Raw genomic sequence first — 266,128 nt, forward strand, 5'->3', positions numbered from 1 at the left:
ATCACAGAGGAGATGAGCCCCTGGGTGCCCCTGTGAGGGATTACCTAGATTCAAGTAACTGAAGAGTAGAGTCCCTGAATGGGGAGGGAGGGGGCAGTGCCACCTTTGAGTTGAGACAATAAAGGGTCGCAGACTAGTTGAGCACTGCTATGCCACTGCCCACTCCCTGAATATAAATGCGAACGAGACTTCAAACTGTCACCATGATATCCCTGCCCTGATTGACTCCGCCCTTCGACTGGGAGCAGAGCTAAACCCTTAACAGGCTTCTCCTGGGTATTTTATGGCAGCAACAAGAAAAGACAACTAACTTAGCATACAATGGGCTCTTGGGAACTATCCATGAAACCTGCGCTTGGTGGTAACAACCATTCCCACTCCGTTCCAATACAGCATTTGGTCCCTCACTGTAGACAGATGCTCATTTAATCCCTCAGCATTTACTGAGCCGCTCTGATGTGCTGGGCACCAGATTTCTGCCTGGAGACAATGTAGAGAAAATAGGCAAATCCCCAGACTTCCTAGGACTTACCTTCTAGGTTAGAGGAAGAAACAATAAAAACCAAAATAATCCTGATAATCACTGAGAAGGAGAATAGAGCGTGTGAGAATAGAGTCACACGGTGGTGACTGGGGAAGAGGCCTCCCTAGGTAAGGCAGTCAGAGGAGGCTATCAGAGGTGGTGCCTATAGTGGCTGAAGGCAGAGAGCCGGGGGAAAGAGTGTCCCAGGGCAAGCACTGAACCATGGCAGAGGCAGCAGCGAGCTCAGAGGGACAAAGACTTGTGTGGAGAGCTCCTGGGAGATGCAGAGAGGGATTGGAGAGGCAGGCTGTTTTATTAGGGTTTCTATTGCTGTGATAAATGCCATGACCAAAAGCAACTTGGGGAGGAAATCATTTCTTTCATCTTACAGTCCCTGGCCACACTCCATCACTGGCGGATGTCGGGGCTCAAGGCTGCAGCCAAGAGGCAGAAACTGATACAGAGGCCATGAAGGCATGGCTTTCTCCCCACGGCTCACTTAGTCAGCTTCATTACAACAGCCATGACCATCATCTCAGAAATAGCACTGCCCACATCAACCAAGAAAATGCACCACAGGCCAGTCTGGTGGGGGCATTTTCTCAATGGAAGGTTCCTCTCTCCAAATGACTCCAGCTTGTGTCAAGTTGACTTAAAATTACCCAGCATGTGTATCTTTGGTCCAAGAAGCAAAACTCAGAGTTGTACCCTCTTGAATGTTCTGATCACATGACCCTGTTTGGTACTCAGCTCTGAGGGAAAAGGGCAAAGACCAGCCCCAGAGTGATACTGTCTGAGTCTATCCCCAACCCTGGGCTTCTAGCAGTGGCTCTGTAGCAGCCCTTCCAAGTTCTCTAGGCTGCATCCTCATTGACTGAGCCAGAGAAACAACAGTGCCTGCCATCTAATGGGTGGAGGAGAGGTCTTCTTAATTAGCTTTGGGCTGTAAAAAGAACACAGTAAGGCTCAAACTGTCAACTATAGTCATTCTCTTCCATTTTTTTTTTTTCTTTATCACTTTAATACTTATTTATAGGCTTGGAGTACTATGGTATGTGCCTAGAGGTTAGAGGACAATTTTGGGGGGTCGTGACTTTCTCTTCACACCATGTGGGTCCTGTGGATCAAATTCAGGTAGTCAAGGCCTTTACCTGCTGAGCCATTGTTATGGTCCCTTCTTTGTCCCCTTAATTACAAGACACAGACAACCTACTCAAGTTATATCAGGAAGGGGAGGGTGAAGTCTCTTGGTGATTTCATGGCAGCATGGTGGGTACACACAGGTTGTTCTGATGCCACATGGCTTTGTTCTCAAATGCGCTGGCCTCGCCCTTAGCCGCCATTAGCTCCACCCACCACATCTCACCCCTCATGACTTCAGTCTCCAGGTGTCCAGTCTCACCGTTCCACCTCTGACCTTGTCAGTGTGGCCATTGGTCTTTTGCTCCTCCTGCTAACTTCCCAGCATTTTGTAACTTCTGCTTAAACTTCCTTTTTAAAAAGGCCGCCTATTGGCTTAAATCACAGTCAACCGTACTTCCCTTTGGGTCAGTGGCCATCTGCAGCTCAGTCCACTGGGGCAAGGAGATAAGGTTGATACCAAAAGTGTCCTGTAAAGTCACTGCGGCATGGCAGGCACAACAGGGGTGACTGACATTCCTTCTGTGATTCTGTAGCCTCTGCCCATACAGCAAGTGGGCACTCAGAGCAGGAAGAAATAATAATCAGCCTCCCAGTCCTTTGTCTTAGAGACAAGAAAACTGAGGCTAGCCTGGGAAAGAGATTTCCTCCAGTCAGTGGCCAGAGGGAACAGTGGAATTTCCACTCAAGTTTTTCCCTTGAAGCAGGTTTGATGCAGTCAGCCATTAGAAGCCTAGCAGTTTACTCTTCCTTTCTATTGGTGCACAGAGATGGAGCAGGTGACAGTGTCACCAGGGCCTGCGGCAGCAGCAGTTGGGTAGACTGTGTGCATTACAGATTGTCCTTTCCAAATTGCTGTGTGAGACACTGCCTCTTCTTTGCCACACATTCCTAACAAAGGTAGGCTCATTGGGCTGTGCCACTTGAAAGGTCATTCACCGGTGTCGATCAAGGCTGAGATCGACATTCAGGTCTGGGTAACCCCAGGGCCTTTGCATATATACTCTTGATGGAAGTTCACCAAACCTGCACGCACGGCCTGTAGGTGTGGGGGAGTGCTGAGGGCCAGGGGGCAAGGGTCAGGGTAGTCAGAACCCTTGGTTCTGCCTGTTCCAGTTAGATATGTTCTGGTCAACTTTTGTCAACATGAGAGTTATCTGGGAAGAGGGAAGTCAATTGAGGTGGCCTGTAGGCAACTCTGAGAGACAGTTTCTTGATTAATGACTGATGTAAGGGGGGCAACCCACTGTGGGAGGTGCCACCCCTGGCTAGGTGGTTGTGGGTTATGTAAGGAAAGTAATTGTGCTGGGACATTTCCTCCACCTGGACTTGAGACTTGGGTCTCAATCCTCTCCTGTCTTCAGCTTCCTATCTTATATACTCAATCTCCCACCTAATATAGACACATATACTCTGTGTAGGGCTAGAGTAAAAAAAATGAGAGGACAGAAAGTGTTCCTGTAGTAGTAAAGATCAATGTGGCACAAATGTAGAGAATGAGATTTATTCTCCATATCAGCATTTAATGAATTAACAAATGATGGATCTATTTCCCACAAGAAGCTGGGACAGACTTAAACTCCTTAAGTGGTTGTTGGAGTAATCAGGCCTCCCAACCATCGGGGACGTGGTGATCACAGAATCCTGGGAACTGGGTCCTGCAGCAAGCAGGGAAGCAGAAAACGACACCATGGAATCCTAGCTGAGAGTGCCAGTTTCCTGTTTGTAAAGTAGGGAAACAGAATCCACCTTTCTGGGTGCTTGTGTGGACACAGAGAGGGAAGGCAGGTGACACACTCTGCACATAGCACACACTTGGTGGGTGTCATCACTGGCAGGTGGGGAACTGTATTTGACTGAGCAGTGTATAATGCTGTTAGTGCACAGCAGTTAGCGACTGCTGTGTAGGTACCACCCTAGAATTGAGTGGGACTGAAAATCATCGTCAATTGTTATTACTCTTGGACTCCCAGGATACAGCAGCTCTCATAATTTCCTGTGGGAAGCTCTTCTTTAATGGTACAGTCTGGATATGGATGGTAGTAGCCTTGTGACTAGGGGGTGGTCTATTCCTGCTTAGAGTTGTCTAACCCCATCCTTGGGTTACTTTAAAAGTGGGCCTGTGGCTGGCTCTGTTCTAAGCATGGAAAATCAAGCCCAAGATGTTAGTTCTCCTGAGGGCTGAGGAGATGCAGGGAGCAGAAGCATTTAGCATCCTTGAGTAGCCATTATATGAGGCAGGTTGTGGTGTGTTATCTTGAGAGAAACAGGCCAAGACAATGCTTATCTCATCCCTGCCTCATCACAAACTTGGAGACAGCTCCAGTCTGGGATTTCAAATGTGGTGGCCAATACATTCTCTCTTGCTTAGGGCTACTTGGGTTGGAGAGTTTGTCATTTATAAAACAAAATTTTTTTCGAGACACTTTCTTTGTGTAGCCTGTCCTAGACTCGGTTTGTAGACTAGGCTGGCCTCAAACTCACAGTGATCCGCCTGCCTCTGCCTCCTGAGTGCTGGAATTAAAGGCGTGCACCACCACACCCGACTAAACCAAACTTTCTTAAACAGATTTTGACTATGAAGTAAACATATCAGCCATAGATGGTGTGTACTTGCCAGTAAAGCAGTCGGACAGCTAAAATTTGCCCTTTGCAAATTTGAGCCTAGGAGTTAGAGACACAGTGTTGGCTATTCATCTGACTCAAGCCACAGGGAAAACCTTCCCTGCCTGGCTCCCTTTGTAAGCTTTGATAACATTGTAGACTTTATAATCTTTGTAAACCCTCAAGGAAGGAAAGCAGCCAGGCTCCTCCCAAGACCTCTCTACCTGTCACAATAGCTTTTTCCAGCCTCTATACCTGTCACAAAGGTCATCTCCAATCCCTCAATAGGATCCCTCCCAGACTATGCAAATTTCAGGTGAAAAGTCTAAACAAAAAGCCAACAATCCTTGAGCAGGAAAACCTACCAATGCCAGGGCTCCCCTAAACTCAGGACTTGAAATTCCACCAATCCTCACTCTGGTAATATCCACCCTGGAACACCCCCTAAGAAATCGTATAAAAAGGCTGTATCCGCTCAGCAGCTACCCCGGGATTCATCCCTCCAATAAATATCTTTTATGAGAATTTGCTGCCTGGTATGACTCTCTCATCCAAAGAAACAATGAGAAGTAGAGCCAGGCTGAGGCTCCTGAGCTCCTCAGCTCAGCTAGGGATAACTTCCCCTGGGAGCTGCAACACCTCTGCTGAGGAGGCTTCCTCTCAGAGCTGTGTGGTTCCTGGGCTTCCAAGTCCCAGGACACCTTTCCATATGAGAAGGAGAGCCAATACACAGTTCTGTTAATTATTGAGTCGGAATTGATTGGAGTGATTGTTTTGTGCAATTAAGCTGTGAACAGCTTCAGAGTTGGAGGATAGAAACTGGGTCTCATCCATCTGTGTCCCCAACAGCTAATTTGGGGACATAAAAAGATACTCGTTGGATGAAAGGCTTCTAATTTGGGGCTCCTGGATGAGCACAGTTGCTATGACAAGTAAACAAATTGTGGAATGCATATTTAAAGTGTAGCCTTCTAGAAGGTTCCATAGCAGAAGAACTTGGCTTAGCAAGAAGCCACCACAAAGTGGTAGGATTTGGATGGATGTGGTAGTCACTGGGGTTGTGGAAAAGACCCTTTTGCACAGAGACTGTCACATGAGCATCCACCAGAGGGAGCTTCAGGCCCTGAAGTCTTCCTTGATTGTGGGAGTGTGTGTGTGTGGGGGGGGGGGGGGGGGGCTTGCTAGAAGACAATTTCTAGGTAAGGATACCTGACCCAGTCTTAGGGCCATGAATACACAGCATGAGACACATGAAAAGTGCATGGCTTGGTAAACAGATGCTTCAAATCCTCATCCCTGCACTACCATGCTTGGGTAAGCTACTTAGCCTCCAAAAGGTGCAGGATTGAGTCTAATAACAACTACCTCAATGGCTGTTTTAATAAGAAATTTCCTGAGGAAATGTAACCTAAGGCTTGGGACAGAAAGTACAGGTTAATGGTGCACACACACACACACACACACACACACACACCTATCTAAAAGGTACATTGTGTTTAGACAACAAATGCTAAAATTTTACATATGCCGTGATGCGAGACACTAGCGCCCTGTGGCTCTGGCAATTTGTCCTTGCTTTCTTAGGATACTTCTTGGAAGGTTGACCAGCTCCCGCTTCCTCCTGGTCCTAGTTCTCCATGCCCAACCCTATCTCCCTGGCCACGTTCTTGGGGCTCTATACTTGAAGCCATCAGTCGTTGCAATCTTGGCCGAGAGAGAGGAAGCACACAGGCAGAGTGGACTGAAGGGTAGGAACGCCACCCTGGGCCCTCTCTGCCTACAAGGTGTCAAGTTACCCTTGCAAACAACCACAGAATATGTTTGAGAAAAAGTTAAGCTGTTTTATTTCACAGGAATAGCTCCACATCAAACCAGCAGGCACCATCAGAATACGCAACAGAGGATCCAATCAGACACTCTATAGGACGGGCATTTGGTCATTAGGTAGAGAAACGATACCCAGAAGAGGGCAACAGTTAGCATCACATGGGGACAGGCAACCAGCAATTTCCTAGGGTGTTTTCGGTTTGTTTTTCCTGTCACAACTTGGGGGGAAGAAGAAAAAGCAAAGGAAAACAAAATAGACCAGCCACTCTGAAGCAATCAGAAGCAAACCTATGGCCAAACCATGTAAACAGTCACACTGCCTGGAATGAGGGCCTGGGCAGCAGAGCTGGCCTCGGCCCACTTCCGTCTAGGGAAGGAAAGTGCACTCCGGAAGTTCCACTTCAAGGAACAGCTTTGTGATTGGCCTGGGACAGTTCTCACAGAAAGGAGACGTCAGCAAAGAACAGCAAGAGCTGTTTGGCCAGTAGTCCCAAAGGATGGGACAATAGAATGCTGGCAGATCAACGTCAGAGAGGCTAAGAGGTCTCAGACTGACAGTGACAGTCCCTTCTGGCAGTTCCCTGGGCAGCTTTCGGAGTATGGGGAACTCCCCACTTCAAATTCAGCTCAGTGGAGAAGAGACCCCAGAGAATCAAGGAAGTGGACATGAACCGTCGGCATCAGCTCTGCACAACAGAAAATCGGCTAAGCCACGCCTCAGCTCACCCCTTCCTGCCTTTTCCTCCCTGTCACACCTTTCCCTCCCAGTCCAGCAGGACCCATCACCACAGCTAGAAGCAACACCACCCTGCACCCCTTTCTGGGTTTCTCAGGAGAATGAGGTGTTTTGTTCCAGTGTGGAACCAACCATCAGGAAGATGAGAAATTAGAAACAGAAAGGCTGAGAGGGAGGACCATGGTGTTAGTCCTTGGGGTTTTCCAGAACTTGGTCTGAATGTCTGTGTGCTGACCACTCGATACCCAAGTACCAGGTCACAAGACATCTTCTGCATCCATGCCTCCTGAAGACCAAAGGATCGCACCCATGCATCCATGCCTCCTGAAGATCAAAGGACCACACCCAACAAGGCACTCCAGGAGATGCCAACGAAGGGAGCCCTGTGTACAGGCTTCTTTCCCACCAGCTCCCCTTTGTGTACCACAAACCAGTTTAAAGTGTTTATAAGGCAGATCTCTGAACTGCTGGTTCCAGCCAGTAGCCAAGGGATGGCTCCATTTCCCTGTATCTCTTCCCGCTCAGATTTGATTTCTTCACTGGATGTAATCAACCTTCCCGTTTCTTAGGAATCCATTTCCCTCCTGACCCCTGGTTTAGTGACTTCAGAGAGAAGACTCCCTAGTCTTAACTCCCACACCCACAATTCCCTCCAGTTGTGTGCTCTGTCCGGGGTTCAAAAGGCGCTTCAAGGTGAAAAGTTAGCACTGAAAACAAAGAGAGGCGACAGTTGTTCACAGGATCCCACAGCTCAGAGCAGCTCGATGACGAGGAAAAGAGAAGGGAGGGCGGGGAGGGCGAGTGGGGTCGGAAGCTCAGCTTGTTCTCAAATTGATCGGAGAAAAGGTCTTTAGCGGCAGCTGGGCCACATGGTGCCCAGAAAACTAGACCAGGAATTAATTGTCTTTGGTCAGTTTTAATTAAATGAACATCTTGCTGGTTCATTCCTAAAACAGACTGAACACTGGTTATACACAAAAACAAAAGGCTTGACCTTGGGGTAAGTTGGAGGTTAAAAAAAAAATGCCCGTTATCAACTAACTGATCATTACACCTTTCAATAATGGTGATGAGCATCAGTAGACACCACTTCCCCTTGTACGCTTGGCTATATTGAGGACTACTAACTATGTTACTACACCCCCCACCCCAATCACTGTACAATTAGGTTTCTGGTATTTGTTTTTGTTTTTTGTTTTTTTTTTACATCGATCTATCTACTAGGTGCAAAGATTTGGTGAGTGGCATTGGCTATACTGTAATTGTAGCCTTCTTAAAAAAAATTACAGTTTCACATTTTAACAGTTACTTTCCAGCATTTAACAAATACAGCAATATATAGTGGACTAAAAACAGGCAGGAGTTGGAAGGGAGATGCTCACACTAGATAGACACGGATGGGACTGAACTGGGGCCTGGGGGCGGCTGAGACATGCAGGGGACCAGATGAAGGCGTGTTTTGAGGGTGGGGGTGGACAATGTTTTTCCATTTGTTCTGCATCAAAGCTCAGATTCGGGGTTGGAGGAGTTGGGGACTCGTCTGCCATCTGTGTGTGTGTGCTTCCCTAAATGTGAACTCATCAGTCACTTGCCAATGGGGGAAAAATAGATGCTTGAGAAAAACAGCTGAGATTCTGCTTTGGGGACATTTGGGAGAGGCAGTAAGAAAGATGAAATAAGTCAACCCAGAGACAAATCTGCACATCATAACCGGCATTAGGTGTGTCGGGTAATAGATTTGTAAACTCAATTTTGCTTTTATCTGGTATCCAGGCAGAGAATGCTGCACTTTTGCCTGGGAGGTAAGTGGACTTAAAAATCTGGGAATAATAGCCCTGGGATACAAAAGAGAAGTCTTATCTCCTGGATGCATAGCAGAGATAGAAGAAGTGAGGGCTTCCTGAGCCAGATGCAGCCCACTAGGGCAGCTGTCATATCTTGTGCAGGTCCTAGAGCACCCCCAGGCCTTACTCTCTTCAACTATAAAATGGAGATATCTTTATGTGCTTGGAGACAGAGGGCCCACCATAGCAGTTGAGAGAGAAAGAAGGCTTGGTGGCTCGGGAATCTCCCTGGTAGCCTCATTTTGTGCCCATTCTTAATTCCATAGTGCACTCACTGCTGATCCTACAGGCACGGCAGATGGGCACCCTCCCCAGACTCAAGTACCAGTGACTCACTAGGTCTTCCCCTGGGGAATGGGGCAAGTTACCTTTAAATGGAGGGTCCAGGAGTTGGTGGCAGCAAATCCAAAGGGAAGAAATGCCAAGAGTGGCAATTCAAATCATCTGTAGGTGACAAGAGTGCTGTACCCAAGGGTCACATAATTCCTATGGGGGCTGTGACTCAAGTTCTGGATTTGGGACTGGAAAACTTGGAGGCAGGCAGCGAACGTGCGCGCGTGTGTGTGTGTGTGTGTGTGTGAGAGAGAGAGAGAGAGAATGGGGGGGGGGGGAGATCCTTGGTTTGGCATGTACAGGGAGAATAGAAATGGTCCCATTAGGATTAGATTCACCTGTGGTGCATTATCCAAAAAAAATAATAATCTGGAAATAACTGGAAAATGGAGACAGCAAAAATGCAGATAAAATAGAATCAAACAAGAGCCATGCAGAAGGCTTTTGTGGTATTACAGAATCACATACCTTGTTTCTACCACCATGTTTTGTCTACATTAACTGCTTTAGATGGAATGGAAGAAGAGGAAGGGAAGGGAGGGTGGGGCACACTTCTGTTTTCATAAAATCTCAGCCTGTGGTGTTTCTCAGCACCGCAGCTCTCCTAGAGTGGAGGCCAGGGGCTGACTGAGCACTGGACTGTGGACTGATCTCAAACAGAAATGGGATTCACCTTCAGTGGATGAGTGAAATGCTCACTCAACGCCTCCTCGCCCATTTTGTTTTGAGTCTAGCATAGTATAATTAGTAGAATAAGGAAGAAGAAAAACATTAAATATTTTGAAGACGAGAGAAGTAAAACTTGTATAGTCACCACAGATTTATCCCTACAGCACTTCTAGGGTCTGAAATACTCCATACTGGTTGGGTTTTGTTTGGTTTTCATTGTTTTTTTCCCCCCAACCACAGGTAATGCTGTGATGGCGCACAGTATCTCACCATCTTGATTGTGTATACAAACTCGAGGGTCTTCACACCAACCTCTCCTGTGCCTTTCAGGGTACAGTTGACCTTTGGCCTCCGGGTGGCAGGGCAGGGTCTCTAGGGGTGGATGAGGGGTTTTCTATGAGGGTTCCCCACCTTTAGGAGCAGCCTGCTTGAGTGTATCGCCTGCCCCACCCTTCCTTGAGGGGCAGACTGTTCTGGAAGGCCACGACTTCTGAAGACAGCTGGAGACTGTTTCTGGTTTTGTGTCTCTGCAGGTTAGTGGTATATTGCTTCGTTCGCAGTTACTGTGGGGCCTCTAAGTTCTCCCAGAGAAGTCCCTGCATATCCCACCGAATAACAGTGGGAAATGTTTGGTGGCATGGGTCTGAGGTAAATCTAAGTTTCATAAAAAGAAAAAAAAAAGGAGCGTCTATATACAGTCAGCATGTATGTATGTCCAGCTCTCTAGTATATGTATATAGATGCATAAATATATATATACACACACACCTACAGACACATACGTACACATATGCGTATATATGCACGTATTTATATACACACACATATATACGTATGTAGAGAATATCAAGAGAATAGTTTTCCAGTGACAATATGAGAAGCTGGTAAGCATCTGCCTCAGCCTTAGGAAATATTGTCCTTGGGACTGATCTTGCTCCAGCATTCCTTGGCATGTCTTTTTGCCCACAAGAGGTCTGGTCTGTGGCATTCACATGGCTGAGTAGGAGCTGCAGCAAGCGCCTGGGCTTCTGCTCTCCGCCGGCACACACCCTCCTCCGAGGCTGACCTTCTAGGATCTGCCCTCCAAGGTCAGGAGATCCCTGGGAAGCAAATGGAAGCCACCGAGGCCACCTTAGGCCATGGTGTGCTGCAGAGGGCCACGGTGGTGTCACCGGTCCTGCAGGTCACATGGTGCCAGACTTGTCCGGCGAGCTGTTGGGGAACATCTTCTCGGTAGGTGTCACAGCTGGGCTGCCCACACCTGAGCTGCTGCTGCTGCTGGATCGATGCTGGACCACAGGCCTGACTGGCCGCATGGGGGGTGGACGCAGCTGGGCACCAGCCAGGCGAGCTGACAGGGCTGGCTTGAAGGTGGTCATCATCTCGGTGGATGAGCTGCTGCTGCGGCGCATGGCGGCGTCCGGGTCTCGGATGACAATGGTGTGCAGGGGGCTGGCGGGCTCTGAGCTGATGGGGCCTGGTGGATTCTTCAGGGGCTCCAGGGTGTCCAGCACCACATCTGGTGCCTGCTTGACCGTGTTCTGTCTCTCAAGTTCCCGCAACTCATGCAGAGCGGTGCTCATGGTCTTCTCGATGTCCTGGGGGAGAGAGAGAGCTCTGGTCAACACAGGGTCTTCAGGGATGCTAGCCAGTTCAAGACCTTCCAGAAGATGTTTTCTGAAAGCCCTATTGCCCAGAGGGAGATCAGACCCCAGGGGTGTCTTGTAACCAATTCAGGGAGGCAACATGAGGATTCCTTGTACCTGTCCTGCATAGGAAGTCACCGTAATAAAGGCAGATTGAGTTGTGGCAGGCAGACAGACATTCATTAAAAACTGACTCTGCCACTTCCTTGCTGTGGAACTGCATGTATCTCTCTGAGCCTGAGAATTCTCACTGGTAAATTGCAGACAACTATAATACCTACCACAGTGGGTTGACGAATGTCTAGAACAATCAGATCCTTGCAAAGAGAATGGCATGGCACCTGGCTGAGCACTTACTCAAAGCTTTTAATAATCTACTGATAAGGTAGGGACAGCTGCCATACTCAGTTTGCTCATAAAGAAATGGAAGCTTAGACTAGGCTAGTACCTTGCCCAGGGTCACAGAGCTAAATAACAAGACAATGCAAGTCAGAACACAGGCAGTTTGTTTCCAGAGTCTCTGCCCTAGCTATTGTTTTTATTTTTGTTGTTGTTGTTGTTGTTATTATGTTTTGCTTGTTTTGTTTTGTTTTCCTTAAAAGCCCTTTGTCTTAGGGTGGAGGGATAGGATTGCTTAGTGGCTAAGAGCACTGGTTGCTTTTCTAAAAAGCCCAGGTTCAATTCTCAGTATCCACACAGTGGCTTATAGCAGCCTGTACCTCCTGTCCCAGGGGTCTGTCACCTTCATCTGTCTCTGTGGGCACTGCACACACACATGCAGGCAAAACACCCACACATGAAATCAAATGAGAAAAATGAAAGTCGTTCATTTTAAGATATACAGATACTTAGATGTCACACTCTACCCTTCAGAATTGTATAGCCCTATGTCAGTTTTTAACATTAAAATAAATCCTTACCCATAGGGAAATTACCATCCACAGAACATACACCATGCATCCTAGAATGACAGGAAGACCACTTCTCTCTTATGATCTAAAAGGCTCATTTCTTGCTTAAAAAGTGGAAAAAATCATAAGTGGCACATAGTACATCATTGTATCTGCAGCCTCATCAGAAAGAGAATACCTCAGGTGACAGGAATGGCACATTAGGCTAGCCTGAGCTCCTTGTCTACCAATGCAGGGCAGGGCTAGGGCTGAAGGCAGCACCAGCCACTCTGAACTGCACTCCTTCCATCTGTTGAAAACCCACATTTGCTGTGAAGATGTGTTGGATGAGAGGATGGACATGAGGACGCTCTGCAAATTGCCAGACAGTGGTCATCCAACTCCTCAGAGCTCAAGAGGCCTTGTCTGCAGGGCTTTTAAGGGGTTGCCTCTACATCCAATGGATGTGACCTTGGCTGATCTGTCCCAGAACCCATGGAGGGCACAAGGAATCTGTCTTAAAACCCTCCACTCTCAGGTGCCGTGTGCAATCTGAGCAATGTTGGCTACTGAGAGATACTTGCTCTTAAGCAACCCGAGGCCAGCCCGGGAAGGGATGCACACCTCTGGGGAGAGCACTGGGGCTGGAGCCTGGAGATACTGCAGTGGTCTCTGTCCCCAGAGTTTTCATCCTCTCCTTCCTGGATCTGCAGGCAGCCTCCTTCCTGCCAGAGCCCACCCCGTCCCCAACCAGCCTCTTGCTCACCTCACTGTCCCAGTCTATCCTATTCTATCCTATTTGCTTTCTGTGTCTTGCTAACGACTAACACCAGCCTTTATGCTTCCCCATCATGCCTAACCCTTTGCACACTGTGCTGGCAGCTTTAAGAAGGGGTCTTCAGGGGATCCTTTATCCGAAGCTCAGTTGTGAGTAACTCTGCAGGAAGGGCTCTTTGCCCTGCTTCCTGTACACACACTGTGCAGGGTCACCCCAGCCTCCACCACTGTTCTGGGGTTTAGTCTCCTATTGCTGCCTCTGCCCCCTACCCAGAATCCCTTCCTTTCGCTCTAATCCAATCGAAGCTGAAAGGTAAAAATGTCAAGAACTAAAATGTTATTTTCTCATCCCCCCATCCCTGGTAGAGCATGAATGGGAAAGACAGAAAGCTCAGAGAAAGGGGGGCTGGGGGTTTAGGCTGCAGCCTTGCATTAGTCTGAGGGATGCGTAAGTCTGCCAGGTGAAGCTGCACAGAGGCACTGGGGACTGAGGGATGCAGTTGGGACCTACTCAGTTTTCACCTCCTCCCCATTTTGGATGACAGTATCGCCCATTTTTAAAACAGCCTCTTTACCTGGGCTCCAATTCTACACTGTTTAATTCTATAATGGAGACCAGAGAATCTAGGGTGAATCAACTTGCTGTTTTGGGGGTTCTCCACAGCACCTCCTCTTTGACTCCAACAAAGCCGGGGGCTCCTCAGAAACAAAGCTGAGCAAATGGGTGGCTGTCCAGTGTCTTCTTGACTGTTTTCAGTTTCCCATGAGCTCCGGTCTTGCTTCCATCGGTGAAAAGCACCATCCAGTCAGAGTGGGTGTGCACACTGACAACTTGCATAGTGTTGCTAAGTGTATTTCTTGGCCTAGGCTAATGCTCCTCAGATTAAAAACTAAAGAAATCTGGAGATGGGATACACTAGGTTCTTTCTAGAGATCCATAATGCACAACAAACCATTACAAAGCTCTAAAATGTCTTGTAAATACGCCTTTCTACTGGGCCAGAGGCCCACAGCATGAATGACGCTAACTGCAGAACACTCCTCTCACTCCACTGGCATCTCACAGTTGTCTGTGATGTGTTAGGCACAGTGCCCCTGACTGCATGTGACAGGCCCCGAGCCAGCTTTAGGAAGCCCCTGCCTGTTGTGATCGGCAGAATCTTAAAAAGATACTAGGTTCTAGGGTGATGGTTGAGGCTAAGAGATTAGCCTGCGAGGACAGAAGGCCAAGTTGGCTGTCTCTTCTGCTTGGCCCATGCCAAAGTACTGGCCCCAAGGACTCCGTGGAAGTAGGCATCAGTATATGAGGTAAATGCCATGTGTGGAGTTTTAGCTGGTGGTGCATTGCATCCAGACAGGGTGGTCTCTGAGGATCTTTCCTACACTCTTGTAGGGACATGCTCAGATGCTCACAAGTTCACCTCATCCCCTTCTGAATGGTATTCAAAGGCTATCAGCACCAGAGGCTCACTGCAGCCTAAAGGATCTACTAGTCCTTATTATCTCTTAAATGAGAGACAACATTGAGAGAGGTGTGTAATGGATCCTTGCCCAAAATTACAGCTAGAATAAAAAGGGAAACTTCTGGAAATATTATATTGTATATATATGAATGACATGGCCAGCGATGTGAACTGGTAAACGAAGCATGGTTATGTTCATCTGGCCAATACAGGGAAGACAAACATAAGACAAAAACAAACAAAATACCCTGGAAGTGCTAGAAAGTCTTCCATTCTGCTTCAGCTATTTAGTCCTGCCCACCTCTTGGGTCTCAGGTCATATCTTCCCAGGCAATTACTTCCAAACTGTAGACTCTCAAACTATGATATATTCTCCCCCTGCCTGCTTATTTAAGACACCTGGCTCAGCTGCCATTTTGGGTTGGCAGTTCTCCTCAACTATAAGGTCAAAGGGGCAGGGCCAAAGGACATCATGTCTCCACTGTACTTCACTGTGCATGGTGAATGTCACACAACAGATGTTCAATCAAGATCCATAAATAAGGGCCTGGAGAGATGGCTCAGAGATTAAGAGCACTGACTGCACTTCCAGGGTCCTGAGTTCAATTCCTGACAACCATATACTGTGGCTCACAACCACCTATAATGTGATCTGATGCCCTCTTCTGGCCTGCAGGTATACATGCAGGCAGGAGATTGTTTACATAATAATAAATAAATAAATCTAAAAAAAATTTTTTAATCCATAAATAAATGGAGTACTGAATGAAAGATGGATACATGCATGGGTGGATTCATGGACTCAATCATAGCATCCTGTGGAGAGGTCTGCCATTGCCTCAGCCCCATATTCCAGCGACCCTCTCTCCAGCCTGGACACTGGGGGGTGAGGGGGCGGTCTTCTAGTCTTACAGGAGCCCTATCTTGTGGCATGGGAAGGAAGCCAACTCACTGCCTTGTCTAGCTCAGTCTCAAGTCCCACCAAGGCCACTGTGGCTCCTCACTTAGCAGTTTGCACCCTCTGTCCCACTGGGTATCTCATTGGCCTAACTGTCCTCTGTGGGGCCCTTACTTCTGCCAGGGCCTCAGCCTCCAGGGACTTGTGGTCCCCTAGGCTGCTGTGTCGCGTGGAGCCGCAAGTCGACCTCATGGAGAGCCCTTCTGCCAGCGCCTTCTTGTCAGGGTAGTTGATGCTGCCAGCGCTCCCGAATGTAGCCATCCTCCTCTTCTCAGGGCTCTCAATCCGTCCCCGGCTGAGGGGTATTTTGTGGGGGCTGCTGGGGCAGGCAGCAGCTCGGGGTGGCGTGTCTATGCTGGGACCCAAGCCCCGGGGTGGGCTGTGTGTGTCGCCCCCGCTTCGGCGCCTGGGGATGGCCGCTCCGTCGGACCGTAGTCGCACTCTGCAAAGGAGCCAGGGGCGGGAAGCATGGGGCAGAAGTCAACCCTAGCCAGTCTCAGAATGTGCCAGCCAACCCCCATGCCGTAGCTAAACACTATTCTAGAGGCGCTAGCACAGTGAAGCCTCATTCAGCCAGACTGTACAATTTGGCAACGAAAGGGCCAGCTCAGACTATGACACCTCCCCTAAAGGAGAAAAGCAAACTGGCCCAGGGAGGAGCGCTGAGAGCTGGAGCCAGGCTGGCTGCAGGCAGCACTGCAGACCAAATTCTAAGTCAGGTTGGGGCAGGAAGATTTCAAACCGGAAATCCTGTGGCTAGCTGTGGTAAGACATAGTTTGAAGCCTTTCAGATTCTAGCTGGTTCGAAACACTGAGGCTTGACTGTACCAAAAGGCCACAGTAAGCACAGGAGGGAACCCCCGGGATTGAAACAGCTGTTCACTGCCACCACCCACCAACCCCCCAAGAGCAAAGCTGTCTATATGGTTTTCCCATGTCTTGGAAAACAAGTCACTGAAGAGAGAACACCCCACTGTAAAGTATGCCTTGTGTCTGTGGGTACCTTTTCCACCTCTGGGGCTCTACTGGCATAAAAGGTTATGAGCTGCTTAACAGGAAGCACAAGCCTTTGACCCATGTCTGCCACAAGCTTTCCTGTATTCTCCCAGATCCATTCTGGGAATCTGCTACATGGATGGACTATCCTGTTCCTGCCCCAATCTGAGTGGATTAAAGACTGCTGTGTTCTGTTGAGGTCACCCAAGATACAGAGGCCTTCGTGAGGGGGAGGGAAGGCTGGATGTGGGTGAGGGCAGGGAGGGACAGCTTACTAGGGACGGACCAAGTCCCGTGGGATTGGTGGCGATTTGCCCTCTGCCCCCAGCAAAGCTAAGCAAGCCTGTGGGTGCCCCATAGAACAAAAGCATAGGTGCTGGGGAGGAAGAGGCTTCAGGAAGGAAAAGGAAAAAAGATGAGAGGGAAGAGGGAGGAGAGGAGAGAGGCAGGAGATGACATGGCCCTCCTAGGAGCAGGGGACCATGTCACTCTTATCTATGGACCCCAGTCTTCGGCTTTCCCGTGGAGTGTATCATCTTGCAGTGTCCAAAGCTGAACTGAATAGACTTAGCTCTAAAAAGAGGCATCAGAACCTCAGTCTTGAGTATGCTCCTACTGTATGCTGCCACAGGTGTCTCAATCTCTCTGCAAAGACTGGGTTGGTCACATGACCCTGCCGCTATGGGGCAGGGCGGGGAGGAGACACACAGACTTGACATTCTAAGAGGGCAAGGGGTTAGGGGAGAAGCAGGGTGAGAGACTGTTAGCTCTTTCTCTTTTCCTGTTCCCAGAATGACTTGCACAGCTCCTTGTTGACAGAAGGGTCATGTGACACAGCCCAGCCTCTGTGAAGACACTGGCTTATCTGCTCCCACCAAACATGTGGGTGGAGTCGGGTATCAATTTCACTGGCACAGAGGGAGGTGTGAACTCTCTGTTTAAGTGGTGTGTTTCAGGGATGGGGGGGATGGGGGACGGTGGGAACTTTACATTTAAAGAATATTGTATAACAAATCATCTTCAGTAGAAAGCTGGAAGGAGATACGAGAGCTGGAGAGAGAAACAAAAGTACTCGCCAATTTTTCTCTCATGTCTCTCTCTCTCTCCAGGCTGGCCTATGATTATTATTTAAAATTAAAACCTCTATGATCTCAGCAGATGTCTTCCTCTTCCTTCTTGAACGCCCCCCCTCCCCCAAAGCTGGGGTGGGCTCACACCTGGAATTCTTGGATCCTTCTAGCCAGCCCACCCAGCCGTGCTCAGGGTTATGGCTTGTAGGATCAGGGCGCTGTAGCAGCCTCCTCCTTCCCTTCCTGCCCCCTCAGCTTCTCCCAAATTCAGACACAAACGAGCAAACAAATGGGGCACTAGTGAGGCAAAAATGAACCCACGTTTCCTACCGGCCCATCACCCCCCCAAAGCCGTAATCAGAGATGTGCTCTGTCGGGGACTGGAGGTCATTCTTGGAGGAGGCCTTGTCATCCAGCAGTGGTCCACTGCTAGCCTCACTGTCAGCCTTTTGGCTCAGGCTATCGGAGAAGGCATCATCCCTGGGGAGAAGAGAGACATGAATTGGAGGTGGTTCCCATGTCCTGAGGAAGGCCCAGGATGCCCAGAACTCCTCCAAAGCTGTCCCCACACCTCTGGCTACCTGAATCATCACCCCTTGTCACCACACATGCCCGCCACAATGCTCCCATAGTCAGGCTCGCCTGCAGATGGCACCTTTGTATTCCATCCCTATTTCACTGTTTCTTTCCTTTTTTTTTTTTTTTTTTTTTTTTTTTTTTTTTTTCCCTAGCTTGTTTTCTCTCCTAGATTCTCTCAATGATGGAGACAGGTTGGAGAAATGGGGGTTGGAGTCTGTAAGCTGGGCACAGGGTAGTCTCCTGGCACAGGGTACTGGGTGTTGAGTTTTACATGGCTCTATGCAAAGAGGTTCAGCACCAAGTAAGGGGGGAGAGCTACCTCAGTCCCTTACCTCCCCATCTGGGGTGCAGGATACTTGTGAGGTAGCCCATGCTTTTAGGGTACCCTGCCAGTTTCCTTCTATAACCTCCTCCTTCCAGTGACTTGTCCCTGCTGTTTGAGGTCTGTGGACCGTAGGGCTGACAGGTAGCCCTCTATCACAGCATTTCCTTTCTCATTCACTTAGCCTTGGCCTTGTTCAATGAGCTCAGAACTTTCCCTCTTACATCACAGCACAGGCTAAGATTTCCCTTTCCATGGAGGTCAGCTCCATAGCGTCTTCCAGGAAGGTTAGCTCTGCTGAGTTTATCCAAGCTGAAAGGGACTAAGAGCCCAGGAAGAACCTCACACAAAGTATGGACTTCCCGAACTTGCTGGCAATGGTGGATACTTGGGATGTGTGGCTTTTGAACTCCTTAAATCATCCAAATGACACCTGGTTAACAGAAAGCAAGGGCTTCTGTTTTTTTCTCCATCCCCTTGGAAAGTCACATCTGGAGTAGAAGACTGGGCCCTTAGGGGCCCTTAGGGGCCCTTAGGGGTGGTGAGCTGGCCACTGACTACAGGAAAATCTCAGGATAGTGGAGGGATATGAAAAGACTATGGGATGCTAGAGATTATGGATGTGACTCGTGAGTAGCATGCATACTTCCTCCATAGATTTCCACTTAAAGGAAGTTAGAAAAAATAAATAAGTATTCTCAGGGAACATCAAGCATATTGAACCTGGGAGAACAAAGTGCCAGTGTACAACCCAGTACTCCCCTTCTACTGCCCATTCCAGACATCACTAATCTATTACCTCCCTCTCCACAGAAGGCCCCAGTTCTCACTCACATGTCCTGTACAACTATGTACTGATGAGGGATGAGTCCATCCACACCATTGTGACGACCTTCCCACCAGTCTTCTGAGGCACGGTGGTACAGGAGTAGTGAGGCCCCTTTTTTGAAGGATAGTTCACGAGGGGACCGCCCCACGTAGTCAAACTTAGCGATGGCCTCGATCTGCTCCACTTCTGGAAGAAAATCGAGAGAAAGAGCATCTATGAGGACAAAGGGGTGGCCCATGACTCATACAGCCTTGGGCTTCAGTAAGGAAAGATGGGTAACAGGCTTGATGAACACATGTGGGCTGAGGCTTGCGACCCCAGGGCTCTAGGCTCAGACTCCTCCCCACTGTTTGACCTCAGGCAAGCCATGTGATTTCTCAGAATGTCCAGTGGGTACCAGGCTCAGAAGCATAGGCCTGGGATCTCAGCATTCTGGAACCCAGGGCAGGAAGAGCATGAGTTTGTGACCAGCCTGGGCTACATAGTGATAACCTATCTCATTAAACAAACAAACAAACAAACAAAAAATCTGAAATGTCCATAGGGAGCTGGTATGCCAGATCCTTGTTTTCCATTGTAGAATTACTGAAACCAGATTGGCCAGTGTGGCAATGCACACTTATAATCTAAGCACTTGAGAGGTGGAGGTAGGATAACAGGAATTTAAGGCTAGTCTGAGCTACACGCAACTCTATATCAAGAGTGTGTGTGTATGCATATGTGTGTGTGTGTGTGTGTATGTGTGTGTATGCATGCTACCCCACTTTCCCATGAGCCTGTTTTCCCCTTGTCCACTTGTACATGAGCGCCCCGTGCTGCCTAGAACACTAGATTTCCATCTCTGTCCATTCATGATACTTTCAGTGGCTCTTAAACTTCCAAAAGGTGAGTGAAAACAAGGACACAACAACATAATCAAACTTCATGGGTTCAGTCAAAGCTTAGGTGGAGACTCAAAGTTGCAATGTTTGTGCTTAAAAAACATCCTAAATCAATAACCTCAACCTTCACCTTACAAACAGAGAGAGTGTAAGGGATGGAGAGATGGCTCAGTAGTTAAGAGCAGGCTGCTCTTTCAGAGGACCTGGGTTTGATTCCCAGAACCTACAGGTCAGCTCCAGTTCCTGAGGATCTACTGTCCTCTTCTGGCCTCCACGGGCACTGTGTGCACACGGCACATAGGCATTCATGCAAGCAAAACATATTAAAAATAAACTTAGAATCTAAAAAACATTTTTAAGACATTAGAAATGCAAACTAAAGCTAAATCAAGAAAAAAGGGGAGTAATACAATAGAATTAAAGGAGACAGAAACTAGGAAAATAGACAAAGTTCAAGCTGCTTCTTTGAAAAAGATGAATGAAATTAACTAAACTTTGGCTAAATAAATAAAATTTTAAAAAACGTCACATTAATCAAACTTGTAAGATTAGGAACAAAAGGGTAGCATTAATGTTATTACTTTGGAGAAAAAAAGGTATCATAAAGAAATATTACCAACAATTATATCAACACATTAGAAAGTTGGGTAAAATGAACACATTTCTAAAAGATGCAGACTACTGAAACTGGCTTGGGAAATAGACCACCTGGCGCCAGTGAGCTGGCTCAGCAGGAAAGGGGGCTTGTCAGCAAGGCCAACAATGCGAGTTTGATCACTGGGTCTTATATGGTGGAAGGAGAGAACCAACTCTTGTGTGTTGTCCTCCAACCTTGGAAGTACCAGGCACGACACAGGCACCCCTCTCCCAATAAATGAATATACAAAACAAAAAAAACTGACCATCTGGGGCCAGTAAGATGGTGCATGGGTAAAACTACTTGCTGTATGGGTCTGATGACCTCAGTTCTCTCCTTACTAAGCCATGCAGAAAAAAAAAAAAAAAGAAAGAAAGAAGGAAAGAAGGAAAGAGAGAAAGAAAGCTGGGTACAGTGGTGCACATCTGTATCCCAGCACTCCTATGGTGAGGTGGGAGTGGTGCACATCTGTATCCCAGCACTCCTATGGTGAGGTGGGAGTGGACGGCAAGAGAATCACTCAGAAGCTCACAGGCCAGCTAGTAGGCCAATGGCAGAAACACGAGAAATCCTGTCTCAACAAGATGAAGGAGAAAGCCTGCCCACCATGCAAGTACATGTACATGCACACACATCGGTCATACACTTTATAAAGAGAAATACAAAACCCGAATGAGTCTCCAAGAGAATGAGGCAACCATCGAGGACTAACGAGAGGGGAATGCCCGGCCCCATACGGCTTTACTGCTGGATTCTACCAAACACTTAAACAATAGTTATTCACCGAGCCTTCCAAAAAAGCACAAGAGGGAGAAACACTTGGCAACACATTTCACGAGGCAAGGATTATCTAGAACAAAACCTGGATTATATGACCGGAAAACTGCAGACTCACAGCGCGTATGAATATGGATGAAATTTTTCCTCCACAAAATATTAGCAAACTGGATGCAGGGATGTGTAAAAGGAATTGTGCTCCACGTTTGAGAAGAATTTATCCCAAGAATGTAAAATTGGTTTAACATCTAGAAATTCAGCCATTGTGTTGCATCTTACCAGTAAGGTTAATTAAAAAAAAAAAAAAAAAAAAAAAAAAAAAGCCCAGATGATGTAATCAACTCAATGGATGGAGAAAAATGTTTGGAAAAACCTTAGCACCTTTTCCTAAAAAAACACCCCACACAGTAAGAACAGAAGGAGCTTCCTTGACTTAACAAATGACTCTGAAAACCTCACTGCTGGGCGGGAGAGATGGTTCAGCCATTAGCAGCACTTGCTGCACAGTCACAAGGCTAGGCTGGGCACCCAGGAGACAAGCCAAGCATCAGGCACACGCCCATGGCCTCAGCTCTGAGAAGGGTAGAGGCTGACTGGTTCCATGTGAGCCCAGTGATCATGGAAGGCACTCATGATCCCTCTTCTTGTCTTCATGTGCATCGGTACACATGAACACATATGCACGAAAATACACTCATACACAGATACTTATGAAAACAAAAAACAAAACCCCTGACAGCTAATATTCCATCTTGTGGTGAAATGTCAGCTGCCTTCTCTGTGTGGTGGTTTGAATAAGAATGGCAGGCTTGTGTGTTTGCATATTTGGTCCCCAGTTAGTGGAACTGTTTAGGAAGGACTAGTGTGGCCTTGTTAGGGAAGGTGTCACTGGGGTAGGCTTTGGACTCTAACCCTTTGACACTGTAAGCCCCAAATAAACTCTTTCTTCTAAGTGTTGTCTTGGTCGTGGTGTCTTATCATAGTAATTTAAAGTAACAAAGACATCTTGCATGAAAGAAGGCAAGACAAGGGTCTTCATGAATACAGCCAAAACTATGAACAACAAAATAAAAAAAAGAGGAATTGGACCTCATCAAAATTAAAACTTTTTGTGCTTCAAAAGACACCATTTGGAAAGCAAAAAGTAAGTCTCATAATGGAAGAAAACATTTGAAAATCATATTTGAGATAAGGAATTTGTATTTAGTATATGTAAAGAGCTGTTCCAACTCAATACTAGAAAGATGAATTTAAAATGGGCAATGGACCTAAAGGCAGAATATCTTCCTGCCATTTTTCTAGGAGATAAAAGACCTTAGTTGGCCCTCAGGTAGTGAGGGGCAGCTGTGCTGCTTGGAGAGCTGACTGGCTGTGCGGACTGGCCTTGTGGTTGGCTCAAGTGAGCATGAGGCCCTCATGAGGTTTTTTTTTTTACCCAGACTCTTCCCACTATGCCTTGTGGGTAAGGAGGCCACAACCCATTGTACTCAGACTGCTCATCTGTGTAGTCTGATTTCTATGGAACCAGCATGGCTCTCTGTTCCTCATCTGGCAGGAGGAGAGGAATCAGATAGATGGGTCCTTTCCTTTCTCTACACACAGGCACACACACACACACACACACACACACACACACACACACACACACACACATTCTCTCCACAGTCTTCACTGTTGAGGTAATTCTCAGGTGCACTGGCGATGTCCCTGCAACCTCACATTGTCATGCTGTTCGTAAGGCACTGCTTCCAATCTGTTGAGGTCTGCTGAGAGATCAGGAACTCCCTCAGGACCCACCTCATTCATCACCACATCCCAGGTCCCAGCAAAGGCCTGGTGCAGAGCAGATGCTTAGGCTGGGGCCAGGAACAGCAGAGAGAGAGCTTGCTTTCCTCTTAGACACTTGCCTCTTGAGGATTTGTTCCGACTCAAGCAGGACACACAGAGGATGACATGGGCTGGGAGTGCAGTATGTAGTAAATGCACAGCAGCCACCAGGATCTGCTGTACGTGGGCCTGTGCTGAGACTCAAGGCATGCATTAAGGCTTTCCTGGGTCCCTCTCCGGGCTGAAGGGCATCTGGGCTGCTTGGACAGCTGTGGGGATTGGCCTTGTGGCTGGTTCAAGTAAGTATGAAAGCCCCTATGAGGGTTTTGTTGTTGTTGTTGTTGTTGCTTGTTTGTTTGTTTAGGTTTTTGGCCTAGACTCACCTTCATCACTGGTGTGAGGCTCTGTACCGTTGTCATGGTCAACTTCATCAATGGTCCCTGGCTCACTGTGTGGGCTGTCACTGCAAACAAACACAGGGAGAGGACCTGTTGGATGCTTTCTTGAATACTCCCTTAATGACCCCCAGTTTGAGTATGTGTCCCACATGTCATCCCCAGTGTCGCTGTGTTTGGAGATATAACCTAAGCAGAGGCAATTAGGCCATGAGGGCTGTGTTATCAGAAACTGATTGATGTCAGTCATGGAGCGGGTTAGGTATCCTGAGACCTGATTTACTAAATGTTCTAGTCTGGACACTTTGGGCTATCTTGTTTGTTTTCACACTTTCTGTCCCTCTGCCTTCCACCATGGGATGGTGTAGCATGAAGGCCCTCACCATATGTGCTCTACTTCTTAGCTTTCAGAACCTTGAGCCACATAGATTTCAGTTTACTATAGATGACCCAGTCTCAAGTATTCTAGTACAGGAGCAGAAGTGAGTTGAAATCTTTATGTGTTCAGCGAGATCCAGATGGTAGTGGCAAGCTTCTGGAGGCCAGGGTCTTCCGTGTGTGTGTGTGTGTGTGTGTGTGTGTGTGTGTGTGTGTGTGTGAGAGAGAGAGAGAGAGAGAGAGAGAGAGAGAGAGAGAGAGAGAGAGAGAGAGAGAGAGAACCCATCAAGCTATTGACTGGGTTCTAATACACATTACTGTATTAAGTAGGAAGGACACAATGACAAATCAAGTGGACCAGGTCCCTGGCCTTATCGCTCACATTCTAGGGAAGGAAGTAATGAGGCCAGTGGACAAAACAGCTTCAAGATAAAATAATGATTTACAGTAAAGAAACAGGCTGAGATGAGAGCAGTGGAGGGAACCAACAGAGAGTGATTGGGATGGCTTTAGAGAAGGTGACATTTATGATGCCATTAAAAAGAATAGAGAGCTCTCAGCAGCTCTGCTGGCAGCATCTAGCGTGTACAAAGGCCCAGGTTTCATCTCCAGCACAATGTAAGCCTGGGCTGGTAGCACACGCCTGCCATTCCAGCTCTCAGTGGGCAAAGGCAGAAGGAGCAGAAGTTCAAATGAGCTTCTGCTATATAATGAGTTTGGGGCCAGGCTGGGCTACATGAGGCTCTGCTTTAAAAAGAACAAAAAGACATAGAGACTATATGGTGAAAAACTCCCCATCGCATCCAGGATTAGATCCAAATCAAGAACATGAGAACCAAGCTCCAGCTGAGCTGTGGAGCCTGGCCCCGCCCCGCCCTCCTGCCACATACCACGCCTCAGCAAACTGAGCCACTTGCATTCCACTGAGTGCTCCAGGCCTAGGACTTTCTTGGTGAAGTCTTCGGTGGGCTGGCCCCAGATTAAGGTGCTGGTTTGGGTCTTCTTTTTAACCTCCTTGGGAAGGCTTTCCTGATGGCCTGTGGTTGCCTCAGGGGCCCCTTCTAGAACAGTGTGTCTCTGGTCCTCCCACTGGAGCTAATCCTCCTCAGGCACCATCTCTGCCTGAGGGAGATGCACACCCCAGAGGATGCCGGGTGGAGGTTGGGTGAGGAGGCACGGATGAATGACTAGATCTCATCCACTGTACTGAGACCTTCAGCCTTGCCTCCCTTTTAGGTTTTGAAATGCCTTCAAAACTGCCAAATACTTACTAATCTTCCAGTCTCATGGGAAACAAAGAAAAGTGTAAAAGTGGTGACAGACATGTGTGATGTGTGTGTTTAGCTTCTCTCTGTGTAGAAATGGCGCTTTGTAGCTGCAAGCCACTCCTGTATTGTGTCAGGATAGAAAGCTGCAGATCCCACTGTGACCAGGCAGCCCTGTGGCCCTTCATGTCTATTTGGGGAGGAATATTCAACTTTGAAGCAGTTTCCTAAGTACATCTAGAGAATGGAGCAATCCAAGCATCCAGGAACACCCAAATTCCCACTGGACATGGTAGAGTTATTTTATGATCTCAGCATTTACTGTGAGGCAGGAGGATCACAAGTTCAAGACCAGCCTGGACTAAATAGTGAGACTCTCTTTCAAAAACCCAAGCTGAAATGCCTAAGTTCCCTGCAGGCACCTATTGCTGCGCCGACCTGGGCTGGGGACAACGTTACAGCAGGAACATTCAGCTGGTTTCAAGCAGTGTGCTTAATTTTCTCTTCTCTACATCCCCCCTCCCCCACTGGCTTTTCATTTTTAATTAAAAGTGTAAATGATGTAAAAAGCATAAAAATTATACACATTTGTGGGATATCATGTGATCATTTAATATATGCACACATTGTGTGATGTTTAAATCAAGGGCAAACATACCAATTTCCTTAAACATTTACCTTAAAAACATTCGCTTTATTTTAAAAATTATTTGTATGTGGAGGGTAGAGCAGATATGTGTATGAGTGAGGGTGCCTGTGGAGGGCAGGAGAAGGCATCAGATCAGCTGGAGTGGCAGGCAGCTGAGAGCTGGCAGCCTTGGGTGCTGGGAACTGAACTAGCATCCTCTGTAAGAGCAAGATGTACTCTTAACTGCTGGGCCACCATCCAGTGCCAACAATGATCTTGTTTGTTTTATTTGGGTGCTGAGGACCCAATTCAGGACCTCCCACGCAGAAAGTGTACACTCTACCACTGAGCTATACCCCAAGCTCTTCTATCTTTTCAATGTGAAGGCTTTTCTTCATACCAGTTTTCTGAGACATCTGGTCTATTGGCAGCATCTGCATAGTCATGCCTTACAGTTTAAACACACATCCATCTTCACCCTTTCCGGAGTAGCTTGGAGAAGGAAGCCAGGCCTGGCTCTGAAAAGGTTCTTAACTATTTCTCCCTATACCAGCTAAGAGGGCTACTAAACTGATGACTTGACCTAAGGTAGGACACACAAAGCTCTGGGAGAGAGAACCCTTGAATAGGAGGGTCAGTGGCTGGAGGCATCACTCTCAGCTTTTGAGGTTCATGTGGGGACACATGCTCCTCTGCTTCCTGAGATAGGAAGGTTACCTGACCAGCCACCACATTATACAATCCCCTTAGGCCCACATGGAACCCCGAAACAATGCCAGGGAACTTCCTATAGCCACATCTGGGAAAGCGAAGCTCCTTTTTCTGTTGGGGCTGCCCAGAGAGTAGGTGACAAAGCTGGAGTTGCTGTCTGCTTTCTGAAAGCCACTAAGGGAGAGGCTGTCTGAGAGAGAAGCCAGCACAGAAGTAAGCAAAGCCAAGAGGTGGAGGCTGCAGGGCTAGGTCCTGCTGGCAACCGCTGAGCCTCTGGATCCAGCCACACCTGAGGACAGCCCTAAACTGCAAATGCACAATTGTCTTAGCTATCTGGAGGTGTGTTTTTATTCTTTGTCACTTACACAATTGTGACTGATGCATCTGTCTCTCACGTGGGACTGCTGTGAAGCTTACATGGAAAACTACGTATGCTGCACAGCCTGAGTGTCATGAGAAAACTAGGAGCCTTCCGACTGTTCTTAACAGCAAGAGGGTGCTGCTAATGGTACTGTTAAGAGGAAGGGTGCCTTACCAGTACTCTTCCCCTCCAGCCATGCATTTTTCGTACACAGGTCCCTCTAGCTCCCGTGGGCTGGGGAAGATGGCTTCATGGTGGATGATGATGGTTTTGATGACTTCATTGACATGCGCCTGGCAGGATACAGGGTCCTGCCCATCGGGGATGTGCATGAGGGTGGGCCCGAAGCAGATGGCCAAGTTGTAGGGATCCATCATGTTCTCATCACTGTACTGGGAAAGGCTAGGAGAGAACAGGTACCCGCTGTTCACCCAAAAGGCAAATCCATCCCCATGGTTTCTTTCTTTTAAATGGGGAGGGTGGGAATGCTACTCAAATGCAGTAAGTTTTTATATTCTGATTTATAACAAGAGCATTAATAAGAGTCTTGGGATACCCCTCCTGGAGGAGGCCAGTCACAGAGGGCTCCCCAGGCTAGGTACTCACTGGTTGAGGAAAGCAAAGAGGTATCTCATGACCACGATGACCACGCGGGGCAGGGTGATGAGGATCTGCTGGATTGGGTGCACCCTGTCAGCTGGGTTCTCCAGTTCTGTAAGGCACAGGGGGGTTCAAGATGACGTCACCCTTAGAGAGCAAGGCACTAGATGTCCCCAGGCTCCACCTCCTCCATCAGCTCTAGGGACCTGTCAAGATGGCTCTACTCTCAGTTGGGAGTCATGTGAGAGCCTGGCCAGAGCCAATCAGAACAAGACAGGTTGAGGACTAGCCCCCTCAGCTGGTCTCGAGGACTTGTGGGGAATCCTATAGAGAGGTGCCTGGAACTTGGGTAGCAGAAAATCTGGAGCAGCTGGGGAGTGCCAGGAAAGAGGAACCTGCCTGAGAGTCAGAAGACTGACACAAACTCTGAGTAGACATTCGAAGTGGACATCCAAAACGGCTGCTATGAGAAAAAAGGGGAGACTCCTTTGTTATAATCAGGAGGTGACATACAAATACATAACAGTGGGGACATGCCCCAAGGCATGCTGAAGGCAGGGACAACATGAAATCCCATCTGATTTCCTCTACGCACTCATAGCTTTGGCATCATAAAATAGACACAGGAAGGCACTAGCACTTAATAATGAAAGTAAGCAGTTAGTTACAGCAGCACATAAAATAGAGGTCATTCAAAACTTAAGCAGGATTTCTAGGAGTTCCCATTCAAAATCCCCAGACTACAATCAACTGAAGGGAACTGCAACTCTGGAAATTAAAAGCACAGGAGAGAGGGTTATTGCCCAACAAATGCCACTAAATTACAGGTGGACTCTGTTTACAAAGCTTCCAAGGCTGGCCATGGCCCTTGTGTTTGGAAGAAGTTTCATGTGCGTAGGCTTCTCCGCTGTATAATCATAGCCCTGGACAGAACAGAGGTGACCCTCTCACCACGTGACCCTGCTCAGGCACAGTCATGACCTGTGCTGGGGTGGCCCTCTCTGTCTGTCCACTGTCCTGCACAGGACCTGGATTGTAGGGATCTGGTCTAACTGTACTAGCTAAGCCAACGACACGGAGCCCAGACAGGATGGATGGAGCCGTTGGGGCCCGAGATTTTGAGGCATGGTTTAGAGTTTGGCATAGATCTTAAAAGATGATCAGGAAGGAAACACAGAAGAAGCCATGGACAAAGGAAAAAACATGAAGACTTACGCATTCCTCTTTTACTGCCCTGCTCCGGCGGCACATCCTGACTACCAATATTTCCTCCATCGGTCAAGTGAAGTGCTCTCATGGCTAGCAGTGTAAAGATAATCTCCTAATCATTTCTCTTGCCTGCTGACTTGATTCCTAAACCTTCCATGGATGCCTACACCCAAGGTACAATGCTGTGGGGTCCTTCAAAGACATTCAGATCTACTTCCTTGCTACATTTGACTGCACCAACCTCTTGTACCACACTCTGTCTTGCTGATCCAAGTAGGCCATTGTCCCCAACCCTTCCAGGCTCCCCTGTGTCCACTCCTCTCAGAAGGCTTGCTCACGTCCCTCTCCGAGGTCTACCCTGTGACCCCAGGTTTCCCTTTGCTTCTCCTCTTACGTCCTGTTGTATCTAGGGAATGCAGCATGTCCATTAGCCCAGCGATGGAGCCAGGTCTTTAAGCTCTCTGACGACTATACTTTTTTCGTAGTGTCCCTCTCCAGTGCCTGGCAGGATGAAGAGCTGGCACTTCAACTTCTATAAAACCTACAGAGCAAAGGGCCATTCCACCTGGAAAATACTTACTAATAGTAGATATCAAATCTTGAAACCTTTCCTTAGGAAAGAGTGGGTTTTCCAGTCCTCGGAAATACAGTTTTAAAACACCAGCAACTGAATTGATATCTCGCTCATTTTGATCATCCACGAGGGGGTCTTCACCTGTGTGGAGGCAAGGTTTTAGGCTGGTGAGAAAAGAGAATACACACCTCTCCTGTACTGGAAGATATTCTCCATTTTCAGAGGGAAGAGAAGGTGACCTGGACAGGCTGGACAGGAGGAACAGAGGATGGGACAAGCCGGAGAACCTGTCACCCTCAGTCTCTGCGTGGTTTAAATTCCCTATTAGAAAATTCCCAGAAGCCAGGTGGTGGTGGCGCACACCTGTAATCCCAGCACTCAGGGAGGCTGAGGCAGCCAGATCTCTGTGGGTTAGAGGCCAGCCTGGTCTACAGAGGGAGTCCAGGACAGCCAAGGCTACATACAGAAAAACCTGGTCTCAGAAAACCAAAAAAGAGAAAGAGAAAAACAAACCCTCAGAAAAAGACTATGTATGCAATTATGAATGTCTACCAACCTTTACTTACTTCTCCCTTCAGTTTTCTCTTTATCATATACACCATGACTCAAAGATTTGAGAATATCTGACGTCATAACTCACTTCTCTTCAGAATCAGGACATTCTCAGCTAACAACGATAACTTCATCTAACCCAAGAAAGAGAGCGATCCTTGCAAAACTAACAGCACACATACACAGCGTACACTTAAACTCCGCTAACTGTCCTGCCATGTTTGCCATGGAATTTGTTTTCAAAGCAGAAGCACCAGTCTGTGTCCCCAGCATGCATTCGGTGGCTGGCAGTTGTTCCTCTCCGTTGTTTGTTTGAGACATGGTCTCCATGTATCCCTGGATGGCCCGGAACTCAGAACAATCCTACTTCTGCTTCCCAACACTGAGATGGCAGACACGTGCTGGTATGCCCGGCTCGATGGCTGCCTCTTGGGTTTTATAAGTGCAAAATAAACTCCAATGCTTTCTGAGTGCTAAGCTTATGTTTGCCCCTTCACTTTAGCAACAAATCCTGGCAACTTTTCCAAATGGTTTCCCGGAAGTTTTCCTCCATCTTTCTACTTGGTTGCAAAGAACCTTGCCACATAGGGAAGCCACACTTCACTCACTTGACCTCTCGCAGATCTACATCTAATTATTAATTACATTTTAAATTATACTTATTTAGTTAGTTATTTGTATGTATATGGCAAGGCACACATCTGGAAGTCGGAGGAAAACTTGCAGAAGTCAGTTCTCTCTACCTTGTGGATTCCGGGAATCAAACTCAGGTCATTAGGCTTAGAAATAAGTGTCTTTATCCACTGAGCATTTCATTAGTCCAGTATTTGACATCTCTCAGTCTTTGGCTGTAATAAACACTGCCACGGTGAACACCTTGCATGTGTGCATTAGTATTTGTGAAGACATGAAGGCAGGTCTCAGCTCAGTTCCTGCAAGTTGGCACACTGGGTCACCATGCAGGTGGTTTTTCACCTGCGGACAAAGCCCTCTCACTGGGGCCATGCCACTCTGTACTTCTGCCAGCAACATCCTCTCGAGAAAGCTGTTTTCTCCAGCTCTGCCTATGGCATGCTGCCAATCTTTTGAGATTTTTTTTTTTTTTTTTGGTCAGGTGGATGGGGAAATATGGCATTTCAGAGGAGTGGTTCTCTGCAGTTTAAGTGGGGAGTGCTAAGCTGGTCTTTTACTGGGAATTTTCCCAGGGGAGGTGAGCTTACTCTAACACCTTCCTGGAGGTGTTGCGGGAAGTTTGCACTAACAGCTAGAACATCTGTGTGTGTCTGCCAAGCAATGAACAGATCTGGGTACCCAGCCTGGATCCCTTCCCTCTGCCTCCAGAGGAAGAGGACGTGTGTTATTGCCAGTCTCTTCTAGTCCCAGTGTGTTTGAGTGCCAGAGGAAAGTACTCTCCAGTTCTGTACCAGGGCTTGCAGCTTCTGAGCATGAGCCAGAATGGTTCTCACCTGGCTTCCCAGCTGGGCAAGTGCCTAGCCTGAACAACTGTAAGTGGCAGCCCATGCACTGATGTCCCACGACCCCATTAAGAAGGTGAGAATGTTTCTCCCATAAGACTTCCTTGTGGGGGAAGGAAGAAATAGCACAGTTAAAAATAATTGCTTGGGCTAGAGAGATGGCTCAGAGGTTAAGGACACTGACTGCTCCTCCAGAGGTTCTGAGTTCAATTCCCAGCAACTACATGGTGGCTCACAACCATCTATAATATGATCTGATGCCCTCTTCTGGCCTGAAGGTGTAAATGCAGACAGAACACTGTATATATAATAATAAATACATTTTTTTTTTAATTGCCTAAGTTGGGCGTGGTGGTACACACCTTTAATCCCAGCAGAGGCAGGGGGATCACTGAGAGTTCAAGGCCAGCCTGCTCTACAAAGTGAGTCCAGAACAGTCAAGGCTACACAGAGAAACCGTGTCTTGGAAAAAAAAGTGTTTAACATGTTAACTTTCTACATACCCACATACATATGTGTGCATATATAGACATATATACGCATGCGTACACACACACACATATGTATATCATCATCATCATCATCACCACCATCAGTTCTTTTTTTTTTTTTTTTTTCCGAGACAGGGTTTCTCTGTGTAGCCTTGGCCATCCTGGACTCACTTTGTAGACCAGGCTGGCCTCGAACTCACAGCGATCTGCCTGCCTCTGCCTCCCGAGTGCTGGGATTAAAGGCGTGCGCCACCACGCCCGGCTTTTACCACTATCAGTTCTTGTCTGTCCCCCAGAGGGCGCTCCGTCCCTGAATGAAATGAGCACGGCCTTCCCTGTAATCAGTCCAGGCCTTCTGCAAGGCCAGCCTATGAGGGCTGAGGAAGGACAACTGAGCACTGACGATCATGTAGGTGATGGCTGTGTCTAGAAGGGGAATGAGAGCTAACTTTGCAGGTAAGCCTGATGGAAAGCTGCATCCCACTGAGTCCTGGAGGAGGACCGACCCACAGTGCAGTGCATCCTCCCAGGGAGTAAGGTTCCTGGGAGACCGAATATCATTTTGGAATGATGAGAGGAGAAGAACCAACTGAAAATATGGAAGAAGAATGTACATTTTTGTTTGTTTGTTTCTGTCTCTTTTTTCCTTTCTTTTTCTGTGAGATCTCCTGATGTAGGTCAGGAGATCCCCCTACATGGAGACCCAAGGCAAATGGTGTTGAAGGGAGTGAGGAATAAATAGATTGTGGCCTGTTGTGGCAGTGACATCAGGAGAGGTTGGGCAGTGAGGAGCAGCCCTGGCTTCCTGGCTCTTGCGCATGTTGTCTCCTTGGCTTGGGTGCCTTCCCTGCCCTTGGCCTCCCTTGACCCTACGCATCAAGCCTCAGCTCAGGCGCTTCCTCCCTGGAAGCCTTCCCTGGCCCTTCTCCTCCTTCCTTCATCCATGCAGGATAAGGGGTTCCCATAGTAACCAGTACTCACTCCATCCTGGCTCAGGCACACCATCTGCTTACCAATTTGGCCTTCCCAGTTGCAGGGACAGTTGTATTCAGCTTATATTTCCAGGCCATGGTCTGTGATCTCGTACAGTGGAAGGTTTGCGGCATGAATAATGATTGTCAATTGCTAAAAGCAGCAGCGTTGGTATTAAAACGCCCAACATCCTGGGATGCTCTCCAGAGCTGAAGCTGCCCTGCACCCTCGGAGGCCACTGGGCACCACAGCCAACCAGATTTGCTCTCAATACCCGATTCTACCCCAGATTCACCTAGGCTGCAGAAATGCTTCCTTCACCCTGAAGCTAGCATGCCCTATGGTAGAACTGAGGGAGTGGGAGGCAGAGGCTTCGCTCCTCCAAGGAAGATAAGAAATGTGGGAATTGGGTGAGTGGAAGTCTAGTAGGGGCTCGCTCAGAGCTCAGCCACTGGCATCAAACCAGGGAGGCTCGCGTTAAAAAACAAATAAGAAAATGACTTCTAGCCAGACCTGGTAGCTCATGCTTGGAATCCCAGTAACGGAGAAGTTGAAGCAGGAGGATTACGAACAGTTCAAGGCTATGCTGTGTGTTCCTAGCCAACTGAGCTACTGAGAAGGGAAAGGGAGTGAGGGGAGGCATTTCACTGCCCCCCTAGGATGGGATGTGCTGCTGGGACATGGTTCTGGGATCAGGGTCCTCAGACCTTAGCATCAGAACCACCCAGAGAAGAAAGCAGTCAGCCAGGCCGAGGAGGGATGTTCTACATGTCTTTCCAGTTTGCGAAACTGGAAGTAGCAATCGATTTGGGTCACCTGCTACCCAGCTCTTATTCCTGCCCCTGGACTGAGGGTGTGGCATGGTCAGCCCTGGGCTTGGCTCCAGAACCAGGGATCAGAATATCTGATTTTTTTTTTTTTTTTTTTTTTTTTTTTTTTTTTTTTTTTTTGGTATTCCTGGATTTCCAGTTCTATCATAGCAGTAGGCTCGGTAGGTACTGTGTAGGTAAAGGCAGACATTGGGAATTGAGCTTCTTATGGCACAGTGGGTCCTCCCTCTGCAGGGTCCCTCTTGTTCTCACAGAGATTCTGAGGCCAAGGGAGGCTGCACTCACTCAATCATGTATACCCTTCCTGTCCTCGCCACCTCCGCATTATATCCTTGATTGCTTAAAGTGGAAACTTGATGGGAGGGGGGACAGAAATATATGGTCGATTCCTCCCATTGTATAAGTTGCCAAAGCAGTGCATTGGAAAAGCAAGCAATTGGGCTATTCTAGAAGCCGCTCTTCATCTTCCAACTTCCCTAAGATGCAGTATCCTTTATCCATAGAAACTTGCCAACCTTCTTTCCAGGTTCTCCCTCCTCAACAGCTCTATACAGACCATTGAAGAGTAGCCAGGAAATAGCTGAAATTCAGGATGAGCATCCTTGTCCACAGTTGTCCTGGTTGGGTGTTTGTTTGTTTGTTTGTTTTTGTTTCTGTCAACTTAACAGCCTTTGTTTTTGTTTTTTGTCAACGTGACACAACTGGGCTATAAGAGGAGCCTCAGTTGAAAATGGCTTCATTAAAATAAAAAATAAAAAAAAAAATTAAAAAAAAAAAAAAAGAAAAAAGAAAATGGCTTCATAAGATTGGTCTTCATTAGAGATTTTCGGGGAGGGCCCCACCCATTGTGAGTGATGCCACCCACAGTAGGTGATGCTGTTGAGCAAGGCAGTGAGCAGCATTCCTCCACGGCCTCTGCTTCAGTGCCACCTCCAGGTTTCTATGTGAGTTCTCACCCTGACTTCTCCCAGGGGTGGAATGTGACCTGAGAGTTGTAAGCTGAGATAAACGCTTTCCTCGCCAAGTTGGTTTTGGTCATGATGTTTCTCACAGCAATGGGAACCCTAACTAGTACAGACTATAGAAACAACAGAGTGTGGGAGGCCTAGGGTGGTGGCTCATGCCTGAAACTCCAGTGGCAGGAGTTTCGGGGTTCAAACTCTGCCTTGGCTATGTAGTGAGTTAAAGGATAACCTGGGCTACATGAGTCTCTATCTCAAACAAGAAAAAGCAGGCTGGGGATGTGTCTGTTGATAGAGTGCATTTCATTCATAAGGATTTGCGTTGGATCCCCCAAATCTATCTGTGTAAAAATAAAAAGCGGTCAAAAAAGTACGAAATACAAAAAACAAAACCAAAATAAAGCTGGGCGGTGGTGCACGCCTTTAATCCCAGCACCTGGGAGGCAAAGACAGGCAGATCGCTGTGAGTTCGAGGCCAGCATGGTCTACAGAGTGAGTCTAGGACAGCCAAGGCTACACAGAGAGACTCTGTCTCAAAAAAAAAAAAACAAAAAACAAACAAACAACCCACAAAAAAAAAAAACCCAAACCAAACAACAACAACAACAACAAAAACCTAAAACAAAACAACAAGCTGGTCAGGCACAGTGGCATGCCCTTTAAATCCCAGTGCTGGGGAGGTGGAGTTAGTCAAGTCTCTGGGGCTTGCTGACCAGCCAGCCTAGCATGCTTGGTGAGCTTGGTGAGCCCTGACTCAAAAATCAAGGTAGGCAGCAACTATGACTTCAATCAAGCATGGGAGCTTTGCACATACACACACACACACTCACACACACACACACACCGTGCACACGCACACATGTGCATGTATATCTGTACCCATACAATTATGTAAACACACACATAATGTGTGCAAAGTCAGGCACATTATCTCACACCTGTAATCTCAGCAGTTGCAAAGCAGAGGCAGGAAGTTGACAAGAGTTTAAGGCTAGCCTAGACACTATCTCGCAATGCATAAATAAACCATAAAAATATTAAACACTAAAATGGATGGGGCCAGAAGCTTTGGGACTTCAGCATTTTTGTATCTTAGGAGTGAGAACAAGTGTCTATATAAAAATCCACCTGAGTTGCACACACACCCTGATGGTGATTTGACAAAATGCCATCTGTGCAGCTGTATCTTGGCTATGTCTGTCACATGAAGTCAAGTGTGGAACTTCTCACTTGTGTTTTATATCCACACTCAAATATTTGGGTTGGAAGTAGGATTAGGCAAAGGGTAAAGAGCTGCTCCGAGGAGAACTGGGAAAAAGATCTTGGGCTTTGCCAGTTTCTGTGGCTTAAACACTCCCAACATGGCTGATTTGCAGCTACCAGCAGGGTGCCGTGAAACGCAAAGTTAAGAAGACTGTGAGCACACAGCTCTTGAAAGCCATGGTGGACCCAGGGCCCCTGTGAACAACTGGCCCCGAGACCTGTGTTAACTCTGCTCTCTCCTGCTCATAAGCCTGAGATGCGCAGTCCATACCTCTTTCAAAGGAATTCTTGATGTCATTGACTTCAACCTGAGACCCTGGAACTCTGAAGATCCCCTGCTGCTGGAGGCCTGAAAGGGAAATGACAATACAAGCATCAGGCAATGTTAATAAGACCTTAACTTCATCCAGCTCCTGGACATCTTGGAGACTCTCCCATGCATATCCCTTTCTCCTTCCATCTTTTATAACAGTCATTCCTGGTGACAAGCTCCTAGCTGAGACCCCAAGCTGGCCTTGGCAATGAACTACAGCTGGCGCAAATACTCAGACACATGCAGAGCCGCGTGTCTGTGAACTCGCCCCTGGGTCTGAAGGAAAGTGCTAGCAACATTATCCCTTCCCTCCCACATGGGTAACTTCTTCTTCCCTTAAGAAAATCTAAACTTCAGAGTACATCCTGCCCTGGATTTGGGGAGTCAGGGAGTCATAGAATTGGAGGCATAGCTTGGTGGTAGAGTGCTTTGTCTTGTGGACACTAGGCCCTGGGTTAGGTCTCCAGCACCAAAAAGAAATTGATTAGTGGAGCAAGTTGCTCATACTACAATCCCGGCATTTGCAAGGCTGAAATTGACGTAGGGGATATCGCAGAGTTCAAGGGCTAAGAGTAAGATCCCTTTCCAAGGGGAAAAAAAAAAAAAAAAAAAAAGAAAGAGCCATACATTTTTTCCCCCTTTTTAAGTTTCTATGATGTGATAACAAAGTGGAGTCTCTGACACCTGGAAGCAATTATGACCTAATTGCAATCTATACAATTGCAGGAATCAGAGGGCCTGGCTTTCTCACCTGAAAATTATTGCAGGCCCTGGGCAACTTTCCCTGCCTCAGCTGTTTTAGATAAAACAATTCTCCAAGCTACAATTTATTGTTCAGCCTTAAAAGTTTAGTGTGGACATCCTACATGCTCAATTAATATGGTTCAACTTTTTGGTTTTTATTTTATTTATTTATTTATCTATCTATTTGTTTATTTATTTTCTACTTATTTCCCCCTTTCCCCTGAGGCTAGCCACTAGATAGTCAGCGGCTGATATCCTCGGTTGCTAGAAAATTTTCACATGTCATGCTCGCTGTTAAACAAAGTGTACACCTGGCCACTTCATTTGCGACACAATGTGACCAGGCTGATCTTGAACTTACTGTGTAGCCCAAGCCAGCCTGCAACTCTTGGTGATCCTTCTACCTCAGTCTCCCTAATGCTGGGATGGCAGGCATATACAACAACCATGAGTGTGGTCATTTCTAGCACCGCAGAGTCTTCTCCCACGCTTCTGGATCACTATCCTTAAGCCACCGCACTGGTCTGCCTTCCACCTGCCGTCCCCCATTCTCGCCACCAGCTGCACGGCTGCGTCACTCAGGCCTCTTCTCCCACTCCAGGCAAACAGCCTGCCTCCAGAAGTCACCATCTGCCCTCCCTTTAATTAGTCTCATGGCAGTGTCACCATGAGAAATTGTATTAGAGTCTACTAAATTCATGTGCTACTATATTCAGTGACTCCACTAACAAAAGCTTAAACATATTCAAGAGGAAGCCGCATCTGTATTAGATATGTATAAATTATTTTTTTAGTAGTCCTCAAACAATACAATAACTTACATATAGGATTTGGCGCTACCTGTCTCTAGGTGGCTTGATGTCTACGGGAACGGGTTGTGTGTTAAAAGCCAGAGCTTTAGAGTCTGGAGATCTGGGGGGTCTGCAGTGCCCCCGCATCTAATCTCTAGAGTGGCCAAAGGATGACTAGAGTTCTTTTTCTGCTGTTGATGTTCTTGTTCCTCTGAGAATGGAAAACCTGTGCTAACGTGATACTTGCCTCCATCACTCCCGCACTCCCCCACATCCCAAGGGGTTGGCAGATGAGACATCTGCCTTCTGGTAACACCATGGTTAACAAATTCCAGAGATCATTCCCTTGGTGGAGCTTACAGACTATCAACCTGATGGACTCTGAGTGAGGATGGAGTGGGAGTGGTCCTTGTGTCCACCCCACAAGACGCTCCCCAGCGACCTGAAGCCCAGGGCCCTCACACAAGCTTCCCTCCCTCCTTCCGGACACACACATGCAGACTCCAACGACAGCACTTGGAGTACCAGCCATTCCCTGGAGCATGTTCACTCCTCCAGGAGCAGAGCAGGGACAGGAAGTCTTCCCAGGTGACTTTTCTCCCAGAGCAGCCCAGCACCTGTTCCCTCAGTGAACTGAACACACTCAGCTGAGGCAGCGCTTACCATATAAATTGATGAACCGGATACAGCTCTCCACTACAAGTGGTATAGCTTGTCCTGAATCCTTAAGAAAGAACGAACGTGAGCTTTACCAGGCTTGGCACCCAAATGCAGGCAAAAGACATTGCAAACACGATGATCAAATCAAGCCCGATTAGTACCACGTGATTAGTAGGAAAACAAGCAAGGAACGGCTAACTCCAGTCTCCAGGAAGAGTTACCACACAGCCTTCGGTTAAGTGCGGAAGAAGGCATAGCTAGGATAAATACAAAGAAATGCTCTCTCTTCTTAAGCCAGCTGGCAAGGAACTGGGCTCGGCGTGACGGGCACACTAGGGGCAGGAGAGATAGGAGCCAGTGTGTGGAGTATCTGGAGTCTGACCTTGAAGGATGACCTGCCTCCTCCCAACTCTACTTTGCCCAACTCAGTTATCTTTTCCAAGGGCTTGAGGACCAAGAGGCAGGATCGATGCCTCTCCCTAGTACTGTGGTATCTCATGTCAGGACCGAGGACACGCTGTGAGTGAAGCAGGGCTGGCTCTTACAAGCCCTGTGGGCCTCTAAGAAGGGAAGGTGAATCGTATGACATCTCAATTTAAATATCCAGGTACATTATTTTGCTTAACAGTAAGCATGGTACATGGAGAAGTTCTAGAAGGTACCAGTATCAGCCATTGACTGTCTGGTGGCTAACCTCAATGAAAAAGGCTGAATTGGATGCAATTTAAATGGTTGTACCTAGGATGTGAAAGGAAATTCAATTACACCTTTTTAGATTGGTCTACAGTCCCTAGCAGTTGGTCAAGAGTCAATTTTCTTTCAGGGTTCTAAAACTGGGTGACCTCATTGTTGCCTCAAGTCACATGGTGAGCACCGTTAAAACAACAACAACAAAACCCTTTCTTTTCAAAGGGCTGTAATCAATCCCTAGCCTTTCTAGAAGGCTGGTAAGTTGGTGGGTTCTTGGCTCTGCCACACCCCCCACCTGCTGGTGCTGGGGAGGGTAGGAGATGGCCCATCCAGCAACAAGGAAAGTGGGCCCTGCATTGGCTCTACTAGTCGCATGGGGCTTGTGGGCCTGTCTAGTAAATACCTGGTTCCTGGTTCGAGCATTTCTTCTTCCTCTGATAACAAAAAAAGAAACAGGCAGCAAAGCAGGAGAGAAAGAAAAGATTATGCAGGAGTAAGATCAGTTAGAGTGTGCAGATCCTTCAGAGTCCGTGAATGCCAAAACGCAATGGCAGCCAGCAATGGGCCTGGGGCATTTGCCCAACAGCCTGCCCATGGGGAGAGCCCTCAGCCTTGGGGACACCTAGGACTTCTGGAGCAGTCCCCAGCCAGCCTTTCAATTGGCTGCCTAGCCTCTTTCCCAGATACCGGTGAGGGAAGGACCTCTTTCATTCCTTGTCAAGATGCAAGAAATGTGTGTCAACCTCATTCTCAGATCTACGTCTAGTCTCTCTTCAACACAAGGGGTTCACCAATGAGCAGGAGGTTAGCCCATCTGCCACAGAAGGGATCCTTCATGTCTCTCATAAGCTGGCTCCTAGAATTCATCTCTGGAAACCTCATTCTTGGTCAGATGGCCTATTTCACAAGACCTCCTTAGATGGGAAACTGCAGGGTGCACCAGGTTCCAGGCTCCAAATACACCCAATACCTTGGTAATCTTCTTTGGGTGGAAGTGTGCCTCTGCTCCCTGCTCCCCTTCCCAACCCCTTATTGTTGTCCTGGTACTGAGACACACCCCCACCCACACCCCCAGAACACAGAAGCTGGGAAGGGTGAACATACGGGAAAGAGTAAGTTGGAAAACATTTATGACCTTAAAGGTAGGTTGAAGCCTTTGTCCCCACTATAAGGGAGTCATGTGAGCACTGACTCAAGATCTAGGTGGCAGCTGAATCTCATCCAAGCTCAGTGAGAAGGCCAAGCTGCCTAAGGGACATGAGCCTTCCTGGGGCACCGTATGTCCAGTCCTGCTATCTCAATAATTGAATCTGAGTTACTCTGACATCAGCTAAGCCCATATGACTTCAAGAACTGAGAACCATCCCAAAGGGACTCGGGATGGTGTCCTAAAATTAATAATAGTCAGGCTTACGCAGTGCCAGGAGTGTTCTAGAAGCATACGTATATCTGCTCCATGCTCATGCTAAACTCACAGGGTTGGCGATTACTTTCATTTCATAGAAGCAAAATGGGGACTCACCACCAACCCCACAGGGAACCTTCTGGGCTTTACCATGAACTTATAATATCGATGGAGTCTCTTTACGTCTGAGAGGAGAAAAACACAAACTTTCTGGTTTTCTTTTTATAAGGGGTTGGCTCCAGAAGGGCTAAGTCCAACTCCAAAAATACTTCCTTATAATTAACTTGGAGCCATCTCATCATAATCGCAGCAACACAGTGGGATTATCTGACCAAAACTCTTTTCATAGGCCTGGATTTTCAAAGCTGAGGACACTTAGTTTGCTGTGTGTTCAGACACTATGAGAAATAAAGTTAAATTCCACTCTCGGCAGATGAAGGAGTGACTGCAGATGCTGCCTCTCTGGACTCTGTGATCCTTCAGAGTGACCCTGTGCCATATGCAACTTTGGTGAGTCTGCTCATAGTAGGTCCACAGCTGAAGTTGTTGCACTCCACTGATTGAAGGTGGCCTAAGAGCACAGGGAGTATAAAGACATGCTAGTGTATTCCTCAAATCACCTTCTCTTCCCCAGCCAAACGGCTCTTATTCTTCCAAGGATTCTGACATCCACTACAACAGATCTGGGTGGTCCCTCTTTGGAGATTTTTTTTTTTTATCAGAGCCAGTTGACCAGTGTCACCATACCACACTTCCTCTTGCCATTCCATACCTCTAGTGGTGTCACAAAGCTAATCGATACCTGGAGCTCTTGTGTGTGTTGTGGTGATGGTAGTGTGAGGGGATGCACTCATGTGGAGGCCAAAGGTCACCCTCACATGTCATTCCTCAAGTACCAGCCACCTTGATTTTGAGCTCTCCAATTAGGCTAGGCTGGCTGGCCAGGGAGCCACTAGCATCCACCTGATTCTCTAGTGCCAGGGTTCCAAGCGTGTGCCACCATTACCAATGTTTTAACATAGGTTACAGGAACTGAACTCATGTCTTCATGCTTGAGTGGCATGCCTTGTAATTGCTGCATCATCGCCTCAGCCCCATGGAGGCTTAGATTCTGGTGAGCCAGAGTATCCATTCTCACAGGAAGTTTGACACCACTGATAAAGGCTGTGCAACAGGCTCTAAAGAAGATTCACCAAAACTAGTAAAATGGCCCCACAAAGTAACCACCCGAAGGGGCACTGAACAAGCTCTAAAGTGCTGGCCAGGTGAACAGTCAAATTGCTTTATAGTCACACTAGGAAGAGACTCATTTCCACTGAGGATCAAATAGTAAGAGTCAATCTCTTCCATATATCCTAACAGATCTCCCATCTCCAAAGATCAGAGCAACTCAGGGGAGGAGACCCTACCTCAGCTCTCATTGCTTCTTTGCCTCCTTCATGGACTCCTTCCATCCTGCTCCTCTCTTTACTCCTCCCCGTCCTTCCAAGCCCCTGGCAAAGCTACCTGGCCCCAGCTCACAGCTTTTTTTGCTCTGAATTTGGATGGCATATTCCTGTGGCACTTGTCATGTGCCTCCCGAGCACTCTTGGCCTTGTGCTAGGCTCTGTGAAGTCAGAAAGTGACCAGCCAGCTCCTTCAAAGCTTGGAGAGTAGCTCAGCCAGGAGCAAGGGTGAGTGAGAAGGAAGTACAGGAGGAGTTGGAAGGGTAATGAACCAAAGAACTCTCTTGACATGGCCCCACCTAGCATGACCCACTGGGTGGCTCCCTGTGGGTCACACAGTTTCTGAGGGACTCTCATTTGGAGCATTCAGTCTCATGACACATCCTAAGGCATCGCCTGATGTCCTTGTCTGGGGGAAATCCCTCCTTTTCCCTTTCTCTAGCTTTTCTGTTCTGTTGTGTTCTGTTCTGAGAGCTGTCTATAGGCAGAGGTAGTTCATTGACCTAGGATGGTCCTGCCTACCTGACTCATCCCTGAGGCTGACATCTATGTGTCTGCAGCTCTTCTCTGTCCTCTAGGTCTGGGCTGCACCCTGCCAGTGGACAGAGGACAGAGGAGGAAGGACAGAGGACACAGGAGAGAAGACAGAGAACAGAGGTAGGAGGATAGAGGACAGAGGAGGGAGGAAGAAGGACAGAGAGTTGGTGCATGGGCCAGTCTCTAACTCCAAAATCAAAATCATTAGTGATGCCCATGAGACTCTACCCTACTCCTGACTGACACCAGTGCTCTTTTCTGCAGAAATTGTCTTTATTGACTGGTGGTGTTAGGCTTTCAAACAACTGGCTAAGACCTCCCCCTCCTCTTTCCTCAAGAACATGTCTCAACCCAAATACCATCTTTGCCTTGGGCCATTCGATCCTGGATGGCTTGCTCTTCTACCCGTTGATTAAAAAAAGAAAACAGGAAAAATAAACTCACTTCCCTGAAACACATTTGTAACTTATGCTCACTGTTAAGGGTTAACCTGGCATTTACAATTCTACTCCCGTCTTTCAAACCAACCACAAAGAAGCCAAATTAAGTGGAAGGAGCTTTGCTTATGAAAATTCTATGGCTTCCTGTGCTAACAAACTGCAGTTGCCTTGTATGGAAACCCCAGGGGCAATCTTTGTGCTGTTCTCATTTATTCCTTTTGCAGGAGGAGGGGATGACGCTGAGTAATGGTGCTTCCTCAACTGCCCTTCAGGTATTAGCACTGTGGCTCCTGAAGCAATGAGGCCAGGTGACTGGGGTTCCACTGTGCTGAGGTTCCACCTCTTTTGAGCTTGATCAGACCCACGTCCATACGGCTGCAATGAGTGTCCACTTAGGGGCCACTAGTCAGCAGTCCAGTGCTTTGATGACATGCCTCTCTGAAGCCAAGAACAGACTGCAGTGAGAAGCTAGCTCCCTGGGGCCTGGCTAAGGGGTTGACAGGGCTGTTAGCTGGAAGGACCAGGGGAAGAGAGGCTGCCATTACTTTGGACTCATTCGCGGACTCCACAGCTCCCCAGCAAGTACCTTAATGAACGCTTCCATACTGCCGTTAAAGAGTTTATGGCTATACACTGAAAGAGGCCTAGGTCTCCTCATTTTCTGTGGTTTAGGGGGAAGACAGGGGGGCCTAGGGGAAAATGGAACAAAAGAAATCAAGAAAGCAACCAACATAAACATACCACTGGGCAAGATGCTCTTCAAACCCACAACTGGAAGAGAACATAAAATGCAGAGGGGAGTCCCTGGCCCCCAACACACTGGTCCCCCATGTTCCATCTGAAGGCCTCTGGACATTTCAGATCTTAGTTTATCCACAATGCCAAGCAGGAGCGACTCTCACAAAACACAAATGCATTCTACAATAGGGAGGGCAGGTGTATCCAAGAAGCCCCTGCAATGCCAATCAGAGGCTGGCATCCTGCAGACCAGATGGAGGGGGATCAGGGGACAGCGGTGTCATCTGTAGCCCAAGAAAGCAAGAGACTTTCAAACGTAGTCAAGAGGGTTAATTTTCAAGGCCCAATTCCCAGTCTTCTGGGGGCACTATCTTTCCAACGCCTCTTGGCATTTCAAAGGCATATGACTCATCTTTATTTCATAGGTCTGAGAGCCAGACAGCAAGATGCCAGGAGGCAAGCTGCAGCTTCTTAACATCCGTAGGTGGCTTGGGATGTTACTATCCTGCTCATCGATCAAGTAAGTTTTGGATTGGAGCACTGTCAAATCCGTTATCACACTGAACCCAGTGCTTTCCTCATACATATGATTCTACTCTATATTACCTATGGCCCAGAGAGAAGAGAAAGTCAGACCCGCCACTGCCCACTTCCCCTCCAAGCCTAGTTTGTTTGTTTGTCTTTTAAATTTCAAGTCACAGGGATGATGCTGGGACATCTTGTCACTCCTAGCTGCAGACTTATCTGCCCCGGCAGTCCTTGCCAGAGGGGTCAGGTTGAAAGTGTCTTGCTTTGCTTTCAGATCTCCATTCCCTGTGTCCTGCTGTTACCCACAGGGAGGGGAAACCTTATACCACAGTCCACCAGGAACAATGAAATGGCCACAGACACCAGACCCGTGTCCATAATTGCTTGCCATGCATAGGCCTGGATTGGCTTATTTGCTCATTTCGCTACATAAACTGGCCTGACTCAATGCTGGGGCCTTCAAGGGAAACAGGTTTTAGAAACTTAAGAGAAAGCACCCTTACCAAACAAGGCAATTCATTTTCAAATGGTTTGGTCCAAACTTTGGAACGAGTGTATGCTCAGCCAGGCAGATAATGGTGATTGATTTCTGTGTATGGGCGAGAACCTTCTGTTTGTCTGTCTGTCTGCCTGCCTGTTTGTTTTTGAGACAGGGTCTCGTGTAGTCCAGAGTGGCCTCAAACTTGCTATGTAGCTGAGTATGATCTCATACTCTTAATCCTCCTGCCTCCATCCCCTCAGAGCTGGGATTACAGGCATGCATTTCTATGCTGGGTTCTATGTGGTGCTAGCCATTTAACTCAGGACCTCATGCATGCTAAGCAAGCATTCTAGCAGCTAAGGTATATCCCCACCCCACAGGCAAGAAACATACGGACTGTGGAACCAATCAAGATAAAAAAGACTTGCCCTGCCTCTCTCCCTTGGGCTTATTCTGTAGCAGTCCAGCCATGCAGGACACTCTAGCCAAGTTATCCTGGATGATTAAGTGCCGAGCAAAGGCTGCTAACTCCAGGACATGCATGGGCAAAGACACGGTTGAGTCCAAATAGCATGCCATCCACTCAGGGGGACCAAAAGACCAGCACAACAAAATTTCTGAAGAGAAACAACAGGCAAGCTTGTCTCCAGCCCATCTTGGGTCTATGTGAATTTGGTTAGCTAAGTCCAAGTCGTTTCCTTTTTAAAAAATATTGTATCTTTTTTTGAGGATGTGTGAAAGCAGGGAAGGGGAATCTCAAACAGTGGATCTGGCTTTTGAATTTTCAAATGTAAAAGCCAAAAAAAAAAAAAAAAAAAAAAAAAAAAAAAGTAAAAAATATACACAAAACCACAGGATCCGAATTTACGTATTAACAATAACGAGGGTAGCAATGTCACCATTGTTTTTTGTAGTATTTTGGGCTCTGGCATCATCTCTCTCACATTGTACAGTTAACTTCCTCACAAGCCTGGGAGGCAAAGGAGCCCATTAAGGAATCTGCCAGTCGCCACACAAATGGGAGCAATCACATTGAATTGAACGCAATTCTTCCAACCCGAGGCTCCAGCACAAGTATGAAGTTGAGAGAAGGATTTTGCCAACTGTCTGCCAAGCTCTCATGGCCAAGAGCAGGGATCTTGGCACAAGTACTGAAAATGCAGAATCAAAAACTCTAGGGCACCCAGGTGGAGGGGGTTCATAAAAGAACTAATAAGGGTTTCTGGGGTTTGTTTGTCTTTTAATTTTTTACAAAGTAGAATAAAAGATTATAAAAGTAGAGTATGTTCCCCCATATTTTTCTGCCAAATCCAGAGTATAAAGGAAAATGGAATCCTCCCCACCCTACCCCGCCCCCACCCCCTTAGGGTGCACTGGGCAGTGCCAGGAATCTCTGACGAGGAAACGTAGCTAGCCCAACTTTGAATGACATCAAATCTGTATCGACTTACTGGAATGCTGGGTGGGGCACAAAGTGGGGAGCAGGGGGACAGCTCAGCCAAGGAAAGTGGGGCAGCCTAAGCCTTCCATCTCTTCTGCTGCTCAGATGCAGAGCGGAAAAAGGAAAGAAAGAGAGAAGCAGGGAAAACAGGAACAAAGAAAGCCACAGAGCGGAGGGGAGGAAACCAGAGACCAATGTCCCCTTTCTGCCTTTCAGCTGGGATGAAAATTAGCATACAGTGGCAACAGAGGCGTGACCTCAGAATTAGTCTGTGACAAAAAGCAAGAGATTAAGAATTTCCCCCAAACAATCCAACAGATGTGGGTGTCAGTGTCCAAAATGGTGGCAGCACTGATGTTCAAAGGCAGATGGGCTCGTGGAAGCTGAGGTTGGACGGGTATTGAGCTGCACCTGGTTGGTCTTGACATAAACTATCTCCCCTCTAATAAGGACTAGAGCCTCTTGTCAACCTGCTTAAGGAGGCCTATCTCTCTTCAAGTCACAATGACTAAAAACTGGTGCTTGCATCTCACTTTGCCACTTTTAGTAACTCTTTAAACTACATTAGCACATCTGGCCAGCCTATGTGAGTTGCTGAACAGCTATGTGAATGGCAGGACGATGATGAATAGAGGCCATTCAAAAATCTGGCTCTCAAGTGTGAGGAAGGGGCCATCTAGACAAATGCACGAACAGCTTGGCTGAGGAAACCTGCTCTGACGACTGTCCCAGATGACTGACTGTGTGTGAGAATCTATAGTTGACACAGCCAAGGTGTGGAGACAGACCATTCAGGGCCTCTGAGACTCATTTTAAAATCACTTTCAGGTTGACAATGAGGTCCACAAGCTCAAAAATGAGCCAGAAAAATCACTGGCCAGGTCTCAAATTTAGGACAGGATGTCTAAGTGGGAGGTCTAGTAATCTGAACTTGAATTTCCCAGGTCCTAAGCCAAAGTGAGCATGGAAGACAGTATTTCAGAGGGGTTTATTTTTTTAATTTTATATATATATATATTTTTTAATTATTATTATTTTTTTAAGACAGAGTTCCTCTGTGTAGCCCTGACTATCCTGGAATTTACTCTGTAGAACAGGCTGGCCTCTAGCTCAGAGATCTGCCTGCCTCCGTATCCTGAGTGCTGGCATTAAAGACTTGTGCCTGGCTTATATTAAATTAAAAAAAAAAAAAAGCCTGTCTGTCTCCTGGGCTTTTCTGGGATTTGGGGGAGCCTGATACCTGGCCAAGGTATACACTATGGCTCCTTCCCCCTGGCCCCCTCGCTTTCTGCTGGAGCAATCTCCTGCCTGCATTTTACAGATCAGGAGGCATGGAGGCATTGCCCAATCCATCCCACTCTAGCATAAAACATGGTTTCTATCCTCTTAGGACTATAGTAACATTCTCTTCCCGGGGCAAGGGGAGGGGGATGGTTCTTCAAGAGTGGCCCGCACATCTGCTGCTCCAGATGTGGGAGGGTCCCTGCCTGTGAATCATCTCAATGTTTCCAAACTGCCTGGGCCTAGTTGAATAGCTGGATTCCTGGAAAGCCCTGGAGATGCAGGTCCAACACACTTAAAACCCACAGCTTCCCAAGCCTTTGCCACGCCCACTCACTTCCCCAGGGGCAGGGAAGAGTACAAGGGTCATCTTTGCTCTTGCCAAGTAGGACAGCTTTTCAGGATTCTAAGCCATTGGGAAGAGCTGGTTTGGAAGGAAAGAATGTCATTGGGTCACTGAACGAGAAGCTCCCAACTGCCACACATGATAGAGGGCAGACCTCTGGGCCACTGCTAGATTTGTGTTGAAAACTCAGACACCAGGGCAGTGCTGCTGGCTCAGGCATCTAAAGCCTATGAAAGGCTCAAAGCTGCTGAGTGAAAGTGTTCACTGGCTCTGGTGTGCTCAGGGAAAGCACAAAGGGAGATGCGGGAGGAGCTAGAAGGAAGCATGAGTTGCCTATGTTACTGGCCTCGCCAGTCTATCCATGTCCCCACTGAACTTGAAGCCAAAGTATGATGGACAGAGCAGGGGGTAGGGAGTAATTTGGGCACATGTCCATGTGTGTGCAGCATGCGCATGGCCATCTGTGCACGGTATTAGCCAACGCCAAAGCCTTAGCAACTGAGGACCCAGCTGAAACTATAGGGCAGTTTGGGCAGCGGCCACGTAACAGATACAAAAGAAGAAAACACCTGCCCTACAAACTGTGGCCTCTGCTAGCGCTTTTAGCCACCCTAGAATCACCTACCGTCCCACTGGACAGCCCCACTGCCGCACAGCCACTATGAAAACTCCCTCCCTGTGGCCATCCTGCAGGAGCGTGGCTTTGCCAGGCTAAAGCAAGGACAAGCAATGACACCACAGTAGCCACGGCACCCTCCCCCCATCACCCTAAGGCCCCCAAAGATGAACACTATCAAGTTTCCCTAGCTCCCAACAGGCTGTTTTTACCCTATACATCCACCCATCCACCCACAGCATCCTCGCAGACCTCAGGCAGCCAGTACAAGGACACACAAGATTCCCCCAGCTCTCACCTGGTCGTGCCGCACTCTGCTCTCTCTCCTGGAGAAAGAAAACAAAATTGCATGCTGATGTTTAAACGGCTTTGGTTGTTGTTTTAACCAGAGAACTTTCTTTCACTTAAAATGACAACAACATCAATATCAGAAAGACTCCGTGCCCATACCTGCCATTCTCTATGCCGGCCTCCTGCCCCAGACAACTGCTAATCTCTCTATCTCTGAAGGCTTGATAGGCGTTGCCTAGAAAGAGAACCACCCTCCATGTGGTTTCTCTCCTGCATCTGGCTTCTTTAGCTTACTGTAATTTGTCTGAGGTTCATCTATACACTATGGTTCCTTTATTCTTATGCTTAAATACTATTCCATTGTGTGGACAGAGCACAGTTTCCTTACACTTGTCAATAACTACCTGTAACAGTTTCCTCTGAGTGTGAAACATTCCAACCCTGAGGAAGGTAGACAACTCAAAATAGCTTCAGGAAGTCCCCGAAACTGAGCAGATTCACTAGGCCCCCTCCCTGCCGGAGTCAACGTAAAAGTTGACAGTCCCTTTTAGACTGGAAGCCAAGCTGCAAAGAAGACTTAATTGAGACCATACCAGCTGCCTAGAAGAACCAGAAACCAGCAGAGCTCCCTGGAAGAGGCTTAGAACAACCGAAGCACCCGGAAAGGACACTCGGACCTGTGGAGCTGCCTGCAGGCTGTGTAGTGTGCTCCAGGTTCCCAGCTTTGTGAGCTCTCACCAGAGCTGGGGTGGGCCTCGGGATGCAGCTGTCTGTGAGCCACTCCTGCTCATGTAAGTAACTCCTCACCTATATGCCTGTAAGTAACCCCAATAAAGCTCATTGGTTTGCCAAGCTGGACTTTGGTGGTATCTGTACTTTGGTTCCATTGCCTAATGAGTCTGAGGCTAACCTGGGCTACATAGGACACCCCCACATCATCAACAACAAAACAAGCAAAACAAACAAACAACAAAACAAAACAAGCCCTCATATAAACATTGAGTCCGATTCTGGTCTAGAGCCATATCGCCAAGGTGAAGACCGTGGCCACCATGGCTGCTGAAGACTTGAAACATAGATTGGCATGTAAGCATGTTCACTGAGACAAGCCGCGTGAACACCGGAATCTGAAGTGTTAGCTCCCAGGGAAGAGATGGTAACATTAGCTAGCTCAATGTTGAGATGTATATTGAGATGACAATATTTTTGATAATTGGGTTAAATAGGATAGAATTTTAAATCATCAAGCCCTGAATTCACCGTGCCTGTTCTGCTTTGATGTTCTGCCACTCACCTTCCAGAAACTGTGTCCTGCGGCACTGTTGGTCGCACTGATCTGAAGGAGCTCAGGTGTGGTGGGGGGAGTTTTATCCCCCTTGCAATATTAGGAAATGGGGGCCAGAGATCAGCATGGGGTATTTTGTTTTTCTCGCTCTCTATTTTCTATTTTGAGACAGATCTCTCACTGAACCCGGAGCTTGCTGCTTATTAGGCTGGTTCCTGAGTCCCCAGTATCTAATCTCCCAGGGCTTGGGCTCCAGATACATGCTGTCGCACCCAGCTTTTAAGTGAGTGCTGGGAATCTCCACTTAGGTCCTCATATTTTTGCAACAAGCCCCTTTACCAACTCAGCCACACCCACCTGTAATTCCAGCACCTGGAGAGGGAGCATGGGAGAATCACGAGGCCCAGGCTGCTCGCAGCTATACAGTGAGATCAAGGCCCACCTGAGCTACAGGAGACCCTGTTCTTCAACACCTCTCCAGGTGAAAAGGCTGCCAGTGAAGTTGCCGTCAAAGACAGTGCCCATGGCAAATGTATACAGAAAGGAAAGAAACAGAGGAACTCTAAAGAGACCTTGCCTGCTTCAAACGGAGGAAGCTCCTCTTTAGATCCTCCTTTTCAGCAGAGATGCAAAAGGACAGTGAGAGCCAGCCCTGCAAATGCCAGGGGCAAGACAAAGCCCAGCAAACAAATGCCAACATGGGGACCTAGCAGAAGAAATCAGTAACAGAAGCTTCATGGCCAGAGGCGGAAGGAGTCTAAGTGTACATAACAGTAGTTTGAACCTTGAAGAGCCTATGGATGCACAGTGTGCGGCTTGCATTCCATTCCATATGTGACACGGGGCTCTAGAAATCAAGAGGATGGTGTGACATATTCTGCCTAAAGCTTTTTTTTTTTTTTTTTTTTTTTTTTTTTTGCTGCTTAGTTGTGAATATACTGTAATGAAATAGGAACTCAACTTAAAAAGCAAGTACCCCAGCTAGAGACGGTGAGACCCAGGGCCAAGATGGCAGCGTTGAGATGGAGGGAAGTGGGCCATTGAAGTTAAGAAGGAAAGAGAGCTTTGAAGAGGCTTCCTCTGACTTTCAGCTGAAGCAGCCAGGTGGTGGATCACTTATGGAAGTGTTGAAGACTTAGACAGGAATAGTTTGAGGACATGCGAGGAGCACTTTTTGGGAACAAAGTATGAGACCCCTGGAGGGCAGCATTGGGTGACAGCTATTACCATAGCTGTTTTTATGCTGCCCTGGGAATCGAACCCAGAGCATTGTGCATGGTAGGCAAGCATTCTACCAACTAAGCTAAATCCCCAGCCCATAAAGTTTTTGTTTGTTTGTTTGTTTGTTTGTTTGTTTGTTTTAAAGAAAGGACCTGAGCATGTTTCCCCTATGGAAAGCAAAGCAGTGTGAGGCTAGCAAGAGAAAGAAAGGAAGAGGGGAAGATAGTAACCTAGGGCTGAGAATAGACTATGGAACAAACTGACATAGTCCTCAGTCCTTGGCCAAAGGCCTAGGAGGTGACAGGGTTTAACTGCAAGGGGTTGAGTTGAAGCCAAAGACCAAGCAGGGTGGGGGAGAAGGCAGGTAAAGCAGGCAAGCTAGTTCTGTTAAATTTGCTCCTGTGTCTGATGCATATTCTCATGAGCCTGCAGCTTGAGTTAAATTCTCATGCAGATGGAGACTTGTGGGAGCCCTGAGCATCCCCTGAAAAGGCTTCCTGAAGGCCTGGATGTTCTGGGTAGGATAGCCAGCTATGGTGCCAGCCATGAAGCATACCCTTTCCCTCAGGGCTGCAACCAGTTGCCAGGCTCAGTAGAGAGTGGTCAGTGAGACAATGTCTGCTCCTTCTCTGGGTTCTAAATGACCCATTCTTCTATGGGCTTGCTGTGGTCTAGTCACATCATTACACATTATTTCTCAAAAAAACCTCACTGTTTCCTCTGTCCTGACCCCTCTTGCCAGTCTTTTCACACAGTTGCCACTTTCTCAGGCTCAGGGTGGACCATAAATATGATGGAAAACTCAAAAGGTTAGAGTGAAGCTGAAAGTCCCTGTCTAGTGATGACATTGGCATCATAAGGTCATGATGGTGTAACAGGTTCTCACACTGGTGGGCATGCTGGTGTAAACACACCTGCTACACTGACCTTATAAAAATGGAGCACATAAAGCTATCGTTAGTATTGATAAGTGATTGTCTACTATTTATGCTACTTTAGAGAGCATTCTTTCTACTCCTAAAAACTCAAGTTTGGGTTGGGCACGGTGGTATATGCCTTTCATCCCCACACTCAGGATCTCTGTGAGTTTGAGGCCAGTCTGGTCTACAAAGTCTACAAGTCTAGTACAGCTATGCCTGTTACACAAAGAAACCCTGTCTTGAAAAACAAAACAAAATAAAGTTTGCTTGTAAGTGAAAGTGACCTGGAAGGGTTTGTGTTTTTCTAACTGCCAGGTTCCTTGAGTCACACTGTTAAAGGGGAAAAATGGACGCACATGATATGATAAAAAAACAAAACAAAACAAACAACAACCCAGCTTGAACCCTTCTGAATATTCCCTGAGGACCATATTTCTCATTTTTTTTTTTTTTAATGTTTTCACTTCATCCCTCTCAACATGAAATAGCTCTGGTGGCAGAGGAGGACCAGTGACAAGGAAAAAGCACACACTAAGACAGTGGTTTCTGAGTGAAGAGTCGAACTGCACAGTGGAGGTGAGGTGACTCCAGGATTAAATTTGAGAAGAACAGTACTGGTGTGGTGGCGCACACCATTAATGCCAGCACTAAGGAGGCAAAGGCGGGCAGATCTCTGTAAGTTCAAGGTCAGCCTGATCTCCACAGCAAGCTCCAGGCCAGCCAGAGCTTCATAGTGAGATCCTTTCTCAACAAAAACCAAAAACAAAAACAGAAATGTAGCAGAGTGGATTTGATAAGGCATTGAATTCTGTCTGCCCTGCTCAGCTCAAATGCTCCTGCCTGCTTCACTCAATGCACCAAGAACCCACAACATACTATCATTGGATCATAGGTCTACAAAATGTCTTTTTGTCTTTTTCAGTAATTCAGTGCTTTATTAACTTTAGTTTATAATAGTGTATTAGAGACAGATGTGGTGGCACAGGCTTGTAATCCAACACTGGGGAGGCAGAGGCAGGATTAAGAATTCAAGGATAGCCTTGAATTCGAGGTAACATAGCAAGTTTGAGGCCAGACTGGGCTACACAAGTTCCTATCGCAAAACAAAACAAAACAAAACAAAAACAATGTATTTATATTCACTAATTGTGACATACCATGTTAGTATGAGATATTAATTAAGGGGAATTAATGAGAACTCTTACTATTTTTTTCAAATTTATGTAATTAAAACCCATTCTAAATAAACCATCCATTTAAAAAAAAGAAAAACTTCCCTGGAACTGACCAGTCTTCCAAGATCTACCCCTATTGTCAAAGGAAGTGCACTGGATTTTCTGTCTGTGATTTGCTAGAAAACACACAGTAGGGCTTCTAGGTGGCTCTTAGCTATACCTCCATTTCTGAAACAGCATTTTCCTAGAGCTACTCTTCCCAACCATCTGAAAAAACTCAGAAAGGAGACTTCTGAGGTCACATATCAGAGTGAGGCCTGGTTGATAAAACCTGGAAGACCAAACGGACCAGGAGCCATGCCGGGAAACACTATGATCACATTAAGCGGGAAACACTATGATCACATTAAGGTCTCGCAGACAAGGGCACACTATTCAGTTAGGACTCAGAGGGGAGCAGGGAAGAGGAGCCCTTCTACCTCACAGACCAAGGATCCAACTAGAACTTTGGCTTTTTAAAAAGTGCTTTGGTCTCTAAACTTAGATAATCTAATTTCAAAACACTAGTAGTCACCAGGTCACACGGACCAGCCCTCTCAGCAGTGTCTAACACTGAGATGTCGGGATGGACAGAATTTATCAGATTAAGGCTAAGCTCACTGAAGTTAACTCCTCCATACCTCAATCCTAGCACTTTTCAGGCCTGATGTAGGAAGATTATAAAGTTAAAATCATGCTGTCTATCAAAGTCAGAACCTAGGAAAGCAAAGAGAAGGCAGGGTGTGGATAAGGGGGTGAAGAGTAAGGTGTGTGTGTGTGTGTGTGTGTGTGTGTGTGTGTGTGTGTGTGCGCGCGCGCGCGCGCGCGCGCGCGCGCGCGTGTGCATTGGGAGTCAAGTCAGTGAATGCCATGGGCAGAGAATGGAGTGACTGACTTTGTAAAGGGACATAAGGACATTCTTGAGGCTAATGGAAATACTTTATATCCCAAGGTGATGTTTCCACATGGAGATTTGAAGACATCAGGAATAAGCTTGAAGTTTTAAGTCAAGGTTTGCCCAGCCTGGCTGGAGCACACTAAGGAAGAGGAGAATGTGGCATGGGGTCAGGGAAACAGGCAGAGGGCCTTCTGTGCTTTTGGAATAGCTGAGGTAGCTTAAAACCTAATTTCCTGGTCTCTTAAGGACTAAACCCTACCATGTATATATTTTCTTCTCTGGGTCTAGAATCTTGGTGGGGCCCTCTGATAATTGCCCTGACATGTGCCAAGAAACACTGGTTCCTGTGTCCTTGGAGTCCCATCTCCTACTTATGGGGACCCATCCACCATTTGGCCTTGTCCTTTCTTGCAGCCACACAGGACTCACCTCAACCCCTGCACCAAGCTGGTTTTCCCAGCCTGCCTAGTGAAGGCACAAGGGTCCAGCATCAGGTCCATCCCTGGCCAGTGCTGGGTGCCTTCCCCTGAGGTGGCTCAGCAGTTCTGGCCATACAGCAGTCCCTCTTGGGTTCTTTACCATCCGACTCACCTTCACCCAGTGTCTGCTTGAGTAAGTCATGCTTGGCCTGCAGCTTGGTGATGAGGTTACTGCCGTTTACATATTCTTTAAATTTCTGTAAGACACAGGGGCATAAGAAAGTTAAGCCAAGCAACGACAGGGTCTCTGACTCTAAAACTTAACTCCCTGGTAGGGAAACCAAAGAGATAGCGGGCAGTGCATGGAGACGGGCAGGCCTTTGCACCTGCTTTGAGCATTTCCAAATGACTGTCAAATTCTTGGGGTGGGGGTGGGGGACAAGCCTTGTAGGTTAGGTTGGGCACACAAGAGGCAGGACACTATGGCAGCAGTGGAGGCTGCTTCTAGGGTGAGAATTGTGTGAAGCACGAGGTGAAAAGTCCCCTTTGGTCACCAAAGCTCCACTGTGCTTCCGGGACCAGAGCAATAAGGAAAAGTACCCTGCAAAGGCCCTGCAGCTGAGGCCAGGAGCCATCAGAGCAGAGGCAAATGAGGAAGGGCTGCGCAGGCCACCGAGAAACCGTCTGATGGGGGGTTTCTTCCATCCTCACTGCATCGGGGGACATGATTTTCTGGGTGGATAAGGAGGGGTATACAGAAAGTCCTTTGCCGCAAGTGCCACAGAAAGTCAAGAGTGGGGCCAGGATGAGTTCTGGCTACTTTCTAGGTCACTGTCTTTCCCAAATTTGGTGTGCTGTGGAACAGGGACAAGAGATGGAAAACAATCCAGAAGAGCAACACAGCTGATTTCACACACACACACACACACACACACACACACACACACACACACACAGACACACACACACACACACACACCTCTGATCTTGGAAGGCCAATGAAGGAAGAAAGCAGGATCAAACTTGTTCTAAGGAAGCAGAAGCCCAGAGTTGGGCTCCCTGCTGTGCAACCTGAGCAAAGCCTAACCTATTTCCAGTCCCCCATTAGTTCCCTGGAAAAGCTGAGAGTAAGTAGACTTAGGATGTCTCTCCAAACTTGGCAGAGGACCAGCAGCCTCATCACCAGTTGAGAAGACCTTCAACGTGCAAACGTCTTTTTTATGGTACCTCAAATCCAACCCTTCATTTCTCACAAAGGCCTTTAAGCTTCCAAATTTCAGAGCCCTGCTGAGGAGACTAGGAGATGAAGCAGATGAATTTTAACTGAGTGCCCTGGTCCTGGATAATTCACACCTTTGCTTCACTAGGTAAGTACTGACTTACAGGCTGGCCAAGCAGGCGGCTAACAATACCATCCTCTGATTTTATCACATGTCTAAGAATTCATAAAAACCAGAGGTGAGATGTGCACATAAAAGGTGGGTAGAACCAGCCAGGCATGGTGATACATGCCTGTAATGCCAGTCCTCAAGGAGGCAGAGGCAGGCAAATCTCTGTGAGTTCCAGGCCAGCCTGGTCTACAAAGTGAGCCCGGGACAGCCAAGGCTACACACATCTGCATACATGTATGCACACATGTAATCAATATGCACAAGCATATAAATATGCACACAAAAAAGAAAAAGAACATAACATCTTCTTTCCTTGGTCAAAGACACTAGATTTCTTTAGATACAAGCAGGCTCGGCCCTTCTGCAGCTGCTGCTACCCAGATTTTGTTCTACCGATGAAGAGACTTTCTAGCTATCCTCGTATGTACTCCCTGCTCCCCGGAGACAGTCACCTCTCTTAGGCCTCTAACAGGAGTGGTAGCTGCCAGGAGTCATGAAGACTAGCTTTGTTTTCTTGCTTGACAAGGTCAAAGAATACCAATGGAAGAAATGAGGTATGTGCCAGCTTCTGGATTGCAGCAGGATCTTGATTAAGGCTTACTGCAGTATAGAGTCGGATGCCGGAACTGGGTTAATCTGTGACAGATTCTATGAGCATCATCCAGTCGACATCAGCCTAGCTGCATGTCTCTAGTGAGTTGATTGTCAGCCTGGCATAGCCACTGTATTTTCTTTTTAGCACTCTTTAAGGTATTGGAGACCATACTCCCTGAACCAGATCATACAAGATCTGAAAAGAGCACAGGGGTCGAGCAGTTGGATGAGGCTGCTGACGGTTGGGACCTGTGACATGAGTCCATCAAGAGGATAGCTCATCGAAGACCTGCGTAAGCTGTTACCTACAGGAACCTGCACTGTCTGCAGCCAGGGAAAGACTGACAGGCAGCCTTGGCTTCGCTCTGGTCACCAAAGAAAACAGTATGGAGACCAATGGCTGGGAGTCCTGCAGTAGATTCCCTGAAGGTAATGAAGGAAAGCTCCATATCTAGTGCCAGCCCCACTCAAGCAGAAGGGCTACTCAGGTGAAAGAGAGCTCGTCACCCAGGGCATTTGAGCAGAGTTCCCATGAGCTTTTCACGGGGTGCACACCAGATGGAAGGTGAGTCCCTTACAGCGCCAGCCTCCATGTTCAATAAGCCCAACTTGAACTAAGGCCTCAATTCCCCTCCCCGCACCCTTCCTCCTGGCCTTTGGCCAAGCTGAAGGTCTGTAACCTGGGATTTTATAGGAGGGGCTAGCAACTCACGAAAAACGTGCTTACAATGCTGAGGTCCTGGGTTTCAAAGTCTAGTCACCAATTTAAAATGATAACACACACACAGAATTCTAGGCTGTCATCTGACTCCATCACTGCAGGCTGCTAACCCAGAGGTTCTCCACCTGTGGGTCGAGACCCCTTCAGGGGTCATATAATCAGATATCCTGTTTCTCAGATATTTACATTATGACTCATACCAGTAGCAACATTAGAGTTATAAAGTAGCAACAAAATAATTTTGTGGTTGGGGGTCACCACAGCATGAGAAACTGTATATTAAAGGGCTACAGCATTAGCAAGGTTGAGAACCACTGCTCTAACCCAACTGACTAAACCCTTCTCTTAGGTTCCTTCCGGAAGCATCAGGGATCAGCACTTAAGATGAGTGCTCATACCACCCACCGGTGAGTCACTCTCTGCACTTCAGAAATCAAGCCAGGCAACTTACTGTTAAAAAGCACATTAGATTTATGTCATATTATTTTGCTGGCTCTCTCCCATCCACTTAAGCTGCTTCCAAAGCCACAGGCAGAGCAGCAACAGGCAGTAGGCTCTGGGTCCCCGATGCTACTTACTGTAAAATAAAACATTTCTGTTTCTTGCTGGTTGGCTCTCCTCTTGGCTATGTTGATTTTGCTCATGTAGGTCTCAGAAGCGGCTGACTTTATGGACTCTGTAGATCGGCTGTGTTGGAAGGCATCCGAGACATCAAAGTCCTCTACGGTCAGCATGTCCTGTAAGGTCTGCATGGTGGCATCCAGGGTTTTCCTAACCTAGGGAAGGACAGTATAGCCACAAATCCCTCTTAGTCTCATAATGGCTCTGATGCCACCAAGTCCTTTGCTTTTTCACTTAGTGTCTCTAGAAGGTAAGGAGGACAAGATGGTGGCTCTTATTATACTGACATAGACAATGAGGTGAACTGGTATTGGTCCAAGACCAAATAGTTTGCAGGCTAAGACAACAGACTGTCTAATCTAAGGTCATTTATCGATTGCTTCTGTCTGAGGGACCTTGGGGATGCTTTGAGGATAGTGGTATCAGGTTTCTAAGCTTCTTTCTTAGTCTGGTTAGACAGCATAAAAGAGGCTCCTCCTGGGGGTAGGAAGGTGTCACTTGAGCACGGAAATCAACAGAAATTCTCTCATGTTGTCTCTCACTTAGAAAGGAAGGGGACATCTGATGGTGGGCAGTGATTGGCTGAGAGACAGAACCTTGAAGAAGTTAGTTCACTGCCACAGGATTTAGTTGGGACAACAGCTTCCATCCAGGCATCCAGTGAAATCACACACCACAGAGACTAAAAAGACAGGGCTTGAGGAACCCAGCCTTGCACAAGTCCTGGGACAAATGGGTCTCAGTAGCAGACTCTGTGTCTCAGAGGTAGGTCAGTCCAAAAGGGGCCACTGGCAAAACATGATTCCATTTATTGTAAGGTCATTGTCACTCATAGTTCCTGCCTCACAAATATGTTGGTCAGATATACTGGGCGAGAAGGCTGAAGATGATGCTCCAACGTTATAGAGTTTTGGGTGACTATTCAGGCAGCAAACTGTCTCTGTCATTTTTTTTTTTTTTTCATTTTGTAAGCTGCTAACCTGCACTTCCAATTTAGTCAGGTAATTAATTTTTATTCCTTCTCAAGTCTCTGATGGGGTTGAAGACCAGATAGTTTAGTTTTACAATTAAGCTTAGTTGTTTAGAGGTTAAGATGTTTTTAGGTCTAGATAGATGTTTTAAGTTGATAGATATTGATTTACATTCAGAATTTTAGACTCTCCAAAAAAGGAAAGATGTTTTCTTCAAGGCTGCCAAATATAAATAGCCAAAACACTATGAATGTAACATTAATATAATTCCTGATTGTTTCGTGGTTCTTCTTGCTGTATGTAGTTTATTGTATAATATAAATGTATATGAAAAAAATTTAAAGTAATAAAAAAGAATGGAAAAATAAGAGCAACACCAAGTTTAATAAGCATGCCACTCACAGTCTACTGTTCTTCTATATGCAATCACCCATCTGCCTTCATATTTTAATTTCTGATATTTTTTCATCAGAAAGAGGAAGTACTATGAGGCTGTGTTCCTTTGATTTATTATATATCTAGAATAATGTTTATTATAGTATGTATTATGTGAATAAACATCACATAAATAAATACTTGTTGAATGAATAAATGAGGGAGTAAGTCAAAATCACTTCTTTTTTCCAACACAGACTGAGGGAAGCTGATTCAAGGGTAAGTATATCCGAGGCCATCTGCAGTCTACAGAGAGGGCTGCATGCCTCGGGCCCCTCCCTGCGGCCCTGATTTCCATTTAAATTTCATTAATGGCATTATATGTGTGAACCATTTAAAATCCTTCGAGGGGAAAGAGAGAAGATAAGCAGAAAGGATAAAAAGCATCCGTCCTGCCTCCTGTCTCTTCTTGCCACCCTCCCTGGGCCTGCTTTCATTTGTGTCATCTCAGCTCTGTCCTATCTCTGCCCTCTGTAGGGCACAACTGTCCCTGCTGTCCAGGACAGCCTTCATGACATCTGAAGACACTGGCCATGCCTTATCACCTCCCACCGTTACTGTCGTTTGTGAGGGTAAGTCTGTCACACAGCCTTGGGTGGCACTGCACATATCCTGGGGTCCCTTTCTCCAGGACCCCTAGGGTTGGTTGACATCCATCCTCTGGGGGCTGAAAAGTTGGCTCAGTGGTTAAGAGTACTGTCTGCTCTTCCAAAGGTCCCAGGTTCAATTCCTAGCACCTACATGGCAGCTCACAACTGTCTGTAACTCCAAGATCTGACACCCTCACACCAATGCACATAAATTAAAATTAAATAAAAATATTAAAAAAAAAAAAAAAAAAGGACATCCATCCTCTGGGTGAGGTGTTTAGGTGTTAGTAGGACACTGCCTACCTGGCTTCAGTCCATGTCAGAACGGACCCACCCAGCATGATGCTGAGCCACTCAGCAATATGGGAGGAGCACTGGGCTGGTGAGATTCCTGAGGTTCAAAATCCACAATCCATTTAGGGTGGTCTGGGCTATCTGTTTCATTGTGTAGTTTTTGACTACTAACTCCGACTTCTGATTACAACAGCAGAAACTTATTGGCAGAGAATGAGGCAGGGAAGCACGAAGTCAATAGTAACCACCAATCATTCTACAGCCAAGATGGAGCCAACATTTCCCCAAACATTCTATGCCTGCAAGCCCGCAATCATCCTAAACATAGAGTTGCGCTTCCTCTTGTTTCCCTTTCACCTTGTAAGCATCCTTAAGGCCACTAAATGTTCTCAGTGCCAGTGGGTTGTGTGGGTGTATAGTCTCCCACTAATGAACCATCATTTCCTATACAGCCTAGGACATGAGACTCCCCAGCACAAGCCCCGGGGAACTAGACCCCGGCCAGCAGATGACTCACCTCTTCATTCTCAATCTTGAGAGTGGCCAGCCTGGACTGCAGCTGGTGGTACCGCATAAGCAGCTCTGTCTGGACGGGCTGCTGTGCACTGACCTGGCATACCTGCAGAAAGACACTTGGTCATTGTAGCTGCATGGAGCAAGGTGGGGGATATCATTAACATTCCATCTGGAGCCCAACACAGGTCCAGCAAGGCCAAGTGACCTGCACCGGGTCGCCATGTTGGACACAGCAAAGGAAGTACCAGATGGGAACTGGGTTCCTCTCACGCTAAGTCTACCTTCTTGCTGTCACCAGCGTGGCTTCCCAGGCACACTTTTCTACATTTGCACAGTAATTGTGGCCTTAAAGGGAGTGGCGAGTCAAACTAATTAATTGCAAGGCAGGAAGTTGTGGAAGGAAAGCAACTGCTTGAGCAGCTAGTAGCAGATACAAGGAACGGAAAGCAGTTGACAAGTGCTCCTGTCACCACAGGAATGCATATGCATCAGAGAGACAACTGTGACAATCACGCTGTTGGTCTTCTGTGTCCACAAGTTTCGTGTCCATAAATTCAGCCAACCAAGGAGAAAAAAAAAAAAAAAAAAAAACAAACCAACTCTGGACTGAACGTAGGCAGGCATTTTCTTCTTATCATCCCCCAAATAATACAATACATCAACCATGCAAACATTCACATAGTATTAGGCATGTTATAATGCAGAGTTTATTTCAAGTATGCAGGAGAATGTGCTCGGGTCTCTGTAAGGTATTCTTCTATAAGGTGAGTCAGTGCCCTTGGATTCAGACATCCCCGGTAGGTCCTGGAAGCAGTCACCCACAGAAACTAAGAGCAGCTGTGCTTTCCTTCCAGAATCTTCCCTTCCAAAGCTGCTACTACCTATGAGTTGGTTTCCTATCCTATCCAGGCCTTAACAAGGGTTGGGGCAGCACAAGTGTGGAAGAAAAGCGAGTTGTCCGGTGTGTCAAAGGCTCACAGCACTGGAGGGGGCATCAGATTAGGGCATCTGAGGTCCAAGGAGATAGGTAGTCTGGAACATCCTTGAGGTCTCCTAAACACAGGAGGGGCCTAAGGAAAGCCAAGGTCCTACAGTGCTGTATTGGGGGGACGTTAGCCAACAAGACAAAGAAGTCATCAAAAAAAGCTTATGAATTAAGAGCTGACCCTAGGCCTCTGCAGTAAAGAGAATATGTACTCCAGCGTTTTCCTCTTCCCACAATGCACTGGGAGCATCAGAGAGAACAGAAATAGTAGCTATGATGTTAACATGCCCTACTCCCATATTCGAGGTATGGGAAACTGATTCTTAAAGTCATGTAAAAATGGCATTTGGAGGTGGGGCTGCTGGAAAGTGACTTGAAGTAAATGAAGTAGTGAGAGTAAGGCCGCCAAGATGGTAGTAGTGGCTTTATTAGAAGTAAAAAACAGAGCCAGGCGTGGTGGCGCACGCCTGTAATCCTAGCACTTGGGAGGCAGAGGCAGGCATATTTCTGTGAGTTTGAGGACAGTTTGGTCTACAAAGCCAGTCTAGAACAGTAAGGCTACACAAAGAAACCCTGTCAAAGAAGAAGGCGAAGGAGAAGAAGAGGAAAACAGACAGACCTGAGCTACATGCTTGCTCTGCCTTGCCATGTGGTAGCCATGCCATGACACTCTGCAGCAGAAGAGTCCTCATGAGGTGCCAAGCAGATATAGGCACCATGCTTTTGGACTTCCTAGCTTTCCTGTCTGTGAGCTGAAGAAGCCTCTAGCTCAGTAAGTCAACCTTACTAATGCTGTGACTTTAGTACAGTTCCTTGTGTTGTGATGACCCTCAACCATAACTTTATTTTCGTTGCTACTTCAAAACTGTAATTTTGCTATTGTTAAGAATTATAATGTAGGAGGATCCAAGATGGCGGCGAGCAGTGTGGACCGCGTTTGGAGGCTCCAGTGAACAATTCAGGGAATTGCACAGATTTCTGAGCCAGGAACACCGAGGTCCGAACATCACGGCAGCAGGAGTGCTCCACGGTTCGGAGGGACCAGGGTGCGGAGGACCTGCGTGCCCCTGCACACGGGAGGAGCGTGGTTTTTCTCTGATCGGAGCGGCAGCGGTAGAGGCGGCAGCACCAGCGGCACCAGCAGCGGCGGCTGAGGTTTGCAGCTCATAGCCTTCCGGTGGAGGCGATTGGTGTGGTGGCTGGTGGGAATTGCTGCGGGAGAGGGGACTCGGGGCAGGATTTGGGTCGCGTGGAGCCTTTGGACCCAGATTGGACTCGGCGGACAGTTCGGCCCCAGAGTCCCGGGTATTGGCCCGGCCCAGCAAACAATTCTGCCTGAGGCACTAACTCAGCGTGGCCATAGCTCCCCTGCTGTGGCGCAGGCTTAGTTGAGCACGCTGCTCCACACTAGGCACTACCTCAGCTCAGCGGCAGCTCCCCTGCGGTGACACAGTCTGGGCGGAGCACTTGGTTTCACCACAGGCGCTAACTCAGAGCAGCCGCAGTTGTCCTGCTGTGGCGCAGGCTTGGTGACGTGCTCGGTTCCATCCTAGGCACCACCTCAGCTCAGCGGCAGCTCCCCTGCGGGGACACAGTCTGGGCGGAGCACTTGTCCCACCACTGGCGCTAACTCAGAGCAGCCGCAGTTCTCCTGCTGTGGTGCAGGCTTGGTGACGTGCTCGGTTCCATCCTAGGCACCACCTCAGCTCAGCGGCAGCTCCCCTGCGGGGACACAGTCCGGGCGGAGCACTTGTTCCACCACTGGCGCTGACTCAGAGCAGCCGCAGTTCTCCTGCTGTGGCGCAGGCTTGGTGACGTGCTCGGTTCCATCCTAGGCACCACCTCAGCTCAGCGGCAGCTCCCCTGCGGTGACACAGTCCGGGCGGAGCACTTGTTCCACCACTGGCGCTAACTCAGAGCAGCCGCAGTTCTCCTGCTGTGGCACAGGCTGGACAGAGCTCTCGGTTCCACCAGCTCTAAGACTCTGGTTGGACACAGTGTACAGTTTGAATCCAGAATTCCTGGCTGAGATTGGTGGTCAGTTCGGGCCCTGAGTCAATAACTGACCACAGCACGCACTTTGGGCCAAAAGGCCCTAGTGGAGCTTGGTGCGTAGTCCCAGCCCAAAAATTCTGGCTGGGCCCTGTGTGCATTTTGGGCCCAAAATCCCTAGCTGAGCTTGGCAGACGGTTCTGGCCCTGAGAATCTAGCTGAGTTCTGCCCGTGGTTCGGTCCCAGTGCTCCTGGCTGGACTTGGCAGGGAACTCAGAAGGCTGTGGATACCTTGGCCTGACCCAACGCTCATTCAGAGACCCAGAACAATTGCAGGATCCACAGCAGAGAGGGACTGAGGATCACTGGCTGTGAGAGACCAGAACAACAGGGCTAACCTCCTAACATCCACACCAGTGAAGCTTTGAGCTCGCAGCCTAGGGAAATCGTAAGAAAACAAGTGAATCTATCATCAGACACCCTCCATTCAACTCTGGAAGCTACCCAACAAAAACAAAGACGGCAAGATGTCTAAAGGACAACGAAAAAGCATACGCAAAAAAACCCAAAACAACATGGCGTCTCCAGTTTCCAGCTATCCCAAAGAAAACCACCCAGAGAACTCAAATACAACGGAAATACAAGAAAATGACCTCAAATCCTTAGTAATGAGGATGATAATGGAGGAAACAAATAAAATTCGTAATCAAATGCAGGAAGACGCAGACAAACAGGTGAGAGACATAAAAGAAGCACATAGAGTGGAACTGGAAAAATTGCAGGAAAATGCAAACAACCAGATGAAAGAAATAACTAAAACGGTTCAAGCTCTGAAGACCTATAAAGAGGCAATGGAAGAAACTCAGGAATATACAAAAAATCAGATGAAAGAAATCAAAAAATCAGTTCAAGATCTGAAAATGAAAATGGATTCAATGATAAACACACAGACAGAAGAAAAACGAGAACGTGAGACCTCAGAGAAGAAGGCGAGCAACACAGAGGTGAGCTTTTCTAACAGAATCCAAGAGATGGAAGAACGAATCTCAGGGCTAGAAGATACAATCACAGATATTGAATCAACCATTAAAGAAAATGCCAAATCTGGAAAACTCCTGACACAAAACATCCAAGAAATTAAGGACACCATGAAAAGAAGAAATTTGCGGATAATAGGCATTGAAGAAAGAGAAGACATCAGACTCCAGGGCCCAGAAACTATTCTCAACAAAATCATAGAAGAAAATTTCCCCAATCTAAAGAAAGAGATGCCTATAAACATACAAGAGGCCTACAGAACACCAAATAGAATTGACCAGAAAAGAAAAACTGCCCGCCACATAATAATCAAAACACAAAACTTGCAGAACAAAGAAAAAATATTAAAAGCTGCAAGGGAAAAGGGCCAAATAACATTTAATGGTAAACCTATCAGAATTACACCTGACTTCTCAGCAGAGACCATAAAAGCCAGAAGGTCCTGGACAGAGATCCTGCAAACCCTAAGAGAACACAGATGCCAGGCCAGACTACTTTACCCAGCAAAATTATCAATAACCATTGATGGAGAAAACAAAATATTCCATGACAAAAACAAATTCAAACAGTACCTATCCACAAACCCAGCTTTACAGAAGGTACTAGAAGGAAAACTCCATCCCAAAGGGTCAAGCTACAACCAAAACTACCCAGGAAATAGATAACTATCCCATGGCAAAAACACAACTACACAAACGCTCGACTGGAAACAACATCAAAATTAAGACTCTTAACAGTCACTGGTCATTAATATCTCTCAACATCAATGGCCTCAATTCTCCAATAAAAAGACACAGACTAACCGAATGGGTACATAAACAAGACCCAACATTCTTCTGCATCCAAGAAACACATCTCACCCATAATGAAAGGCATTACCTCAGGGTAAAAGGTTGGAAAAAAATATTCCAAGCAAATGGTCACAAGAAGCAAGCAGGTGTAGCCATTTTAGTATCGAACAAAATAGACTTTCAACCAAAATTAATCAAAAGGGATGAGGAAGGACACTTCATACTCATCAAAGGTAAAGTCAACCAAGATGACATCACAATTCTGAACATCTATGCTCCCAATACAAGGGCACCCACATATGTAAAAGATCTCCTAAAAAAGCTTAAACCACACATCGATCCCCACACAATAATAGTGGGAGACTTCAACACCCCACTCTCACTGAAGGATAAGTCATTGAAACAGAAACTAAGCCGAGAAATAACATCATTAACCAATGCCATGGGTCAAATGGATCTAACAGATATCTATAGAACCTTTCACCCAAACAAGAAAGAATACACCTTCTTCTCTGCACCCCATGGAACCTTCTCCAAAATTGATCACATCGTAGGTCACAAAGCAAGCCTCAACAGATACAAGAGGATTGAAATAATACCTTGTATCCTATCAGATCACCATGCTCTTAGGCTGCAATTCAACAACAACAGAAATAACAAAAAGCCTACACGTTTGTGGAAACTAAACAACTCTCTGCTAAATGACACCTGGGTCAGGGAAGAAATAAAGAAAGAAATCAAGGAGTTTCTGAAATTCAATGAAAATGAAGAAAACAACATACCCAAATTTGTGGGATACATTGAAAGCAGTGCTAAGAGGAAAATTCATAGCACTAAGTGCCTTTAAAAAGAAATTGGAAACATCGCACATAAGCATCTTAACAACACAACTGGAAGCCCTAGAAAAAAAAGAAGCAGAAGAAACACCCAAGAGGAGTAGACGCCTGGAAATTATCAAACTCAGGGCTGAAATTAACAAATTAGAAACTAAGAAAACAGTCCAAAGAATCAACAAAACCAAAAGCTGGTTCTTTGAGAAAATCAACAAGATAGACAGACCATTAGCCAAACTAACTAAAAGGCAGAGAGACAGTATTGAAATGAACAAAATCAGAAATGAAAAGGGAGACATAACAACAGACACTGAAGAAATTCAAAGAATCATAAGATCCTACTTTGAAGGCATATATGCCACAAAATTTGAAAATCTAAGGGAAATGGACGATTTTCTTGATCAAGTTCACTTGCCAAAGTTGAGTGAAGAACAGATAAACAAGTTAAATAGTCCCATTTCCCCTACAGAAATAGAAGCAATCATCGATGGTCTCCCAACCAAAAAAAGCCCAGGGCCAGATGGTTCAGTGCAGAATTCTACCAGACCTTTAAGGGCGAGCTAATACCGATACTCTTCAAGCTACTCCAAAAGATAGAAATGGATGGAAAGTTACCAAATTCATTCTATGAGGCCATAGTCTCATTGATACCTAAACCTCACAAAGACTCAACAAAGAAAGAGAATTTCAGACCAATTTCTCTTATGAACATAGATGCAAAAATACTAAATAAATACTTGCAAAACGAATACAGGAGCACATCAAAGATATCATTCATCATGACCAAGTAGGCTTCATTCCAGGCATGCAGGGATGGTTTAATATACGGAAATCCATCAATGTAATCCATCATATAAACAAACTGAAAATAAAAAACCACATGATATCTCCTTGGATGCAGAGAAAGCATTTGATAAAATTCAACACCCATTCATGTTTAAAGTTTTAGAGAGATCGGGGATACAAGGCACTTTCCTCAACATAATAAAGGCTATATACAGCAAGCCAATAGCCAAAATCAAAGTAAATGGTGAGATACTCAAGGAAATTCCTCTCAAATCGGGAACAAGGCAAGGCTGCCCACTCTCTCCATATCTCTTCAATATAGTACTCGAAGTTCTAGCCAGAGCAATAAGACAACAAAAGGAGATCAAGGGGATCCAAATGGGAAAGGAGGAAGTCAAATTATCCCTCTTTGCAGATGATATGATAGTGTACATAAGTGACCCTCAAAACTCCACCAGAGAACTCCTAAAGCTGATAAACACCTTCAGCAAATTGGCTGGATACAAAATTAACTCAAAAAAGTCTGTAGCCTTCCTATACACAAATGACAAGCTTGCAGAGGAAGAAATTAGGAAAACCACACCCTTCACATTAGCCACAAGCAATATAAAATATCTAGGAGTTACCCTAACTAAGCAAGTGAAGGACTTGTATGAAAAAAATTTCAAAACTCTGAAGAAAGAGATTGAAGATGACCTGAGAAGATGGCGTGATCTTCCTTGCTCATGGATCGGGAGAATTAACATAGTAAAAATGGCCATCCTACCAAAAGCAATCTACAGATTCAATGCAATCCCTATCAAAATAACTACACAATTTTTTAAAGACATTGAAAGTTCAATTCTGAACTTCATATGGAAAAACAAAAAACCCAGAATAGCTAAAACAATCTTGTACAATAAAAGATGCTCCGGAGGAATCTCCATACCTGATCTCAAACTGTACTATAAAGCAATAGTACTTAAAAACAGCATGGTCTGGCACAGCAACAGGCTGGTTGATCAAGTGGAATCGAATCGAAGACCCAGATATGAATCCACACACATATGGTCACTTGACTTTTGACAAAGAAGCCAAATCCATTCAATGGAAAAAAGGATAGCATCTTCAACAAATGGTGCTGGTCTAACTGGAGGTCTATGTGTAAAAAAATGAAACTGGACCCATATTTGTCACCTTGCACAAAACTCAAATCCAAGTGGATTAAAGACCTCAACATAAAACCAGAGACACTAACTCACTTAGAAGAACAAGTGGGAAAGAGCCTGGAACATATTGGCACAGGAGACACTTCCTGAACAGAACACCAACGGCCCAGGCCTTAATGTCAACCATTAATAAATGGGACCTCATGAGGCTGAGAAGCTTCTGTAAGGCAGGAGACACTGTCAAGAGAACAAAGCGACAGCCTACAGACTGGGAAAAAATCTTCACCAACCCTACATCTGACAAAGGTCTAATATCCAAAATATATAAAGAACTCAAGAAATTAAACACCACCAAACCGAATAACCCAATTGAGAAATGGGGCTTGGAACTAAACAGAGAATTCTCAACAGAGGAGTATCAAATGGCTGAGAAACACTTAAAGAAATGCTCAACCCTCCTTAGTCATCAGGAAATGCAAATCAAAACACTCTGAGATTCCATCTTACACCCATCAGAATGGCTAAGATCAAAAATTCAAGCGACACCACATGCTGGCGAGGAGGTGGGGAGAGAGGAACACTTCTTCATTGCTGGTGGGAATGCAAACTAGTACAGCCACTTTGGAAATCTATCTGGTGCTATCTCAGAAAAATGGAATAGGGCTTCCTCAAGACCCAGCTATTCCACTCCTTGGAATATACCCAGAAGATGCTCCAGCACACAACAAGAAAATTTGCTCAACCATGTTCATAGCAGCCTTATTCATAATAGCCAGAACATGGAAACAGCCTAAGTGTCCCTCAGTAGAAGAGTGGATAAAGAAACCGTGGTACATATACACTATGGAATACTACTCAGCTATTAAAAACAAGGAATTCCCGAAATTTGTGGATAAATGGATTGAGCTAGAAATGATCATAATGAGTGAGTTAACCCAGAAGCAGAAAGAATCAAATGGTATATACTCACTTATATCTGCATACTAGCCCAAGGGGCAATGTCCCACGAAAGCCTTCACTTACCAGGAAACTGGGACAGAGGGAAGGCATCCTATTGGGACTCTAAATGAGAGACGCATGGGAGAACAGCAAATAAAAGGATCCAGAGGGTCCTAGAAATCTACAAGTAGAACAATATGATAGGCAGATTGGGCCCAGGGGTCCCGCTCAAACTAAGGCACCAGCCAAGGACAATACAGGAGGTAAACTTTAAACCCCTTCCCAGATCTAGCCAATGGTCAGAATATTCTCCACAGTTGAGTGGAGAGTGTGATACGACTTTCTCACATACTCTGGTGCCTCACATTTGACCATGTCCCCTGGAGGGGGAGACCTGGTGGCACTCAGAGGAAGGACAGCAAGTAGCCAAGAAGAGACTTGATACCCTATGAGAATATATAGGGGGACGTAATCCCCCTCAGGAACAGTCATAGTGGAGGGGAATAATGGGAAAATGGGGGGGGGGGAGGAATGGGAGGATACAAGGGATGGGATAAACATTGAGATGTAACAAGAATAAATTAATAAAAAAAAAAATAAATTAAAAAAAAAAAAAAAAAGAATTATAATGTAATGTAAATATCTGATATGCAGGATCGTCTTAGGTGACCCCTGTGGAAGTGTTGTTCAACCCCCAAAGGGGTCGTGACCCACAGGTTGGGAAGTACTACTGAAGTCTTATTCAGGCTTAGGTACTTTCACAAGGTAAGGGAAACTGGACTAATACCACCAGCCCCAAGCAGGGTTCTGGTAGGAAGCCTACCTCATCTCCCATGTGGGGCTGGAACTCAAACTTGAGGGGAGGGCAGAAGACCTGGCTGCACATGTCCATGACCGTGTGCTTGTCACTCCGGGAGTCCAGGTTATCCACTGCATTCTCTATGACATCCAGGCCCTCATGGCGAGAGGTTTCCAGGTTATATTCTGCCGAGAGGTAGGTCCGGAAGGTGCGGGCCAGGCTGGCATGAAAGCCCAAGTCACAGCACTTGGGGAGAGGAGAGGTCAAAAGGGTATGGGTGAGAGCTGGGTGGTGGCCTGTGATAACCTTCTATCTCAGAGTTGTATCGAATCCCTCAGAGGGAGCTGAGAGATGAAATTTGGGTATTGACAGAATTTCTTTCATCTCCTCAGGCTCACCATAGTCTTTCATCTCCAACCTTTCTCTACACATGCTCTCTGCCTAGAACATTCTCCACTTGTCATTTATTTGATAGGCTGTTTCATTCTGGAAGTTCTCCTCCATACAGAGTTTTGGTCAGGCTCATGACCACTGCTAAGCCTTAAGTCCTAGTCCCCAGTATGTGCTCAATAAACATTTGGCAAGTGAACAGACAAAAGGGCTAAAAGCTAAAAGTTGAGACCTAGGAAAGAGAGAGGGGCTGGCTTTAGGCCACTGGAAGGCTGAGCAGACTGCCGCCTCCCCTGCCCCATGCCCTGGCTTCCAGAATAGGATACAGCATTAAAGAATCCAGCAACCAGTACTGAATGTCCCGAGCACCTACAGAAATGGATCCCCCATTTGCCATGGAAGGGAAGACAGAGAGGCGGGGAGCCCCAGCTCTAAGACACTGTCTCCCATCACTGCCACTCACAACGTCCTTCTTTAAGCCCTGTGCTCTCCAGGGAGCCCTATACAGCCAGCTCCCCACAGTCAGTGTCCACCAGAGCTCACTTCTGTCCATGGAAAGTGTGACCATGAATTAGCTCATACCCCCAGCTCCAAACACCTCCAGCCCTTCCTCTCTAGGAAGGCTACAAAAGCTTGGCCAGCCCACATGTTGGCTGAGGACCACAGCCAGCCCCTCCTCCCTACAGCTCATGACATGCACCAGCCTGAACTCTCTCTAGCTGGTGAGGTGTTGCAGCCTGTGTGTAGCCCTCACCCGGCCCCAGGATACCCAGGTTGCTCACATCGATGAGATCGGAGACATCGTGGATGTAGTATTTGCTGATAGCTGCGTTGGTGGCTGCCAGATTCAGCAGGTAGTCATTGCGGGCCTTCGTGCACTTGAGTTTGTTCTCAGAATACTTGGCCTGCCTCTGGAGGGAGAAGAGGTAGACATCAGAGCCCAGCCCACTAGGTGAGGATCTATGATCTCCATGGGAACCATCTGACAATGATTCCCACCTCCCAGCTATGGGATACTTCTGTGCCAAGGGAGTACCAACTGGGCCCTGAACTCAGCAATACACCACAAGGTCACACAGCAGCCTTTCAGTTGGTCTCTACCAGTGGACTGTAGATAAGACACACTACCCTCAGTACCCTCCATGGGTTTCCAGTGCTTTCAATGGCCCAAAGGTCATCCAAGACTTGGCTTCTGGCCACCACTCCAGGCTGCCATTCCGGCCCCATCTCTCTGTATGCTCCCCTACTCTCACCAAACTCTTGTCCATCCTCAAGCTACCGATGATGGCCTTGTCTGATTGCACCCCTCATGTCTCTACTCCTATCCCATGCTCTGCTCAGTGCTATCAGAAGCTCTTTAATTGTTCATCGTTGCTACCCCAACAAGAACTCCACAAAGTCATGTCCCGCCTTATTTGTGGGTCATGGATCAGTGGCACCCAAAACACACCAACTAAGGCAAATGCTGGGTCATTTTTAAGAAAAAGGAAAGGGAGAGAAGATAAAAGGGCAAAAGTCTAGGTCTGAATGCAAGGAGGAGTGTGGCAGAGCACCCAGAATTTTGGCAAAGCAGCTTTTATGCTGGGCCAGCCCAGAAGGGAGGAGCAAGAGTGGGGACAATGGACAACCGCTCCCGCCCCTTTCAGACTGATGAGTCTTGGTGCTGGATCTCTTTAAAGATGCTGTGCTTTCTTCCTTCAGCTAGTTGCTCTTTCCCATTGTGCGGGCCACATGAGATCTCACTTTGCAGTATTCCAGCCCACTGCCAACCTCTAATTCTCCTCAGGCATCTTCTCGCATTTGCTCCTCAGTCTCTTACTCTGGGCCCATTCAGCATACGTCTCCTGAAACTCACATCCTGTGCCAGCCGGGCACCCATCTGCAGAGAGTCGGGACACTCCTGATCCTATCCGGGGACCCATTATGACCTTGAGACTGTTTTCCTGGATTGACTTCATTTTATAATTGAAGAGGACAGTCATGGCATCTCAGCTGAACTCATCTATTTATAGGTGAGGAGATGAGAGCTGAAGAAGAAAAGCGGCTTGTCCAGGAGCCAAGTGGCTAATTAGCATATGGCTACATTAGGAATGGGCCTCTAGAATCCCAGCCAGTATCTTTCCACCCAGGCATTTTCTCTAGAGAGCCTTGCACCAATAAGCACCCACTTGTCATCCTCCTCTTCCTCTGACCTGGAATACTAACAGTCTACTTCCTGTGTCCATTGGTATGTCTATTTTGGACACTTTACATAAGTTAATTTGCACAGTGTGTGGCCTCTTGTGTCTGGCTTTTTTCACATAGCATAATGTCTTTGGGATTCGTCCGCCTTTTGGGGTGTATCAGGACTGAGTTACATTCATTGGTACCTGAACATTCAAGTTGTTTTCATCTTTTGGCTACTATGAACAGTACATTCACATACAAGATTTTATACAAACATGTTTTTGTGCCTCTGGGGCAGACACCTAGAAGAGGCACTACTGAGTCCCATGGCAGCCTGGTCTGAAGAGCAGCCAGATGGCTTTCCACAGGGACAGAACCACTCACATATACAACCTGCCCCTTACTGCGGCGCAAGATTTCCTTATTTCCATATCCTCATGCCTGCTTCTGCCTGCCAGCCTTTTTATCCTGGTCCTTCGAGTGGCTGTGAAGCACCATTGTGCTGTGGTTTTTCATTTGCATTTCCTCCATCCTTAATGACACTGAAAAGATTGCACTGCATTTATGGACCACCTAGAGAGGTTCTTAAGAACTGTCAATTCAGAGGCTAGAGAGATGGCTCAGAAGTTAAGAGCACTGGCTGTTCTTCTAGAGGACCCAGGCTTAATCCCAGCACCCACATGGTGGTTCACAACTATCTGTCACTCCAGTTCCAGGGGATATGAATCTTCTAGTCACTGAGGGCACTAGGTATATGAGTGGGACATTTATATACATGCTGACAAAACACCCATAGACATAAAAAAAAAAAAGAAATATTTATTCAAATTCCTGGCCCATTTTGGTATTAAGTCTTTGCCTAGATTTTGGGTTTTCTTCACTCTCAAAAATTATACCAGGACACAGGCACACGCATGCGCACACACACACACACACTTTTATATGTTTCCCAGTTTCCCGAGGTTCTGCTGAGCTTTGTTCCCACCCAGTCTATAATGTCTAGAGCTAAAGGATCTATAATCATAGAATTAGGCCCATAGAGGAGCAGATAAGCATCAGACGCAGTGGCGGGCAGATAGAAGAACTGTTTCCTGGTGGCGGGAAACAGATGGATATAGAGAGTTCAATAAGAAGAACAGAGCCTTTGAAGAAGAAAGGAAAGTTAGAAGTCACAGCTGAGTCCTGCCCTTCAAAACCCCCTGGCCGTAGCAGGCATCATTAACTGATTTCAGCACCTTTTCAGCTAAGCCTTGATAAAGCTTCAAACCCTCCACACAGCACTCTGGGCAGCCGCTATCAATTTATCAGAGCCACCATGAGCAATGAGACTTATTTATCAGATACAAAAACTGAAGCTTGGGCAGAGGTGTTAATGTAGCCTTTACAAGCCCAGCTCAGGGGCTAGGGAGAGGCCTCAGTGGGCAAAGTGGTTGCTGCGTATGCAGAAGGACTTGCTTGGAGCCCTAGCACCCATGTGAAAACTCAACTCAGGGCTGTGGGAGGAGTGGAGCTAGGAGACTTCCAGGGGCCTCGATGGCCAGCCAGTGTAGCCAGGGAACTACAGCTTCAGAGACAGACCCTGTCTCAAAGACTAAGTCATGGAGCAAGAAGAAGATACTTGATGTCCACCTCTGGCCTCTCTATAGCCACGCACAGGTAAGGAGCACACCTGCATAGAAATGTGCTTACACTTGCACACAACACATACAAGTAAGCCAACCAACCCCAGCCTGTGAATCTTGATCTCACTCTACCACACCTACAAAAAGGCCTTGTGGCACCCCGACACAGAGATTCTGGAGCTATGTCTCTGACATGGCCAGGGCAACTTCACAGCGGGGCTGTGGCAGCTTTGAATGTCATAGCCTGACCACCTAGAATTCCCTGGGAAGAGAGTCTCAATGAAGAACTGTCTGCATTGGGTTGGACTCTGGGCATGCCTGTAGGAGATTGTCTTGGTTGAGTAAAATGAGATGGGAAAACCCACCCTGAGTGTGGCTGGTGCCATTTCATCGGCTGGGTCCTGAACTTTGTGAATAAAGCTGGCTTAGCGTGAGCAATCAAGGGAGCGTGTGCTCACTTCTCTCTGGTCTTGACTGTGGATGTGCTATGACTTAGCCATTTTCAGTGCCCGCCACCTGGATGACCCTGTGGCCAAAGACTGCAAGGTAAGTTATTTCTCCCTTAAGTGGCTTTTTGTCAGACTGTTTTTTATCACAGCAGCACAAATGGAATCAGGGCAAAGCCCTTTACGCTTCATGAAAAGGGGAAGGCGAGTCAGTAGCCGAGAGCGTGGCTCTCCTCTTCGTGCCTTGGCCCATTTCTCCCTCTCACCTTCTCCTTCATCTTCTCAATCTTCTTCACGGAGCTGCGGCGCTGGGGCCTGTCCTCGTGCCGGAGCAGGTTCATGCTGAGGTCTCCGGACTTGTTGAACTGTTTCTCCTCCTGCTTCTCAGCCTCCTTCAGCTTGCTTTCTGCACTGATGCTCTCTGCGTGGTACATGTGGTAGGTTTTCATGACCTGGGGACATATGCGTACAAGAAACCAACAGCCTGTTATGGCTCAACATGGCACATCCCATGGTCCCTGGCCCCAACCCACGTTCCATATAATGGTTTTCCTTCCCGTCACCAATTCACCTTAATTTTTTTTTACTTTTGCACAGACTCCCTGAGGGCTGGAAATGAAGATGCTCCTCAGGTGTATTGGCTTTTTCATGAGTGATGTCATCATCACCCTCCTCTTTGTCATCATCATCACATTCCTGAGGCCCCACTAAGTGTCAAGCATGAGCTAGTAAATGGGAAACTAAGAAGAGTCACCACAGCCCATAGGTGACCTGGTAAGCGGGGCTCATGTTGGCTGCCCTCTCTAGTCCTGCTAGCTGTGGCCCTTCCTCCCCATCTCCACCCCCAAGTCAATGGAAGAGCCCTTAAAATGGGCCCTGCAAACAGCCCTGTTATATAACCTAATAGATACTCTGTGGTCCCTGGAATACACTCAGCCTTGGCTATACAAAGAATCCCAACAAAGCAAATTGTACTCTGCTACGCAGCTTCTATAACAAAACAGGATGTGATTATGACAGGGTGAATTCTGAGCCTGAACTTTCATCCTGAACCATTTCCAAACTTGCAAAGCGCCCCATAAATGAGACACACTCAGCACTTCCTCTTGATGGAGCCTCTTTTTTTTGGCCCACCCACATGGCTCACTTGCAGTTTCCTCCATTGCCCCAAGAGCCCACTTCTCCCTGGTCTCACCCACTCCAGTACAGTAAACAGCCCAGGAAGCATTGTTACTGGTGCGCTTGACATCTAGTGGCCGGAAGGCATGACTGCAGCCTTTCAAGAGAGCAAAGAGGACCTGTTGTTCCCAATGGTTCATATGCCATGGTTGATAGCAAGAGTGCGCAGTCAAGAGCTGCAAGTACCCACTGCAGTCTTCTTGGGGTTCCTATATTCCCCTGTGGTGCTCCGCCATCACTCTATCCTCAGAGACACTCATATCTGTGGCTTTGCTGTCACCTGACTGCTGCTGTTTGTGTCTAGGCACACACCCATCCTGGGTTCAGTGATGATTGCTACATTGACTTTACTACTTGAACTTTCCAGGTCCGCTTACCTCAATGCAACCAATCACCCACACTGGCTAGTTCATACAGGCGGGGAGGCATTTCTATGTGTGCCTAGATCAACAGTTCTCAACCTGTGGGTCTCAACCCCTTTGGGGTCGGACGACCCTTTCACACAGATCACATGTCAGCTTTCCTGCACATCAGATGATTACATTGTGGTTCATAACAATAGCAAAATTACAATTATGAAGTAACAACAAAAACAATGTCATGGTTGGGGGTCGCCAGAACATGTTTTAAAGGGTCGCAGCATTAGGGAGGTTGAGGACCACTGCACTAGGTCTTCTGCTCAAGCATCCACACATACATTTGTCTAACTGCGCCACGGCAGCATCCCAGCTGGGTGTTCCCACGTCCCATGTTTTCCTCTGCCTCAGTTTCTCTCCCCCCAAATCCCACCTTTACTTCATTTCCCCCCACTCTTCTTGAGCCACACAACGCTCCTCCTGTGTCCTACAAGCCAAACTTCCCAGGATCCTTGCAGGACTGTCCTAAAATCCCCTTGCATGAAGAATGGAGCCCCGAGAACTTGGGGCCCAGCTCCCTGTGATCCCATTGATTCCTGGTCCCGAAGATAATAACGAATTCAATTGTACAGGGTGACATGGCAGACAGCTGCCACCAAAGGCTGTACTTGGAGGCCTCTCTGAAATGAGTTTATTTCTACCAGAACCCTCAATTGTTGCCTTTATTTAATTACAGTTATCCTTTGGTATTCATGAACTGTTCTCAGAGAGCCCTATGGATTCCAAGATCTGCAAATGCTCGAGTCTCTTATATAAACAGTGCCATGACTGCACATAGCCTAAGCATGTCCTTCTGTATACTTTAAGTCATCTCTAGGTCATTTACAATATTTAATAGAATGTAAATGTTATATAAGTAGGCGCTATAGTATGCTGAAAATAATTATAAGGAGAAAGTCTGTTCATGCTAGTATAGACATTTTATTTTCTGAATATTTCTGCAGATGTAGCAGTGACAGATACCCAGAGCCAACTGGACCTGGAACACAGACTTCAGCAGGGAAGACTTTAGTTCAATAGCCTAAAAAAGTCTGCTTGATGTTGCCAGTTCAGGATGTGTTAAGTTGTATTTAATCTTACCTGGTACTTCAAAGCCTACAAACATCTCTCTCTCTCTCTCTCTCTCTCTCGTTTTTTTTTTTTTCAAGACAGGGTTTCTCTATGTAGACTTGGCTGTCCTAGACTCACTTTGTAGACCAGGCTAGCCTTGAAACCACAAAGATCCACCTGCCCCTGCTTCCCTGACTGCTGTGGCCACCGTGCCCAGCTTACAAACATCCTTTTATTATCTGCCTCTATAGAAGGAGTATTTCAAAGCATCCTTAGCACACTCTTGGAGGCAGTGTGATACCAATTAAAACAGCAATGGCAGCTAAGATTTACTGAGCACCTCCTACATGTTGAGACTTGATCTAAGCACTGCATATCCCACACTGTTTATTACACACACACACACACACACACACACACACATGCAAAACACACGAGAAAGACACTTTGACCCTATGATTTACAGGTGAGGACCTAAAAACACTTCAGTCAGCTTCCTTGGGTCAAAATGCTAGCACTGCTGGAGTCAAGGTTCAAGGCCAAGATGAGATGGCTGACTCGACTGTGGGAGTCTAATGGGCACAGGGTTGCAGCTCTCTCTTACTACACTGTTCTCTACCATGCACAGGGATGACAAGATCGTCAAGCTCAGAACTTGGATTCTCAACCATTGTGCTTACATCCTATGTATCTATGGAGAGGATATGTCTTCATGCCCTCCTGGTGATGTTCAGACAGGAGGAGATGCAGGTACCTTATAAACAGGAGGTGCAAAGTGACTGGCCATCAGCAGCTCTACACTAAGGTCAGGCATATGTGTGCTTGTGGTCCAGAGGCCTCCATCTCACTGATACCCAGCCTGGGGTTCTAAGGAACAACCTCAAAGGGACACATAGCTAGGACACTATCCTTGGACTCATGTCTTCTCAGAATGTAAGAGCCAAGAAGTCCTCTAGAAATCTTGATGTGTTTATTTCTTACTCAAAGAGACTGAGACAGGAGGCTGGATCTTTTGACCCCCACAGGCCTGGCCTTTTCTGGTAACCATGCTGCCTTTCGCCATATTCACATGCCTTTCACAGCTTTCCAAATGCCCGGATTCTGAAGGAGGAAAGTGGTGGAGATCCTTCAGACCCTCATTTAAATGTGAACAATAACAGAGAACTTAGAAGTCAACAGCATCCATAAGGAGACATGCTTTATAGGCCATCAAGAGGATCAGTTGCTAGGAAACATCTCAAAGATGCAGTCTAGTTGTGCTTTGATGCCCAGGTGGGGCCAACCCTAGGCACAGCGACCTCCACCTGCAGCATCTGAATGTGAGTGAACTCCTAGGCCAAGCAATTACAAAGATATCCAAGGAAGAAGGGAAGTTCCATAATTTGTTTGATCACCTACTGAAGTGACTTATGGTCTCTATAGAATTTTCTGTTTTCATTTGCTCATTTCATGTCTATAGTCTATCTTGTCCTGACTAAAATGCAAAACCCAAGGTAGGACCTTGCCTCTTTCCCTTTACTAGAATACAGACAAGACTGCCATCAGGTGTCACTATATATCTATATGCATGTATGAATGTGTAGATGGATAGATTAGATGAATATGGTTATTGAATGGGTAGGTGGAAAGGTAAACGGAGGAATGAGTGGGTGGGAGCTGGAAGAGAAAGGAATGAAGGAGAGAGGAAAGAAGGTAAAATGGGGAAATATAGTTAGTTCTGCTGCCTTGATCTAATGCTATTACTTGGACATAAGGACATTAGTCATTAAATACGTATGTACCTGGTACTACATTAGGTTATCTACCAAGAACTACTACAGACTATAAGACATATAGAGTCTAGCAGAATGTACACTGTGGTAGGGTTATGAACGATGATCCTAGTTTCCATCGCAGAGTGTAGTCAGAGCTGTGATGTGGGGTGTGTGGGTACTACAGGAAAGCTTCCTGGGAACTAATGTCTAAACCAACCCTTGAAGAAAGTTGCTGCTATGTGTATGAACGGGGTAGGAGGCATACATGGGGTTTTCTAGACAAAGAAGCATTAGCCCAGGAGAAGCAGCAGATGAACGGGGCTGAGGAATAGCTGATGCGTGGATAGAAAAAGATCATGTGTTTGGTCATCAGAGCCACTGCCTTATCCTTCCCCTATCACCCTGCTGTCCCCTCAGTGGACATCTGTTGTTTTTCTCTGCTTTGGATCATCTAGCCCCCTTCCAGGAATAGCTTCCTGACTTTATTTGAGGAAACCCCCCAAAATTCCCCTCCATTATTCTCAGTCCATGAGTTCATGGGAAAGTGACGTGACCTCCAATCCTGGCAGTGGCTGTGAAACCCAGGCCTGGCCAATTGGTAAACATCATTTCAATCTGGCCATAATGATGGGAGGCTGATGATCTAAGCCAGACAATTAGATGCTACCCTGGGGACTTTATTTGACATGCAGAGAAGAGAGGGGTCACTGTTGGTGCCAAGAGGAGGGTAGGAGGAGGTCAAAGGGAGGCACACTTGATAGGACAAGCTAACACAGAGGAAAACAAAACCAAAAGAAGCAGTTAGATGCCAGTTCCCAAATAAGAAAGGAAGGATAAATGGGTAGATAGAGAGATGGATGCACAGTGAATGAGTAGATTATGGATGGATGGATAAATTGATGGATAGGTGGATGGAAGGATGGATGGATGGATGGATGGATTGATGATGGATGGATTGATGGATGGACAGACAGACGTGTGGATGGATGGATGGAAGGATGGATGAAAGGGAGGGAGAAAATAAGGAAGGAGAAGAAGAAGGGAGCAAGGAAGGATCAAGTGAGTATATTGGAGGGGAAGGAAAGCGACACTTCACTGAGGTTAAATATTAATCAACAGCTTTGTGCCAGACGTCCTCAAAACATTATAGCATAGGTGGCAGAGAGGGCCTCCGCCTGCAAAGTACATTCTGCTTTGGTGAGATGGACCATGGAATGATAGGTAAGCCCCTGGGTCCCGATATGCCTGAGCCACCAACAGATTGTCATGTTGACATAACTGGTGCTGTGGTGTGGTGTGACTGGGTCCTCCAAAGCTCAGGATTCAAACATTGGCTCCCGGTGTAATCATGTTGAGAGCTGATTAATGCGGCTCTTGCCAGAGTAGGTTGGTTATTGCAAGTGTGAATTTGTTATGAAACAGGTTCACATTTCTCTTTCTATCTGTAGTGACTCTTTCTTGGCTTCCTGTTTTCTGCACAGCATGAGAGCTCTCACCAGGTACCAATGCCATGCTCAGAGACCTCCCAGATTGCAGGACCTCACGCCAAATGGCATCTATTTTTTAGTAGATCACCTAGTTTCAGACACTCAGCTATAGCACCACAAAACACTGAAACAGCCTGTCGGCACTGAATTCCTGTCCCTTGTCAATAAGTGAGTCCCCAAAGGCAGGTTTCCTCTCCTCCTAGGTCCCCAGCTACCCATATCAATCCTGATCCCAACTGACCAAGCGTAGGGCAGAATAACGCTGACTGGCAGAGCAGCGGGCTCCTCCCACTTGCCAGCAGCTGCCTCCCTGCTGTTTCTTGTTGCTGCCACCCCTCCCTCCCCCTCCTGCTCTGTCAAATGCCATCTCATCCCTGTCGACTCTCTGATGCTCAGAGATTTCATCAGGCCACCTCACTTCTCACATTCCCTCACACTGTGTCAGATCCCCACAGAAGAGTTCGCCTCAGTGTCTAGCCATATTTCATCATCCACACACAGATAAGCAGCAACGGGCACATCCGTGGCTTAACAAGCATTAGACAGGACAGAAGGAAGAGGTGAGAAGGACACACACACACACACACAGAGAGAGAGAGAGAGAGAGAGAGAGAGAGAGAGAGAGAGAGAGAGAGAGAGAGAGAGAGAGAGAGAGAGAGAGAGAGCTCACCTCAGATGAAAGTACACCCACACCCCAGCAAGCAGGAGGTGATGGCCTGACTAATCTACCTCATTCTGAGTCTAGCTAATTCACACATCACATGTTCCTTCATGGGCAGGGTGGCACGAAGGCAGAAATAAATAAAAACCCTCCAAACACCCAAACTCCAGTCTTCATTCCACTGAATGAGGCAACCAAGAACTCCAGGCTAGTTGACTGAGTATGTTCAGGGCTTCCGCACATGTGGTGGAGAAATTGTTCATTAAACACGACAATCCTCAGTGTCCCAAGTGTGCTATGAACTGCCTTCAATGCTCCCAGGACAGGTGCACATGGGAAAGCATATGTATCTTTAATGCTAGTCTCTGGCTGCAGCCACCCAACAACTGAGTGAGGCTGGGGTCCATGGCAGTTACAGAATGCCTCTTTTATACCAGGTTGAATTTTGTTGCTCACATGATCTCCTTCCAAAGCCTGCCTATGGAAGTCCAGTCGGCCCTCTGTACCTAGGTTTCCACTTCCTCATGATCAAAAATATTCAGAAACTGTTTATACCCCCTACTCAGCATGGACAGATGTTTTTCTTGTTGCTATCCCCTAAAAAAATAGAGCGCAACAACTGTTTGAATAGTGTATATGTTACACCGGGCATCATACGTAAATAAGCAAAGGATTTGAAGGTTACAGGAGGGAGCGTGTGGGGTCTATATAACTATTATGTTGTTTTATATAAGGAACTAAGTGTTCACAGACTTTGGCATATGTGGGGGATCCTGGAACCAACCCTTGCTCAGGGACAATTGTATTTGACATATATTTATATAACCAGTTAATATATGTCCTTAAGAAGTTCAGGGATGGGGACTGGAGAGATGGCTCAGTGGTAAAGAGCACTGTCTGTTCTTCCAGAGGTCATGAGTTCAATTCCCAGAAACCACATGGTGGCTTACAACCATCTATAATGTAATCTGATGTCCTCCTCTGCCTGCAGATGTACATGCAGGCAGAGCACTGTATACATAATAATAAATAAATAAATCTTTTTTTTTAAGTTCATGGATGGGTGCTTAAGCCTAGGGGCTGTGACACAGGCTCAGCGGCTCCCCAGCTGGGTGACCCCTCCACGCCTCAGATCTACTGTCCACCATTATATTGTAGTAATGATGCTTCCTCCTTCCAAAGATCATGGTGAGAACAAAAATGAATCAGTACTTCAGGCGCATTCAGACCAGCACCTTATGTAGGGGGAGAAAAAAACAACAACCCTGGGAAGGGGCAGCGTACAGGGACAGTGGCTCCCCTGCCCCCACGGGAACTGGGTGTGTGAGCATATCGGACATGTGCACTGTCTCGGAAAAAATAGCTCCAGAAGGAGACCCCACTAACAAGACGCTAGTAACCTAGCAACTGAGGTGGTGTGGAGGCAGGGGGAGAGCCAGGCAATGCAATGGGAGACTTCCTGCTATGCCTCTTTCTGTAGCAGTTTAATTACTGCTGGGTGTTTGTTTGTACGTTTGTTTATTTGTTTATGGAGAATCTATATTATCAATTTTAAAACTTTAAAAAAATGTAGCCTGGCCTTTTTTTTTTTTTTTTTTTTTACTTGTATGTGTAGTATGCGTGTATGTATATTTACATGTAGGAGCCTGAGATTGATATTAGCAATCATCCGCCATCACTACCCCACTTATTCAGTGAGGCAGGGACTCTTAATCAAACCCAGAGCTCTCGGATGGGGCTAGTCTTGCTAGCTAGCTGCTGATTCTGTTTCCACCTTCTGATGCTGGCATAAACAGGTGGGCCACCACATCACCCAGCATTTACATCACTCCGATCCTCAAGCTGGCACAGTAAACACTTAACCACTGAGCTCTCTCCTCCACCCCACCCCTACCCTCAAAAAAACCCCACTTCTTAAAAAGGGAATTTCTTCCATCAAAGGCTGCCATGTGTGTGACAGACAGCTGGCCTGGAGGAGGGGAGGGAAGGAGAAGGTGGTGGCACTTTCTCAGGCAGAACATTCTCAGGACTCAAGCTGGCCCGGTGGCTAGGGGGCTGGAGGAGAGAGCAAAGCTTCAGAGCCAAGTTGGGAAAACATGTGGCTTTATTCTTCAACAAGGACACACTAATGCTCACAGAAACCGGGATATCCTCTGTAGCCATTGAGCTCCTCATCCATCTCCAGATGAGGAGCTGGAAGTAACCATGTGTCCCAGAGAAGAGGAACAAGGGGCTCTCCTGGCAGGGCCTCTAAGGCCTGTGGTTTTTGCCTGCATGCTGGCTGCTTTTCCACTAATTAATTAGGACAAGGAGAATTTAAAGAAAAGGTGAAGGGGGCTGGCCTTGGACAATTTAAAGAAACGTATTAAATGAATTAGGGGGGCCAATGGCATGTAGAAACTATCAGAGTTGTATTTAAATATCATTCTGGAAGGTACAGAGTGCTCTCTGGCCAGCCGGCCTAGCCTCCTTGGTCAGCTCCAGGCTGGTGAAAGAGCTTGTATCAAAGAAAGTAGATGGTGCCCGAGGATTGACACCCAAGGCTGTTTTCTGACCTCTACATGTGTGCACACACATGTGCATGCACACAAACATCTACATCATGCAAACACACATACACACACACATATGTACAGAAGTAAAATAGATACACAGAGAGCCCTGCTAGAGCTGGGACTAGAACTCAAGTTCAGGCGCTCTGGATGTGGGGCCTTCTCTGTTACCCCATCCTTGAGTATGGCCCTCAGGAGGCAGGCATCCTTACACATATTTTCCTGGAGGGTCAAAGTGGCTTTCATCCCCCTGAGCTTGGCACACAACCAAATCAAGTCTGAATTTGTGCACGGTACAGCGTATTCACTACTCCGGTTGTAGTGTCTATCAGTCACTGGCTGCTTTTCGGAGTGGACACCTGAAGCCCTCTCCATTGTGCTGTCAGCAAAGAGACAGGGCTCCTCCTGCAGCCCGGGCTTGCCAGGCAGGCCAGCAGCCAGAGCACAGCTCCTGAGCACAGCGGAGAGCCTGGAGGACCTACCAGGGGACCAGTCACCAAAACAACAGTTCTAGCTCATGACCTAGAAATATAATGAAAACCTAAACATAATTCTAGCTGAAGTTTGTCATCTTGCTTTGGTTTTGTCTCTTTGGCAGGGACTGTACCACGGACCATTGCGTCTCTCTGGGTTCTTCTTTTCTTCCAGGTCAATATGTAATCAGAGACTATAGTGTGGGTGGCTGATGAGGGTTTGGAGAAGAGAGGGGGTTGATACACAGATGATAGAACTGATTGCCATCATCCTTGCCCTCATCAGGGCCCCTAAGCAGACCACTTCCTCCATATGACATCAAAAAGGAAAAGAATGGGGCTGACTGCATAGCTCCTTCTCTGCCTTGCTCATCCCTTAGTTACTATCCTGTGAGACTAGTGGTGGGGAACAAAGGGAGCAGAGAAGATGGATAACTGGGATGCTACATAGAAGCTGGGTAGCTGTGATGGACAGGCGGGGGTTGCCTAGGCAAGGCTTTAACACTATGACTGCAGGGAAAAGGGAGTTTATTTTTTTTAATCACATGACCCAGGGCAAAAAAGCGGTTACTAGTAGAAGTTTGTGTACTGGTGTCCACTCACTTCTTAATCATCCAGAAAACTGCCACCACATGACTGGCTGCAGCTGAAACCCAGCTCTAATTGCCAATCCACAGACTCACAAGCAAATAACATGGTGGATTTGAAGCCACTGAGTTTGAAGGCAATTTGTGAAGAAGCGGTTGAGCAAGCCCCAGGCTCAGCTTCGTGTTCTGTCTGCAGCTTGTCTATATGCTCAAGTCTCACATGCCTCGCAGGCAAAATCCATGGCCTTCCCTGCCTACACACCACTTACGCATTCCTTTGCTTCAACCAGTACCGTGGGGACTTCACGGATTGGGGAGATGCTGACAGAGACCAACACTAAAACCTTCCTAGTTCTCAATCAGCAAAGATTCTCTGGTGCCACAGTGGGAAGCCCTGAATTTGAGGATTAAACTGCATTTCTAACTAATTGTGGCCATCCCACAGTATCTATGGTGACGGCTTTAGGACACCCCCTCATAAACATATACAGATACCAAATTCCATGGATGTTCACGTTCCTAATATAAAATGGTGCAGTGATTATAAAGTACCTACATATCCCTATCTCTGTTTCATCAGGTTGAGAGTCCTCATAGCACCTAACACAATGTTATGCGATATGGCTATGAATTATACTATGTCATGGTGCTTAGGAAATAAGAACTCTGTGTATATTTAGAAATATACAATATTTTTTTAAAAAGAGGAGGGGGAAAGATGGAAAAGAGGAGGAAGTGGAGGAGGAGGAAGTGGAGGAGGAGGAGGTAGAAAGGACAGGAGGCAGGACTTCCAATCCCAGTGAGGGGATATCAGGTAAGGACCAGAGAAAGAGGAGAGGAAGAAGAGGAGGCGGTCATCATGAGGGAATTGCCATGAGGACAAAGATGGAGCAGAAACAGCCAAGGTGAGACTAAGATGATCATGTTGGTTGAACCTATATATGATAGTTAGCTTTTTGTCACAGAAGCAACAAATGCTTGAGAGAAATTAAATGAGGAAAGATTAATTTTGGTCCATGGTTTCAGAGATTAGAATCCGTGCTCACCTGATTCCCCTGCTGTGAGTTTCTGGTGAGGCAGAGCATCATGGGTCAAGCATGTAGGTCAAAGCAAAGTGGCTCACCTCATAGCAACCAGAAAGCAGAGAGACAGACAGGAAGGGGCTAGGGACAAGACATCTTTCAAGGACATGTCCTCATGACCTACTTCCTGCAATCAAGCCCCTCCTTCTCTACCTCCCCAATAATATCATTGAGTCAAGCTGCATCAGCGGGCCAAGCCTTTAGCATATGAGCCTTCAGGGGTATTTCAGACTCATGGATGCAGGACCTATGGATACAGAGAACCACAGTTAAAAATAATAGGGCATTTATTATTGGAATCTGAGACCCCCCCCCCTCTCCTTCTCATACACCAGAAGAAGAGAGAGCTGGGAAGCACTGGACCCTTCCTTTCTACAAGTTATCACCAGCAATTACCATGAGCATAGCATGACAACAAGAGACTTGTCATGGTGTCATGCCAGCCACCTACCTGGATGTCAGATGACAATAGTGTTTCTGTCCAGCTTCCCTAACCTGTGGGCAAAACTAGCAGCTATATACACAGAACCTGCTGGGATCAGCACACCAGTACCATGAAGGACACAGCGATGGCATTATCCTCCCAATCTTTGACACTACCCACTACTGTTCCGCCTATAAACCACAGGAAAATGGTCAGCCCAAGTCTCCACAGACAAAACTGAGAGGCAAAGTGATATTGTCAGTGCCACACACTCATTGAGTATCCAGTGCAGTGTTACTCACCAGCCAACACCTGACTCTCAAGAAGTCACACTGCAACAAGGGAACAGGCACAGACAATGAAGACATGAGGTTTTTATAAGGCTCCAGTAGGACTCAAAGCCCAGAGATAGCATCTTTCTGAAGGCATTATGGTTTGGCCTTGTTGGGAAAATGAGAATGACTCAGATGGACAGAAGATAAAAGCAGACAGGCCACAAGAGGCAAGGCAATTGCAGTGGTGAGGAAGTAGAGGAGATGTTTGTGGGGGCAAGTATAAACAGTTTCCTGCATTGGGGGATGGTCTTGTGTACTGTGTATTCAAATGCTGATTTCCAGACCCATGTCCAGATGTGGTTGCAGTCCAGACGTGGACATTGTCATTTCTATGAAGAGTCTCCTGTTTCGGTGTTGTGTAAAAATTGTTCTTCATCATCCCTGATCAGTTCATAAAGAAGCTGATCAGCCTATAGCTGGGTGAGAGAAGAGGAGGGGGGATGGGGAGGAGGAGGAAGAGGAGGAGGTAGAGAGAGGACAGGAGGTACGACTTCCAATCCCAGTGAGGGGATATCAGGTAAGGACCAGAGAAAGAGGAGAGGAAGAAGAGGAGGAGGTCGTCATGAGGGAATTGCCATGAGGACAAAGATGGAACAGAAACAGCCAAGGTGAGACTAAGATGGCAAATAACATGGGGCACATGGCTGGGACATAGCCAGGTTAGTACAGACAGGTTACAATAGATCAATATCTGCCCAGCTGTAGTGCTTTAAAGCTTATTAATAAATCTAATAGGTCTCTTTATTGTTATTTGGGAGCTAGAACTGGTATAGAAAACCCCACTATTTTATTTTACATTTCTGGTTAGTTTTTATTGTCAATTGAACATAACCTACAGTCGCCTGAGACTAGGGAACCTCAATTAAAAAACTGCCTTGGTCAGACTGTCCTGTCTGTGAGAGAATGTCTTGGTTGTTGACTGATGAAGGAGGGCCCAGCCCACTGTAGGCAGCACCATCCCTAGGCAGGTGGCCCTGGGATGTATAAGAAAGCAAGGTGAGTATGAGCAAGCTAACAATCTGGAGAACAAGGCAGTAAACAGTGGTTCGCTATGGTTTCCACTTCAAGCTCCTACCTTGAATTTCTGCCCTGACATCCCTCAATGATAGATTGTGACCTGCAAGTACAAGCCAAATAAAGCTTTTTCTCCCCAAGTTGCTTTTGGTTAGGTAGTTTTATCACAGCAACAGAAAGCAAATTAGGACAGCAGAAATGAGATGTCCAGCTGAATGGCGGTGGGAAGGTTAGAGGCCGAGGCAGGAACAGTGAGGTCCTATCCTGGAGCTGGGGTTCAAGACTGCTGGGGAGAAAGTGATCCATTCACAGAGGGACTCAGGAGCATGAAAAAGACCTAGCCCTGGTAATAATAACCTGTGTAGGGAAATCTCTACTCAACATGGACCCCACCACTGTGAATATAGACACCAGCCTATCTCACACCCATAGTGTGACATAATAATTATGTCATGATTAGTGACACACAGACTCTCTAGCACACTATGCGTGCTACCACACTAACCGTGTTTTACATATGTAACCCCACTCAGTGCAGCTGGCCTTCTACAGCTGTGACCTCCACATCCGTGGAGTCAACCAACTGCAGGTTGAAAATATTTGGGGAAGAGAGTTTTACCTATATGAAACATGAACAGACTTTCTTTTTCTCATCACTAACCAACACAGAGTAGCAATTGCCCGCATAGTGCTGATGCTGTAGTAAGCAATTTAGGGATGGTTTAAAGGACCTGGGAGGATGTGTGACATGACACCACTTTATGCAAGAGATCTGAGGATCTGCAGAGTCCCTGTATTTATGAGGCTGTGGGGAACCAATCCCTCCAGAGACTGTGGGAGGATTTCACTGTTCTTTCCAGTCGAAAATTAGATTTGACCCAGATTCTGACTTCACAGTGTCTGCCTTCTCTTCACCTCTTTTCTCTGTGGTATTAGGGTGAGCCTAGGGCCTTGAGCATGCTGTGTAGCGGCTCTACCACTGAGCTACACACCCAGGCCTATCTTTACTTGTATTATTATTATATTTTATATATTATGGGACATATATTACTATATATAATATAAATATAGTACAGGACAAGGTCTCACCAACTTGTCCTGGCTTTGCCCACACTCTGTAGCTTGGGCAGGCCTCAAACTTCTAATCCTCCTGCCTCAGCTTCCTAAGTAGATTGGATCACATGTTTGCCTCACTAAGTCTAGCTTTATTTTTATTTTTGAAGCAAAGTTGGAGCACATTAAGGAACCCTTTAGTGTAGACTTAAGCTCAGGTCCTACTCTAGTTTCATTGCTGTCTTTGTGGTCAAAGATCCTACAAAAAGCATCATGGGAGAAGAAGGGGTTTATTGGTCTTACACTTTCAGGTCACAGTCCATTACTGAGGGAAAGTCAAGACAGGCACGTGGTAAACAGCCACATTGCATCCACAGTCAGGAGCAAAGAAATGAATGCACCCATACTAACTGCTTGTTTGCACCTGTACTCACCTAGCTTTCTTTTCTTTTAGACAGTTTAGGCTCCATCCCATGAAACAGTATCACCCGCAATGCACTGAGTCTTCCTAAATCTAAGACAACCTACCCTGGATGTGTCCATAGGCCAACCTGATCTGTATAATTTCTCACTCTCTCCCCAGGTGACTTTCAGCTGTTTCAAGTCGACTGTTAAAACTATCCAATAGGATCTGGGCAGTGAAGGTGCACACCTTTAATCCTAGCACCTGGGAGGCAGAGGCAGGAGGATCCCTATGATTTCAAGTCCTACAGGTCTACAGAGTTCCAAGATAGCCAAGGATACACAAAGAAACCCTGTCTTGAAAACAAAACAAAACCCTAAAACTATCCAATATGGGCATGAAGGTGGGAGAGAGTGATGGAAGAGAAGGCAGTAAGTAGTAGGTGCCCTTGAGTGGGTGTGGTGTCTCAGGTGAAGCTCACCCAAAGTCTATGCTTCTGACCATCAGGCTACTCTCATCCCTCATCCCACTGGATTCTCTCCAGAAATTCTGTCTTGACTTGGCTTCACAGACCTGTACATTCTTTCACCAAGGCACTCTCCTTCTATTTTACATCAGTAAAAAAAAATGTCTTCTTCTAGGTCGCATAGCTGATGGTGTCTACACTGGACCTTCCCTGAGGACCCCACTGCTATCACCATGGGTATAAATATAGACAGACAGTAACAACAAAGAGGAAGGATTTCACACAGCCTACACTTATTTACATGTTAAATTAGGACTTTTATAAAGAACCTCTATGTACATCAAACATAACAGTTCTGCCCAGCACTTCACCTACTGAGTCTACCCTACACCAAGGCCATCTGTGGCTCTCTCCATATTCTTCATCAAGGAAGCCAGAGTCTGCTCTTGCCCTACATCCTAGTCAGTGTGTTCTCTATCCATCTCCTTCCTCAGTCCTAATGCCCATCTCAAGTGTGGTTAGGCCTTGGCTCCAAAGCAGGCAGCAAGGTCAGCTATGAGCTAACCTGGGATGTTCTCCAGTGGAAACAGTCAGGCACGCTCACCACTTCACTTCAAGTTTTTCTCAGAGCAGGGTTCCACTCTACAAAGACGAAAGGATCTAGGCAAGCCTGGTGCCTACCTAAGACCACAGTCACCATCACTGAGTGGCACTCTCCGTCTGGAGCCTCTAGCACCTGACACCCAAGTCCATATCCCTGTCCTCTGGAGACTTCACACCCATGTTCTTCCATCCTCCACTCCAGGACCTTTGTGCTCATAAGTAACACATCCCATATCTGGCAGATCAAGTTACACACTGTAACTTACAAGGCATGCCTAATGACCCGCCCCATACATAAGGAGTCAGGAGTTGGAGTCAGGAGTCATTACATACTTTCACGATGACCCACTGTCACACCAAATTCTGCACCGCCTCCCTCCGGCTGAAGACAAGAGCCCCGAACGAGTAGCAATGGTCCTGGGCAGAACTTACTGTGTAGAGCTCATTGGTCACCTTCAGTAGTTCCTCGTGCATCTGCAGACCAATCTCTTTGCTCTGGAATATTAAAGAACAAATGTTAGCACATGGAAATGGTCCAGTTGTCCCTTCAAACTCAAATTGCCCAAAAGTTACCCACATACCCTCAACCCCTTGGTTCTGAAGAATGGGATAACACCTTCCAGGGCTATCAAGAGGAAACTTTATAGTTACCTTGTAGACTTCTTATATCCCTCCTCCTCACTTCAATCTATCACCATGTCCTACCTGTAAACTGCCCAATCCTTTATACTTTGCGGCAGGAATTGGGGGTTCCCTCCCCATCACCCACCACCACTCTACCTACTTCCCAGGAGAACCATTTGTCTCTCCAGCTCAGTTCTTCCAGGGAACTTCATTCCCATCATAACTCTACATGGTGGATTATTCTTCTTGCCGAGCCAGTCCTGGCTGACTTAACTAGACAAAGAAGTGGGACTTGCATGATGTATGGAAGGTTTTAGTGCTTCTACCGAGTGTGAGCAAAACTCCACATAACCCCTGTTGGTATCAGCTGGCGTCTAGAGACAGAAACAGGATGCTGCCTTAGGAGGACAGAGTAAAAGCACCCTGGTTCCTTTCATGACTATCTGAGCACTGACTGATCCCAAAACTTGGAGCCAGCCTCTAGTCTCCATCTACTTCTGTGGCTTTATTGCTTAAGACATGTTACTCTGCATTCTCCTGTTACTTGTAGCCAGTCTCCTAATGCGCACAGCCTTATCATCCATCTATCACCAGCTCCTAGAATAAGTCATGCTCACTACAGGGGCTCTAAAGCTACCTCTTTTTGCCTAGGCTGGATCATATCATGGAGGCCGATGGGGCTCTGGCTTCATTCAGAGCAGAACTGGGAGCCACTGAAGGCTTTTGAGTGGGAGAATAGGCTGCTCAGGGACACGCCCCAGGACGAGGTACACGTACAGAGAGCATGATCTGATGGGGTGGGGCCAGAGGCATGTTCTTGTATTTCCACAAGAGAACTGTAAGACATCTTTTGGGACCTGCTGAGTCTCAACTCGTCAACTCCCAGGCACCTCCTCAAACAGTCACAGTGTCGATGTGCAGCCGGTAGCCTCCAAAGGATCTTTATTATTGTTATTTTTTTTATGGCTGGAGTTGGTTAGGGAATGAAAATATCCCCAATTACAGTTCCAAATACTACTGAGTAATGAACCCAAACCAAACATTCCACCAGGGACAGGAGGCCAAAACCAAGACAATTTTCAACAGGCCACCACACCCAGACCCTTGGGGACTCAGTGACAACATAGTGTCCCTCGCTGTCCACATTTTCCACATTATTTTCATGCCTGCAAAGGACATTCCTTTACACAGAAGGTTGGGTCAAAGAAGATTCAACCATCCCACAGTCTGGCCTTTCTGACAAACTGACAGTAAGCTGAGGCTAGCCAGTCACAAGGGCCAAGCACTGTAAAGCAGGTGTCCCCCACCTTTCTTTTTCCTCAACAGCTAACCCCAGTTAAACTTCCACAGGGACAACTAACTCTTTGTCTGGGGCACTATCCTATGGATGAATGGCAGGATGCTGGGCAGTCTATCTGCCTCTTCCTAGTAACAATCTCTACCTTTAGCCTGAAGTTATGACAGCCATAATCATTTCTAGACATTTCCAAATATCATGGAGTACAAAGAATATTCCTCAGCAAAAATGCTGCCTTAGGCAAGGCCTCCAAGCAGCAACCTCTCTGGCCTGCAGGAATATTTTGTTTGGCTGCTTAGTGATTCTAGATTTCCCCAGCATTTAATAATCAAGATATTTCCCTCATAAACCCCAACTTTCAGCTATGCCAGGATGCCTAGATGGTATAGTATTCCAAGCGCTGTGTCAACTATGGCAGTCTCGGGCTCTCCAGCTGGCCACAGGGCCCAGGGCCTCACTTCACCAGGCTGTGACCTTAGCCTGGACCACAGAGGTGTTTCAGTTTATGACTCAGAAACCAGGAGTCATCTCAGAGAGGAGTGGCCATCTACACCTGTGGGTGCTGATAAGGAGGACAACTGCTGGGTCAGGACATCTGGCATGTGACTGGACCTTTTGGCCAGCATTTACCCAACTCTCGGGTGCATCTACCTTGAAGTCCATGGGCTGCATGCCAACCAGGATAGCTATGTATCCAGCCCAGCATAAAACTGTAAACTTGTGCAAAACATCATGAGATTTCTTTTTGGATTTCCACCCCCGCTAACTCAACTGCATAGTTCTCAATCTTGAATTTTGTATACAACCACACTGTGTGGCAGTCCCAGAAGGTTGGAGACACCTGGTAGGACTATGGCTGCTGAAACCCAGTTTCACAGCTACACAGCACCATGCCACCAGGTGGATTCATGGCACTCTGAGCCGTGCTTGGACCTCTCATGTCTCCTCCAGTTCCCCCTTAGCTTTGGGTCCATTCACACATGCGAGGACTCTCTAGTCATAGAGACCAGCCTCTACCAAGCACTGCAGACAAAGCTGAGCAGCAAAGCCACGCTTTCAAGCAGTATTTGGCAACAGCATTCATGAAACAACATCCACCTGCTCAATACTGTTCAACGTCCCTTCCATGTAAAAACTCAAACCTTCAAGGTGACCACTCCTGTTTTTCTCTCTTGACACATGGAGAGAGCTAGAGCTTCAGAAGGGCTGAGCACCTTGTCCAAGATGGTACAACTAGAACATTTCAGAGCATGGCATCAGCTGTTGCTTGGTCTGGCTCACAAGGCCTGCTCTGTTGCTTCAGGCCTCGGTTGCAGCATGCAGACACATAGAGGAAAAACAGCCACTGCAAAGCTGCAATAGATGCAATACAGGCCACAGGCAGGTAGGGAGGCCAATCCCACAGGACATTGCTTATATCTCTGATGTACCTTCCCACCGTCTGACCAGCTATTGCCTCCCAGGCCATGTCCCCCGAGCCTGACACCCTGCTAGGGACATGTCAGCTTCGATGGTCATCACTTGCCTCTCCATTCCTCCTTCTAAGAGAACATGAGATATGGGTGGGACTGGTCTATACCTGGCTGACCGACCAGACATGGGCTGGCTGTGACAGGGTGACCTGGACATTTGTCTCAGAGATTAGATCACAGAAAGAATTGCCAGCCAGGCAGAGCCAAGAAGCGTTTTTCCTGGTGGCACTTCCTGTGAAATGCTGACTACAAAGACTTGCATAAAAGAAGAGTGCTATGAGTGCCCTGGGATACTCTATGGCTGCAATGTAGTTAGACAGGAGGCAGGGGCAGGCTCTACAGAGTGAGTTGTGGGACAGCCGAGGCTACACAGAGACCAGATTTTGGGGGCGGGAGAATTAAAAGGTGGCCATTTTCATCATTCTTTGTCAAAACAAGTAAGCATTAATTTACATCATCATTAGATAAAAATGACAAAGTTTCTCTTGTAATGACACAGTTCCATTGCCATGAGTATCATGTCATGTGTAACCTGACTTAGTTTTAATACAGGACTAATTATGCTTTTGAGGGGAACTCTTAAGACTTTATTGCAGAACTGAGGTGTAGCTCAGGTAGAGTGAGGACATAGAACACATAGGATCTGGGTTTGGAGTCTAGTACCACACCCAAAATGCCCCCCACCCCTAGTAACAACAAAAGGCCTGCCTTAACACAGACCCTAGGACTTCTGAGCTACATTTCAAAGGTTTTATCTTTAAGGTCCGTCCACATCCCATCAAGCTACCTCGAGGATGGGCCACTTCTAACAGTAATGCCATCCTCTGTGTCTCCTACCTTTGGAGTGTTCCTCTGCTCCCAAACTCAGGCTGAAACCTAACCCTCAAAGCCACGTGGAAATGATATGGAAGCAGTGGGGACTAGTTCAGGTTAGGAGGACTGGCCTCCTTAACAGGATTACTGGCTTTGTACAAGGAGAGAGATGCCAGGTAGCCCCACCTCCTCTGTCTCATGATGTCATCCTTGCACAACCTTGGGGTTGGTCCTCCAGCGATCCCACCAACCTTGGACTTCCAGCCCTCAGAACTGTGACCAGAGCAAAGTTTGATTCTTTATAGATCCCTTACTCCGTATCACTCAGTCACAGCAACACAAAACAAGGACAGTATCTAAAAACAGCACTGTCTAATTATGTTAAGGGAGGTCCCACCTAGGCCAAAAACACAGCTGTCACACGTTCTCTCTCTATGCAGAGCCTAGCTTCAAACCTTCGGCCTTGTCTTTAGCTACAGTAGTACCTGTGGAGCCAGGAAGCTAGAAACAGGCCACTGGGTGTGGGTGGATGCTTCACAGGAGAGGGAATGGTAAAACGCAAGGTAAATGAAAGTAAGAAGTAGGAACCCCAGAGGGCCAAGGCAAGGAAGGTCCAAGTGTGGAGGGGAATGGGGGAATGAGGTAATGAGGCATCAGCCGAGGCTTCACCAAAATGAAGGGTGCGTGAAAAAACTCTATGGAAAACAACAATCTTTTTTTTTTTTTTTTTAAAGATTTATTTATTATGTATACAGTGCTCTGCTTGCACATACACCTGCAGGCCAGAAGAGGGTATCAGATCACATTATAGGTGGTTGTGAGCCACCATGTGGTCACTGGGAATTGAACTCGGGACCTCCAGAAGAGCAGTCAGTTCTCGTAACCTCTGAGCCATCTCTCCAGCCCAAAAACAACAATCTTATAATGCAAGTAAAGATGTCAAATCGTGTAATAAGAGAACACAGGCATCATGAAAGGAGACAGGAGAAGCACCCTGAGGAAAAGATTTGGGTGGGAAAGGAAGGATTGAGGAGAAGAGAGCGTAGGAGATGGGTTAGCCAAAATTAAGGATACATGACTGCCCCCCCCCAGCCCTCTATTTGTTAAAGGTGTGGGTTAGTGCAGAGACTCGTAACTGGTATAAGTGTCAGTAACTCTGGGTGCTCACCTATGAACGAGTCATCTATGTCAACCTCCCGCCATCCAAGGCTCAGGAACTTCACAGAAAAAAGGGCAAAAAGAATGGGGAAGAAACCTGGGCCAGCCTTCTAGACATGACATGGTTTCCTTGGACATAACTCACAGAGGCTGCCGCCTGCAGAAGGCCATCACAAGACCAAGCCAGCCAGGATTCCAGCACAGACGAGGGAGGAGGCCCCGAGGACCCACCTTTACATAAGGAGTTGCTGAAGGGCTGAGAGCCACACTCATGTGGGGACATTGCCAGTGGTAGGTTGTCCACGCTCCACTGGATGGCCACACCCCTGCGTGTGTATGGGCGGTGCAGACTGGACTCAGCAGGTTATTAATAACAGCTTTTTGTTTTGTTCTCATTGTTTGTTTGTTTGCTTGCTTGTTTTCCAGACAGGGTTTCTCTGTGTAGCCTTGGCTGTCCTGGACTGACTTTGTAGACCAGGCCTTGAACTCACTCTGCCTCCTCAAGTGCTGGATTACAGGTATGTGTGCCACCACACCCAGCAACAGTGTATGTTTTAGAAGACGTGAAATTGGGAGGGATACGGGTGGCAGGGTAGGACGAGAAGCTGGAGGGCGATCATGTTGGATAGATGGACGCAATATGCAATATAAATGTGGAAAACTTCCAAAGAATAAAAATATTTTTTTTACAAAGTAAATAAAACTTACTACTGTCTTAAAATGTTGGGTTGGGAGCTGGGAAGATGCCTCCGAAGGTAAAGACACTTGCTACAAAACCTGACAACCAGGGTTGCCACCTGGAACCCACACGTGGGACAAGAGAATTAATTCCTGCTAGTTGTCCTCTGATCTCCACATGTGCTATCACACACACACACACACACACACCACGCACACACACGCACGCATGCACGTGCACGCACACACATAAACATACATCACGTGCACACACACCACCCCACGCCACACCAATCAATCAAACAATGTGAAAACTTCATAAATATTGATTTGCATAGCAAGGCTCCTCCCTTAATCTCTCCAAGGAGGCCATTTTAAATAGGTCTGGAGGACACTCTTGGTCAGGGGTAACCTGTATTGACTCTCAGTCATCTCTGGTGGGGCGGGGCTCTCCTCTGTCTCATCAGTCCCCTCTGCAGCTAGGCCTGGCTGGCTTCTCTCGCCTTTGCTCGAGTAGATGGTCGCATGCTGGGCCACAATCCAGGGCCATTCCAGAATCCTTCTAATTCTGGGGTTCCAAGTAAACAAAAGCAAACAGATACAATGAAACAACAGAACCTGAGCCTCCTTCATTCCCAAGGCCTGGCACATCCTGCTGTCCTCACGCTCTGGCTTCTTGCCCATCAAATCACAACCGTAAGACCCCTGGGTGCTCCATATTCAGATAGCTGTGCTTGTGAGCACTGGCCAGTGCTCAGAGCCATTGTGCTCTTTCTTATGTCCAGAGCAAAGGCTTAAAGATGTGTCCCAGAGAGTGGGGACCTAGCAGTTTGTACCCTGAAGACATTGGCTGCAACCAATAAACAGCCAGCTCCTCTTGGATGGGTTTTAAGTCACCCATAGCGAGGCTCTGTGTGTTGTTGCCTAGTCTCCTTCCCTCAGAACACCTTCCTCAACCTGGCTCCTGCCTTCCCTCCACCCTGACCTTACACAGTCTTCTACCCTCCATTAGTTTACTTTCCCCTGTTCTTGGCCACCCCATGGCTTCTTAGAACTAACGTGTCTCCTGCTGCTGCAGCTCCAAACAGAATCATTCCTCTTTAAGGGCAAACCTGGTCTCATAGCCATGTCCTCCTCCCCTTCCCTCCTTTCCCCTCCTCTCCTTGCCCCTCCTCTCTTTCCCCCTTTGCCCCCTCTTTCAACTCAGCAGAAGTTTTCAGTATCTCCTGGGGACATTTTGTCTCAGAAAGCCTCCTCTTCAGAGCAGTTAAATAACTGGCCTGAGGGCACTAAGGATTCCTCACAGCTGCACTTTGAATGTGCAAAGGTCCCACAGGCTCCTGTAGCTGCTGAGCTTGCTTCCCAGCTGGAGACATTGTTAGGGGAGGCTGTGAAATCCAAGAAGGTAGAACCTTGCTAGACCAAGTGGGTCTTAGGAGCGGGTCTGGAGGTATTATAAACTAGCCCTACTTCCTGTCCTCTCTCACTAACTAGCTGCCTTAGACTCCTGACACCATACCTTTCCCACCACGACACACTGCTTCATCTCAAAACTGTAAGCTAAAGTAAACCCCTCTCCTCTAAGTGGACTCTTGGTGGGTACTTGGTCACAGCAATGAGAAAGTCACTAACACAGCCATGAAAGCGTGACTGACATAGTCAGGATAGAAGTTTCTGCATCTCTAGTGCTGCTACTATTAGTAGTAATCACAGTGCCTGCTGTTGTCATCATTCATAACAGTGTTAATGCTGTTACTACAAATGGCACTGTCCTTGTAGATTGTGACAATGCTAGCTACTCCTTCTGGCCCACCTGGTGTAGGTTGAGCACAACACTACTGCTTTCACAGATGCCTGTGTGAACTTAGACCAGGAGTTTGGGGGAGGCACTGATTCGGACCCCACTGGAACTGGATGCAGATGCTCACTAAAAGGGCATCATTTGCCCGCTGTTGTTAGGATAAGTGTGCTGTTCTCTATCTTTCCATTCTAGAGCCTGGGTGAGGAAAAGCCTTTTTTTTTTTTTTCCCCTTTTCTGTTCTGTTGTTGTTGTTTTGAAAACATTTAAAAATAATCCTAGTACAAGGATGTCTAGAAAGCATATTGAGATTTACAAAGCTCTGCTTCGGATCTTTGTGCATATCAGATGGCATCTAGTCCTCTGTGCCATCTTATAGACTCAGTTGTCATTGGTGACTAAGACCTAACCCCTGGCTTCCCTGCAAGCAGAGATGGTGCAGAATTCTGGCCTGTATCTCTGTGGGTATAGAACTTACCAGAAGTAATCTTTCTTGGCTAGGTCCTGATGGTGGCTGATAATTTTTCGTTTTCTTTCTTTCTTTCTTTCTTTCTTTCTTTCTTTCTTTCTTTCTTTCTTTCTTTCTTTTTTTCCTGCTAGAATCTCTTACAGATGAGGGACTAACACTGAGAGTGGGAGAACCTCCTGTCCTGGGAGTATGCAAGACCAATTTCTTATAAAAAAAATTTTCAGCTCCTCAGTTCTGCATTTGGTATATTCTCCTTCTCAGTGCTAGTTTGAAGCCTATAGATGCCCTTAGGCTTATAGGTTCCATTCAAAACCCTGCCAATCATTTGTTACCACAGAGTCGCTGACCTAAGACATTGCTTTGTCTCCCTATCACTTAACCAAACGAACTTCTCTTTTTGCATCAGCAATTTCAAAAATGTCGTTACTCATGTTCACCCATTCACACACTTACCTCCACATCTACCTATTCACCTGCTCCCCATTCATCCACCCGCGCACCTATCCACCCCTCACTCACCCATCCACCCGCACACCTATCCACCCCTCACTCACCCATCCACCCGCGCACCTATCCACCCCTCACTCACCCATCCACCCGCGCACCTATCCACCGTGCACTCACCCATCTGCTCATTTATTCATCTATTCACCCAACTCCCATCTACTCACCTATCCTTCCTTTCCTTTGCATTTTTATACCATCTTCCCTAATCTAGGCCCTGAGGACATTCTCCCACTATTGTGCTTGTAAGAAAATGTGTGTAACAGTATGTAACTTCCCCCTTTGGTTCAGCATCAAATGCATGAGCAAAATTAATCACCCTTCAGCATGGCTCCGAGCACTTCACTAGAGAAATAGAGTCCTTAAATGAAGGAAGCTCAGTCAAGGACCTTCAGTGGGTCTCTGGTGTCCAGAAACCACAACACAGCCCTCTGCCTGGTGCTCAAGCGGCTTCCTGACCCAACCTGCCTTCACTGCTTTCCACTCTCACTGTAACGTCTCCAATATTTGAAACACGCAGAAAGCTGCTTAAGGTGAGTAATTATTAAGATTTGCATTTGTTTTCTTTGAAATGACTTTAGGAAGTGAAATGTTGCGGAGACAACTCAAGTGTTCTTGCGCTCTTCCTCCCCCCTCCCTCATTCCTCGGGACTGTTCTACGGCTCGCGTGTGTTCTCACAGGTCCACATATACCTGGACTTACTCAAGACCGGGGCCTAAAACACATGAACAATGGAACGTTTTCACCGGGGCTCTACATTTTACTAAAAACGCTCCTCTGTGTTTGAGGGAGACGGTTGAGACTGGCTCTTTCTAGCTCCTGCTGGCTTCAAAGTCGAAGGTCCCCCGTCCAACCCTCGCAGGTACTGGGATTATAGCGCTGTACTACAGTGCCAGAATAACATCATACATGGCCCTCTGTCCTCACTTAACACATATTTTCAAGTTTTATCCAAATTGATACTAACAGAAGTAGACCCTTGACCTTAATTATTTTATACCGACTTGGCATGTGACTGACACAGCTATGTAATTATCCATTCACTTAATGGGCATCAGGTCCCTTGGAGCTAGAGTTCCAGAGGGTTGTGAGCCACCGTCTGGGTGCTGAGAGCCAAACCCACGTGCTCTGCAAGAGCAGCCAGTGCTCTTAACCTCAGAGCCATCTCTCCAGCCCCCAGAACAGGTGCTTACCAAGGAACTATCTAGATCCGGGTGGGGTGAATGGTGAGCGTTGTCTATGGGGCATTGTCTTGATTTTTTGTTGCCCCAGCCCCCTGTGGGCAGCACATTCCCCAGGAAGGGCCTGAACTGCGTAAGATAAAGGAAGCTAGCCCAGGATAAGGAGGCTAACAACATGGATCCCCATCTTCTCTGTGTCTTGACTGTGATGTGGCTGTCAGGGTTCCTGCCTTGACTTCCCCGAAACTACAAACTGTAACCTACAACTGTGAGCCAAATATTAAACTGTAGAAGACATCTCCATAAGAAGTTGTGTGTGCACTGATGGCACAGAGCATCTTCAGGTTGTACTTAAAAGTGGAACTGCTTGGTTGCAGACACTGTACTTCTTCCTCCACTAACGACACTAGACAACTTACTTCCTATGACAGTCCCTGACACTCTACCTACTGGTTCAATCCACCCAGCACCAAGTTGTGTCTCAGCGCCCTCTGATTACCAGTAGGAGCACCCTTTTCTACAGTTTTAGTATTGCAGTTACATCTTCTGAGACCTGAGCAGTTGGATCTCTTATTCTGCTCTTATTGGGCTGTTGGCTCTTTTCTTGTGTATTTGTAAAAGCTGACTTTATTTTCTGGGCATTAAAATTTTATTAATTCTGTGAAGACTAAACATCTTCCCCTTGTTTCAAGTGTATTTTGTCTATCATTCCATTAATTATGTTTGTTGTAGTAGAGACAGTTTTTAAATTATATAATAAAAATATTAATATTTTTCTTTTGGAGAAAAAAAAATATATATTGTTGGAGAAATAGCCCAGCAGATAAGAGCACATACTACTTTTTCAGAGGACCCAAGTTTGGTTTCCAACACCCTCAGATCCAGGAGTCCTCTTTTGGACTCCACAGGCATTGGCACAAAATGCACATATGTCACAAATCTCTTTCTTTCTCTCTGTCTTACAGAAACACACACACACACACACACACACACACACACACACACACACCTAAATTTCTTTCTTTTAAATTATGGGTAATTTTAAAATGTTTTATTTATTTTATGCATATAAGTATTTTGTGTGTGTGTGTATATGTTTGTGTACCACATGCATACTGGATGCCCCCAGAGGTCTGTAGAGGGTGTTAGATCCCCTGAAACTGACATTAGGAATTATCACAGGCCACTGTGTGGGTGCTGGGAACTGAACTCACATCCTCTTTAAGAGTAGGAGGCGCTCTAACTGCTGAGCCATATCTCCAACCCAAACCACAATAAAGTTAAAATTTTTAACTAATAAAAAGCTATAAAAATATTTGAAACGGCCAGGCATGGTGGCTTATACTATTAATCTCAGCACTTGGGAGGCAGAGGCAAGCAGATTTCTGTGAGTTCAAGGCCAGCCCACTCTACAATTGCAAGCTCCAGGCCAACTAGAGATATATGATGAGATCCTGCCTCAAAAACAAAACAAAAATATTTGAAATTGGAGGAGAAAGCCCATAATTTTGAATAATTTATCAGAAATGAAGAAATTACAATGGGAACATATATATATATATATATATATCTGAATGGCAATGACAGCACCATACAGCAAAACTCCTAGGATGTGGCTAATTTGTGCACCAAGGGTGTTATTCTACAATCATGCTTCTTTCCTCACATATGCGTTTTAGTGACACTGCCTAACTGAATAGGGTTGGCAAACAGGACTGTTATTAATTTGTGTGTATTAATCTTATGAGCCACCGTGATGCAGGATGCAGGATTTGCTAGTGGTGCTGGTAAACCCTCTTCATCAGGCTGTGGGTGTCTTAAGTAGTCTCAATCCCCCCCCCATTTGGGGGGGTCTTAAATGGTAAGAAGTTAGAAGCATGCCTTTTAGAAGTCATGGGTACCTCTTCCCTCCACGTTGGACAGAGTAGAGGCCCTAGTCAAAGTAATAAGGCAAGAAAAAGAAATAAAAGGTTAAAAAAAGGAGACAAACCCACCATCTTTTAGAAGCAATTGGTGAGTGTCTTCCTAAGATTTGTTTTTTAACCTTTGCACCCTGAATAAAACCATCCTAGCATCCCATCTCCAATCTTCCCTCACTTCCTTCCTTCTCAAAGGCCTGCAAACAAGGTTATTAGTCACTAGCATGTATTGATTGCCTACTGTGTACTAAGTGGCCATCGCATATCATCTTCTAACCCTGGACCAGCCATAGAAAGAAGATGCCCATCAGCTCCGATTTGAAAACGACAAGACAGTAAAAGGGATCAAGATGTGCACTCATGGCTGAAAGTGGCAGAGACTTGGGTGCAGTCTCTAGGCTCAGCCACAGTGCTTCTCTCGTTCTCCCCAGAGCTCCATGTATCTGTTGAGGACACAGGCATGAAACACTCAAGCTCCCCTTCAGGACTGAGAACTTCTTCCTGGGAAATACTACCCATAAGACACCATGGCCGAAGGAGCGGCCTACCTAAAGATGCACCTGCCATACCCCCACCTCCGCAACCCCCATTGCACACATTTCTAGAGACAACCCACAGCAATGATTAAATCAGCATAAAAGTACTCTCGAGGCACACCTTGGGCAGCTCTGCAGGGCCATCTCAGCTTCTCTATGACTCCACTGCACACTTTGTCCCTTGATGCCTCCCCCTCCCCACCCCTTTTCTTCTGCAGGTGGGACTCCAAATCAGTCTACTCTGTACTCCCTCTGAGAGCCAGTTTCCTGAGGAAGCTAAGCTGGCATTGACTCTAACCACCTGGCCTCACTGCAGTACTGAATCCCCAACGTCACCCCTTCCTGAGCCTCCCTCTGAATGAATGTGGGTGGGGATGACCACCCCGCCCTCTGCATCCACACAAACCATTTCTTCATGCCCACTTCCATCTCTATACTACCCTGTGAGCTCCCCAAGGGAGGCCACGGTGTTTGGACATCTTCTGTGTCCTGTTCATCACCTGCCTCTACCACTGAGTCGGATGTATCTGGAGTAAAACGGAAGCCTCCACCTTCTTGAGTTGTCTTATCTATAACACGGGGGAGTGGGGGTTGAGGATGATAGCTTCCACTCAAACCCGAATTCAGTACACGCAGAATGCTTAGGGCCTTGCACAGAATAAGCGCTCACTAGTCCTTTCTTTGCTACAGTTGCTTATCTGCCATCATGCTTGCACTAGCATGTGTGTATTGACGGGGTGGGAAAGCCTGCTGAGGGCTGCTTCACGGGCTGTCTCCCTGGGAGACAGTGAAGGCAGGCTGAGGGCCCTCATCTCTTTGTTCTCCCCGCCCCAATGCAGACCTCACTGCTGGACCCTCCAGCATGCAAACCCTCACTTCACTCTCTCCTGCAAGAAAGAAAAATTGAAAAATAAACTTGGCTTTGAATCCAAGGCCGCGGCTGCTTTTGATCTCTGTTACAAAGCAAAGCAATTATTGGACACAAAAGCCCTGATTTATTTATGAAATGCCATGGACATCTTCGAGGCGGGGACGAGAAAACTCACTCAAGACTGAGCCCTTGTTGCCACACAGTGAATGGCTGCTTTCAAACACTGGCCCCCCAAATGCCCTCTGTCTCTTCTAAGAGTCTCTCCTCATTAGCGCTTTTTCCAGAATGCTGCAGCTTCCAACAATCAAATTCACATCACGGCCAGAGCAAGTAATTAAATTCCACAGGCATCGGAGTGCAGAATAATGGATGGCTATTGTTAAGGAAGCTGAAGAAAAACAGAATGAGGCTGCAAATGGGATGGGCTTCAATACCTAGTCTTGGAAACAGCCATGGGTAACGAGGGATGAGTGTGACACCCCGTGACCCTCCCAACTGGTGTACCACCTAGGGCTGGATTCAGAGTTGGGTCAAATACCTAGGTTTGGGCAAAACTATTGCCCTTAAAAGAAGGGTTCAGTTTCCTTATCTGCAAAACAAGGAGGCTACAGTCAGCTGAGGGCTGGTTAGGAATGCAGATCCTCAGGCCGCATGCTAGACCTGCTGAATCAGCAACTGTGACGGTGGAGGCCAGTATCTGCACCGAACACCTCCCCGGGGAACTCTAGCCCAGGCTAGACTATGGCACTCACTGGTAGGCGGGTTATGTTTAAGGGTGAGACCATAAACTCAAAAGTGGGAAATGCCAGGGAGATGAAATAAAGGAGTCAATTCAACTTACTGGACAACATTAGGGCAGTGGAAAGCACCATGTTGTTTAGTTTTGGTTTGGCATTTGTGAGTCAGGGTCTCAGGTAGCCCAGGCTTGTCTAAAACCACTATGTAGCTGAGGCTGGCCTTGAACTCCTGATTCCCCTGGCCCCATCTTCCAAGTGCTGGGATTATAAGCATGCACTACCACACCAAGAGTGAAATCTCCAAGTTTTGAAACATTTTATCTCAATGTAGTGGCTTCCAACCTATGGGTCAAGACCCCATGGGGGGGAAACATATTTACATTATGATTCACGACAGGAGCCAAATTACAGTTATGAAGTAGCAATAAGAATAATTTTATGGCTGAGGGGGATCATCACAACACAAGGAGCTGCATTAAAGCGTTGCAGAGTTAGGACGGTTGAGAACCGCTCTTAATGTAACAAGGAGCAAGCAGATTCCATCTAAGAGCTGTTTGTACCCTCAGTTCTGGCATGCCTCTGCTCTCTGTGGTGATCTATTCTGCCTTGCCCCAGAGCCCCCAACGCCCCTTCCCCACTTGACAGACCAATATTTACCCTTCAACCCAAACCTCAGCATCATCCTCACAGTTAACCCATTCTCGAATGTCAGCCCCACTTCCTGCATCCCAACAGAAAGGACTCAAACACAGAGCCAACACATTGTCACTAGACGGTGTGTAGGTTGCTTTTCTATTGCTATGATAAAGACCACACAACCAAACAACTTATAAAAGAGAGTGTTTGATTGGGCTCGGGGTTCCAGCGGGTTCGAGTCTGTGATGGTAGAGTGAAGGATGGTGGGATAAAGAGCCGAGAGCTCACTTCTTGAACCACACACCGGAGGCAGAGAGAAGGAGCCTTGTGAAACTCCGAAGCCTGGCCCCAGTCACATACTTCCTCCCTCTAGTAAGGCTACAATTCCTAATCCTTTCCAAACAGCTACCGAGTGGGAACCAATGCTTGAGACTCATGGGAGATATCTCCTTCAAGTCACCTCAGAAGGCAACAAAGAAGGCAAAGATGACATGAAGAAGTTACGACATGGGCCTTCCCAACAGAGGAGTCTATGCCTCTCAAGAAAGCTACCTTCTTGCTGCCTGAAAAAAATCACTCAAGTCATTTTGCCAGAACCTAGTAAGATGAAGTTTAAAAGGGACACACATGGTGAGGGAGGCACAGAATTCAGGCCAGATTTTAAAAGAATTGATGTTAAAAACATCTAGAGGTTTCTGAGACATGACCATTGAGTTGAAGTGTTGAGATAGCCCTCTCTGCTCCAAGCTGGTCAGGCCTTTCTCCTGATTGCTTCTCACCATGAACTACTACACGGCAGAGAAAACTCAGCAGGACCCACGGGGACCACTGGGACCCACGGTGAGAAGCTTCAGGGGAGAGCACAAACCAAACCATAGAGAATATTCGAGTGAACAGAAATGTTCATCTCTAGGCAGCAAAGACCCGGATGGATCATCTTGATTTCTGTCTCCAAGCAATGAACAGGTTTCTGCATTTACTGGGTATTTGTAGTCCTCAAGGGAGTGACCAGCGCAAAACTTGTAATATTTCATTTCTGCATTGAAGGGCTGGTTATTGATCACAGCTGTCCCCAGACAGAATGAGCAATGCTGAGAGGAAAGGCAAGGTGCATCCTTTGCTGAGGGACACCTGGTTAAGTATGATTTAAGAAAAGAAAAAAAAAAAAAGACTAGATACAGAGTGGCCATCTATTTTCTCTTTCTTCTCAAAAAGAGACCCCAACCCTCACCCTCACCCATCCTCAGCCCTGTGGATCAGCAAAGTCAAGCACCTCTTGCTCCAAAGGCTAGCATCTTCCTACACTTAGGTGAGATAGCTTCCTGACCACAGATACAGGGTAAAGGGTGATCACATGACTTGCTGGGCTTGGAAGATCTAATGCCAGATAAAGGGACTTAAAACAGGTAAGATGTAAGCCTGGGGCTGCTGGGAACCACCTGGTCAGGAGAGTGGGGCAAGCTAACTTTAAAAAGGTTCCTCATCAAACCTCTGAAAAACAGGAAGCAGACTATTTTCTGATAATAATCTTTGTGTCCCTAGAAGCCCCCCATGCCTGAAGCCAAGGTCATCTTGGAAAAGCTGAAAACTTTTTTTTCCCCTCCAAGCAGGTTGAACTGTATTTCTGTTGTCCACAGCCATGGGTCCTGATCATTTCAGTTGCCTCTAAGATCTTCAGTTCCATGTGGCTCTGCCTGAGACAGACCCCTCCCCTTAAAGCCTTTCCCTGGAAATGGGGGCTGAGGGCAGGGCTAATCACACACAGCTAGTCAAGAGTCAGTCTCTGTTTGACATCCCAAGCCCTGCTGTTATGGAACTGTGGGGGATGGGAGGTGTCACAGTCTGTACCTAAGTCAGGCCTAGCAACCTGCCCTTAATAAACCAATAACAAGAGCCAAATTACAAGTGGAAAGCAGAAAAAAGGAGATTCATTCAATGCTGGCCACCTTGAGAAGAGGAACAAAAAGATCCAGAAAAACCCTCAAGTCCATCTTCAGGGTCCTGTAGTGAGACAGAAGTTTGAATAGAGGGCCAAGGATACGCATATCTAAACTGTTCTAATACAAGTGTGGTCCCACCCACTCACCCACCTTTGTCTGGGATTCAGTCTCACTCTGAAAGGTGTTCTGACATGTTGTTAAAACTGTGTGATGAAATCTCTTTCAGGGAGACAAACACACATGCACAAACACAAATGTGAGCACATACACAAATGTACACACATACACTCACACATATCCACACACAAACAGGCACACACACATGCACACACACACAACCACACACACTCACACTCACTCACTAAGTTGGCCTGGTTACACTTGAGTTCACTCTGTGGCCTGAGCTGGCCTTGAACTTACGAGGAACTCGTGACAGCTCAGCCTCCAGAGCAGTTGGACGACAGATCTGTAGCACTAGGTGCTATGAGTTTCTGGAATTTGCAGTGCTGCCACTTCTCCTTAGAGCAGAGTCCGCATGGGCTAGGGAGCGGCACAGTTTGGTTAAGAGCACTTTCTGCCAGAGGACCCAGGTTCAGTTGCCAGCACCCACATGACAGCTCCACTTCCAGAGGACCTAATGTTCTCTTTTGCCCTTCACAGGCACTACATGCAAGTGGTTCAAACACACACATGCAGGCCAAACATTTATGCACATAAAATTAAAAAATAAAAATAAAAAATAACCAAATAAAAACAAAACAAACAAAAGGTCCAGACTTTCTGTGAAAGGAAGAACAAAGAATGAAGAAACAGTGAGAATCAAGTTGGACAGCACACTGATCTGGGAGAGGGTGGCAGGCAGGGCAACTATGTCAGGCCCACCGGAATGACCCCTGACCCCCTGTAGCTCTACTTCCAGAGCAAGATTGGGTGGGTGGTCAGGAAACAGCCACCTAGCACTAAGATCCCAGGTTGTCCACATGCTTTGTGCCGGGGCCACTAGCAAGCTTCCATTTCTTGGGTGGGTTCTGAGTGCCACACCTTGTGTTGTCACTTGACCTGCCTCTGTTTTTCCAAGGGGTCCCCAGTGTAGCCATTGTACCAGACCCATTTCCCAGATGAGAAAACTGAGGCTTAAAGAGACTGGCCAGGGTGGTCAGGGAGATAGTACAGAGACAAACTCTAAAAGCCCTGCCACACTGATGGCAAGGGGCTGGAGCCACTTTTGGGCTCTCCTTGAAGCTACCCCAGGCTTTCTTCCATCTATATAAAATGCGGTGTATCTCCTCACCATTTGTCCAGTACTTAGTCCAGAAGCGGCTGAGATCAGTGCAGCAGCTCTCGCTATATAAGGAGCACAGGGCCTAGCTCCTAGTTTTATATATAATGTGGGCAAAACAAAGGGACCTCGCTGGACTAAATCAGCCAGGCCCACTTGTGCCTGACACTCTCACAGCCCACAGGGACCAGGTCACTTCCTTTGTTCTACAGGACAGGCCTGGTAACAAGGCAGCCAGGAGCTCAGCTGTGGACATTTTTCATTATTTTCCACCCTGTTAACCTCCATCACAAGTCAGGCTGCTGTCAGACTAAATGAGAACTGCAAAGATTTATCTCACTTGTCCCAGGGCTCAGCTCAGGGAAAAAAAAAAAAAAAGAGCCTTCATTTCCTACAGGCCTTGGCGACCCTTTCTCTCGGAGTCATTCCCACCCAGGGAAAGGCAAGGACAGCAGCAACGGGTGGGGACCATACCGGGATTAGGACTCCAAACCAGCAGACAGCTAAAGCTTTTCAGCCGGCCTTTGTGAAGCACTGTGGGATTTTTTTTTTTTTTTTCTTCTTTTGGCACTGCATTTACCTTTCTAATTATGTTTGCTTATGCAAATATTAAACTCAGACCACATTTCATAAACACAGCATTAAGAGGAGACCAGAAACGTATTGAGTGGTGAGGAGGACATGGGCTGGAGACTACAGTTCCTCTGTAGATGTCATCCTCAAAACAGACGATTGAACAGAACGCCTTAGAGAGATGATTCTATTTCAGGTCAGCAGCTTGTCCCCTTCCTTGTGTGTCTAGCAATCCTGGGTCACTGGATCACTAAATTGGTACCTCAGAAGAAGAGCTGAGCTATGATTGCAGCTGTCCTAGGGTCACAGCCAGCTTTCACAGAGCAAGGCCAGGGTAGCCTATGCTCCAACTCCCCCCAGGGTGTTTCCAGCCCACTTCACAAATGAGGAAACTGAGGCACAGATGTAAGCCACAAGCCTGAAGGTACACAGGACACATGGGTTTTTAAAAAGATAGTACCAGGGTTATTTTCTTTCTAGAATGTTAAAAAGTCTAGTCTCCTCCTGAGCTTCTTCCCCTAGGAACAGCATGTCCGAGCTTCACACAGGCCCCAGAAGCTGCTGATTTCAGCCTCTCTCAACAGACAGAGGATACGGCTACATGACACACCCATTTTACAGAAAATTCCGTTCTCCACACATTTAGGCAGAGCCTCCTTTTTGCCAGACATTGTGTAAAAAGCCCTGACAAAGGCTTCAGAGGGACATAAAAGGTGATGACTCTCCTCACCCTTGGCTCCTGGAGATTTCCCCTGGTAAAAATCTTTCTTTTAGCAATGGGGTGTCCTGCCAAAGCCTTAAGAAAATAAATCAGCTTTTGAGCTTATGACTGTCATTGTGGAAACTGGTCCTAAGTAATAATGGATATGGAAAAGAGCTCACAGTGGGGCTTTTTTTTTCAGAGTAGAATAATGGCATTTACCAAAGTGCTCAACAGAGAGCGATCAAGTGCATAGGTCAAGGTAAGTCAATATAACAAAATACTATGCAGCCATTCAAAACAGAAGTAAATTTTCAATGAGGGAAATTTTTGACAGAGAACATTACATAAGTTTGGTAGGTGACATAAGTAGGCAGTAATATCAAATACATGGTATGATCATACACAAGGGGACATGTGTTTGCATTCTACAAAGTACATAAGTTATAAGCACTCACAGAAAATATGTTTGTATAGGTATACATAAAGAAATTCTTAAAGTTTCAAAGTGATTGACTGGTAAAAATTCTGTTGACTTACACAGACAGGTAAGGTGTGAAACTGCTGCTGATGGAACTAATAAACACCCAAGAATCTCCAGTGAAATGTTAAAAGTGACTACCAAGAATCTTCATTATAAATATCCTCGATGTCTTATCTGTTATACTTTGACTTAACACTTCTCAGACATTGCTTCAGCAGATAATTTTACAGAAATTTATACAACACAATTATTCCTTATCATATACCAAATTTTATAATTCAGAATGAAATAGATATTTTTGAATTTTGAAAAAAAATTCTGTTGACTTGAATTTTTGTGCCCATGTCCACTTCCATTTTTCCAGATTGCCTAGAATACATGTACACTACACACCTAGCCATTCCAAGGTTTTTACTCTTGTGGCCATAGGTGTGAAGGTGGCTAAGTATGCACAGTCTTTCAAAAGCAATTGCAGAGGTCAAAACTGAGCTGGGAGTGTACACTGTCTTCCTGGTCCCTTGTCCCCAAACTACATCTCACCATGACAGTAGACTATTGTCATAGCCAGTCTGGGAAAGTGACCTGGGTAGATAGGGCAGCTCACCTTTTTGAAGAGTCTGATGACATCCTCACTGATCTGGGAGAGGCGGACGATGACATTGTTCATGAAGATGTCATTGAGGGTGGCATGGTCTCGGCTCTCCCTCCGGGTCTGATGCAACACCAGATACCAACAGTTGACAGGAGAGAGGAGGCACTGATCCTTCCTGCGGGAACCAAGACAGCTCAGGTTGGCTTCACATCAGTTCACGCGGCCGTTCACTTCTGACCCTCACAGTCACCTTCAAAGTCAATCTTATTACACTTATGAGGATGACAGAAACCGGCCAGAGAACTAAGGTGACATTCCATGGTTACAGACTAGTGCTGGAGCTGGGCCTCGGGTCTCTGAGTCTATCTATGCCCTGGGCTGTGTATACTTCCCTTGGATGTGGCGCTTTCCACACACCCTTCTCTTTACTGAGAAGGATAGCGCCATAAATTTTCACAGTTTCTAGGTCTGCGCAGTGGAAAAAACAAAGATAGTTCCTCTCCCCTAGCCTGCCTCCACTAACCCTCAGAGTCCCCTGGGCTCTTGACACCTTTGTCCTTCCCTAGGGAGCTTGTGACCTCCTAGAAACCAGTGTGACACCAACAACCTGGTGAGCGTTGGCCTGAAGGGGTCAGGTTCTGTGTGTGGGAGGAGGAGCAAAGGAAGATACAGTTACCTACAGGACAAATGAGCCTTTGTCCTGCAGTGACTGATGGAGTCTCAGACTGACTCTAGCTGGGCATGATGCTGGAAACCTATCAGAAATGCATTCTCCAGCCTTGTAGAATCAGAAGCACAGGGGTTGGGCCTGGCAATCCTGGCTTTAAGAAGTTCCCCCTCCCCCAGGCACTGTAGTGTCACCTGGAGTCTGAGCATCTTTCACTGTGTATCACTGCTTCCCAAGCTAATGAAACAACAGGAAAACTCTCTTTTGTCTCTACTTTCCCAAAGATCCCTCTGTGGGGCTCAAGAGAAGGTGTATACACTCTTCTGTTAGAAAAAAAAGCAAATAAAATGCTAAACTCAAATGCAATCAATGACCCCATCTTGACACAAGGCATACTTGAGCTGGAGCTCTTGTTCTCCAAGCCTGAATCATGCTCTTACTGCGCTTTCTAGTGTGGAAAGATATATGGGACACGGCCTGCCCCTAGCCCCAGAGACCCCCAACCTTGCCTTGTTCCACCTCTGTCCTCAGGGAGTTGGTTAAGGAAGTGCCACTGTGGCCAATGATCCTGAGGAAGGTAACTGCTGAGTCCCACTGTGACTGCACCTTCCTCACCAGAGCCCAACAGAGCCCAACAGAGAATAGCCCTGTTGTATTCTGGGATGTTCCTCTCTCACCATCCCCCCTAGTTGCTGGAATTTGAGAAGGCAAGAAAAGAGGCTCTATTTAACGTCAAGGAATTTTTTTTCCATCACCAAATTGGCCGAAAATCTAGGCAGCAAAAACTTTGGAAGTAAATTGGAATAGAGGCTGTGGCGAGACCAGCAGCACTGGCTTCACTAGGGAACAATTGGAAATGCACATTGTCAAAATGGATACTCAACTGTCTAAGGAAATATAAAGAAGACACAACACTAAAGATTTGCCTTTTGCTGATACCCTGGAAAGATTTGGAGTGTTAAAATTCAGTCCCAGCTGGGATTCCTGTGCACTGATTTCATAGCAGGCCCTGGGTGGGCTGTGTTCACCCACAGGCAGCTATAGTGCAGATTCTGCCAGGGGACCCTTGTCAAGAAGCTGAGACTAAGTAAGTAAGTAAGTAAATAAATAAATAAATAAATAAATAAGGGAAGGAAATAGGAAGGAAGAATTGAAGAGGGAGGCTGTGTAGGTCAATAATGCAGATGCACCCTGAGCATCCACTCTGATGGAGTTGCAGGAGGCCCAGGCACGCTCCTCCTCCCTTCTGTTTTCATGCCAGGTTCTTCCTACCTAGACCACACTTGCACTGCCTTCTTCCCTGACTGCCTCCTCTACTTCCTGTAAGTATAGCTCAACATTATATATGCATATATGTATATACACACATATAAAAACATATAGCTCAACATTTCCTCCTCAAAGAGCAATCCTCTGACCATGTCTGAGCAAAGAACAGTTTCAAGTGTCCTCTCTGGCATCCTGTAAGGGCTTGTGGGAAGAACAAACTGTCAGGAGCATTAATCAGAAACCTCAGGGGGTTGGCACAGCACCCTTCCTTCACAGGGCCTCCTGGGGATTCTGATGCCTGTGTGACTTTGAGAATGTCTACATTAAAGTTGGACCTGAATGTCTCCCAGTGGCCCACATGTTAAACACTGGGTTTCCAATGTGGTACTGTTGGGAGATGGGAAAATCTCTAAGAGGTGGGAGGCCTTTAGTTCGTTGAAAGAACAGCCTCATGAGACCCCAGCCCCTTCCTCTTTCCCTTCTCCATTTCCTGGCTGTGGGGTTATCAGCTCTGCTGTACCATGCATTCACACCATGATTATGCCCTCTATCTCAGGAGACCTGAAAGCCCAATTATAGACTAAAATCTATAAGACTCTGAGCTAAAAAAAAAAAAAAGGCCTTCTCTCTTTATAAATTATCTCATAGAACTCCTTACAGTTACAGAAGGCTGCCTGACACAATCTGCCTTTAGGTTTCATGCCCCACCCTTCACCTTCCTGGGAGCTCTTAGAGAGCAGGTACTGTTTCTGTTGTACTCACTGTGCTCAGGGCTCAGCAAGACAGCTACCGCAGAGCGGATGCTGGGGAAGAGTGACCCTGGAGAAAAGTTCTCATTTGTACTGGGTTGTTGAAGGATGAGTATGGGGTTTTAGATCAGAAGTGTGTGTGTGTGTGTGTGTGTGTGTGTGTGTGTGTGTGTGTATGTGTGTGTGTGTGTGTAAGAGAGAGAGAGAAAGAGAGAGAGAGACAGAGAGACAGAATAACAAATTATCTCATGAAGCCCTGAATTCTGAGAATGCTACTAGAGGACTGTTGGAAATGAGGCTGGAACGAAAAGACAGAGGCCTGAGTTAAGCGGATGTGGAGTGCCAGGCCAAAGTAGCTGGGACTCTGCCATCTAGGCCACAGAGTTTTGAGCCCATGTTAACACTGGAATAGTCTCCAGACCTTATTAAAATACCAGGACAAGGTGAGTCCAATGCTCTAGGGTGGAGCTTGACATTGGTATTTTAAAACATTCTTCAAAAGATCTCCCTTTGTATTCAGAATTCCTGTTCTAGGAAGTAGGAAGTCACAGGGGTTATTCACAAGTATAACCAATGTGTGTTTTGGAAAAATCACTGAGGGAAAACTGGAGGGTGGGTAGGGTGAGGTGACACAACGGATAGATGAATGGACAGATGAGTGATTGGGGTAACTGTATAGGTAGGTGGTTGGATGGATGGATGGATGGATGGATGGATGATGGTTGAATGATAAATAGATGGATAACAGATACATACATAGATAAATTAGTTAGATAGATAGATAGACAGATAGATGATAGATGAAGGTGGGTGGATGGATGGATAGAAGATACGGATGATGAGGATACATGGATGCGCAGGTGGGTAAGTGTGGACATAAACACCACTCATGAAGGAATCCTAGTTGGGGGAGAGGGAGATGGTGAATGCTGAGTGGTGGCACTGGGACCAATGAGGGCTAAAGGAACACTCCTCAACAGGGCACATTTAATCTTGATAAGCTGCTGGAAACAGGAGTGGGAGTGGGAGGAGAGAATGGTGAGTCTGAGATTTGGCTTTCGGGCACCTGGGAGGGAGCCAGTGAGACAAACTAAGAGGAGAGCTGCAGGGAGAGAAGCAGGTTTGGGCAGCGAACACTTCCCATTCTGCTTCCTACTGCTTCCTGGGTGGTGGAAAATGAAAGGATTAAAGGAGCGGTGCCATAATTGAGCTGTTACTGAAATTGCTTCAGGGGCTTAGCTCAATCTGGGATGCAAGACTTGAACAGCATCTGGGGAACTAAATGTGTAAAAATTATGGACGTTTCAGAGGAAAACAAAGAGGCAAGTGATTTTGAAAGGACTCGGAAGTACTAGATTGACTTTAATGATGGCCTTTAACTAGGTTGCCTGGCCCAAGAGAAATGGTGGAAGACAGACCAGAACCTGGGGGCCAGGAGGTGGCACAGGCCAGGACTGGATTGTATAGGGGTGGAGGAGGGAGGAGGGGGAGGTGCAGGAAGAGGAGGAGGTCAGGCAATGCAGAAGCAGCTAGCATGTGTTGAGGAGAGGTCTGGGTTCCTTCAGGCGTCCATTCGTCATCTCCCTGTGTGAGTGCATGCGTCTGCATGTGATCACGTGCACTAGTTCACCTAGCACTGTGTGTGTAGAAGCTCAGATTCCCTGGTGAGCCTCTGCCTGAGCCTTCCACTTAGTAAGAAAGACACACAAGAGACGTAAGCTGCTGCCGCAGCCTCATAAATGTATTCATGGGAAGGAGGCTGCAGAGCTTCCCCATGCCAGGCCCGGAAGTAAGGTGGTCATTGCTGTCTTCCTTCAGAAAGCATTTTCTAGACTGAGAATCAAAGGCTGGAGTGGACATTCCCAAGGCAGAGCCTTCTGGGTGGAGAAATAGGACCAAAGGGCCAGCAAATGGGAGAAAGGGGCATCCTGATGAACTGATGGGCAGCTGACAAGGGAGAAAGGGGCATCCCAATGAGCTGACAGGCAGCTGAGGGGTCCCACATGATGCTCTGGGGTGAGACCCATGACAACAAACATGGCTGGGGAATAAAGCAGACCCCAATACAAAGGGGTCTGTACCATTAGAGAGTCTGAGCTTCCTCCTCAGGCCATCAGGAAGATATAGAAGGATCTAGAGCAAAGGAGTAAAGGGGTCAAAGTATCTTTTCAACCCTCCACAGTGGGACCCTGGCAGGGCAAGGGGTGATGTTCAGGTAATGGCCAAGAGAGAGGTTGGAATGATTTAGTGCTCGGGTATTGACTGAACTTGCAGGCCAACTAAGAAGGGGCTAGGGTGGGAGCTGAGGGGAAGAATCCAGGGTGACGCCTGTTTCCTGGCTGGGCACCCAGGGAAGTAGAAGTGGCATTTGGGGGAATGAAGAAAAGGTTAGAGGCTTGGCTGGGAAGGAGCCCCTCCCTCCTCGACCCAGAGAGTCTGACAACGCTGCAATCAGGGAGAGGCACCTCTCCCCACTCCCATGACTAGGAACAAGGAAGAGACAGGCAGGGACAGTGCCTTCCAAGCAGCATGTCCACACTGAGGCTCTGCCCAGCATGGGAAACAGCCAGCTCTGCCTTCCTATCTGCTGCCTGCCCTGTTTCCACTTAAAACGTGTGGTGTCCATGCAAACTAGAAGCTGGGCATGGCAGTTTGAATGAGAAGCGTCCTCCGTGGGCTCCTCTCTCTGACCACTTGGTCCCTGGCTAGGTGCTATCTGGGGCGGGGGGCATCCTTGCTGGAGGAAGTACATCACTGGGGACAGGCTTTGGGAGTGTCTCACCCCACTGCCAGCTCTCACTCTTGGCTTCCTGTTTGTGATTGAAGATGTGCCCTCTCAGCTTTCTGCTCTAGCTATCTGCTGCCATGCTGCCTTAGCCATTATGGCCTCCCCTTTGGAACCATAAGCCAACAAAATAAACGTTTTCTTCCATGAGTCACCTTCAGTCATGGTTTTTATCGCAGCAACTAAAAATATCAAATACACTGGGTGAACTGTCCACAGCCAGGATAGAATTGGAGCTACCCATTCTGAAGAAGGCTGGCATCTGTGACCTCAGCCACAGAGGTACCAGGCCCTCATGACCTCAATGGGCCACCAAGGTGAAACAAAAAGACACCTGGACCTGAGAGTGGTACTCTCCATGTCTACCTTCTAGTGATGTGACCACATACAGGTCCCCTATGTTTGTGGCCTGGCTACTCAAACCATGCCACTGAACACCAGACCAGAGCTCCCTGGTCATGTCTCAGGGCTCATCTGTGCAATGCCTTTCTGATGTGCATTCTATAGGACCAGGCTTCAAGATGACCTTGAGCACATGTGTGTGGCTCCTGTTCTCCACATAGCGGGTAGTGTGCTGGGAGAGGACAGAACCACTGGAGGTGCCCCAGGTGTGGTAGAATTACACTGGCGGAGTGCTAGAGTGGAGTGCCATGAGGGCACAGAGCACAGGTCTTGAGGCCTGATTTCAAGGTTCACTGAAGTATCTGTGAGGAAGAAGTAGGTAAGGTGGGCTCCTAAGAAGAATTAGAGGGGGTTGAGGGGAAGTACTAGAAGAGTGGCCTCCGTGAGGGGCAGGAGCTTGGTGCATGTATTTAAGGGACTAAGTAAAGACCAGTGTAGATGAAGCATAGGAAACAAAATGCATAGGGATGGGCATGGTACACAGTGAGGCTGCAAGGCTTGCAGGGATGCTGGGTCCTGGGATGCCTGCTGCATCGTCGCATGTGCCATCTGCATTGTTTTCTGCATCCTGGGACTACAGATGAGGATAGAGGGTCAGGAATCTGTGCTTCCACTCTCCTTTTCCTGGGGTCACTGTGCTCTTTCAAAATGGACCCCAGGGCTGATATCCAGCTCCCTCTCAGCCTGCCGCAGTCCTCTTTTTAAAAGCCATCAGAATGAAGCAAGCCAGCCTTTCCTCATCTCAAGGCACACTGCGAGCAACTCCTTTGCTTTTCACAACTTGCATCGAAGCCTCTCCTCGGCAGGCAGAAGCTGCTGAGCTAAGACGGAAGGGCAGAACTTCCGCAGATGTACATATTTTCTTTTTTATGGCTAGAAACTAGCAATGAACACTTTTGGTGAGTCACAGCTTGCTTGCTTTGGCTAAGAAAGGTGGAAATGAGGTTCCAAGAGACTGAAGCTGGAGAGGCCAAGCCTTGCCAAGCTGGTGAGTTAGGAAAATGAAATTAGCAGCAAGCTAGCTCTGCCAGCTTCCCGGCTGGGGGCTGGAAAATTCCGCTTAGCAAACAGAACCCAGATCCAAGCCTGCAGAACCCAGGAGGCACATGAATCTAAACCCAGCACCTTGGGATCTGGAGAGCACAGGCTCTGCAGCTGACACCCTCTCTGGGCACCAGATCTCTGTCTTTGGTCAAGTCCTAAAACCCTTGCCCCACTAGGAAACACCTGGGTAATCTCACCATCTCCTTTCCCGTGCGCCTCTGTGCCCTGGCTTATCTAACAGAAAAATGAACACGACACATGCTGTATACAAAACCAAGCAGAGGAAGGGCCTTCCTAAGGCTCATCTGGCCAGTTATTCCACCCTTCAACTGTAGGTCATGAGGATTCACCATTACTGGCCTTCAAGTCCCTTGTCTGTCAGTCGGGGTGACATTTCTGCTTATTCTCCATGTCTCACTAGAATTCTGGAAAGGATGCATGAGCTAAAGGTTGGTGAATGAGGTCCTATATAATTCTTAAGCTCCACCATTATTTTACTTACTGAATTGGATGGATACAAAACTGGATTTCTACATCCATAGGGCTCTTTAAATCAACCCATCACTCTTAATACAAAAATAGAGTGCTGTTGATGTATATATGAGATATATGTACTATCCACACACAGCTAAGCCACACCTGGTTATATTTTGTAATTCATCAATTATGATCTCTGAAGATTCCAGGGAACATATGTGGGAGCAGTGAAAGCAAGATGGAAAACTAAGAAAAGGAGAAGGGGCTGCAGCCATCACAAAGAGCCTAGAAAGCACTGCCATGGAAGAGAAAAAGAGATGTGGCAATCAAAGGTAGAGGATAGAAGGTTTTTAAGATGATGGAATGTGGAAGACAGAATGTGGAAGGTGGAAGATTGAATACAGAAGATGGAAGGTGGAAGACAGAATGTGGATGATGGAAGATGGAACGTGGAATATAGAATATGGAATGAGGAAGGTGGAAAGTGAAATATGGAAGATGGAAAGTGGATGACAGAAAGTGGAAGGCAGAAGGTGGAAGATAGAATGTGGAAGACAGAATTTGGAAGATGAAATATGGGAGGTGGAATGTGGAAGGTGGAAGATGGGAGGTGGAAGACGGAATAAGGAAGGTGGAAGGTAGAAGACAGAACGTGGAAGATGAAATATGGAAGGCGGAAGTCAAAATGTGGAAGATGGAAGGTGAATGATGGAATGTGGAAGATGGAAGACATTACATGTACGGTGGAATACAGAAGATGGAGTGTGGAAGATGGAGTGTGGAAGATGGAGTGTGGAAGATGGAGTGTGGAAGATGCAAGGGGGAAGGTGCAAGGGGGAAGATGGAAGGTAGAAGATGGAAGGTGGAAGGTTGAAGACAATGTAGAAGATGGAATCTCAAAGACGAAATTTGGAAGGTGGAAGATGGAAGGTGGAAGGTATACATTGATAAAAGATGAAAGGTGAAAGATGATGGAAGGTAGACTATGGAAGGTATAAGATGAAAGGTTGAAGATGGATCATAGTGATAGGTGAATGTGGAGAACAGAAGGTAGAAGATGGTAGAAAAGGGATGGTGGATGATAGAAAGGAAGAAGACGATGGAAAGTGGAGGAGAGGAAATCGAAGTGATGGAAGGTAGCAGTGATGGAAAATGGGTGATGGGAGATTCAAGCGATGAAATTTGGAACTAAAGAACGGCTGAAGATAGAAAGTAGGGAACAGATGGTATAAATAATAGAAGAAGGGATTTGAAAGGTTGAGAGAATAAAGATAAGGTGAAAGAAGGTGAAGATGACAAAAAGGGGAGAATGGAAGGTAGAGGTGATAGTGAAAATTAAAGAAGGTGTAGGATAGAAAATTGAAATGATAGAAGTACAAGAGATGTTGGAGGTGATAGAAGGTGGACAAGGGACAATAGAAAAAAGAAATGATAGACATTTGGAGCTGATAGAAGCTAGAGGGTGGAAGGTAGGGCTGAGGGAAGGTGATAATTTTTTATAAGGAACTGTAAGCAGACCCAAGTGTGAGCTTGCACCAACATCAGGATTATCACACCCCAAAACCCAGGATCATTATCTCCCTTTGATCTTAAGTGTGTGTGTGAGTGTGTGTGTGTGTATGTGTGTGTGAGTGTGTGTTTACACACATATGCATGCATACACAGAGGCCAAAGGAGGATGCCGGATGTCTTACTCTTTCCCTCTATACTTTTATTACCTTAAGACAAGGTCTCTCAGTGAACTAGAGCTAGGTTGGCAATGAGCCCCAGTGATCCTCCTTCCTCCACCATCTCTATAGTGCTGTTACAGGCATGTGCAACTATGCCTGGTCTTTATGTGGGTTTTGTGAATTTGAACTCAGGTCTTCATGTTCAAACAGAAAATGTTCTCATCCACGGGGCCATCTCCCCAGTCTGCTGCTGTCTTTTTCTAAAGAAATTTATAAAGAACTTTCCCTAGTCATAGTTTTCTTTTTTTAATGCTTGCCATAAATAGAAGGTAACTGAGAAAGTAACTTTAAGGGAAACAAACAGCATTATGCATTCTTAGGTGGGTGGCTGAGACCTGAGGTTTGTTGAAAGGAACATGACAGAGGCTCTCTTCTCAAAGCTGAAAGAGAATTTAAGTTAGGACTTAGGGAGCACAGGGGAGCCGTGCTTCATTTGAAGGAGCACTGAGTTCTGTATTGTGTGATGAGAGAGACAGAGGCAGAGAAAAAGACAAAGAGACAGATTAGAAATGGGCTCCTGTGGGCTGGAGAGATGGCTACCCTGTTAAAGGCTAGGCTCACAACCAAAACTATAAGAAATGGTTCCTTGCTTTCAAGTACCCAGCAGGAAGAAGGCCATATGCCAGATCTACAAACTGTATGGTTCCTTGGGAATCTGACCTGAGCTCTCTGAGCCCCACAGCTAGCCAAGCAGAAATAGAAGTTTTCACAGGAGCCTTTCCCAGACCCCTGATGCCCACCCAGGTCTACGTAGATAGCTGACTCTCAGCAAGTACCAACCCAGGCAGAGAGCCGAGAAAGTGGACCTGCCATGTGGCAGTGCAGCCAGAGGCACTTTTGCATTTGGAGCCTGGTAAACTAAGATTCGAATCCTGCCTATAGTACCTGCAACTACAGCTGTGTACTAAGCAAATTAATTTCCCTAAACCTTATTAGTTTCAACTGGGAAGATAAAGATGTATCTGCCCTGCATGTCTCAACATAAGATGACCATTATTCACCCGAGAGAGCATGTGGCACAAGGTAAGGTAGACTGATGTGAGAGAACCTGGAAACTAAACAAATTATTAGTGTGATTATGGCCATGGAAGCAGTCCTAACTGTCAGCAAAGACACAAGCCTGAGCTGAGGGCTTCCTCCATCCCTACCTCTTCTGCCCAGATCTCTTACTCTGGATCTTCTACCTACCAATCTTAAATTACATATTGCAAAAGTGCTTCTCTGTCCAGAAACAACCCAGAGGGCTAAATCTTAGTTATACAAGCATTTTAGAGACATGGTGCAGCTGTGAAAACCATGGCACTTCTTCCCCCAATAAAAAGTGTTTTCTTGGCCAGGTGTGGTGGCAGATATCTGTGAGTTTGAGGCCAGCCTGATCTACAAAGAGAGTTCCAGGACAGCTGGGGCTATTACACAGAGAAACCTTCTATCAAATTTTTTAAAAAGTGCTTTCTTGGAAATGAAGCCAGTTGTTCGCTGGGATCCTCTCTCTCTCTCGACTGCTCTGTGAAGCTGAAGACACTCACTGGCCTGAAGATCTCCACAGACTATTACACAGCATCCAACCACACATCGCCCAGCTCAGCCCTAACTGCCTTTTCCTCACAAATAGTTCTAATGTGTTTGAGTAGGATTCCCTGTTGCTTTTCTCTGTGGCCCACAGAGCAGCCAGCATCACTTAACCCTGGACAGGACATTGTCATGAGGCATAGTCCCCCGAAAGGCAAGAACTACCAAACCCCAAAGGAATTAGAAGGAAAGGGGCCCCAAACACAGAGCACTATTTTGGTGGAATACTGTTATACTTTGGGGTCTTTGTAAATCAGAGCTTTGCATACGGGGTCTCCGGGAGAGCTAGTTTGTAAAGAATAACTGCTTTATCTTGGGGAGCAGAAACTCTGTGGTCAAATAGCTTTCAGACAGAAGATAATAGGACTGATTACTTGGTACAAACCTCTCAGCCTTCCACACACAGCTGGGGACAGACAGCGGGCTGAGTGAGCATGGTGGTGCACCCAAGATACAGGAGGTGGATCTCTGTGAGTTCAAGGCCAGCCTGACCTACATAGTGAGTTCCAGAATACTCGGTGATTCCCAAATACAGAATTCCTTTTCTTTTTTCATCCCCCACCAAGTATCTCAAAGTACTGGTGTTAGAACACACGTGGCTTCAGGGGGAAAGGTCTTGGCCACAGGAATTCTGTCTCTGTACACCCAGCCAGCTTGTTAGGATCAAGCCACCCACCCACCAGAGCAGCAGGGTCAGGCCCCTATATGCTGCCCCTGATAGCATCTTCCTGCTCAGGGAATGCTCCTGGTTCCAGACCATCAGAAGGAAAAGCAAAGCTTCCCCAGGCCTGCTCCAGAAAGAGAAAAACTGTGACCTTTATGCTGGTAATAAGGAAGACAGACCAGCGCAGCCTGTGAGAAGACTGAAGACCACCCGTCATCTAGAAAACTACCACAGTGCTGGCTGATCACCAGAATCCCCAGAAAGGCTTGCTTCTGCCCCAGAGCTTCTAATGCAAAGGCGGAGGAGGCCTCACTCACCAGCTATCTTCTCTGTCATTTCAGACTTGAAACCCAGTGTATATCCACAGAGGACAGAGCAAGGCCTCAGGCCAGGGTACTAGGGTTGCCTCACTCTCACATAAATCCTGCCCATCTCACTTCAGTGACAGGTGACAATCTAGATCCCCCCTTTGCCCCCCCCCCCCCCCCGCCACTTCTCTACAAATGCTCAACCTCCCCCGGGACACCCAGGAGCCAGCATCAGGCCCTGTAGAGGTTAAAGGACAGTTTGTGAGAAGTCAGTTCTCTCCTCCTACCATATGGACTCTGCAGATCAAACTCAAATTGTCAGGTCTGGCAGCAAGCCCCTTAATCTACTAAGCTACCATGACAGTCTTTCTTTAAATCAAGGGCCACATGGAACTCAGCACTTTCTGCAGCTGTAAACATCCCCACAGCCCAGGCCAATTGGGAAAAGCTTGGGCCTTGAGGAGAAGTAGGTCCGTGGCACAAAAGGAGACTCCCTGACCTAGAGATGGAGGACTGAGCCCCTGACCTAGCTCTGTCCCTAACTTGTTGTGGCATCTTCAGTAAATCAATTGTCTCGCAACTCCCGTGAACTGCACAGGGCAAGAATGAATAAATAGAAAGAGTCACATGGTATATACTCACTAACAATTGGGCACTAGCACAAAAAGCATGTCCCATGAAAGTCTTCACTTACCAGGAGATTGGAACAGATGTGAGGACATCACATCTGGGACTCTAGGTAAGACAAATATAGGAAATGGGGAAATAGAAGGGCCCAGAAGGTCCTAGAAACCTACAAGAAGAACATCGTGATGCGTGGATCGGGGCCCAGGGGGGTCTGCTCAAACTACTGCACTAACCAAGGACAATACAAGTAGTAAACATCGAAACCCTACTCTGATCTACCCAATGGACAGGACATTTTCCACAGTTATGTGGAGAGCAGGGACTGACTCTGACATGAACTCTGGTGCCCCATATTTGACCACCTCCTCTAGGTGGGGAGGCCTGATGGCACTCAAAGAAAGAATAAGATGAGACTTGATAGCCTATGACCATATAGTGGAGGAGGAGGTCCCCCTCGGTCATAGACCTAGGGGAGGGGAATAGGGGGAAGGTGTGAGGGAGGGAGGAACAGGAGGATACAAGTGATAGGATAACAATTGAGTTGTAATCTGAGTAAATTAATAAAATAAAATAAAATTGTAAAAGAATGAATAAACTCCACCCTCCCTGCCTTCCTTTTCTTTCTTTTCCCTCTTCCCCCCTCCTTCCTCTGTCCTGTTCACAACACCCCATCTTTGCCCTTAGCCAAGCTCACTGCAGTGACAATAAAATAAGACCTGAGAAACAACCTGGCAGCTCGGGTACCCTTAAGTGAAGAATCTATCGGACAGCCTGGCTTCGCGAAACACCCAGGCTGAAGGACCAGAGGACAGCACAAACTCCATGAACAGAAGCACCAGCCAGGTCACCAAGTACCTTGGGGGTCAAAGGTGAGTCAGCAGGAAAACTCAACTTCCAAAAGCCATCAGGGCTGAGCCATCACATTAGTGTCACATTGAGGGTCTACCCTAGCTGCACTGGCCTGAGTGACCCCCTAATTAGACTTTCATAGCCTGACAAGCAGCCCGCTTGGCCCGACTGCCAGCTGCGGCCCCCATCCATCTAGTGGCTGAGTTAATGAAGTCATGAGGGGCTAGTAGGGCTCATTATAGACAAGGTGAAGGAATAAGGGATCCCTGTATCCTTGGGGCTCTGTTCTCACCCCCTCCCTGCCCCCATGCTCACACTTAGGATGTGAGGGGAGCTGGTTTCAAATCAAGAGGAAGGAGTGGCAGACGATGAGACCCCCAGCTGTGCACACCCATTGGGGATCGCTCTGGTGAGTAACTAGAGGCTTTCAGAACCTGCCAGGGCAGACAGAGAGCCTCAGCACTCAGAGCTCAGGGTGTGAGCAGTTCCGGATATAAGAGGCCTGTGCGTTGTAAATAAGAAGATTAGGAAAGTGTTTTGGTACTGAGATCCTCCAGAACAGCAAGGAAGAAGGATGTCCTGCGGGCCTGGTTCATAAGAAGACGTTCTAAGGATATAGTGGACGAGCTGGTACCCAAGTGAAACCCAACCAGATGAAGTCAGGATGTGTTGAAAGGAGGTACAGAGTCTCAGCTGGACACAAACGCGCAGCTCCATGCCACTCGCCTACTCCCTACAGCATCCTTCTGCATGGAGGCCATCTCCATCTCTCTCCCTACAGCATCCTTCTGCATGGAGGCCATCTCCATCTCTCTCCCTACAGCATCCTTCTGCATGGAGGCCATCTCCATCTCTCTCCCTACAGCATCCTTCTGCATGGAGGCCATCTCCATCTCTCTCCTACAGCATCCTTCTGCATGGAGGCCATCTCCATCTCTCTCCCTACAGCATCCTTCTGCATGGAGGCCATCTCCATCTCTCTCCCTACAGCATCCTTCTGCATGGAGGCCATCTCCATCTCTCTCCCTACAGCATCCTTCTGCATGGAGGCCATCTCCATCTCTCTCCCTACAGCATCCTTCTGCATTGAAGCCATCTCCATCTTTACTTGGTGCATGAGAACAACTAGCTCCCAGGGGACAAGAGGAAGCTGCAGAAGCCTTGCAGGACGACACAGCAGGACACTGCAGGACCTTGCAGGACCTAGCAGGTGAAGGTCCAGTCCTGGTCTCCTCATCCTGTTTTGGCCTCCTTCACCCGTTGCATCTGCCAACAGCCCTCCCTGCCCGGTGCGGCCCCTACCCCCACCCCAGGACCCACGGCCAACTTCTCACTTGAACTGGTGCTCCCGGGAGCTGCGAATCTTGGAGGAGAAGCGTTCGGCTAGCTTCTCCAGGCTGCGGGAGTACTCCAGCTCAATCTCAGCTTTCCTGCGGAAGAACTCCTGCAAGTCTTGCAGCAGCTGCAGCCGCGACTCTGACTGCTGCTCCAGGCATTTGAACTGCTCCACCAGCTGAGTGCGGATCTCTGCGGGAGGCAAGAAGCTGAGCGTCAGGCTGTGGCTGGGGACAGCAGCAGGACCCACACCTACCCCCAGAGCCCCAGTCTTGATATGAAGAGCTTTGGCAAGGACCCCATCTGTTACACAGTCTAACCCACACTATTTCCCAGACTTGGGTCATCCATATTGCCATCACGCTCTCTGATGGATTCTCAGGCCATTGGCTAGTGGACTGACTAACTTTTCTCACTGTAATCCTCTTGCTTAAAGTAAAAAGCTATATATAAAGCTCCAGAACATGGGGAGCCCTTACAGCCCGGGATATGGTAAATGAGTTTTATGATGACAACAGTTTTTAAATCCTATTTACGCACTACAACTAGGGTTTGCCAAAGGTCCCAAGGCTTGCCCAAGAGGCTTGCGCTTTTTCAACAGAAAGGAAGTGCCCAGAAAGAGGGGTTTGGATTTTTCTCATCTTCTGTAGGCAGGACCCAGAGAGCATCAGAAGGCATCTGAAGTTCCAGTGTTCGTCAAGGTCATGTCTGTTCAGCTTTTACTTACCCTAAGCTCCATGTGTAAACATCTCAAGTACCACTAAAAGAACCCTGTCCACACTTGAGGAAGCATTGACTGACCAAGCTGAATCTGGGCAGCCAGGAGGACTGTTCAAAAGCTGGAAGTAAAGCTAACAACAACAACAAAAAAAAAAAAAGCACCCCAGTCCTTGCAACCTTTCACCACCGTAACGTGTCCTGATGTCCTAACCGTTACAGCCCACCATCTGGTCAAGTTCTAATACTGTCACTGCCACCTTTCAGGCGCAACAGACCCAGCTCTGCAAGCCACTCTATTTGCACTTCACTGGCAATCTTCTCAAAAACAGCACCATCACCACCACCACCACTACCATCATCACCACCACCATTACCATCACCACCACCACCACTACCATCATCACTGTCATCATCATCATCAAAAAGGGGGTCTGCAAACTGGCACAGACCCACCTACATACAAACCAAGACTTCCTGTCCACATGAGAGTCTCATGGCCTTCCCTATGCCCTCCAGTTCTGCCTGAAAATGCGACGCCTTCTCCTCCTCCTCCTCCTCACTGTCTCAATGGTCCTGTCCCCTATGTCCAGAAACAAACAAACAAACAAACAAACAAAACAAGGCCACATTCATTCAGATTCTAACTTTGATTGAAGACCCCAAAATGGCAAAAATGTCTAGGTGTCCCAACAAAAACAATTTCAGATATTGATGTTAGAAAACTTTCCTTGGGCCAGGCCTGGTGGCACATGCCTTTAATCCCAGCACTTGGGAAGCAGAGGCAAGCAGAGCTCTGTAAGTTTGAGGCTAGTAGGTCTACAAAGTATCCAGGAATTCCAAGATACCCAGGACTATTACACAGAGAAATACTGTCTTAAAAAACAGAAAGAAAGAAAGAAAGAAAGAAAGAAAGAAAGAAAGAAAGAAAGAAAGAAAGAAAGAAAGAAAGAAAGAAAGGGGAGGGCAGGGAGGAAATGAAGGGAGAAGGGAGGGAGGGAGGAAGAAAGGAAGGAAGAAAACCTTCCTCAATTCAAATGACCATAAACCCTCTATGCACAAATAAATAAATAGTAAGTAAATAAATAAAATGTGACTTCAAAAGTCAACATGTCTACTTAAATTTATATATGGGCTAAAAAGAAACATGATAATCAATTTCTAAGCTTTAAGCATAAAGCTATATTAAGATAAAATTCTATAAAGAAAATTATGACTTCAGAGAGATAAGGAATGATATAAAGAATTGTATGCCTTTGGTTTTTTTTTTTTTTAATGGACAGTGGAGAATGCTGATGTACTGCAGAATTCTTCCTATGATCTGGCAACTCCACTCACAGATAAATACCCAAAGGAAGTCAGTACTTACAGATAAACACAAAGTTCATACACAGAACCATAGTGCATGTCACATACACAGCATTAACCGCACACTGCTCACCAACCTCACATACAATACACATTTAGACAAAAGGCACATCACAACACATGCACACACACATACATGCACACACATGTACACATGCCACATACATAAACACATGCAAACACACATACACCATGTGCACATACCTACCACATGCATATGCATACACACATACACATATGCACACACTCGCCATACACACTTGGTGTGGCTCTCACTCACTATCAGTTTTTATACACACGCACACAGTGTGGCTCTCGGTCAGTATCCTCAAAGGAAAAAAAAGGATTTGTGCATGCTAAGCTCAGAGGCTTGGTGAAGGTCGCACATGGCCTATGAACTGTCATCACCGGCCCAGGCATGTGTGTATCCATAGGCCCATGTGTGTAAATGGATGGAAATGCTGTCGCTCTCCTGAGACCCAGCTGCTATATCAACACATAGCTGCAACAAACTTTTTCAGATAGTCCCCTACCACCCTTCAGACCCTCCATTGGTAGAATCATCTTGATGCCAGCATTGCAAGGGTTCATGTGCTATAGGTGTTTGTCGCAGGTAAGCCACAGCACATCCCTATAAGGAGGATAACTGCTGGTATCCTCAACTTCACCCCTGTAAGTGAGGGGGTGGTGGCAAAGGACACCATCAGTCTATGGTCCTAAAAGCTAGCTCAAAGCCAAGCTAGGAATCAAACTCACATCCCTCAGAAGCTGACAATAAAGCTTTGGACACTACAGTAGACTGAGGTTCACTAAGAGCTTGGTGTTTTGGTGTTTTCCATGTTAAAACAAAACAAAGCAAAGCCCACTTTAATTCCCCCATCTCCCCACCCCGCTCCACTCCTGTGTCCTTTGCATAACAAGATACCACTTATTAGAGCGGCTGGGCTGTGGGGCAAGTCTCATGTGCAGCCAGTGTCCTCATGTGGCCAGTGTTCTCATGTTTTAGAGAGAAAGCTCATAAATCATACTGTAATCACAGGGGACAGTCTGGAAGGGGCAGAGATACCTCCCCCAGTGCACACAGCCAGCTGGAGCCTCCAAAGCAGGGCACACAGGGAACCTTCTGAGTCTGGCTAGCTGGAAGTCAAGGTGTCTAGCAATCAGAGACCACCCCCAGTTCCTCTGGGAACCCATCCCTGCTCTGTAAACCCCAAAGGAATTGGTTCCCCAGCTCCTAGTTTCTGTCTTCTTTCCATGAGGCTGCTGGGAGGAGGCTAGGCCTCAGCTTTTCTCCTTGACGATTTCAAAGACAGAGAAATCATATCAAATCAAATGGAGCCTAGTGCAGTAGCTGTCCCCGGAGGGAAGGCATCCAACCAAAGCGTGGCACAGCAAGACAGAAAAACAAAGGGGGTGGAGCAGGGAGAGGGAGGGGCTGGGAAGCTGGGACAGGCTTTGATCTCAGACCCTCCAGGCCAAAGACATCTTCTAGCTCTACAAATTGGGGCTTGAAGCTCAGAGAAGGGGCAAGACTAATCCTACAGCCTAGGTCTCCTGAAACATTCACCCCCACCAAGTCACTCTCCTGATATACTTCTCAGTAGTCCCCCATAGCTTTATAGGATAAAAGTCTTATTTCTCCAGCATTCAAAGCCTACAAATCCAGAGCTTGCCTACCTACTCATGCTCCAGTTCAGTCTCCAGGTCGCAGTCTCACCAAAGCTGCCATCCAAGGCAACAGCAGGGTCAAGACTGGATGTTGTAGCCACAGCCTCCCCAGCAGAAGGCCCGCGGGATTAGGAATTCTAGTTTTTCTCAATGAATAAGCTGCACGGAGCACGTTCAGGGTTGCCCAAACCCTGAGCAGAAGGTCAGAGAGCTCCTCTCTACTCCATCCCCTGCACAGCACCTCTTCTCACACCACACTTGTTACCACTCAAGAACTAGCCCAGATACACTGTCACTTCGAGCCCACATTTTACCTTGGGTTTCCCTCTTGGTGCTCTGCCTTCGGAAGGCTTACGCAAGGCTATAATTGATAGGGCCACTATTATTGCCCCACACAGCGTAGTTTCACTGCCCTAAGAGTCTCCTGTGGTTTGCCTTGTCACCCCTTCCTGTGCTCATCCTATCTTTTCACTACCCCTGTGTGTTCTCCTGCCTCCCCAGTCTTACATTGCCCAGGATGTCTAGAGCTGGGTGGACCCTTTCGGTCCTCCTGACTAGTCCTTTGTCCCAGCAACGTGCATTTAGAGCATTTCCACATCATTTTGCAACTTGGCGGCTCATTTCCTTTTATCATAGAATAATATTCCAGTGCACAGGTGACTGTTTGGTTTGCTGACCTGCTTATCTGCTGAAGGGCTGTTGAGTGCTTCCTATTGAAGGCAGCTATGAAAGACCCACCACAAATATCTGGATGGAGGTGCTTGAATAAACATATATCTTCAATTCATTTGGGAAAATTTTCCTTTCCAAAAAAAGTGATTCATGGCTGGTGCACACCTTTGATCCCAGCACTCAGGAAACAAAGGCAGTCAGAGCTCTTTGAGTCTGGAGCCAGCTTGATCTGTGCAGTAAGTTCCAGGCCAGCCAGGACTACACTGTGAGACTCTACCTCAAAAACAAAAACAAATAAACAAAAAGAAAAAGAAAAAAAGATTCAATTTTTGAGAATTTTTTAGGTTTATAAGGAGGGGGGAAAAAAGGAAAATTTTAGGTTAATTTCTTTCATATGTATGAGTGTTTTGCCTTGATTTACATATGTGTACCACGTGTGTGCCTGCTGACTGCCCACAGAGGTCAAAAGAAAGCACTGGATTCCCTGGAACTTGTTTTAAGCCTCCATGTGGTACTGGTAGCTACACCTGTGTCCTCTGCAAGAACAGCAAGCAACAAAATCTCTTCAGCCCCCAAAGAACTGCGCTATTCAGTAGAAAAATATAAGGCAAATTTATAAATGTTTAAGATGGTCATCTCCAGTTGTATCCACTGTCTGCAAATGACAGCACCCTCATCCTGTTTTCAGTCCCATAAATTTTTGTACAAAACTACTGACCAAGCCAATGAGAGGGCTCAGCAGGAAAGGTGCTTGCTACCAAGCCTGACAACCTGAGTTCAGTCTTTGAAATCTACACAGTGACAGGCAAGAACTAACCTGCAAATTGTCTTCTGACCTACACACACACACACACACACACACACACACACACACACACACACACACACACACACACACACACCTGCTTAGATTTGCTACATCATAACCCTGGGCGGGGAGGAGTAGAGGATGGAAGTTTTAGGTCAAGCAGAGCTGGCTCTGAGTGATTTAATGTTACAAATTTAGCTGTCCTGGCTGATGTGTGAAAGTACTCGCTTAACTTACTTTGTTATTGGTTGAATTTTTCCATAAGAAAGAAGAAGAAAACAGCAGCACAACCAAACCCTGAAGCCAAGCTGTGTTCTGGTGAACAGGTCTGGCAGGTGGGGCCTGCTAGCTTGCCTCGGGCTGAGGCCCATAGCCTTCAGAGAGCCTCTTGGTTCATGCACAAGCCCCAGAGTACCAGCTTAAAAAGCAGTTTCAAATTCAGCTCTCAGCCCCCGCCTGACCTGCTCTGTGAGCCCTGTCATGAGAACGCAGGGGTCATCCAGAAACCCCTGGCACTGAAAGAAGACCTTTCACGGCTAGAACAACCCGAAAAGCAAGATTGCATTCCCTGTAGCCAGTCTGTTCCCTGGAGCTAGGAAGGATGGCGAGCTGGTGGGGCCTCACCTCCCTGTGCGCCTCTCCGGGTTGTCATGATATCTAACGAGGCTGTTGGTCGATGAGTGGGCTAAGACTCAGGAAAAGAAGAGATTTGCCCAGAGCCTCCTAGAGAGTTGCAGAACCATGGCTCGTAGGGATTAAGGGACAGACAAGATCAGGGAGTGCCCTCTATGGGGTCCTTACTGCTTTCCCTTTCAGAGATCATGTCCCATTTCTGGTCTCAACCCCACACTCCTTTATCACCTAGGTGTGTGTGTGCACAGGGTCTTGGCCTGGCTATTTCCACGTCCATCCCAATGTACTCTGACTTTGAGGACAATACCCTTCTGTGGTGAAGGTCCTCATCTCTGTGGGACAGCAAAGCAGGCTTTAGGGGGGGTCACCTGTTCACGTATTCAGCTGCAAGCTAGAGCGGGCTTGCTTTGTGAAATGGAGATAATGCAGTCAGTCCTGTGTTGTAGCAAAAGAGTAGCTCAGAGACACCTCTCGGCTCTGTGTTCAGCACGTGTTACCACCACACCACCGAACTCAGGAGCTACTACCCATGGGTGGCTATTTAAATTGTATTTTACTTTTTGTATGTCTGTGTGATATGTTTGTGTGTGTGTATGTGATGTGTGGGTGTGGATGCATGTTTACATACATATGGGGGACATGTCAAGACCCAAGGTTGATGGTGAGTGTCTTCCCTGATTGCTCTCCATGTTATTTATTGAGGCAGGATCTCTCAGTACACTCAGAACTCCCCATTTCTGCTAGTGTGGCCAGCTAATTTGCTCCAGGGATGCCCCCTTCTCCACCTCCCTCACACTGAGATTGTAGGCAGGGTTGCCACACCCGTAGGTTCTAGAGTCAAGCTCCAGTATGAATGCATGCTTTCACGGCAAGCACTTTTCCTGCTGACTCATGCCCTCGCCCTAAATTTTATTAAAATGAAGGTTGTTCTTCCAGCGCATGCACCTTTGCCTCAAGCTCTCAAGCACACATGTGGCTTGTGGCAAGCGTACTGCAGACTGTTTCCATTGCTAGGAAAGCACTAATTTAATACTCGATAGAATGTACTCATTACACCCGTTTCCTTGAATAGAAACAGAAGCCCAGAAAGGTCAAGACATACTGGATCCCACGACGCACATGTGTGCACATCTGCTCCGACAAAAACAGGTAGTGGGGTCCACAAACTCCCAGAACAGCAGGGTGGTGAAGACCTTCATTGCTCAGCATAAAGCCAAGTACCCTGACAGGGTCCCCCGCCCTCTCCTTCCAACCCCAAAGAAAATGGTGTGGCCAGTCGAATTATCCAGCCAATGTCACTGAAAAATTACATATCCTGGGTGTCCAGACACTGTAGAGATCAGGTGGCTCTACTTGTCCTGCATGGTTGTTGCCAGCATTAGACTGGAAATAACTTGCCAGGCACCCAGGGGACTGTAGGCACAAAGCATCTCTACAGAGGTGACCTGACATGTACAAGAGGTATGTACTCAAAGGCTCTGGGGACAGCCAGCATGGCTTTTAAATCTGTTTGTCAATTGTGAGAGTCAGTACATGCATAAACCATTCACACAGTACCTGGCACACAGTAGGGATGCAGTGAGGGAGACAGCGCTGCTGTTGCTATGGACAATGAGGACCGAAGGCTCGGGTCATAAAGCTATTCCCCAGGGTCCATTGCTTTCGCAGTTGTCCACAGCCTCACAGGAAGGTTGTGTGATCCCACAACTACCTTTTCTTCAGCCTCCCTTATGTGGAAATGCAGCTTTCCTTTGGCAGGCCCCTGACCATTCCCTCCAGCTCTGTGGCCTCCCTGGCAACCAAGGGCCTCAGCTGCAAGGCCCCAGGCAGCTGCTGCAGCAGTTACCCTGGCAACCTGGGCCCAGGCCCAGATGCATCTGCTTTGTCTTTGAGCAGCAGGGAGCAGCCCAAGAGACCAGGAGAGTGCCCCTCTGTGAATCCTCCTCCATCCGGGCTAGTCAGTTCCTAGCACTGTGTGCTGTCTCCTCTCCCTCCTTCCTCTACTTTCCTTCCTTAGCCTTTACCAAGCCAGGCAGGATAGCAGCCGCTACCATTGTGACCATGAAGGAGGAAGAGGTGGCCATCACACCATTTCATCCCTGAACAAACTGAGGTTCAAACAAGAGCAAAGATTTCACAGGCTCTGCCAGGGCTTAGCAGGGCTCCTCAGACTCTAAGGGAGTCAGCCCAGGATGAAGCTATTTCTCTAGCCTGGATAAATGAGCCACTGAGTACTATAGTGGCCAGTGCTGGGTCTGGCATCAAACTTGGCTGCACTCAGACAGAGCTTGGCCTGGGACTCTGTCAAGTCATATGACCTCAAGCAAGCCAGTTCCTCTGTGATCTGTGGTTTTCCCATTTGCAAACTGGAAGGAATTAAAAGCAGGCGTTTGTGGAGTTCTGTATTTCCCATGAATCTATGTTACAGCCTTGGGAGACAGCTTTCCATTTCACAGAGGAGAAAGAGGCACAGACTTGAGCTGGCTTGCCTAGCTTCACCTAACAGTGAAACTTTGGGCTGCCTGTCTTATACCTCATGCCAGAGATGCTTCCCAAACATCTGTCAGACGCCCTATTCATCAGCCTGGTCTTACCTCCTTCATTCCTTAGGGAAGTAGAGGACCGAAGCCCATCAGCTGCAGAGGCTTTGTTGAAGCAAATCTCATCGGCTTGCAGCTAAGCAGCAGGGTGTACATTTGCTGGGACAGCACTGATTGATATAACCTGCACTTATGGCTCCACTTCCCTCAGCCTCGCCCAAAAGGAAGCATGGCCTGTGGGCCAGCATTGAAAAATATAAGAGTTGTTTTGTAATGGTGATGAAGATTCTAGCCGGGAAGGTCGTCCTCACGTAAGAGGAAGTGGCATGGGCTTCATGGCCCCCACACTCAAGAATTAGCATTTCATATATATATTTATGGCCAAGGAGATGGAGAATAAGAGATTCCTACTTCCCACAACCATTCAAACAAGGAGATCCCGTTCTACAGTTCCCGCAAGCAGGAAGCAGTCAGCAAAGAGATGCCACGGAAGTCTGATGGGGTGGGAGAGAGAGTTTCCCCTAACATCTGTGAAGTGTCCAAATAATAACCAGGCCCTGCCAAGAAGTCAGACTTCCCTGACTTCCAGATGTTCAGGGAAAGGCAAAGGGCAGGCAGGGAGAAGCCAGGCCTCCTCCTGCCCAAGTCCTGGAGTTGCAGTCGGCTGTGATCAATCTCAACACGAGATTAATATTCACGACTCTGATGCCCAGTGGTCCCTAAAGGATCAGACGCATTGAAATGAAAAGAATGAGAAGTCGTTAATGCTGAGAGCATCCAGCTGTGGCCTCTGACATGGGGTGCCTCACTTCATGTGGTAGAAGCAGAGAGCGAGCGGATGGGCAGCCTGGAGGCTTCTGAGTCTTTCACAGACCTCACAGCTGTCATATGTGTTCTCTTTAAGAAAGACTTGCCCTATATTTACTTAATTCATGAATAGGTTGACTAGTTGGTTGGTTGGTTGGTTTTGTTTGTGGGGAGCGGAGGTTCAAGACAGGGACTCACTATATAGTTCTGGCTGTCCTGGAATTTACTTTGTAGACTAGGCTGGCTTTGAACTCTCAGAGCTCCACTTGCCTCTGCCTCCCAAGTGCTCCCTACACTATGCCCAGTTTAATTCACGTTTTTAAATCATTGTCCTTTCATCTTATCTTTCAGTCAGTACTGGGAATCGAACCTAGGACTTCACAAATGTCAGGCAAATGTTCTACCACTGTGCCGCATCCCCAGGTCATCTTCTTCTTTTATGGGATGCTCTATGGCACTGCTATCAGTAGAAAAAGAGGAAGCTGTAGAAATAAATACAGCAAATACAAAACAAGGTTAGTAAGTTTTCTAGGATTCTGAAGCCCATGGTCTGCTCTCTTTTTTGATAATAGAGATTTGGCAAGGGTGGGAAGTGCTGAAGATGTGCTGGAAGCAAGCAGAGACTGTTGGGTAATCAGAGATGTGGGGGACAAACTGCAAAGAGAAGAGCCATTCCTTTGCGTGAGCCAATGAGGCTGTTGTGTCTCTGTGGCCCATCTAAGATTGTCCAACAAAATGCAATCCTGGGTGCTTGTCCTTCACCTCAGTTAACAGTGACCAGTTGCACCATTAGTTCAAGATAGGGAAAGGCAAATGCATGATGTCACCTGAGGTAGCACAAGAGCCTGGGTGTTTATGCAGCGCAGTCTATGCCCATCTCTGTCATCCATGGGCTTTCTTACACATTTCTTACATCATTGTTACAAAAGGTGGTTAGCACAGAGTCAGAACCAACTCCTGTTTTTTTGTTTTAAGAGACAGGGCCTTGCACTGTTGCTCAGTCTGGCCTTGAGTGCCACGTAGCTGGATTACAAGTGTACTTGTATTCACAGTCATGCATATTTTCAAATAATAAGAAATTAATGTACAAGGTAGGACAACAATGCTCCCCCAAAATGCTTAGTTCCCAATTCTTTGAACACCCAAATGGTGCCTTTTGGGCAATAAAGAACTTTGCAGATGTGACTAGCCTAATGATGTCCAAATGGACCCTTAATGCAATGACATATGTCCTTACCAGACAGTGGAAGAGAGAGACTTGGCACAGAAGAGAAGGCAATGCAGCCATAAAATGGATTCCTGGTGGGGCTCCAAGCCAAGGAATGCCAGTAGCCAACAAGAAGAGAGAAGGAAAAGAGTCTCACCCTGAGCCTCTGAAAGGAGCAAGTTCTGCTAACACATACATTTGCACCAGTGGGATGGATTTTGATTCCCTTGGTTCCAGATCTAGGAAATAATAGATGTGCATTTTAAGCCAGCAGATCTGTAGCCACTCACTACAGCAGCCATGGACACTAACATAATGCCCATTGCCTCATCCTGCAAACCTCTATAAATACTCAGCATGCAGTCTCAGAGGCTAGTGGAGCAGAAAACATGCCTTCAGGTATTTAATAACTACCTGTTACATCTGTACAAGAGAGAGGAAGAGAAGAGACAGAACCATGCATACAAGACCACTGCCTGCAAAACAAACAAACAAACAAACAAGCAAAAACCTTCTTAATCTGGCTTGGCAGGTTTTTGTCTGTAGTTCCAGCATTTGGAAGGTGGAAGCAGGAGGACCAGAAGTTTAAACTCATTCTCAGCCACACCGTGAGTTTAAGAGCCTGGGCTAGATGAGACCCCATTAAAAATTTTAAACAACAAACACAGAAAGCCCCTGTGTGATAGGAAGAAGAGATAAACCTAATTTTTTTAAATGTATTAATGATTTGAAATGAGATTTGAAATGGAGCCTCACCTGAGTTCAGAGACATTACAAACACCCCTTTAAACAAGCAATGCATATATGAGGGTATTTATCACAAATTCGTCTGTAAAAGATACAATAGACTACAGCATAATTATAAAGGATGACTTCAGTAATCCTAGCATATCTATATAATGCTCTCTTTTGCTGTAAATTTTATCACATAGAATAGTCTATGGCCTTAAAACATGCCATATATATATGTGTGTGTGTATGTGTGTGTGTGTGTGCGCGCGCGTGCATGTGTATGGTTGTGCTTTAATGTTGCCTACACATGAAGAGAAGACTGAAGAACCCACTTCAAAAAGTCCGCCATGACCACCTTTTGGCATGGGCAAAGATCAACCTATTCTCTTAGTCGGCATTTCCTAAGAACTTATGTGCTCTGTGAGGTTTGGCAAACTTGGTCTAGAAGCCAGAGAACATATTTTAGGCTTTGCAGACCACAGAGCTTTGTGTAGCAACTGCTTAGTCCAGCCTTTGTGGAAGAATAGGAGCCACAGGGAGCGGGGGAATGGACATGGCTGTCTGAATAAAACTTTATTTACAAAAATGGGCAACTGGCCAGATTTGGGTTGCAGGCCAGAGCATGACAAGTCCTGTTTCATTTGTTGTTTTGTTTGTTTGTTACATTTTCCAAAGCTTCTTCACAACAGGCATTATTCCTCTATCATAAGGAAAAGCATCAACTTTTGCAAAATAACAATGGGATCCAGGGAGGCCGTAGCTGACCACTATAGGGTAGTATCTCCTCTAGTGGTGACATCCAACACACACACACACACACACACACACACACACACACACACACACAGACTCCTGTGTAAAATAGTGTGAAGAGCACACAAATTGACAGAATACATTCAAATATGCTTAGTGCACAGGAGCCTTCAGTTATAAAGCTTATAACTCTAGGAAAGCAGAGCAGGGTGACTCCCCACTGCCTGAGAGCTGTCTCCAAGTTGCCTCCAGCCACTGTGCATTCACCTGACAGTAATAGGACAAAGGATGAATTTCCTTGACCTTCTAATGAGAATGCCACTTGGAAGGATATCCAAACTCATGGAGAAGGCCAAATACTTTACGTATATTGTACTACTGCTCCCAGAGGCTTGCCACAGAATGGAAAGCTGCGACAGCAGCTGCATGATTTATGTTTCTGAAAGCCACATGAATCATGATCCATGACCTCATTCTCTTGTCCTGGCAACTGTGCACTTTCTTCCCAATTGGTTTTTAGAAATGAAAGAAGGAGAAACAAAAAGGATCTGGTTCTCTCTCTCTCTCTCTCTCTCTCTCTCTCTCTCTCTCTCTCTCTCTCTCTCTCTCTCTCTCTGTGTGTGTGTGTGTGTGTGTGTGTGTGTGTGTGTGTGTGTGTTTAGTGTTTTCTCTAACATTATAACAGTCTGCAATGATTCTTCAAGGGAACCCCAATTCATCCCATAGCAGGGATGCAGGTTAGATTTCTGAAGTCAGCAAGTGGTGTCTGATGATTTGAGTAGGTCTCACTTACAGTCCACATCAATCAAGCTCATTCCACTACCATTACCAAGTCTCATTGCCCATCAGTGAACCCTCAAAGTAAACTCTTCAGGAGATCCTCTCCACCTCTGGGGAGAGACGGAGTAAAGTAAAAAACGTAATAAAAGGGATCCAGAGAAGTGCCTCCTCAAACCTCGACTTCAGCAACTTCAAGGATAAGCCTTGGGAAAACATTACCAAATCATTGCAGCAGCTTTCTAATGAGTTAAAAGCCTCGGAGCTGAAGCCAGAATATCCATGAGTACCACTGCTTGGTAAGGCTTGATGTTGCTCGGCTTTCTGTTATTGTAACAAATATCCGAGACAAATCAATTTAAAAAGAGGAAAGGTTCGCTTCAGCACTAGGTTTTAAGGTCTCAGCACGTGGCCACTTGGCGCACAGCTTTGTGTGCTGGGGACAAGGAGACACGTCCATGGAGGGGTATGCAGAAAAGGACACTCCTCCAAAACGTGTGGCATCAATGAAGGAAAAGCAAACCAGAAAATATCCAGAGGCCTAATCAAGCAAATATTTTCCTTTCATGAGCCCCAGTCCCTAAAGGTTCTACCAGTTTCCAACAGTGCCACAGGCCATAAAAAAGGGTTCTGAAAAGAAAGAAAGAAAGAAAGAAAGAAAGAAAGAAAGAAAGAAAGAAAGGAAGGAAGAAAGGAAGGAAGGAAGGAAGAAAAAGGGTTCTGTTGGTTCCACTCATACTGCAAGACACCACTCTCATTGTAAACTGGGCTTAATGACACCTACCTAAGAATTCTGGTAACGTTTGAAACTGGGTTTTTGATGTATATGACCATGTGATACACACACACACACACACACACACACACACACACACACACACATACATATACATTCATACATACATACGAGTTCCCTAAATAGTAAAAGACATACAAATGGGTGTTATCCTTTTGGCATGTTCATTGTTTGTTGTACAGGACTATAGTTCAAGCCAAACTGTCACCATGTTCATTAGTACAGCTGGGCACACTTGACAAACATCATCACAGCTGGGTTTGTTGACTGTTGATGGTCCCTCAGATTGTGGGACCGTCCCATGAGTACCCAGCCATTCACTCCTCTTGACCAGTTATAAGCAATTCTGGCCTAATTGCTTGGGGCCTCTGGGAAAGGCTAGAGCAGTGGTTCTCAAGCTGTGGGTCGCAACCCCTGGGTTGGGGGAGAGGGGTGTCACATGTCAGATATCCTGCATGTCAAATATTTACATAACAAATTCATAGTAGTAGCAATATTACAGATATGAAGTAGCAACAAAATAATTTTATGCCTGGGGGTTCCCAACATGAGAAACTATATTCAAGGGTCACAGCATTAGGAGGGTTGAAAACCACTGGGATGGAGTATTTAGGCTGAGAAGGACTAGGGGAGGAGGGGTCTTCATCTACACAGCCATGGGGGAGTCATTATCCATGTAGGGTGTAGACCTTTCAGAGAGACTGTTTTAAGGCCACCCATGTGCCTGCCCTTGCCTATTGCTCTGTAGGAAGCCTAATAAACTCCTCTGTTCCACAGATAGAATCCTGCCTCAGTTGTTGGGACCAGTGGAAGGAGGAGTCAGCTTGGTTCACTTTTCCCACAGTGAGGCATTTTAGCAATGGTATTAGTTCATTAGAAGCCCCTTTACGGGAGGAGGGGTAGGTCAGCTGGTAAGCTGCCTGTCCAGCCTGCACAAAGTCCTGGCTTTGACCCCAGCCCCAGGTGTGGTGGTGCAGACCTGTAATCCCAGCGCTTTGAGAGGTAAAGGCAGGAGATCAGAAGTTCACAATCATCCTCAACTACATAACAACTTTGAGGTGAGCACAAGCCACCTGAGAGCTTGTCTCTAAACAAAACAAAAGCACACGGCCTTTAAATAGCATAAATTATGTTTGCATGCTCCGTAACTATAATCACGACCCAACATCAATCAACAAAGAAATGCTTACAGCTTCTCCCTTCTAGACATTTCCCTCAGTGCTCTAGTGAATTAGAATGGTCAGATTGGAATCCAGTCATTGCTAGTGGCACTCAGGGTTAGCACTCACCACCCCAACATAACTCCATTTGTCCTTTTCACACAAAATGGAATTCTTTGCCAAGCTCCTATTTCAGCTCTTAGGTCCTGAACTGAAATGGGAAAAAAAAAAAAAAAACCTTCCCAAGTGTTAGCTTGTCACTTGGCAGCACTGTGCAGAGGTCTCCGGGCTTCCTGTTTGGGTAGTAGTATCTCTTCATAAGACTTTAGGCAGATGGCTTGACTGCTGTAGGTCAGTGGGCCAGGGGGTTGCTTTTCCAGCCCCAAGCTGTGGGTTTTAGATCCCACAGAAAGTGGGGAAGTTCATCCGTCACTGAGAACCTACTGCACGTTAGCCAAGTGAGCAGTCCCTCAACAAACCTCTGAGCTGCATTTTGGTCTAAATCAGGTTAGATGTCCAGCAGCTTACCAGAAGCACCTCCCAGCCACAGAGCTGACCACCTACCCTTATTGCACAGCCATGAAGCCATGAGCTCCCACCTCCCGGGCTGCCCCTCCCTCTTCCCTGGCCTCCCCTTGTTTCTCCCCAGCACCAGTGTGTGTTGCCCAGTACAGTCTGCTCTAGCAAAAACACAGTGACAACAGATCCTAACTTCCTCTGTACTGCCTGTTCCATTCTGTCTGTCTGTCTGTCTGTCTTACATTTGCCCTTCTGAATGAGAGGTATTGCTGGGGGCTGGCTTACTAGGGAAATGGGTGGATGATATGCCACAGAAGCCTTTTGTACTCTAAAAAGAACACTTCAGAATAGAAATCTATAGTGTTAGCAAGGAATATAGCAGAGGCACAAAAGCCAGGGACACCCACTACCTGCTGTAGCCTGCTGGAAATGTGAAGGGGCACTGAGCAAAATCCTGACCCTTATAGAGCCCTGGGTCCACGCTTCCCCAGAAGAAGGGTATACAATGCCTAGACAAGTCCCTGATATGAAGACAGGTGAGGCAGGTTGGGTCTTACTAGCCAGGTGTGAGGGCACCCATCTATCATCCCAGCACCCAGAGGTAGAAGGATCACAATTTCTAAGCCAATCTGTGCTGCCTAGAGAGAATCTGTGTATGGAGGGAAGGAAAGGGGGAGGGCTGAAAGGGAGAGGGAAGGAAGAAGGAAGGAAGGAAGGAAGGAAGGAAGGAAGGAAGGAAGGAAGGAAGAAGGAAAGAAGGAAAGAAGGAAGGAGTTCTAGGGACCACATGAGCCTCACAGCCAGCATTTTCTCCTAGGAACTTACATAAAGCCCTATGGTTGTGAGCTGCCCTCCCTCATTCCCACCATAGGCCCTTCTCCACCCCACGCTCACTCCCTGGCTGAGGAGCAGGCACCGCAATTCCCCTGTAAGTCCTCTGTACCCACAGAGGTGTATGGGCTGCACCTTTGACCCAGCTACTTTTATTAGGTAGGAGTCTTTGCCAGACCCTGCTTATGTAGTTTTTAAGTTCCCCCACCACAAGGAAAATACAACTCCTGTTTGCTGGCAAGGCTGTAGACAGAGCTGAAGTTGAGAGATTAAATAACTTACAAAGGACACACCCTCACTTTTGCTCTCTACCCACACAATCTCTACTCAGACACAAATATGCACAAGTAATTGGTTCATCAGTTTAATTAAATAAAACGCCCAGGCCAGATATATAGGCATATGCCTTGAATCCCAGAACTCCAGAGGCAGAGGTGATCTCAGTGAGTTTGAGGCCAACCTGGTCTACATTGAGAGCTGCAAGGGCGAGCGGGGGTGGGGGTGGAGGTGGGTCGGGGGGCTCAGGGAGATGCAGTTGAAAACAATTAAAACACCTTTCTAGAGGCTGGCCCTGCTGTCTGCTTGACTTCCTCTTCCAGAGGGTTCCAGAGGGGTCAGGGCAGCCATCAGGGACTAGGGTAGGGAGTCATATTAATGGCCAGTCCTCTCCCAAGCCCATCTGCTGGGCGGTTCATGCATATCACCTCTTTAAAGCTGACCACACGAACCCTAAGGAGCTTACGGCTGAGCAAAGTGAGAAGTTCTGTTAAGACTCCCCCAAGGCCACTGGACTCTAAAATGCTAAAATGCTGCAGCCATGCTCTGAGCTCAGGGCTGGGTGAACCCAGAATTGCACTTCCGCGTCTCAGCTGCTTTGCCTGGTGGGTGAGGCAGATTCCCTGATTGCGGGGACAGAATCAATTAGCCAGTTGAACCCTCGCTGGGAAGATTCCAGGCAAAATGATTCATGCGAGAGGGAAGAGAAAAATAATAATGTGCTCTCGGTGAGAAGCACTCAAGCGCTTCCTTTCGCGCTGCGGGAACTGGCCACATTTGGGCCCAGGTGTTTCCACAAGGCCGTCCAAGGGCCAGCCTCTAGAGATACATGATGGCTTGTGGAGAAAGGAATGCAGCCTCAGATGACATGGGGCCCTCCAGAGGCCTCTGCACTGAGACCCTGAGAACCCATAACCCAGACAGCTTAGCACTATGACCATAAAACTATAACCGTAACACTAGGCTTCTGCCTCCCACCCTGAGAGATCTTTCAAAAACATCTTCTCTGTGTCTAGGAAGTAATAGCCTTAAGCCTTGCCTTGCACCCCCCATGCTTTCTCCAGAGCCAGGGTGGGATTGTAGCATTAGTAGTTATTATCCTCCAAAGCCAGTGGGAGAAACGCCTGTGGGTCCAGTTCAGCCCCAGTGCCCAACCAAACCTCCTGTTTCCACTGCAGAGAAGTCATTGCTAATCACCAAGGCCCATAAACTTTCAGCTGGGGAAGGAATGCCTGCTTCACCAGCATCCCTGGAAGGAGGAATCATTCCTGAGATGTGACCAAGCACAGAGTATACATGGGGTAGAAGAGCCTGGAAGAGCACAGGGTACACTCTCAACTTTGCATGTAGAAATCCCCCACCTCCAGAGAAGAACTCTCAGGGTATCTTCCTTTTCTTGGCCCACAGGATTATCTTTTCAGGCCAGTTTGTCCCCCAACTTCTCATCTGGAGGAAGAAATACCATTGGATGCACCCGGATTTGTCAAATAGCTACTCTGGCCAAGGTAGAACCCATTCCTAGTAATACCTTACAACCATGTGGCGTGTGTGATGCTTCCCAAAAGCCATTATGCCCATTGTTTATGAGAGCCCACAGAGCTTCCAGCTACCAGGGAACCTAAGCTGCTGGGAGGCAGGGATGCCAGGCAGGTGGCATGGTTTTGGTCCCACCACACACCCTCTCTTCCCTACCAGTGCTGTTGGCCAAGTGCCTTCAGGAAAGTGATCTAGCTAGCTCTTCCTGTCACGGCACTTTACAGTTTGCAGCCCTTCCCCATCTGAGAGGATGCTGAAGAAAGGGGATGCTGGTTTAAAAAAAAAGATTCCACTTAGTGACATGAGAGGAGTGAATGACACCCAGGAGCCCAGCAGACAGCTGTGACTCCACAAGGCTCAAGGGTACTTCCAAGAATGGCTGACTCCTTCAATCCCTCCCTGTGCCCCAATCTTCACCATGGGAGGTCTACCCTCTGCCCTTGGATCTGAGCTGGCCTTTGCTTAATAGAACGTGGTATGCCTATTCCCACCCGGGCTGCCCCCCCCCCCCCCGCCGCCAAGAGGCCATGTGTCCACTCACCCTTGCACCCAGGCCATCACTAGAGGTTTTCCTCAGCATAAGCTGTGGAGTTACATTGCTCTGTTCACCTTAGCAAAAAGAGCCATGCTCAACACGCAAGCCAGCCCAAGCTAGATCAACAGAGCTGCCTCGCTGACCCCCAAAGCATCCCAGAGGAACAAAGAGTAATGCCACTGGGTTTCTGCAGCTGTCAAACACAGTTCTGTGACAGGGGCTGACCAACACATGCCACTTAGCACCTGCTTTGCCTGCCACCCATCACTTCCCACACTACCCACACCTCAACGTGTTCATGGAGCAGCACGTGTGTACTACCATGTGCCCAGCATGGTGCAGGCACTGGGGAGACAGTGAAATTCCCACTGAGGGCCCAGTGAGGGAGAAGAAGCCTGGGGGTAGAGCACGCGCAGTGTCACTGTGGCCCTGGGGAAGCGAGCCTAATCAAATAGAGTCAGGAGAGGTTCATGAAAGCCATGACAGCTAATCTGGAGGCTAAAGTCCCAAGAGGACCCTGCCAGGCAAAGACATGTGACACTTGGAGGGAAGTGCTAGAGAGGATATTCTAGCAAAAGACATAGTCTGGCAGCTCAGGTAGCTCTGAAAAGTCCCTCTCTACGGCCATACCACCCAGGACGTGCCCAATCTCATCTGATCTCGGAAGCTAAGCAGGGTCAGGCCTGGTTAGTATTTGGATGAGAGATCAGTCCTCCACATCTATAGGTCCCACATCCCTGGATTCAGACAACTGCAGAAAGATGCAGTTAGGCCTCTGCTGGCTGTGCCTGCACTGAACATGCGCACACTTCTTTTTCTCATCACCACTCCCCATGAAACAGCAGCTATCGGCACGGTACTTGCATCCTGTTGGGTAGTATGTTATCTAGAGATGATTCACACTCTGCTAGAAGATGAAACACGTGATATAGTATGGCTTGAGCATCCAGGGTGGTAGGGTAAGAGGGTTTGAGAACCAGTCCCTGGAGAATACTGAGCGCTGACATGGGCAGCCATTGGAAGGTAACAGGTGGAGTCCATGTTTCAACTCAAGTCAGTGGTCCAGCCGTACAGGCATCTGCAGCTCTGTAGCTTCTCACACGGGGCCAGAGACAGGAAATGAAGGTGCCCGGGATCTGCAGCGCATTTCTAAAGCAGCTAGCCAGTGAGGAAGAAAAGCTATACTTCACCTTCATGGAGAAAGGAGGGACAGTGTGGCAGGCATCCTTCGCTTACCCATCCACTCGTACATCTGGCTCCAAAGCAGTCTCTAGTTGGCCATAGTTTTGCAAGCCTTCAGTCGCATGCTATGAAGGAAGAGCTTAAAGTTGACTGGGGAACCAAGGCAACTCCAGATGCTCGGCGCAGGCCAAGCACAGGTGGCACTTGTTTGAAGCAGACACTGGAGAAAGTGTCTTGAAGGTGGTTAAGAACAAGGAAATCTATTTTCCCCTAGATTTTGTATTTACCAGGGGTGGCTTTGCAAAGGCAGGCTGGAGTGTCTCCAGCACCCCAAACCACCCTGTAGTTCAGCCACAGGGTAGCTAGCAAATGGTAAGGAGTAGAGAGGGGTTCAGAGAAAGCTGAAGGGCCTCAGAGAAGGAAGGGAAGATGAACCACGCATGGCTGAGCCATCAAGATGAGCCAAGCCCTGAGGAGAATGCAAGAAGGAAAATGGGAGGTGGTTCTGCATAGACACCCAAAGGCATGAAGCCTGGAAGCCCAGGCTCGTTGTGAACCCTTAACACATCCATCAAGAATATGGGAAAGTGAGCTGAGAGAGTCGGCTCAGCAGTTAGAGGCACTGGCTACTCTTGGAGTAGACCCTGGTTCGGTTCCTAGTGCCCACACGGCAGATCACCACCTTCTGAAACTCCAGTCCAAGGAGGTTCGTTGACTATTTCTGACTTCTTAGGGTGTCAGGCACACTAGTGGTACACAGATATACATGCAAACAAAATACCCATAAACATAATTTTTAATTAAAAGAATATAGAAAATATGGAAGACTAGAGAGGAAAAGTGGAGACAGGGAAGTTCTGAGATGCCAGGAGGAGGGTGCATCCTGCCCAGAAGATAAGATTGAAGAAGAGGACATCAGAGTGCACTTCAGGAATATTAATCTGGCTGACTAATGAGATAGGTTGGAAAGGGGGAAACTAAAGCCAGGAGGAACCATGCCAGGATTTCGAAAGCAGACAGATGTGAGCAGACAGAAACAGATTCACACAAGTGGACAGCTGGCTGGACGGGAAAACAGAGCCAAGTATCACAAGGTTTGGTGCCTGTGAGGACACTGTGGAGTTCACGGTAACAGAAAACTATGAGGAGGGGCTGCTGGTTAAAGGACAGGACATTGTAAGGCACAGAGAGACCAGCTAGGAGGCAGCCAGCAAACTGCCAAAGGCAGAGCAGAGATCAGGAGAGGAATTGCTGTTCTTGAGAGACAGGGGACCCTCAGAGGAGGCTAGAGACTGCAGAGGGAAGGACTGGACCCCAGAGGACAAAGATTAGTGAAGCCACAGGGGGAGAAGAGGCAAAGAAAGACCAGGGTCAGTCATCCCACCTTGGGTTTGATTGTGTCCTATGGAGAAGGTACCTTCTTGAGGGCAGGGCTCATTACTTGCTTAATTCTCTAGCGCATCATAAGTCCACACTATAAATCTAGTTTTTGCAGTGCACAAACTGACTACCACTGGAAAGGAGTGGTTACCCGTACCCTGGTGCCATAGTGGTACAACATGCTACAGTCCCTACCTCCAGCGACTAGGCCTGGATGGTGGGTGGCAGTTCAAATTAGAGATGGGGTATTCACATCCTGCTTGCCCCCCTCCACCTCACCCCCACACTATTAAGACACAAGATGAGGTCAATTGTAATGGGCGCTGATGCCTGGGCTGCAGGCCACATACCAAACAAGCAGGTGGAAAGAGCCTGTGCAGAGACTGAAACTGGGAAGAAAGAAGCAAAGACAACATGCGTGCAGGCCCCGAGACATGAGGAGAGAGGCTTCTCTTCCTAATCTTCCAGATTCGTCACATGGCCAGTCTAAGCTTTGCTCTCAGACATGGATGACTCCTCTTGCAGTCTCAAGAGCACTTGCTGCAGTGCTTGGCCAATAGTAACAAAAAACCATAATAATTTGTAACATTTACCGAGCAAATATTATATACTAGGTATTATCCTCTTAATCTTCCCAGCCCCTCTGTAAGGCAGATGCTATCATTACCAAAAAGAAGAAAGAGGAGGAGGAGGAGAAGGAGGAGGAGAGTCCACTATGCAGAGTAATATGGCCACACAGGAGCAAAATCAAAATGAAAACTGAGCCTTCCCAACACGAAACCTGTGTCCTTACCAAAATCCACCTTGCTTCTTGTGATGAGGACAGTGATTCCGTGACATTAGACTGGCAGGTGCCAATCAATTGTCAATGTCATTTTACTTTACAGGGTGTCAAAGCAATGATTTTTCTTTAATGCTCAAGGTCATAAAATGAAGCAGCAACATAAACATGTGCATGTTTAAAGTACATGTAATCAAATTATGCATGTGGTAAAAACGAACAGAAGGGTGACAGAGAGATTGCTATGGTGCATCTTGCTGCAGGCACTCTGTGGGACACATACACACAATACACGTTACTGTGCAGTCTTGTACACACTCAATCACGAGCGATATGTTTGAAGGCAGTTTCAGAGACTGGGGCTGACATGCTGGCTTTGGAATCTAACCTTCCCCGAGAGGCAGATCCCACCTCTGGGGAAGCCCGCAGCAGGAGAAGGGTGACATCCTGAGGCTTTTGACTCAGCCCCCAGCTTCCCGCAGCCACACTGACCCACATCCCCACCTCCTGTGCATCTGGTGTGACTTCAGAGAAACTGACCCTGTTTTTAACATAGCCATCCTGCTGGTTAGAAAAACTCAGAGCGAGGGACCTGAGCATGAGAAATTCCTGTGAATTACCACATTGTCACCACACTGTGGTCAGCACTGTTTCCAATTAAAGGTCTGGATGCAGGACACAGCGCCCTGGGAAGCAGCCCACACAATTTCCTAAATGTTTCCGGCGGTCTCCTTCTCCCCTTTCTCAGTGGCACTCTGACCTTTGTCACCAAATAGTGTTCATTTCTTCCCCCACCTCTCACCCCACCACCACCCCCCCCCACACCCCACACCCCACCCCCGCCAAGGGAATGAACAAAAACACCAAACAGCACAACTTAGAACAGCCCAGCTCCCAGCTTGTGAGTGTTCAATTTGACAAGACCACAGCCATCTTGAGTCTTAATGGCTGTTGAGTGCTCTTAGCTGAGTTTTCCTGCAGTTTCCCAGCAAACTATAGTCAAAGTGGTGTGTGGAGCCTTCCAACTGGACCTCCCTCCAAGAATATGTCTGGCACATAAGGAGCGTTGGGAAAACCAGGTACTTCCCAACTTGCATTAGTGTCCTTTGTCCTGAACTCCTCCAACCCACCCCATGTACCCTTCTTTCTGACCCTAACTACATAGATCCAACTGGCCTTGCTGCCAGGCAGGGCCACACTCCACACTTCCCTCAGTAGGTCTCTCAATAAATTCAAGATCTACCAACCTGTCTTCATCCCCAGAGACAGTCCTTATACACTAAGGCAGGGTTTATCTGGAGCACAGTTCTTACGGAGAAAAGGCATGAAAAAATGACAATATCCAAATATCTCCAGCCCCAATCAACCCCACATCCAGCAAACATTTATCTCCCAAGAGGCCCCTGGACTGTCCCTACTTGCAGATCTATTCAAATTCCTTCCTTCCATTCCTAGTACAAGCTCTGCCCCACTCTGAGGATTTCCCTGCTCACTGGATGGACAACGAAGAGCTGATCACTTTCTGCAGGGCAAACTGAAGGTCCATTTAACCTACAAAGCGTTGAGGAGCTTGGTGCATTAAATGCTTTTGTTGCAAGTTCTCAAAAGTCAGGAAATTTCAGGTAAAAGTTCTAGCTTCCTGGGTTGACTTGAAAAACCAGAGATCTGGAAATGCCAGGCTTCCTTCCTATGTGGCAACAACCAGATGAAAGGGATACAGCCCCTTTCTAGAACGTTCTTGTTTGATTTGGGGTTTGTACATAAAGTGTCACCTCCTTCTCTCCCTCCTTCCTTCCTTCCTTTCCTTTATAGACAGCCAATAATTGTGTAGCTTTATTTCACCAGTACCTAGGCTCAAGGTTTGATAGATTGACTGATTGATTGATTGATTTTTTTTTTTTTTTTTTTTTTTTTTGAGGCAGAAACTCATGTAACCCAGACTGCCCAAGTTGTGTCACTGCAGATAGCCTTAGACTTCCAGTCCTCCTGCTGGGATTATAAACAAGGGTCCCCAGATATTTTATTATAAGTTCTTTTTCTATTACTTTAACAAAACTCTCAAGGCTGAGCACTTACTAAGAGGGAGGACAAGATCAGGAAGCCTTGTGTGCTCCGTCACCAGTGAGGAAACCTGGGCTGTATCACATTGTGGTCAACCACATCATGCAAGAGGAAGAAAGCATCCGAGAAAGGAGGAAAGAAGGGTTCAGGGCCCAACTTGCTCTTTAGGCACCAACTCAGGTCCTCGAAAAACTACATTTCTCCTTTCTGAGGGCAGCTCCTTCTTCTCTGATCTCCTTATGCCCTACTTTCATCCCAACACCAAGGACCAAGCTTCCTAGTCATGACCCATGAGGATGCACTCAAACCTTACCTCAGCCCAGCTGTCCTGCGACGTTTCCCTCAGCTGGCATCTGCATATTAAGCATGCTTCCTTTTCTATAACTGACAATGCTTTTACTTCATCCCTGCTGCTGTGTGTCTGCAGAATGGAGCACGGACGTCCAGGCCGATGCCTGATTTCCGGTGCACAAACTTCCAAGCCTCTCCTCTGAAACCTTTGGCAGCTGCAGTTGCTGTCAGTCTAGTTGTCTTTCTTTGGAGGAAATCTGTCTATCCCTGAAACTACTAAGAAGGTGTTTTTGAGGTTCTGAAGTGGCACCATGACATGTTGATATGTGTTGTTAAAAAAAAACAAAAAACGGAAACAAACAAAAACAGGGTCTTGCTATGTCTACCAGACTGGCCTGGAACTCATACAGATCCACCTGCCTCTCCAGCACCAGGGTTAAAGGTGTGCACCATCATAGCTCTGCCTGTGGAGATTTATTTTTTTGTTATGCAAGGTGCTTTTTCCAATCCTAGAACTAATATTTTTCCTCAATAATGAGAAAACTTATTTTTGGTATCTTTTGGTTTTCTTGAGACAGAGTTTCCTTGTGTAGCCTTGGCTGTCCTGGACTCACTTTGTTGACCAGGCTGGCCTCAAACTCACAGTGATCCACCTGACTTTGTCCCCCATGTGTTGGGATTAAAGGCATGAGCATCTTCAGTATCTTATGAAATTTTGTTTCTTCCCCCACTGCAGAACTTTGATCCTTGCAGAGACTCTTCATGTCTTTTAACTGCTCTTTAATTCTTTTACGCTGTCCCTCTGGCCTGTAGCCCTCAGAACTGACTTTCAATTCACCAATGTCTTTCTTCAGGTACATCAGATTAAATCAGTATTGAAGTCTTACTAATGAATCCAAAATGACATTCTATACTTACTGATCTCTAATTGATTAATTTTACATCCTGTGTTCTTGCTTCACTTCTTCTTGTTCTTTATTTAGTTATTTCCTAATTTTTTATAGATGCTATTCTTTCCCTTAGCTCTTTCAGGATTTTCAGCATGCATATTTTGAGGCTATAATTTTCTTTTTGCTTGTTTCTTTTAGCCTGAGGTGACTCCATCTGCCTATTAGTGAGCATTCTGGCTAGTCATTCATACATTTTACTTAGTAATAGTTTTCCTCACAAATGGTTTTGAGTTGGAATGGCTATCAGGAGTGGGAGGTTTGCTGAGTGGCTTGGCCAGGAACTGTCCACAAGGATGCACTTGGATTTGCCACAGTCTTAAGAATCAATCAAAAAAAAAAAAAAAAAAAAAAAAAAGATTATTTGGCATTCCTATCCCAGGAGAGAAACCCACTTCAGCCAGATTTCAAGCCTGGCTGTATTGTTCCACCTCTCGTGGGGCACTCTGGGACATGTTTCCTTGCCACGATGTATTGCAAACAGGTTTACCGTTTGGTCTCATCACCAAAGCAATGAGTTATCAGCTTAGAGCAGGGAAGAAGCGCACAGGTAATGTATTTCCCAAAGGACTTGGTTTATCTCTGGGAAAGTGAAGGCAGCAAAGGAGGGCCTGGCCCCTCAAAGGGCACCCCTGTGCCCCTTCATTCTAAGTGAATAAAATATTAATATCCTACTTGGTTTTCTTAAAAACTCAAACATGATCTACTAAGTGTTTCCCTCAAAAACTTATGCACTGGTACCCTAATTCTTCAGCGTGACATGGTAGGTGGTGGGACCTAGTGAGAGGTACCTGGGCCGTGAAGGTGACCCCTTATAAAGGGATCCATGCCTTTCTCACAAGAATGTGTTCCTGATGTCTTGATACTAGGTTAGTTATCAGTTAAAGTGGGTCATTCTAACAAGGCTTTTCTTGTGTCCCTGGTCCCTTGCCAACACCTGTGTACTCCTCCACCATGCACCATGAACTACAGCAGCATGAGGCCCCTACCAGCAGCTAGGCAGTGGTGGCACCACGCTCTTAGTTTTCTCAGCCTCCAAAACTACGAGATAAAGTATCAAGCTTCAGGTAGTGTACTGCAGCAACAGAGGATGGACTGAGACACGATCCATGGGCTTGTCTGAACCTTTCAAGGTGTTTTGGGGTCGGGAATAAATTTTGGTGGTGGCATTAAATTTCATAAGCGCCACTTGAACAATGACAAGTGATATTTTTTGAGTGTTCACTATGCTTTAGACTTCAGAGCTATCTAAGCGCGCTGCACATAATAGCAGCTCTGAGCCTCAAAATAGCCTTGTGAGGCAGACACTTTGTATCCGCATTTCATAGAAAGAAATAGAAGCTTGCCTAAGGCCCATCACCAGTAACAGCGGAGTCTATCCCCAGCGCTCCCCCAATTGGTGGACGCTGCAAGGTTGAGCTCTCGAAATCACATCACTCGACAGTAAGAATAAAGTAAGAGAATCCTAAGAAGCCTGTGAAAGCCAGGCCAAGTGACGACAACGTACACATCTCTGATCCACATGTATGTGGGAACCACACAGATAAAGCATAAACTGTTTTGGAGTGGGGGGGACTAAGGATGTAACACAGGAAGTTACCCAGGGAAGTGATCCTGGAATATGATTTTTCTACTGGAAGGGAAGTTCTTCAAGGGGAAACTCAGACTCAAAGATTGCTCTCTTGCTAGTCAATAAGTAATAACTGGTGTTATTTGCACCTAATCCTTACTGTGTCTCTGTATAAGTCTAATCAACAACTACCAGGGCTGGGGATGTGGCACTTGTGTCCCTAGCAAGTACCAGGTCCTCCATTTGACTCATGCATGACCATCTCTCTCTCTCTCTCTCTCTCTCTCTCTCTCTCTCTCTCTCTCTCTCTCTCTCTCTCTCTCTCTCTCATGTATGCACAGGCACAGGTACACACTACTTAAGTATATATGTATGTGTGGAAGAAGCAACCCTGTCGGTCACTATCTGTTGTGGCAGCAAGGACGCTGGTCCCCCAAGGGTGGCTCAAGGCTTTAATGAAACCAGGAAGAAGAAAAAGCCCATTTCTAGCTGGGATGGAGCCTACATGGCTAAACCACAGTTCCCTCGGGCGCTCCTGTCTACTCCAGCCTCTGACGGCTCTATGCAACACTTTCACAGGGGACACTAGCCTTTTATGAAGAGTTGGGGGTGGGGGAGAGGACTGTGGCCAAACTAAAGGTTTCCTTCACCAGGTTTCCCCCTGAGATTTTTTACTCAGGCGCCATAGAGGACCAAGAAGCCTGTCATTTACGCAGCTCTCCTGTCAGTGTGACTTGCGAGGGTCGTGGTGTAAAGAGCATCAACTGGCTGTTGACATCTTTCAGCTCTCACCGGGGAAAGTCTATTTCACAGTCACATTCCCTGGGGGTCACATAGCACTTGGCTGTATGAACAATTATATTCACATGTGTGATTGAAGTGATCACCTAAAAACCCCAGGAGGTGGGGATTAATTATCCCCATGTCCCAGAAAGGGAATTAGCCCATGTCATTTGCCTAAGGTCCCATAAGCAAGAAGTGGCAACGTGAGAATTCATATCACTAACTTGAACTACATCTGTAGAGAAATGTTAGAAGTTCTTCCATGGGCTAGAAGAGGTGGAAAAACCTAAGAGTTGCACATTGGCTTCCATAGTTGTATCTGGTTGGCAGGCAAGGTCTGGGTTTCTTCCTTCCTTCCTCCCTCCCTCCCTCCCTCCCTTCCTTCCTTTCTTTCTTCTTCTTCTTTTTTTTCCCCTCTGTTTTTTTTTTCCTCTCTGTATGTAGCTCTGGCTGTCCTGGAACTCACTCTGTAGACCAGGATGGCCTCGAACTCAGACATCCACCTGCCCCTGCCTCCCGAGTGCTTGGATTAAAGGCGCTCACCACTGCAGCCTGGCTAAGGTCTGGGTTTCCACAGAGGTAGTTAATTCTGAATGCCCCTTGACAGCAGCTTAGCCCAAACTGTCTAGTCCAGGCTACTCTTGGCTGACTGCAGCCCAGCCAGGTCCAAAACATATGCTGATGGGGAGACCTGAACCAGAACCACTCAGAGAAGCCTGTTGCTGATTCCTGAGCTGGAGAATGCATGTGGCGTGATGTTTGTGGTTTTGACCTGCTGTGTACTGCTATAAGCGTGCAAAAATAAATAACTATTTCCTGTGTAAAACAGTGGTGTGAGTACAGAGTGACAGAGACTCCAGTCTCTGATACATAGAAAGTGCTCGGTTACTTTATGTTAAAAGTCACCCTGGGTAGAATCCCCTATTTAAAAGTGGAAGGCGGGGATGGCAAAGAGATGGCTCGGTGAGTAAAGAACATGCTATCCAGGCGTGGGAACCTGAGTTTGAATCCCTAGAACCATATACAACAGCAAGATGGGAGGCAGAGCCAGGAGAACGCCCAGGAGCCTGCGGGCTGACCAGCCTGGCACCTGCAGCAGTGAACAACAAGAGAGAGGCATTGCCTCAGCCAAGGTGGGATGCCATGAGCAGCACCTGAAGTTATCCTCTGACACACGCACAAGCCCTGGCACACGTGTGCCCACTCGATATGCACAGATCATACACTGAAAACCACTGAAGGGATAATGTGATCACAAAATCACAGTTGGACAAAGCACGGTGCCCAAACTAGACAGTGAAAATCTGACTTAGAAGAGAGTGTTCTCAAAAAGTTCCTGCAGAAAAATTAAATGCTTATTAAATACTAATTAATGAACAAGAATAGAATAAGGCATCTTCATCAACTGATAAAACTACCACCAGAGATGGGGTAAATCTGTTCCTCATATCACTCGCTGAGAAGAGCCACTTGGGCCAGAGTTTGCTGTTTGCCTCTTTATCCCAAGTAGTTTGTCTAGCGGCAGCCCTGAGTCCTCCCCGACAAATGGAACCGCAGCAGCTGCAGCAAGGAAGGACATTCTAACACCAGAGACCACGTGCGTGTCCCCTCAGAGAGATCAGCCAGCACAAAAGGACACCCTTAAAGTGCTCAAGTTCACAGACAGGAACAATACAATGTGCTTGCCAGAGCTGGGAAGAGAAGACAAAGGGGAGTCCACGTGTTGAATGGGAGACAGCGTTTCTGTTTGGGAAGATGAAAAACTTCTGAGCAGGGATAATTGGGATGGGAGCATAATGCTGGGTGGACACATACTCAGTGTCACTGAGACATAAAACAGAATGGCTGAGATGAAAATTTTAATTATATATATTTTAACTGTATATGTATTTACATACATATCATATGTATGCATACACATGTACATACATTAGATAGATGATAATGATAGATAGATAGATAGATAGATAGATGATAGACAGATGATAGATAGATAAATAGATAGATAGATAGATAGATAGATAGATAGATAGACAGATGATAGATAATGCTTTTACCACCACAGTCCTAATGATCAGAGTTTGATTCCTAGAACCTGGAAGAAAGAGTGGCACATGTCTAAAGTCACAGCGCTCATGCAGCTGTGGGAAAGGAGACAGGAGCATCTCCCTGAAACTCACAGGGAGCTAGCTAGCCTGGAGCATACAGCATGGCAGAGACTCAGAATCAGCAGGGTGGAAGGGGAGAGTGGACTTTGGAAAACTGTCCTCCAACCTCCATATGCGTGCCGTAAGACATGCACACCCCTGCTCTCTCTCTCTCTCTCTCTCTCTCTCTCTCTCTCTCTCTCTCTCTCTCTCTCTCTCTCTCTCTCTCTCTCTCACACACACACACACACACACACACACACACACACACACACACACACACACCATACACGCACAATAAAAAAAACATGGATATTTATCTCTACAATGAAATAATCCATTAAATGAGGCAAGATGGTACAAAAGGGGGAATCAAATGTTAAAATGCCCTTTAATTTCCACAAAGGTGGCTGCAAAGAATCCTCTTTGCTGAAGGGCATGTGGACTATTTTGAGCCCAGTGTTTGGGGACCTGGGCGCCATGTCTGCCTGTGGAGCCTGCTGACACACTTTTGAATCTTGAGACGGCCCCATGCCCTCTGTTTTACTTGCAAGCCCTCATCATAAAGTGCCCCAGATAAACCACAGCGAGGACAACGCTTCCAGTGCCCGGTTGGTGGCCTGAGAATGTCTGACAGGAAGACGCGGCTAAGAAGCAAGAGCCCCACTGCCCCGCAAGGTCAGTCAGAATGTCTGCCTCCTCCTGTGCTGAGGCCCCAGATGGTGTGTGTAAAAGCGTCCGAACACTACTGTAACCAGCGGTACCGGCCATGGTGGCCGGGCAGGTTTCACAGGCAGGCTGTGTTCCAGCCACAGCTGCTTACTTTATAAGCCACTGTGTGATTTTTTTGATCCTGCCTGGCCTTCATTTTCCTTGTTTCTAAAAGGAAGGTAAGACCTACCCCTCTCCTTAGGTTAAGATTAAGGTAAGTTTACTCAAGGGTTCTGTAACCCAGACAGCTCTGTGGGTATCAGAGCAGGCCTCCCTCTGACCAGGCTCCCTAAAGCAGCAGCCTTGCCAAGACAAGACAACCAAAGCCCTCATGACAGGGGCTGAACTGTGTGAGCCAAACCCAGGGCAGACACAGCCAAACCAAACAGTGGCCACAGGGGTGTTCCCACCACCCAGCACCCACTCCCAGGGGAGAGACCACTTCCGACTGGCCATTCTCCAGGGCAATCAACCCGGAAAGATGAAGGAGAAGGAAATGAGATTGTTTGCCAGGCCTCCCTCAAAAACAAGCAGAGGGCGTAGGCCCCTTTGCTGGCCTAACATTTGCTGCTCTTATGGTCTGGACCATAGGTATTTTGAAAATGTAGAGCCCGTTGGTTTTTTCCCCTTGGTCTTTTCCTGTGGCTTACCACTAAAGCCAGAGGGCTAAATTTAGGGCACTCAGCTGTTAGTCCCAGCTGGAAGGCTGCCATTATCAGAGCAGAGGGGGAGGTCAGGTGCACCCATAAGAACAGGAATGTAGACCCAAAGGCCTTGCAAACGTCGGGATCCTGGCTGTCAACCGGGCCTGACCTATACAGTCATCTCCCCTTGATGGCCCTGCCTGATGGTGGTTTAACAAGGGCCTGTGCACTGAGGGCTAGGTGAGTCAAAGACCCCTAAGATGGCACCAGTTGGAAATACTGACACTCACTGTGGAAATCTTTGTCACCGCCACCACCATGATAGACTCAAGTCTTTGCCTATGAGGAAGTTGGGGTTGGCTGTTGTTTCCATTGGCCCCACACCCATCACTCAAGGGACTGCACAATGCACCATCATGATGCCTTCCAAATGACATTCCCAGAAGCTGTGAGGGGTTCTGGGTTGTCACTGCAGGCCACACAGCTAGTAAATAGCACAGCAGGGTTTGAAACCTGTCAGGCCTTTTGTAGGACACTTGTGCATTTAGACACTGAAACCTACCGCATACATTAGGGAACAGAACAGCTTCAGGTCACCCAGCTGGCAGTGCTAAGCTTGGATTTCCAACTTCCTGACGCCAGACTATTACACCATTTAACACTCACTCACTCACTCACCTGCGCACAGAAAGAGCCTGCTTCTGCAGTCAGGAGAACAAATGAAGTCCACACCTAGTGAGCCACACAGAGGTTTTCTGGGGCCTGAGAGGCAGTGCCCAGCCCCACCTGATGTATGAGGGAGTTGCATAGCCACCGTTCCCACTGAACACACAGCTGCTATTCCAGGTGCTGGTTGAAACGCTTTACCTGTGGCAGCATCACAGGCCTGCTGGCCTGGCCTTCAGGTGAGTGAGGTTTCACAAACTCACTGGTTTTCGAGCCAGCATCTGCCTGTGGTTTCCCAGACAAGCTGGCATTAGTAAGGTAGAAAGCCAAGCCTTTGGATGGGGAGGATTCTGAGTTCCTGAGTCTTCTAGCAGTCCCTAGTTCTGTGGTCAGAGGGACAGAGGGGTCCCCTCCTGGGAAGGGAAGGTCAACCGCCTGACTTTGAGAAGGGGCTTATGCTGGGTAAAACCACTGTGTTGGTCAGTTTTCCATCACTGTAACAAAATACCAGAGACAGTCGACTTAAAGAAGGGAAGGTTATTTGGGCTCACCATTTCAGTGCATGGCCACTTGGCTCTGTTGCTTCAGGGCCTTTAGAGGAAGCAAGACATCATGACAGGAGCATGTAGTGTACGCCATACTGTAATCAAGAAGCAGAGACAAGGACAGGCGGGTCCGGATCTCAATCTGCTATTCATGAACATTCCCTCAATGACCTGAAGACTTCCCATGAAGCCCCATATCTAAAGACCCCAACAGCTCTACAAGCCTGTGACACATGGGCTCTAGGAGACACTTCCAGATCACTGTGAGCACCCACCATGATAGCTGTGGAGCGCTCCCCAGCCGCACATCCCAGATCCATGGAAGCCAGAGTGGATGAGTGCTTCTCCAACCCTCCTCTCTGCTCCTCACAGCCTCCCTCCCACATCATGCCTGTGAGCTACAAAGGCCACCCAGTGAGTCACTCCATCCTTCCAGTCCCCTCGGCCTGCTCTTTCTGAGCCCACTCTGTCTTCTGTTTGCCTCTTAGGCATCGCCCTTCCCAGAGCCCCAATCTTGTTGCCTCTCTTCCATAAAACCCATCTGTGGCTGGCTCTCACCTTTTTAGTTTTTCATCACATTCATTCATTCATTCATTCATCCATCCATCCGTTTGTTTTGAAAGGGCATGCCACAGCTCACACGTGCAGTCAGAGGAGAACTCGCAGGAATCGTTCTCTCCTTCCATCGAATGGGTCCTGGAGATGGAACTGAGGCCATCAGCCTTGGGGACAAGCACTTTTCACCCAGTGAGCCATCCCTCCAGCCCTTCTGCCCTGGCTCTTAAGATAAAGGCCCAAGTCCTTAACAGAGCCACCAAATCCCCATGTGTACTTGCCTCTGACTAAATTCCTCTCTGACTTGAATATGAAATGTCCCCACAAGCTCATATGCTTGAACACTTGGCCTCCATCTGTTGGCACTGTCGTGGGCGGTTAGAGAACCTTTAAGGGGGTGGGTCTAGCTGGGAAAGTGCGCTGCTACAAGATGAGCTTATGGGCTAAAGTTGGGCATGGGTCCTGCTGAAAACCTCTCTGCCCTCTGGATTGCCGTTACAATGGCATAACTGCCTGCCTCACGCTCCTCCGCTGCTCTCTGCAGTGCCTTCTTCACCAGGATAAACCCTTCCTCCCTTGGGTTGTGTTCATTTGGGTATTCTATGCCAGCAATAATGCAAATGACCTACCTACGGTCTCCCTCCCTCCCTTCCTCCCTCCCTCCCTTCCTCCCTCCCTCCCTCTCTCCTTCCCCCTTCTCTCTTTCTCTCTGGAGTAAGTGCCTCTTTTCTTTTTTTTTAAAGCCACTGGCTCCTCCCTCTTCTCTCTCCCCTTTTCTTCTTCTACTCCTCTTTTTTCTCTTCTACTTTTTGAGAAAGCGCCTCACTATGTATCCTTGGCTGACCTGAAAATACTCTGGCTAGCCTTGAACTCACAACCCCCCTGCCTCTACTTCCTGAGTCCTGGGTTAACAGACATGTGTCACTAGCCTGATTCCCAGTCATCCTTTCAGATGCTCATTTGTCACTCTCCAAACCCTCCAGTTGGGGGTCAGGTGCTTTCTTAAATCACTCACAGAACTGGATAGCACCCCTTCAAAGCCTTGTCTCTGATTGTAATTACACATGCTGTACGTGTGATTATCTGATTAACAAGGAAGAAAGCCCAAGTGGGGAGAAAAACCTCATGAGAAAGGACACTACCTTCATTTATTCCAAATTCCTCCATCCCCAAATACTTGTTGGATACTCAAGTGAATGAGTGAGTCTTCTTGCTCCTGTGTGAACCCAAGTCTACCCTATGAGTGACAGTGCCACTCTCTGTCCTTCAAGTTGAATCTATATCCTTCCATGATGACTAGCATTCAGCTAGCCCTCCCCACTAGCTAGCCGTGAGTAGTGTCTGTCTCCTACAATCCAGGTATCTCACACAATGGTCAGCATCCATCTCACATCCTTGCTCCTACGTTCCGAGGCCTGGATCCCCCACTGTCTCCAGGTCAGCTGCCAGGCACCCTGCAATACATTTGAACAAAGCCCACCCTCTGCTCTTCTCTGAACAATGGGCCTTCTCTAGATTCCAGGTCTGGGGACATGGCAGACCCTACACATTGGTAGAATGATTGAAGGTGTACATAGTTCTGAGGGCTGATCTGACTTGTCGATCATAAAATGTGTGTCCTGGATGAAGCGAGGGTAAAAGGGAGAGTCGGGAGGTGATGCAGCTGGCACATTGCTAACAGCAATCCATAGGGAGTGGGGAACTGGACCCGTATCCTTTGCTAAGTAAGCCCTTTGGGTTGGCTGTGTACTTGGAAAGGGCTGATCTGAAGAACACCCCCAGACATGAAGGAGGCAACTGGGGAAAGAGAAGGAGGCAGCTGCAAACTGTCCTCCACATACCAATAGGGACAAGGCTCAGACATCTTGCAGCCCTCAGCCTGCCTGCCTGGGTCCCTGCCTCACTCCTCTCTTCACACCACCCCCAGGCAAGCTCAGCAGATGCAGCCTGGAGCAAAATGCCTCCAGGGATGACCAAGAACCTCCCAATGACAAACCATGGCAGTAACAGCGTGGGCATAGTCCTTCCCGTGTCACAATGTGCTTTCTTCACAAACATCTGCTCCCTCTCTCCCGGCCACAGCCCTAGGCAGTAGGTGACATTCTTTTCCTTCTGAGGGGGACTAAACAGAAGCCCAGAGAGGTAACGACATATCTAAGGTTGCAACAAAGAAGTGAACACTAAAATGCGACCTTCCCTTCTTAGCTAGAGAACACGGGCCAGACTTCCCCCAGTGCTTTGCTCAGAACCACATAAACTTGGAGCTCACCCCAAAAGCCCCACTGTTGCCTGTACCCCAAACTCAACTATCACCCAGCTGCCCTGAGTAAGGAGAAGACAGTGACTGGTTGGGCAGCAGCCACCCATCCCAACTCAGGCCTTGATGCAGGGAGACCTGCTGGAGAAGCCAAAGCTCACACAGAAGCAGAGCCAGTGTGAGTGAGTGCATGACTCAGAAGGCACACCTCTCCAAGCTGATTTCAAAATGAACTCCTGTGTTAGGCCAGGCGAGCTTCTGAATACTCCTCCGACAACTTACCAAGGTCTGGAGGTGGCAGCATAGGGACTGCTGGATACAAGAGACACCATGTAACTGGTAGAATGCCACACAAAGAGATTAGAGAGGCTTCTGGGCTTTCAGCTGTTTCTTTGTTTCTATGTACCTCCTACAAAGCCACCATCTGTAAAAAGTACTTCTTATACCAAGTAACCCCTGCCCATATGCATAAAGACTGGGAGAAGAGAAGGAGGACTATTGGTTTATATCTCCCACTCATTCATTTGGGGGGCGGGCTTCTGCCCTGGGCTGCACACTGATGATGCAAATATGCACATTTCTAGTCGGCTATGTTGCAATGGTTCAGAACAGGCACCCTGGCATCAGGCCTCATGGTGGCTGTACATGAGACAGGAAAAAAAAGAATGCATTTTCACAATTCCACGGCAAGATGACAAGATTTTAGGCTCAGCAGACCCCTCCCGCCTGGTACACCCTGTACAGTCACAGGCAGATTTCAATCCAGACTCTGCCTCCTATTACACAAGCCTAGGCAAATTCTACATCTCTCTGTTGAGTTTCCGTGTCCGTCTAGAAATTGAGGACAATAATAGCAAGCATCTTTGAATGCCATGGAGGAGAAAATTAAATAAATCGTAGAAAGTAATGAGCACAAAGGCTCACCACAAAGAGGCCTGTGCAGCTGCTCCCCAGCATGCAATGGGGTGACATTCCAAAAGCCCACTATGAATGAAAATTATGGTATGTCACAAATTCACTTCATAGCTAACCTACGAAACATCCCTTAGCTCAGCCTATGATGCAGATGCATAGAACAATAGCATTGCCCTACATGTGAGCAAAGCCATCTAATGCAGAGCCTATTTCATAATAAAGGGCTAAGTCTCTCATGTAATTCACTTGCTTTTGTGCTAAAAGTGGCAGACAGAATGGCCATACAGGTACACTGCTCTGCCACTGTATAGTCAAAAGAGCGAAGGAGAACTGTGCTAAGTGAGGCACTAACTAAACTATTCTAGCAGTTCCTCATAAGACACAGCTCCTGCCCTCAGGGACTTTGCAGTCTAGTGGGAAGGACATGTTGTAATAATACTATATCTGTTTATGCCAGAGTTGTAGGCAGACATGTCGGGACATTTCTCAGAAAATTGGTTTTTTGTTTGTTTGTTTGTTTGCAGAATTTATTTTTATTGTATGTGTATGAGTGTTTTCCTTGCATGTGTGCATGTGTACCACTAATCTGCAGAACCTGGAAAGGACAAAAAAGGGTATGAAATATCCTGGGACTGGCATTATAGACAGTTGTGAGCCACCATGTGGGTAATGGGAATCAAACTTGGGTCCTCTGTAAGAGCAGCCAGTGCTCTTAACCACTGAGTCATCTCTCCAGCCCCAGGAAACTGTTTCTTGAATGATAAATAGGGGAGGGATGAAAGGGGAGAGGAAGTGGGCCAGGGAGGGAAGGCACACAAGGGCACAAGAACAACACGTACAAGGAGGAACCACGTGCCGTGCCGTTGCTTATTCCACAAACAGGGAGGTGTTTCTGCAATTCTAACCGCTGATTATAAATTCCTGCTGAGCTGCCCTGCATAATACACGACCAAATAACTCCCTCTGAGTTCCAAACTCACAAGTCCTTACACTTCACTCAAGCTCAGAGCAGGGCAAGTGAGACGGCACCGCAGCTGGGGGTACGTACAACACAAAGCATGGTAGCCTGAATTCAATTCCTGGTACCCACGTAGAGGTAGAAACAAAGAGGTGGCTCTAAAAGTTGTCCTCTGACTTCTACACATCTACTGGGGTAGCTCTAAATTAGAGTTGCCTCTGGTACCACGTGGGCAGCACCTTGCAATGAAACAGCCCTTCCTGCAAGGCAAAGTCAAGGGATGGGAGGTCCAGGACACCTAGGCTCCATCCCACCATTTAGGTCTGTCACCATCCCCTCCTGATCCTCAGCTTCTTCAGCTGCAGGAAGAGGCTGGAGCAATGTTTCTCTGCAGCGAGAGACAGTGCACCATAGCAGCGTGGAGTCTGGGCTCTAAAGACAGAAAGGACCTGATGAAAAAGCTCATTGAAATTTGGACCAGTGCCATTTAGATAGTAGGCAGAGCCAGGAAGTGTCAGCGGCCATCAGCAGAGTGTAGGTCCTCCCTGGCCCACAAGCATCAAATCTACAAACCCAACGCTTTAGACACGTGGGACGTTTCCAGGCCTGCAAAAGCCCTGCGCTCAGACAATTCAATGAGCTCATGAGCTTCAGACTCTGAAATGTGACCTTTCTGTTTGGCTCCATGGAGTTTCTTGATCTTTGTACAAGCACATTCATGTGAAGACCCAGGGCAGCTATGGTAGGGAGGAGCTGAGGGGACAGGAAGAGCCAAAGAACATGTCATACCCTGACACAACCAAGAGAGGTGAGTGCAGAGCTCGGAGTCGCAGGCTGACATCCCAAAAGCCAATCCTGGGTGTTCATTCATGGAGAAAGTATCATGGCCTCCCCAAAGACACATGGACAGTCCCTGTTTTTACTGTTGCTAATAGCATGAGGGGTCCATTACAAAACACCCCTGCTGTGTCCTTTCCCCAGACCTCTGTGCAGCGAGGCAGATGCTCTTGTAGGGTCATTTTCACAGGTGTAGGGCCTGAAGCTCAGGGCGGGGGAGGGATGTACCCTGGTTACACACAGCAGAGGCTCAAACTTTGCCTTGGACTAGCCTCCCTTTCAGTCTTTCCTTTGCTGGAAAGGAATGAGGGTTTTGCAGCTCCAAGGAACACCGTGGCCACCTCTAGACAACATGCTGTCATTCTGAGCCCCAGCTCCATTCTGCCCCTCAGCAGGACAGCTCACAAGTCTGAAGATGCCAATGAGGTGAGCTGTGACTAAAGCTCCACTCAAGTGCAGGACAGGCCTTTCCTGCCTATGTGTCTCCCCTCACAATCCTCCCATCTCCTGACCAGTACTATACTTCCTTCCAGAGGACAGCTGCTTGGGGTATCCATGGTTCTCTGTGGCCTAACGTTCTGTTTTTTTTCCCACAGCATGTATTTTCATCCGAGAGTGCTGTATTTACTTGGCTTCCAATAGCCAATTCCATGTTACTTTAGTTACTCTCAGTGTTACCCAGTAATATAGTCAACATGTACTTATCATTGGCAAGTTTTCTACGTGTATACATCTTACCACATACTCATTGGATTATTGAATTAAAGATGAAGGCGATTAAGTTATATAAAGAAATGATCTTAAAGCTCTTGTCTAAATTATTTCACTTTAGTAATTTAGAGAAAGAAATAACTATATACAATAATTTTATAACTTATTCTGAATATAAAAGTTGGTGCTTGAAAAAATTTTAAAAAGAATATATGCTTGTATGCTTCAAAACAGCCCAGACCCTATGTCAAAATTCAACATGACACATAGAAAGCGAATGGCTAAAGTGTACTGACCACAACCTAAGGATAGAAGGGCTCTGTGCCCCAATGCTATACTCACTTCCTGTACTGCCCCACCAAGGCATTGTGGACCATGTGACCTCAGCACAAGAGATGTATAGCCTCGGCTCTGGGAGGTGAATGTCTGAGATGATGCAATGGGCAGAGGTGTCTCCTTCCAGGTATGTGAGGGAAAGTGTATTCTAGACCTTTCTCCTGGATCCCTGCATTGTGAGCATTTCCTGACTTCTACAGTGTCACCTTCGTCCCTGAATTCCAGTTCTCCCCGTGTACCTGACTGTCTCTCTGACTCAATTTCCCCTTCTCAGAATTTGTAGTAGAGTACACTGTAGTGAGGTCATTATCCTTTGGCTGCCTCCGTAAAGATGCTATGTCCAAATAAGGGCATATTCACGGCTATTAGTCATAGGACTTGAAGAAAATCTCCAAGTGGATTACAATGCAACAACACACAACAGACACCTCCCTCAGTTCTCCAGACCTATTTCCCTCACTCACCTCCACCTCCCCACATCTCTGCCCAACTCCTCTGCTTCCAGTCAAGCCCTGGGGTAGTACTACACAGTGTTTGTCTCATGACTTCAAGACCTACTGGTCTCTGGCTCTGACAAAATCCTTCCTTGACACTAAGTGGAAAAAGCACAGATACAAGGTCAGAGGTTTAAAAAGACAAAATCCTTGGACTTTTCCTTCTCATGGTTGAGACAGCTGGAAGTGGAAGTTAGGCATGCAGAATAGAATCACTCCCCTGGGAGTTGGGTGTGGTGGTGCGTGCCTTTAATCCCAGCACTCAGGAGGCAGAGGCAGGGGGATCACTGTGAGTTGGAGACCAGCCTGGTCTACAAAGCAAGTCCAGGGCAGCCAAGGCTACGCAAGAGAAACCCTGTCTCAAAAAACAAGAAGAAGAAGAAGAAGAAGAAGAAGAAGAAGAAGAAGAAGAAGAAGAAGAAGAAGAAGAAGAAGAAGAAGAAGAAGAAGGACAAGGACAAGGACAAGGACAAGGACAAGAACAAGAAGAAGAAGAAGAACAAGAAGAGCAAGAAAGGTACCCTCCCCCCGGGACTAGTAACACTATAGAAGAACCCCAGGAAAGGCTCCTTGCAGAGTCTGGGTCTAAATCAGAACAGACCTAAGATGGCATGGTGACTCCACAAGGACAGTGGCCAGAGGGAGGCAACTAGAGGCAGAGTCTCCTGAGAGATACCTTGGAAGTTATCAAGGCCACCTGTAGGAGCCACAGAGCATGGCTCACAGCCACAACTTCTGGAGTCCTGAGCTAGGAAGACCAGTTGGTGTCAGCTGGAGTGTGAGGGTTAATGCTGGAGGCTTGGACACATGGAGCCTACCATCTCTAAGCCAGGGGTGCTTTCTACACCCCTGTGGAGCTGGGTTGCTTAAGCCAACCAAACAGGAAGCATGGCACACTCAGGTCACTCAGCGTCTGTGCACTGCGGGTCTCACACAGAGGGTATGTTTCTGTGACAAAGTGTCGTCTACCCAGTAAAGCAAAACATGACTCAGCCCTGGGAGAGAGGAAGTCCTGACCTATATATACCCCGGCAAGGAGGAACACTGAGGGCATTATGCTAGTTGAAGGAAGCCAGTCACAAAAGGACAAATGCCGTGTAACCACACCTGTGTGAGGTCCACAAATGAGTCAAATCCAAAGAAATAGGAAGAGATTCTAACAGGATTTCTAAAAGCTGGCAGAGGTGGGAAAGGGGAATGGGAGGTTTGTGAGGACACACACCACTGCTCAGTAGACAAGATGCAGAGTTCCTGGGGCTGGATGGTGGCGATGCTGACCCAGCAGCACTGAGTGAGCTGAACGCCCTACACACTCACTTACAAGAAGTTAGGATAATTAGCTTTATGTTGTATGCGGTGAACCACTATTAAACTCACTTTTAAATGAGGCTAGTGTTTATCAAATGATTAAATAAGGAAGTAAGAATTTCAAGGAAGGAGGCAGAAAGGAGATAAAGAGGGGAGAGAAGAAAGGGGGGAGGCAAGGTGAAGTAGGAGAGAGTGTGGGAGGGTGCAGGCAGCGGTACCCCTGCCACTTCATTTTGCAGTAAGCCTCATACTAAAGTCTTCAGACTGTGTGTCTTAGCCACTTTTTCTGTTGCTGTTATAAAATGCTTTGACAAATGCAACTTAGGGGAGGAAGGCTTTATGTTGGCTCACGGTTCACAGCCACAGTGCATCACGGTGGAGATGACACAGCAGCAGGAGCTTGGAGCAGGTGGTCACTTTGCGTCCACATTTGAGACTCCAGAGAGAGGGAGGTGTGTGCGTGTGCTCAGCTCACACTTTCCTCTTTTTACAGTCCAGGATCCCAGCCCAGGGAATGGTGCTACCCACAGTTGGTGGGTCCTCCCATCTACATCACCCCACTCGGAATGCCTAGAGGACCATGACAGTTGATTCTAGATCCCATCCAGCTGACAACTGATAATCAGCCATCACACTGAGCATGCCTTTAGTAAGCAGGTAAAGGCCCAGAAACAAGAGCCATAAAACAAAAAACAAAAAACAAACAAAACAAAACAAAAACCAGAAACCAAGAAAGAACCCCCACCTGGCCTGAATTTGCCTGTTGTGTGCCAAGAAGGCCGTCCTCCTCTTCTCTCCAGTAGAACTCCACTGTGTCCTAGGTAAGACTAGAAGAGCCCGGGACATTTGTGATGCTCCCTTGTGCATCACATATGACCCTCCCACCTGCCTTAGGAAGAGCAACCATGACCCATGTGGAAAAGGCAGTGAAATGCAGGGGTTGGCTTGTCCCTGAGACTCCTCTGTGAGCCCAAGACATAAGGAAGGAGTCCCCTGGGTAGAGTGGGTGGTGTGAGGGGGTGAGGGCCTGTGGGAATTACATAACTGGCTGGCACAAGCCAAGGGAAACTTCTGAACCAGCCCTTCAACCTCACAGAAACCCCATAATTCCCTGGGCTGCTTAGGAACCCCCAACTACTCCCTCCCCTATCAGCTGAACCTTCAGGAGGCTGGCCAATGGCTGGCCCCTTATCCAGGTGTTCTTCCAACATTTAGGCACAAGCTTAAAACCCAAACCAAAATCAATTTTGCTAATTAAAGAGAGGAAAAATAAATCGCTCTCTTCTCTGGCCTCCACAGCAGGCTGGTTTATCTCTCTAGTGAGGGTACCTCACAGTTCACCTTCTGTTTTGGTTTATTATGGCTTCCCATGCATTGTCCTGTCCTCCTGACCAGGTGACAGGAATGGCAGGAAAAGAGGTCATAGTTTTCTCTGCTTTTCTATCCTCAATTCATAGCCCAGGGCCAGAGGCCACAGAAAGTCCCTCATAAGCACTGACAGAATGAATTTGCATTTCACGCTGAACTAACTCCTGAAAGGGACATGGAGCAGCAGCACTAAGGGGGGTGGGGTGGGGGACACAGCCCGATGGCCTGAGAGGAACCTGTGAAATGTAAGTGCCATAGAGAGGTGGGGCAGCCAAGGCCGGACAATGAGATGTGGCCTCATGCCCACGTTTCTGGCTCTCCAAGCACCACACCTGCTACAGGAGGTGCTCAGAAAATATTTGTGGAATTGGGGTTATGCCAGGCCAACATTCTTCAGGTGTTAGTACTGTTCAGTGTACACCAGCACTTTGCTAGCGAGTCCCAAACTAGGTGTGACCCTTAGGATGCCCTATGCATTTGGAAAGAGACAAAGATAAGTTAAACAGAAGCCAGTTGGTCCCACTGTAGGATAGGTCACATTTTCAGTGATTAAGGAGTTTGGACATATACCAGACCTCCTGCTGCCTCCACAGTAGCTGAAGATTCATGACCCTCCAGGGGTTATTTCCCTTCACCTGGTGTTTGTTGTATAATGTTATTATGGAATGACACGGGACAATAACACATGACTGCAGTTTACATTTGGAACACTACCCAAGAACTGATGTGTTTACGGCTTGGCCCCTCCTTTGGTATTCTTGGGAGGTGGTTGTACGCTTATGAGGTGGGGTATCCTAGCAGGAGGCCTTAAGTCATTGGGGGTATGCCCCCAAATGTGGATGGTGGGGCCCTGGTGACTTTTTCTTTCTGACTGTTTCCTGGTGCAGTCACGCCGTCTGCCCTGTGCTTCCACAGGCCCGAGAAAAAAGAGCCAAATGCTTGTTGACTGAAGCTTCTGAACTGTAAGCCAAAAGAAACCTTCCCTCCTTCCAAGTTGCTTTATCTTGAGGATCTGTAATGATGACAGAAAATGCAGGCATCCAGGACACAGAGCCTCCGGTAAGTGTTAGTGGCAGTCACAGTCATTGCAAATGCATGTGGCTATTAACATAAGCAGTAGTTCCCTAAGAGAAGGGAGTGTTCCATTACACATTCTTTCTCAAATTTATGTGGACATGGATTTCCACCCGCAGGTGTCCTCTGGGGACACATCAGTATGAGCCTGTGGCTCTTGGCCTGTGTCTGAGAGGTCCTCGTGTTCCTAGCCCTGCATAAGGAAAGCTGTCTAACACTATGCTGTTTGTATTAGTTACTTTCTCAGCGCTACGACAAAATTCCTAACAATAGCAAGATCTGGATAGTTTACTTGGGCTCAGAGTTTGAGGCTGTACTCCATCATGTCAAGGAAGGATAGCTGGTCACGTGGTATCCACAGTCAAGAAGCAGAGAGGTGAATGCTGGTGCTCAACTCGCTTTCTGCTTTTTATTCAGTCTGAAACGCCAGCCCACAGACCAGTGCTGCTCCTGTTCATGAGTGGATCTTCTCTCTTCACTTAAACCTTTCTGGAAATACTCTCAGAGATACCCAGGGAAGCATGGTTCTAAACCCTGCCAAGTGGACAACCGAAATTAGCCCTCACACTTGCTTTTTTTAAAGTCTCTATTCTAATCTTTTCTTTATATGCTGGGCATCAAAACCAGGGGCCACCACATGCTGGGCGGGTGCAATACCCCTTAGCTACAGTCCAGTCCATACTCTGAGATTCTTAACCTAAAGTCAGAGAGACTGACCCTAGGGAGACCTGCCACTAAAACTCCAGGGAAACTGAGAGCACGCACTTCCCTCTCTACTCGAAGGCAGCTGGCTGTCTAACGGATGGACCCTGCTGAGTGCCAGGCATACCAAAGGCAAACCAGTCCTTCCCTTTATGGAGTCTCCATGAGGTAGCAGGTAGCGACACCAACCAAATTGTCACATAAAATATAATATTTAAACTAATCACTATTTTAGTTGTATAAATTCATGAGCTACAGTATGACGGTCTCATCTACATAGTCAGTGTTAAATGATCATGTCAGGGATCATGTCCAACTTCCTAAATATTTTTAACATTTTTTTTGTTGTTTTTAGAATGTTTTTGATAATACATAGAAACTGCATAAATTTGTGAAAGATACTGTGGTGTTTTAATGCACAAAGACAGTGTGGAATGGTCAGATCAGGTGATTAACATGTCCATTTCTTTACAGCCGTGTATTTGGAGCCTTTCAGCTACTGTGCTCCAGTGATTCATAAAATATATCTAGGTTACGTCTGTATTAAAATTTACGCTGCAGTTGAAATGAGTTTGGGGGAAGGTTCAAAGAGCCATAAGAACACACAAATGGCAGGCATTAAGTAGGTCAGAGGGAACTTCAAGTTCAGGGCCCTCCCACAAGCTTAAGGAGGAGGCAGCAGAGTAAACTGAAGTAACAGTGAGGTGCCGTGGCAGTTCTCGGAGGCCACACTTAGGAGTCTGATATGTCATTCTAGGGAAGAGGCTTTCACTGTGTTCCCAAGGGTTCCATGAGCCCAGTTTAGTTTCAAGGAGCCCATTGTAGGCTCACTATAGGTGTCCAGGTTCTTTCATGGCTTCTTTCATGGACTGTCAGACCAAACCTTGGACATTGAGACCATCTGTAGTTTTTATTTGCCAAATATCCACATTCCTTTTCTTTCTCCCATCCCATACTTACACCTTGTTGTTGCTAAGGAACTAGCTCTACTTTTAACTCCAAGAAAGACCATGTGGCCGTAGCCTGGCCACTAAGAGAAATGCAACACTACTCTGAGATGGGCCAGTGACTGAGCAGGATCAACGGACATCAGTGGCAGGACCGCTGGAGAAACTCCTCGCCTGAGCTCTTCCGTGTATCGAGGCTGGTAGACATCCAGCCTGGACTAGCTACAAGTCACTTTGAGAGCTCCAAGGGTGAAGCCTTCCTGTAACAGAAGTCTGCACACCTGGAGGAAGCCCTCCCCTGACAACACCAGGTGAACCATCAGATCCGGATTGTCCATAATCAGAACTCGCCCTTGTCAATCACACGAGCCAAGAAGTGCCCCTTTCCAGCACTTCTGAATTATATTGCTGCAACCACAGTCCTTACTGGCGTATCTCCATTTTAAAGGAATGGGTGCTAAAGCTCACAGATGCACAGGCGCACAGCACCTGGGTCTCTTGACTCTCAGGCCAGGTTCACCAACAGCCCATCAGCTACCAGCGGGTGCCGCCCTATTCTGCTCCCGTCTCGCCTACAGACTGTAGGGAGAAATAGAGTCGCGTCCCTTCTTTTCTAACTTCAAAGACCCAGAATGAGGAAGAATTGGGGTGTGATGTTTGTTCCCTCCCCCCTGCCCCCCCACCCCCGGCAGATCTGGAGATGACCCCAGAAACTACTTTCCTTCTGTAACTGGGACAGGAAGAGCCTGGCAAAGCCTCAGGCTATAGCCCCTGAGCACTCTTCTCTCCCTCCCTCTCCGCAGTCACAGCTTTCCCCACCCCGCTACAACAGGTCACTTCCTTGTTCATATTCATACTCGCCTCTCTTCTCCATCCTTTTTCAAAACTGCAATTCTTTTTTTTTTTTTTTTCAAGACAGGATTTCTCTGTGTAGCCTTGGCTGTCCTGGACTCACTTTTGTAGACCAGGCTGGCCTCGAACTTACAGAGATCCGCCTGCCTCTGCCTCCCGAGTGCTGGGATTAAAGGCGTGCGCCCCCACGCCCAGTCCAATACAGCCTTTCATTTATCTAAGCAACACATTGACTAACAGTCAGGTACCCTTCAAACCCACTCTCCACAATCAGTTAAATTGATCTCAGAATCAAATGAAATCTGCAAACATTTTATGGTTTCTCATTGGCCCCAAATTAATTCCCTTACTTTATGGGGCTGAGCGAGTCTCTGCCTGCTTTGAGCCTAAGTTCTTCTTCTATTTCACCTAACAGGAAGTCACCTCTTCAAGACACCAAGCTCTCAGCTACCTAATCACTCCTCTTCCAGGGGTGGGAGTCTAACTCCTGCCAGTCTGCCTGACCTTCCACTGCTCTCTGTGTGCTTTTTTTTTTTTTTTTTTTTTTTTTTTTTGGCTATCACAGATAGGAAAGCTGAATTGCCCAACTACACAAGCAAATAGTCCAAAGGTGACCAGTCTAGCCAACATTCTGGAGTCAGACACACCTGAGTCTGAATCCTGCGAAAGTGGCCCTGGGGGAGGCTACTCCTAGCTAAGTCTCCGGGTTCGCATCTGGGAAGCGAGAATACTCAAAGGCATAAAGAGGACGGATGTTGACTATTAAAGCTGTTGTTAAAGGTGTCACCCAAAATTGTCACCACTGGGCTCCTGGTGGCTGCAGCCACAGCATAAAACAACCAAAATGAGTCTACAAACAAGAAGCTGGTGGACATTGAGTTCCTACACTCCCTACACCTTCACTTTTTCACCAGTATAATGAGCCTATCAACCCTGCTGTGCCTGTCTCATAGGCCAGGGAAGATGGCCAGTGAGAGAACAGCGGCTAACAGCACTCCTGAGCTTTGCAGTTCATAGCACACTCCCCAGTGCTATCTGTGTCCTGGGAAGACACAGGTGAAATGAAGGGCTCAGGGACACACAACTAGCAAGTGATTAGAAAGTCTAGGCCAGAGACACAGGGCCAATAAGTCCTTCAGTTCTCTCTACAAGCCATGCTGCCCCAGGGAGAGGGCTGCCAGGCCAACATTTCAGAACGACTGCCCCATCTCTTGGCATAGTAAAGAGAAGTTTGATGTGTCAGAGGGACAAAGAGAACAGTGTTTCAAGATGTATGGAAGAGCACTGGGAACGTAGTTGACAGAGTGCTTGCCTGGCATGTATGAAGCACAGAATTAGTTCCCTAACGCCCGTCCACTAAGTGTGGTGGCATATGCCTATAATCCCAGCACCTGTGAGGTAGAAGTAGGAGGATCAAGGTTATCCCCAGGTGCAGAGTAAATTTGAAGTCAGCCTGGGCTAAGTGAGAGCCTTTCTTCATAATCCCAGGAGAGGGTTAGCTTGAAGAAGACACATAGTCAGCCCATAGAGAATAAGACAGATAGCACACAAATGGTAAATACTAGGGAACCTTTGATAGCAGAGCTCTGTCTTCAAAACACAGGCATCTGGGTTTCCACCCACAGAAAGACGAAGTTAATAAGGGCTAAGGGTGAGGTAAGCCAGTAGCCACAGAATGTGAGGCCAAGTGTGAAGTTATTCTGGCTCTGTGTATTTCCATTGCCCAGACTCTTCTCTCTCACCATTTTCCCTCTGAGCAACAGAAGCTGCCAAGTACCATCATCACCATGAAGGACCCAGGTTGAGGGTGTCAAGACAGGCCCAGATGCGGTGGGGTAAATGAATTTTAGGTCTGATCCACTTCATATGGACAAGTATTATCAAAGTGAGTAAAGTCAGAAGAGGTGGGTAAAAAGACATACCCTGCAATCACACCAGAAACCCAAAGCCAGCAAGCTTCCCGAAGTCTGGTCGGTTCTCAGAGCCTTGCTGGGTCCAGGTTACTCTGTGAGTACCCTGACAGATGCCCGTATCTGCAGATCCTGAGCTGAACAGGGCCTCAGAGGGTACCTGCCAGCATCCCCTTTGCAGGAGAAGAGGCTTTTCTCAGTGTCCCTACTAAACTGTCTGCTGGCTTCTGCACCAAGAAGTGTCAGCTGTATTAGGTAAGTGATATTATTCAAAGACTCGGGACAGCAGACATGAGGCCCCAAGAAGTTCCCAATACTGATCACTTCTTTGGCTTAAGGGAGGGAAAGACCAACTAAAAGGGGAAGTAACTATGTTCACTTTTTGTCCCTACTGGAACAAAGTTGCACAGAATTGCCACTTAATAGAACCCAAATTTATTGTCTCACAGCGCCATTGGCCAGTAGATTAGATGGATGGATCTGGGTTTTCAGAAAGGGTCATATAAGGTTGAAACCAAAGTGTCAGCTGCCTACACTCTTATCGGAAAATTCTGGAACACTCAGCTTCTGGATGGATTTTGGCTACTGCAGAATCTAGTTCCTTGCAGTTAGAGCAAGGGTCTCCATTTCCTGGTGAGCCCCCAGCTTGAGGAGGACACCCTTATCTCCTCCAGCCTCTCTCCACTCTGTGCAGGACTCCTGTATCAAGGATGGGACATGTAGAGCTTGCTAATCCCTCCTCTTCCTCCTCTTCCTCCTCCTCTTCCTCTTGTTTGGTTTGATTTATTGAGGTGGTCCTACTCTAAAGCCCAAGTTGGCCTCCAACCAAAATCCTCCTGCCTCAGCCTCCCAAGTCCTGCCACAAAGCATGGACCACCACGCCCAGCTAGTGTCCTTCTCTGTTTCTATTCAGGGAGAGTTCTCCATTTTCCAGAGTTCATGTACCTATAGCAGCCCTAGGAAGTGATCCGAGATGATCTTCATAGTTTAAGATTTTTTAGGGTACATTGAGTCATGCCCCCAAAGCTAGGCAGACCTTCTGATCCCCAAGGGTTCTAAGTGGCCCACTAATCACAAGGTCTTAAAGAGGTATTCAAATTAAAATGTGGCCAGCAGGGCAGATCCCTGGCCAGTGAGACTGACCCCCTCAGGAACCACAGAAGGTGATGGCATGAAGTCGCAGGGAGAAAATGGCCATGGACTGGAAGGAGGCAGCTGCCAGCCAATAACTCTAAGGACTGTTGGCATGCACCCAAGGCCAGAAGAGGCAAGGAAAGACTGTCTCCTGAAGCTGCCAGCAAGCATGCCTGCAGGTGCCCGCTTCCAGACTTCCAGTCTCCAGCAGCAAGAGGCAAGGCCTTTCTGTTGATTTTAAGCCAAGCAGTCTAGATGCCTTGCTGCAGTAGGTGCCTTCTAAGTAGCTCCCTGCTCTCACTGGAGTCTACCCATCCCCCAAGCCCCTTGTGTTTAAGGTTTGACCCCCAGGATGGCGCTGCTGGGAAGTAGCTGGACCTTCAGGAGGTCCTCAAGCCATTCTGAGTACATATGAATGGGATTGTGGGACTGCAGGACATTCCTAGTTCTCTCTTTTGCTTCCTGAATGTGAGGGTGACTGGTCTCCTCTGCCAAGAGCTCCTGTCACGATGTGCCTTCTTACCACAGACTGAAAAGCAATGAGGCTAACCCACCAGGTACTAAAATCTCAGAAACTGTGAGATGAAATAAGCCTTTTCTCTCTATAAATTAACTTTCCAGGGCATCTGTTATAGTAACAGAAATGTGACTAGCACGCGTCTATAGGAAAGACCACTGCATGTAAATATTGTACACAAATATGCACAAACCCCAGCCTGAGAGAGCACATTCTAAGATGCTAAGGTCTGTGACAGGTAACAGGGGCTTTCTATTTCTATGCCTCTAGAAAATCTGAAGATTTATAGCAAGCCTGTATTGCTTTCTCGATCTTATACTATTCTTAACTCAAGCACAGGCCTCCCCCAGGGAACTAGTTGAGCATGTCCTTCCACACCCACATGCTTATGCGATCATGCTAAAACACAAATTTGCTATCACAGATGCACACTATAACATTTGCCTAAAGACCTCACCAGCGTCAGCCCTAACCACCCCCCAGCACAGCCCCCGCAGACCCTCCAGCTGTACCCAGAGCTGAAACTCAATCCGCTGAGGCCTGCCTCTTTTGTGCAGCCAGATGCAGTACCGATTCCAGCCCCTCTTGTTTCTCAGCTTGTAAGCTCCTGCCTCCTCTAGGAGCTGTACTCTGAAAGGCTCTTTGTTGCCAGGCAGAATGCCTTCTGGGGCAGCCTGAAAAACACTCTGCAGACATTTCCATCTGCTCTCAGGAGGCTCCTCTCCATAGAGGCTGAAGGAAGAAAAGGAACTTGGCCGATGCCCCTACCCCTTCACCACCCCGAGCCATGCTGCCTGCATCCTCCACCTCCCAGTTTCAGCCATCAATTCATTCATCTACAAAGGGATGGAATGTGGTGATGACAGAGGCCATGGTGAGGAGACGCATGATAATGCACCCCCTCTCAGTCAAGGCCTTTAGTACTAGTTTCCAGGGGCTGAAATGATTTTGTTTCATAGCAAAGCATGGGGTTCAAAGGGGGAACTTTGTAGCAAGCCAAAGGTGATGTGTGTCTTCAAGCCCAGCACTTGGGACGCAGAGACAGGAAGATAGGCAGCACAAGACCAGCCAGATCCTGTCTCAAGACAGCAGAAATAAATGAATGTGCAGGCTTTGCATCTGTCTTGTGACATCTGAGCAACAGTAGGTCCTAGCTGTGGGTTCTTCAGGCCCAGACTTTACATTCTGTGAGCCTTGGTTTCTTGCAATAGGAAAAAAAAAGCAGAGCTCGGCTTTAATGTGAGGCTCGAGGTGACTGTGCTTAGCAGGTGCATGCCGCGCTCAGGGATGCCACCACTGTCATCAGGTATGCAGCCACAGAGCCCTGACAGCAGTTATAGTCCCGAATGGAAGTCTGGCAGAGTCACTGTGCAAAAGGCATTATCTAAAAGCTAAGATCCAGAGGAAAGGTTAGAAGAGGTGATCCAACCAGCCAGGCTCCTCATGCTGACACTCCTCTTCCCAGGAGCCTTTTCCCCACCTCCAAAACCTGGCCCTAAGTAAGAGGTCTGAATGAGCCCCAGCCCCAGCCCCAGCCCCACATCAGCCGAGAGCCAGAGCCTGAAGTCCTGGTCTACTAGCTAAGCATGTAGACTGCCATCATCCTTGCATTCCTTGTTCTTGTTCTCACTTCCTGGACCACAGTCTTCCCCTCTGATTTCCAGGAGCTCCTGGCCCTGACTCCCTTGTGCTGTGTTCTATCCACCTCCTGGACATATGCGGTTTCACAAGCACTACTGGCCCCTTCACCTGCCTTCGTGTCCAGCCCCTCTATCAGGCTGAGTTCCCTTGAGTACCATATACCTTTTCCATCATCTCTCCTCTACTTGGTCTATGCCATTTCCAGCCCCTGTCATTAGATACCTCAGACCCAGGAAAGTCAAGAGACGATGGAGGATGGAGTGGTCCAAGAAGAGAGCACAGAGGAAGGAATTATCTGTGAAAGGAAGTTTTGATGCTTAAAACTGAAAAGAGCTTGGGTATGGGCTGGCAGGATGGCTCAGTGGGTAAGGGCACTGCCAGCCAAACTTGATGACTTGAGTTAGATCATGAGGATGGTGGTAGTTTAGCTCAGAGGACACTCCTTCCAAGAGCTCCCTTGGAAGCTCAGCACAAGGTGGGATGCACATGGTAGAAGGAAATTACCAACTACAAAGTTGTCTTCTGATTTCACACACCTTCTTGGGGGCAGGAATGAGCTTGGGTTTTAAGTGTGATCCCTTCTAAAAGACTCCCAGGAGGGCTGTATAGAGGGGAAGGCAGTGAGCAGACAGCACTGTGCTTGTTAACTGGTACCCCTATGCTCCACTGACTGCCAAAACAGACACCTCAGCATCCCCCAACCACACCACCATTTTCAAACTCTGGGCCAGTTACACACAGTCACCAGCTCCCCCTTAACCCAGGCTGCACTCTACCATCCCACTATCTCAGAAAATACCAAGCAGTCAATAGCATGGCCTCCAGACTTGGAGTCTCTATTCTTCTTGCCTTCAAGGCTAGCTTAAAAGACTGCTCCAAGGGAGCCTTGCCTACCTCTCCCAGAGAGAATCTGCATTCTCTCCTCACCTGAGGTTTCAGCATCCTAAATAAATTCCCCTCTCTTACTGTTACCACACTGTCTGATGATATTTTCCCCCTGAGGAAAGTCATCAAACACAGAGAGAGAGAGAGAGAGAGAGAGAGAGAGAGAGAGAGAGAGAGAATGCAAAATCCATGGTTGCAAAAGTTCCTTATAGGAAATGATGCATATTTTCATAAACACTGTACCCTTAACCCTATTACAGTCCCCTCTCTATACTTATACCTAATACATGCAAATACGACCTCAGCAGTCACTCTACTGCACTGCTTAGGGAATGCTGACAAGGAAATCAGTCTGTCCTTGTACAGTATAGACAATTTGGTTTGTCTGTTTGTTTTTCAAATATCTTTCAACAAAGGTCAGTTGAATCTGTAGGTGCAGCACCCTGTGTCTAAGGGAGGGCAAACTGCAAAAAGAATGCCTTCAGCAGACGGACGCTGTGCCCTTCATTCTGTAACTGCACTGGGGACACGCCATAATTGCTTGATGGCCACACTCTTAACAGCAGCTTGTACTGAATGTACATCTTGGAGGAGCTCTCCTAAACTCCCACCATCTTCATGAGATCAGCCTTGCCTCCCTGCTAGAGCCCATCAGCGTCTGCCCTGTGGACTGTTGGCATCCCCTCAGAGGAGGAGGGCTGGGGAGGACAACCACTCTTTCCAGCCATTTGCCTGCAGTTTGCCCTGATTTCATGTAGCCTTGGTGTGTAGCAAAGATGCTAGAGTGGGGAAGACTGGGGAGGTGACATTCCTTTGACTATGGGGAAGCCATCAGGTATGCAGCTGTTCAGGGTCACCCACACTCCTGTCATAACCTTTCATCCACGTCCCTCGCTCTCAGTGAGCCCGATAAACTGCTTGGTTTCTCAGGGCAATCTGCGGTGGAATCGTACTTAGGTTTGTTGGTAGGTCATTAGGAAAAGAGGGTAGATGCTGTTATATCTCCCCAAGGGTAGGAATTTTGGCAACAACACTAATACTTGAGATATTAAACCACACTTAGGCCTCATATAAAGTCACCAACCAAGATCATGTACCCCATTTTACAGATGTGGAGCTCCACAAAAAGCGAAGCAACAGAACGAAGCCAAACTCAAGCCATGCGTACCCGTCTGGCCCCAGGAACAATCACCCTGCATCCTTCGGTGGCCCGGGGTAGATGTTTTATTTGCAGTTGTTGAAATCTACTCAATTTGGGTCAGTCCAATCAATACGCTCCCTTTGAATAAACACTGGGGACAGTATGTTCTACAGAGGAGCAGCTGCCCCAGAGCAAGGCTAATTAGCTTTCTCTTATAGCCAAGGAAAGCTGAATCCTCCCTATATCTTATTTGTCTTTGGCAGACAGAGTTCTCATAGCAATCTTTCTGAAAGGCAATGTGCCTACAAGATTAAAAGTCTCAGGGAGGCCGGGAGGTGGGTAGATTAACTGAGGATAGGACTAGGGTAGGATTTAATCACTGTCGCTTTTCATAATTGGGGGTAGACAGACGGTAATTAAGGGGGAACCACACCAACTCAGGCACAAACCCTGTGCTAAGTGCCTGGCATTCATCCTCTCTGTGTGTCACCTTCCTGGCATTCTTTGGAGCCAAGGCAGCCTCTACTACCCTCCTCATCACCAGCGCAGTGGCTCTTCCATCCTACTTCTTTTCCTGCTCCACAGCAGCTCCAACAGCCAGCCAGCACTCTTTTCCACATCCATCTCTCTGTCCCTGCCTCAGCCGGCCTTCTTGGCCTTCATATTTTAAACAGCTGTCCCTTCCTCTTTGTCACCACTCTTTGTTGATGGAGTATGTTCCCGGTTGCTTTTTTCTCTGCCTATCCCTTTAATCTATTAGGCCCCTCTCTTCAGCGTCCTCTTGTCTCCTGGTCATGTGATCCCCCAGGTGAGTTTATGCAAGAGACATATGATGTGACTTACACAAAGATCAATGACATCCTCAAAGCACCTTCATATCTCAAAAGCCATCGAATACAGAAACAGAACGCAGGCCCACAGCCAAACCTTGCATTCACCGGGAAGCCAATGGAGACAACAGATTTGGGCCTCTGGTCTGGGTTCCTGCCTGTGGCCACCTCACACCAGGAAGAAGTAGAGAAAAGAGAGAAGATTTCTTCAGATAACAAGCATAAGTATCTGAGTATGGCAGCACATATCTGTGACCCAGGTATCTAGGAAAGTAGAAGGAGACTAGGAGTTCAAGGTCATCCTCAGGTACATGATTAGTAGGAGGCTAGCCTGGGATAAACAAGACCATATCAAAACAAAAAAAAGCAAGAGACTGCTAACAGCAGCCTGCACATATGCAATTTCCTGTCTGTATAGTATACCTCAATAACACTCACAAGAACTCACACAGCATGGATTCACAGCAGAGTAGAGAAATAAAAACGTTAATTCACTTTTCTGGTCCTAATAATGTCCCAGGGAAGCCTGCACAAGGGAACTGCCTCCATTTGTGATGATATCTGTCTTCAAAAAGACTAGCCTAGGAGGAGGGGTGTAAAAGATCATCGGAGCTACCTTTTCCTTGTCCGAAGGAGGAGACAGAAGAGAAAGGGGCCTGGCTCAGTCTGGCATCCCTGCCTCTCCAGCCCTACCTTCTCATCCACTACAATGCTGACAGAAGGTGGAGTGACAAGGCAGCCCAGGGCTGGGGGAGCTCACAGGCAGCCCAGGGCTGGGGGAGCTCACAGGCTCTTCCGATGGATGGCTCCCGGGTAGCCTAACAAGGCCAGTTACAGCACAGCACATTTTTCTCCCTTTGATGTATGATCACTTAATTCCCTCCTTGATTGCTTTTCAAAAGCAATGTAAATTAATGCGAGCCCACACCGGGAGCCCGCAAAGGGCAAGGCTCTCTGTGAGTCATTAGTGCATGATAATAAATGCAAATGGGGAGAGATGCAAAAAATGGCCTCAAAGCTAGGACTTCCTTATCCCACGCCACCCTCTCCTCACTGAAGAAAGGGTCTCCAGGAAACTTGAAAACCGTGGTGATTCTTGACTAGGCAGCTGGAGGCTCATTGAGAAATGGCAAGAGAAAGGAAAAAAAAAAAAAAAAAAAAAAAAAAAACAGATGCTGAGAGAATCAAGTGGCTGCTACAAGGTTGCAGTGGTTCATCTTCACTGTTAGCTTGACAGGATTCAGAATCACCATGGAAACACATTCTGGGTGTGTCTGTGAAGATGAGCCATCCATTGGGCTGGGATCCAAGACTGAATAAAAAGGAGCAAACAGGCTGAGAGCCTGCATCTTCTGCTTCCGGACTGTAGATGTGGTATGGCCAGCTTGCCTTTCTTTCTTTCTTTTTCCTTTTTTAAAAATATTTTTATTTATTTTATTATTTATACAGTTTTCTGCCTGCATGTGTGCTTGCACACCATCATAAATATCATTATAGATGGCTGTGAGCAAACAGGTGATTTCTGGGAATTGAACTCAGGACCTTTGGAAGAACAGACAGTGCTCTTAGCCTCTGAGCCATCTCTCCAGCCCAACCAGTTTGCCTTTCAGTTCTGATACAGTGCCTTCTTTGCCCTGATGGTCAGCACCCTCACACTGGAGCTAAAATAAACCAACCCACCCTCATGCCCTTCCTCCCCCAGTCCCTCTCTTAAGTTGCTTTCCTTGGGAATTTTGTCACAGCAACAAAACTACTACTTGTCTAGATGTGTGCCACTTAAAGAACATATTGTCACAGTCAAGGACTCACCATAACTTTGTCCCATGTGCCCAGGACTTTTCTCTATAAGCCTTAGCACTGCCAATCTTGTCCACTTTCTCCTCTTGGCTGAGGCAAAATGGTTTGGACCTTGGTAAGACCTTGATAGTTTGACCATGCCATTCCACCTGTTACCCCACAAGAGGTTTATATGTTTAAAACCTTGGCCTCTTAGTGTTGAAAAAAACCTAAGAGCTTTAGAAGGTAGGGTCTGTAGGAGGTTCTAGGTAGTTAGGGACATACCCTCAGAAGGGATTAATCCAGCTCAGAGAGGATCTGGAAGTACCTCTCTGAAGAGTAAGGTATTTAAACATAGCACACTGCTTTATTCTGGTGTTCTGGGTGGTAATGTGATCCTGCCTCGAGAACCCACTCCTGTCACTGTGGTGCCATTCACCGTGAGGATCTCACCAAAGCCAAATCGATTCTGCAGAACTGCAGCCTTGATACCCCCTTTTTTGTGTAAGTACCCGGCCTTGTTATCCAGCCTTTTTGTTATGGTGACAGAAAACAAACTAATTCAGACCTCCCTGTTGATGCAGTCTAGAGTTCCCCCCTTCTCCCCGTGTGGCATGATCAAATCCTATACCTCTCTCACAACTTTCTGAAGCCTCCTGAAAGTCTTCTCTATCTCTTAACCCTTCAGGGGAGTCTCCTGCTATTTTAGTATGTGTGACAAATTGCTAGAGCCCACCACTACTGTGTGCTTTTCTGATATATATATATGAACTACATTTCCCAGCCTTCTTTGAAGCTGGATGCGGTCATGTGTCTGAGTTCTGGCTAATGATAGCTTAATGCAGTAGGGAGTGTCCCTTCTAGGCCCTAGCCCATTTAGGGTTCTTGGGTGTTAATTCTTTCTCCTCTCCATCTACAGCTGAATGGAGATTCTTCAGCCTTTGAAGTAAAGTGTAGACACAAGCTGGAAGAAGCCTGGGTCTCTCCACGGCTCTATGGAGCCAATCTTCCCCTAGCAATTCAAAGTGAGTTTGCAACACATTTTTTGTTATTTATTTCTCAAGATTTTGATATTGATTGTTATAGCAAGTGTTTTACACACTTTAATATATGACAGTACACAGATTTGGTTTCATCTGCCAATTATGATTTATGGCCATGGCTGCCATGTTGGGAATTGTTAGGTACCAGCTGAGCTAGCAACAAAAACTATTATGATTGATTAGTTATATCCACCAGGGGCAAAATTTAAGCTAATAAAAGAAAATGTTTAAACATTAAAAAGATGAAGAAAGCTGGGTATGTTGAGGCTGGCCCAGATTATACAAGACCATGTCTAAAACTCTCTGTGTAGCTGAGGCTAGCCTTGAACTTCTGATCATCCTGCCTCCACCTACTGAGTGCTGGGATGACAGGCACACATCACCATACTTGGTTTGCTTCAACTTTCAGTGGCTTCCTGGAGGGTGGTAAGTCATAAGATTCTAACAGCTTATCTGGGTCCAGCAGGAAATGAGTGACAAAGTTTAGATAAGTGACGTCCTTCACTGTGTCTCAGCTCTGATCTATCCACGCTATCAGTTTACTATGACCAAGCTAAAATGAAAAAGAAGCTGACTTATCCTAGATAAATGTCTGGAAAACCCAGCTCTCCCAGCACCTCACACTGGTCTGTTGTCTAGAGCCTAAAGACAGGGCTTAGATCCAACAGAGGTATCATAATCCCCATAATCATGTCTAAACATTTACATGTCACCTGTGGCACAGGGATGTCTTCATTCAATTCTGGCCAAACACTAAGAAAGGTACTAAGGTCACCCTACTTCACAGGTGAGTAATCTGTCTGAAGCCCCAGCACCAGGATGTGGCAGGATGAACATTTAAACACAGGAAGAAAGAAGACCTTAGAAAACAGAACTGAGCTGGGCAACAGCGGTCTCAGCTCTCAGAAGGCAGAGGCAGATGGATCTCTTGACTCTGAGGCTAGCTTGGTCTACAGAACAAGTTCCAGGACAGCCAGGGCTACACAGAGAATGCCTGTCTCAAAACACCACTCCACCACTCCAATAAATAAACAAAGAGTGAGAAAACAGAACTGGACTTGAAAGTACCCTAAAGCAATGGAAGATTCTGGAAATTTTTCCAGTACAAAGTCACATTTGACAAAATGCCCCATCAGGGCTTGGTGACTTTCTCAACACCTCTAAAGGCTGCAGGATAAGGAATAAAATATCCCAGTCCCCATGGCAGGAAGCAGCACTGAGGAGAGGAGAGGCTGGAAAACCAGACAGGTCATTGGGCAGGAAGCGGGAACAGGCTTCACTATGACACATTTGCTCAACTGATGCCCTGGAAGGACAACTGTGGCAAAATGGAATATCACAGGCTGGCTCCTGGCCCCAGGCCTTGCTGCTTCAGAAGACAGAGAGCAGCCCATCCATGTATTTATAGGCCTCAGGCTGGCACAAACCAAAGCCACCTGGGGCCACTTGACATCTGCGTTAGCGCACATTTCCCCATGTTTTTGTTTGTGTTGTTCTGCTTTAACCAGCCTGCTATTTGGAGCCTCAATCAGAATTTCACACATATCCGGAGCCAAATGACCAAGAATCTCAAAGAGACCTCATGACCAAAACAGAACTTGAAACTAGAGGTTCAACCAGGCCATCCCCAACCGGGGACCAAAAGGAAGTCCTGGAGCATGTCACTTGTGGAGGTAGGGGGTCTTGGGGGCAGACAGGGGAGCACACCCCTTCAGGTCCCACCAGCCTTCCTTGTATTCTACACCCTTAGCCTAGGAAGTTGTCTCTTAGTCCTTGAACAAACTCCTAAATCCCTTCAAGGTCGATCTAGCCCAAGAACCAGCACATTTGGGAAGACTTCCTGAAGCTCGCGCCCACACCGTGTCCACATCGTGCAGGGAGAAGAGGGCGGGTTTACTACTTCCTCCATACTGTGGTCTTCCCCAGCCCACTCCACATGTTCCTGGCACACAGAAGTGACACATGTGTGAAGCTGCCCCGGTTCCCAGCCTCAGAGAGATTTAGGTGACATCAGGCAGGACTTGGAGTCCTGCAGGACCACACCCTGTGATCACCATGACTACAACGATTAGCACTGGGGACACAGCCTGAAACTGAATGTGCTGTCCTCCATCACGAGCAAGCATTGTGGTTATAAGTACAAAAACAAACTTTTCTAATGGACCGAATGTTCCCCGACACTAAACAGGCCCATGGTAGATTCTACTGTGTGGGAAATAGACTGCAATCTATTCTCAGAAACGGCCTGCTGATGGCATGAGGCATTGACACAGTGCTTTGGGCACACAGGAAGTGAAGAAGTATGCCAGCAAGGGTCAGGAAAGGCTTGACAACAAGGGGTTGCTTCCCTGGGGACCTAGGGATGAGCTCTTTCCTAGACTACGAAGAGAAGGTAGAAGAGGGCATTAGAGTGTAGGCTGAATGTAGGCACAGCTAGAATGCCAGGCGTGAGAGAGGCCGCTGGATGTGAGGCTGGAAAGCATAGAAGGAAGGGTGGACCCACAGGGGGTGCGGTGGGGTGGGGTGGGGTGGGGTGGGGTCGGGTGGGGAGTCCTAAAACTACACATTCCAAAGAAGGAAATGGATCTGGACCAGGACCTGAACCTGGGAGGCACATCTGAGCCCTGGGAGGACTCAGCCTGTCAGAGTGACCAGGGTGTAGGTCATACCAGCCAGTTTGTGTTAACACGGTGCTTCATGGAAAAGGCCAGCTCTTGTTTTCCTGAGGTCCCAGACTATGATATGTCAGTCTGAGAGAAGTGGAGAAGATGGAGGCCAAGGAAGCTGAGGTCAGTCACATGAGTCCCACATGAGTCCCGCACACCTCTGTGACTGTTCCCAAGGAGGAACCCCTGATGCGGGGCACAGGGGAGTTTCTGAAGCTGCAACACATTTCAGGGGATGCTCCACATGGTTGCTGGCTCGCACCATGTGTGGGACCACACAGAGGAAACATTCAAAACCTTGTCACTCCTAGACTTTGAGCTATGCACTTTTGTCCTTGGCTGACTTCAACACATTTTCCCCCTGCAATAAACCAGAGTCCTAAAACAGCTTTTTTGAGTTCTGTGAGTCCTACGTAATCATCAAACAGGAGGAGGAATCTTAGAGGTCCCCACTACAGAGGATTAGGCAGTTTTGCCTAAAAGGCTTATGAGTATGAATTTACTCTAGTGTTAGTTGATATGGAGCTGAAGGGTCCTATCCCAGGGCTGTCATGTCCAAGTCAAAAGCATATTTTTGGAAGATTCTTCAGGCTACAGATAGAAATAGGTGGATGGGAGGGGCAAGACTAAAACAGGAGATTGATGAGCCAGCCCATGTGAGGGCTGATAGGCCTTTCATACAGTGAGGAGCTGAACTCCAAAGATATCTAACCAATAACTCTCTGTGGGGAGTAAGACCAAGCCAGGATGACTCACAGATTTCTGGCCAAGACAACTGATGGATAATGGACCAAATCCTGAAGAGAAGCTAAGGCTGGGAGGTGGGGGAGGGTTTCCTGTCTCCCAAGTCCAGCCTGATGTCTTCCATTGTATTCATTCTGTAACCCGGAGCCCAGCAGGGCACTTCATCCATTCTTTTTTTTTTTTTTTCCTCTCTCATGGAAGGTGTCTCTTTAGTGCTCTGCCCTCAGTGGTCACCTCTCTCTCTCTTAAAACCCTCTCAGAAGAGAAGCACTTGGCCAGTCTCCCTGACCTTGATTTCCTTGCTGGCAGAATCACAAGAAAGACATTAGTAGCTTTGTGAAATTATGGGGGCGGGGGCAGGGGGAAGCAGTGGAGGACATGGCTGGGTTGAATGATAAAGGCTAAAGACACTACAGACATATAAGAAGATTCAGACATCAAGATGGGGAACTGGGTGTGGCACCAGGGACAGGAGACTGTGATCCCAGCCATCTTAGAGGAGCAAAGCCTCAGGAAGCTAAACAGTGGGAAAGAAGGGCCCTCTGGTCCATGTAGAAACCATCTGCTTGGCTAGGACTTAGTGCACCTTCTGAATCCCCAGCACAGACTCTCTTCATGCTATGGTTCCTCCACACACTGCAGAGTGCCACACTTTCTGGGTTAAGATGTTCCAACTTGTCCCCAAGGCCAGAGATGAGTCCCATGACTCCTGGGTCTGTTAGAGGAAGCCCTAGGGAGTGCTCATTCCTGGCCTCTGCTTCTCTGTCTCATGCCATCTGCACCCCCAACAAACACACCAAATGCATAGCTAGTTTTGGTCCTCCTGGCCTTCCTCCTTTCTTTGCTTACTCTACAGTGACCAGGCCACAAAGGGAATGACATCCTATTCTACCCAATGGAAGGTCAGGAAGGAAAAGGTCAAATAGGGGGAATGAGAGACAAGACCCACCAGTCTCTGGATCGCAGATGGAAATCTTAAGAAAAGAGACCCCTTTATTTTTCCTGAGGAAGTGGTAGGGTAGATGGCTGAAATCAGAAGCTCTGGAAAGGGGGCGAGGACTGGGATCCAAACAGGTATTGTAGCTGTGGACCAGGCAAATCACTACGTGTTTCTAACCCTCAGATTTCTCATCTGAACAATATGGAGCAAGGTTTGTTGGGTAGACACATGAATTTGACAAGCTGACGTCTAAAGTACTACGGGCTTAGTAAACACCATCTATTTTTACTGTTGGCTCACTAAGCCTGGAGATCTGAAGAGAGACTTCTAAGCTTTGAGGTCCACAGGCCCCACAGGGAGGCATGCTCTGTGCTAGTGTCCCTCACTCATGCAGAATGATTAAGGGCACATAGTCTGAGCCAAGCACAGCTGGAAACCTCTAGAGACATTCTGTGATTCCCCACTCTGGCAGGTGAAAGAACTGTGTGTACACAGCCTGGAAAGAGGGATTTGGACAGAAAACCAACACTGTCCTCTACAACCACCATGTACTAGTTTGTTCACACTCTGATTTGAGGGACCCCAGTCTTTTTGTTCTAATGGGTTTCTATGGAGACAAACAGACTATGGAATAAAATTCCTTAGCCCAAGGTTCTGATCTGGGCTTTGTCATTGCTTGTGTGTCATTGTATGACCTGAGAACTGGTCTACATCTCTGTCTTACCCCGCCAGGGTTTTCTGGAAGGATGTTCTTCAGTACAGGACATATACCCAGGACCTATATTGGCCTCTACTTTTAAGAACCTCACCCCGAAACATTTGGGCAGAACAGCTTTCAGAGAGGCAGCAGAAAAGGCCACCATGGCTTTGCACGGGTGATGGAATGCTCCTCAGGGAGTCAGTCTCCCAAGACTGACTGGGCTTCGGACTGGAAAAGAAAGACAAGAGGGTAGGTACTCCAGGAGGTCGGAGCAGATTAATCCAAGTCAAAGCAATGACCATGCATTGAATGGATTAGTCTACCAGACAGGACAGGGCCTCCCAGAAACAAGACAGGGGTCATGAACTACACATGAGTGTGTCACCGAAGTGGGAGGAGGGGACTTCCCTGGCCATAATGTGACAAGGAATGTTAGACTATGATCCTTCAAGATGTGTGGTACTCTAGGGGAAATGACATATGCCTTTAAATCCTAGCACTTGGGAAGTAGAGGCTGGATCATTAGGTCCAGGACAGCCTGGGATACATAAAAAAAGCTATGGTCGGCATGGGCTACGTGAGAGTCCTTCTCAGAAAGACTTATTTATTGTTTGTTTGAGAGTTTTTTTGGTCTCGTTTTAGATTTATTTTTATGTGTGGTTATTTTGCCTGCATGCATGTATGTGTTAATGCATATGCCTGGTACCCGTGACAGCCAGAAGAGAACACTGGATCACCTCACACTGTGAGCTACCATGTGAGTGCTTAGGAACTAAATCCTGGTCCTCCCTAATAGCAACAAGTTCTCTAACTGCAGAGCCACCTCTCCTGCCCCCTTTTTGTCTTTGTTTTTGACAGGATCTCAACTAACCCAGGTTAGTCAGGAACTTACTATGTAGCCAAAGTTGACCTTGACTTTCTGGTTCTCCTGCCTCTACCTCCCAAGTGTTGCAACTGCAAGCACTTGCTGCCACGCCCAGCTTAAAAGAAAAAAAAAAAGGTACAGCCTTTTGGTAAGGTCATTTGTACTTGAAGCATCATCTGTACCAAAGGCTCTAGGGTTTGAAGGTCCTTTTCAGATTTTCTAGTGCACTGATGGATGAGAGGTTCAAGGTAGGGAAAGGGTCAATATTGCTTCTTTTCTAACTGTGCTGCCTTTGCTTTTGTTGGTTTTGTTTTGTTTTGCTTTTGGTTTTTTTTTTTTTTTTTTTTTTTTTTTTTTTTGGTTGGTTAGTTGCTTGGTTGGCTGGCTGACTGGCTGGCTGGTTGATTGGTTTTAAATTTTTTAGTTGCTGCAAATAATACATCAGGAACAATCCTTTCTTTGGTACTTTTCCAGAGGCCTTAAACTACAACAAGAAATCTGGGTCCTTTTAAAAATGATAGACCAAAAAAAAAAAAAAAGATAGACCAAGAGGAAGTCAGTCCACTTAAAGACTAGCAGATGGGAGAGAATGCAGATGATACAGAGCCACAGAAGTTCAAAGGAAAGACACAGAAACGTTCAGTTTTGAAAACTAGCCCTACACCCTGTCTTGAGATGGTTGCCCAGAGGAGGAGAGGACAACAGGTCATGCACAAGTTACAGAAATGAGACTAGAACTTGGGTCTTATCATTCCCAGCTGTCCTCTCCCACCCTTGCCTTGCTTCCCCCTTAAGGGAGGAAGAGAAACTGTGCTCTTTTCCACAACACATGCTTGCCCCCTCTAAAAGATACACAGCAGAGAACCAGGCTCCTTTTCACTGTGACCAGAAAAGGTCACCTTTCCTTTCACATCAACCTCAGAGACACTCTCCAAGAAAGGAAGATTCACATGTCAGAAGTGCTGGCCTGGAGAGGACAGAAATCCTCCAGAAATCTGTCACTCCTGAACTCATCATTCTGTTAGCATCACTTCTTGTGCTAGGCAGGAAAGGGAAGCTGGCATTTTGATGCCAGCATCAGCCTCTGGCTATGGCACAGGCCTTGTTAAAGGAGTGGCCTGCTTTCCAAGCAAAAGCCTACAGCAGAATTAGCTCAGAACTTATGAGACCAACTGGGACCTTATCATTATGCTGAGATTATAAACCAGGAGAGATTGGCTTGGATGTTAGGTGGCTATGGGACCCCAGATGTCCTTCTTAGACTCTCAAGGCCTCGGTGTACCCACTTTCAAATAGAGACATTCGTCCCCAGTAGATTCGATATTTCAATAGCCACTAAATGCTGCATACCAATAGCTTATGACTCTTGAACACGCACATATAATATACATATATAATATATACAGAGAAAGAATTATTACTGCTTTCTAATGTGGTGTTGTAATTAAACCACACAGTTGTTAAAAACTGAAAGGGGCTTCCTCTCTGACACGGAGCTCTTCAGGTGAACTCCACGAGGGAGCTCATGTAAACAGAAAATGAACGGGAACCCTTTCCAAAACTGACCTGTCAATCAACCAACAGAGACGGAATCTGACTCTTAAGTATAGAATTCCAGAGGGTATTGCCGACGTGAAACTGCCTATGCTGGTGACTCTGGTTTCCTCACTGCCTTTGATTGAGTTTTCCATTGCTCTCCAGAAATTGGTGACTGCCCCCTGCCCCCAGAAGGCCCATCTTTCAGGCCTATAAGCATTAGACTGATCACTGTACATGCTCCGGGAGCAAAACTTTGCATGGCACCACCTTTTATCATCATTGTTTACCACATGCCGTACCGTAAAAGTCTTCATGGCTTCTTGGCACTGTGGCACACACTCGTAATCCCGGCACTCAGGGAGGCAGAGGCAGGCAGATCTCTGTGAGTTCGAGGCCAGCCTGTTCTACAAAGCGAGGCCAAACCAGTCAAGAGTACACAGAGAAACCCTGTCTTGAAGGGAAAAAAAAAAGGTCTTCATGGCCTTCACTATATATGTCAATCAATACTGTATTTATTTACCAATATTTATAGTTAAATCAATATTATAGCAATATAAAGAGTTAAATCAATATTTTGTTATCTTCTTTTTCATCTGTGGTCTACATTCTCTCTGTTTCTCTCTGTGTGTTTCTCTCTGTCTCTCCGTCTCTGTCTCTCTGTCTCTGTCTCTGTCTGTCTCTCTCTCTCCTCCCCACCCCCAATGAGATAAGAAAGATACCTTCGTAACATGTGCAGCCACCTCACCCCAGCACTGTCTTAAACTCCGTTTTTGAGCAGGGAACTGCACAGTTTCTCATTTTGTACCGAGCCCTGCACATCACGTAGCTGAATTCAAACAACGCGGCTAACAGTCAGCTCTAGGAAGACCATAGTCTATCTCCAGTGTTGTCTGGAGCATTAAAATAATACAAACTTTCTTGTTTGTAATTTGGGGAGAATCTGCCCATGCAAGGAGAGGCCATGTAGCAAGAGGCTGGGGCCATTGGGGCCTTTCTCTTTGCTCTGAAGAACAGTCACATGTCACCAAGCAAGGATAAACACTCACATGTGGGCTAGAGGTACGGGCCAGTGCTGACAGGTTAAAAACTCAGCCTGCAGAAAGGCAAAAGAGAGGCAGGAAGCAGGCAGGTCTTCTCCACATATAATGGGGCATTTTCCAGCATTCTCCAGGCAACAGCCAATTTCAGCAAAGAACCTTAACCGGAATCTGATAGTTTTCTTGCTGTCTGTATCCAATATCTGCACCATCCCGCCCCCCCCCCAACGCCCCCCTCCTTCCCTTCCTAAGCCAGCTATCTGCTGTCCCCAGCACCTCTCAGCTGCTAAAAGCCTGAAAGGTTTAATCTCCAAGAAGGATGCTCAAGGGTCCTGTTATCAGGGCTGCTTAATTCTGCATTTGCCATGGGCTTAATCATCTGCATCAGACCACACTCGCGTGACTCAGCCACTCACACTCAGCATAAAGGAGCAGAGAGAGTCACTGCCACTTCATCAGCCCCTCTCCACACTCATCAGCACACATGTACACAGGCAAGGCTGGGGGGGGGGGCGGGTGCAAATTTGTCTTGTTTGTCAATAACACTAGGGTGCCAGACAACTGATAGAAATTTTTTTTAATGTCATGGCATTTCATCCCTTCATTGTCAATCAAATGGTTTTCAATGGCCCGTGTTTCTTTGTCCGTTTTGTGTCGTGCTTATAACGGTTCTGCTCTGAGCTGCTGCATCACCTCCCCAGGTCTCACTCCTAATGGCTTTATCCTGTTCCCTGAAATGATTGCAGCCATCTCACGGAACCAGTCCCCTCCACGGAGCACTCTGCTTCTCTTCATTTTTTTTTTTAAGAGACGCATAAAACATCTGCATACTAGTGGACAGGACGCACACAGTTTTCCAGCCCTGGGATGTGTCAGACTGTCAGATAACCTCAGTCTATGCCCGATGAGAAAAGCAGCTGTTTTCTTAGTGCTTGTACCCATGAGGCAGTGCAGCTGGCCCTTGGGGATAACAAACACTTCAGCTACGGCTTATCATCCTTCAGACCCCGTAGTTCCAAGCACGGGGCCCAGGCAACCTTAGATCCTCCTCCATTCTTCGGTGACACAAGCGGCGACTATTCTAACCAGCCAGGCAGATACCCAGCCCCAGGAGTTCACATGGACATCAGCATAGACCACTTGACTGGGGATCCAATGGCCAACGTGGCTATGACCTATGGCAGCTAAATTATGTGCCATAGGAAAAACACAGTACACAAGGAGTGGTACCATTTTGCATCCGAGGATAGACTCAAGCATTGTTTCACTGTGGACACAGCCACGGACAACAAGCTAGGGCTACCTGGTCTCCCTGGCACCCATCAGAACTTGGAAGTAGAGTTGGGACATGCCTCGCCTCATGGGAAGCCCTCAAGGTTTCATCATCTAAATGCTGCCCCTGGCAGGGCACTGGGGATTCGGGAAAGGTTCTCCTAGAGGTCGTATGCCTAAGTGCAAGCAGCACAGCACTGCTGTGGGTGTTGCTAGAGGTGGCAGTCCTGCTTCTGTCTCTTTACCTGCGCTGTGAGCTGAATGCCTTGTACCTGCTGGCCTACAGCAGCTGTACAGATGTGTGAGGATGAGCCTCGGTGTGGCAACATCGCTGCTGCTGGGCAGCAATGGCTACTGCATGTGCCTGGCCTGGATACAGTCTGCAGTCATGTACTTTATTGTGTGTTCTTTGTGAAGTGTAGCAGTAATATGAAGCCCCCAGCCCCTCAACACGGACTAGCTCTACCTGACTCTGGGAGCTGTCACTTTCCAGCCCTTTCCTCAGATACTAGCTGACCTGATCTGATCTGTTAACCCCTTGTCCTGGGTGGCACTGATTTCTCCATACATTGAAGATTTGGTTTCCTTGGGAATGAGAAAAAAAAAAAGTATACGTTTATGGGTAACTATGTGGTATCTTGATACCTAGGCACGATGTAATATTCAATTCAGGATAAGTTTATCTGACTCAAACATCTGTCATTTCTTTGTGGTGAGAGTTTCTAAATCTTTCCATCTGTTTTTTTTTTTTTTCCTGAAATGTATAGTATGTTATTATTCAATATAGACATCCTGATGGACAAAGACCCTGGTTTGGATTTTTAGCTGTTAATCATTGCTTTTGAAAGCCTGGGATTCAAATCTTGGCTCTGTGTCTTCCTGGCTCATGAGGCCTTAAGGAGAAATAACAGTATTTTCCAGCTCATAGCACAGAGCACAGAAAGTGCCATATGCAAACATCCTACAAGTATTTGCTGTTTCCTGATCCACCAGACCCTGTCCTAAAAGAATTACAAACAGTTGCTCCTGTCCGCAGAGAGCTAAAGACAAAAAAACCTGCCCCGTGCTAAATGTCCTCAGAAAAGATGTGGAGTTTTCAAAGAGGCTTTATGAGTCATGTGGTGAAATATCATGATGTTGATAGGCTAGTAATCAAGAAAATGGCATTTAAAAGTAATTTGACAAGAGTAGAGGCAGACATTATAGAAGCTGTGCACATGGTTGGTGTGCTTGCGGGGGGCGGGGGAGAGGGCAGGAAATCTACTGTCAGGAAGATGTCAAACTACATCCCACAAACCTATGATCATGAGCTGTGGGGGAAATGTATATGTCCTTTAAATGTAACCAATGTGGTTTTTCTTTAAGATAAATAAGCTATGTCACAGAAAGTAAACTTGCCTCATTTGAGTGGACGTTGTAAAGCCCCTATATATGCTATGTTACATGGGAGGAAGTCAGCAAGGTCCCTTCTGTTCAGTCCATGAATGATTGGCACCTATGATAGGCTCTTCTGCTTGACCCTGGGATAAACAGAAAGATGAAAAAAAATGGCCTACCCTCTAAGATTCTACCCTGGACTAGCTAAATCTCATGTGAGGTCCAGCAATCAGCACCATACTAAGGTCAATGTCACATATGCTAATGTCTGAAATACATCATTACCAGTTAATGGCACAGTACTTTCCTAATGCAACCCAGGCCAAGCCTGTAGCCTCAGATCACTGCCTATAGGTGATTTGGCAACATACAGTGCAGGCCATGAAGTAAGTCTAATATGAGCCTGGTGGTACCCAATACAAGCCAAGTTTCAAGACTCCCACCCTCTGCCCATGATGGACAGCCAATGCTGGTCCAGATGGATAGATTCCCTAATCTGACCCACACCATTTTGATGCCTGAAAAATTGGGTTTCTAACAGGAAGACTCAATAGCATCAGACCAGGAGAAGGACAATGACAAGCCAGCTGTGCCCCAGTCTTGCCCTCTTTCAACTACTGTCTCTACCTCTCACAGACCCCCTCCCCAGGCTGACAGACCACCATGATTCTGAGTGAGCAAAGGGCAGTGTGGGCTTCTCCAAACCCATGGATGATAAAACCAGTGTTGATGCTCAAGTGACAGGGAAACCTCGAAGCCAAGACAGATGCTCAACCAAATGAAGCAGCTCCAGGAGAAGATGAAAGCTTGCCCACTAAGACATCTGCTGCTCATTAGCCTCATAAGCAGAGCTACAGCAGAGCCATCTGCTGGAACAGACTCCAGAGGGAAAGACTTCCCCACCCCTGGGTATCTCTGTAAACTCCCAGAAAAGGCCTGGCCTTGAGCTGAGACAGCAAGAGAACAGTTCCGTTTGCTCTCAAAGCCCCCTAACTCCTTCCAAAGTTGGGAGCTGCCAAAACCATGGTCAGGAGACATTGCACAGAGATGCCGTCACAGAGCTTGATGTTCGCCATGGGGTGTAAGCAAGCTGACATCAAGGAAGAGTTTATTCCACATCAAGTACATGTAACACTAAAGGAGACAAAGAATGAAGGTGAGGGGGTGATGTTGGGGCACAGTGACTCCAAAGTGGCCTGCCTGACAAAGAAGGGGGAGGGGACCCATCATGTCTTGAGTTCTCCCATGGACCAGCAATGAACCAGGCTGTTCCAGGATTTTGTCATTTTTATCTTCCCAAGTCTATGTCCTAGGGATGTTACTTGCCTTTTACAAATGACAGAGCAGGGTTTCAAACTCAGGTCTTCTAACTTTCAGAAAGAGCAGCTGGTTTCTTTCACTAGTGTTTGTGCCACCAAAGGCACTGTCTTCAGTTTGGGAGGATGGGTGGGAAGGATGGGAGGAACCGGTACAACAAAAGCTATTTGTGGGCCTCTAACAAAAGATTATGCATGGATGGGGCTCAATGCTTTTGATGCTTTTCAAGATGGCCAGACGGAGACTTAAATGTATCCATGGAAACAGCCATGGTTAGGAGCTGCAGCCAAATCAGCTCACCCCTGAGGCAGTTGGGATGAGGAGCCCTGGAAACGCCTTTGACAAAAAGAGAGACTGGTTGCAGCTCCCACCTTACTGCTAGCCTCAGCCTTCCCTGTCTCCACAGCTGAGACACTTGAAGGCTCAGTCCCCTACTAAGACATCAGCTGATGCAGACACCAGGGTTTCTACGATGCCAATCTTTTATCTCTCTCTAAGACCTCCAATTCCAAGAAGCCCCCCAGACCCCTTGGGGTTGTCCCAGGATAATCTTTCTCTAGACTGCTCTGCTCAGGCCCTAATCATGACATCTCCTCTGGAGCAGAAGCTCCCCCAACACCCCCAAACACTAGTCTCCTTGCACCGCATTCACATGCCCCCTCCTGCATTCTAACCCAGCTTTGCCTGACCCCTGAAAACTTCATTTCCAAGAACACCTCAAGATAACCTCTGTGGAGTCTGCAGTCAGTGCACATGTCCCCTCACAGCCTGGCATCTACGTTTTCTGGGAGAGCTCATGCCCTCTCAGAACAGGAGTGTCAAGACCCCAACCTCCATGGTGGAGAACAGTTGGTGGCTCTCAGCTAAGCCTTTCTCTAGAGTATGTTGCTCTAGACAGAACATTCTACCCTGGAGACTTGCTGACCGGAAGGTACAGGGCTGAGCCACATCGATCCATCCAGATCAGCTCTGAAGACCATACCCACCTCAGCTGGCTCTGGGAGTTCAGCAAGGCTTCCAACAGACTACATGGGAGCCCAGCACCTTCCACTGTCCATTTTTGTTTCTTTCCTTCTTGTGCAGATCTTTCTTCTGGAGACAGAAATCTCCAGAGGACTTGCCCAGAAATCTCAAATTCACAGACTAGTTCCCAGAGAACCCAGTGCAGCACGGATAATGTCTTCATTAACCTGGAGGGTACCAGAGCCCAAGTCCCTCCTAGCTGTATCTCTGAAGCAATTGTTCCCCCTATAACCAAAACAATCACCTATACTCTCAGGCTCAGGAGTGTTAGTCTAAGCACTGGATGGGATTGTAATGCTAATTCGGCCACATACATGCTGGGTGCCATGAGAAATTACTTAACCTGTTTGAACCAGTTTCTTAGCTATAAATTAATCAGCAGTACTGGAATGGTTATCCTGGCAGCTCATAGCAACTTAAATTATATGACTCACTGACCATTTACTAAAACCTTGCACTCCAGCCTGCATGTCACTGCTTCCCAGAAGCCTTCTGAAGCACTAAAGCTGGACCAGAGAACTTCCTACAGTGCCTGGCCGTATCTCACCATAGCTCTTACTGCATTTTAACAACCTGACATTTGCCAAGGAGCTCCAGGAGGGAATGTGGCTGTGCACTTGGTGTCCCTCTGTGCCGACATCAGAGCCTGGCACTGGCTGGCACTTCAAAAATATCTGGCGGAGCTGTAGAGAAGTCTCAGCAGACAAAGCCCGTGCCTTAGGAGCATGAGGACCAGGACCGGACTGCAGGTCCTCAGAGCGCACGCAAGCGCCTGGTGGGCATGGTGGCATGCTGTGCTGACACACAGAAGACAAAAGCAAAGGTTCAAGGGAGCAAGCTGGCTAGCTAGACTACCCATCTTGACAAGCTCTGGGTTCAACTGGGAGACCTCAGTAAACACGGTGGAGAGAGACTGAAGAAAAGTTTTCATCTTCATCTCAGTTTTGGGGTTCTACACATACATGTGCATATGTACTCACATATGCAAACGTGCACACACACTATATACAGAGACACATGCAAAAAAAATCTTGGAAATTTGCTTATCAAGTAATGAAGCTGGAGAACTCGGGCATCGACATGGCCCTTTACAAATGGTTTCCACCAGCTTTTCTCAGCAACACTGTACCTCTTCCTGAAGAGGAAGACACAAAGAACATATCCTGATAGAGCCAGATATGCACAGGGTTTCCTTTCCTTCCCCCCACCTCCCACCAAACCTCAGAGGTGGATGAAGACACCCCAGTCAAGGCTTGTCCCCACCACCACCTGGCCCTCTCCTGTTTCTGTGACTGCCTCATTTGGAGATTGCCACCCTAGCCATGTGTGAGTGAAGGCAGGAAACAGTGGGAGAATTGGAATTTGGAAGCTACTTAGACCTCACGTCAGAATTCTTCATGTGTCAAAAGCTCAGCCAACAAGGTCCTGTGACATTCAGCAAAGCTGGAGCAGGCCAAGAACCTAATGAAAAGGCCAGAGGAAGCACAAACTCCTGGGCTGGCGCTGGCGCTCTCTCTCTCTCTCTCTCTCTCTCTCTCTCTCTCTCTCTCTCTCTCTCTCTCTCTCTCTCTCTCTCTCACACACACACACACACACACACACACACACACACACACACACACTGGGTTGAGCACTGACAGGCAGCCTGGACAGCACTGTCAGAGAGTCAGGGTCATCCCCCTTCCCCAATTTATACACCCCTGCTCCCTCCTGGGCCTGAACTAGATGTGTTTTGTCATTTGGTGCCTTCAGCTCTGAACTTATCTTGGCTTCTATGTTGAACACTAGCTGTCTCTACTCCCGGAATACCCTATCAGTCAGGAGATAAAATGGGGGGAAAGGGAGGGGCCGGCACACAAAAGCCCTTTTCCAGCTTCAAAATACAAAATCTTCTCTCTTCTGCCCCACGGGGGTGGAGGGGAGGATGATAATTCTACATCCAAATGCGGTATCAAGCAGATCTTAACCTCCCCAAGGTCCTTTTTTTTTAAGTGCTAATCAAATGCATATTTTTCCCCTAAAGAAACTGTGATAATACAATTAGTGAGACACAGAGACCTAAGCTGGGAAAGGCTGGTCCTCCCCGCCCCCAGCCTCAGCAGCCATAGGAATAAGGCTTTGAAATGAAGAAATCTATTGTCCCGAGAAAGCTAAATCACAAATCCCAGCAGAGTGGGGATGCTGGGAGCCTCTCTTTGTGGAGACAGCCAAAGGGCTGTGTGGTACAGGCTTTAGAGGCAGCCATGCCAACCTATTCTCCTCGGGACTTGTTTAAGCTTCCACCAGCCATAAATATTGGTCCCTGCTTCTGCTGTAGGGACTTAGACGTGTAAACCACGTGTGGGTCTGAACTGCTGGGAAGGACTCTCCCTTCAGCCCCCAGAGTGGGGAAGGAACATCCACAGCATGGCTGACTCTCATCTAGAAATGGGGGTGAGGCAGGGGTGGGGTGGAGTGGGGGAGCAGGGGGGAGAGACACAAAGCAAACCATACATGTCATTTCAATTCAGATGTTCTAGTATTCACATTACAAAAAAAAAAAAAAAGGTGAGATTCACATTAATGCTGTATTTTCTTTACCCTGAATATTCAAACTGTTATTACCTACATGTAATAAGTATAAAACATTACTAGCAAAACATTTTACATTCCTCATCCTCGTGTGTGTGTGCGCGTGTGTGTGTATATGTGTGTGTGTGTGTGTGTGTGTGTGTGTGTGTGCGTGCGCGCGCGTGTGGAAGCCAAGGTCAACCCTCTAGCATGATTCCTCTGACACAGTCCACCTTGTTTGTGAGACAGAAGCGCTCCCTCGCCGGCAGCTTGCTGATACTAACGTAGGCTGGCTGGCCAATGAACCCCAAAGATGCACCTGCCTCTGCCTCCCCAGCACTAGGATTACAACAGCATGCCACAGCACCTACCACTGATGGCAGCATAGTGTGCCCTGCTTCTCCAGTTCATGGCCCTCCTCCCCCCTGCTCAAAGCTGTCTCCAAGAAAGCAGGGAACCCCTTGTAGTTACTACAGCCCTAGACGCTGCCTTGGAGCATGGTCAGGACTCAGTTGTACTTGTGAATGAAGGGTGGATGGAAGAACCCTTTGGGTGCTTTATTTAACCCTTTGCCAGGGAACCCTGGTCCTGTTCCCTAGGGACTGAGGAGATTCTGGGATGGGAGATTGTGGGTGCTAGAACTAAATTCCAGGTAAACCAGAACAAGCTGGTTATCTATCCTCATGCCATCTGCGTTAGGTACCACCAGACATATTTTACCAGGTAAGAGTCTCACACCCCGAGACCCTGAGACAGAGGACTCCAACCGACCCAACTCAGAGTTCCCTCCCAACAATCTAATCTTTTTACTTATCAAGTCCGTTACTGTTTCTTGTGACTCTGGCTCCATCCCTGGCATCATCCCCTCCCAAGCCCAGTGATGCCAGCTAGGTTTCCCCTCATTCACTCAAGGGGCACTTTCCCGGGTCCTCTTTTGTGGTGCTGGGGACTGTTGTGGGCAGGAGGTGGCAGGGGTTAGCGTTGACTCTCTGTGAGGTGCAACGTTTTCAGAGTGAGATCTAGTGTGTATATCTGAGGCCTACAGCAGGCTGTGACAGGATAAATATATAGTTAAAAGTTTACTATCATGAGCAAACCAGCATGCCTGACATCTTGAATATTTGCTTTTTGTGATAAGAGCAGCTAAAATTTATTTACTTAACAAAGATCCTTAATAGAATTCTTTTTTGGTGAGCAGCTCTTTATTGGGCACAGCTCCATTAATTACCATGGCCCTGTTGTACAGCAGACCTCAGACTTCTTCTTCCTCCACGTGTGTTATTTCTGTTCTCTGCCCCACCCCCACCCCACCCCATTCCTAGCCACCCGTGTTTTATTCTCTACCTTTGTACTGTTGGTGATTTGCACTCCCTAACTCTGTGTTTTTATTTCTTTTATTTCACTTTTTATATACTTTTCTTTCTGTACCTGTCTTATTTCACTCAACGTGATGTTTTCCAGGTCCTTCTGTATTATGGCGAATGCAGGATGTCCATTCCCACAACTGAATAGGCTTCCTTTGTGTGTATAGACATAGACGGATATTTATATGTGAGTCTTTTTCTGTGCCCAGCAACAACAGAAGCTTGGCTCATCTCCATGCTATGAGCACAAGTTCACAGCACAGGCATGCTCGAAAGGTGGGAGGGCGGGGAGCAGTCTCATCTCTTTGCAATGTATGCCCACAGTACAGGGATCAAACTTCTCTCATGACTGAATAGTTCCTACTGCCATGCAAAGGTGGCAGCACAAAAAAAGGCTCCGTCTCCAGCTCACCTGGGTTTGGTTTAAGCCTAAGGTTGCTGCTATGTGTAAACTCAGGGTGAGCCAGTCTCCCTATTCCACTCTCCCTGTAGAAAGCAGAGAGCTACCCAGCTCCAGGGCCCATGCTTATCTCCATTCTGTGGAAGCAGACCCCAAGATGGAGGACCCCCCCACACACACACACATACAGGATATGGGTTAGCATGTACTTTCAACCCCATGGAATGGAAGAGAAGGAAGTGGGATCAGACAGTGTAAGAAGCCTGACTATGGATCGGTCCCAATGAGGCCTCAGTAGACTCCCAAGGGAAGCCAGGGCCTGAGGTGGCACTACACAGTTAGTCCAGGCTCGAGTGAAAACACCAGGCCTCCGAGAAGTAACACCTTCTTGATGACACTGTTCTCACCCGTGTGGACATTTTCCTCAGATGGCAGACAGCAAATGCTATCATCCAACAATATCCCAAGACCCAGGGATACCCTTCCATCTTGAAGGGATGCCAGAGTTAAGATCTTGAGCCTCACTCATGGGCCCTGGCTTGGTCCCCAGGAACGACATACTAGAGGCAATGAAATCTCTAAGAGATCAGGGTATGCGAAGCAAGACTATGAGGGGCATGCCCTAGAAAGAGACTGACGAACCACCCTCTCAGTCTTAGTAACTTTCCCTGTTGCTATGATAAAAATGCTCCAACAAGGAGAAACAGCTTCTTCTGGCAGTTCAAGGTCACAGTCTTGTCATGGTGGGAAGTCACAAGAGCAGGCTCTTGAGACAGCTGGTCACAATGCATCCACAGTCAAGAAGCAGAGAGAGACATATGCGGCTGCTCAGCTCACTGTCTTTATCCAGTCCAGAGCCTCAAGCCCAGGGAATAGTACCACTCACAGTGGGTGGGTCTTCCTGTCTCAGTTAACCTAAGCAAGATAATCTCTACCATGCATGTCCAGAGACCTGTCTCCAAGGTGAGCCCAAGTTTCATCAGGTCAACAGATGACATTAACTCTTTCTCTCCCTTCCTCTCCCTCCCTCCTGTTCCCCTCCCTCCTCCCTCTCCCCAGGAAATGGGCAGTTTTACTCTACCATGTCTTTCAGCCATGGGTGTACTGCCAGGCCTCGAGCCTAAGTGATTATGGCCTGGAGCCCAGAGAAACATTGTATTGTATTGTTTTGTTTTTTGAGACAGGGTTTTTCTGTGTAGCCTTGGCTACCCTGGACATGCTTTGTAGACCAGGCTGGCCTCGAACTCAGAGAGATCTGCCCACCTCTGCCTCTCGAGTGCTGGGATTACAGGTCTGTGGCACCACGCCTGGCGAAACAGTCCTCACACCTACCATCCTCTTGCCTCAGACTCCCAAGGGCAGGGCTTACAGGTGCGCACCCTCATATCTGGCCACATCTGTTACAAGTACCCAACAAATATAGTCACGACAGAGCTTCACTGCAAGGTCTCAGCAGCAGCACCCTGGGCTCCCTCTGTTCTACCTCAGCCCTTTGTCTGAGCCTCTCCTGTCTTCTGAATGGATCCCATCTTTCTACCAGATAGTACAGTCTTTGAGTCTGATTCACTTTTCGTCCCTCCCACAGTCACACACAGCACACTCGGCCTCACCGCAGTTCCTAAATGAATTGCCTCTCTTCTCCCGGTTCTCTCAGATTACTGTCAATTCCGATCATGGTCTTCCACAGCGCCATTGCCGCTCAGCTTTACATCCACACCCTCAGCATGCCCATGGCCAAACTGCACCCAGGCAAAGCAATGCTCACCTAGAAGCCACTAGGCTTTGCAGCTGCGGCTTGAAGTCCCCCCTTTTTTCTGCTCTTCAGTCCTTACTCCACAGGACAGGACCAACAGACAACTAATTTCTGCCACAAGGCAAACAGAAAACCCAGAAGTGTCTGAGGAACTTGTCTCTTCTCCTGTGACCACAGCTGACTATGCTACAATCATTTTATGTGTGTGTGTGTGTGTGTGTGTGTGTGTGTGTGTGTATGTATGTATATATGTGTGTGTGTATATATATATATATATATATATATATATATTTTTTTTTTTTTTCCCTAAGGAGAGAGGAAGGAAGACTAGGACTATAACCCAGAGATCCTGCCAGCCAAGCTCAATCCAGCCATCCTTCTCAATACAGCATCTTCCTGAGGATCCTGGTCCTTCTCATAAGCCCTGATGTTGGAGACTATGAAGCGAGGAGGATGATGGGAATGCAGGGAATGTTGTTACGCAAAGCTGAATCAGAGTTCCAGCTCAGCATTTGCTGTAGAGCTTACAGCAAGCTACTTGCGTCTGTTCTGTGAGAAGATAACACTACCTCTCTCACAGACACCTTGAAGCCTAACTGAGCAAATAGCACACAGTATGCCTTCAGTTCAGGTCGACTGTCAGTGCTGTTACCGGTAAGGAGCCGGGAGGTTACGATTCTCTGATTTCACAGTGATACTTGGAGGTTGTATTTATGTGACACCAAAGCAAAAAGAAAAACAAGTTGGCAAAGGTCTTCCTGACAACCCACATGCATGTTGGATGGAGCCGTATGACATTCCTCAGCTTTCTCCTCATCACTATTTCACCTTCTCAGCTTCTCCTGGGGATATTGCACATCACTAAGTGATACTGTAAGACAGGACCAGGGTTCTTTTCCTGATGGATCTGATGATGTAAGATGCAGAACATCTGTACGGCATAACTATGGAGAACAGAGTGGGAGTGGGTGGATAAGCTGAGGACTAAAGTCAGAGTTTTACAGTGGGTTCTCTACGGTTAGAGCCAAGTTCTCAGAACATAGGTTTTTTTTTTTCCAAAAGCAAAAAACAAAAGATTGAAGAAACACCCATGGAAAATGAAGGAAATGGTGCAAAGAGACGTCACCCAGGAGGTGAGAAAGCCTCAAACCTTCCACCTGGCCCCACACTGGACAAGTCTGTGGACGGTCACTCCTGGGCTCTGCCATGGGTGACAGCAACTTATCATAGACCAATTTCTATTGAAATTTCAAAGATTTCTATCTGTTTATATATAAAAACCTCCAAAACCACTATTAATATATGCAAAGATATTTGTCTAAAATAGCATAATTTATATTATCAAGACAACTGAAAATAAGTAAAAAGCCATCCATGCATTTTTGCTGAAGACGTGATGGTAAGATAGCCTCTACTTCCCCCAGACACTCAAACACACTGAAATATATGTCTACACAGAGATGGGTAAGTAACTCCTTGTAGAAGCATCATTCTAACAGTCCCAAGCTAAAAATGCCCAGATGGACACATATAGGTACACAGATAAATAAATTATAGTAGATCATAAATTAGAATATTATTCATCTATGAAAAACTTGCATGTGCTACAACACTAGTGGACCTTGAGTGGACTTCAAAAACATTATGCACAGAAGAGGCTAGACACAAAAGAACAGATATGCTGTCGTATCTCTTATGTACAACGCCCACATGACGTCAATCTCAGAGGCAGGAAAATCTCTGACTGCCCAGAATGAGATGACTTGTGGGTGACTGCAATTGACCACAAGGGATATTTTAAGGAACATAAAATATCCTTATACTATGGTGTTAGCTGTACAATTCTGAAATTTTACCAAAAAAGTCAGTGAATGGCTCACATCTATTGGCCTGAGGAGCTAAGGCAGGGCAGTCACTACAGATCTGAAGAAAGCCCAAGCTACATGGAGAGACCCTGTCTCAAGCAGAACAAAACTCAGAAGTCAAAGGACTATATACTTAAAATGAGAGCATTTTATATGGCATAGTTTGTAAGCCTCAATAAGCTTATTTTTAAAAATAAAACAGGGAAGCTCAATATTTTTCATGGGCTAAGATTTCCCAATAAATTGTTAAGTTTTTTTTTAAGCAAATATAAAGTGATGATAAGACACATTCATACACAGTTGGAAAGCAATTCTAGAAGATTCTACACTGCATTGGTGACAATGATACTTCTGTAAGGGGACAGGACCATGGGACAAAAACTGATCTCTTTCTTCTTTTATTTATTCCATTATTTTGTCCTTTTTAAAGACACATTTACTATCTATTTATGTTTATGAGGGTCTGTCTGCGTGAATACATGCTCACATGCACTCAGTGCCTTTGGAGCCAGAGATTCCCTAGGGCTAGAGTTATAGCAGCTGAGGGCTACCCAAGGTCGAGGCTGGGAACTGAACTCAGGGCCTCTGACAGAGCAACAAGTATTCTTAATGCTGAGCCACTCTCCTTTCTTCCCTTCACAGCTTCCTCTCTCCTAAAACTGAAGTCAAACATATAACCCTCTTGTCTTACCTCCTGAGCTCCAGGGTTCCTAGCATGTGTCTGCACAGTTCACTTACATGAACTCTCTTTATGGTCTCATTCTATTTCTTTTTTTTTTTTTTTAATTTTTTAAATTAATTTATTCTTTTTACATCTCAATGTTTATCCCATCCCTTGTATCCTCCCATTCTTCCCTCCCCCCCCCCCCATTTTTTGTTCTATTTCTTATTTTATGTTTGTTGTTCTGTTTTTGTGTGCTAGGGTTGAACCTAGAGCCTCATGCATGCCAGGCAAGCATTCTGCAGCTGAGCTGTAGCCTCAGCCCTCTTTTTTTTTTTTTTTTTTTTTTTTTTTTTAATTTTGAGACAGGGTCTTCAACTCACTCTGCAGCCCAGACATGCCCTGAACTTCTCTTGCTCCAGCCTCACAAATAGCTGGAATTATCCATCTGGCCCACCAGGCCCAGCTTGATTGACTGGCTCTAAGTTAGGGGCATTTCATCAATAAAATGTGAGAAGAGAAAGCACTACGTTTATATCTAAAAATGGACAACCAGGTGCCAGAAGTGTAGCTCAAAGCTACTGCATTATTCTTAGCATACACACAGGTCTAGATTTGAACCCCAGCACTAGCGTGCACACACACACACACACACACACACACACACACACACACACACACACACACACACTACAATAAATAGGTAAATAAGAAAGGGTTGTTGAAAGCTCACTGTTCTAATAGTGCCTGGTCTCAGCTAAAGATAGCACATCTGGTCACAAGCTGTGTGGAATCCCTAATTCTCCAGGCTCCACCACAGCCTGGGGGGCGAGTGGGGAGAGTCTGAAAACCACCCAGCTCTGTCTTCCTCTCATTCCAAGATCCCCAAAGTATGAGTAATCCTGCCGCCCAGCCACCTTGAAGCTGGGAACAATGAGCAAGCTCTCAGAGCAGTGCTTCTCAGCCTTCCTAATGCTGTGGCCTTTAATACAGTTCTTCATGTGGTAGTGGCCCCCAATCATACACTGATTTTTTTTTTGTTACTACTTCATAACTGTAGTTTTGATATTGTTATGAACCATAATATAAATATCCATGTTTTCCAATGGTGTTAGGTGACCCCTGTGAAAGGGTCATTCGATACGCCTCCCCAAAGGGGTTGCAGCCCACAGGTCAAGAACCACTGCCTTAGAGAGGTTTGTTACCAGCAAGTACCATCTTGGGACACTATGGCTTACAAAGCAACAGCTTGCAGGATCTCCAATTCTGATAAAATAATCTGGTTCCTCTCAGCCAAGACAGAGGACACCAGGAAGCCCTGATAGATATGGCCCACCCTTCTTTGTGGATTTCTCTGACCGCAGACTCTAGAAGGTCAGTAAATCTGAGCTGTGTTTTCTTAACCTCTTATTGAAGTGTAATCAGACATGCAGGAGAGGACATGTACTTTATGTAGCATTTTTATGAAGATTCCTGAGTCACAGGGACAAATCTCACTCCTTTACAATGGCACTGCTTTTCTTCTCCCAGTCAGAGGTAATGGAGGAAACAGTGACCATCTATAAGCCACCCTGGTCCCATCCCCCTTAAAGTCTAGACAAAGAAGTACACCATGGGTAGTGGTCATTGTTGCCCTGTCTCAAGAGATGCTCCCAAGCCAGGCAGCACCACCTCATCTCAGGAAACAGGGGCTGAGATCAGCCTAGCTTGCCCTCCCTGGAAGACCACCATCAGCACTGAAAAGAGATGAAGCCATCTCCATGTGTCTACAAGCCCATAAGAGCAAGAAATGACGCTTGGTACTGATGTGAAGCCGGTGCCTGGTGCCTAGTAGATATCTGATAAATGTCCTCTAATATAAATGTTGAGAGGCTGGAAGATGGATGGTACAGGCAAGAGCATCCTGGAGAACCAGGCCACAAGACAGAAATCCCAGGACGTGGGAAGGGATGCTGCTAGCTCAAACGTGCCCTGAGGGCAATAGAAAGACACTCACTTCTCCTTGGTCATGCAGCTCCATGCCAGGCCAAGCTGCCTGAGGAGCAGCACCTCAGTGGGATTGGGGGGGGGGGGGCTCACTGCCCAACCTGGTGCCCTTGGATAGGGGACAACCTGCACAGCCAGCACCGGCGTCCTGTGTTATGTCACCTCTTCACTTTGAGGCCATTGCAAATGCTTACAGTCCTTGCTGGGCATCCGGCTCAGTTTGTCCACAGGAAAGATTGGCCAGAAGTAAACACCCAAAGCCCTGAAGAGAGATCCTTATGGTCAATAGACATCTGTCAATGGGCGATGGGAAGGTCTGCACCTCTGAAAGGGAATGCAGAATCCACCTCTGCCCACTTTATCAGCTCCCCACACAGACCCTGATAGAGACACCAGGAGGGCAGAAGGAAAACAGGGACCACCTCCCTTCAGCCAGGGACACTGTGCCTCCCAAACAAAAACCTTTCTATAGACTTCACACCCAGATACACTGAGGGCATTGCTTCTCTGCTCTTCTGTCCCCTCCAACAACCCCTGACTGGTCTGTCTTCATCTACTCACCTACCGCCAACCTATGTCCACTTTCTAGAAGGAATTCTTCCAAAGCAGAAATCTAATCTGTCACCTCTGGGCTCAAAATCCCTAATCTAGTCAGTGATGAACAGAGAGGAATTGGATATGGTGGGAAGAACTATTACCCCATCCCTACCCCATCCCAACGCTACCCGCACCCCCACCCCACCCAAACCCCACCCCCACCCCACCCCACCCAAACTCCACCCCACCCAAACCCCACCCCCACCCCCTCCCCACCCCAACCCAACCCCAGCTTTTTAAAAATTTTTAACACATTTTTATTGAAAAATAAAATAATTCATATTACATCTCATTTTCTATCCCATCCCATGCATCTTCCCATTCCTCCCTCCCTCCCACTTTCACCCCAATCCCCCTTCCCTATGACTGTGACTGAGGGGGACCTCCTCCCCCTGAATATGGTGCTAGGGTATCAAGTCTCTTCTTGGTAGTCCACTATCCTTCCTCCGAGTGCCATTGGGCCTCCCCAACAAAGGGACATGGCCAAATATGGGGCACCAGAGATCCTGTGAAACCAGTCCCCAGTCCCCACTTATCTGTGGAGAATGTTCTGTCCCTTGGCTAGATCTGGGTAGGGGTTTGATGATGACTGCACGTTTTGTCCTTGGTTGGTGCCTTAGATCAAGCAGAACCCCTGGGCTCAGATCCACCCATCATAATGTTCCTCTTGTAGGTTTCTAGGACCCTCTGGTTCCACCTACTTCCCTATCCCCTATATTTTTCTCATCTAGAGTCTCAATAGGATGTCCACACCTCTATCCCACTTTCCTGATAGGTGAAGACTTTCATGGGACCTGCCCCTTGGGCTAGTGTCCAGTTGTAAGTGAGTATATACCATCCCAACCCCAGCTTTGCCACTGGCTTCTGGGAGGAACTTAGAAAAATCTCGCCCTTCTCTGGGTCTCACAGGTCACCAGAGGGCCATGGAGAAGGGTTTGAAGGCACAGTGGCTTAGATTTCAGTAAGACCAAAGAAGGGCAGCTGCCTCCCTCCCCGGGTTAGGGTTGGCAAAGATGAAATCTAACAGGGAGGTTGGAGCTGGAGGGGCTAACCTGCCCCCTCACCCCAGGTCTCTTCACTTTGATTGTTGCCTTAGACACAAAATAGGCACATGGGATAACGCCGAAAACATACATACATAAATGTGTTTAAATAGAAAGGAAGTGGGTTTGCCTCCCAACTACCTGGCTTTCCAGAGCATCCCCTCAGAAATATTAGATTCTTATTTTCTTTGATCCAGGACCAAGGGGACAGTTTTAAACATGTCTTGTTTGGGGGGAGGTTGTTTTGTTTTGGGTTTTTTGTTGGTGGTGGTTTTGGTTTTTTGGGTGTTTTGTTTTGTTTTTTGTTTTGTTTTGTTTTGTTTTGTTTTGTTTTGTTTTTTGGTGCCAATAACTTATGGAGTTAAGGGTGAGAAACCAAATCCTCTTTCAGTGTGTGGAGAGTTTCCTACGGTGATTTCTCCTTAGTCATAGTTTTTTTTCTACATCTCAGGGCTGGAGACACTGTCGTTCCATCTCCACTCAGCCTCTGCTCTCAGTTCTCTGACCCTCTCTGGAACAGGGATTCCACAAGCACAGATAGAAGTTGAGTTACATCTGCACATCCCACAAAAGGACTTGATTTCCAAACTGGTCTCAAAGCTGTGTGTTTCCTTCTGCTTTGGAAATTAACACAATTCTTTAAGAAACTGCTGTTTTTCAGTGCTAGGAAGGCTTTGCTTGGCGAAGAAGAAACATGGGTCAGATGTTAGCAGTCAGAGGACTCTGGATTTCGAGGCCAAAAAAACCCAGATTTGCATGCACAGCAAGTGTCTTTCTTGCTGGTGAATATCAGAACTGCTCTGCTGGGCAGGTCCTCCTGGAGCTGTGGCAGTGTTCTCCTGGGACCTCAGGCCTTGGGCTGAGAATGACCCCACTGGCTTCTCTGCTTCTGGGTCCTTCAGAATTGTTTTGCATCTCACTGACAACTTTCCTGGTTCTCCATCTTGCCTAGTCTGGGATTTCTCTGCCTCCACTGTCACATTCCCCAAGATCCCCGAGTGAATTCTTCCTAGAACCTGTGCCCACTGGTTCTACCTATCCAGAGAACACTGCCCAACACCATCAGCCAAGTGCCCCAAACACCAAATGGTAGGTATGTTTTAGAATGGTGGTTCCCAGCCTTCCTAGTGTTGTGACCCTTTATTGCAGTTCCTTGGGTTGTAGTGACCCCCAGCCATAAGGTCATCTCATTGCTCCGTCATAACTGTATTTTTGCTACTGTCATGAGTCATAATGTAAATATCTGATATGTGACCCCTGTGAAAGGATCAGTCAACCCCAAAGGGGTCAGGACCCACAGGTTGAGAACCCCTGTTTGAGAAGTCTCTGCCCTCAGTGCCTCTTCTCCTCAGCCTTTTCTTCTCTTTGCCATATCTGTTTACTACCTCCGACTACAGAAACAGACAACCTCCACTGCTCACCTAGAGGCAGGACCAGTCCTGGCCCCAAGAGAATAGAGAGGGTATGGGGTGTGTCTGAAGCTATGACAGTGACCAGAGAGGAGCTGGGAGACTAAATATCTCCAATGTAGCCCGAAGAGAAGGCTTACCCTGCCCCCAGAGTCTCTACGTCAGGTCACCTCCCTCATCATCTCTCTGTGGCATCTCAGTATCCTCGCCCACCTGCCTTCCATGTCACAGGCTAGCAAACATCTGCAGCAGATGCCTGATGCACAATGGCTGAGTACATTGTGGAAAAAAAAAATGACATTAATGAGCAGAATCCAAGGTGGTTCTGAAACTCCGTACTGCCACCGCAATCCTCGCAGCCATCCTAGGAAGAGCATCTCATGGATGAATAAGTGAAGGTACACAGAAACTAGATACTTGTCAAAGCCACAAACACTGACAAGGCCACCTCAGCAATCACAATAGCCTAAGCAGAAAACAATGACTCAAGCACTTACTGAAGCACAAATGGATATTCCAGGTGTGGTTTATCCACGCAATGGAATGTCAGTCAGCCTTGTAAAGGGGGGAATTTCAGTACATGCTACCAGAGTGATGAATCTTGGAAATCTAGCAAGTGAGATACACCAGTTACAAAAGAACAAGTCTGTGGTGGCGCATGCCTTTAATCCCAGCACTCAGGAGGCAGAGACAGGTAGATCTCTGTGAGTTCGAGGCCAGCCTGGTCTACAAAGTGAGTCTAGGACAGCCAAGACTATACAGAGAGACCCTGTCTCAAAAAAAAAAAAAAAAATCCTCAGTGATTCTCTTCTTATTGGAGACCAGGGAGCTGGGTAGGGGAAGAAGAATTGTGCTTCAATGGGGATAGGATTTTAATTCTGCAAAATGTAACAGCCTGGGAGACAGGTGATTATGGCTGGCAGTGTTATGCATGCATTTAATACTGACCTGGATATGGGAAAGGGTGAGGATGGTAAATTTTGTGTTCTGTGTACTTTACCACTATAAAGATTTTGACAAGGCTGGCAATTGTTGTACAATTCTCCCAAATGCAAATCCAGGTTCCTTAGACAATACCCCAGATGTAAGACAAAATGAAAACATCGCTGCCTCAGGAATAAATCAAGCTGAAGAAAATTTGATATACTAAAAGTTACCGTGGCCTAATGGTGTACCTCAAAAATCATGTCGGAATTCCAGCTTGTTGCTTTATTTACTTGTGTGTGAGTAAACGTGGATATGCATGTGTGTGGAGGTCAGAGAACAACTTGCAAGAGCTGGTTCTCTCTTTCTATCACATGGGCTCCCGGGGATAGAACCCGGGTCGCCGGGTTTGGTGGCAAGTAGCACCTGTTTCCACAGAGCCATCTCCCTGGACCTCACAGCGCTTCTCTGAGGCCTTTGCAGGAGGAACATGGCATTCTCGTGACCTTTACTGGGGCCAAAACTGGCTTTCAAAGCAGGTTTCAAAGTTTCCTCTAAATTCCAGTTTCCTCTAAAATGGGAGGTGGGGTTCCATTTTGGGGAATACCTGGCATGTCCTCCAAAGTCTCATGTGCTAAAGCCTTGGTTCCCAGCTTCATGCTGGGGAGAGGCCATGGTGTCTTTCAGAGGCCTAGGAGACTAAGAGGTCATGGAGCTTTTAACCCAGAAGAGAACCCTGTGATCTTCTTTCCTTTCCACATCGCAGCCCTGAGAAGAAGCCTGGAATATCTTAAGTCCCTGTCATGAAATGCTACTTTGTCACAGGCCAAAAAGCAATGAACCCAAACCAACCACATGGGCTGATACCTCCAAATCTGTGAACTAAAATAATCCTTCTCTCTTTTTAAATATATTTACTAACTCTTTGACATTTTCATATGATGCATTCTTATCAAAGTTATCCCCAAACTCTCCCCTTAACTCTCATGTCTGCCCTACCTTCCTACCCGCCATAATGTTGTGATGTCACTATTATTAATTATTATTAGTCAATAACTGATCAAGAATTTGTGCTACTCATGTGCTCCTGGATGTAGGATGTGGGACCACCCAATGGTGCAGGATCAGCCTATCAGGATCCATAACCTAAAAAAAAAATTTAAAAACCTACTTCACCCTCCTGGAGAAGCTGCCAACTATTCATAGCTCCTCAGTTAGGGGTGGGGGCTCATGAACCCCTTCCCACTCCACTCGGGAGTGTTTCTCAGCTTGAGCTGTACAGGTCCTGTGCAGGCAGCCACAGCTGCTGTGCGTGCAGCGCTCCTGTCATGCTCAGATGATACTATTTAGCGCAGGGGTTCTCGACCTTCCTGATGCTGCGACCCTTTAATGCAGTTCCTCGTGTTGTGGTGACCCCCCAAGCATGAATTATTCTCATTGCTATTTCAAAGCTGTACTTTTGCTACTGTTATGAGTCATAACGTAAATATGTGATATGCAGGGTATATAATATGCGGCCCCACGGGCTGAAAACCACTGATTTGGATCTTGTCCTCCAGACCTGGCTTCCCAGCACCTCTTCCTGTATGGTCCCTGAGCCTTGGAGAGGGTGTGATACAGAAGTCCCACTTGTGCCCTACCACTCCGCACTTACTGATGCTCTGCACTTCGACCAGCTGTGTCTGCATTAACCACCGTCCCCTGCACAGAGAAACTTCAACGGATGAGGTCTGAGCGCTGCACTAATTCAGGCTCTGGATGGCACTAAATCAGTCGCTGGAAGAGGTACAATTCCCCAAACGCCTGTGGCCTAACCCCAAGTCAAATCCAGGCTCCACCCTGGGTTTGCAGCTTTCTTCACTGTTTCCATCTGTAAATTGATTGTCTTTGGTATTTGTTACAGCATGCAACAGAGACTGACTGACATAGGGGGATCTTCAAAGGGCAGCTAACTTTAAAAGGCATTGAGGGAGAGGTAATACCTCAAATGTTTAAGGAAAGACAATCCCACATACATGCGTGTGCATGCGCACGCACACACACACACACAAGATAGGAAGACTATAAATTAGCAACCTCACTGTGACAGAAAGAGACTTCACTGTGCCAGAGCTACCTGTGCCCCCACTGTAGGCAGTGACATCCTTGTCTGGTGGTCCTGGGTTCTATAAGAAAGCAGGCTAAGCAAGGCATGGAGAACAAGCCAGTAAGCAGCACCCCTCCATGGCCTCTGTATCAGCTGCTGCCTCCCAAGGCCAGTCAGTGGGTTACTGTGGTAGGTGTTATTGTTTCCATTTACAAAGTGGGGGGAGGTTTGGATTAACTCCACAGCCCCAAGACCTTCATCTCTTCAGCCTGTTTCAATGGGAAAATACAGACATCAGAGATGGTAACCATCCTCAATGAAGTCTATACCAGCTGTTCCTTCACCACTGAAGATGCTGTCCAGATTGGGAAGCCACGGCCCAACAGCTGCTGTTTTAAGTGGATCAGGGCCAAGGCTCACCTCCCTCATTGCTGGGCAGTAGGTATCTTATTTGATCACTACATCCCCAAACAAGAGCTCACTCCACATAGAGCACAGATGGCACCCTTGACACTGGGCTTAGTGGCTGTATCCTAAAATCCCAAGCACTATCCTTTTGTGGCAAGGCATCCCAGGCATCTGGGTCAAGGCAAAGGTCACTAAACTAGTCCAGATTCTCAAACCACATCAATCACAGACTCTTGAAATGATCAGCTCATCTGGGCTGCAAATCCCCTAAGCCACTGGGACAGACAACCGGAAAGTTCTCTCAAGAGAAAAGATGGCTAGAAGAAAGGGGACCAGCAGTGACTACATTTTCCTCACCAGCTCCCTGGCCCGCCACTCATCCCCAGGGGTCCTATCTTCCTCTGCAGTCCCCATTCTTTCAAACTCCACCTTGCCCCACTCTGATGGCAATGCAAATCCTTTTGTCCCCAGTGTCTGAGTCTTGTCCCTGAAGTTCCCCCAGCCCTATGGCCAGGCCACGCAGCAGCCAGACTGGGCTTGCTCTGACATGTACATAAAGCTGGGAGCAGCAGCAACTCTGTCCAGAAGACCCTCTGGTTACTGTTAGCAGACTGCTGTGGACTGGACCTCTTGCCATGGCGCCTTGTTCCTGCGCGCAGTTCTCATTGCCTTCTAAAGCTGGTTAACATCACCCAGCTCTGCCTAGTGACCCTTCCTATATAAGCAAGCATTCTAAAGTCAGCTTGCATGTATGCTTAGGGGTTTATCCTTGCCAATCTCCCTCGTCAAAACTCTGCTTCCTGAAGCCTTTGGGAATGGACACGTGCTGTCGAAAGGCTTCCTTGGATATACAGCAGTTGAACTATCCCAGGACCCACACTGACACCATGTTTGGGAGCTCTGCTGTGCCCTTGGCCAAAAGATCACCACAACAGGCCTATTGGCTGTTTAACCTCATAGAAGGAGGTGGTGTGGAGACTCATGGGAGTATCCAAACACACCTACCAATCTCCCTTAATTGTACACGGTCTTGAGGAAGGAGCTAGAGGCCACAGATGTAAGGATGAGGGAATGCGGTTCCATGTGTGCAGCCTGAGAGAGCAAGCCATCATGCCTGTGCAGTGCAGACCTTCCAGTGTGGCTCCTTCAAGGTTGTCAGCAATGCTCCTGCCTACAACCCCTCACCCACTGCTCTGTAAGGAGGCCTGAGGGATTCACTGATGCCCCCAGAGGAACGCAGATATCCATTTGTGTCTTAGGAAGAGGGACAGACGTTGCTTAAGTCTCTCCCAGGGAAATAATTTAGCAACAGCATCAAAAGACAGTAAACCCCTCATGCAGGAGAGATGCTCTCAAGATAAATCTTCTAACTGCCCGTCAAGAGATGAGGGAATCATGTAAATGGGCGGTGCATATTCACAACAGAATACTGTACTGCAATAGCAAAAATACTGCAGGCCTGTCGTTTGCAGCAAGGTGGGCAAATCTGGAGGGCACTGTGTAAAGTGAAATATGCTAGGCGAAGGAAGACAGTTGTGGCATGTTCTCACCCCTATGTGGAATCTGAGAATATTGTTCTCAGAGAAAGAAAACTGTGGTTACCAGAGGCCGGGGAGGGGAGGCGAATAAAGGAGAGAGAGAGATTGGTACTGTCACAGTTAGACATCAGACATGGCTCTATGTTCTTCTGCACAGCTGGATGCCTAACCATCAGCAGCTCTTCTACAGCATCTAGTTGACAACATCTTGAATGGTGTCATCACACAGGAATGAGAGTGAAGGTGACAGGTAGAACAGGGATGAACAGGTATTCTGGTGGACTATGGCACACCACATGCATGTTCTGAGACACCACATAGTATAATTATTATGGGTAACCCAAAAACAAAATAAAAAACATAAAGTCCCTTCCCAGTGATATCTCCCAACATAACCTCTTTCTACCTCTTGAACATGCTCGGTGTCTTCAGAAATCAGTTCCTCACCATCATCTCTGCTGTCTGATGAAACGATCTAGACCATCCAATAGTGTCTTTACTCCTAAGTGTTTGTTTTAGTTTCCATTGGTCTATAAACATGGGAGGAATAAAAGAATTCCAATTGACTTTGCATCTGCTCTGTAGGGCTTCCTCCAAACTGTCTGCTCCACTAACAGCGAGGGTTCTGGACAACACAGCTCTGTCTTTACTATCAAATCAGTGGTATAGTAATGGGTTCAGGGTTGACCTAAGTTGAGCCAATGAGATTTCCTTCACTAGAGGAGAGGGAAAGTCAGGGGGAGGGCAGAGAGAGAAAGGGAGAGGGAGAGGGAGAGGGAGAGAAGTCTTAGAGGTTGGTGGGTGTAGGCTCAATTTTCTTAATCAATATGTTTCATTACAAACTTAGTAACCGAGCATACATCACTTATAACCTGACTAACCAAAACAATAGGAAAAGAGGATTAAAGAACACAATAACAAAACCGAAAGGATATCAGTTCCGAGGAACGATTCTCCTGGCATAATCAGCAGAATTTCTTCTGCTGGAACCTGGAGAACCAGAACCCAGGACCTCAGCAGCAGCAGGAGCCGGAGCCGGAGCCGGAGCCCAAGCCCGGAGGCCTTCCCTCGAGCAGTTCTCTCTAGGAGCTTGAAGAGGAGCAATAAACCGCCAAAACTATCCCAAGTCTCCAACGGCCCCACCTCCAGTTTTCAGCTCATTTATATATCTCCTCCCAGAGTTCGGTCATGGGATCTTTTCAGCTGGCAACAATCAAGCTCCCGCACGAGGTGGTTGGTCTTCTGGTGAATTAACCTCACCTGTTCTCTCACAAGACCATTCCGATCCCACACTTGGGATCATAAAAAACAGGTTTATTTCCCCTTCGAGTGGGAGAATACTGTCTACCATACATGGGGTCTAAATATAAAACCAGAGAGTTTCTTTCCTGAGAAAGAAGAATGAGGCAGTGTGTGGAGAAAAGAAAGCAATGAGGGCACGCATAGTCACTGTTGTCTGGAACAAGCCAGGGCTCCCTAGTGTGCCTGTTCCTGGTGCTAGGCCATCCTGGGGCTATCTACGTTTTATTGCCTGGCTTTCCCCGGGCAGCACACACAGGCCTCTAGTAAATTCTCTTCGCACGGTCTGAGTTCCGTCTAAAGCAAAGGCACACACGGGTGTTCTGCGAACTCCCCCCCACTGGTTGATTCTATTCCTGAGTCACCCACCACCAGACTGAGATCCCAAGAGCCCCAGGGAGTCTTCTGTCTACTATCTTCCACTTGGGGCTTTGAAATAAAGACCTCTAACTAGGTGACTTCCCTGTCAGTCACCTCCATGCTTAATAACACAAATACCACTCACACAGATGCCAGCTTCCGTACAACACCTTCATGCGCGTATGCACGTATCAGGACACCGTGCAGCAAGCATTATGAGCATCTTACTCCCATCCCCATCTTTGGCTCAAAAAAAAAAAGTTGCAAATAGTGAATAAAAAATATGACTCGTCATCATGAGCCCAGAGACATATCTGTGACAGCATTTAGTAGTCACGTACCCTGAACGAGGCATCCGACCTCTGCCATGTTCACCCAGTAAAGGCACTGCCACCCAGACCAGCTGATCTGAGGGCAAAGCATGAAGTAAGAACCCTCTGCCATTTAGAGCAGCAGGAATGTACTGCAGAATGTTTGTTCTAGAATGGGTGTGGGGATAGCAAACACCGCTCATGAGTCAAATCTGGCCCCCACCTTGTTTTATAAATAAAGCTTTATGGAACACAGCCTCATCCACTCATTTCTCTATTGTCTATGGATGTTTTTTCAGAATGGGGGGATTATGACCAAGACTATATGGTCCACAAAACCTCAAATATTTACTGTCTGGCACTTTCCCGAAGTCTGTGTGTCTAGAGGATGCTAACAGGCACACCATAAGGACAAATAGTATATAAGCTAGCAAGTTCAGAAAATAATCAATTAAGTAGAATTCTTTTTAATTTTTTACATATATTGTATACATGCAGTGTGTGTGTGCTTGTGTGTGTGCATGTGTGTGTGTGCACATGTGTGCTCATGTGTGTGCATGCGTGTGTGTGCATGTGAGTGAGTGTGTGTGTGTGTGTGTGTGTGTGTGTGTGTGTGTGTGTGTGTGTGTGTAGGCTAGAGGATATCTTTGAGGAGTGGTTCTCTCCTCCTCCCACCATGCAGGGGTCGAAGTTGACTCATAAACAAGCACCTTGCTCCCACTGGCCCTAGGTTCCTTTCCTATAGGACTTACCAGTGCCTTTAAGAGATAAGTAAAACCTAGGACTCTCTCAAGAGGAAACTCACTTGAGTGTTTCCTACACTCATCTGAACAGAAAGCCTCTTTACTCAGCAAATTCTTAAGGGGCTATGACCCAAAGCCTAAGAAAGTCCTCATCTGTCAACTCTAGACCAAAGTCGCCCCAGATGCTGTTGGAAAAATCAAGTGCATGGGTGCATGGTAGGGATGTGCCCTGCGGTCCATAGGGCACGCAGCAGCTGCCCTTCCCTCACCCAGTCTCCTTATCAGCTGCTGCAAAGACAAACTGTCTCCTTACGCCCCGTAGCCACTGAGAATAAACACAAGCTTCAAGGAGTCACCTTGAAGAGAGTCCCCGAGAGCCTGCTGGTCATGACGTGTCCCTTGGCCTTCATAGAAAATCACATGGTGGAGGCTATGCTTCAACCTCACCCGTTTCCATGAAAGAACACCCGGGTGGCAGACAGGGGCTTCTCTCCCAGGTTGATTAGCTATCCTTGCTGCACAGGAAGGAAATGGGCTCTGGAAGCTTCCTTTTGCAAAGCCATTTCACAAGCTGTGTGGCTTTAAAGGGGCCAGGTGCTTCTGCAAAAGTTGCAGAGTGCGTCCTCAGCCACCGTACAGCGGACCCCCTTCCTGCTCTCACAGCCAGCTCCACGTCTTTAGCCTTTTCACATAACATCTGCAGCAAAGATGGGGTCTTGTCACCAAGTATCACCCAATTCAATTCATAGAACAATGCATCTAGACACAAGTCTATTTTCTGACTGAGAGCCACAGACATGCCTAGAGAAGATTGAGGGAGTCAGAGAGTAAAGGTCAGGACTCTAAACCAAGAAGCAGGATGCTAGTGTTAAGGTGCCATTTACAAGTGGAAGGACAGACCAATGCTGAACTGCCCTCAGCTAGCTCCTCTGAATAAACGCTGGAGACATGTAAGGACTGGGATAGAGAGAAGAAAGCAGAAAGAAGATGGACACAGAGGTCACAGTCCGCTCTACCACAGTCCTGCCGACTAAGTCTCTCCAGGCAGGCTGGATGGTACTCGCCCATCTGTACCCTCCCTCCCCAGCATGGTCCAGATACCAAGTAGTTATGGGGTGCCTGAAAACTGCCACAGTTCACAGAACCGCTCACGTCCAGGGAAGAAGGGTGCCCTGAGGCAGCGGGCCGTAAACACAAAGCTGAGGCTGGGGCTGAAGGGATGGTGCAATGGTTAGAAGCCCCGGCTGCTCCTGCACAGGACCAGGCTTGAGTTCCCAGCACCCACATGGTGGCTCACGACCATCGGTTGCTCCGGTACCAGAAAATCTAATACCTTTTTCTGGCTTCTAAGGGTACTGCATGCTTGTGATGCACAACCCTACATTAGGCAAACTGCCCATACACATAATATTTATAGTTATGAGCCTAGCCTTTAACACCTGAGCCATCTCTCCAGCCAGCCCCCATACACATAATAAACAAACAAACAAATTTTTTAGAAGTCTGGAAAAGATAAAGGGAAATCAGACTCAAATGATGACTCACTAAAATGTTGAGATAATTGCAGTTTAAAAAAAAAAATCAATCCAAGATGGCCACCAGACAGCTGTACTGTGTCAGCCAGCCAAGTAGACCCTGTGTCTGCACTAGAAACAATCAAACCAGCAGGACACTTCCTAAGTGACAAGCTTGAGAAGCCAGCAAGGACTGGCTGTGCCAGGCAGTGTGAGAAAGTCCCAAGAACTTCCTCACACCCACCCCACCCCCAATCCTGTTTCAGATGAAATTCCTGTGATTGCTGCCACCAAATTCCAAACCTTCCCAAGTAAAGTCAGCTCTTCCATAGCCCATTCCTCATGTCCTAGGATGTGGGGAGAGAGGTATTTTATATGCCAATGACACAAGCATTTCCCACTTCCCTTCCACTCAACCCACAGCATGCAAGTGCACATGCGTGCATGAGCACACATGCACACACACTTGGAGATAGACTTCAGCCTCAGATTGCCCTACCCCATGACCTATGCCATTACAAGTCCCACATTGTTTCTCCCATGCTTCTGCCTGTAAATCAGAGTCCCCCCCAGTCCACTCCTTGCACCCCATTAATTCACGAGACTATCTTACAGAATTAAGGAACACTTCTGTCCTGTGGTTTACACATGACAGAGAAGAGGGGCAGAGGGTGACGTGTAACAGGCACAGGACATCCATGACCTGTTCAGGCAGGCCACCCTCCTGGAAACCTTCATGTGCTCAGCTATCCAGCCCTGTCTTTCAGCTTGGGAACTTCATGATATTGGCATGACTGATTGTGTCACTGGCCCCTGGTAATCAAGTCCACACCTCTTTCCTTCTGGAAGTTGGCAGCAGGGTGGAGCTAGAAGCCTGACCCCTCTAACCCTGCCTGGCTTAAGATATCTAGGCAAGACTCCTTTTGGAGCCAGCAGCCAGCCTAAACCTACCAAAAGGCTGCCAGCCATCAGCATACAAAAAAAAAAAAAAAATCCTTTGAGGGCTGGAGAGATGGCTCAGAGGTTAAAAGCATTGACTGCTCTTCCAGAGGTCCTGAGTTCAATTCCCAGCAACCACTTGGTGACTCACAACCACGTATAATGTGATCTTCTGGCCTGCAGACGTATATGCAGGCAGAGCACTGTATACATAATAATAAAATTCTTTTTTGAAAATTCCAAGGATTTTAGAAGTTATAAGCCAGAAAAGAGACAAAAGAGACAAAACCAAATATATATGCTTTGTGTGAAATTTGGAATCTCTAAGCAGAAGCCCACCCCCACCCCCCACTCTTCCTAACTCAAGATCTGCTTGACAGCAACAATACCAAGCCTCTCTAGACCTAGTACCTCCATCCTTACTAGCTAAAGATTCTCAGAGCAAGGACAGTCCACCTTCCGGGACATATGGAAGACCACCATCTATGTGTGAACAGCTAGAGGGATTTACTGCAGAAGAGGGTACCAGTGTTCTGCACATCTCCAGACCTAAGATGAAGATGTGAGCCAATCCAGGGATAAACACTGGGTACCTCAGAGCTACTCATAGGACACATGGGGTTACCTGCTTAAATGAAATGAGTAGGGAATTGGTTGTATAGACTCCACAGGGACAATTCAGAAACAGCTGGACCAGCACTTCCCTCCCTGCTGCCCACACCACTGAGCAGATAAGCAAGTACAGTCAAGGATGGCTCCCTAAGGATGTCCCCAAGACTCCCCAAACAAACCTTGATGGTCATTAATTGCAATCTGTACAGTGGCCACCACATAAGAGTCTTAACAGGTACAACGGGTCACATAAGTGGGTGGAGACAATGGCCAAGTGAGAGCTCAAGTCGTGTGGCACTCAGCCTTGGCTGAAGCTGCCAGGCAGGAATGCCAGGCTAGCGCTGCCAGACCCTCTGACTCTCTACAAAGGTGCCGGAAGGCCAGATTTTATGTGAAATCTTCTCATTTTTACACGTTGGCATCAAATTCGCATTTTTAAAAGACCCTGCCTAGGCCAAATAAAACATGTGAGAGTCTGCGCTTGGCCCATGTGCTGTCTGACTTAAAAGCTTGCCTAGGAGTCCAGTCTGTAAAAATTACCAGTAATGTTTAAAACAGCTCCTGTGCCCTGCATCTCTGAGGAGTCGGGCAAGTGGCTGGGTGTAAGGTAGGCAGGGGTTAGGACAGTGACCTCTGTTGTCTAAATTGCTTAGTGAGAAACAGTCATTCCTATTGTGACTACAGGATTGCACACAGTCAGCCTCTTCAGTGCATCCTGCTTTCTTCTCCCCCTGAAAGCAAGGCTTGCCGATTTGTTATAGGAAGTAGGAGTCTCCGCTGGGCTGCTCGAGGTTGACAGCAACCTCCCATGTCACCTATAAGAAATCTCCCTCTGAAGTCTCAGTCCCCCACTGTGACAATCTTGGGCAGGGGCGTCTTGCTGAGCCTCAAACACCTCCTACCCAGGAGAGATCAAGGCTTCCTGAGGCCGCCTGCCTGTCTCTTCAAAACAGCTCTAACTGCTAGAAAGTTCCTCCAGACACTAGACTTCTATAAACACAGCCTCAGATCAAATCAGGCTTGCTGGCAGCTGCTCCTAGTGACTCACACTGAAAGTCACCGGCAAGGCGAACCTTAAGTCTTTCTCACAAGGGCTGAGCACAGTACTCTGCAGCCTGCACTTGGCCATGGAGGGTTTTCAGCCACAGGGGTGAGACTCTCCACTTTTTCCCTATTAAACTTCAGCCCACCTACATGTTGCAATGAGGTGGCCTCTCGCTCACAGGTACAAACTGAGCTCCTTTTAAGAGGACCAAGCACCACCTTCCCCCGCCCCCCCCCCACTGCCCAGTAGACTATTGAGGTCAATGGCTCTGCGTTTTGTGAAATCTTTTATCGATAACACAGATGGTACCGTGGACCCTAGCCAGTAAATACAACCTTCCCTTCACTTCTTCCAAGCCCTCTGCAGGAGATCATATTTATGGAGTGTTGACTCCAGGTTAATGTATTCCTCCAAGATCAAAGCCCTCAGATGCCCCCAAGAACCAAGCAGACAGCAAGGAACAAAACAGCTAAGTGGACACTAGAACAAGTGTGAACCCCTGGCCCTGGGAAGGGGACAGCCATTACTCTTCCCTCCAAGAATGATCTTCATAGTGTGTGAGAAATGCCAAAAGTCTGGATTTTTATGGGAACACTCTGCTTTTTTTGTTTTTTTTTTTTTTTTTTCCTTCTCCTCTTTTTAAAGAAACTCTCTTGGTTTTTAAATGTTGGAAATGAATCCGTTTCTGTAAGTGCTACAGAAGCCAAAGAAAATGTGCTAGTGAGTCTAACTTGCCTGCAAGCTGCCACGGCTGCTGGAACTGTTCTAAATCTCATTCTTGGATCCAGGAGAACCTGAAAACCTGGGCATGAACAATAGCAGAGTTTTCGCATCGAGTGCGCCCACGCTGCAGACGCCGCCGGGTGAGAACTGAACCCGGACTGCATTACCTAATCCTCATGAGAACCCAGTGAGGTAGCCATGGAAGGAGGGAGAAACTGAGTCAGGGGAAGAAAAGGGGCTTGCCTGAGGTCAAGCCAGTACTCGGTGGTAAACATGGTGTTGAATCGTAGGTCTCTCTGGCTTGACAGTCGAGCAGAGTTCTTGGGCCAGACTGGGCAGAACTGATCTGTGTACCGTGTATGATGGTGTTAAAACTGTCACCTTACATTGAAGGAATTTTAATTACCAAAGATACATCCTGGAATTAGGAAGATAGCTCAGTCATTATAGTGCTTGTCATGAAAGCGTGAGTTCAGTTTCTTAGCACCTGTGTAAGCTTGGCATAGCAACACATTCCTGTTATCTTACTGCTGAGGAGGCAGAGACAAGAGGATCCCCAGGGCTTACTGGCCAGGCATAGAGCCAAAACACTGAGCTCTAGGTTTAGTGAAAGATGTCATCTAAAAAAATAGGTGGAGCAAACTTGAGTGATTGAAGATACCCTACATCTACCTCTGGCCTCCACATACATACATACATACATACATACATACACACATACACACATACACACATACACACATACACACATACACACATACATACATACAAATTTAAAATCTATTATGGTAATGATTACAGAGATAATTGAGAACACTATCCACCACATCCCTAGGTCCCCAGTGGCCTCCAGCAGCTTCAGGCTCATCCTCCTCAACGATAAATCCTAGGCCAACAGCCCTCAACCAACAGTATCCTGCCCTTGACTCCAGCTACAAACTCATCCTCAAAGATAGATACAGTTGTGTACCATTTGCTGGTGAGGAAACATGTGGAGAAATGAACACATTAGACAACTTCACTGTGCGAACATCAGAGGGTGCACTTAGCACGTTCACAAACTAAGATGACTATGAGGCCACCAAGGTAGTATTGTAGGGGACAAGGCTGTGTCTGTGATCTGTTGTTGACTGACACTCTGTTCTTCAACACATGACAATAATGATGGCATTTCTGCCGTGAAATTTTGAAAGATGATGGCAACTTAGAGTCATTTTCTTATGAACTTGTGTGGTACATTTATGAACTGTGTGGTTCACTGGCATGCTATGTTCATCACAGAAGCCAAAATGGAGAACCTCATCTGAGACAGAAAAGAACGTAGAATGTCTTAGGCTGCTCCAGAAGTGGCAAGCCGGGGGCCTAGAGAGACTAGGGAGCTTAAGCAAATGTATGAAGCAGCGGGTGTAAGAGAAGGGATCGTGGACAGTATGATGGGTAATCTTGATTGGCAACCTGACTCGATGTAGAATCACCATGGAAACACCAAAGAGTGTGTGTGTGTGTGTGTGTGTGTGTGTGTGTGTGTGTGTGTGTGTGTGTACGAGGGTATTTCCAAAGGATTTAACTGAGGCAGGAAACCCACCCTGGATGTGACTGCATCAGCCTATCGCTTGGGTCCTGCACTGATGAAAGGGAGAAAGGGCCGTGAGCATTTGCATTCAGCTCGCTCCGTGTTTCTTGACTGTGGGCTGCTGCTGCCCTGTGCTCTTGCCGCCGCGGTGTGGCTTCCCACCGTGGCGGACTGGCCCCTCACAACCCCGAGTCAAAGTCAACTCTTCTTTGCTTACGCGGCTTTAGGCCATCATTTTGTCACAGCAATTGAAAAGTAACTAAGACAGAGGACTGCACAGCTCCTGCCCAAGAGAATGGCAGCTATTCGCTGAGTTGGATATGGTGGCACACGCCTGTCACCACAGCACTCAGGACAGAGGCTGGAGAATCGCCACAAGCCCGCCTGGTCTACACGGCAAGACTCTGCCTCAAAAAAAAAAAAAAAAAAAAAAAAAGGCATCTACCTACTGGAAGGAAAGACTACATCTATGCACCAGCCAATTCTTAAGATAGCTTTATGAACCAAAATCCTGGGAAATGTGTTTTCAGGGGGTCAAAGGTCAAGTCTCGATGGTTCAGACCTTGTCCCTTCTTTCTGTGGCTGGTTGACCTGGTAGTGTTTTGGAAAGAGAAGCAGGTGTCCAGGCTGGTTCTTACAGGAATGGATCGGGGGCTCTGGATCTCCATGAGGGTTTAAAGACTGCCAGAATGTTTTAGTTACCCTAGAATAATAGAGTCACCATTCAGACATGCTTGGAGTTGGGGAGCACTGGGTGCCTACCCTGCTTATAGCCAAAAGGACTGTCCATGTGAAGAGCAGCCCGCTAGGGGTCCTTTTCCTCCCCATCTCTTCTGGTGTGGGTGCCACAGGGTATGGTGGTTTTCTGAATGGCAGCTACAGTGTTCTGAGCACCTACCACATGTCTGTTCTGGCCTGATGCTTTACAGTGATGCCCAGCTGTATTTGTACCATGGCCCCCTCTTGCAAAGTAGAAAACTGAGCATCGGGGAGAGCAAACTTTGCCATAACTAATAAAAAGTAGAAGTGGAATTTGATCTCTTAGACTGCAGAGCCTGCATTTCTTGTGATTATTAATAAAAATGTGTAACATTGGTTGAGTCCTTATTGCATGTGCAAGGCACTGTGCTAGAGATTTTGTGTGTTACATCATTTTATCTAGGCAGATTATTGTCTTCACTGAACGGATGAGGACACGGAGGCTCCCAGGGTGCCAAGACTCCCCAAGTCACACAGGTAGAAACCAGCAGATCTGGGCCATGGCCATCCTCACTTCAGTGTCAGCACTCTTGGCCCTGAATGGGATGATTTTTTTTTTTTTACTTGACAGTGGTGTGAACCCAGTTGAAACTCAGTAGAAACTGTGCATCGAATTTTGAGTTTTGATTTTTCCCAAGGGTAGCAATGTATGGTACAACAACACTATTTTTCAATGCTGGGAGATGGCAGCAAGCCACGGCTCCCAGTCAGCCCAGGATCACCAGAGGGAACAAGCACTCTGCAATGCAGAAGCTTCCACATGCCAGAATCCGGTAAGTCCTGAGACACTATGCATACTGTTACAACACAGGCTTTGTGCTAGATAATTTTGCCCAACTGTAGGCTGCCGTAGGTGTTCAGAACACATTTAAGGTAGGCGGGACATGGCTGCAATGTTGGTCCATTTAACTTACCAAATTTTTAACTTATCGTGAGTTTATCAAGACACTGATCCTCTCTGCCAAGCCTTCCTGCATTGGCTTCTTGCCACTCAACCTAGACAGGCATGCTCGCTCACACCCTTACCCAAGCACCCAGTTCAAATCCCAAGCAACACAGCCTTTTGCCAGGCTACTAGAGGCTTCACCTAGGGGAACTGCACTACATATAAGAATCCATAGTGCCAGGCAGTAATGGCACATGCTTTTAATCCCAGCACTCAGGAGGCACAGGCAGACGGAGCTCTGAGTTCAAGGCTAGCCTGGTCTACAGAGAAAGTTCCAGGACATCTAGGGCCACACAGAGAAACGCTGTCCTGGGGGGAAAAAAAGAATCAACATGTATCTAAGCAATTGTGAGCCTTTCTAACCGTGCTGTGTCTGGCCTGTGCTTAGGCAATTGGTGAGGGAGACATAGGAAAAGCTGCAGGTCCATGACATTACATGGACAAGAATGAAAGTATCAAAGGTACGCTTGGGCCTCTTTCCTAACAGCAGGCCTGGCCCCAGGGGCTCTGCTGGATTTGCTTTGGCGCCCCCAGTTGCCCTTCTGGATAACAGTCATCAGAGTCTTGGAGACAGTGGGGCCCCTCAGCTGGGCCACCAAAAATCCAACTTTGTCAGGTAGCTGGTATTTGTCTCACTTATGAGAGACATGCTTTTACCAGCAAAGACTGGAGTAAGAGCCGGCGAGGGTCATTGTCTGAGAAGCCCTGAGAAGGTTTTTTTCCAGGCCTCTGGCAGACAAAGAATGAAACTGGGCCCGGTGGGGACATTCCTGTTTCTTGGGTGCTCTTTCTCCAGAGGTCCCAGGATTTGCCCTTCTCAACTGCTTTTCATTCGTTCTCTCCCCTTGGAAACTGCACATGCATTTGATTGGCTGAGGGGGACGGGAGTCCGCTATCTCCTTACGAAAACTGGCCAATTGGATTTTCCATCCTGAATCTCAGTCCTAGCAACATCATTTCTGCTTGGACTTAAACTGATCTTTTAAAGACATACAGGGTAATGTTTTCTAAAAAACAGTCTTAGCATTTCACAGGACTACTCTGAATTATGTGTGCTTCCTTTTTATTGGCATTGCTTTTCTGTTTTATTTGCCTTTGATAGCAGTCCAGAACAGACTCTGAACGCCTCCTGTGTGGCAGGCTCTAAACACAAGGATCTGAGAATGAATAAAATGAGGCCCTGTGTTCAATGAGCTCACAGAGAGACAGACACATAAACAAGGCCACTGTAGCAGCCACGTGTCTCAGGGAGGAACCAGACAAAAAATAGAAATAATAAGCATTGTGTAGTGCGGTAGAGCTCACTTCGTCACACCGCGCCTCAGCTGAGCCTCGCAGCCACTTTGATGTAGGGCAGACAAGGCCTCTGTGAGCAGCCAGAGGTGCTGGATGGAGAACGGAGATGTGGCTTGTCCGAAAGATGGACCAGGAACAGGACGCCAGGCACAGGCTCTGGCCACAGCACTTACATATTCCCCAGCTTAAACCAGAGTGAAAAGAGCAGGTGTGAGCTTTCCACTCCTGCATCTATTTTGTAAGGGTTGGGGAGGGTGCTCACAACATGTGGGGAACTAACAGATAAATATTATGATTAATCTGTGCGTTCACTCTTACAGTACATGACGAAGCACACAAACAGTACATAACGAAGCACAGGGACAGTACATGATGAAGCACACAGACAGCACATGATGAAGCGCACGGACAGTGCGTGATGAAGCACACGGACAGTGCATGATGAAGCACACGGACAGTATACGATGAAGCACACGGACAGCACATGATGAAGCACACGGACAGTGCGTGATGAAACACACGGACAGTGCATGATGAAGCACACGGACAGTGCATGATGAAGCGCACGGAGATGAAGCACACGGACGGACAGTGCGAGATGAAGCACACGGACAGTGCGCGATGAAGCACACGGACAGTGCGCGATGAAGCACACGGACAGTGCGCGATGAAGCACACGGACAGTGCGCGATGAAGCACACGGACAGTGCATGATGAAGCACACGGACAGTGAATGATGAAGCACACGGACAGTACATGATGAAGCACACGGACAGTACATGATGAAGCACACGGACAGTGCATGATGAAGCACACGGACAGTGCATGATGAAGCACACGGACAGTACACGATGAAGCACACAGACAGTACACGATGAAGCACACGGACAGTGCATGATGAAGCACACGGACAGTGCATGATGAAGCACACGGACAGTGCATGATGCAGGTGGTAATAGCTCTGGCAGGGTGCCCTCTCTTTCCCTTCACAGTTGAGCTAAGGGCTGGGCTTTCTTTTGGGCAGTTTTTCCAACCAGGGAGAGGAGCTCACTGTTAGAGCCCACATTTAGCATGCACACAGTCCTGGGTGTGATCTCCTGGGGCTCATAATAAATAAGTAATAGGTAACAGATAAATATTAAAGTTCCTTACTTTGTGAGACCTTTATTTTAAAACTACGCCCTTTTAGAAGTCCATCAAAATTGAAGACTATAAAAATTTATTTTCAAATCGCCTTTTGTACTACGTGCTGTCCCTGATACCATGCCCTCTCCCCCATGCCTCATTGCAAGGGTTAGCATCAGGAAGAACCGCCAGGGCCTTTGCATACACACTCACCTATACAGATCTACTTTTTATTTTAAAAGAATTAATAATAATATGCATACTTCAAGTGTTCTTTCCCTCCCCACAACTTAATAATAGTCCATCTAATGATTAAATTTCTATTTTCAAAAAAAGACACAGGGCTGGGAGGCAAAGCTCAGTGACGGAGTAGGATATGCAATAGGATACATAAAGCCAAAAGTTCAGGCCCCAGAATGGGGTGGGGGTGGGGTGACAGTGTGTGGAGGGGGCTCCCTTCCAGCCCCAGGCTCTTTGGGAACTATAACTTACCATGCAGACTTGGCCAAGTCTGAAAAAACATACTTCACACAACCAGACCCCAAAGTGGCACAGAAATGACACCAAGAAGCCTCTGTACAACAGTCACAAACTTTTGAGGAGGACCCAAGTTCCCGAGGAACATGCATTTTTCCCAGAAGCCTGAGAAAGGCCTGAAGAAAATGCAAACAAACAATGTGAAGGCAGCAAGTGCACATGAGAAGGCCACTGGGGTCCTAGTGAAGCCTAAAGAAGTTTACCCCGATGCCAGGGGCCTCACCACAGATTCCACCAACTTGCTGTCACTGCCTACCCCAAGCTTGAGAAATGGATTTGTGGCTACATGGCCAAGGGCCACCAAGGGCCACTGTGTGCCAAAGGTTGTGTTGGAAATTCTAATGTGTCATTTTAACTGACACACGAGCGCACACAGACACACACACACTACAGGGCATTGTGATCCCCCTTTCTCAAATTGAAAAAAAAAAGTGCAAAGAAATTCTAATCCCTTTTCGCCTGTCACTACCTTAGCATGGGTCTGACTAACCGTGAGCTAGGATTCACATCCATGCAGAGCACGGTGTCTGCACTGTAAATACCCTCCTTCCACATTCTAGATCCTTCGCACATCTAGCGTGACTTTCGCTTAACTCTACACGGCCACAATGCTGTCATCTCTTCTGTTAGGCCACAGCTTGAATTTCACCTTCAGAATACCTGCCCGTGACTATGTTCACTGTCCTGAGCACAGCTGACCTCTTTCTAGAACTATTTGATCATTTACACTTGCAGTTGTGTTTTTCTCTTAGAAGCACTTAGACACACTGATCCCTTAAATATTTGGATGACCCCTGACCCCTTTCTAAATGGGCAGATGATTGTGTCTGGATCCTAAAGAGCTCTGAAAATAATGGCCATGATATAAGCTCAGCCAGTATGGTCCAGTCTTACAGATCAATATCAGAAAATCGCCAAGAGCACTTTCAACCATTTAGATCTCTCTGTTACAGTTCTCCCTGCATTCTGCACAGGCCCCTTATATAACATTCAGCACTTTAGTAATTACAAGTTACAAGGTGTATTCCCCATAGAATGATAAAGTCTACGAAGGCAGCAAACACAGCAGGCGCTCAATAAATACTTGTTAAACTAAGTCAACTGAGGTGGGCCACCACATTCTCAGCATTTCTCTCACACTAATGCCAGTAACATAATTCAGTGTTTCTGGCTGAGAGTACCAAGTAGGAGCCAAAGGCACAGAAATGCTCAGCGCAAGGACTGAACTAAGATGACCAGGCAGAGACAGGACCCTGGAGCAAGGCAAGGGACAAAAGTTAAATGAGGGTTCAAGAGCCCAGATGATAAGGCCAAGAGAGCAGTCCTTTATCAGATCTCTGGGACAGGGACTAAGTATGGATATGCCTCAGTTTCCCCAAGGTAGAACATCATAAGAGACCTAAAACATCCTGTCTGAAGAAGCCACCGATCAAAGTAAAGACGGTGCTAGTGGCCAACAACACTAACGGATGCACCTCTGCCACCACACCCAACAGAGACACCCTAATGGAAAGGGGGCTCATGTTGACTGAGAGATTTCAGTCCACTGTGGCCAGGAAGGCAGGACCGTGAGTGGCAGTTATTCCCATGGTGTAGACAGGAAGTAGACAGAGATGGACGAGACCAGAGGCAGACCTAGCCTTCTGAGGTCCACCCACAAAGACTACTTGCATCAGTTGGTCCCCACAGCCTTCAAAATAGCATCTTCAAGTAAGGACCAAGCTCTCAAACATGGCCTATTGGGGACTTGACACATTCAAACCATAACACTAACTGCGCCTGAAAATGTCTAGATGAGACAAGGCTCCAAGAACAGCCATGACACTCAGCTAGGTGCCATTCATCATTACAAATTAAGTCATAGAAATGGCATCCACACTTGTTGTCCCTAAAGGAAACTAAGGTATTTCAATAGTTCATTTATTCTCTCTCTCTCTCTCCCTCCCTCCCTCCCTCTGTTTCTCTATTTCTCATTCCTTTGAAGGCACTATATGATATAGAGGGAGTTTTTCCCCTTAGGAGCTATTGCATTCTGCTGAGCTCAAATCCATGTGAGAATCTGACCACCTGGGGGAAAAATCTAGGCTTTCCAGTTAGACAAATGGCTGAAAAATGAACTGGTTGACAGTCAGCTATAGATTGAAAATGCTGTCGCCAACTGTGGGAAGGAACAGGTTGCAACTTCTTGGAGCTATCTTATGTTGCTTTTTCTTGCTGTGATAAACACCATGACCAAAAGCAACTTGTGAATGAAAAGGTTTATTCAGCGTACAGCTTAGAAGCCATCGTGAAGGAAGTCAAGGTAGGAGCTAAAGGCAGGACCCTGAAGACAGGAAGTAAAGCAGAGGCCATGGAGGAATGCTGCTTACTGACTTGCCAGCGTTTCTCTCCTGGAAACACCTACCCAGTGGACTGAGCTCTCCCACATCAATCATTAATCAAGAAAAAGCCCATATAAACTTACCTACAAGGAAATGTCATCCAGGGATGAGGAAGTAAGCCTGAAAGGGGCTAGGAAGGGGGACATTCAAGCTGGAAGTGGCTGGAATCGCTGTGGGTATGGAGTTCCGCATAAGAAAGATCTGTTTTATACACATTTTGTTTTTAAAATCTGCAAAGAGCTGGGTCAGAAATGGTTGAGACAGTCCACGCACTGCAATAGAATAGACTTCAGCATCTCTTCAACACTCCCTAAGAGATCCATCCAAATGCATAACGCCCTTGCCTGGATGATTGGACCCTGTTAGGTCCTGCTCTGTTTTAAGCCCTAGGCCTATATCCCCGTCTATCAGATTTATATTTATAAGTTTGCATTAAAGATTTGTGATCTCTAGATACAAAGAGAGAGGGGGGACATATATAGATATATATACATATATACACACACAAATATAAAACAGATTTGCTAGAAGAGAGACACGTGGGGTCTAGAAAGAAATACACTGAGTGTTTATACCAACTACCAAAAGACTGGCTTCTAGACTTTTCTCCTTCTTTCTATATTTTTCTTTATTTTAAAAACTTTAAAAAATAAATGTGTAAAACACCTATAATCAAAAATGAAGTTATAAAAAAACTATGACTTTTGTGGGCAAACTTTGCATTATTCACAATATCTAAAACATAGGAACAACTCCAGCGTCCACTGACAAACAAGTGGATAAACAAAATGTCACCTCTCTGTACCATGGAAAGATTAACACCAGCCTTTAAAAGTACGAAGAGTGAGGGTCTGAGTCAACCTTAGCAGGCAAAGGTGCTTGCCGCCAAGAACCCACACGATGGAAGGAGAGAATGAATTCACACGAGTTGTTCTCTGACCTCCAGTTACACACATGACACACACGCACACCTACCATACATACATACATACATACATACATACATACATACATACACACATGTAATTTAAATTGTTTAAATAAAAATGTTAGTGTAAGCAAACCCTGGCAAATGCTGTAACATAGACGTGTGTTTCCACACCGGGGGAAATGAGCTGAGTCCATCTTTCAACACAGCTTCTCCATGGTCAACACTCAGGGGACCCGCTGGTTGGAAAGCACTTGAGTGGCTCCAGCACAGATCCGTTCCCGTTCGCCTCCCTCAACTTTGGGTTTCAGGCATCATAGGCCACAGCATTTCCCAAGCATTCTGTGATCTCTAAGCCTTGTGTCCATTTTATGCTCTCTTCGTAAAATGCTTTCTACCACCCTGAGAATTTCTACTTACCCGTCAAACCCCTACCCAGAATTTGGTCTAGTTTCTATAACTTCTCCAGTTCTCCAAGGCAACAACGCAACTTCTTGTCTGAATTTCCACAGCACCGGGCTCCGACATTCTTAGCACAGAATATATATATCCTTGCTAGTCCATTTTTATAACCATCTTTCTAGAAGACTATGAGCCTGTGAAAGAGGGGCGTGAGGAATATACTTGGCTTCTCCGTGCTTCCATCTCATGTGTATCAGGAATTCATAATAAGCTGCATTCAATTCCCTGCAGCACTCCTACAAGTAACCACCTTAAGTCACTGTGTGGCCTGCACGGATGCAAGAGTCCCACCTCCAGACCCTTCATCTTCCAAGTTGTCTCTCAGCTATGCGGAAGAATGCCTGGCTCTGCTTCATTCCAGAGAAAGCCTCTGTGGAATCACAAAGCCCATCACAGGAAGACATACATTCAAGCAATAAACACCACAGTGAGCACCCGTTGGATACCAGGAGATGCGCCACATGCTAGGAAAACACAAACAAGAGACACCACAGTTCTGAGTTTTCTGTCTTGCCTCCAATTGGCCATTCACCTGACTCAGCCTTTTGAGGCTGGAAATACAAGGGTGAACCGCCACCACATGCAGCATTCAGCATAGTCCATGAAGCTTTAGCTCTAGGGAAGAGACTGAATAAACACAGGAGGAAATCACCATGGAGCCTGAGTGTCAGAGAATTCAGGTCAACTGATCGATGAAGGGCTACTACATGGCTCTTGGGTAATCTGGAGGTAACAGGCAAACAGAGGGTTGAGTTGAGTACCAAAAGATCCAAGCAAGTGGCTACTCAGAGAAAGAACATTCTGGAAAAAGGGGAAATTGAGGAAGTTGGGGAATCAATGGAGGAACCAAAAGAGCCGGAAGTGACAACTGGAGAGAGCAGGCAGGCAAGGGAGGAGGTAAGAAGACCATGGCTTTGTAAATCCAGTCTAGAGTCCTCAAAGAGAGACTCCATGGGACGCTGCTGAGGAACTTTAAACAGAGGATATAAGCCTTCACTGTAAGGACATCTGCTAGATGCCCTGGGGGAAACAGGCCACAGGGACAAATGAAGAGAGGGAGACCAATTAATTAGAAGTATGGCTCTCACCTGGGGACAAGTTTGTCTTTTGGAAGTCACTTGGTAATATCTGGAGAAACATTTGGTTGTCATAAATTGGGGCAGGTTAGCCACTGATAGCTAAAGCCCCTCAACCAAGAAAGACCCAGGTCACAACATCAATGGTTAGGGAGAAGCCATGAATTTGGAAATTGTTGTCTCATCCCAGCAAGAGCTGATCAATGTCACATTGTGGTGGTGAAGATAGAGAAGGAAGGGATGTCCCTGCACGCAGAAATAGTCCACGGTTTCCTACATATTTCCTAAGGCCCTGTTCAAGCCAGAGCACAGTCCATGTCCAATTGGCTCAGGAATAATATGGACAAAGCCAACTCTGGCCTTTAGGTTTTCAAATGCTTAGTCCTTGGGAAGAAGAGAAAGTATGTGGGCTGGACAGAGATGTAGGTCAGTGTTTGCCTACCATACATGAGGTCTTAGGCCAAACAAGGCCTAGAACACATGAAAGCTTGTCTAAAACAAAATAAACAAAACACCAAGGAAACATGAATGTAGAAAACAGCTTTAGGAGGCCTGGGAAGACTCCAGACTTAGTGGTTAAGAATGCTTACCCTTGCACAGGAGTCAAGGTCAGTCCCCAACACTCCTATCAGATAGCTCAACAGCAGCCTGTAACTCAAACTGGACCTGATGCCCTCTTCTGGACTCCTTAGGCACCTGCACTCACACACACACACACACACACACACACACACACACACACACACACACACAAATCTTTAAAAATAAAGACTGATATTTTGACTTGAGGCTATCACCTTTTCCTCTTGTTTTATGCTGTGTACACCCATGCATATGCACATGTATGTACAAGTAGTCACACACATGCAGAAAAAGATTTCCTATGCCAGAAAAGAGGGTTAATAAAATAATGTAAGTGTAGATGTCATGGGTCTATAAGAAAAAAAAATTGTTCTCTGCTCCACCCACCACAATGGAAGGGAGGTATAGTACTTACAAAAAAGATTCATAGGAAATGAGAAGAGACAAAGCCTCTGTTAGAGCAGAGATCAGGCTTGCAGAGTCAACCAGGGTGGACTAGGGACAACTGTCCATATGCATGTGAATGACATGATGCTCCCTCCTTCCTGCATATTATATACAAGAAGGTAAGGAAAAGGGGCATCCAACAGACAAAGAATGATTGCTAGCATGGATGGACCCCTGAAGACACAATAAGAAAGATGACAACCAGCTCTGCAGCTGCCAAACTCAACTGGTGGTACATTACATCCAGCGGTCCACCTTTGGCCATGATCCTAGAGAAGATGGAACAGAGGCCTCAAATTGGCCCAGATGTATCTCTGTCAACATCCAGCAAAATAGAGACTTGAAATGGAAACCAAGTGACAGAAGAAAGAAATGAAAGGGTATTTCTTGTGCCTCTGGGTTGTGGCCAAGGTTGACTCATTCAGAGCTGCAGATGTCATGGGTTCCACAGTTTTTATATGCACTGTTGTCACTGAGCACAAATCACAGAATTCTAGGGGCAGTGTAAAGTCCACAGAAGGCACCGTGACCACCCCCCTGCCACCATACACAGTACACTGTAACACACAGACAAGCACACACACACACACACACACACACACACACACACACACACACACCAGGCAGCACATGTGGATCAGGACACAGCTGTTTCCAAATTGCCATTTAAATCAGTAGCTGAGCACTCCGCAGTTGAAAATACTGTAAGTGACCACAAAGCACCACATTGACGTTACTTAGCAGAAGTGGGAATGCATTTGTTTCCCTAAGCCCCTCTTCAAACTGCCTCCTGAGAAAAAGCACTGTAGGAATCAAAGACTGGGGTAAAATGGACAACAAGACAACATAGATAATTCATAAGTTGTGCTCCCTGACATGTTTCAAACCATGAACCAAGGAAGGCTCTCGCAAACCAGTTGGGGAAAGGCTTTCAGGACAGACAAAGTCTGGGGAGACTGGCCTGACTCAGCAGTTCATGCCCAACACTGCTAAGGTTGTCAGGACAATTTCATCTGGCTTATCCTACATACGTCACCCCCAAACACAAGCTGGTAGAATGATCAAATAAATTAGAGAGTGCCCAAAGTCCCATTTCTGGCTAGCAATGAGCTGCCAGAAATGAGTCACTTCCAGGTGAACATGAGGCTGGGTTACCACTTCCTGGGTCCTGTCCGAGGCCACAGCTTCCTCCGCTCAGCACATTACAGAAAACAACCCTGTTCCCTTCCCAGCAGCTACTCTGGGAAGGACTCAGCTTTGGGAGACTCTCCATTCCTCCCTCTCTCTCTCTCTCTCTCTCTCTCTCTCTCTCTCTCTCTCTCTCTCTCTCTCTCTCTCTCACACACACACACACACACACACACACACACACCCTACCATTACCTTTCCAAAGCACCTCCCACCAGGGTGACGCACTCACTGATGTGCACTGGTTGCCCCTCGGATGGCAGGCATTAACTAGACTACAGCACCAAACCATTCTCACCTTGCCCAGCCTCTCTCTGATGGAACCCTAGGTTACAGTGCCATGTTGCCCCCACCGGCATCTTGTCTTCCTGTGCCAGCAGGAAGGATTCCTTTCTGAACCTAGTTTTGCCATGGTTCCCTAAGAAGTTTCTCTAAACTTCAGGTCTTCATCTGGAAAAGCAGTGACTCTCTTGCAAGAGGAGAGGGGTCACAAAACAAGAGAAAACACATCCTCCATTAAATAAAGCTACATAGGCTGCTAAAGGTACCAAGTATATCTTTCGGGAGCAGTGGCACACATCTATAATCCCAGCACTTGGGAGACAGGCAGGCGGATATCTGTGAGTTCGAAGTCAGCCTGGTTGACAAAAGTGAGTTTGGGACAGCCAGTGCTACACAGAGAAACCCTGTCTCAAAAAAAAAAAAAATACTGAGTGGATGACTAAAAGAGTTAAAGGGAAAGGAGAAATCATCACTTAATATATACACTCTGATGGGGGAAAAGACCCTCCTAACATGGCCAATATGGATCCACTGATGGGGAGGGGCCTAGAAGGAGAGCTGTACCCCTTGGACTTGTCCAAGACCAACTGGCTTCCAACACATCCTTCACCAAACCTCGACTAACAAACACAAGAGACAAAGTAGGAAACTCAGCAAACCTCAAGTATTTCTTGGCATGGAAAGCACCTCCTCAATGAAACTGGAGGTGTGCAATTCCAGACCAAGAGCTTGTGTCCTCCAAAACGCATGTGAGCCGCACCTCAATAGAATGGTATTGAGAGGTGAGGCATAGGTTGTGGGTCTCTCCAGTTGTGATTGTGCCCTTACAAGAAGAGTGCTTTATCTCCGTGAGCATGCTGTGAAGAAAGGCCACGTGAGTGCACAACAGGGATGCAGGCCAGAGCGGACTCACCAGAAACGGGATTTGCTGGCACCTCAATCTTGGAATTGCCAGCCACCTGAACTGGGAGAAAGAGGTAAAAGCCATGCAGCCGGCGTGTTGTGCCGCAGCAGACCAGGCCAAGGGAGGCCAAGGGAGGTGGCCACCCTCAACTAAAGGCAGGCACACTGAAGAAACAAAGATGGCTACCTGCAATCTTTGCCCTTGGGAGTTCATGGATGAGGGTCTAAAGAGTAGCTTTTGGTAATAATGCTCAGGGGAGAGAGGCTGATAGAGGGGACTGCTCACGCTGCCTGGGAGATCTGGGAAGGCATCGTGTGTAGAGGATGACCGTCTGGGCAGACTCTGGAGGGTGGTGGGGGTTGGACAGACATGGTGGGGGCATTAGAAGGAGAGCCAAGGCATGGACAGGGAAGAGTTTGGTGGTAGAAGAGGAGTGTGAAGGATTGTCAGGGGTCAGGGATTGGGGGGTGAGGGTGGTTCTAGTATAGCTGTGACCACAAGTCTATTTTAGAAAAATATGACAAAGATAATAAAGAAAGATGTCTGAGTCTCCACTCCTAGGGTTTTTATGGACTTCAGTTTAAAGGCCACGAGTTGTAAACTGGTAGTCAAATGGGCTGCCTCGGCCTTATTTCACCAATGTGCTTGGTTAGATGGGGTAGAATTTGTAAAAGTTGGGCCACCATTTAAACAACCAAGAGATCTGGTTTCAGTTCAGCTTTGCTCCCAGCAGTGGGAGAACTGCCCAGGCAGGGCTCACCCTCCAGCCAGCCATGACAAGATGGAGGGGCAGCCCTTGGGGCACAGTCCCCACCACTCTCCACTGTTCCCCCATCCAGTGTGCTTTCCTTCATTTATCCCGCTTTAATGCTGGGGGGGGGGGGAGACTCTGTAATCATCCTAGGGCATGTGTAGGATGCTCTCTGCAAGGCTGAGCTCATTCTGACACTCGCTGCAAAGCTGTACTGTGGGACTTTTTGATGCTTTCTTATTTTACTGTCATTTTCAAAGGATACTTTTTAATCTCTCATGAAACTCCACACAAGGCTTGAGGACGAAGTAGATAATCAATGTTTGTTGAATGACTATGTGAACAAACGAGTAGCGTACATACGTTCCTACCGCATGCTTTATCTCTAGACTAGGTCTTCTTTCCCCGATTTTTTTCACTTTGGCTACTAAACAAGTTGGCCTAAAATAAATAAGAATGCTCCTAAAGTCAATCGCTATGCTCCTGTCTCAGTTTTCTGTCAGGCTGAAATGGCAACAGGAAGCTGGTGAGTGAATGTGGAAGAGACCATCATGTCGACAGTGAGAGAGAGCTATTAGAGCCCAGGGTGTGGAAAACTCAGCAGATAAGCACCCCAAATGCTATCGGTGATCTTCAAGGGAACTGCGGAGGGCAGCAGGGATGCCAAGACGCTGGAGACAGGCCAATGTTCTGATTTAAAAAAAAAAAATGGAACAAGTGACAGCCTGCCAGTTTCCGGCTAGAGAATGTAATGTCACTCTCAGGCAAGGTTTGCGAACAGATTGGAAAGGGACACTTAGAAGCGCCTAGAACGGGAAGTAATGCCCATTTGGAGTCAGGTCAAATTCATCACGTTTCTGACAAGACCCCTAGCCTAGGGCAGCAGGGAAACGTCATAACACACGTGGTGTAAGTAGTGCACCAGGGGCTAAGGTGACACCTGGGATATATTGGTAGAAGTAGGACAAGCAGCATCAAGGGGGGGGGGGGGCGTTGCTACCTTTCTTCCACCATATTCATAAAATATTGATAGTTACATCTTTGGGATGTCCTTTCAGAGAACCTCTTTAAACTTGAAGCTCTCCTGCAAGTTTCCAGCACCTGTGGAAAACTTGAGAGATGTGGGCGGACTTAAAGGCGTCAACAAATAGTTGCACTCAAGTATGAATGTGCAGGCCGGATGTAGTGGCGCACACCTGTCATCCCAGCACTTGGGAGGCAGAGGCAAGAGGATCTCTGTGAGTTCGAGTCTACAGAGTGAGTCCAGGACAGCCTAGACTACACAGAGAAACCCCGTCTCAAACAAACAAACAAACAAACAACAACAAAATCAAGTATGGCTGTACGTTTGGACAGGACGTGTGCCCTCAGGTCTATCATAATTGTCACCACCGCTTCTACTGCTGTCAGTAAGATGTGCCCTCTGCCATGAGCCATCTTCATTCTCCCTTGCAAGCACCCAACACATTGGGATTTGCAAGGCAGGAAGCAGCAGGCCTGAGAGTGAAGGGCTGGGGGGTAGCCCCATTCGTTGGCAGAGTGTTTCGCTTACCATGTAGGAAGCCCCCCGCCCCCGGCATGGCAATGCGTGCCTGTAATCCCAGTACTCAGCATGTGGATGGAGACAGGAGGATCACGAGTTCAAAATCGTTCTTGGCTACATAGTACATATCCTAGGGTACATGAGAACCCCACCCTACAGCCCCCAAATAAACAAGTGAAACAACGAAGACAGAAAACAGTAGTAGGAGGTCGTGTTTCCAAAGCAAATACGGTTAAGTACAGTCAGGGGCACAACCAGAGTTTCCCTGGCCCCAATGAGTGGGCAGTCACACAGAAGTGTCTGTCCTGTTGTGAGAAGTCTCCAAGAAGAAAAAACTATAGAACCAATAGGTGGGTGATGCCATCAAAAAAAATATGTGTGTGTGTGTGTGTGTGTGTGTGTGTGTGTGTGCGCGCGCGTGTGTGTGTGTGTGTGTGTGCGCGCGCGTGCACACGAGCATGCGCGTGTGCCATGAGCCACAACAACTGTATAAGCACCAAGTATATGGGCCCAGAGGATGCTGGATTTTCCCTGGAACACAGGAACTCAAGTATACAATCAGATACAATCAGATTCAGGTGTCTGGGAGGCAAGAGAAGGCTTGGAAATGCTACTGTATCCATTCTTTGTTAAGTCAGTGAAACTGAACAGAGTTCTGAAAAACCAGAAGTTCCCCCTCACAGAATTCAGTCTCTGAGATGTGTCTAATGAGGTAGACTGTTTGCACCAACCTGGCCAAAGGCCAGAAAGAGAGTAACTGGCACAAAGCATTACTTTTGCTCGTTGGTCAAACATTCCTCAGAGACGAGCCACAAAGGCTGAGGGAAGAAAGTTAAGAAAGAAAACAATGGGACGCCATCAAGAGGCAGCCAGTCTGCAGCACAACACTGCCATCTGCTACTGACATCAATCCTTCAGGGGGCTGTGTCAGCCAGACAATGTGCCAGGGACTCTACACCTGGGAAGATTCCGGCCTTGTGACCTTGGGTAAGTCACTGAACACAGCCAGGCCTCAGCCCCTTATCTCGGAACCTGGGCTCACACTGACCCTTTTGTGCACCATGTGGACCAAGAGCAATGAGGTCCGGAACTGAGCATCCCAGGCACATCAGCTCTTACAAGAGTGATTAACTAACAAGGCTGTGGATGGAACCCAGGGCCTGGAACACGCTAGGCAAATGCTCTACCACTGAGCTACGTGCCAGACCAACAAAACAGAAAACACTGAAAGAAAACATTTCAAAGGGCTTCAAGTACAGCAGTCATGTGATCTAAATCTTATGGATGTCAACTATAGAGGGGGAAATTTCTTAAACTAGCCATAGTGTAAACAAACCCAGAATCTAGAAGAGCCCAGATCTTTCGGACCAGTTTCCTGAAGAAAGAAAACCATTATCGTTGCCTTATATTTGCTGGTTAGTCGTTAAAATAAAGGTGAGAGGTGAAAAGGAAGTGAATTAGCTGGGGCAATTGCCGCTTCATGGGTCCTCAGGCAAGGTTGACTGGGCTGCTGGGAGCAACCCTTTAAAGAGGACATAAGCAGATTTCCTACCCAGACAAACTGTCCAAACAGTCCCCTTTTCTTATCTGTCATAACATTTTTATAGAACTTTTCATTAAAAAAAAAAAAAGTCAAGCTTTTTAGAGTTCTATGTATATATACACAAAATTACACAAAATTTAAAAATATACAAAATTAAGCAAAGATATACAAAATTAAAATTTGATTTTTATTCTGAGCAGTAGAGTGAATCCCAGTCTCCGGCCACAGGTAAAGGGCATGTTTCTCAATTGTCAGCAAGGCCCATACATCTAAGTCACTGTTTCTGACACTGGGCTAAACCCTAAGGAGGGGGGGAGGGCCCAAAACAACAAGACAGGAAAAACACTGAGCCCGAGCCCCACCCCCACCCCCACCCCCACCCTCACCCCAGGCCTATTTTCCTCCCAAAAACTCCCCCCCCCCCCCCCCCCCCCCCCCCCCCCCCCCCCCCCCCCCCCCCCCCCGGTATCTGAAGGTAGAAAGCAGCCCTGGACAGGACAGGTAGACAGCCTAAGGCCACTGACTTCCTGGGGCGTGGAGCCCTCAGGCAGCACCAGAAACAGGCGGGGCATCCTCAGCTCACTAGAACCTAAAGCAGCACCCTGCTCGACAGCCTCAAAGCCAGGCCTCCACACCCACTGAAGATGCAGTTTCCCCACTCCCTGCAAGACCACAACACCCCCTGTGTCGCAGCAAGGAGAACCAAGGACCAGAAAGAAAATGGGTGCTTGGAGCGGGAGCCGGGACTCCTCTCAGGGCGCAAGCTCTGCAAAGGGCAAGCAGGGCAAAGGAGCCGTCAGCATTCCCCTGCTAAAGCTGTGCTTAGAAAGCGTGAGGGTGAGAGAAGCCCACCATCTGGCCTGAGGGCGGGTGCTGCCTGCCTGCATTTAGCTGTAGGGCTGCAGCCCTTCTCCTCCACTCAGCTAGCATGGATTTTAGGGAGCGGCTTCTGCATAGAGTGTGTAGGTTCTATGCCACCGAATCTGGAACCAGCACCCAAAGGTCATCGGGCTCTCCCAGCAGGCAGACTTTCCTCAGAACCATGGCAGCCAGGCAGCATCTACCAGTCCAAATTGTATACTGAGGTGCAGGCTTTGAACCAAACCTAATGACCCGAAACACCAGTGCACAGAAGGACTGGAAGGTAATACATTTTCTGCACTGAACACTCTCTCTCTCTCTCTCTCTCTCTCTCTTTCTCTCTGCCTAAATGCCTGCATTAGTCTGGATCGATATGTCCCATAACAGTTAATCCATGGCAACTCAGACCAGGCAAGAAGGCGACAAAGAAGGGCTACTTAAGGATGCTGTGCCCCCTGCAGCCCATACTCATGCATTTGAATTTCAGCCCAGAGAAGGCAGCAGAGGGGGAAAAAAAAACCACCCAACCACCCACAAAAGCCAAAAGAAGGGGTGGGGAGAACAGATCAGAAAATACATACATAAATAGCAAAAGTCTTTCACAGTGGTAGTGAGGGGGAGATCTTGACTGTCAAAATGGCCTTAGCTTAACATATCACTGCCACAATGATGGAGTACCGGCGACACTCTCAAAGTCCCTTCCTCACACACCTGCAATGCAGAGATTTCTGCCCTTTCTGTAACTCATGCTCCCAGCCCAGGCACTATCTGCAGCAGGAGCCAGTCCGGACTTGTGCAGCTGCCACTGTTCCCCCTTACAATAAGATCATTGCTACATAGCAACTTCTCACCAGGGTAGGGAAGCAAAGGGGGAGACAGGAAAGGGGGAGACAAGGGAAAGGAGAAGAGGCAGGTCCCCCAGCCCCGCAGCTCACCTTTTATTTGGGCTTCATATTCAGCAATGATCTCTTTGTCTTTCTTGAACTTAGTTTGAGATGACATCTTCCGACGTGGCAGAAGAACTGACAGGCTGTTTGATTTATTTCTTCTTTTCTTTCCAAGTCCTCTCCCAAGCCTGGGTAATCACACAGCAATGGTAGATTTCACAGGTCTGGGGGGCTAATCTCTTTCACTTGGCTGCAGAACAGGGGTAGAAATCCTTCTTCTAGGAGGAAAATACTCTCTGCTGGCAGGGAAATGGCTCTAGTGGCTCGCTCTGGTCAGCTCCTCTTGCAAAAGAAGAAATCACCCTGGGAGTACCATAACCTGCCCCAGATTTCCAGGATTTTTCTTCCAAAATAATAATAATAATAATAGCAGCCAAGGGCACCCTCGTGCGCGCGCACACACGCACACACACATACAAGTAGCACACACACACACTCACCCAGACACGCTTCCACGCAATTGTGCTGTGCACACACCCATCCACACCACAAGCGCGCGCATACACACACACACGCGCGCGCACACACACACATACACACACACCCTCACTCACACACACACACACCCGCTTGCTCACTCATACACACACATCCACAAGAGGCACGGCGCCTCCTGGGTCGTGTGGCTAGCCTCCGGTTCACTTTGGAAGGCTCTGCGAAGGAGATGGTCAGGTTGCCAAAGGACCGGTCATCTCTCATCCTCCCTCCGGTCGGTCGGCGCCTCGAGTCTGCTGTCCGGTGAGGATCAAAGCCAGGAGAGGGAGATGGAAGTTTTCCAGCTGTAGCGTCTTAGCTCCGCTGGACCCAGGGCTGGACTGTTCACCCTGCAGGGCTGGCGGAGCTTTCCCCTACCGCCCTCGTCACTAGACTCCGCCTCCCGGATTTTATAACAACTGACACATTGTAGCCTACAGGAGAGCTAAACTGCCTGCAAGCAAAAAGGGAAGAAATGCTCACAAAAGGGAAGGCAGCAGGAGGCGGCAGGAGTGGGGGAAATCAGGTTAGGAAGGCCTCGGAGGCTCCTGCAGACACCTGGGAGGAGTAGTTGGGCTGGAGATTTTTCTAACAAACGCTGGAAGATTCTTTTCTTTGCATGGTGAAAATCAATTCAAGCCCTCAAAACGTCAGCTTTATGGCAAGATGTCACTCTGCCTGGGACCCTGGCAGATGGCACGCAGGAAAAGGCACTGAGATTTTTGAAGGAATTACTTGAGAGCAGGAGCAATTCCAGAGGTTTCAGTTTTGCAAAGGTGGGGGGGTGGCAGGGCCACATCCGGGCTCTGAGCCTGGCAATTCTGCCTCCCCTTGCCTCAGTTTATTTACCAGTAAATGAACCCTCTTTAGAGGCTCGTGGTCCACACTTTGTTTCTTCTTTCTTTCTTTCTTTCTTTCTTTCTTTCTTTCTTTTTTAAGAGTTTTTCAAGACGGGATTTCTCTGCATAGCCATGGCTGTCCTGGAACTCCCTCTGTAGACCAGGCTGGCCTCAAACTCACAGAGATCCGCCTGCCTCTGCCTCCCAAGTGCTAGGGTTAAAAGCATGTACCACCACAGCCTGGCTTTCATTTACACTTTCAGCAAATATATACCGAAAGCTTACTCAAGGGCCCACTAGAGTTATAAAAGACAAGAGGCTCCATACCATGGTAAGACCAGAATTGAACTACACAGTGAACAATAGAATGTGGTAAAAATAAACAAATAAACAAACAAACAAACAAGACAAATGCTAAGGAGAATTAAAAGTATTGCATAGCACACGGTATTGTGAATGTAAGGAGGTTTTTCAGGGAGTGAGTAAGAACAGAAACTGACTTTGGCCCAGTACCTGGGCACATGTTACGCCCCCTATAAATAGTAGCAATCAAGGTTACCCAAGTATCCTAGGTGGTATGTTACATATAAGCCTCAAAGTAAGTGTCCTCTTATAGGTGACAGAGCGCAGATCTAGATGGTGGAAAATGAGTTACCACGGTCATCAGGCTTCCAACCCAGACAACAGGAGCCACCAGTGGTACAGACTCAGTAGGAGTCTTCAGCAATTCCCACTGACGTGGACACCCTTCAGATAGTCCGGTGTTACTTGTCAAACTGGAATCAAGCACTATATAGGATTGCTGACCACTGGAGTTCTACAATAAACTATCCTTAAGAGTGTCTTGTCCCCTGGGAGTTCCCTGAGAGAAACTTCTACCACTTCTTTAAAATAGCTACCACCTTCTACTTGTCTTTCTGGAGTGATCCAGTGTGTGACTTGGCTTAGGTTTAGAAATGAAGAGGTTATCCTCATCAGCCCCTAAGGGAACCTCGAGGGAAGAGTACAGCTAGAATGGGCCTGGAAAGGTGGACAAAGTGGGACAGGGTTTTCCCACTGAGTGAGCGAGCAGTGAGTGAGCACCCCAGGCTGCTGAGGGGAACCCACAGGATCTGCCTGAGCAGAGTCCACCTGGTGAATCATCAGCTTATTATAGCTCCCGACACAGAGACAGGAGGTCACAGAGGTCATAAGAGCAGATGCTCCAGCCCACATCCTCCTGCCTCAGCCTTCCCAGGGACGTGTAAGCCCTCTGCTATGCAGAAGTCACAAGCGTCATTAAAGGAAGATACGCTCAGAGATTAACCTCTCTGCCTCGAGCCTAGAACCTAAGAAAAGTGGAGTTAGTGCACTGTGCCCTGGAATGCAAATGAGCAACTAGCCAGCTTCCTTCCTGTCTCTTCTGTGAGCCTGAAGACTATACACTGGAGCAGGTGGCCCCCGGCTGCTCTCTGTGCCCCCTGGAAGCAGGAACCCAGTAAATGGCAGTTGTAACCATGAGGAAAAAATTTAAGCCACACGTACACGTCGGCGATTCACACAGGGCCCCGATCCATGGGAACGTCCCAAGAAGCCAGAAGACAATTTGTGTCAGAGAACTCCCGTTAAACAGCAAGGACAGGGTTTCTCTGTAAGGATGGTGACTTGCAGTCTGGCTCTGCCACATCCCAGCCATGTTGGGGGCCATTAAGTGGCCTCCACACCTTCTCTGAACTTCAACATCCTCCTCTATCCAATGACAATCCCGTGGAGACTACCCCAAGAGAGCCAAGCATCAGAGCTGGGGGCTTCGCAGACACTCAGGACAAAAGCAGGAAGAAAAGAGGAGAGGGAAGAAGGAAAGGCCACTTATTGATGAGCCTATATTGTCATCTGCTCCTGGGAAGAGGAGCCTCCGCAGGGCCCCGGCACTGTGGCCACATCTTGTCCCTTCTGACCTTCCCCACAGCTCCCCGGAGTCTGGGGTCCCTCAGCTGCCCTTCTGCAACAACCCCTTCCAAATGCCCATTGTTCTCTGTTGAATGGAGCCCATTGCTGTTGCCAATGTTTACTCTTCACAGGGCAGTAACAGAACCCAGATTCTTCCCCCAGATAAATTTGTAACTGAAAAGAGTCAGGACCATGTGATTTGATCTGTGTCCCCCGCCCCCCAACCTATTTCCCTCAGCTTATTTTCTGAAGTATTTTAGATATTCCTGAATTATACGAGATTGTGTGTGTGTGTGTGTGTGTGTGTGTGTGTGTGTGTGTGTGTGTGTCTTTGCCTGCATTTATGTATGGTGCCATTTACATGCCTGTTGCCCAAGAAGGCCAAAAGAGGTGTCACTTCCTTAGAACTGGAGTTATGGGCCACCATGTCGGTACCAGGAACCGAACCTGGATTCTCTGTGAGAGCAGCCAGCACTCTTAACCACTGTGCCATCCGTCCAGCCCCCCAAAGTTACTTTTAAAAAGTGGTCTATTTACTTTTATTTTATGTGCATTTATTTTGCCTACATATAGGTCTGTGTTAGGATGTCAGATTCCCTGGAACTGGAATTACAGACAGTTGTGAGCAGTCATGTGGGTTCTGAGAATTGAGCTTAGGTCCCAGGGCTCTTAACCACTGGACCATCTCTCCAGCCCGTACAAATTACTTTTTTATCCTGGCCTCCCTCTGACCAGAGGAAAGCCCAAGTACGCCAATACATTTTATAGAGATGGGTCCCTCCTGTAACTCATTAGGTCTGGTGCTGTAAACATCCTTGTTTTCAAGTTGGGGAAACAGAGGCACAGAGCAGAGAAGCAATTTGCCCAGGAACATACAACTATATAGTAATTTTGAAACTCACTGAAATGCAGATCTGACCAATATCACTGCAACGCCCAGGAATTAACTGAAAGAGGATCGTGATCATAATAATGGCTATCAAGTCTTTACATTGCTTTTCATTCTATGATTATGTTTGTCTTAATCACTTCAAGTGAAGTTTTTCATTAAACAAATTGGTGGTTAAAAATACAAGGGAAACAACACAAATGGCTGTTGGTGTGACTTAAATTACAATCACAGCCGAATAATAAAAAACTCACCAGACTGGTTTCTTTTCCTGGTAGGAAAAAAAAAAAAAAAGGAGAAAGGGAGCGAGGAGTGCTTTATTTGAAGGAAAAGTGGCCAGAATAGTTTTTGGTTCAAGGCAATTTTATTTTTCTGGTCAACTAGAAACACTCTCTGCACCCTGGCTCAAGATGACTAATTTTTGTGACATTTTTCCACACTGCTACCAACTAATGCATCCCCAGCCAGTTCAAAGAAGAATCCTGGCCTGCAATCTTGGCTCTAAAGAAACAGCATAACTCAGCCAGTTGGTAATGCTGGGGCTGTGGGACTGTGGAACTGTGGGATTGTGGGTGTAGCTCAGTGGTGGAGTGCTTTGCACTTGCAGGCCCTGGGTTCAATTCCCCAGTATGTTTATGTGTGTGTGTCTGTGTGTGTATGTGTGTGTATGTCTGTGTGTGTGTGTGCATGACAACATGCCTTACATTACATTATTCTAGAAAGTTCTTTGACTTCATGTCTTACTTGGTCCTCCAAGTAGCCCTGGGAGCAAAGAAGGCTGATTTAAATCTGTCTTGCTGATAGAAAGTCGGTAGATAAGTAGAAACATGGATAAGAGGATTATTTTATAAGCCAGGTATAAGGTTGGTCTTTCAAACTGTATCACAAAGCCCAAAAGCCAGAAAAGTCAGATAAATTTAATTCTAGAGCTATTTGTTTCAAAATTCTGCCTGGCAAAGCCACCATAAGCCCCATCAAGTTAGGAAGCATCACAGAAGAAAAGGCCTGGAGAGGAGTACTGTGAAACGTACACAGCTGTCTGACCTGCACAAGGCCTGAGCAAGGTCAAGCCAGCCAAAACTCTGACATAGGAGAGGCAGGTGATCTCCAGGCTCTGCCCTGTTCTTAGGTGCTGTCTGCTGCTGATAGCTTTGGCAGGGATGAAAATCGTTCTTTTTTTTTTAAATATTTTATTTAATTTTAATTTATGAATATTGATGTGAGGGTGTCAGATCTTGGAGCTACAGACAGTTGTGAGCTGCCATGTGGGTGCTGGGAATTGAACCCGGGTCCTTTGAAGAGCAGGCAATGCTCTTAGCCACTGAGCCATCTCTCCAGCCAGAGAATCATTCTTTCTTGAGAGTGTTACTGCTAAATAGAAAAAAAATAAAATAAAAGAGAATGTTACTGCTGAGGAGATCTCTGTGCTCCAGAGGATGGCGTATGACCTTACCCATATGGGCAGCACTAACAGGACCAAGTGGGCTGTATTAAGAAGAAGGAGGAAGAAGTTGTTGACAAGAAAAGAAAGGGGAAAGTATGAGAAGGAGGGTGTGTTGGGGAATAGGTAAGAGGTACACATGATCGTATTTCATTATACATATGCATGAAATTCTCAGAAATAAAGAAAAATGTAAATTCTACAAACTAAGTCAAAGATAAATGACAAACTGAGACTCAGCATTTATAATACCCATCACAAAGCAATGGTTGATTCCTGCAGCATGCAAAACCATAGGAATTTAAGGGCTGAAGAGTTAGCTCATCAGTTAAGAGCACTTGCTGCTCTTCCAGAGGATCCAAATTTGGTTCTCTGTGCAACCATGAGGGCTCATAACTGTCTGTAATTCCAGTTTTAACGGGTTCAGTTTCTTCTTCTGGCCTCCTGAGATATACACATAAAATAAAAATGAACAAATCTTTTTTAGAAACATACAAATCTCCCAATATACCAGACTAACAAATAATCAGGTGTGGTGCCACATGTCTTTAATCCCAGCACTCAGGAGGCAGAGGCAGGCAAATTTCTAACTTTGAGATCAGCCTGGTCTACAAAGACACCCAGGGCTATTACACAGAGAAACTCTGTCTCAAAAAACCAAAAACAAAGCAACAACAACAACAAAAACAGTTCTAACAATACATTTACCAAATGTTCTTAGCAGCACTATTAACAATCATTAAAGATTAAAAAAAAAAAAACCAAAAACCTTAACGTCACTGTCTTAGTTACGGTGTCATTGCTGTGAAGAGACACCATGACCACAGCAACTCTTTTTGTTTGTTTGTTTGTTTCAAGACAAGGTTTCTCTGTGTAGCCCTGGCTGTCCTGGACTCCCTTTGTAGAGCAGGCCAGCCTCGAACTCACAGCAATCCACCTGCCTCTGCCTTCCAAGTGCTGCGATTAAAGGCATGTGCCCCCATGCCCAGCCATAGCAACTCTTATAAAGGCAAACATTTAATTGGGGCTGGCTTACAGTTTCAGAAGTTCAGTCCATTATCAAGCATGGCGGGAAACACGGCAGCGTCCAGGCAGACATGGTGCTGAAGGAGCAGAGATATTGTCCTTGTGGGTGTGGCTTGAGCATATATAAGATTTCAAAGCCCGTGCCCAGGAACACACTTCCTCCAACAAGGCCACACCTCCTAATGGTGCCACTCTCTATAGACCTATGGGGACCAATTCTATTCAAACTGCCACATCCACAAAACAATATGGATTAACAAAATAACAGTATATTTGAATAACAGGATATTGTTCAACTGTTAAAAAAAGAAGTATTGATATGTGGCTTAGTAGAAATTAATCTTAAAAGCATTGTGTTATATGAAAGAAAACAGACACAAAAGGTCATGACATAAAAGACGTTTTTATATGAAATATTGGAGGATTGGGGTCTGCCTGGTGATGACAAGTTTTGGGAGTAAACATATGGTTACTGTTAAAGTTATTTTTATAAAACTGTGTTTGTTTCTCAGTTTCTCTCTTAACCCAGCTATCACCCAAATAATTGAGGCTCATATTATTTTAAGAATCTTCACAGCACAAGAATTGAGCAATTCTTAATCTACTATTTTCTTTCTTTTTCTTTCCCCCTCCCCCCACGACAGGGTTTCTCTGTGTAGCCCTGGCTGTCCTGGACTCGCTTTTTAGACCAGGCTGGCCCTGAACTCACAGAGATTCACCTGCCTCTGCCTCCCAAGTACTGAGATTAGCATGCCCCACCACGCCCAGCCCTACTCTTTTTTTTAAAGATTTATTTATTTTATGTATATAAACGCCCTAACTGAAGTACACTTGAATGCCACAAGAGGGCAGCAGATCACATTATAGATGGTTGCAAGCCACCTCGTGGTTGCTGGGAATTGAACCCAGGCCTTCTGGAAGAGCAGACAGTGCCTCTTAACCACCGAGCCGTCTCTCTAGCCCTCTTAACCTATTCTTAACCCTCTAAACTAACCTGGTTTCCTCCCAGCATACATCCCAGAGATACTTGCACTTTGTAGCTTCCACTGTTCCACCTCCTTTCTGATGTTACCTTCACCTCTCTCCTGTGGCTGAATCCTCTAGTTCCTCTTCTGACTCCTCCTCCCCTGGCTCGCAGGAAGTCCAGCCCTGTTCTCTCCCCTGCTCAGCCACTGGCTGTAAGCTGCTTTATTGGCGTACCAGAGGACAATTGGGGAGCACCGTTTACACAACATTGAGACAGGAGATTCTCAGAACAAGGATTACAACCAGATATGGGGGAAGGGTACAGAAATCAGCATTTGAATTACACAATAACCTTATGCCTACAGGTTATCACTCTATAAATATGCTAAGTGTTCTTTGATTCCATATTTCAATATGGCTATTTTTATTTTCATTTTATTTTGTCTGTGGGTGTTTTGTCTACATGCAAGTCTGTGTACTGTATGTGTACCTGCTACCCATGGAGGCCATGGTAGTATGTCAGGTCCCATGAGTCACCACGTGGGTGCTGGGAATTGGACTTAGGTCCTCCGAAAAAAGCAGCCAGTGCTCTTAACCTCTGCGCTAGCACTCCAGCCTTTGTGGTTAATTTTCTTTCTCTCTCTCTTTCTTTCTTTCTTTCTTTTTTAAATATTATTAAATTTTTATTTATATATATGAAGTTCTATCTCCATGTACACTTGCATGCCAGAGGAGGGTATAGATGGTTGTGAGCCACCATGTGGTTGCTGGGAATTCAACTCAGGACCTCTGGAAGAGCAGACAGTGCACTTAACCTCTGAGCCACCAGCAGCTCCAAGTTCTCTCAGCCAGGCAATCCCAGCAATAAAGACAGTTTTCCCCAGAAATTCCTGCAAATATTCTGGGAATGGTCAACTAGCACAGCCTAGCCCTGAACCATGGCTATCATGGATGAGAGGTAGGAACATAGTAAGCGTGGCCTGAGGCTATGGGATACCGATGCCCCAAACAGTGAACTTGGCTCCAGAGGTAGGATGAGTTCCCTAAAGAGGATGGAGGTGCCATTCCGGAAGGAAAAAGATGTGTAAAAAATCAACATCTTGGGGCCTGGAGAGATGGCTCAGAGGTTAAGAACACTGACTGCTCTTCCAGAGGTCCTGAGTTCAATTCCCAGCAACCACATGGTGGCTCACAACCCTCTGTAATGTGATCTGATGCCCTCTTCTGGCCTGCAGGTGTACATGCAGGCAGAGCGCTGTATACATCATCATCGTCGTAATAATAATAATTAATAAATCTTTTTTAAAAATCAACATCTTGTCTGCTAAGAATCACTTTGGGACATGCAGGATAGACACGTAGCAGAAGTGGCACAAGTGGCATGACGTCATCTGGCATAAAGCACCTTTCCATCCAAAGCCACAACTTTCATCTGGCCTGTAGGTTAGACTGCTCCCACTTTACAGGTGAGGAAATAAAGGTGCAGGCAATCCATAGCTAACACAGGGGAGAGCCAGGAGGAGTTCAGCCCATCTGACCCCACGTCCGTGTCCTGTCCCTCTCCCTACACACACCAGGACCTGCTGACAGACCGCTGGACACGCTTAAGAAACTGACATGCCTGGGAGCATGCTCTGGCATGAGTTCTGCTGCCTGAAGAAAAGGCAGGGGGGCTGCGGACAACGTGGCTCAGTTGGTAGAGTGCTTGCCTTCTGTGCCCAAAGCCCCAACTTCCATCGCCAGCACTGTACAAACCAGAAGTGGCGGGACATGCCACTAATCCCAGCACTGGGACATAGATGTAGGAGAATGGGAAAGTCAAGGTCACCCTCGACCGAGTTTGAGGCCAGTATGAGGTAAATGAGACCCTGCCTCAAGAAAGGAAAGAAGGGGGGTCTCTATGAGTCCATGGCCAGCCTGGTCACTTAGTGATTTCCACAGTGAAACTCAGTCTCAAACACAAATGAGAGAGAGAGAGAGACAGAGACAGAGAGACAGAGAGAGACAGAAAGAGAGAGACAGACAAAGAGACAGAGAGGGGGAAAGAAAGATGGGAAGGAAGGAGAAGAGAGGAAAGGAAAGAAAAGGAGCAAAAGGAGAGAAGGAAATTCATCTCTCGGCCATGAGGAGCTGACGTAGAGTGTGTGGTAGCATCTAAGGGATGCCGCAGAAGTCCTATGCCTTTCCAAGAAGAACATGTTCCATTATGCGGCCCAGATGTCCTCCTTTACCATCTAAGGACTGACAGCCTCAGGGACAGTGATTCACATATGGCTTCAGAGTCCTGATCCTGAGGAACAGAGGGACAGGCATGTAAACACAGGAGCTTTTCACTTCACGGCCAGCAGACTTCGCACCCTTCCAAAGTGGATGAAGCATTCGGATTGCAGTACCCGTCCTGTTTGAGATCTTACCTATGCAAGCACACCCAGCCCCGCAGCCCTCATGGTCCCCAGGGGGGAAAATGTGTCTCTGACAGTTATTGAGAAGAGGTTGGGATTGTCCCCTCTCCCTGTCTTTCCTGATCAGCCTGCTTAAAAGGAAAAAAGTGATCTGCCCCTGTAGAGGAGACTTCTAGAGTCTGCAATCTCAACGGAGAGCCTGTCCACTGATGGTTGGCTGCCCTCTCCCACATCCCACAAACCACGCCCTGTAATCTGGCTTTTGTCCCTCACTAAGACTACATTCTGGGGCTGGTAGGATGGCTTTGTGACTAAAGGCATTGACTGTTCTTGCAGAGGACCCTGGCTTGATTATAGCAGCCACATGGCAGCTCACAACAGTCTGTAACTCCAGTCTCAGGGTATCTGATGCCATCTTCTGGCCTCTGTGGGTGCAGCAAACAGGTGGTGCACAGACATACATGCAAACAAAATACTCTACACCTATTGCAAAATCTAGCTATATCACTTTTGGGCATATACCTGAAAAATGCTCCACCATGCACAAAGGACATTTGCTCAACTATGTTCATAGCAGCTTTATTTGTAACAGCCAGAATCTGGAAACAACCGAGATGCCCCTCAACCGAAGAATGAATATAGAAACTGTGGTACATTTGCACAGTGGAATACTACTCAGCCGTTAAAAACAAGGAAATCGTGAAATTTACAGGCAAATGGATAGAACTAGAAATGATCATCCTGAGTGAGGTGATCCAGACCCAGAAAGACATACATGGTATATACTCACTTATAAGTAGATATTAGCCCAATATAGATGTCCTCTGAGAGACTCCACCCAGCAGGGGAATCAGGACAGATACTGGGACTTGCGCTAGACACTGGGCAGAGAACTGAGAGTGGTATGGACGGATTGGGGGGATGAAAGGACCCAGAGGGTTCAGAAACCCCCACCAGGAGACCATCGAGACTGGCAGATCTGGACCCAAGGAGGGCTGCACAAACTGTTGCACCAACCAGGGACAATGCATGCAGAGAACCTAGACCCCCTGTTCAGATAGATACAGCAATGAACAGCTCCTTCTCCAGTGTTGTGGGGGGAGTGGGGACTGCCTCTGACATGAACCCTAATGCTCCCGATTTGATCACTTCCCCTTGGTGGGGAGGCCATGCGGGAACACAGAGGAAGAAGTTGCAGCCTATCCAGAGGAGACCAGATAGGCTGTGGCCAGACAGCCCTCCCCCCCATTAGAGGTCTAAGGGAGGGCCAAAGAGGGAGGGAGGGTGGGAACAGGAAGATACAAATGAGGGGGTAACAACTGACTGGGATGTAATATCAATAAATTGTATTTTTAAAACTAGAATAAAATAAAATAAAATAGAGCTGGAGGGGGAACAAGGGAGAATAAATGGGTATCAGAAAGGCCAAATATCACATTTTCTCTCATATGCATGAAAGAGGAAGAAGGGCTATTTGAGGACAAGATCATCAGAGAGGAGAGGAGGAGAGGAGAGGGCAGTGGTGAAGTAAAGATGAGCAAAGTGAAATGATGAATATGTATGAAAATGTCATACTGAAACGCGTTATTTCATGAGCTACCTTCATTTTAAAAAGGAGAACAAAGACATCTTGAGGTCTGACTGAAGGTGACAGACTAGTGGTAGTTCATCTGTACAGTCACACACCACCTTTTGGCTTCATCGGAAGACCCTTCTTCAATTAATAAAGCAACAACATCTACAATGGCAGGCGACTAAAAAAGAAGTCTGAAAACAAAAACTGACGCAAGGTCTCACTCACCCTGTCGCTCCGGCTGGCCTCACACTTACTGTCCTCCTTCCTCCACTTCCCCAGTCCTGGGTTTACAGGTGTACACCACACTCACTAAGTTAAATGTTCGTGTGTCCCTTATTCATACATTGATGTCCTGACCCCACAAGCATGACAGGGTTTGGAAATGCGCCTGCGGGAAGAAATTAGGGTTAAATGAAGTTATGAGGGCATGGGGTGGGTCATTATAGTAGACCTAGTCCCCTGAAAGAAAAGAAAGCGCTAATATAGAGTAACTGTTCTCCCCCCCCACCTCCCTCTATTCCTCCCTCTCCCTCTCCCCTTCCCCTCTCTCAAAACAGAAGAATGAGAAGGAAGTCAAGAAGAGGCCCTACCCAAATCATGACCATGCTCTCTGGTCTCAGACTTAGACCTTCTACAACTGTGAGGAAATGTACTGTTATATAAACCATGCAATCTTTGGTATTTGGTGTGGCACTTGGGACAGGAAGCCTGAAGAACCATTCTTTCAATAGTGTAGGAAACAAAAATATTGGGGAGGAAACGCAGCTAACCCAAGTGGTATGAATTGACATTTTTTAATGAATTAATTTATTCACACATTCAACCATTATCTCTTAAGTACCTAATATGGAGTAGATACTGAGCTAAAGGTGCTGACAAATCAAGCAAATGTTGTCCCTACTGACCCAAAGACAACAAGGAAACCAGCAATAGTAATTCAACATAATGGAAAAGCTCAGGGTGACACAGGGTCTCACAGTAAGACACCTGGGTGAGGCCTGGCTCAGTGGAGATAACGCATACCTAGCCTGCAGTAAGTCCTATGCCAGAGCCCCAGAGACACATAAGGGTGGGTGTGGTGATGCACACCTATAACCCCAGCTCTAGGGAGGTGCAAGCAGGAGGGTCAGAAGTTCAAGGTCAACATGAACCTGTCTTCAAAAAAATAAAAACCAGGAAGGATATGGTAGTGTACGCCTTTAATCCCAGCACTGAAGCAGGTGGATCTTTGTGAGTTCCAGGCCAGCCTGATATACATAGCAAGTTCCAGGCCAGCCAGGACAACACAGTAAGACCCTGTCTCAAAAGAATAGATAGAAAGAAAGAAAAGAAAAAAACAAACAAAAAGATGAGTCAGATAAGATGTATGCTGTTGCTCTGAAAAGGGCTTTGAAAGCACTACCTCACTGCCTCCACGAGTCAGAGTCCTCCTCCAGGTGCTGGTGATGTCTTTCTTTTCTTTTCAAATGAGAAACTGCTTCCCACAGAGCAACCATCAGGAATGTGGCCTCCCTCTAGGGTCAGCTGCTTCCTCTTAGCCTTGTGACACCAAGACTTCAGCATCTCTCACTGGAGCACCTTCAATAGCTCCCTGCCAGCTTCTCTGCCTCTGTACTTGCCTCCCTATTAGCCTTTTAAGCCAGGAGACTAGTGTGGGCAGCAAATCATAACACTCTGCTGTGGCCCCCACTTGGAATTGAATGCACACTCTTCCACATGGCTGGGTCTCTGCCCATTCCTCTTTCCTTCCTGAGCCCTGAGGTCTGCATCCATATATATACACGCATGCACGCATGCATATACACATACACATGTATGTGTGCATCATAAACACACATACACATATACATGCATGCGTGCATCATACACACACATACATGCATACATTTTTTTCTGGAATGCTCCAAGTATTGGCTGCTCAAGTAGATGTTCCGGAGACCTTTGCTGAGGTCCTCTTCTCAGAGAGCTATGCCCACACTTCCATTCCAAATGGCAACTCCAGAGCACATCTCATGTTTTGCCTTCTTCATTGCATAACAACATACAAAGCTTATTAATATCGCATTATTCACATAATGACTGTTTCCAGATTCTGCACCCCATATCCCACCAGGCCTGAATGTCTAAGACAACTTTGTGTGATGGTGGAAATGTCCTGCACCTGTGCTGCCCACTGTGATATCATTTGAGGTGGCTACTGAACACTCCAAACACAACAGATTTGATCACAGAACTTTCATTTGGGTTTTTTTTTAAGGAGTTGAATATGTGGCTGAGGTGTATGTGTGGGGGGGGCAGGTAATAGGTTAGTTCCTCTGGTGGTGTGAACGAAAATGGCCTCCAAGCCGGGTGTGGTGGCACATGCCTTTAATCCCAGCATTCAGGAGGCAGAGCAGGTGGATCGCTGTGAGTTCGAGGCCATCCTGGTCTACAAAGTGAGTCCAGGACAGCCATGGCTACACAGAGAAACCCTGTCTCAAAAAACCAAAAAAGAAAAGAAAATGGCCTCCATAGGCTCATAGTGAGTGGAACTATTAGGAGGCGTGGCCTTGATGGAGTAGGTGTGGCCTTGATGGAATAAGTGAGTCTGTGTCACTGAGGGTGGGCTTTGAAGTTTCAAATGTTCAAGGCAGGCCCAGTGTTGCTCTCTCTTCCTGCTGCCTCTCCAGCCTAATGTCTGCCTGTGTGCCACCATGCTTCCCACCATGATAATGATGGACTTAACCTCTGAACTGTAAGCCAGCCACAGTTAAATGCTTTCCTTTATAAGAGTTGCTGTGGTCATGGCGTCTCTTCACAGCAATAAGATGCTAACTAAGACAGTGCTCTAGCAGAGTATCTTAAAGATGTAAGGAGGCGGGGCAATGTCTGTGATTGTCTCCCCTATAACATACCAAGTGGTTGGAAAACATGTCCACACTGCACAAATACCGACAAATGAACCCCCTCCTCGGGACCTCTGACTGATTCTCCCCCCTCCATCACTAAAGCCTCTGCACCCTGTCACCACCAAAGTTTTGCTTGCTGCACTGACCTTAGGCATTTGGCAGAAGCACCAGGTGCCAGGGCAGCAGAGTCAATTACTCCCTCCACTGCACTCCATTTGGAGGCCAACGCCCCCTGTGCGGAGGTGGGGCGGTAATGGGGCCTTACCAGGCTCTGGTAAACACTGCAGCTGTTTCCTACCCAGTCATCTGAGCTTTATGGAATGTGGAAATGGCTGGGCCTATAAATCCATGTGAATGATACTATTTGCCTCCTCCTCCTCTTCCCCCTCCTCCTCCTCTTCCCCCTCCTCCTCCTCCTCTTCCTCCTCCTCTGTGTAATGTTGGAATGGCAGGAGGAGGGAGAATAAGTCAGTGTCAGGTCAAGAGGCTGAACTCAATTAAAATGGTTTTTGGACTCAATCGCTTTAGGAAATGAAATCAGCATCAGGCTGAATTTTTTTTTTTTTTTTTTTTTTGCAAGTTAGGGTCCCTCCTGGGTTCTCTTTAAGCAGAGAGATAATTCAGAACAGACGTTAAGTCCAGTTTTATGTCTACTCAGTGAGGGTTAGGCCATCTACACTATCCCACAGTGCTAAGACCAAGCTCCCCAGCACGACCGCCCCTCCAACAGCCCTAAGTGATGACTGAGAAAGATTCAGCCTCCGAGGCTTCTAGAAAGTACCTTGGGAAACTGTGCCCAGGGCTACACTGGAAAAGGATAGACACAGATGCATTGGAGTATCAGCCAATACAGGGAATCACAGAGTATGGGGCGACTATTTAAGAGGCAGGACAAACTGAGCTCAGCTCCACATGAAATGGCTCAAAAGTTGTGCTTCCCGGAGAAGCAGGGTCTTGCTGCAAGCGATACACATGTGAGGCATCAGAAGGAACTCCTGGGGGCTTTACAGCAGTTAAGTGTGACTGCTCGGTTTTCTGTGGTACAGCTCTAAGACTTGCCTGGGATGAGGTCTAATGTCCCACTGCAAAACAAGCATTCTCTCTCTCTCTCTCTCTCTCTCTCTCTCTCTCTCTCTCTCTCTCTCTCTCTCTCTCTCTCTCTCCTGAATTTTTCAGAGCCACTCCACCACTGAAGGAGGCAGGAGCCAATAGTGTCTGTCTGTGGTCATCTCCCCTATAACAGTGCCTGCACATAGCAGGTTTGAATTAGCCTTTGTAAGGGTAAGTGTTTGTGATGCCATGGGGGTAGACATCTCCTTAGACTTCTGTGGACAGTGCCCCTGGGTATCAGGGGCTCTGAAATGTATAAGTTGGCACTTAGGAAGGTCTGACAATGTGCAAGCTCTAACACAAAGTCATTTTCAATATGTCTCAGTGAATGGCCACAACAGCTCTAAAAATAACTATAGTATCCCCCATTCTACAGATTAGAAAAGTGGGGGGGGGGGCTCTGAGAGGTTAATCGCGTGGGAGACTGATGGAAAGCTGAGGTGGCTGCTAGCCAACTTGAAGCAAGGATCTGAGCTCCTCATTCCAAACCCATAAGAAGGTTTGTCCTATCAAAACCACAGTTATCTTAGGAGGGAATTGGCCATGGACCGAACTGTACCCCCACTAACCAAACCCATATGTGAATGTGATGGTGTTTGGAGAGGTGGGTCATCAGGTCAGGGGTCTCAGGATGATGGTCCTTAGAGGACCAAAAAGAAAAGATGGTTCTCAAATACTGATATAGCAAAAAAGTCTGCAGGGCTTCTCAACCTATTTCTGAGCCCCATACTGCTGCTCAAGAGACCTGGGGCAGGACTGGGAACTGTATATATCTAGGTTCTACTGAAGTTACCAGTGTGGAGACCATGCTTTGAAATCCTCTATCTGAAAATACACCAAGAGGACTGACACGATGGGTCAGTGAGTCCAACACTTGCCTTGCATACATGGGAACCTAAAATAGAATCTCCAGAACCTACAAAAGCCATTACAGGAGCACACATCTGTAATCCCAGAACTCCTATCATGTGTCATGAGGTGAAAAAACAGAAGAATTCCTAGAAGCCTGTGGAGAGCTGGCCTACATAGCAGTGAACACATGATGTAGAAGATGAGGACTAACATGCCAGTTGTCCTTTGACTTCCACATAGACTCTGGGGCACACATAAAAACACATCCACACACATACCAAAATACATATATACATAGTGTTTGCCTATAGGAAATGGCTCTAAGGATGATAAGTTTTATTATTCTTTGAAACTGTAATATGATTATATTATTTCCCTCTTCCCTTTCCTCCCCCTAAACCCTCTTATATACTTCCTTGATCTCTTTCTAATTCATGGCCTCTTTTTTCATTAATTATTGTTATATATATATATATATATATATATATATATATATATATATATATATATGCGCATAGATAGATAGATAGATAGATAGATAGATAGATAGATAGATAGATAGATTTCTAAATATAATCCACTCAGTCTATATAATGTTACTTTAGGTATGTTTTAGGACTGACCATTTGGTACTAGCTAACCAGTTGATGTGCTCTTGCCTGGGTAGGGCTATTTCTCCCCACCTCTGCTTTTCTGTAGTTCTTGTGTAGGGTTGAGGCCTCCTACTCCAGCATTCCTAGTGTTGTTGGTCTTGTTCAGTTCATGTTCAGACAGTCATGCTGCTAAGACTTTATAGGTACAGCTTCTGATACTCTTAGGAGACATACTCTCACAGGAAACTTATAGATCTTCTGTACCTTACAACCTAGGAGGTTTATCGTAGATGTGCCTGTTGGGACTATACCTGACAGTACAACAGTACCTGACATGTACCATGTGATTTAAAAATGTGTTCCACAACTCTGTGTTTGTATTGTTTGTAGTCTTCTGTAACGGTTTCTGTCTGTTGCAAAGAGAAATGTCCTTGATGAGGGGTGAGGACTAAACTTATCTGTGGGTTTAAGGACAAACACTTAGAATGTAGGTAGAGGTTGTGCTGGTTTAGTAAAGTGATGGTTTTAGGTTTTCCTCTAAGACCCGTGACTTCACCAGTCCTTTGCAGTCGGCTACGTTTCCAGTACCAGGCATGATTTCCTTCTTGTTCAACAGGCTTTAGGTCCAATTAGAGAAATGCTGGTTACAGCCAAGGTATGTGTGCCACTACTGTGCCTTAGGGCTACTGTGCCATACTGGTCACTGTTGTGGTTTACAGACATCATAACTGGGTAGGACTGTTGGTCACGTCCCTCATTTAGAAGCTTACGCAGTTTCTTCTGGTACCATGAATGTTGGTCCTCAGGGAGGAAGCTTTCAAATAAATCAGTTCCAGCTCAGGGCCCTCTGGGCTCTGGATCTGAAGTACATGGTGTTCTTTGTCAGTAGGAACTTACCTTACAGCTCTGGGGAGCAATCAAGGGCAGTTACAATAGTCTGTAATGTTCTGGAAGTCTCTTGGACAACTCTGACCAATACTCAAAAGAGGGCTTCATATATCTGGTATTGGGATTTTTGTTAGATGGCCTTGGAGTCTTTGAGGCAGCACTGTAGGCCCAGATGGAAAAGTTCCATTTAAACTATATAAGTAATGTATATTTATACACAGAATTATGAGTATTGTAGATATTGATGATAATTTTAATGTCATATAATATTACTGTATTATATTTAATATTGATAATAAAAGTGTATGTGTTAACTGGATGTGGTGGTGCATACCTTTAATCTCAGCATTTGGGAGGCAGAGGCAGTTGGAGCTCTGTGAGTTCAAGGCCAGCCTGGGGTCTACCAGGACAACTAAGGTATGTAGAGAGACCCTGTCTCAGAAAAAAAAGTGTATGTGTTTTATAATTAAGTTCAAATATATGAGTAGCATTACAGAAGTAAAGGTAATCCTTAGATACATGTGTGTCAAAGCCAGTCCTCTTGCATGTAAAATTAAAATTCAGACAAAATCAAACTTGGCTGCTATGGAGCTAGAAGGGTCTACCAGGAAGGGTCATAGGGAGTAATGAGTACGAGAAATGCTTGTCTTGATGAGCACAGGAGTCCCTTGGGTCAATATATCTACAGAAACTAATCATGTATACGGTCTATACATTGCTCTATGTGAATTTTGGTTTTTGTTTTGTTTTGTTTTGTTGCTTCTTTGTTTTTTGAGACAGGGTTTCTCTGTGTAGCTTTGGCTATCCTGGACTCGCTTTGTAGACCAGGCTGGCCTCAAACTCATAGTGATTTGCCTGCCTCTGCCTCTCAAGTGCTGGGATTAAAGGCACGTGCCACCACCACCCGGCTCTCTATGTGAAATTTAACCCACTGTGGTCAGCAAAAGTGTCATATACCCACAGCATAGATACCACAGTCCATACATCTGTGTGACAGCTAAAGTTACAACTATGCAAAAGTGATAGCTATATAAAAGTGCTGGCCATGTGATCGCATAGGAACTGGAAACTGAGCAGAGGGGAGGTTGGAGTCCATTAAACCTCGCCTCTATTTTTGCTGCTGTAGTTCAATTTGAGCAATGGTTTGTTTTGGGGTGTTTGGGGGTGTTGTTTGTTTTGTTTTTTGGATTTGTTTTGTTTTCGGATTTTTGAGACAGAGTCTATGTTAGCCTTGGCTATCCTGGACTCACTTTGTAAACCAGGCTGGCCTCGAACTCACCGCAATCTGCCTGCCTCTGCCTCCCAAGTGCTGGAATTAAAGGTGTGTGCCGCCACATCCGGCTAACAGTGGATTTTTTTTTTTTTTTAATTCAACTCCTTTTTGTCGATGCTGCTGGTGTTTTGGGCTACTGTTCCAGGAAACTCCACACTTCTGACATCAATAATTAGAGAAAACAAAAGCAGAGGGTTGGCAGAGGAAGTATGCGTGGAATGCCACCCAGGGTCTGCTTTGTTTCGGCTTGTCATCGTGATTGTTGTCGCCTGTGCACTTGGACTAAAGCCCTCACTTTCCCAAATGTCCCAAATGCTGGCTGTTGAGAGTAGCCAGCTTCACCCGCCCTCAACTCAAGCACGGCCATGAACCCTGACCTGAGGGAAAGACCCTCCCTCAGTGGCCTTTTCCAAATGGCTGCCAGACAGGAGACTCACACCATCCCTACCTGTGGATGACACCAAAGGACCATCCCAGTGTCAGAAATTCCCATGGGACTGGCAGTCAGCTGCACTCACACCTCTAATGCGGAGATGGGAATCCAGTGTGGGACTGTTGGGCCCCCCACTGAAAGCAAGTTGTCATTTCTTCCTGTTGAGTTTACATTCCATGACTGGCCTTGCTAACAAGACAAAAGACGGGTGAAGCAAAAACATGACACCTAAGGAGAAAAAGCACAGAGTAGCAGAGGTCATGGCAGATGTGCGGGTAATTTTATTCTTCTGTCCTGCCTCCTGGAACTTAAGTCCATAGAAGATGAGCTAAGAAAGACTACAGTAGAGCTGAAGAGATGGATGGGTCAGCAGTTGACAGCACTGGCTACTCTTCCAAAGGGTTTGGCTTCAATTTCCAAGACCCACAGAGCAGCTCACAGCCCTTTGTTACTCCAGTCCTGGGGATGTGATGCCCTCTCCTGGCCTCTGTGAGTACTCCATCACACAGGGCACATACATGCAGACAAAGCACTCATACACATAAAAATAATAAAGTAGTAACCTTTTAAAAGGACAGACTAGGCTTTCTTTTTAAATATATGGGCATTTCTGTTGTTGCCACAGAAGCTCCCCTGACCTTATAGAGAAGCTGAAATCATGGGAAGGAGACACAGAATTCTTTCCAGAGGACACAGCCACTGCTGATGTCACTTTGCAGCAATGCCTACATGCCATTGATGAGTGTGGAGGGAGAAGAAGGAAAAGAAGAAGTAGTAGTAGTCATCGTCATATGAGTGGTTTCTTTCAAACCTGAGAAGAAACTATGTCTTAAGAGTAGCCAAACTGGGTGGTCGTGGCACATGCCTTTAATCCCAGCACTTGGGAGGCAGAGGCAGGTGGATCCCTGTGAGTTCGAGGCCGCCCTGGTCTACAAGCGAGTTCGGGACAGCCACAGCTACATGGAGAAATCCTGTCTCAAAAAACAAAAAACAAAACAAAAACAAAACAAAAAAAAAGAGTAGCCAACATTGGGCTGGAGAGATGGCTCAGAGGTAAGGGGACTATCTGTTCTTCCAAAGTTCCTGAGTTCAATTCCCAGCAACCACATGGTAGGTTATGACAATCTATAATAAGATCTGGTGCACTCTTCTGATATGCAGGCACACATGCAGACAGAACATTGTATACATAATAAATAAGTAAATCTTTTTTTTTTAAGTAGCCAACATGCCAAGCAGGGGTGGTACATGCTTTTAATCCCAGCACTTGGGAGGCAGAGGCAGGCGGATCACTGTGAGTTGGAGGCCAGCCTGGTCTATCGTGGGGAATTAAAAAAAAAAAAAAAAAAGAGTAGCCAACATTATACTAAGTGGGAAAATATCGAAGTGTTTCCTCTAAAATATGGGAAAGGTTTTCCCTTCACTCCTTTTTATTCAAATTATTTTTATTTTATGAGTGTTCTGATTGCATGTACATATGAATGCCACATGTATGCAGTATCTGTGGATGCCAGAAGAGGGCATCAGATACCTCTGGAGCTGGATTTATAGACAGTTAAGAGCTGCTGTGTGGGTCCTGGGAATCAATCTGGGTCCTCTGAAAGAGTAGCAAGTATTTGGAATCACTGAGCCTTTTCTCCAGCCCTATGTCTTCCACTCATATTCAACATAGTACTTGAAGTCCTGGCCTGAGTGTTAAGGCACAAGAAAGAAAGAAACGGGATATAAATTGTTAGAGAAGTCAGACTGTCCTTACTGTCATATAACGACCATAAGATGACAACCGTGCCACTGGAACTCTGGAAAATTATCCCCATTTCCAGATGGCATGAGCCACACTTAAAAGAACTGTAAAAGTCCACTAGAAAATAAGAATAAGCCAGGCAGTGGTGGCACATGCCTTTACTTTCAGCACTCAAGAGGAGAGGCAGGTGGATCTCTGTGAGTTCAAGGCCAGCCTGGTCTAAAGAGGGAGTTCCAGGGCAACCATGGCTTGTTACACAGAGAAACTCTGTCTTGAAAAAAGAAAAGAAGGAAGGAAGGAAGGAAGGAAGGAAGGAAGGAAGGAAGGAAGGAAAGAGACTTGACAAACTCTTTCGGCAAAGATGCAAGGCATAAGAACCACCAGCCTTTCACATGCTCATAGCACTCCTGTAACCTCTGCACTCAGAGACGCAGAAGCAGGCGGATCTTTGTGAGTTCAAGTCCAGCCTGGTCTATGAAGCAAGTCCAGGTCAGCCAAGGCAACACAGAGAAACCCTGTCTCAAAAAAAAAAAAAAACAACAACAAAAAAAAACCCAAATAAATAAATAAATATGACCTTTACAATGAAAACTTTAAGAGACTGAAGAAAGACTTGTGGAAGTTCCTAGAATATGAAAAGATCTCCTATGTTCATTGACTGGCAGAAATAACATTATGAAAAATGTCAATACATTATCAAAAGCTATCTACAATGCAAATATCAATTCGAAACAGATCAAAGGCCTTAATGTGAGACCTGAAACTCAAATAGCTAGGAAAAAACACTTCCAAGTAGAGACACGTGCAAAAACATTCTGCAAAACACTCTAAAAGCACAGGAAATAATTGCAAGAATTGGCAAATGATATTATATGAACTAAGAAAACAACCTTCTCACGGCAAAGGACAAATCAGCAGAGTGACATAGCCTATGAGATGGAAAAAAATCCTTACCAGCCATGTATCAGACAGGGTATTAATATCTAAAGTTAATGTAACCAATATCTATAACTTAAAAATTAAACACCCCAAACCAAATCATCCAATCAACAAATGGACTAGGGCTGGCAAGATAGCTTAGTGGGTGAAGGCACTCACCAACAAGCCTTACAACATGAGTTTGACCCTCGGGGCCGACATGGTAGGAGAGAAACACTTCTATGTTGCCGTCTGACTGACTGCAGCATGTGTGTGGTTGCACACCCACGCATGCACATACACACAAAATGAATTTAGTAAATAAATAATAAAATAAATGAGCTGGATAAACAGTTCATAAAAAAAGTAGAATTAGCCAAGTAAATACCAAAGTAAATGCTTATGGTAGTTGTGGGCATTGGTTACTCTTCCAGAGGATCTGGGCTCAAGTCCTAGCACCCACATGGTAGGTCACATTTGTCAATAACTCCATTTCCAGGGAATCCTACACTCTCTTCTGGCCTCCACGGGTACCAGGCAAGCACATGTTGCACAGACATATATGCAGGTAAAGCAATCATTCATATAAAATAAAAATAAATATTTTGAAAATATGTAAATAAGTAACATTCCTTTGAGATTCCATCTCAGACTAATGGCTTAAGAAAATAATAATAAAACAAATGGCATTAAACACTGGCAATGATCTGGAGAAAAGAGGAACTCTTACTCATTGCTGAAGGGAATATAAGCTTGTGCAGCAACCATGGAAATCTGCCCAGAGGTTCCTCAAGAAGCTGAAAATAAAGCTACCAGGTGACTCAGCTGTACCATGCCTGGATATACAAGAACAGGGCTTCACGTCAACAAAGCACAGAGATGCTGGTGCGTCCACGATTGTTGCTGTGCCACTCACAATAGCAGGAAGCAGAAACAGACCAGATACCAGTCAGCACATGGGTGACATGTGGCTGAAAAGAAAAATGAAGTCATGGCAACTGCACAAAAATCATTATGTTAAGGTGAATGAGACAAGCTCAAGAAATAAAATGTCATATTTTCCCTCCTACATGGACATGTGCATGTGCATGCATGTGTGTGCAAGTGTGTATGTGTGTGTTTATATACATGAGTGTGTTTGTAGGTCATGAAACTAGAAAGGGATCATGAGGGCTAGGAAGGGAGCTTTGGGAGAGGAGAGGGGAGTGTCTGAAGAAAGGGAACAAGCCAGAGGAAGTAGGAAGTACAGGGGGGAGGGGGCAATGAGAGAGGGGAGCAAGTGAGAAAGGAAGTCTGAGTACATAAAAACGCTGTAATGGAACCGTTGCTTCCTATGCTTAGTCAGAACAACAACCAAATACACACACAAAAATTGAAACAAGGTCTCACTATGTAACCTGTCTGTCCTGGAACTGATTATTTAGACCAGGCTGGTTTTGAACTCACAGAGATCCTCCTGCCTCTGCTTCCCAAGCACTAGTATTAATGGCAAATTTTATAACCACCGTACTTGGCTCTGAAAACAAACAAACAAACAACAACAACAAAGTAAAGACTGGCTGGGAGATAGCTGAGTCATAAACCACTCACTGCCGCAGCATGAGGACCCGAGTTCGAACTCCAGAACTCACTTATTTTTTAAGAAGCTGGGCATGGTGCCACTCGGTTCTGATCCCAGCTCTGAAGAAACATCCCGGCTCACTGGGGCTCACTGGCCCACCAGCCTACCCTAATTAGTGAGTTCCAGGCCAATGAGAGAACTGTCTCGGAAAAGAACCAGGTGCATGGCTTGAGGAATCACAACAGAGTTTGACCTCTGGCCTCCGCATGTACACAGCCACACATATGTACCCACACAAACACACAAACACACCGTAGTGAACAAATACACACCCGACACATAGCTCTATTTTTTTTTTATGATGTTTCTTTCATTTGCATCAAAGGTTTGACTGAGTTGTGCAGTTTGACTATCCTAGTCAGGTGACTGCAATGTGCAGGCTGTGCCAGGGCACCCTGTAATCTCAGCGCTTCAGAGCGAGAGGCAGGGAAGTTAGATGTTTGCTTGAGCTACACAACAAATCCCAGCCCAGCTGTATAGGAGACCATATCTCAGAGGAAAACAAAAACAAACAAAAAACAGAAAGTAATTTTTTTTTAAAAATTAAATGTCTATTTTTATTATTTTTAATCTGTGTGTGTGTGTGCGCGCGCACGCGTGTGTGCGTGCTTCTGAGTCTGCAACTGTGTCTGTGTATACAGAAATGCAGTTGCCTGAGGAGACCAGAAAAAAAGTGTCAGATGCCCTGGAACTAGAATTGCAGGCAGATGTGGATACTGGGAGCTGGACTCAGGAGCACTCTGTGCTCTTAACGGTGGTATGCCACCTCTCCAGCCACCCTTTGTTCATTTTTTAAAATCTAGTTGTGTGTTACTGAATTTTCCATCCGTATAACAAGCACCTGAGATGATCAACCTACAAAGAGAAAGGGATTCGTCCCGGCCTGTGAGTCTTCAGCAGGTATCTCTGGAGGGGGCAGACAAGTGGGGGGACAGGAGACACGAGGAAATGAGGGCTAGTCTGGATTCTGATCAAGCCCCATTTATTGAAAAATTTCACAGGGTTTTTATAGGCACGGGGACATGGGTATTTGCGTAAGCGAGGGTCCTATGGATACCTAACTGTGAACTGCTCCAGCAGGTGTCTACAGAAGAGGGAGAAATTCCAGAGGGGGGGGAAGAGGGAGGGAGGGAGGGAGGGAGAAGTTGTAAAAGATCTGGTTAGTCAGGAAAAAGTTCCCGGAATTGCTGCTCGTGGGCAGCTGGCTTTTAATCTGATTTTACCAGTAGTCTTACTGGAAAAGCTAGTT

At 47.0% G+C, this 266,128-nt stretch overlaps 1 protein-coding gene across 3 annotated transcripts; it reads right to left on the minus strand.

The window, feature by feature from the left end:
- Nucleotides 1-9,945: 9,945 nt before the first annotated feature.
- On the minus strand, nucleotides 9,946-241,439 carry Srgap3 (SLIT-ROBO Rho GTPase activating protein 3). Of its 3 annotated transcripts, none has more exons than XM_051155035.1 (22): nucleotides 241,006-241,439; nucleotides 125,042-125,234; nucleotides 110,580-110,742; nucleotides 90,738-90,800; nucleotides 75,033-75,218; nucleotides 71,315-71,443; nucleotides 70,167-70,388; nucleotides 60,833-60,934; nucleotides 57,983-58,180; nucleotides 54,871-54,955; nucleotides 48,749-48,776; nucleotides 39,596-39,626; nucleotides 38,506-38,566; nucleotides 36,266-36,343; nucleotides 29,456-29,590; nucleotides 27,673-27,778; nucleotides 27,241-27,468; nucleotides 23,712-23,791; nucleotides 19,212-19,392; nucleotides 17,807-17,956; nucleotides 15,525-15,852; nucleotides 9,946-11,274 (listed from the first exon to the last, which is right to left on the minus strand). In XM_051155035.1, exons 1-22 carry the CDS (start codon nucleotides 241,070-241,072, stop codon nucleotides 10,861-10,863), a joined length of 3,228 nt encoding a protein of 1,075 aa, XP_051010992.1. In that variant the 5' UTR covers nucleotides 241,073-241,439; the 3' UTR covers nucleotides 9,946-10,860. The 3 variants fall into 3 exon arrangements, with proteins under 3 accessions (XP_051010992.1, XP_051010991.1, XP_051010990.1); XM_051155034.1 differs by lacking the exon at nucleotides 39,596-39,626 and adding an exon at nucleotides 43,606-43,708; XM_051155033.1 differs by lacking the exons at nucleotides 9,946-11,274; nucleotides 15,525-15,852; nucleotides 17,807-17,956; ... (4 more) ...; nucleotides 29,456-29,590; nucleotides 36,266-36,343 and adding an exon at nucleotides 46,218-46,304 and having other exon boundaries at nucleotides 38,386-38,566.
- Between the last annotated feature and the right edge of the window lie 24,689 nt (nucleotides 241,440-266,128).

Source organism: Acomys russatus, chromosome 13 (genome assembly GCF_903995435.1).
Source record: "Acomys russatus chromosome 13, mAcoRus1.1, whole genome shotgun sequence".
Lineage (NCBI taxonomy): Eukaryota > Metazoa > Chordata > Mammalia > Rodentia > Muridae > Acomys > Acomys russatus.

Bases quoted from the DNA above. Each gene is read 5' to 3' on its own strand.
- Srgap3 (XM_051155034.1), bottom strand. From the start codon at position 241,072: ATGTCATCTCAAACTAAGTTCAAGAAAGACAAAGAGATCATTGCTGAA. The intron at 110,743-125,041 runs GTGAGAAGTTGG...TGGTTCCCGCAG, and splicing joins TCCCGGGAGCACCAGTTCAA to GAAGGATCAGTGCCTCCTCT. The intron at 23,792-27,240 runs GTAAGGCACCCT...GTTTGTTTGCAG, and splicing joins GCTGGAGGGGAAGAGTACTG to TGACAGCCCACACAGTGAGC.